At 46.1% G+C, this 288,358-nt stretch overlaps 1 protein-coding gene across 1 annotated transcript; it reads left to right on the top strand.

Annotated features, from left to right (window-relative positions):
* Positions 1-1,874: 1,874 nt before the first annotated feature.
* Positions 1,875-123,043, top strand: DDIAS (DNA damage induced apoptosis suppressor). Its single transcript, XM_086933911.1, has 5 exons — positions 1,875-2,124; positions 66,353-66,482; positions 81,961-82,122; positions 114,149-114,266; positions 120,380-123,043. The coding sequence occupies exons 2-5, from the start codon at positions 66,370-66,372 to the stop codon at positions 122,804-122,806; spliced, it is 2,820 nt and encodes a 939-aa protein (XP_086790037.1). The 5' UTR covers positions 1,875-2,124; positions 66,353-66,369; the 3' UTR covers positions 122,807-123,043.
* Positions 123,044-288,358: the final 165,315 nt, after the last annotated feature.

Here is a 288,358-nt window from a genome sequence, read left to right on the forward strand (position 1 = left end):
AACGTAGCGTGGAGGGAGAAGACCCTCACCAGCAAGTGGTCCCCAGCGGTGGTGCAGCACAATCTGGAGAAGGCCCAGAAGATCTACGCGGCCCACTATGACAAGCGACGCAGCACAAAGGAAACGGCGTTGGAAGAAGGGGAGTGGGTCAGGATCAAACTCCCTACCCTACAAAAGAAAGGCGAAAGTAAGTTCAGCCAGCCCCTACAAGTGAAGGAGGTACGAGGTAGGGCAGCTCTCCTCAGTGACGGAAAGGTCTGGTCACAAGACCGAATGGCCAGAGTCAATAAAATAATAGTCTGGCCCAAGGCTGAGGAGGGCGAGAGAAGCATGGACTACCAGGAAGCTAGACTCCCATCAGAGCACGGCACGGAAGACCACGAAGAAGGTGTAGGTGAGGAGCACGATGTGGTTGTCCCGGGAGCTAGGCCTACCGACGGAGGTGGTACACCGGCGAATGCAGAGCAGAGAGCAGATCAGAGAGAAGCTGGGAGGTCCCAAGGAGAGACAGAAGGGGAAGAGAACATGCCGGTAAGACACACCCGCAGCGGAAGGGCAGTTATCGTGCCCTCTCGTTATAGAGACTTTGTGATGGATGGACACTAGATTGGTGCCGCCCCCCTAGGTGCCCCACATAGACTCAGACTCACTGCTGGGGGGACACTCAACCTGTTGGGGGAAATGTTATAGCCTTGTTTATATTAAAGGAGGGAGATATGTGGTATGCGCTCTAGTCTATGCGCGTATACGCGATGACGCGTCACGCCATAGACTGGAGCGGATAGGCGCGCATGCGCAGAGACGTAAGGAGAAAGGCGCGAACAGAGGAAAACGGCAGTTGGCGACCGGAGCTGGAGAGAGTTAGACGCTCGGCGCCCTTAGCTCTGTAACACTTTGCATAACCGAATAAACCCAGAACTGTTTACTTCACTCTGCCTCAGCGTGTACTTGTGGGAGAAGTAAGGAACATTACACGGCCCACCGGTAAAAAAAATTGTGGGGAGCCACGGCCAACTGCCAATTAGGTCAAGGGAGCCACGGGTCAAAAAAGTTTGGGAACCACTGGTCTACTGCCTCTGGAGGGTTGGCATATATGGCACTGTAAATTCATTGATCAGACAAGTGATGCTAACTCTCTTACTCCTCAGTGCGCCACAAAAAGACACATCGGAGGACCAAGTTAGCAAATAACGAAAGCAGAGTTAATGAGCCAATGAGTAAATGAGAGGCGGCAAAGAAATAACAGTATCGTGGAATTTAAATCCATAATCTTCAACAACAAAAAAAAAAACTAGTTAGTAGGAGGCCTAGCAGCTGGAATTTGCTATAAGATGCTCCTTTTACAAAATGCGCTTTTGATGTTCTATTTGTGTTGATATTTACTGCATGGCAGATGACTGACTGTCATCTGCCATTTTGCAACAGTAAATGAAAAATAAACAAATCTGTGGCCGTGTCATTTCCAAAAAGTCAAAAGGTTGCACGGGCACCCAAAAGGCAAGAACCAAATTGGCGTTGCCAACGCTTTAAGACAGTGGTAAATTTGATTAGCTGCTGCAAAAGTGTGACTTTTGTTGCCTATGCTGTACCTTTGTTACACAGAGAACAGTGGTAAAATAAACTGTGGTCAAATATTTCTATTTTGAAAAAGCCAAAACGATTGTCAATTGCATTCTTATCAGTCTTTCCGCGTCATAATGATAGCAAAACCTGTTTCCTGAGACGCTGTTGGGTGTTCTACCTTCATATGTCCTTTCTTAAGATGGCCACCGCACTGTTGACTTTAGTCTGTGCTAGAGGGGGGCGTCGGGCGTGACACGCATCTACGGCGTGTCAGCCAAGGGAAAGCTGGACTACAACTCCCATCAGTCGTTCATTTCCGGTAGCTTGTGAAGCCTTCTTAGACCAACCAGAAGATCGGCCAGGAGTGGGGAAATACAAACTCTTCGCATCAGTGGAGTTGAAAATTAGGGAGTTATGCGTGTTATTATTGCTGACATTGTTTATTTCCGGTGGAGTCTTGAATATACTACCCTTTGAAGAAGTAAGGAAATGACACACGGATATGAGCCTGCAGTTAGGGGGATCCTACGGTCGGACACAGGAGCCGCCTGATACAAAGAGGTAGGAATCGCAAACATGGAAAAGTAAACGATTAGGCAGATTCTCGGTATCTGAGGAACGGAGCTACTAAAACAGACGGCTGTGTCGTTAACAAAAGAAGTGGGGTCTGTTGAATTCCCAAGTGGACGTAGCACTTCGAGAGAGTTCGACGTGGCACACTTTCTCAAGTTCTCTGAGAAGGCAGACAATTGTCCACCATAAACTTTAAAAACGGAGATGCATAAGACAACAATGAAAGCAGAGATGTGTATATTGTTGATAGGAAAAATAGCATGTTTACCTATGCCTCTTATACGTGATGTATTGTAGGTCCAGGTGAATTATTAAACTAAGCATTGCAATATGCGTAGTGCTGAATGCAAATTGGCATTCAACGATAGGTGTCAGTTACCCTAAACAGTAGTATTCATTTCTCACCCACGGGCAAATGAAAGATTTAGTTAGCATGCAGGAATTCAAACTTACACATTGAATTCAGTTCTTTGCAGGGGTGAAAACTCCACTGAGCTGTCTTACTAAGTGTAACCTACCGGTTACACATACATATCTGCAACAAATGTAATAACTTAGTGAGCATTCTTGCTCAGGCAGGCCTGTGGCCCACAGATTATATGCACTGCTTTACAATAGGTACGCTAATATTCTGTGCTATTTTACTGGTAGTGGGAGCTGAGACCCCCTGGTGGATACACCCAGATTTCTGCAGTAGATACAGAAACCCAATAGAGCTGACTTATCAGCAGATAAAGGTAACCATCATATATGGGCGTTAAAATAGAACAGATGGACATTGGTTGGAGTTGTGGGCATTATGTGGGCAACCTGAAAGTCCTAGGTTCAAAGCTCATATGGTTGATAAAATGTGTATCAAAGAATTGGGTAACAGCACCTGTATTTTCATTGTTGCTACCCTGCAGAGCTGTGGACGTGTAACAACACAAGGGTTTGCTTTCCACTTGTTTGATTCCTTCCCGTGATGTGCCCCCTCCTCATTCAGACTCCATCTTTTCAGACACTAGAAAGGTGTCACTCAAGAGGATGATGGTCAAAAAGAATTTTATTCTGCCATTATCTTGGCTAGGCACCTGGGTGAACAAGAGTGTGGAATTTCGTAAAAAAAACTACTTGGCCAAACCTTTAAAGAAACTCCCAGCCTTGAGTTCATTTTCAACTTAGGACTGTAATAAATATGTTATGTTTTCCTTTTAAAGTTAAGGAAAGGCTATGTTTATTTTACATTATATTCCAACTGCAGAAAGGGGAGCCTGATAATGAGCAGTGCTCAATCAGATTTGTGGCCCATGTGTTTCACAGAGGTTTAGAACTGAAGCACTGAGGTATTTAACTCTTGAAAAAAAGTTGTTCTCATCTCTATATTGGAGCAGAAGAACAAAATTATATTTCTGAATGCTTTTAAATGAGAGAAAATTAAAATGAAGAGTTAACTTAATGATCATGTTAGCACTTCATTTTAATGTAATCCCTTTTCAAAGTATCATTATTACAAACAGCGGGCATCTTGCTCCTAGTGATTGGTAGACACAGTGCCATATTTAAAATTGAAATACAGTAATTTTGTTCTAAATGGGAGAAATTTAAAGTGAAGAAAAATATTTCTATGAAGCATTGTCTTAATGTTTTTCTCTATTTTAAATTAAATCATTTAAGTCCTAATGTTTTATGTAGCATGTGTCTTCACTTTAAATTCCTCACATGTTAACAAATGACTGTATTAAATATGGCACCTTGTCTACAGGCCACTTGGATTAATATGCCTGCTGCTTGTAAAGACACTTTGAGATGAGAGAAAATTAAAAAGATTAGTTTTATGTAATGCATATAAAGTTAAATCTTCAGTCGAATTTTCTCCCATTTCAAAGTGTTGCATTTACACACAGAAGGCTTCTTGTTCCCAGTGGCTAGTAGACAACACTGGCATATTCATAATAATAAAAAACTAAGCCATTTTTTATATTGTTATAGTGAAGAAGTATATAGTGCAGAAAAATGTTTGTTATTATAAACATTTCTAAAGAACATTTTTCTGCACTATAAGCGCCAGATGTACGATATCGAGGGTCCAGTAGACCACCATGTGGTGATACAGGGCTTGATCCAATCTCGTTTGGATTTTGGTAACGCTCTGTACTTGGGAGCCCCGACTCAACTTTGCAAAAGTTACAAGTCATTCAAAACTGTGCGGCCCACACTTTACTGCAAATTCCTTGCAGATAGTCTGCCAAACCCGGACTAATAAGCCTGCACTGGCTTCCTGTTAAGGACAGAATTAGTTTCAAGTCCCTATGTATTGCACACCAGGCATTTTGGGAAACTGGCCCAGTAATCAATGCCCCCCTAATCACTCGGTACCAGCCTAGCAGACAACTGCGCTTGGCCAATGCCTTTTTGGCCGTGGTGCCCAAGTTCAGAAGAACAAGAATAGGAGGCCGTTCCTTTTCCCTTAATGTGGCTAAGTTATGGAACACCCTCCCTCTCCACCTGAGGTCCAATCCGCAATTGACCTCCTTTCGAAAGCAATTGAAAACGTTTTTGTTTAACAAGTAGACCCCTCCTCGGCCCAGTGTCTAAAGCAATTGATATAATTTGTCTCACAACTAGCTCCCCCCCGGCCCCATGCCCTGCTGGATAACTACTCAAGTCTTCGCGCTTGGACGCCTACGGGCAGCTACGTGCGCTTTATAAGACCCATTTTCATTTCATTTCACCATGTCTGTAATTGCTTTTGAAATTTGTATTCTTTCTTTTTTTTTTTAAATGCAGCTCATTTTCCTTAAAGGAAAACGGGATGAGTTTTAAAAAGGAAAAATGAAAAGTTTACTTTTCATGTTGTGTGGACAGTGATCTGTGGGACCACTGCCTGCTCTTATAAAACATTTTTACTACCATTCACAAAGGAGAAGGGTCCCTTTAGGACCTCCTTCCCATTTGCAAATGGGTTACCACCTACTTGAGTACGCGGTACAATGCTCATGTTTTGCTATTGCATTTTGGTCGCTAAACATTCACACATAACTCTGTGAGTTGCTATCAGGAAGGGACGCCCCAAATACACCCCTCCTTACCACCAAATTGCATTCGGTAATAGGTTATGAAATTGTAAAATAGGGTTTGGTACATAGAGAACTGCTTTTTTCCTGTCGCAAACGGCCCGATTCTGCAAATCGGGCCATTTGCGACTTAAAAAAGCATCATACATCTAGCCTGACATTCATCCCATTAAAAAAAAAAATGGTATATTTGTGTTGTACATGTAACATTGCCACATATCAATCAATCAGAGTATTTGTAAAGCGCGCTACTTACCCGTGAGGGTCCCAAGGCGCTGAGGGAGGGGGGGCGGCTGCTACAGCTCGAAGAGCCAGGTCTTGAGGAGTCTTCTGAAGGTGAATAGGTCTTGGGTCTGCCGTATGTGGGTGGGGAGGGTGTTCCAAGTCTTGGCGGCCAGGTAGGAGAAGGATCTGCCGCCGGAGGTCGTTCATTGGATGCATGGGACAGCGGCGAGGGCGAGGCTGGCGGAGCGGAGCTGGCGGGTGGGGGATGTGGAAGCTGAGTCTGCTGTTCAGGTAGGCTGGTCCGGTGTTATGAAGTGCTTTGTGTGCGTGGGAGAGGAGCTTGAAGATGATCCTCTTGTGGACGGGTAGCCAGTGTAGGTTTCGGTAGAGTGCGTTTCCGTAGTCCAGTCTGCTGTTCACGAGGTCTTGTGTCACCGTTCTTCTTGTTTCGGTCGTGATCCACTTGTAGATCCTGCGGAGCATTCGGAAGGTCGAGGATGAATCCTAGATTGCGTGCGTGGTCGGTGGGTGTTGGTGCTGTTCCCAGTGTGGTCGGCCACCAGGAGTCGTCACAGGCTGAGGGGGTGGATCCGAGGATGAGGACCTCCGTCTTGTCCGAGTTAAGCTTCAGACGGCTGCTCCTCCTCATCCAGTCGTCGACGGCCTTTATTCCTTCGTGGAGGTTGGTTTTGGCAGTGTGTGGGTCCTTGGTGAGGGAGAGGATGAGCTGGGTGTTGTCGGCGTAGGAGATGATGTTGAGGTCGTGAAGGCGGGCCACTAGTACGAGGCGGGCCATGTAGATGTTGAATAGCGTCGGGCTGAGGGATGAGCCCTAGGTGACGCCGCAGATGATGTCGGTGGCTTCGGATCGGAAGGGTGGGAGGCGGACGCTCTGGGTTCTGCCGGTGAGGGAGGACAAGGTCCCGTCAAGGGCCTTCTCTTGGATTCCGGCTTCTAGGAGGAATGACTTTAGAGTGCAATGGCAGACCGTGTCGAAGGCGGCTGACAGGTCCAGGAGGATGAGGGCTGATGTTTCGCCGTTGTCTAGTTGGCGCCTGATGTAGTCTGTGCCGGCGATGAGGGCTGTCTCGGTGCTGTGGTTTCGTCTGAATCCGGACTGGGACGGGTCCAGGATGTTGTTGTCTTCCAGGTGGCGGGTCAGTTGCATGTTGACGATTGTCTCGATGACTTTAGCCGGAAATGGGAGCAGGGAGATGGGCTGGAAGTACTTGAGTTCCTTGGGGTCTGCTTTGGGCTTCTTGAGGAGGGCGTTGATTTCGGTGTGTTTCCTGCTTTCCCGGAATGTTGCTGTTTCGAAGGAGATGTTGATGAGCTTCCGAAGTTGGGGTGCGATGGCTGCGTCTGCTTTGTTAAATATGTGGTGTGGGCATTGGTCACACGGAGATCCTGAGTGGATAGAGTTCATGACTTTGCGTGTCTCTTCGTCGTTGACGTTGGACCAGGAGGTCAGGCGGTTGGCGCTGGTTGTGTTCTCAGGGGAGGTGGAGTCTGGCGTAGTCGGGGCAGTCGTGGTGTTAAAGCTGTCGTGGATGTCCGCGATCATGCGGTGGAAGAAGATGGCCAGTGAGTCGCATAGTTCTTGTAAGGGCGGGATGTCGTTGGCGCTTTAGAGTTCCTTTACGATGCTTAAGAGCTCTTTGCTGTTGTCTGCGTTGTTATCCAAGCGTTCTTTGAAGGAGGATCTCTTGGCTAATCTGATGAGGTGGTGGTGTCTGCGGGTAGCGTCCTTGTGGGCTGCGTGGTTGTCTGGTGTGCGTTTGTGGAGCCATGTCGTTGGTGAACCATGTGGCTCTCTTGCTGGTGTGGCTTTTGGAGGGTTTCTTGAGCAGGGCGAGGGTGTTGGCGCAGTTGTCGATCCACAGGCTGAGCGCTGCGACGTCAGAGTTGGTGGGGTCAGCGGTGGGTTCTAGGCGAGGGAGGTGATTAGCTGGTCTTCGGTGACTTTGCTCCGACAGCGGCGAGGCAGCTGTTGGGTGTGATGGTGCGTAGTTGGTTTCTTGAATGTGAAGTGGATGCAGCGGTGGTCGGTCCAGTGGAGTTCGGTGGTGTGATTGAAGGCGTCCTGGGAGCTTGTGGAGGAGATGGGGTCAAGGGTGTGACCGGCGGCGTGGGTGGGTGTGGTGACGAGTTGTCTGAGGGCAAGGTTGTCTGTCAGGATGGCGGAGTTGGCGTCGTTGTTGTTCTCGAGGTGGAAGTTCAGGTCCCCGAGGAGGATGTAGTCCGTGGAGGCTAGTGCGTGGGTGCCGCTGAACTGATTTTGAGGTCCGGGTTGTCTGTAGACGAGTGTTCCTCTGAGGGTGTTGTTGGGGTCGGTGTGTATCCGGAAGTGCAGGTGTTCGGTGGTGTTGAGGGTGTCATCTGCATGGGTGGCGACTTTGAGGGTTGACTTGTGGATGATGGCAATTCCTTCTCCGATTCCGTTGGCATGGTCACTGCGGGTGATCTTGTTGCCGTCCGGGATGGCTATGACGATGTCGGGCGCCGAGGAGTCGTTCCACCAGGTCTCGATCAGGAAGGCCACGTCTGGGGCGGTGGTGTTGAGCAAATCCCAGAGCTCGACGGCGTGTTTGTGTGCGGAACAGGTGTTGAGGAGTATGCAGCGGAGGTGGTTGGGTCCGGTCCTTGGAGGTTTGGTGTTTCTGTCGCAGGTGAAGCTGCAGGTGCGGCAGGAGAATGGTCTGTATCGGGGCGATCTGGAAGCAGGTGTGGTTTCGGCCGGTGTTGAGTGCGTGGAGGCTGCTGGCGTCGTAGTGGAGTCTGGTGTTGTGGCGTTCGTAGGGTCCAGGGGTTCTGGTGCTGGGCGCGGACGGGCGCAGACGGGCTTGCTTAGGCGCGCAGCGGCGTGCCCGCTTCTCGGCCTGCATATGAGGGTGCCTGGGAGGGAGGAGCAGCTGGGAGGCGGGAGCGGGGGGCCAATGGGAGTGCTGGGGGGCGAGGCCGCAGGGAGGCAGCGGCGGGAAGGCCGGGTAGGGAGCGGAGGGGGCGGGGGGAAAGACGGCGGCAGAACGGGGGCGCAAGCAAACAGAAAATGCAGTGGGTCAGCAGGTGGCGAGTGGCGGTGTGGGGGCGACCTGCCTGCGAGCAGGGTCAAAGGTATAGTATCTCCTGTGCCACAAGTACATATGACACAGTCTCTCTGTCACCTGTACACATATATCCCGTTCATTCACACACATGCTCATGCATCCCTACAGACCATGCACTCACTGATGCGCATGGTAGCCCTGTCATAGTACCTATAGTCACAGTATTTTTTTCAAATCATAGTATCGTGCTCCATGGACATTAAGTTTAAATTCAATAAGGCTGGGCGAGTGGGTGCCTGGTAATAATGCACAAGTTACATGGCCTTCATTAGCTCACAACGATGTTCACTGGTCAGAAGTAGCTCTCATTACAGAAAAGGTTGGAGACCCGTTCTCAAGAGCCTCCGGGGACCTGTGGGGAAAAAAGTATCTGACCGGCAATTCTGAGGCATTGGATTGAGTTTTAACTTCTTCCCCGGTAATTTCGGTGCTTTACTTCAAAAAAGGGACAAAGTACCTTTCTAAAGTGGGACTTGGAAACTTAGTCAAACTGTTTGTCTTTCAGACTGTCGCTGGGGCAATCCACTTGTTGTATCAGACCAGGGCTCTATAGTGGCCAGCCTCAAATTGCACCTAGGTCCTAGTCCATAGACTACCACTAGTGCTTTGTGGTGATATTTTAACTTAAATCTTAACACATTCATATCTCTTTTTTCCCTCCTTGAATTGTTGTAACATTTATTTGACCTTACTCGTTAACATTTTCTCTATATTTATTTTACAACTGGTTGTGGAATTTTATTGTTTGTTTTTGTGTGAATTTGTCTACTTTGCATGCCCTGCTTAAATACTTTGTCTTTGATTTAAGCCTGACTGCTTTGAGTTGCGCTACCAGGGATTGAGCACAGTTATTTTATTTTATTTGTCTGGCATCTATCTAGCAGGTGGAGACTGTAGGAGAGTAGGGTCTGCAATCCTATGATCACCCGGACTTTTTGCTTTTGTTTCACTGGTTTACGACTTTCTCGGGCTGTGGGCCTGCCAATCAGACCCACAGCCTAGCTGTTCTCTCGCTAAATTGATGTGTACCTTAGGTGCATTACCCAATTGGAACTGGGCCACCCTGTCAGACCCTGTAACTCAGGGCATCGGTGTACCCAGGGCCTACCAGGGGCTGAAGCATGTATTATGCCACCCCTGGATGGCCATCTAAATCTGACACAACTGGCTGCACGACAGCTGGGGCCACGTGGCGTACTCGCCCGTTGCTGTAGGTGTAGTCTCCCTATACCTAACCTTAAAATGGACACCCGAGTTCCTATCAGTCACTCCTATGGCAGGCCTTGACAATCCTGAAGGCAGAGTGCATGGAACCGTGTGAATTGGGCTCTGGCACGAGCCGAGCCCGGTTGCAGCTTGCGGAACCAAGACCCAATGGCTGTTCCATGATAACGCGATACCGAAGTTACCGATATGATATGCGTTATCAAGGCATGTCGAGTAAGGTGTCATACGAATCGGGATGCTGCCCCCTCACCAATTCTGGCGACGAGGTTAGCATTCCGCCCTTCTAGAGGGACACGACATGTACGTAACTGTGAACCCCGGTTAAAGTTAACTGAAGCCTCAGCTCCACAAAATGGACGCTGCCACCACAGACACAAGTCTGACCTCCTGCTGCTGGGAGTCCTTCCAGCAAGGAGAGCTTGGACAAAGGGTTTCCTGTCAAGGGCGGTGTTCGCACCGTCCCAGACAGGGTTTGTGTATTCTGGGTAGGTAGGGCTTTGCAAGAAGGTGACTGCGGAGTGGCACCCCGGTGCTCACTACGCATCTGCCGGCTAGAACCAGTTCCAGGGGCGCGCAGCCCCTGACCTGGGGAAAGTCCAGCAGGGGGAGAGGGGTGTAACTACCCCCCTTCCTGGTCCCACCCTTAGGGCAGGACCTAGTCATGTACCCACCCCTTTCTTTAGGATAAAGGTCGGAGCGGGGACCCTTCCAAATCAGATCATCTTTGAATCAAGAATACTTTCTACGAAAGGACTTCAAGACTCTTCTCAAGATTTCTCCCTTGTGGCTAAGGAGTAGTCACCCTGCATCCGCAGGCACCATCCAAGAACTCTGCGGTTTGCTGCAAGTCCTTCCTCAAGGATCCGACGGCCCAGCTCGACGAGAACCGGCTTCCCTGGCACCTCTGACCTCTACCCACGTCGTCAGCTCAGCTGAGATCTGTGGGTGCGACGAGACCTCGAGGGACCGGCCATCATCAAAACCTGCGCGCTTTCTTAATCAGCACGACCATCGAAGCAATTCTCTGGTGAGTGCTCTGGGGTCCGAGAAGCCCCGACCCTGAGTAGCTCCAGCACCGAAGTGCAGTCTCCCAGCATCTCCACGATCTGCGTGGGGCCCTTCTGCTCGCTGCTCAGCACGTTGTCTGGTCACTAGCCGCTGGCTTGTGCCCTTCTTTGACGACATCCGATAACCAACGCTGCTGGTCTGGTTGCTCCAGATCGGCCCTGCTCCCTTTTTTTTTGAGAGGAGCACCCCGGACCCTCCTGGTCCACTCAAGACGCCATCTTAGGCCCACCACGTGGCCCTGAGATCTGCCAAGGCTTGTTGCCCCAATCCTGGGCCCAGCGACGCCGACAGCATCAACCTTCGTGGGACAGCTCGCACCTCCATCCTGGTCGCCGACAACGCCTCCTGGTCTGTGAGACTGCAGAGCGTAGCGTCGCCCACTCACCTAGTCGAGGTGACGGCCATCCGGTGCCTTCCTGGTACCCTCTGACTACTGGCTAGTAGTACGAACTTGGTCCCCTCTGCTTTCAGGTATCCACGATCACTGATCCAGGCTTGGATCTCTACGAACTATTCATCACTGGTCGCCGGCCAGCAACTCCTTTTCTTCCGGCTCCTGGCTCGTCAGCGAAGACCCCCCGACGCCTGTAAGACTTGTGCAGCCGCAGCCCTCGTGGCTAGGTAACTTCGGCATTTCGGTGCCTGCATAGCCTCCTTACTCTAGGGTCCCGAGTCCCTCGCTTCCGACTTGCCTTATCGGGTCCGCCCGAGACCACTAAACTTTCCGTGCCCTCGGGCACTTGTTTTAAATTGTGCACTTGAAGTATTTTCTAAGAGCTTTGGTTCTGTGCTTAGTACCCTGTCCTCCTAAAGAGTACAGGGCTGTTGTGATTCTAATAAATATACTGTTTATTTTCATAACACTTGTGTGGTGTCCTTTCACTTGGTGTTCAAGGGGTATGTGATGGTATAACAGCTGGCTTAACACGCCCTCTAGAGTTTAGCCCGAAGACTGCTCGTATCCACGCTACTAGGATAGCTGGTCTAAGGTTGACTTACAACCAATCACCATAAGGGTCGTTTGGAACGATACATAGTGGTCGCTAGAATAGCGAACGCTGCATATCGGGCCAACTTCTCACAGAGACCTTCTCCTTTGAGATGGACATTTGTCCACATCAAATAATAATCCATTTTACTTCAAGTTGCTATTTTTTTCTTGTGTGTTTTATTTGCAAAGGAATCAATTACCAGTCTTGCTTTCATGCTTTTAATGTATTTGCATGGAATCAGGGCGCATTCTGTAAGCATAAATAGCCATACTTTTTTTTACATGTTGTATACGTTTTTATACTAGAGTCTCTTTTGGTAATGCAAGCTGAGCTACCAGTATTTATTGGAGTACTCACCCTAATAGTAAAGGCTTTGCACTAATGAATCATGTATACAAGTTTTGACAGCTTATACATTTGGATAAAAATCATACCTAAGTGTCTGTTAGTCCTTTTTCACATACGCATAGCGTTAGCAGTCTTACTAGGAAATTGAAGGTTTTTGCTGCAGGTCATTGGGCCTACTCCAGTGGAGAATGTAAACATGAAACTTTGTTGTTCTTGACTCCAAATGATATGTCCAGGTCACACAGCAAAATTACTTTCACACCCCTAGTTAATTAGGTGTTCTTGTCTACAGGAAGCCCTGTCTGTGGTTCTTCCTTATTAGTCTAGACCTTCACCTTTCCACTGCTTTATGTTCTAAAGCCCTGTTTCACAAGGTCTTTCTATCACAGGATATTGCTTGCCCTAAAAAAGGCCTTTGTAAGTTTGATCAATTTTTGTTTGGAACCTCTTGGTGCGGGCAGGGCGGTTCAGGTCTGTCTATCCTGCACAGGGGAATTTTCGAAATAAGATTTCTTGTTAGTTACTTTTGGGCATAGTCATTGTGAACAAATGTTTTCAGTTTCACTCCTCCGTGCCTGGATTTATTTGGCCATCTGTATGAAAGGGCCTCCTTTTGACATGGTCGCCACCACATTTTGCCCTAGTACTGATGCTTTTCGAATGAAAGTTCACTTGGTCCCAGCTAACCAGGCCCCTGTACCAGTGTTTCAGTGCCCTGTCCCTAGTAAAAGGTACCCCTTGTACACTAGGGACAGGGCACTGTAACACTGGTACAGGGGCCTGGTTAGCTGGGACCAAGTGAACTTTCATTCGAAAAGCATCAGTACTAGGGCAAAATGTGGTGGTGACCATGTCAAAAGGAGGCCCTTTCATACAGATGGCCAAATAAATCCAGGCACGGAGGAGTGAAACTGAAAACATCTGTTCACAATGACCATGCCCAAAAGTAACTAACAAGAAATCTTATTTCGAAAATTCCCTGAGATCAGGAACAATGCCTGCTCCAGAGGAAAGTGTTCACACCTTTTTTTTTTTTATTATTTTTTTTTTTTAGTTTCTTATATCGCGCTGGACTCAATCCCGTAAGGGTATCTCCGCGCTTTGCCGGTCAGAGCATTATCAGAGTCAGAAGGAGATGATTAAAGAGTCTGAGATGCTTCCTGAAAGAGGAAAGTTTTTAATGCCTTTCTAAAGGACAGATGGTTGGTGGTCATTCTCAGGTCTGTTGGAAGTTTATTCCATAAGGCAGGGCCAACTGAGGAAAATGCTCGGTCTCCCTGTCTGGATTTTTTTGTTGCAGGGGGTTTCAAAAGAGCTTGGTTGCTTGAACGGAGTGACCGGCTGGGTTGATACAGCTCCAATGATTGAGACAGGTATTTAGGACTATCCCCATATAAGCACTTGTGGACCGTACAGCATATCTTGAAGCTGATACGCTGCCGTATAGGGAGCCAATGCAGCTCATCCAACAACGGCTTAAAGGGAGTCCTAGCCGGTGCACTCATGACCAATCTGGCTGCAGTATTCTGAACTACCTGCAAACGGCCTACTGCATCTGCATTTGCTAATGTCAGCAGGCCGTTGCAGTAGTCCAGGCGGCTAGTAATCAGAGCCTCCTACGAGTGTCTTCCTATAGGTGTCCGGAAGATATGGGAAGACTCGTCTTAGAAGGCCAATAGTGTGGAAGCACTGTCCTGCGATATAGTTGGCATGTTCCTTAAGGGTCAATTTTTGATCAATTTTTACCCCTAAGTTTTTAACATGTGGCTTTGATGTTGGAATTGGACCCAAATCCAGCGGCCACCAGTCTGGAGACCACAGGAGACTTGCTTTGCCGAAGAGCGTAACCTCTGTTTTTGCAACGTTACATTGGAGGCAGTTTGCAGCCATCCAATGTGACACTGCTCTCATACCCTCAGCAAATTTTTCCATGACTCTAGGGCCAAGGGAGCTGAAAGGGTAGAGAAGCTGGGTGTCATCAGCGTAGGAAACCGGTGTGAACCCATACTTCCGCACAATCTCAGCAAGGGGTGCCACGTATACATTAAACAATGTAGGGCTAAGGCATGAGCCCTGTGGCACCCCCTTCGTGAGTTCCCTCGAGATGGAGCGATAGGGGCCTGGGCTGATAGATTGCGACCTCCCCGAAAGGAAACTCTCCAGCCAAGATAGTGCTGAGCCTCCAATCCCCACTCCCTGCAAACAGCTGAGAAGGATGTTATGAGACACGGTATCAAAGGCCGCAGACAGGTCCAACAGCACTAGAATCATGGATCCCCCTCTATCCTGTGACATTTTGATCTTATCAGTCACCGAGAGGAGGGCCGATTCAGTGCTGTGGTTGGGCCTGAACCCAGATTGTGATTGGTCCAGGCCCCCTGTCGCCTCGATAAAGCTGGAAATGATGGTATTAACGTGTTTCTCAGCCAGTTTGCTAATAAAAGGGAGGAGGGAAATAGGGAGGAGGTTGGAGAGTTCTGACCAAGGTAGAGTGGTGTTTTTGCGTATAGGGTTCACTACCGCTTCTTTCCAGGGTTGTGGGAGTTGTCCTTCGGCAAAGGAAAGATTCATTAGTTTTTGAATAGTGGGGCCTAATGATTCCGTCAGAGGGGAGATCATTTTAGCAGGGATCAAATCAGTGGGGGAGCCGGTTTTCATTTTGTTGATAAGTGTAGTCAGATCTTGTAGAGTTATTTCAGGGATTACATGAAGGGTATTCCCATGGGTCACCATTGGGGAAATTTCAGAGGTCTCAGTCTCTGAAGGACCTGCGACTTTCAGAATTTTTTTATATATCCCCTCAATTTTGCCCTCGAAAAATTGAGAGATTTTATTACAAAGATCTTGGGAAAAAATATCTGGGCTCTCACACATTACTGGATTAGTGAAGGCCTGTATAATTTTAAATAGCTCTCGAGTAGAGTTGCCTGCCTCTGTTATTTGGGAGGTGAGACTGATTTTCCTCGCTTTTTTTATATTTTTATAATAAGTGGTCATGGCTACCAAGCATCGATCCATATATTCTCCCTTACGTGTCCGTCTCCACAGCTTCTCCAATTTCCTACACCCTTGCTTTTCTACTTTGAGGGCCTCAGTGTACCATGTTTCCCTCTTAGCTGTGGTTGGCTGTTTAACAGTTTTCTGAGGAGCTAGTGTGTTAATGGCTGTCATCAGTGTAGAGTTGAATTTAGAGAGGGATGTCTCAACGTCATCCGAATTTAAAAATATTGGCTGCTTCCAAACTTGTGCAAATCTGGCAGGAGTGACTTTATGCCATGGTCTACGTTTGACAGGCTGCGTAATAGGGTGATTAGTAGACTCAGGTAGATGCGGAAAAGAAAAGTCTAGCATTTTGTGATCAGACCAGTAAATGTATTTAGGAGGATGACAATAAACGTTAGGGAGGGAAATAAAAATTAAGTCCAGGGTGTGGCCACCTATATGGGTAGGGCCAATGTTACGAAGGTGAAGGCCCAGCAAGGCAAGATCTGTCAGAAGTGCTTTTGTATCAGGATGGTCTGCAGCATCAATATGAAAATTAAAATCTCTGAGTAGGATAACATTTTCATTGGTTTTAATGTAAGGAGCTAAGAGTTCAGCCAAGGCTAGGGAAAAACCAGCATTAGGTCCGCGTGGGCGGTATACTAGTGCCCCTTTCCAGTGTACCTTAGGGCTAGCTTTTAGGTGAAAAATCACTACTTCCATAGTAGGTAGCATTACTTGTTCTAATATTCTAATATTCAGAGTGTCTTTATATATAATGGCGGTCCCGCCTCCTACTTTCTCAAGTCGGTCCTGGCGCAGAATTTTGTACCCCATAGGTATTCCTAAGGTGATAGTGGGGATGGTGTGGGGTTTAAGCCAGGTTTCAGTTATGAAACAAATCTCTGGTTTGATGCTATGTATCAAGTCCCAGAGTTGTATGTGATGTTTTGGGAGGGATCTTACATTTAATAAAAAGCTTTTCCAGCCTTTAGGAGTATCTAAATTATCACAGGGGCACCCGACTATAGTGTGGGAGAAGGTGGCTTGAAACCCGCATGAAATACAGGAGAATGGCCCTTCGGGGCATGCAGACAGTCTGTTAGTACATCTGAATTTGCTCTGAGGTTGTAAGGCAAGGAGGGCATTTGAGGTATACCTGATACAAGGGGGGGTTGTGGGGCCGTCCATTATACCAATAGCAGCAGAGTTGCAGGCCCCTGGCCCCGTCCTGTCGCGGACGGGCGCAGACGGGCAGCTCTTTGGCGGGTCTTCGGCGGGACTGCGCGCGATCGCTGCGCGCTCGGGAAGGTGCGAGGGCTAACTAGCCCTGGGTGCAGCCACTAGAGCGCTAACCGCTCCTAGTGGGACCGGAAGTGCTGCAAATGCCTACCACCCCCTTGCTACGATGGGAGTTGGGAGGCGGCAAGCAGCGCTATAATCAACTGTGGAGGCACGACAGTGAAACTAGAGGCAAGTGTTGATGAAGAGTAGTGCGTGCAATGCGGTTTTCAATTTTAAAAATAAAACACAATTTTACACACTTAGCGCTAGTTCAGTTCTAAAAAGTGACACAATCACTGTCACGTAATTTTAAAAGCCCTCAGGAGCGAGGTTGACCGGCAAGCGGGTCGGAGACTCTGCCACCGTCTCCTTCCCGCCGCGAGCTCCCCCGGTGCTCTGCCTAAATAGCCCTGGGTGCAGCCACTAGAGCGCTAACCGCTCCTAGTGGGACCGGAAGTGCTGCAAATGCCTACCACCCCCTTGCTACGATGGGAGTTGGGAGGCGGCAAGCAGCGCTATAATCAACTGTGGAGGCATGACAGTGAAACTAGAGGCAAGTGTTGATGAAGAGTAGTGCGTGCAATGCGGTTTTCAATTTTAAAAATAAAACACAATTTTACACATTTAGCGCTAGTTCAGTTCTAAAAAGTGACACAATCACTGTCACGTAATTTTAAAAGCCCTAAGGAGCGAGGTTGACCGGCAAGCGGGTCAGAGACTCTGCCACCGTCTCACCTCCTCCAGCAGGATGGCTAGTGTTTTAGCATATCCAGGGCCGAGGCTTCAAAGCCTCTACCGCCTTTGATATGCAACCCTGGCTCCCCCAGACCTGGGAGCTGACACCCACAGCCCTGAGGCCCATTTGCCACCAGGACAGGCGAGAAAATTAGCTAGTGAGAAGTCGTGTTCCCTCTCTGGCTAGCCACACCCCTAAGGTGGGCTACCAGAAGTGAACAATAAAAGAAGGGTTCTTCCACCATCTTGTTTTTAGTGGAACTAGGAACTCTGAGTCAGGTTAATGCCCACTCTCACCAGTAGGTTGTCATATAGGGGGTGTAATCACCCCAGGGATAGGTAACCCATTGGGTACTACCTTACACTCAACTTAACACCCCTAAATTTAGTATTTAGGTGGCCCCCTGACACCAGGAACTCAGATTTGTCTTCTGAGAAAAGAAGGACCAAGAAGAGATGAAAATACAATAACTGTGGACCAGCTCTGGATTTAGCGCAAAACCCTGCCTGCCTTATGCTGCCCCAAAAATGTATTGCAAAGACCCAATTCGCCCTACAGCTGTGTATTCTCCTAAAACCTTGGAGGGCTTTAGCTCTTTGCCAACTAGCCCGCATTTCCTTTGAAGTGGAGGAACCACGCCTCTGCAGCCTGTAGGCACCGACCCCATCTGCCCGGTACACTGTTTTGCTGACCGCCAGGTGCACATAGAAAACAGCACCCCCAGGAAGAGGAATTTGTGACTCCCAGAGGACAGGCCCATGTCCCCAGTGAGTCTCGAGCTGCTAGACCCTCCAGCATCAATACCCGGTGTACCTGAGCCCTTGCAGCAGCCAATGCTTGTTAAATGTCCAGTCCGGCCAGCAACACTGCCAAGACCGACCTACCGACAAGGGACATTGGCATCACCGAGGCCAGCACAGAGAGTGGCCCTGATGTCCTGTTTGCCCCCATCATCGGGTCTACACCAAGAAGTGAGCCTTCAACGCAAGCGACTCACCGACACAACACCTCTGCGCCCGAGTCAGAGCCAACCGATGGTGCCCCCTTGCTCCAGAGATCCTCAAGAGCCGAGCCCCCCCTTCAGGTTCTGCCAGACTTGTACCCACTTGTAGCCTTTTTCTTCTGACACTGCCATCGCGACCAGAACCGCTGCACCCAGGCACACCAGGGCAGGTAAATTCGATCTGCGGGTGGTTCTATGTACCTTGGCCCCTAAGCACCTTAATTCCAGAAGAGTAATCCTGAGCAACGTTTATAAGTGCACCTTTTCAGTGAATGTTTCTCCCATAGGATAGCGTTACAGCGTTTGAGGCTCGTGCCTCAAATCTGACAGCTGTAATTGGTTACTGTTTTTTCCTGTAAAAACCCATAACGTCTAAAGTACTTACTTGATTCCAATGATCTTGGTGTCTAGAATTATATAACAACCTGTGTTATTTTTCTAAATTGGTCTTGAGTTTCTTCTAGAGTGTGTCTCATTTATTGACTGTGTGTGTGCAACAAATGCTTAACACTACCCTCTGATAAGCCTAAACTGCTCTCACACTACCACAAAGATAGCATTTGGGATTATTAATTTAAGCCCTGTAAGCCAGTGGATCCCAAACTTTTTTGACCCGCGGCTCCCTTGACCCATTAGCCATTGTCTGTGGCTCCCCACTGTTATTTTTTGGGGAGAGTGGGTGGGATATAAGCCCGGCCTCGAGAGTACTTTCATTTTTCTCCCTGAAAATAATTGTGATGAAGCTGAGGAAGGTATTATAATCATATACACAGGGTGTTTCATATTACTAAGGCACCTTTAATAAAATATTCCTAGTTACATTCCTTTGCCCATGCCATTTTTATAGTACCTTCTCAAACTTTTTTATCCCACTTACCGTGCTAGATGGCACCCCTATGCATGTAGGCCCCATTGCCAAAGTGTTTCTGCGCTTGAAGAATATTTGCATGAACTTCCATTTCTATCCATGTCATATGTGCCAATAGACCTCTCTCAGCAGGACGACTCACGATTTTGTAATCCAAATACAGCTTTATTTTTGCTGTCTTCTGCCTAAAATTGCCTTCAAATCAATGCAAGTAAAAGAAATTCTTTTGTTTTGTTTTTTAAACGTTCCCTTTTTCTTGCTTCCAAATGTTGGCATTAAGCCGTATATGTTGTTTTACTTCGCTGTGCTCAAGGAGAGAGCCAGCCTGTCCGGAAATTTGTGTGTACTGAAAGAAATGTGTACTGGAAGTACCTTTCAGTCAAGTACAAATGTCAATACTTAATAATAATTAGTGTGTTTATTAGACTGGACAACCGTACTTTTCTGATAAATTGCATTGGTGTAAAATGCATTTGGAAAAAACAACTTTTAACGAGTCTAAGAAAAAAAATCAGGCATCTTCTGCTTACTTTGGGAGTGTTGGAACGTGGGGATCCAGTGAAATATGGAGCTCATCTCCCTCAACATGCATTCAATTAAGCACTACGTTTACAGTTGTAGGCATGTCACTTACAAATGTTCGTCATCATGCGTTTAAGTCTAATTAGTTTAACTGAAGCCAACAGCCTTTTTGGCTGTGAGTTAGGCCCACTTGGATAATGGCTTCCTCCTAATGCCTTTCCTGCATTACTTATTTCCTTCCTCCTTCTTTTCTTCTCTCCATTTTTCATAGCTGATTTTGTTACTTCTCAGCTTTATTTCTTTCCATTCTTCGTCTTATTTCATTCATTCCTTATTTGCTATCCTGTTCTTGTTTGCTTCTTCCCTTCCTTTGCTTTGTGTAATGAGGTGCAAGGATCTTTGTGAGGGCCTCCATATGGTGGTTTTAGTGGAAATTGGAGATTTTGTAACAGGTGGCAAGAGGAGAAGGAAATAGTTATTTGTGGATTAGTCTCCAGCGGGAAGTGTTCAGTGAACAAGTTATTTTGGTTCATTATGCTTCCCTTACAAGATGAGTTGTACATTTGTTAGTTTAGAAGTATTGATTACAGTGATAGATGAGTTTGACTGATGAGATCAGGACCAATTATTTTCTCTGGTTAGTGGTTTTGATGGTGTCTGTGTATAAGAGATTCTTGAGAATGATACTTTTTTTTAATAACCAACTTTATTGAAAGTTTTGCATTGGAACACATATCTTCACAATAGGAAACAATGTGCTTACAACAATACAAGGAGACTGTCTGCCCCCTGGCGTGAACACGTTAATTCACATTGACAAGCCATATCCTTAGATAATGTGCAAAAGTGTAATTGAAGTTGTAAATTGTGCCTTATATTGATGTCTATCCTCTGCACTTGCTGTTGACTATGAAGTAAAAAAAAATAAAAAAATGTGTCTGTGTAAAGTGCTTTGAACCTCTTATGGGTTGCGTCCGCACTATGCAAAGCAATTGTGAATTACATTTTGGGGAAAAAAATCCTTGCAACATTGCTCTTATTTCCTCTGCCAGCGCAGTGTTGGTTTCTCTTTTGTTTGGAATAGGCACATTAAGTACTGCAGATTTACTTTTGTTTAGTACACTGTGCTATTGGCCTCTTAATTCTGCTCTAGGCAGCCCTTTAATCCACGTATTTTTTTTCTTTCCTGAATTGTAGTCTCTTTACCGAACGGCCTGCTCTATGTTTATATTGACAAAACAAATACCTTTTAGTATAGAAACTGCTGAAGTCGTGTCTTTAAGCGTAAGACAGCAGAGCTGTGCTGGAAGGGTGGCGTGGTAGGCAGGGGTACAAGATTACGCTCGTCCGTAATGTGACATTAAATGTCACTACAGCGAAATGTCCATTGAAAATATGTATTTGCAAAACTGTGTATGCCAGCACAGGTACCTGCACCCTTTCTAAACGGATACCATTGGGACATCTTTCTATCGAAGATGTTTTCATCTGTTTTGTTAGATTGTTTTATTAACTTATATCCACTAGAGGGCAGTATTTCCTTTGTATTTATTCAATACTGACGTCATAGATTGCGGAGCTAGGTGTATGTCGCAAAATGTGTGAAGGATCATGGCGCACATTTAGGTTACTTTGTTTTGTTTTTGTACTAAGGTTTATGAGACTTAATTTTTAAACCTTGTATCTTAAGGTACATTATTTTTATTTACTTATCAACTATTTCCTCGTTCGTTAAAGATCTCTTCATCCTAGTGTTTGGTGGGCATGAGGAGGGCTGTCTTTGCTGCGGTAGGCCTGAGTCAGGTTGGGAAGGGTCTGGGATGTAGTTAGCATTGAGGTAGTCGGCTAGTTGGATGTTGGTGAGCTTCTCTCAGACTTTGGCCGGGTAGGGGAGGCGGGAGATGGGTCTTTTGTTTGGCAGTGTCATGGGCTCGGCCAAGGCTTTCTTCAGTAGGGTTGAGAGATCCTGTTGGTGACAGAGTTGTTGTAGATGTTGATTTTGTTGTTGAAGTAATGAGAGAGTAGGAAACAGTTTCTTTGAGAGGATGATGGACGTGGAGCTGGTGGAAATAATAAGAATGTCTTCACTTTGACGAAGATTTCTTTCGAGGTGTTGGAGCTGTTTTGCATCCGATCAGTGAGGGCCAGGCTCTTGGTGGTTCTGATTAGTTGGTGGTAAATCTAAAGGGCTGATTTGTAGGTGTCTTTCGATGTTGTCGTGTGTGTAGCGCCACCATTGTTCCATTTGCTTGCAGTGACACTTGGTGAGCTCGAGGTCCTCTGTGTACCAGCTTGCTTGCGGCCGGGCCTGGGTTATGAAGGCGGTTTTATTGGCATCCATGGAGTCTGAGCAGGTGGTGATCCATGTGTTGAGGTCCACAATGGAACAGGTGGGGTCGTGGAGGTGGTGGGGGCATTTTTACTGAAGCTCGGTGATACAAATGTCTTCTGGGATCTTGTTCCAGTTGCCCTGGGAGGTCTGAGTGTGAGTGGTTGTAGACTGGTTGGGTAGGTGCAGGCTGAAACTGACGAGGGAGTGATCGGTCCAGGTGAGTGGTGTGGGCTTGTCCGTCATAATGTTGGGTAAGTTGGTGAAGATGGGGTCGAGGAGGTGTCCTGCTGCATCGGTGGAGCCATTTACTTGATGGAAAAGTCATAAGATACTCTGGTCTTCTAAGAGATTGTTGGTGTCTGTGTCAGTCTGGCCCTCTAGGTGAAAGCTGAGGTTGCCAAATAGAGTGGAGTTGAATGCTAGTGCCACAGGTGCAATGAGGTGCTCTGTTGTTGAGTGGAAGGTGGATCTCAGTCCAAGAGGTCTCTACAGTAGGGCTCTCTTAAAATAGTGGTGATCGAGGAGCAGAGGTTGAAGACCATGGATTGTTGGCGATCCTTGGTGTTAGCTGAGATAATGGAGCAGTTGATTTGCTTTTGGTAGATCATAATAAGTCCTCCGGCTGGTTTGTTGATTATGTCTTGTCTTGCAAACTTGTAGCCGTGGGGGATGGTCACTGTAAATCTGATGCTGGGTTTAGACCGGTTTCGGGAAGTAGTGGTACCTCCTGGGTGTGGTTGTGCCTGAGGTCTTAAACTTTAATGGTATGTTTGGCAAGTGAGTGGTTGTTGAGAATTTGACAATGAAAATGGTGTACCTCATTCTAATTGGCGCGACTACTATCGTCCACAATCCAGGCAACATCCGTCCATGCAATGTTCCGGGGACTGTTACATTATCTGTTGTAGATTCTCCGCCTGAAAAAAAGGTGTACCACACTCAGTCAGTTTGACAGAGGAGGCTAGGGCGGATGTTCATGGTTGGTTGTAACGTCCTTTTTGCATTCGGCACACAACGCCATTGAGTTGGATGGCAGTAGGATAAGCAGAGGCACTCAGTGTTCTCTCATCCTCTCTAACAGAGGAATGTGGCCACAAATCGAGTTGCAGTGGTGTATCAAAGTTGCCTCAAACACTTGATGGCGGTATTTAGAAAAAGTTGTCCATACAAGAACTATGTTGCATCCTCCTGAAAATGGAAGATGTCAGCAGTCCGCTGCATTGATTATCTGGGCAGTACTATGTTCTTGGATGTTGGTCAAGTTGGAACTTTTTTTTGACACTTTCATCTAGAGATGTCAAGAGTATCTCCACCTAAGGACCAACGGGGTTACTGACTGGAAGTCTAAGTTTCTAAAGGACAACAGTGTCTGTATACTGGAACCAAGGTTTTTCGTATCAACTAAGCAGGTAGGGTCAGACTGACAGGCAATTGATCCATTTTAAAGCTGAATGATTTGTGTTTGTTGTTTTGTCAGCTGGCAAATCCAGAGGCTTTTGTGTTCCTTTATTATTGGGGGCTCAGCTTCAATTACCCCTTTTCATCGCAATAACAACCTCATGTGTAGAAGCCCAGGTCAGCTTGGTTCCCAATGTTTCTGAAGCTTATTTAGGATTTTTCAAACCCTTTTTCAAGACCTTTTCACTTAGCTCCATCAACAGATTCACCTGCTTATTCGCCATGGCCTGTTGCTTTTGATGACAGTAGATTTTAGGAATAAACAAGTCGCTGGGGTTTGGTAGGTACTGGTGTTATTTATCTAGGTGGCTGAGAAGCACAATTGACACACATCTGCCCGGAGATCACAATACTTTTGGTGGGAGGGGGAGAATCTCAATCCTTTGGTGCAGACATTACCAACATTTTGAATTTGTCTTAATTAGCAGAAGATGGTGCAGCATATCAGAGTGAATTCATATTAGTGAGCCATTTCTGCAGAACTTGTAAATGTGGTCTGAGGACCAACAAATAACAATGCTTTGAACTGCAAGCTGTAGAAAGCGATTGGGTTGTTAAAGACCCCATGTGCATATATTCAACTTTGGGACATCTTAAAGGTGTTGACATTTTCAGGATTGACCAGAAAATGGGGACCTCTCAAGAAAGCAACTGTTTGCTGAGTTAACTAAGCTGCTTTTGTTTAATGTCAGATAAATTAATGACGCAAGTAAGCACACTCGACTTGCCTAGAAGGGTATTTACCTTACAGTGGTGTTGGTCACAGTTTCAACAAGACTAAAGGAAACACCCAAGTTATCTGTAATGCTGTGTTTTTCAGGGTATGACAAGCTATGTGTGTTGTGTTGCCTTCAGGAAGCGAAACAGAATTGATGGGATATGTAGCCCTAAAGCTCTGATCAGTTGCTGATTTAATTAAGAGCTTATGTTTCGCTTTCTTCTCCTGTTTTACCCAGATGGGTAAGATAAATGTTTCGACTCTTTTTGATTCGGGCCATGGATTCTAAGGTTTTTCCGGTAAGGCTGTAGGCTCGACAATATTTTGTGATGCCACTAGCTGATCTTTCAATTCTACTTGTAAGAAGTTTTGTTTTAAACTTGTCTTTTGCTAGTTCTAAGTGGAGCTGATTTTTTAAAAAAGTATTTCAGATGGGTGTTGACATTTTCTGTACAACATAAAAAGAGAGCATGATAAGTGTCTTTGAAGTCAAGAACTCGAGGTGTTGATATTGGTAGTAGTTTATAGTCTCATTTTCCTGGAATTATAGAAAGTACAAAAAGTTTGTCCATACTTGTTCTTGGCTGCTTTGTTTTATGCAGTACAGAAAGTACAGCATAATCCTCTTCTCTGCGTTTTTATACAATCAACACTTTGTCATAACAGAGGGAATATTTATATTTGATGGGAACAGTAAGTAAACTACGCAGACAGTAGAAACAGTTCGTCCTCTCTGTCACTGATCTGGCCTCGTTATGAGGATTCTGTAAAATGTGCAGAATCAGAGCCATTAAGAATATAGTTTGACTGAAGATTGTTCAGTGGAAGAAAACCTAAGGGTGAATAAGTTAACATTATTGTTTTGTGTCCAGGACTCCCAAGCAGCTAAACATTTACACACACTACAGCAAAACAGGCAGAAGGGTTTGAGAGATATCCGAAGGGAAGAAAAGCAGCACCACTGGCAAGCACTTTCCCAGGTGCTAATTCCTTTAACTTTGGGTACCCTACCGAGGCTGAATGCCAGGCCTTGATAAATGTTGCATTTGGTTTGTCCAATAAGACTTATTATCTTGCCCAGCCTAGTAGAGTAGTGCTGGTTCCGTCTGTTCACAGGCCATTTTAACGTCTTAACTTTGTCTAAAATGTTTGTAGAGCGGCCCTTAAATATTATGTAAGTGTTGTCACTTTCCTTGGATCCTTTGAAAGCATGCCCCTGAAAGGGACCGTCTTGGTGTAAAGTTTGGCGTGAAAGCAACTTTCCTGCTTGAATGAAGGCCTGGGGTATTCTGCACACAGGTGGTTCCTCAGTTCTCGGTCTAAAGTCCTAAGGAGGTGTACTTTTATTTATCCTTAGCACAGGGGCCTAGTACTGTATTGATTAAACATGTTCCCCAATATGTCAAACCTATTATCCCAGACAAAGGGTGAAGCCAAAAGGTCCTCCTGGCGTCATTTTCTAGTTCCGTAAGATGGATCCCACTCCATGAGCATCTGGATTCTTTCTTCATCCTCATGGAGGTTTGCAGACTCTCCTCTCGAACTGTTGCTCTAATTAAGAGAAAGGTTATCCGAGTCATTTGCAGGCTCCTTCCTAATTGGGAGGTGCCTTGTCGGGAGGTGGCCGGGTCTGCCTGATCCTCATACTGTAGCTTGGTCTATTGGTCTTTACCATTGGTCTTTAGAAATGTAATTCATAACTTTTCAAATGAATCATGTTTACTGCCTGTCCCTTTCATCAACCCCATAGGGTCGCCTTCAGAGCCTGCACTTAGCCCAGAGTCTGACTTGCCTGTTGGTAAAACCATTCACAGATGTGGACGTCTTACGCAGCAGCTCAGTGAACAGCTTCATAGCCGCTGCCACCACCAACTGTGTAGTCTTCTGCACTGTCCTTCAACGAAGCCACCATCCAATTGATAGATTTCGTCCTCCCGCTCTGCTAACGTCTCCCGCACAATGTCATTAGCACTGCCTATTGATACCATGGAAGATGTGAACTACACTCCTCTTTCTCATTGACTTACATTGTAGCTGGAAATGAATTGCGAAGCATAATGCTAAGTCAAAATAGTCAGGCTCCTGCCAAACGCTATGATATAGGCGCCTGTGGGGCCCTGAAGCAAGATCACAAAGACTGCAACAAGAGAATCGCCTTGAGCATACTAGGAGCAGCTGAAAAGATCTGCATTGGGTTTAATGCAGAATAGGATGCACACTAATGCTGCATGTACCATGGCCCACAAACGCCTACCAAACTCCTCAGAAAGGCCTTCTACAACCGCAGAGTACTGGCTTGCCACCTGACTTAGGCCACGCAAAGTGACATCGCTGGGCTTCATTTGCTGGCGAGGCCTACCTCTGTCTTGTTGCCTCATTTAAGCTGAGAGTGATCACCCGCACATCCCAGGATAAAATCTGAAATACCTGAAACACCCAAAGGAATCGGGAACAATGCACCATAGAGACCCAACCGATAAATACTCCTAACCCATGCCAAACTCCCCACAGACAGAAGTGCTTATCTGGCCCACAAGCGGCATGACCTGGGGGGCATGGCACGAGTTTCTGAGGGACTTTAGGTTTTCTATTTGTTATGATGTCATATGTTTGTAGTCTCCTTTCCCTGAGGTTTGTATGAACTGTAGTTTGTGTGTGCTTTATCCTTGGTTGATGTGTTTTAGGCAGTAAAAGAAAATACAGCATAATCCTTGCATCCATTGTTGGCATACAATTCTGCTCTCTTGGACATTTTTCTATTGACAAAGCACTTTGTGGTCACCCACACGATTTCCTCCATCCTGCATACACGAACTCGAACTCAAGGGTTGAGCTTCTTATCATGTAATGTCAAGATTACCACATATGATAGCCTTAAAGCCAGTAGTACTGATATTGTATGTGTGGTTTTCCTTATCAAAAACCTCAAGTGCTTCACAGCTTACAATTGTTTTTCTTTTCTGAAGGACTACTTAGGGCCTCAATTATTATGTAATAAAGAGCAGAGTATTGTGATGAAAAATTAGAAGATGGCAGAGCGAATGGAGCTTCGTAGAAATGGAAAGAAAAAAAAGTCTGTCTTTCTCTGTAATGCGCATCCTCCAAAACGAAAATCTGCTTATTTAACAATAATCCGCTGTATTTAGAAAAATAGGTGGTACCCAGCCTGCCTCAGTGCTGTGTGCTCAATGGGTCAGTTTTCATCTTATTCAAATACGCGTTTGTAAGTGCTAACCAGCTTTAGTTTTGTCTGAATCGCAAGGTCATGCTCATTTTCTAACACGCTCCATTGTTACTTGGCCTCGTCGTTTATCAACTCGCTGAGACACACGCATGTGTCCCTTGATAGCCGAGGTGTGCACTGTCCAGTCATGGTCACTGCTACCCACGTGCACATGGGTGATGGGAATTACTCCTATATATGTGGTTTTCAGGATCCTCTAGTAGTGTGCACCACTCAACGATAGAGGAGCAGAGCTGGCAGTAGGTTTTCATTTTTAATTACTATAGATATGTGTGATCGTAGATAAAGAATCGCCGAATCACAGAACTCTAGATACGAGGTGCAATATTTACTTCCCTCAAATTCTCCCCTACCACACTCAGAATTTTAAGATAAACTGTCCTACATCAGTCGCTTATGAATTATTAATCCAGTAGTCTGCTAAATTGTAATGAGATAAAATTGGATATGCATGTAAAGTATTCGACTAAACGAAAATCTCTGTACTTATACTATTTTATTTGTGAATTTCTGTAGCAAATTTACATTTGGAGTATTCTATTTAGAGACGTAAGAGTAAATACATTATTTTTCAGAATATCTCAACTCAAGATTTAAGCAGCTTCAAAAAAGAGCACCAAAAATTATTCCAGTCGTCAAAAATGCAATAAAAAATCTTTTAAAAGAGGGCTGCTCGCTCTAGTCCATCATCCATTAGTGGTATGGTGGGCTAGATGGCTGATCCCATTTCTGTCAGATGAATCTTTCAGCAATAATAAGCATTGATATCCTATCTGTTATAATATGCTTATCTCATTTTAGAGCTCCTGAGAGAGCATGTAAAATGAATGGACTAATTGATGTTTGAGTATTTATTTTAAATCTCATCTCAGCCATACATTTCAATGTCCGATTATTGTTTATCAAGATTCTGAATGCCTCCAGCTATTAGCATTGATGTGTAGTTTAGCCATTTGCATTTTTGCTGGTGACTAAATCTAGGTATGCAGTATTTTAAACTGTAATGTAACATAAGGTCGATTTTAGAGTGCGGCTTTTCACACATGAGGGTATCCAGGCACTGGTATATCCTCTCTTATAATCCGGTCTGACTAGTACTGCGGACCGTTTCAAATTCAAGCAGTTCGTATCTTTTGCCACTTTGATTTTAAACACATTGTTGACTGTCCAGAGCATGCTTTATTTACTAGAGGATGAATATAATAATGAGACAAGCCCCTTCCACCTTCTCCATTGGGTCTTATATACGTCTGCCAATACGTTTCACTTTCTTATTTTAGAGCATTCTTAAACGACATTCGTGCAATTGTCTGGTTTTAAATGCCTGTATTTTTCCTGAAGCCCCTAGCTGAAAAGCCTTTTTAACCAAACCTTTATCATATCCGTTCAGTGCTCTCCCCAAAAGGTTTTCTGTGTATACGTTTAACTTATCTTTTGACCAAATATATGCTTCTAAGTGTATCTCGGAGTTGATTTTCAATATATCTTGTAATCAATTTCGGCATATAGTATATAACTATGTAATGAGAGTTTCATTTGAGATAAAAACCATCTTGTTTCCCACAAACTAACTAATGCGCCAGGGGCTGCCCAGAACTTTGCTCACTAGTCTGTCACCCAGTTTTATCTCTCAGCACGGGGACACACTAGCTAGTGTAACCAGGCGCTTTATAAGCTTCATATAAATAAATACATTTGTCAGTTTGGTTTTGTCAAGGATAAACTATTGATGGCACGAAATTACCAGTGAGGATATTTATAAAACACCATACTCACCTAGGCCCATAAACATAAACACTATAAACCGGTAATTTATTTCCTGCTGATCAGAAGTTTATTTTCCTTATTATGATTTATACCTGTACACTAAAACTCACCAATTCCTTGTCATTCTTTATTTTAATTTCCTAGGCAAATGGATCAGGAAGTTAGAATAATAGGTATAGAATAACAATTTACTTTTCTCATGGAATAACCACAGACTCTGGAACGTTTTAAACACTTTATCTATGCAATATTTTGGGAGCCAGATATCGACATACATTGGTCACCAGCTTCTCAAGAAGAAAAATAATGATCAAAATAAAAAAATCTCTAGACACTGGTACCTGGGAAGGGTGAGAAAGGGAAATGGCACAAAGACATACCACGCAGATTTATATTTACCTAGAATGGTGCGAGGACCAACCCCTGGCAAAGGGCTGGACAAAGAGATGGGCTCCAGACTAATCAGGTGCCAACAGGTCTGGACAGGTGCAGGACAGGACAGGTACCCTCCGCTAAGTGCAACACCAGCTTCACACCCCTCTCTGCAGCTACTCCCGTTCCCATCTAATGGACAGTCTTCTTGTTGGACAGGCCACGTGAAGGGCCGCTCCCCCTCTGCCCGACCAGGCCCGAGCCCGGTCCCTCAAGTGTCACACACCACCACTTCACGTTTTCCGTCCCCTCCGGGACCCTTGCCTCTGAACATATCGACCTCGTGGGCCCGATCCATTACTGGCCCGCGCGCCCAGCCCGGGCGCCATCTTGGACACTCCGCCACGAGGCCGCGTGGCCCCCGGTCGACCCCAACCCTGGGCCTGGCCAGGCCTCAGACATCCCGGCACCACCATCCACCCAGGAGGTGAGCGGACTACTTGGCAGGACAATGGGAGAAAGAGGTGTCGATGGTTCTCCCTCGCCAGGTGCCGCTCGCCACAACCTCCCCGGGCGCTGGCTCCACCCCCCTGCTGGGTGTCTGGACCCCTTCATCCCGGACCCCCCAACCTCCAAGTGCGAGGGTCCGGACATCAAAGGGCACCAGCCCTATAACTGGGGCAGCTCCAGAGCAGGAAGGCAGTTGTATCCTGGAGTCGAGAGACGCAGTGAAGAACTCATCCTTGACGGACTACTGGCGCTGCCGTAGCCCTGCCTTGCGAAACATCGTCCTGCCTGCTGGCGCTGCCGCAACCTTCGTAACCTTCATCGTCGTCGGGACCTGCTGGCGTGGCCGCGGACCGTTTGTAACCACCATCTTCATCGGGACCTGCTGGCTCCGCCGCGGACCGTCGCTTCCTTCATCCATCTCGGGACCTGCCTGGCTCCGCCGCGGCCCGATCATCTAGAACGCCGAGCTCGAGGATTGAGAGCTATTTTCATCTATTGGTAACAAGACTGTCCCGCTACCCTTTTCCCAATCCAGAGACCAGAATCGAGGGGACCCCTGAGTCCAGACCTCCTTGTATAATTTTACCGTACCTAAAGAATTGCTGATAAAGTATCGTTGAACCTTATCCTGGTGTGGTGTCCGTCTGTGGGGGGGAAGTTACTTGTCTGTACGATCGCTGGAGACGGCTCTCCCCGGAGACCTCTCCCCTTGTCCTCGGCCGACCCTCCCGGTCCGTCCAACATTGGTGGCCAGCGGCGCGATCCGAATCACCGCATAATCGTACAGAGAGTAGCTCACCCCACGACGAAATCACAATGACAACCAAAGAAAGCGGATCCACCGAGAAATTTCAAATGGAGAAATTGGACGAGTACAGCCATCGTGAACTAAAACAATTCTGCATCGAACTAGGTATCGCTACCACCGGTCTAAGTACCAAAGACGATTTCAAGCATGCCCTAGAGTCCTGGGCAGAAACCGGGGCCGTAGGAACCACCGACCAAAACATCGCAGCAGTAGGAAAAAACACCACGGCCCCCGAGGAGCAAAGAACGGGTCTCTCGCAAGACGAGATCCAGGAACGAGAAAGAACACGACTACATGAACTAGAAATGGCCCGGCTCAAAATGGATGTTGAACTTAAACTGGCCGAACAAAAAATAAGCTTAGAGCACCTGCGTCTCCGCGAAGAAAGAGAGGAAAAACAGAGACAAAGGGAGCTCGAGGAAAAGAGGCTGGCGTATGAACACGAGCGCAAACTAGCTGAGATAGACTTACGCAAGCAGAACAGAGAATTAGGGGTGCCCGAGCAACCCCGCAACCCAGGGGCAACAGAGAAAAAGGTACACATCCCCAAGGATGTCGTTCGAGAATACTTCCGAGAGGACGACATCCAGCAATGGTTCAAGGCCTACGAAATCGCTATGACCGCCCACCGGATCGATCGAAGCGATTGGGGAGCCGGTCTATGGGGGAGATTCCTCAATGAGGGCCGCGATGCCCTGCTACAGCTCCCGGACCATCAGATGACCTCCTATGACCACATGAAAGCTGCCCTCCTCACCCGCTATGGGCTCACACCCGAGATGTACCGTCAGAGGTTCCGAGACTGCACCCGCATCCCGGGTACAACTTGGGTGGACTACGTGAACTACTTTAGCCGAGCCTTCGAGGGCTGGATCAAAGGAAGCAATGTCACAACGTACGAACAACTCTTCAACCTCATGGTGTGGGAGCATCTATCAAACAATTGCTTCATCGAGCTCCGGCAGCACCTCCTCGACAGCAAATTGACTGATCCACGGCAGCTCGCAGCCGAGGCTGACCGGTGGGAAATCACCAGAGTGGGCCGAAATGGGTCCTATGAACAGAACCGGAACAACAACGGTCAGCACCGTCCCCGAGGAGGAGGGGGGGGCCAAGGGCGAGGAAGAGACAACACTCCGGTCGCCCCCGCTACCAGCACCACCCCCCCGGCCAACCGGGGCAGCACCCCGGCGCGACCGGGATACAGAGCCAATGTCACGTGTCACCGATGCCAACGAGTCGGCCACTATGCAAACGACCCAAATTGCCCGCAGTACCAGAGCCCAAGACCCCGCCAAGTGGCCGCTGCTGCCCTAGGGGAAGAACAGATCTCCGAGGAGCAGGAAGAATACGAACAAGAGCATCAAGAATGGGAGCCAGCCGCCATGACTTTAGCATGCTTAGGGGGGAAAGACATGGTCCCGCGGGTCCCCCTACCCGCTAACACCCGGAAGTACAGCCAATGGGTGAGCATCAATGGACGCCAGGCCGAAGCCCTCCGTGACACCGGGGCCAGTGTAACAGCCGTCCGCTGTCACCTGGTGACCCCAGAACAGTTCATACCAAACATTCTCTGCCCTGTCCGTTCAGCCGATAACTCGGAAAGTCTGTGTCGGATGGCCTGCGTCCCTTTCGAATGGGGAGGGGTCTCCGGCATGTTGAAAGTAACGGTCCGAGATGATGCTCCCGTAGACTGTCTCCTGGGGAATGACCTTGAAAGCTCTCCCTGGGCAGCCATAGAACGAAGAGAACACCTGGGGATGTTGGGCGTCCCGGACTGGGCGTGCGTCACCACCCGGTCCATGGCCGCCCGTGCCAATCCCCGACAAGAGGAACCCGAATGGCCGGCGCCTCCACCCCCGGTCGCCCCAGTCGAAGACACCGACCGTGCCGTCCCCCCAGAACCAGCTCAACCTCCGGTCCTCGCTGGCCTCGACCAGTGGCATCAAGAGGGGGGACCCACACAGGAACAGTTTCGCCAAGAGCAAAAGACCTGTCCCTCCCTCGAGGGACTCCGCCAACAAGCCCTCGCCCAGAGCGCAGGAGATACCTCCGGAACACATTGGATCTACTGGGACAATGATCTGCTATACAGTGAACAAAGGATCGCGGAGTTGGGGGCCAGCCGAGTGCTAGTGGTGCCCCTCCGTTTTAGAGACTTCTTGCTAAACCTGGCCCACGATGTCCCCCTGGCTGGACACCTGAGTCAGGATAAAACCTACAGCCGCCTAGTAACCCACTTCTTCTGGCCCAAAATGAGAAATGATGTACTCCAGCATTGCCGATCTTGCCCCACGTGCCAAGCCAGTGGAAAGAGCGGCCGCAAACTAAAGGCCCCCCTGCAACCATTTCCCGTGGTCACCACCCCGTTCGAGAGGGTCGGGATAGACATTGTGGGGCCCCTGGACCCCCGTACAAAACAAGGACATCGGTTCATCCTGGTACTAGTGGACCACGCCACCCGCTACCCCGAGGCTGTTCCCCTGCGAACTGTGACAGCCCCGGTGGTCGGCCGGGCCCTGATGGGGATCTTCTCCCGTGTGGGCTTCCCCAGAGAAGTCGTCAGCGACAGGGGCACGAACTTTATTTCCAAATATATGAAGTCCCTCTGGCAACAGTGTGGGGTCACCTACCGATTCACGACCCCCTATCACCCTCAAGGAAACGGACTCGTTGAGCGGTTCAACCGCACGCTCAAAGGGATGATTGGGGGGTTGGAAGAGCCCCTCCGTCGCCAGTGGGATGTGCTGCTGCCGTGCCTCCTCTTCGCATATCGAGAGGTCCCCCAGAAGTCCCTCGGCTTCAGCCCGTTTGAGTTATTGTATGGACACCCCGTACGGGGGCCTCTCAGTCTAGTCAAGGAAGGCTGGGAAATGCCCCCTCTAAAGAACCCCCCAGATGTCTTCAAATACCTCCTAACCCTCCGCAACCAGACCCGACAGTTCAGAGAGCTGGCAAAAGCAAACTTGGAGGCCAGTCAAGAGGACATGAAAAAGTGGTATGACCAAAACGCCTCCTCCATCGAATTTGAACCCGGACAACAGGTATGGGTGATGTCCCCCACCGAGCCCTGCGCCCTGCAAGACAAGTGGACAGGGCCCTTCAAAGTAGTCGAGCGTAAGGGTCCTGTCACCTATCTCATCGACATGGAATCTTCACGGAACCCCCTCCGAGTCCTCCACGCTAATAGGCTGAAACCCCACTTCGTGCGTTCAGAACTCAGCCTCCTGATGGCCACAGACAATGGAGCCGAAGAGGACTCCGAACCCCTTCCTGACCTCCTACGGACTCGGGAGAAAGATGGCTCCGTGGATGGGGTCCGGCTCTCGGGAGCCCTCACCCTGGACCAACGCCAGGAATGTCGAGACCTTCTGTTGCAGTTCGCCGACCTGTTTTCCCTCACCCCAGGTGTCACTTCCTGGTGTGTGCACGACGTGGACACGGGGGACAGCCCCCCTATCCGCCACCGGGCCTACCGCGTACCAGATCGGGTACGGGCTTGCATCCAGGAAGAAGTAACCAAAATGCTCACCCTCGGGGTCATTGAGCCCTCAGACAGCCCCTGGGCCAGCCCAGTAGTACTGGTCCCCAAAGCAGCCGCTCCCGGCACCACACCGGAACTCCGGTTCTGCGTCGACTACCGGGGCTTGAATGCGGTCACCAGAACAGACGCCCATCCCATCCCCCGGGCGGATGAACTAATCGACCGCATGGGAGCTGCCCGCTACCTCAGCATTTTCGACTTGACGGCGGGCTACTGGCAGATCGGCCTCACACCCCGGGCCCAAGAACGATCTGCATTTTCCACTCCTGATGGCCATTACCATTTCAAGGTCATGCCCTTCGGCATGAAGAATGCCCCCGCAACATTTCAGCGGCTAGTCAACCAGGTTTTGGCCGGGCTCGAAGGATTCAGCACCGCCTACCTAGACGACATCGCTGTGTACAGCCACCACTGGTCCGACCACCTCCACCACCTCCGAGCGGTGCTACAGGCCCTTCAGCAAGCTGGCCTCACGATCAAGGCCAGCAAATGCCAAATTGGTCAGGGGTCCGTAACCTACCTCGGACACCAGGTGGGAAGCGGCCTGGTGGCCCCTCTGCAGCTCAAGATTGCCGCCATCCAGTCCTGGCAGCCCCCCATCACCCAGACCGAGGTCCGCGCCTTTTTGGGACTCACGGGCTATTACAGACGGTTCGTGAAAGACTATGGTACCATAGTGGGGCCCCTCACAGAGCTCACGTCCAAAAATCAACCCAAGAAGGTCAACTGGACCCCAGATTGTCAAACAGCCTTCGAACAACTGAAGGCCGCCATGTGCTCCGCCCCTGTGCTCCAGGCCCCCGACTACAGCCGGGAATTCGTCGTCCAGACGGATGCCTCCGACCACGGCATTGGGGCGGTCCTGTCTCAATTGAACAATGAAGGCCTTGATCAGCCGGTGGCCTTCATCAGCAGGCGACTCCTACCTCGAGAACAACGCTGGAGCACCATCGAGAGGGAGGCCTTCGCCGTGGTATGGGCCCTCAAAAAGCTCCGGCCCTACCTCTTTGGCACACACTTCCGGGTGCAGACCGACCATCGACCCCTGCAGTGGCTGATGCAGATGCGGGGGGAAAACCCAAAACTACTACGTTGGTCCATCTCCCTACAAGGGATGGACTTCACTGTTGAACACCGGCCTGGGCCAGATCACGTCAACGCAGATGGCCTGTCCCGGTTTTTCCGCCTCGACGAGGAGAGTCCCCAAGAGGATGGGTGACTCTCCCCGCCTTCAGCTGGGGGGGACGCATGTTGGACAGGCCACGTGAAGGGCCGCTCCCCCTCTGCCCGACCAGGCCCGAGCCCGGTCCCTCAAGTGTCACACACCACCACTTCACGTTTTCCGTCCCCTCCGGGACCCTTGCCTCTGAACATATCGACCTCGTGGGCCCGATCCATTACTGGCCCGCGCGCCCAGCCCGGGCGCCATCTTGGACACTCCGCCACGAGGCCGCGTGGCCCCCGGTCGACCCCAACCCTGGGCCTGGCCAGGCCTCAGACATCCCGGCACCACCATCCACCCAGGAGGTGAGCGGACTACTTGGCAGGACAATGGGAGAAAGAGGTGTCGATGGTTCTCCCTCGCCAGGTGCCGCTCGCCACAACCTCCCCGAGCGCTGGCTCCACCCCCCTGCTGGGTGTCTGGACCCCTTCATCCCGGACCCCCCAACCTCCAAGTGCGAGGGTCCGGACATCAAAGGGCACCAGCCCTATAACTGGGGCAGCTCCAGAGCAGGAAGGCAGTTGTATCCTGGAGTCGAGAGACGCAGTGAAGAACTCATCCTTGACGGACTACTGGCGCTGCCGTAGCCCTGCCTTGCGAAACATCGTCCTGCCTGCTGGCGCTGCCGCAACCTTCGTAACCTTCATCGTCGTCGGGACCTGCTGGCGTGGCCGCGGACCGTTTGTAACCACCATCTTCATCGGGACCTGCTGGCTCCGCCGCGGACCGTCGCTTCCTTCATCCATCTCGGGACCTGCCTGGCTCCGCCGCGGCCCGATCATCTAGAACGCCGAGCTCGAGGATTGAGAGCTATTTTCATCTATTGGTAACAAGACTGTCCCGCTACCCTTTTCCCAATCCAGAGACCAGAATCGAGGGGACACCTGAGTCCAGACCTCCTTGTATAATTTTACCGTACCTAAAGAATTGCTGATAAAGTATCGTTGAACCTTATCCTGGTGTGGTGTCCGTCTGTGGGGGGGAAGTTACTTGTCTGTACGATCGCTGGAGACGGCTCTCCCCGGAGACCTCTCCCCTTGTCCTCGGCCGACCCTCCCGGTCCGTCCAACATTCTCCTTCAGCAATCTCCCGAATCTTCATCAGAGTGCTCGACCAGCCCTCTGGGCTCTACGGTCAGCCATAATCTTCTTCAGCATACATTGGGTCAATGACAGGTCTGTGACAAGTGGGACAAAGTAACTGACTAAGCCTACCTTAGTTATACCAATTTCCAGGGTATGTACCATCCCCCCAATGTTGCAAATTCATGTATTCCCTTCATTTAATTGGTCAGTAGGACGGGGAGAGGTCATCACACCATACCAGTATGAGATCATTTTCCTTTAGTTTAATTGATCTATGTTCCCGCCCATAATTTACTTTCCCAAGCTTTATTCCACCCAGCAATATTCAGTTAATTTCATATAAAATGTATAATTTTTATTCACATTTTCTTCCTCTCTCCGGCTCAGGAGGTGAGGTTCTCAGGCGCATCGCGAGTAAGATGGGACTTGGCAGACCTTCAATGCCAGGACTTCAAGGTTTTCAGAGTTCGAGTACGCACGCTCAGTAAAACCAAAATGGAGTTTTGAGACACCCTTTAGGCCCAAATACGAGCTAATAATGAAGTCAAAGAAGGAAATAAATGAATGCTCTGTATACCACTTATTTCTACACTAAACCCATTATTTTATTTTAACTATTGCATTAGCAGATTAGCAAGCACACAAGGTTAAAATTTAAGCAAAGGCATACGCATTAGCATATGAGGATCGAAGCGTCCATTTTAGGCACTACTGCACAGCTGCAAAGAATTCCCACCAAAAACAAAGGACGTCATACCATGTAGATGCAGTAGACGCATGCGCAGAAGAGTTCCCGCATTTTCGGCAGCCATTTTAAGACACTCGGGTTACTGGCTAGTAAAGCACATAGGAAAGCTTCCCCTAGATGACCTAAAATGTAGTGTAATGCAGTTATCAATAAATACAGACATTTGATTAGTTTATTGCAGGTTATGTTGAGAAGATTGAATCCAAGCTAGTTTCTTTACCTACAAAACCTTGCTCCATCACTATAGATATCTGAGGAGGACTTTATCATTAATGACTCCAACCTAGTCCATTTGGCCTGATCTTTGAATGTGTAAAACAAAAAATCCAATTCTCCATGTCTGGTGAACCTTGTTTGGAGGCTAGGGGCTACTGGGGCTTCACCACGGGGCTTAGAGTTGTTTGATTCTGATGTCCCAGGGGCCACTGATATGGCACTGCAAGATAAGGCAAGTTAAATTCCTTCAGAATGTGACTCAATGTTAGCGATGGCGGTAGTCACTGGCTTCTCGGGTAGGTAGTGTGGGAGGTGCTCAAGCTGAGAGGTCCACATTATACTACTTTCATTTTTCACTATACTAAATTAGCACTATTCCTTTATGGGTTCAAGAGTAGCCTGCTACTCGCCAAAAAAGCGCTTTGACACCTCTCGGGGGTAGTAAGCGCTATATAAATGCAATTGCAATACAATACAGCAGCTTCATAAACTCTGTTTTTGACTTTCAAGAAAGAGAAAGGAAGTACTTTAATGCACACTAGAATGGACTATCACACAAGAAACTGAACTGTCTATTAATGATTTTAGAAAAATTCAGCTTTCCGAATGAGTTTACAATTTTAATAAAGCACCTATATATGAATTCTCAGGCCCAAATCTTAATTAATTCTATAAACCTAGTGATAGGTCAAATAAATGGAGGCACCAGACAAGTTTGTCCTCTTTCCCCGATTTTTATTTGCGTTATTTATAGAGCCATTAGCAATTGCAATTAGGGGAAAAAAAGCTCAGACTGTCCCTGTTCAAGGGATGACAAATATAAAACTCTATGCCGACGACATTGTTCTTTTCCTGGATTCAAAAACAGGCACCCAGGCGAAAATCATGAAGATATTCTCAGATTTTCAAGAGATGAGGGGCAATAAAATTAACAAGACCAAAACACAAATTATATTGTGTAATTGTGGTGCTAATTCCTTATTAACAGAATTTAGACCGGTATATAACACTCGCCCAAAGAGATACTTAGGAATTTATATGACGGAGAGAGTAGAAGATCTATTCCACTTAAATTACAGCCAGCTGCTGAAAAATTAAAAAATGTTGTTATCATGGTGGAACGAGCTCCCACTCTCAACAATAGGTCGAGTTGCACTAATTTAAATGTTTATTCTTCCACTGTTTAATTTTCTTTTTAGTGCAGCTCCATGTGTATGTAATGTTTTCATCTTTTTTATAGTCAAATAAGATACCAAGACTGGCACTCAACACCTTGAGTCATCCTGTTGCAGAAGGAGGACTATCTCCAAATATTAGAAACTACTAATATGTGACATTTGCACATTAGTTTTAGATTTTTCTTTTTGGATCCTCAAGAGGCAGACCATTTTTTTATGAAGAAGATCTTAAGGGAATGGAATATCCCTGATCCTACAAGAATAACTAAGTACCCTAAGAAAGTATAAGATCCTTCAATGGGTACTTAAACAAAAATTTCAACTTTAAGCATTAATAATTGGACTAGGCTCTCCAAAATATATACTGGGGAAAGATGTATTTTAGGGACCAGTATTTTAAGGTTGTGGGAAGAAAATGGATATGTTCAGATACGGAATTTTATTAGAGGCAATTGCTGGAATTCCTGGTTAGAGATCGAAAGAGGGCTTGAACATTCTAATACAATTTTGAAATGGTCATTTATTAGGTTAAAACCTATGTTGGAGAAACTAGATTTGGAACATATGACCCTAAGAACTAGTATAAGTGAAGCTTTGGATTCCTCGATACAGCGGAAGATCAGTATCTGGGTTAAAATTTTTGAAGAGGACAAACCTTTTTTAGGTCTCGCCCTGGCGAAAGCACGTGAAAGCGCTCTCTCGCCGCGAAAGCTATAGCTGTCGGCTCAGCCGACAACGAAGGGAAGACAAGAGCTGGCCACGCGCAACATTAATAAGCTAGGCAGAGTCGGATCCCGAAGCGCGCCTTGGGACTGGGTCGCGCGCGTGAGCTTCTACCGTAGACCGCTCATGTCGTGCGGCCCAATCCCAAGGCGCACGCCGGTATCCGACTCTGCCATCCTTATTAATGGTGCGCGTGGCCAGTTTCGTTAGTTTTGTTTTTTGTCATTACTCGTCTTTCAGTCAAGGGAAGGTCAGTGGTCATTACAGAGTGCTGGTGTTATGTGGACTGTGGTGGTGCGTGCACGGAGAGGTGCGCTGCGCGGAGGTGCACTGGATATGAACTACAATTCCCAGCAGCCTCCACTCTCGCGTATTCCAGAGATGTGGCAGCCAGCTTAGATCATTGGGTATAACTACAACATGCCTTGTGGTTGATGGTATCTTGCTAAGCAATCATGCTGTAGTGTTGGTACCGTTAGGACTTTTGACATGCTTCCGAATTGCTTTTACAAAGAGACCAGTTGTCTGTTGAGGATTGTTTGTATTGCTAGTGGATCACAGAGAAGTATCGGGGATCTGGATTAGTGATTAAAACAAACTTTGAAACAAACTTTGAACTTTAACCAATATTGAACTATTGAAAATGGACCTAATTTGTGAGTGTATTTCTTTAACACGCAGAGTGTTTATTCTTAGTGCATCAGATTCGATCTCTGCTTTGAGAAGTTTCACGACTTCCTCTGTCTGCCCCAATCTGCCCCATCCCTCGTGTTGCACCTCTCAGCCTTGCTTGTGTGCGTTCCTCTCTGCCTCCGCCGAGTGACCTCTGTGCCTCCCTATGCCTTCCTGTGTGCTCCTGTACACCCCCTGTCTCCGTCCCTCTGTGTTAGGATCTCTTGTGTGCACTTTTCTCTGCCGCCAGCTGTCCGCACGCTTCCATTGTTTCACGTGTGCACGTCCCTGCTTCCTTGTGTGTGCACATCTCTATCCCTTCTCTCTTTGTGCATGCTACTGTCATAAGAACAGACGTGGTACAGGTAGGCTGTTTTTTATTTATTTATTCGTTTTCACTTTTATATAGCGCAAACTTTACCCGCAGGTATCCGAGCGCTTTAAATCAGCATGCTTATAACAAGCAAGACTAGCAATCTATATTACTGCCAACTTTGCTTAGCATAAGCAACAGCTAACCATTCACAAACAATGTTTATATACCAATTTCAAATTAAAAAACAAAAATTATGCAAAGCATTGTCATTTACAATGCCAGTAACTCAAACTTTAATGCTGCGAGACCTATTGCATTGCAAATGCTTGTCATTAAATGAAAAGGCCAGGGATAGATGGAGGAAAAGGGAAGATATACAGGTCTCTAAATCCACATAGAATAAATATATTAAATGCAGCCATATTTAGAGGCGCAAATTTTAAACGCATGCAATACTACTTGAAATGGTTGATTTATAGGACAGCCGCTTTTCTCCATAAGATATACCCACAAATTGAAACCAGGTGTTTTCACTGTGCAAAGGAGGGCGGCGGCACCTGGACACATATTGTTTGGGAGTGTCCAAAAATTCGTAGTTTATGGGAGCAAATCAGGATCTATCTTAGACACATATTGGACCCCCTTATTTCAATTGATGTTTCGATTGCAGTTTTGGGCTGCTCGCCTGCTATCTCTACACACAAAGTATGCCTGTATATAGTTGCATTAATAGCAAGATCCCTAATACTGCAACTCTGGAGAACGGAGAAGGTACCTACCTTCCATGCATGGAGAGCAAAATTGCGTAAAATTCAAGAACTAGAAAAAATATGCAATAAGATCAGGCTCAATAAAAAAGTATGAGAAATATTGGAGCCTATTTGAGATAAAGGATAGAGATCTGGACCTATCGCTTATTCAATAATAATATGGGGAAGACTAGAAGGAAATATGTTGAATCTGGATTTTTGATAGAAGTTTGGGTTTTGTTTATATATTAATACGCACTTTTCCTCATCACGACCTCAACTGATGTATATAATTGCTATGAATTTGTACCACATCAGACAGGCAGAGATATCGTTGTCATTTTGTCTTTCCCCTATGAATTTAGTATTTTGCATGTCGCATATTAATTTATTGTGGCCGCTAACTCTTTCACTTATGTATTACAATTTAGATTGTACCTGGTATAGAGCAATAAAGCAGATGTATCCCTATTTTTTTTGATATTTAGCACTTTGCACTTTAATTTAAGGTGATCTTTTACTGATGCATATGAATGGTTTGATTTTACTCTGCAATATTCTGGAACATGTATTTATATTTGATAGTATTGTATGTTTGAAATTCCTATCAACTCTCAATAAAAAAAGAAAAAGAAAAAAAAGAAACAGAACAATTTAGTGTCTTGAATGCTGTTACGCAGGACTGCACCTCTATCCGTTATTTCTCCCTGGACGCCGTATCTGATCTTGACTTTTTCCCCTCCTCATCATAGGGACTATAATCAGAACAAAACTTTCACCTGCATCCACCTCTTTTCAGTGGTCTACAAATAGCAGTTCAGTATTTTAGAGGTTGTTTATCTATTGTACCCAATATATAACTTTTCATAATAGAGTTTGATCTCAAGGTTTATTTGTCTTTGTGACCTTTTGTGACCCTCAATAAATAATTAGCAACTTGCCTTCCCAGAAGCTGCCATAACAATGTAGGCATTTACACAGGAAGTTTGTAATGCCTAAATGCATTCAATTCATTCTTCAAGAATTAATTGGCTACATTTATTGCCTTCTATTGCCACAATATATCTATAACGTAGTTCCAAAATAAGAACTTGTCTTCAGCTATTTCAACGCAAGATATTTTCCACAAATAACTCCCAGTTACAAAGGTGCATTCATGTTGGCCCCAGTAGTCCTCTCAAACAAAGCCCAAATCAAGTTTAATGTTTGTGCATAAGCGCTCCAACCAAGAGATCAATCAGCTCCGTCTCAAGAATCTTCTGGAATCTGTGGAGACCTCTTCCTTTCACAGCAGACAAAGTGGGCAAAACCGCTCCTCAGGATTCCATAGGGTAACCCCTATCAGTGAATAGGTGGGACTGCTTTTTATAACGATGTCCTGCTCAAAATGGCCACTGCGCTAGCTCTTCTTGGACATGGGGTCCTTTTCATAAAACATGGTCCAAGTCCTGTTAGGAGCACTAAGTTGTGATTTCTCAGTTTGTGCCAGGGGCGCTTTCCCTGAACTGAAACACCCAAAGGGTTGGTGCCCCCTCGTCATGACAGCAGATGCTTAGAAGACCTTGGAGGCTTACTATCGATGTCTGACAGTGTGCTCGCTCTTCTGCTTCTGGGACATGGTACTCGGACGTAACTTTGTCTGGGATCTTTGCCCTGGTAGCTAGGTCGCTCACCCGTCAGGCGTGGATCCAGTGGTCATGCTTCAGCAGCCTCCTGTGATGTTCTGTGGTTGTTGAGCATATGAGTCATGGTTCCAGGTGAAGGTTTGGCCATGGTGAGAACAGTTGAACCTCATATTGGCTGATTATCTGGGCTCAGTGCGGCCAAGTGTAGAACTTTCTTTTGTTGATGACAGGCCATGCACAGGCTTGATTGTGGCTCAGTATCAAAACCCCTGCTAGGCTTCGGTAATCAGAATCTTCATAGTTACCCACCAGAACGACCAGGGAGAGCGTACAACTGCCAGGGTTCCCAGATCGCTCTCCTCAGTCTTCCTCTCTGGATGTCCCAAAGATGTCTGCAACATTCTGCACCTCGTTGCTCTTGGACAGACAATCTTTCTGCAGGGTTGGAATGCTCATCCCCTCTTTCGGCAGACAGATTTCTAGGTGCTTCAGCTCACTTAATGCAGCTCTTCCAAGAAGAGGGCAGTCTTGGATGATGTCCCCTCACTGCAGGGAATCTGGTTGTCAGGTAAACATTTGCTCTTGTTGCAAAGCTATCTTCTGATAACTCTGCGGAGCACTCCCATCCTTGGCCATAGAGGACTTGGGATTGGAAGCACAAGTGATATAATGAGGTCCCACTTCTATGCAGCAAAATCAGACCAGCAATGTGTTTCCATTGCCTGCATTTTCAGAACAGGTTTGGGGTGGTTCTCATGTCATGTGTCCTTTTCAGGCTACTATCCAGACACCGCCTTTGTGTATAGTGATTCCTTGCAGCAGGTTAGTCTCCAGCGGTGTGAGGTATTTGTGCCTGGCTGTCAGCTGCCAAACTGAGTGTGTGATCAGGGAAAGACAAAAGGCTTGGCCTTACATTAAGGGGCCCCCAGAATCTGCCACCCTTGATCCTTACCATCCATAAATTGCAGAGTTCAGAAGGCTAATCAGCAGCTCTTTAATGCCTAATTGAAATCCTTAAGGCCTTATGGAGTTCTAAAATTCCCCTAATTTCATTTCTAGATCTCTTCCTCCGGCTTCAAAGATGTCAATAATACACTTCCACTGTCTGGGAAAATAACCTTCCCTCATTCTTGTGCTAAAGGCCAGGATTTGAGTATCCAAAATGGATCCCACAGGCCTCTGGTGCTCCAACTCACAAACTTATACCATGCATTACCACGCTCTACACACAACTCACAACATACACTTGGGATGTTAGCTCTAGGAGTCACATAGAAGAAAAACTTTACACGATTACGCCAAAAAGCCTTCGCTGTAGTGAAAGATGATAAGGTCTGGTCACAACAAAACATAGTGCACTGTCACCAACGCTTAATATGCTAAACAGTGACATGAACAGTAGTCCACTGTCTGTCAACAAGGATACACGTGGTGCACCCATCCAGGTCACAGGATCAGTGCAGGACCTTACTTATGTCAAGAGATGGGGTTAAGCTTCTGCATACACACTATTTTAGCATAATACCAGGTCAAAATTAAAAAAACAACCATTGAAAAAGCAAGCTGGTCTAGGATTGACTGACAGGCTTTTGCATTTGGTAATGCAGCTTTTGTTTTGTCATGATTTTCGCAAAGCTTTATTGATGGCGGAGTTGCCAAGCACTCACCAATGTTTAAAAAATAACAAAAAAGAAGAAACAACAAAAACAATGGGTGAAACTAAAATCAGTTTTAGGTCTCTGAAAGCACATGTAAGAGCCCTTGTTACTAAAGAGAACTCCTTTGTGTGTGGATATGCTCCTTGTTAACGTACAGAATACCGTCCCTCACAGTGAAGTTAGCCCATGCCTGAAGGGTACCCATTGTACCATACTGTATGCTGTATTGGAAAGGAGGAAAATGTGAATGACAAAATAGACCAATGGATGAAGAGGGTTCACTGAAAAACACAATAAATAAGTAAATTATTTGCATATCATTTTTGTAAAATCAAAAAGTCTTGGCTAACGCCAGACCCAACCAGGATACCAAGTATATGCCATCAGGCACTCGGGGCAAGGATTTCGCCTGTACACTATCCCAACAGTGACCAAAATAAGTAGGCCACTGTTGTGAGTGTGTTTTGGGTTCTGCCTAGGGTTTCTGGGGCTTGTTCTGATCTGTGGGGCTTCAGGCGTGGACACTGAGCACCTTGACCTACTGCAGAATTTTAATTAGGGTTATCATAATGTATATCACAGTAAGGGAATGTTGGACCTAGTTTACCCAAGTCTACATAAGGTAGCTTGGCACAGTAGTGGCTACAGCTAACTCAAGGCGTTGGCTAAGTACTTACAAGTCTCACTCACAGTAACTCAGTGATGAACCACTAAAATGAAGACACAACACCACTGTTTGGAAAAATACCGTTACATTTTATAAAAATATGTCTCTTTGGATTCAAATCATACAGGATACAACATCAATTTCTTTCAGGAGTAAACATTACACTTTTGCTTTGGGAAAATACATTTCACTCTTCTTGCTGTGGAAAAAGGGCAGTAAAACACATTCGATTGACCAGGGTTCAGTAATGAGGAAGTGACACTCTTTTGGAATTAAAAGAAACCTGTTAGATTTACACTATGCAGGGTTACACATCTACATCACCTATCTGGCATGTACATTTCATAACAGTTTCAGAGTGCTCTTTAGAGATATTAGCCTGCTTCAGTAGTAGTTTTCAAGACCCTAGTATCACTACCCTGTAACCAACTCTGTAATTACCCTGGTGTATCAAGCTAACTCACCGCTCTGATCAACCCTGGTTTCTACAATGAACTCTTATTGCTATTCTTCACAACTAAGAGTTTTCACTAGCAGTTCCCAGTTCTCAATCTCTCCAGTGGCCCCTCTTCCCTGCTCCTTACTTTAGCGTGGGGACGATGATGTCCCAGTCCCCACGCGTCACTGCTGCCTCAGGGCGCCTGCCGGCTTCTCTGCCTCACTCTGCCTTGGCTCTGCCGAACCGGCGCTTTGCTGGGGGGGCTGGCGGTGGATCAGTTGGGATCCCAACTCTCCCTTCCCTGCTCATGTCTGCTTCTCTGTAAGACACTCGAGCGGGGAAGGCAAAACGGAGCAACACACCTGGGCCTTCTTTCCCTCGCTCGCGCTGGCTCCTCCAGCTAGCGCTCGAGCGTGGGGGATCGATGAAACTGACACGGCGCTCTGGGAATCCTTTCGACGCCTCCTCAGGCGATCCGATGTACGCGCTACACTCCTGAGCATGCGCGATGCTCCTCGACTGCTCCGCCTCCGCTCCCGCCTCCTCAGCGACGCGCACTGCTCCGGGCCTGCTCACCTTGTTGCCCCTCCTTCCGGGGACATCCACAACTCACGGGGCATGCGCGAGCCTGACGCTGGAAGCGTCTCTTCAGGGGCCGGCTCACTTCGCCTCACAGAGGCCGATTAAGGCAGCGCGGGCGCGAGGGACCAGTGTTCCCGCTTGGCGCCGCGCTGTCACCACTCTTTCGGCCACAGTTCCTCCCCTCACCTGGTTCCAAGGGAAAACGCTGCACAGAGCGGGAGGCTCTGTCCTCAGGGTCCCAAAAGGCTCCGCTGCCGCTTGCCTCCTTCACAAAGCCTCAGGGGCACCACAGAGTTCACACCTGGCTGGAATCCACTCCCTGCTCAACGCTGGTAGGTGAAAGTCTTATCCAGGGAAATTAAGTCTCCTAGCAAGGCGTTCCACTAGGGATCAATGGGGGCAAGACTTAGAAGGGTCTTCCTTCTCAAGTAGCTTAGTTTCTTTGTCAGCAATTGTTGTTTTGAGAGAGGGATCGGTCAAAGGTTGAAGGGGGAACAATCCTCTGAAGAAACTGTCAGCCTCAGAGACAAACTAGCCGCTCTCAGTGTGTCCACCTCCTCTCACCACTGCCTCACTCCTCTACTCTGGGGTCAGCACAAAATGGCTGCTGGTCACTGGCCTTATATAGGGTGGCCTGAGACCTGCAGAAGTCTCTAGTTAATTCTAGAAAGTTCCCTAATGTTATCCTATGGACCTGTCCTCCAGTAGTGTCCGTTATGGCAGTTGGTGGACACCATTTTAGGTTTCTGGAGATCCCTAGATTTTCAAGGGGGCTGACTAGGCCTCACAAGTTATGAGGGAAAAATGGCGTCATTGCCAAGGAACACCTAGCCCCCTGACAGCATTAACCCCTTCCATGCTGGGCCGATTCTGCTCGTGTGCTAGGCTTTTAAAGAATCAATGGCTTTATGACGGCCCCCAGCCGTCATGAGCACACGAGCACCGTGATGCATGACGGATGGGGGCCGTCATCAGCATGGAAGGGGTTAAAAATTCCTGATGGACATATGTAAAAATAAAAATAGAAACTCTGGGAGGCTAAGGGGGACAAAAATAAATAATAATGGTTAGAGTCTCCCCAGAAGCAGACAGGTCTAACACGCGTCCCCCCCAGCTGAAAGTGGGGAGAACTACCCAACCCCTTGGGAGTCCTCATCACTAAGGCGGAAATACCTGGATAGACCGTCTGCGTTGGCATGGTCCGCCCCAGGTCGGTGTTCCACCCTAAAGTCCATTCCCTGTAGGGAGATGGACCACCTTAGCAACTTGGGATTCTCCCCCTTCATTTGCATCAGCCAACGAAGGGGGCGATGGTCAGTCTGAACTAGGAAGTGCGAGCCAAACAGGTATGGCCGCAGCTTCTTCAGAGCCCAAACCACCGCAAAGGCTTCTCTCTCAATTGTACTCCACCTCCTTTCCCTGGGGAGTAGCCTTCTGGACAGGAAGACCACTGGTTGATCCAAGCCCTCATCATTTAGCTGCGATAACACTGCCCCAATGCCATGTTCTGACGCATCTGTTTGGACAATGAATTCTCTAGCAAAATCAGGGGCCTTGAGAATGGGAGCGGAACACAATGCTTGTTTCAAGGTCATGAAGGCTCGCTGGCAAGCCTCCGTCCAGACTACCCGTCGGGGTTGCTTCTTGGAAGTCAGTTCAGTGAGGGGTGCCACGATAGTGCCATACCCCTTCACGAAGCGACGGTAGTATCCAGTGAGGCCCAGGAAGGCTCGGACCTCTGTTTGAGTCTTGGGGGGCTCCCAGGCGATGATAGCCTCAATCTTTGCCTGGAGGGGCTGCACCGTCCCTCTGCCCACCAAGTGACCTAGGTACACCACCGACCCCTGTCCGATCTGACACTTGCTGGCCTTGATTGTCAAGCCAGCCTGTTGCAGGGCATGAAGAACAGCTTGCAGATGCTGCAAATGGTCCTCCCAGCTGCTACTGAAGACAGCAATGTCATCCAGGTATGCAGCAGAAAAAGCTTCCATTCCAGAAAGGACCCTGTTCACCAGCCGCTGAAAAGTGGCAGGGGCATTCTTGAGCCCAAAGGGCATCACACGAAATTGGTAGTGTCCCTGAGGTGTAGAGAAGGCTGACCTTTCCTTCGCCTCCTCGGTAAGGGAAATCTGCCAGTACCCTGAAGTTAGGTCAAAGGTACTTAAGTATTGAGCAGCTCCCAGCCGGTCAATAAGCTCATCCGCCCGTGGGATGGGATGTGCATCAGTTTTGGTTACTGAGTTCAAGCCTCGGTAGTCCACACAGAATCTCAATTCAGGTGTGGTGCCTGGTGGGGCAGCTTTTGGTACCAAAACCACCGGGCTAGACCAAGGGCTTCCAGAAGGTTCAATCACTCCCAGCTCCAGCATCTTGGCGACTTCACTCTTGATGCTGGCCTTCACCTTGTCCGACAGCCGGTAGATTTTAGACTTCACAGGTGGGCTGTCTCCTGTGTCCACGTCATGGGTACACAGGTGGGTCCTACCCGGGACAAGGGAGAACAGAGAAGAAAATTGCTCCAGGATCTGGCGGCAATCACTCTGCTGTTCAGGAGTTAGGGATGGCGAGAGAATTACTCCCTCCACCGACCCATCCTTTTCTTGGGACGAGAGTAGATCAGGGAGAGGTTCGCTTTCTTCTTCCTCTGCTCCATCGGTTACCATCAGTAAGACAACCTCGGGCCTCTCATGATGTGGCTTGAGGCGATTGGCATGCAGCACCCTGTGGGGCTGCCTCGGGGTCTTAAGATCCACCAAGTAGGTGGACTTCCCCTTCTTCTCCAAAACCTCAAAGGGGCCTGTCCAACAGTCCTGGAGGGCATTTAGCTCTCCAGGTTCCATCACCCACACCTTCTGTCCAGGCTCCAGTTCCACTGGGTGAGCGTTGTGGTCATACCACTCTTTCATAACTGCTTGGCTGGCCTCCAAGTTGTCTGAAGCTTGCTTCCACAACTTAGCCATTTGGCTCCGGAAGGCCAGCATGTAGCTCACCACGTCCTGGGGAAGCTTCCTGGGAGTCCGTTCCCATCCGTCTTTCACCAGGCTGAGAGGTCCCCGTACAGGGTGCCCGTACAAAAGTTCGAAGGGGCTGAAGCCCACTCCCTTTTGCGGCACTTCCCTGTAAGAAAACAAGAGACAGGGTAGGAGGATGTCCCATTTCCTCCGCAGGCTCTCAGGTAGACTCCGTATCATACCTTTCAAGGTTTTGTTAAACCTTTCCACAAGACCATTGGTTTGTGGGTGATAAGGAGTGGTAAACTGATAGGTAACTCCGCACTCCTTCCACATAGCCCGCATGTACGCTGAAAGGAAGTTAGTCCCCCTGTCGGACACAACCTCCTTGGGGAAACCCACTCGGGTGAAGATCCCCACCAGGGCCCTTGCCACCACAGGTGCAGTGATGGTCCTCAGAGGTATTGCCTCTGGGTACCGTGTGGCATGATCCACCAAAACCAGTATGAACCGGTGACCAGCTGAGGTTGGTGGATCCAATGGCCCCACAATGTCGATGCCCACCCTCTCAAAGGGGGTGCTAACGACAGGTAGTGGTTCCAGGGGAGCTTTAAGCTTCACTCCTGTTTTCCCACTAGCTTGGCAGGACACACACGTCCGACAATATGTATCAGACGCCACTTTCATTCGAGGCCAGTAGAAGTGGGGGACAAGCCGGGCAAAGGTCTTGTCCTGTCCTAGATGTCCTGCCAATGGTATCTCATGAGCCAGTTCCAGTAGAAAGGCTCTAAAGCATTGAGGGACCACCAAGGCTCTGGCTGAACCATGGCCAGGTGCCTTGGGCTCACTGTAGAGGAGTCCATCCTCCCAGTAAATCCGGTAGCTCCCTTCAATGTTTCCTGCTGCCTGGGCATTGGCCTGTTGCCGCAGCCCCTCGAGAGTAGGACACTCTTTCTGAGCTTCACAGAATTCTTCCCGGGAAGGGCCTCCCTCCACATGCCATTCAGTAGGGATGGGTAGGTTTTCCAAGGAAGCAACATTCTCCCCTGTGGACTCCAGATCCACCTCCGCAGGTGGTCCATCCGTCTCACGAGGTGGAGATGTCGAGGCAGGGTCCTCCGGCCTCCTGTCCTTCTCCTCTCTGGCAGCCGGCTGGGCCATTGTTCCAGGCTCCAGCGTAAGTGAACTCCCCCTTCGGGCAGTCGCTGACCTTGTGCTGACACAAGTCCAGTCAGGGGGTCCCAGCATCTCCGAGTGAGTCTGGTACTCCACCCTCCTCCAAGCATTGTGCTCCATATCATTCCCTAACAGGCAGTCAACAGGCACGGCAGGGCTTACGGCAACTCGAAGTGGACCTGCAACCCCTCCCCACTCAAAGGGAACCTCAGCCACAGGGTAGTGGCCCAATCTGCCGTCAGCCATTACGGCGGGATGGAGTATATCTGGGATGACCTGCTCTGGAGACACCAGCTGACTCCTTACCATAGTCATGCTGGCTCCTGTGTCTCTCAGAGCCTCCCCTCTACGGCCATTGATGGTGACCCACTGCTCATACTTAGTAGTATTAGAGGGCAGTTGGGTCTTTAAAACCATCTCCTTATCTCCCAGGGACACTAAAGTGACACCCGCCCGCTCCCCTCCATTAACCAAAGGCATCTCCTCCCCGAGCACTACACTAGTGATTCCCGGGGCTTTTCCTCCAGTGGGAGGGGGTGGTCTTTTTGGGCATCTCACATCTCCTTTATAGTGTCCCACACCACCACACTCAAAACAATGAACAACCCTTGGCTGCTGGCTTTGGCCAGGGGTAGGGTTGCGAGGGGGGTTACTCTTGGGGATGAATCCTCTGCCCCTTCCTTGCGAAGTATTTTGTGGCCCTTTTGAGAACTCCCTCTTAGTTTCCCCTCCCTCTTTCTTCTGGGGGGCGCCCTGTCCTTGCTTCTGGGAATTCCCTCCAGTCCCCTTAGTCGACACCCGGGTACTAACCCAGATGTCCGCCTCCTCAGCAAGCTTCCTGGGGCTGGTCAGCTTGCTGTCCACCAGATGCTGTCTTAGTTCGGGAAGACACTTCTCGAGTAGGTGTTCCTTGAGTATGAGGTCATATAGTCCCTCATAGTCTCCTACTTCGCTGCCTCTTACCCAACCCTCCAGGGCCTTCCTGGAGTAGTCCAAAAAATCTACCCAGTTTTGCGTGCCCAGCTTGTAGCTGCCCCGGAACTTTTGCCTATATTTCTCAGGGGTCAACCCAAACTTCCTGAGCAGCGCTGACTTCATAGCCGGGTAGTAGGTCTGTTCACTCTGATCAAGGGCCAACAAAGTATCCCTGCCAGTGGGGGGCATGTATTTGTATAACCCACCTCCCCAGTGGACTTCCAGAATCCCATGGGCCCTCAGCGAGACCTCGTAGGCGGCTAGCCATTTAGCAATGTCGTCACTGGGTACATAGCAAGCCATAATATCTTTTGGTAGGTACGGTCTAGGTTCCCTGGTGTTGGTCTGGATATCGCTGCCACCATTCTCTGGTTTGGGGGTTCGTAAATTTAGGGCTTGCAAATCCATCTCTTTGATGGTCCGCTCATGCTCCAACCTCTTTTCCTCCCTCACCATGTCCATCCTGGCTAGTTCTATTCTCATCCTCCTCTCCTCCCTCCTATCTTCTAACTCGGCGTCGGTCAGGCCCCTCTCTGACACACTACTGCCCACTCTGGAAGGTGTTCTAGGACCTGTTACAAGGTTCTCCCCTCCCGCCTGGTACAGTGTTGCGGTCTCCAGGACAGTGTCCTTGTCACTCTCCTCAGGATCTACCTCCTCCCCGGAATGAGCCTCTACCCATGCCCGGATACTGGTCAGCAGCTCAACTTTTCTGGCGCCTTTCTTGAAAAACACCCCCTGCTGCTGACACCATTCCTTCAATTGGGTCACAGTATAATTTTCTAGCTCTTCCACATTTATCTCCATTTCTATTTGGAGTATAAACTGCTACACAGGAGAAATCCACAAAGTGACCTGGGGTCAACCTCCACCCACCGCCAGAAGTCAATTTAGAAAAATCAAAATGTAAATTAGGAGGGCCGCAGGGAGAAAACTCCAGGTGAGGTCTCGTGGTTGGCACTGCGTTACTAATAAGTGAGTGTAAGTACAAATCCGTTATCCCACCGCTGAAACACCAATTATGTTAGACCTAGTTTACCCAAGTCTACATAAGGTAGCTTGGCACAGTAGTGGCTACAGCTAACTCAAGGCGTTGGCTAAGTACTTACAAGTCTCACTCACAGTAACTCAGTGATGAACCACTAAAATGAAGACACAACACCACTGTTTGGAAAAATACTGTTACCTTTTATAAAAATAATATGTCTCTTTGGATTCAAATCATACAGGATACAACATCAATTTCTTTCAGGAGTAAACATTACACTTTTGCTTTGGGAAAATACATTTCACTCTTCTTGCTGTGGAAAAAGGGCAGTAAAACACATTCGATTGACCAGGGTTCAGTAATGAGGAAGTGACACTCTTTTGGAATTAAAAGAAACCTGTTAGATTTACACTATGCAGGGTTACACATCTACATCACCTATCTGGCATGTACATTTCATAACAGTTTCAGAGTGCTCTTTAGAGATATTAGCCTGCTTCAGTAGTAGTTTTCAAGACCCTAGTATCACTACCCTGTAACCAACTCTGTAATTACCCTGGTGTATCAAGCTAACTCACCGCTCTGATCAACCCTGGTTTCTACAATGAACTCTTATTGCTATTCTTCACAACTAAGAGTTTTCACTAGCAGTTCCCAGTTCTCAATCTCTCCAGTGGCCCCTCTTCCCTGCTCCTTACTTTAGCGTGGGGACGATGATGTCCCAGTCCCCACGCGTCACTGCTGCCTCAGGGCGCCTGCCGGCTTCTCTGCCTCACTCTGCCTTGGCTCTGCCGACCCGGCTCTTTGCTGGGGGGGCTGGCGGTGGATCAGTTGGGATCCCAACTCTCCCTTCCCTGCTCGTGTCTGCTTCTCTCTAAGACACTCGAGCGGGGAAGGCAAAACGGAGCAACACACCTGGGCCTTCTTTCCCTCGCTCGCGCTGGCTCCTCCAGCTAGCGCTCGAGCGTGGGGGATCGATGAAACTGACACGGCGCTCCGGGAATCCTTTCGACGCCTCCTCAGGCGATCCGATGGACGCGCTACACTCCTGAGCATGCGCGATGCTCCTCGACGGCTCCGCCTCCGCTCCCGCCTCCTCAGCGACGCGCACTGCTCCGGGCCTGCTCACCTTGTTGCCCCTCCTTCCGGGGACATCCACAACTCACGGGGCATGCGCGAGCCTGACGCTGGAAGCGTCTCTTCAGGGGCCGGCTCACTTCGCCTCACAGAGGCCGATTAAGGCAGCGCGGGCGCGAGGGACCAGTGTTCCCGCTGGGCGCCGCGCTGTCACCACTCTTTCGGCCACAGTTCCTCCCCTCACCTGGTTCCAAGGGAAAACGCTGCACAGAGCGGGAGGCTCTGTCCTCAGGGTCCCAAAAGGCTCCGCTGCCGCTTGCCTCCTTCACAAAGCCTCAGGGGCACCACAGAGTTCACACCTGGCTGGAATCCACTCCCTGCTCAACGCTGGTAGGTGAAAGTCTTATCCAGGGAAATTAAGTCTCCTAGCAAGGCGTTCCACTAGGGATCAATGGGGGCAAGACTTAGAAGGGTCTTCCTTCTCAAGTAGCTTAGTTTCTTTGTCAGCAATTGTTGTTTTGAGAGAGTGATCGGTCAAAGGTTGAAGGGGGAACAATCCTCTGAAGAAACTGTCAGCCTCAGAGACAAACTAGCCGCTCTCAGTGTGTCCACCTCCTCTCACCACTGCCTCACTCCTCTACTCTGGGGTCAGCACAAAATGGCTGCTGGTCACTGGCCTTATATAGGGTGGCCTGAGACCTGCAGAAGTCTCTAGTTAATTCTAGAAAGTTCCCTAATGTTATCCTATGGACCTGTCCTCCAGTAGTGTCCGTTATGGCAGTTGGTGGACACCATTTTAGGTTTCTGGAGATCCCTAGATTTTCAAGGGGGCTGACTAGGCCTCACAAGTTATGAGGGAAAAATGGTGTCATTGCCAAGGAACACCTAGCCCCCTGACAGCATTAAAAATTCCTGATGGACATATGTAAAAATAAAAATAGAAACTCTGGGAGGCTAAGGGGGACAAAAATAAATAATAATGGTTAGAGTCTCCCCAGAAGCAGACAGGTCTAACAGGGAAATATAAGGGATTACCAGGGACCCGGGTTATCAATATTTCAAGGCACATTGGTTTCTATGTTAGCAATAGTTTGGGAAAATAGAAATATTATATATTGAGAAGAGTTGAAAAAAATAAAAATGAGAACATATATAAAGACAGACAAAATCTACTTTGAAGTACAGTGGAGTGAGAAAATCGGCTCTGTGCTCAAACAATCGTGATACTTATCTGCTATATATATATATATATATATATATATATATATATATATATTATACATACACACACATACATACATACATACACACACACCACAAGTCAAAATTACAAATCTGGCCCACCTGTCATAAATTAATAGCATGAGGGCAAGTCTGAATTATATGCCTGTGGTATTTTAATCTGTTATTAATGGGGGATCATCATCGGGCCTTAAATCTGTGCAAGGCCGGTTCGTTAATATAAATTTTGCGATTAACTGCAGAATTACAATTATATTGGTCGGTTGCAGGACATCTGTATTCAATATCAGCCCTGCTTTCTGCAGGGTCAAATTGCCAAAGGTATATGGAACCATTAAGGAATATGTGGAAGCCTGTGGTCTAACTTGAATACAGCTAATTGTTCTAAATGAATTGATGTATGTACTTTGCTATGTTTTTTCTTGCTTCATGTATGTACACATGTGTGTCTTTTATGGCCAGCTGGCCGAAATAAAGATTTTAAATGAATACAGCTACCAAGGAGCAGAACTGCGTCGGAGGACATATCTCCTCAATGAGTATAGAAAATTGTCCAGAATTAGCTTCTGCATTTGATCAGAGCAGAACTCCTAGGCCTCAATGTGAAAGTATCCTCACATGGCCAGTCAAAATCTGTATAAGGCATCACTTAACACCTGCTATTTTTAGGGTAGGGCTTAATGGCTACGGATAATGGTTTCAGAGAAAGTGAACATGGGAGAGGTTAGAGGGGATACCTTGCTGAGCCCTATCTAGAGTAAAGTTATCTTGAAAAGAAGCCTGCAAGAGTAGCCCTAGAAGGTAGAGTTCAATGCAAGAGATTTTCAATGAAATTCTTTCCACTCCATATTGGTCTGATTTTCTAAACAAATAACTGCATTCTATTTTACCAGAAACCAATTTCATGTGGGCTTATAACTTCCACGTTTTGAGAGATCCCGTGTTTATTCAGGAAGTACTTTAATCAAAGCCCTATTGTACTCTGGTAGCTAGGTGCCTATGTCTTGTGTTTCTTTAAAAACTTTGACAAGAAGTGGTATATAGTCTTTGGTTAACTTATAAAATTCAATAGGAAAACCATTGTAGACCATGGAAGACTTCTCAATGCATTAGAACTCTGCATTGGCTTCAAAAATGGTGTGTCTTTAGCTGGTTCACATGATTCTTTAAAAACTGCCATTAAATATTAAGAATCAGGAACTTCTCTTCCACAGAGGTCGCGTTGTCATGCGGTGTTCCTCTGGAATCTGTACATGCACCTATTCTTGTTAACCTTACCTAGACCTAGTGAGAGAGGCTCTTAGCTACTCCTTTTACCAATAAACAAATGATATGCGGCTCTACACAAAATAAATCACAGATGCTGACTCTCTGCACATGCTCGATCTTGATCCAGAGTTGAATGTCTACAAATTTTCTTTCACAAAATCCTAACAAAACTGAATTACTACTTTTCCACCCTTCATGAAAAAGCAGACTAGAATATAACTTTCTCAAAGACCTACAACTCAATGCCTTAATTTCCACACTTAAGCCAGAAGTGAAGTTTCTTGCCAAAAGAGTCAACGTTTCCTTCACAACCTCAGAAAAGTAAGAGACATTGTATCTAAAATGAGTTGAAAACTGCAGTCCACTCTCTTGTGATCCCTCGTTTTGACTCCTAGCGGGGTACCCCAATCAGACCTATTCCCACTGCTAGGCTATTGAAGACTTCTCCAAGGAGTGTTGACCATATTTCTCCCAGACTACACAAATTAATTTGGCTACATCTGAGAGCTAGGATAATCTTCACGCGATGTTGCTTGCCATACTATGTCTTACATACTACTCATTCTTCTCCTCTCTCGGCTCTACTCACCATCAATAAAATCTTTAAAGTCGAAATGACATCCGAGTTTGTGTTCTGAAATTCAAACCCTCCTTTCCCCAGAATAGATCAGTCTCTGTAGCTGCAGTATCTGATTAGAACTGACAACCAGAAAACACCGAACCCAATCTACCACCCTTGTGTTCAGGAGAAATCTATTCTGGCTCTTTCTCAATGAAGGTTTGTATAAAACCTTAACTGTCCTCCTGAAACTGTAATGTGAAGCTGAATCTGTACCCCTGAACTGAAATTAATCCATGACTTAAGCCACAAATCAGACTAATTACGTACCTTTCTCTTAAATTCTTCTGCTAGGAGTCTTTTACCATCTGCATGCCTCTACGTTTTTTCCTCTCTTCTCCTTTTTTCATAACCTTCAGTTGACTAGCTGTTAATCAGATTTTATCTCCCCCATGTATTTTAATTCCTACTTTTGCAGTACCGTGTTCATTGTTTTCTTCCTTTTTAGGTCTCGGCCTGCGAAAGACTGTGCACATGCGCAGTCTCGCTGGCGAGACTTAATGGGGTAGAGTGAACATCACTAGCGAGTTTAAGCCCTGCCCCTCTTCTCAATTGGCTGGCCTCCTAAACGGTGGCCAGCCATTGGAGAAGAGGTCCTAGTGACGTTCTTCTTTCGATCTACGCCTCGTCTTTTCAGATTGGGGCGTGTTTTTCTACTTTCTTTCTAGGCTGTGAACAACAGTCAAAAACACGCCCCCAGTCTGAAAAGGACAGGGCTTACAGACAAAAGGCTGTGTGCAGAATTCTTCAACTCACACAATGTACACATCACAAATTATGCCCTAACAAATAACGCAAATCTTTAGCTCTGGTTAACAGCACGATTCTTTCATTTGCTCCCCTGGAATCAGCGATAAACAAGGATCTTCTGAAGCTGAATCTACTGCCACCGCATCGCACCACGCGTATATCCGCAGTTGCTGCCACCATTTTGCTTGGGTCCTTTCACTCTCCAACCATAGACCATGCGGGTCCGCTACTGCAACCATCGGCAAATACGTCATCAGGAGCCGTCATGGAACCCACATTGGCTTCAGTTTACGGTGTTTAATGATCCAGTTTAATGTCTTAATGTTGTATGTCAAAGTAGGTAAAACAAAAACAAAACTTGTTTGGGTAATTTATATTTTTGAGCATTGAAAATGTTAATTTTGCAAAACTTGTAAGTCGCCTATGCGGAACTTTTCTATACATGATTACCGTTAACTGTTGCTGGAAAAATAGCTGTTCTAACCTTTTGGTACACCATCAGAGGTCACTAAAAATCAAAATTGCAACATTCCAAAATGGCCGGCACTTTAATTTGGTGTAGCAGGACCGGCCGGATACATTCCGTGTGAGTGTCCCTCGTCTCGTTGGTTTACGGAGTAATCGTTTGCCTTCCGTTCAGAGCGTGCAAGCCTCTGGTTTTAGTCTTGCCTCAGGAAATCGTTTAAGTTTTACACTGTGGCATTTACGCCATCTCGCTTTCTGCATTTAACATTTTTTCTAGAAACTGTGTGCAGGAAGTTAACGTGTGATTTTAATTTTCAAGAGTTGTTCGCTTATAACATGTACGTGTGGTATTTTAATTGTTTGCTTTATAGTTAAAATAACATACTGTAGTAACATGTAGTTAGGATGCTGTATTTGTTATGATGCTATGATTGGAGCCTGGCGTTCTTTGGAATGTTGATGAGGAGTCCGCTGATCGAGGTGGGTGGCAGCGACTAGTGCCCCACAACCGATGGATTGTGCTGCTTCCTCCGGTGATAGGGAGCCACCATTGGGGAATGGTGTCCGTGCTGCCTCATTACTGGGAGGGGCAAACAGTGTGCGTGCACGACTGGTGAAGGATGTCCTATTGTATGAGTGTCGGTCAGGGATGGCGGGTCGGGTGCTGGGTCTTTACAGGGTGCACTGCCGAGCTTGTCCTAACCCGGTGGTGTTCTTTCTTTCACGGCTTGATTTCATTTTTCCGCCATCTCATTGGTTTCGGGATGGTGGTGCACTCGCCTTTTGTGCCGCATTCTGCTGGAAGTGTTTCCATTTCTTTGGAGTCGGGTTGTGCACCGTTCTCTGTTGGCCGCGTCTCGGGGGGACCTTGCCTCCCTGTGGACTCCTTTGGGGGCTTTGTTGCTTTCGGTGCTTTTTGTTGGGGCAGGTCTCTGGCCGTCTTGGGTGCATGTCGGTCGCTGCAGCTGCGGGCGTTTCCTGGCTTTCTCCATGGGCGGGTCCCGGGGTATCTGGTGCGGTCTCCTTTCGGGGACCTGTTGGGCGGTCTCTGATTGCCGTGGGCTGTGCCGTGGCCTTCGTTGTTTTCTTGCTGGCGGTGTGCCAGCATGCCGTTCCAGTGCCATTCTCTGTTTGTGGATCCGATCCTGGCCACCAGAGTGGGGGAGCGTGGTCTTTCCGGCTCTGCATTCGCCGCAGTGTTGGGGTTCCCCACTGCCGAACGCAGTGACCCTGTGACCTAGAAATTGGTAACTACATACCTCCTGCGAGTCTCTTTTTGTTGCCCAGCAATTTGTCGCTGTCACCCGTACGCGCAACTTCTATTTCCACTTTGTATGTACTGTATACATGTTACCCAAAATGCTGTGTGTGTGTGTGGCTGTGTGTGTGGCTCTGTGTGTGTGGCTCTGTGTGTGTGGCTCTGTGTGTGTGGCTCTGTGTGTGTGGCTCTGTGTGTGTGGCTCTGTCTGTGTGTGTGGCTCTGTCTGTGTGTGTGGCTCTGTCTGTGTGTGTGGCTCTGTGTGTGTGTGTGGCTCTGTGTGTGTGTGTGGCTCTGTGTGTGTTTGTGTGTCTCTGTGTGTGTGGCTCTGTGTGTGTGTGTGTGTGGCTGTGTGTGTGTGTGTGTGGCTCTGTGTGTGTGTGTGTGGCTCTGTGTGTGGCTCTGTGTGTGTGTGTGTGGCTCTGTGTGTGTGTGTGGCTCTGTGTGTGTGTGTGTGTGTGTGGCTCTGTGTGTGTGGCTCTGTGTGTGTGGCTCTGTGTGTGTGTGTGCGTGTCTCTGTGTGTGTGGCTCTGTGTGTGGCTCTGTGTGTGTGGCTCTGTGTGTCTGTGTGTGGCTCTGTGTGTGGCGCTGTGTGTGTGTGTGGCGCTGTGTGTGGCGCTGTGTGTGTGTGTGGCGCTGTGTGTGGCGCTGTGTGTGTGTGTGGCGCTGTGTGTCTGTGTGGCTCTGTGTGTGTGTGTGGCTCTGTGTGTGTGTGTCTGTGTGTGTGTGTGTGTGGCTGTGTGTGTGTGTGTGTGGCTCTGTGTGTGTGTGTGTGGCTCTGTGTGTGGCTCTGTGTGTGTGTGTGTGGCTCTGTGTGTGTGTGGCTCTGTGTGTGTGTGTGTGTGTGTGTGTGTGGCTCTGTGTGTGTGGCTCTGTGTGTGTGGCTCTGTGTGTGTGTGTGCGTGTCTCTGTGTGCGTGGCTCTGTGTGTGTGGCTCTGTGTGTGGCTCTGTGTGTGTGGCTCTGTGTGTCTGTGTGTGGCTCTGTGTGTGGCGCTGTGTGTGTGTGTGGCGCTGTGTGTGGCGCTGTGTGTGTGTGTGGCGCTGTGTGTCTGTGTGGCTCTGTGTGTGTGTGTGGCTCTGTGTGTGTGTGTCTGTGTGTGTGGCTCTGTGTGTGTGTGGCTCTGTGTGTGTGTGGCTCTGTGGGTGTGTGTGTGTGTGTGTGGGTCTGTGTGTTTGTGTGTGGCATTTGCGAGAGATTAAGCTATTGGCATTGTAAATGACAATGCCATTTATTTATCTGTTTTCAAAACCAACACGTAAATAAAAAACTTTTGCCACGGCGCGAGCGTTGCATTGTAAATGCTTGTTAAATGTAAAGCGCCTAAAGGCCCATGGGTGCTAGTGCACTATATAAGTACACTAAATAAAAAAAATTGCTTCCATTAGATTGTCCAACTGACAGGTCTTCGACCTGCTTTATTTTGTGTGCATTGGTTGTGTTGCCTAATACCAATCTATCCTCTCTTGCAACCTAGATGGAGAGCTATGTTTGAAAAATAATAAAATTATCAATGGTATCCGATAATTAGGATGAAACATGCATATTCATTAGTGTTGCACATTAGATTAGAGTTACTGTTGAGTGATACTCTTTCCCTTTTTTAGGTTTTTGCCTGTCGAAAGCTGCGCACTTATGTTAGGACAGTGTGGCCTTAGTTCCGCCTCTCTCTTCTATTGGCTAGCGCCATAAATCGAGGCTAGCCAGTGGAAGAGAGATCTGTCCGTCATTGTGCAAGGCGATTCGTGGGCGTTCCGGCGATTTTATTTCCAGCCCCGTCCCCCCCCCCCCTCCCCACCCCTTTAAAAACGTCATGCGGCAGTGGACGGATGTTTTTTTTTTTTCCCCCCGTGGTATTTTGGTCATTTTCTAAGTGCCTTTATCCGGAGTGGTGGGCGAGATTTAAGTTGCCAGGAAGTTGTTTTTATTTCCGATCAGGTAAGCAGCATTTTGTTTATAATTTTGTTTTCACTTTGTACGTGTACCCGTTTCATGTCGTCTTCCTGTTTGTTATACGTTTTTGCGTGTTTTGTTGCTTTTCCACTGTATATTTTTACGTCTTTGTGTGTCTAGAATCCCGTTCCCGCCCCCCCTCCCGCTGTCCATGTGCCCGTCCCCCTCCCGCTGTCCGTGTGCCCGCCCCCCTCCCGCTGTCCGCGAGCCCGTCCCCCCTCCCGCTGTCCGTGTGCCCGTCCCCCCTCCCGCTGTCCGTGAGCCTGTCCCCCCTCCCGTAGGCTGCCACGACCGTGGTACTCCTCTGAGACCTGTACTTGCACCATCTTCGGTATCGGTAAAGATGAGGAAGGACACATTCACAACTCCTAGGGATCAGCCGTTGGGTTAAAATAAAAAAAAACCCTAATTAGATCATTAGGTGTATCACCACTTCCTCTTACCGGTAATATGTAGAACTTCTCATAACTTTTCTCAGTGGTTTGCTAGGCAGTCCACAAGTAAGCCTACGCTAGCCATGCCATTTCACCTCTTACACGCCCCGTGGTGTATGTTAATTATAAACTGTTACATCTAGAACTTGTTACAACTTTGAGGGCTAAACTATACACAATAAACTTAGGGGTCTAGGAGCTGAATCAGATATTGATTCGCTAATGTTATTCCTATGTCAAACAAGTACTATAGGAATGCAAAAGTTGAATGACAGACCAAATCGCCAAAATGTGAAACACCTGTAACTGTGAGTCACCCCAGTTGTTTGGATTACCATCAAAGTCTTGTATAGATCAATATTATCATTTGGTAATCCTTAACGGGTATTGTGTCTCTTGATCATTGAGACCACATGCATACCCTCTCGGATGGTTCGGGGTAGCGACCACAATCACACAGATATCTCAAATGATGTAGATTCGATGGGAAAGTGCAGTGCGAAAAGTAAGAGTGGTGATTTAAAATAGGATAGGGAACCAACAAAAAACTTTTAATGGGCGTTGGCCCCTTCCTGGTTAAAAACAAGAACAGTTTGGCAAAATCGTCGCCTCCCCCTGACTCAGTCACAGCTCGAGACAACGACGGACAGAGCGGGGTCTCACATATCCTGAGCCAGGTCCAGGAAGAGGTGAGGTCCACTCCCCGGAAACACTGGTAACAAGACACCAGCTTCCGAAGAGGAGTTCGCACAGATGAAGGAACATTATATCCTTTTCTGTTATTTCCCACTTGTGTGTTTTTTTTGTATAATTTTTCACACACGTTAATACACTTATATAGGCAGTAGCTATATCAAAGAACAGAGACCCTGACGAAAGCCTGAGGCATCTCCCTCCGTGGCTGAAACATGTTGGTCTCTTCGCAGTTATTTGTTATCACTGCGACGATTTTGCCAAACTGTTCTTGTTTTTAACCAGGAAGGGGCCAACGCCCATTAAAAGTTTTTTGTTGGTTCCCTATCCTATTTTAAATCACCACTCTTACTTTTCGCACTGCACTTTTCCCATCGAATCTACATCATTTGAGATATCTGTGTGATTGTGGTCGCTACCCCGAACCATCCGAGAGGGTATGCATGTGGTCTCAATGATCAAGAGACACAATACCCGTTAAGGATTACCAAATGATAATATTGATCTATACAAGACTTTGATGGGAATCCAAACAACTGGGGTGACTCACAGTTACAGGTGTTTCACATTTTGGCGATTTGGTCTGTCATTCAACTTTTGCATTCCTATAGTACTTGTTTGACATAGGAATAACATTAGCGAATCAATATCTGATTCAGCTCCTAGACCCCTAAGTTTATTTTGTATAGTTTAGTCCTCTGGGGGACACTACTTAGGCTCTGGTCTTTAAACGTCCCTCTAGCCCTAAGATATTGGTTGTTTTTACAACTTTGAGGGCTACAAGTAGCTTTAACTCTTATGTGATCTCAGTCCTTTTCGTTCGCGCTGTTTACCCAGGAGGCCGTACTGACCTGATTGGAACACTTGAGCGTGCTGTGTGGAGGAGCAAGGGACACGGGAGTTGAATGATCTTGCCCCGAAACAGCTAAAGCATAAAGCCAAATTGATTTGATTAGAACATGCAACTCGACCCCTTCGGTCTCTTTTGTGATTTCCTAACTATCCAGCTCTGTCATGGGTCCCAAAAAAACAACTGCAATCAGTGATGCATGTTTTCCGGCCGATGGTATTTCGCCGAACAGATCTGAGACACCACCCCATCATTGTTGAGCTAAGCCGTTAGTTATTTTTTATTTACATCAGAATTGGGTTGTTGTAAAATTGCACACTTTCCAGTTCACGAGTGACTAGCAGAAACAGAGAAATGTGCTACTTATGCTTTTACCAGCAAATGTACTTTCTAATACAAATGCAGCCCACGTGTTGGCTATATGAAGCTGCTGAAGTAATATACGGATGCCAAATCTTTTCTTAAACATAACTAAAAATTTAATTAATAAAAAGTATGTTTTATTCGTCGGATAAGAACACTATTCTGTTCCTTACCACATTCCTCCTTTCTATAAAAGAATATCTTTACATAATAACAGATGTGAAATACTTTGAATCCGAAGATCAAAACCGGCATGATCATGGTTGTAAGTGACGAGGGGTTTACTCAGAAATGGGTCCCGTGGTCACTGAAAACATGCTACACTCAACTGAAAAAACCCTATTGGGCCGAACCCGGGCTTGGGTAGCCTGTGTTCAGGTACAAAGAAGACCTGGTTTATCAGTTCTGTTTGAGCTGTTCCAATTGTTCCAATGCTGATTTATATGTGGCTGGATCTAATCTGAAGTGAGGAAAAAACACGATGGGCTGGAATTCTGCTCGAACAATTGCCTGTAGCTGGACTTTTTATAAGCATTCATCCATCCTCTTTTGTTCTTTAGCGTGTAAAGTTGATATTTAACAACCTTATTCACTGTTGGGCTTTATTTCCCACCCCCTTTCTTCTTCTTCATGGTAGTATTGTCAGTTGTGGCCAGAAAATCACTTGTCAACCCCGACCTTTATGGTAATTTAGATTTTTATTTATGAATGCATGCCGATTATCAGTTCGGTTATTTCAATAACTGAAAACTTGACCGTAAAACCATACAGCTAGGATCAATACTGGTGCTAGACAGAAATGCAGAGCGCAGAATGTGACATTTTTACGTAAAAAATACTGTGACCATTGTGTTGCCTTAAAATGCATTGCGTTTGTTCTTTTTAGCTTTTCTTTCTGTTGTCATTTTAAGCGAGATTGATGTAGTGCTGCATATGTATACACAAATATGCTTTATGGTTTTGGTATGTTAGTCCTTGAGAATACATAGAATATATTGCTTGTCCTAAGCCCTGAAACCTTTGCCTTTATTGTAATTGTTAGGCTAACCTGCCTGGGTTCCGTCACATGTAGCGTGTTCACTATTTAATTATATATTTGTCTGACTGCAGTTTAAAAATGCACTCTTGATGCGTCAATTTATGTGCCTCATGGAGTATGCTTGCTTCCCTGCCCCCTGGCTCTGCTTGCTTCCCTGCCCCCTGGCTGTGCTTGCTTCCCTGCCCCCTGGCTGTGCTTGCTTCCCTGCCCCCTGGCTGTGCTTGCTTCCCTGCCCCCTGGCTGTGCTTGCTTCCCTGCCCCCTGGCTGTGCTTGCTTCCCTGCCCTTTGGCTGTGCTTGCTTCCCTGCCCTTTGGCTGTGCTTGCTTCCCTGCCCCCTGGCTGTGCTTGCTTCCCTGCCCCCTGGCTGTGCTTGCTTCCTGTGCTTGCTTCCCTGCCCCCTGGCTGTGCTTGCTTCCCTGCCCCCTGGCTGTGCTTGCTTCCCTTCCCCCTGGCTGTGCTTGCTTCCCTGCCCCCTGGCTGTGCTTGCTTCCCTGCCCCCTGGCTGTGCTTGCTTCCCTGCCCCCTGGCTGTGCTTGCTTCCCTGCCCCCTGGCTGTGCTTGCTTCCCTGCCCTCTCGCTGTGCTTGCTTCTCTGCCCCCTCGCTGTGCTTGCTCTCCTGGGTGAGTGTGTGTGGCTCTGGGTGGGTGGGTGTGGCTCTGGGTGGGTGGGTGTGGCTCTGGGTGGGTGGGTGTGGCTCTGGGTGGGTGGGTGTGGCTCTGGGTGGGTGGGTGTGGCTCTGGGTGTGTGTGTGTGGCTCTGGGTGTGTGTGTGTGGCTCTGGGTGTGTGTGTGTGGCTCTGGGTGTTTGTGTGTGTGTGGCTCTGGGTGTGTGTGTGTGGCTGTGTGTGTGTGTGTGTGTGTGGCTCTGTGTGTGTGTGTGTCTGGGTGTGTGTGTGTGTCTGGGTGTGTGTGTGTCTCTGGGTGTGTGTGTGGCTTTGGGTGTGTGTGTGTGTGTGGCTTTGGGTGTGTGTGGCTTTGGGTGTGTGTGTGTGTGTGTGTGTGTGTGTGTGTTTGGCTCTAGGTGTCTGTGGCTTTGGGTGTGTGTGTGTGGTAGTAATTGCTGTCTGCTGAGCTCGTCCAGTAGGCTACAATAGGTCTCACATTTGCGAGAGATTAAGCTATTGGCAATGTAAATGGCAATGCCATTTATTTATCTGTTTTCAAAACCAACACATAAATAAAAAAAATGTCATTTACAATGCCAATAGCTCTAACTTTTGCAAAGGCGAAACCATTGCATTGTAAATGCTTGTTACATGTGTTTCCTCTGTCTGTATTAAAGCACTTTAGACAAGATGTCTCACACGTGCCTGCTATTGGACAGATATGCCAGATAACAGGCTGTTATGCGGCTACCAACGGTGCGAGCCACATAGTTATACAAATTAGACAGAAAATCTCATATACAGCTGACATAGTTGCAATGGGCAGCTAAACAGGACACACCAGTAAGACCAGTTTATATTCTCCCCACCAATCTGGACGACTCCTTTGCAAAGGGTTATTTTCTTGGCCGTCCCTCTCCCACATTAAGGCACTCCTGGTGACTGTTATAAAATCTTGCTAACCAGCCAACTAACATGACCTCTCGTGGCCTTCCTTCATTAGATTTCAGTGCTAAACTATCAACTCACTTAGTGGACACAACAGTCTTCAGGGCGAAGTAGCTCTGAATACCTGGAAAATATTGCATCATGTTAAACAAATACAAATGGACAAATACATCACAACTGTGATCTGTGAGAGAACACCAGGAACTCGCGCAACCACACGCCAGACTGGACCCGGCTCTAATAGGGCATATGAATGTTCATTGTGTATTGTTCGAGTGCAGCTAGAACACTATTTTGTTACTGAGTTAAGCATACTTCGTACTTCTTTATTCACTGACATAGTCTAGTAGCTTACTGTTCAGATTCTCCGACACATTTTATGTTTCCAAAATGAGCAATCAAAACCTGACCTTTCACTTCACCGTAGCATTTTTTGTTACACTCATAAGTGGACTCCACTGCCTGTTCCGTTTTATTGATCACGAGTGCTTTCTCTCTTTTCTTTTCCCAGGAAGCTATTCTTACCATATGAATGGAAGGAGAAGGTTTCTGTATGCCTCAGTAATTTCCATCCAGGATTCCCCGTTCTTGTATCCTGCTTGTCCAAACTGCTTTTCAAGGCTTGTTCAAGTCTTTCAAAGGTAAAAAAAACAAATGATCGTTTCTGCAAGCAGTTGATGTGTATACTATTGAACCGTTTTATGGATTTTTACATCCCAAAAAGACCCCTGTTGCCCACCACCTTTCTCCTTTTTTCTCTACCTCAGTTCAGTGGCAGCTCCTGAAAGTCCAAACAGCTTTCAAAAACACTCTCTGAGTATGAGTATGTTATGTTATGGGGATTTGTAAAGTGTCCTTTTCACCCGAAGGGTATCGTGGCACTGGAGTAGATGAGTAGGCTAATCGGGCTCCTAGTTGAATAGCCAGCTCTTCATTTTCCTGCGGAATTTCAGAAGGGATGGAGAGGTCCTGATGTCGAGTGGAAGGTCGTTCCTGGGGCAATGGTGGAATAGGAGTATCCTCTTGCCTTGCTTCTGCGGGGTATTTGCGCAAGGTGGACTGAGACCGAGCACAGTTACCTGGTGGGTTGGTGGAAGTTGAGGCGGTGGTTGAGGTAGGCAGGTTCGATGTCGTGGAGGGCTTTGTATGTGTGGGTGAGCGTCTTCTGGATTGGTAGTCGGTGTAGGTTGTTGAGGTGGGGTGTGATGTGTGCTGGTGATGAGGGTCTGGGTGACCATGCGTCTGGTGTCAATGGGGATCCACTGGAATATTTTGTGGAGCATATGTAGGAGGAAGGAGGGGGTAACTTGTTTGGTCTTCGTGAGCCTGTCGCCCACGGTGAAGCTGAGGTTTTGGCATGGTCTGTGGGGGTGGGCATGGGTCCCAAGTTCTGATGGCCACCAGGAGGAGTCCCATGGAGAGCTCTTATTCCTGAAGATCAGGACTTCAGTTTTATCTGTGTTGAGTTTTAGGCAGTTCTGTTTCATCCAGTTTGCTACGTTAGAAACAAGGGCGTTGAAGTTGTTCCTGGTGGTGTGTTTGTTGTCTTTGAGGTAGAAGATGAGCTGGGTGTCATCTGCGTAGGATACAATGTTGATTCCGTGGGATCTTATGACATGGGCGAGTGGCGCCGTGTAGATGTTGAAATGGGTAGGTGTAGGAAGCTGGCTATGTATATACTATACCAAAAGGTGGCATGGTGTGCACACAGTCCTGGGAGTCCCCAAAGGTATGGCAGAGCTAGATACTCTTAATGTAGTGGTAGCTGGTCTGAACAATTAGGATTATCAGAGGGTAGTCTTAAGCAGTTGCTGTACACATTTAGGCAAGAAATGATGTCACACACACACTCAAAGACTGAATCCAGACCAGTTGTTTGTATACAAAGTTGTTACTTTCTTATTACTAGTTATACTTCCAAAACAATAATACTTTTAAAAATACACTGAGTACTGGCTTTGTATAAGCATACAAGTTACTTTGCAGTATAGGAAATATTTTGTAAACTTTTTTCAATACTTGTAATTACTTCAGATTACTTTCTAGTTACTTTTCTGTTACTTTTCTTACTTAGTGCAAAGGAAACAAATAATACAGTTTAGGCATTGCAGTACATTAGTAAGCAGGACAACTCATTTGTGGACACTAAGTTACTTTGTTGCAATATAAGGCAGAGTCAACACGTAAATCATTTTTCAGAAAAAAGGCCGCACCGTGCAATCATCTGGGGAAAATGACGTTTTGGTGTGGTCCTTTTGGGGGTAGAAACAATGTTCCCCAAGGTTCAATTCTGCACTCAAGGTGCACCACCAGTGGCACTAGGGCGGCCGGTTGCTGAGGGCAAGGGTTTCAAAGCAAGCCAATGGGGACTAGGGGCACATTGGTTGAAGGCTGCTCACAAGAAGGTAAAGCTTCCTTGGAGGACAATCTTCAGGAGTTAAGGTAAGTACGAAGGGGGGGCCTAAGGCAGCACCAAAACTACACCACCAGCGGCACAGGGGCAGCCGGGTGCAGGGTGCTCACACAGCATCGGGCGGCCAGTGTTACCTTACGGGGATTGTTGGTTCCGGTTTCAGGCTGCAGGCTCAGACCAGGAGGTCTCTTCCATAGAACCAACAGCCAAGGGAGGAAGTTAGGATGCCAGGCGATGTCTGGACACAGTTGGTTCGGGTCCCCGGGACACTGGGCCAAAGGATGCAGGGGGGTCTTTGGACGTTGGGTTTCTCCCTACCGGGCAGGTCGCCCTCGAGGGGAGTCTTGGTGCATAGGCTGCAGGCGTCGTTGCGAAGGCTGGGAGACATCACCCCTTGATGGATTTGGGCTCAAGACTCCTGGGGAACCTCTTCTGGACCGGTGGGCCTCCTAGACTTGGGCCATGGCCGTCTGGTGCAGAGGTAGGTCTGGAAGGTGAGTATTCAAGGTTACACAGGGTCTTGGAGTTCTTTTTGGAGACAGAGACACTATCTTCGGTTGTCTTGGATCTTTTTCAAAGCTGATCAGTCCTCTCAGGGTTTTGGAGATCGCTAGTTTTCCGGCTGGAAGTCGTAGTGCTGCAGGTGTTAAGTGAAGTTGCATGAATGCAGGCAGGCTGGTAGGGCTGGGTCCAAACCAGTGGCCGCCTGGATATTCTTCTGCTGCATTGTCTTCTTCGCCAGTCTTCTTAAGTCATCAGGAACTCCTGAGCTGGGTTCAGGGGTGTCCCTTCATACTGTATAAAGTGGCGTAACTGGGGTAGCAAGGTAGTAGCCAATGGGCTGCTGACCTTCTAGTGACTACACTCTTAGTGTGCTCACCCCACCTGGGGAGTGAGCATTATCCCTGACCCTGATCTGAGGGTGCCTGCCATCTGCAAGATGGCAGGCACTGAAGAGTGGGATTCACCTCACCTCACCAACCAGAGTGGTGAGGTTGGCAGAGGTGGGCACACCTTCTGGGCTGTGCTGATTGTCCTGCCTGTCTTCCCACCAAAAAGGGGGTGAAGACAGAAAGGGGTCCTGCTCCTGCTAGCAACAGAGGCTGGGGGACATGTTACAAAGGCAGCAAAGCATTTGAAGCTTCCCTGCCACAGATAACTAACTGTTCCTGACCTGAGGGAGGTGTAAACAGCTCCGCTGAGGTAAGGTTTTGTTTGTGGACCCTAGGAGAAAAGGCTCTCACTCCAGGGGCCCAGAAACCTGTCTTGTGGTAGAAGGCTTGTGTTCACCATTCAGGAACCCACCAGTGGTTGATTTAGTTCAGGGATCCCCTCTAGAAGGGACGCCTAAGTGCATGGGATAATACATTTAACACTGGAATCAGTTCAGGTTTATTATTCTGATGCCATGCATCCCAGGAGTTAGTAAAGCCACTATGTTGCTAGGAAACTCGTAATGACAAGTTTCTAGACCATATACTCAGTATGGTTTTATCAATCAATCATATCATTTGTAAAGCGCACTACTCACCCGTGAGGGTCTCAAGGCGCTGGGGTGGGGAATACTGCTACTGCTCGAAAAGCCAGGTCTTGAGGAGTTTTCTGAAGGTCAGCAGGTCTTGGGTCTGCCGTAGGTGGATGGGGAGGGTGTTCCAGGTCTTTGCGGCGAGGTGGGAGAACGATCTGTAGAAGCTGAGTCGTCTGTTGAGGTACGTTGGTCCGGTGTTGTGGAGTGCCTTGTGTGCGTGGGTGAGGAGCTTGAAGGTTATCCTCTTGTTGACCGGGAGCCAGTGCAGGTCTCTCAGGTAGGTTGTGATGTGGCTGCGGCGAGGGATGTCGAGGACCAGGCGTGCAGAGGCGTTCTGGATGCGTTGGAGCCGTCTCATGAGTTTGGCCGAGGCTTCTGCGTAGAGGGCGTTTCCATAGTCCAACCTACTGCTGACAAGGGCCTGGGTGACTGTTCTTCTTGTTTCAGTGGGGATCCACTTGTAGATCCTACGGAGCATGCGGAGGGTGTTGAAACAGGAGGAGGAGACGGCGTTGATCTGTTTAGTCATGGAGAGTGTGGAGTCGAGGATGACCCCTAAGTTGCGTGCGTGGTTGGTGGGTGTTGAAGCGGTTCCTAGTGCGGTCGCCACCAGGAGTCATCCCAGGCCGACGGGTTGGATCCGAGGATAAGGACCTCCGTCTTGTCCGAGTTCAGCTTCAATCGGCTGTTTCTCATCCATTCAGCAACGGCCTTCATTCCTTCGTGAAGGTTGGTTTTGGCGGTGTGGGGGTCCTTGGTGCAGGAGAATATCAGCTGGGTCTCATCGGCGTAGGAGAGGATGTTGAGGTCGTGCCGATGGGCGACGTTGGCGAGCGGTGCCATGTAGATGTTAAACAGAGTTGGGCTGAGGGATGAGCCCTGGGGTACGCCGCAGATCTTGGTGGCTTTGGAGCGGAAGGGGGATAAGACGGACGCTCTGTGTTCTGCCGGAGAGGAAGGAGGTGGTCCAGTCCAGGGCCTTCTCTTGGATCCCAGCCTTGTGGAGCCGTGTTCGTAGTGTGTGGTGACAGACCGTGTCGAAGGCGGCTGGCAGGTCCAGGAGGATGAGGGCCGCCGTTTCTCCGTTGTCCAGCAGGGACTTGATGTAATCGGTGGCGGCAATGAGGGCAGTCTCGGTGCTGTGGTTGCTGCCGAACCCGGACTGGGAAGGGTCCAGGATGTTGTTCTCCTCGAGATAGCGGGTCAGTTGTTCGTTGACGGTCTTCTCGATGACCTTTGCCGGGAACGGGAGCAGGGAGATGGGCCGGAAGTTCTTGAGGTCCTGGGGGTCCGCCTTGGGTTTCTTGAGTAAGGCGTTGATCTCGGCGTGCTTCCAGCTCTCCGGGAAGGTTGCTGTCTCGAAGGAGGTGTTGATGACTTTCCGGAGATGGGCTGCGATGGATGTGCTGGCTTTGTTGAAGATGTGGTGTGGGCATGGATCTGACGGAGATCCGGAGTGGATGGTGTTCATGATTTGATGGTGTCATTGTCGTTGATGTTGGTCCAGTAGAGCAGGCGGTTGGTGCGGATGGTGGTCGTGGGGGCGGAGGTCTCAGTGGTTGTCGGGGCGGTTGTGGCGTTGAAACTGCCGTGGACGTCTGTGATCTTGCGGTGGAAGAAGGTGGCCAGCGAGTCGCACAGGTCTTGCGAGGGTGGGACGTCGTTGTTGTTGGAGCTGGGGTTGGAGAGTTCCTTCACGATGTTGAAGAGCTCTTTGCTGTTGTGCGGGTTGTTGTCTAGGCGGTCTTTGAAGGAGGCCCTTTTGGCAGATCTGATGAGGTGATGGTGCCTGCGGGTGGCATTCTTGTGGGCGGCGTGGCTGTCTGTTGTTCGTTCACTGAGCCAGATCTTCTCCAGCTTTCGGCAGGTTTGCTTGGAGGCCCGGAGGACTTCAGTGAACCAGCTGGCTCTCTTGTTGATATGATTGTTGGAGGGTTTCTTGACCGGGCGAGGGTGTTGGCGCAGTCGTTGATCCACTGTCTGAGGTTGCGGGCGGCAGTGTCGGGTCGGTATGGTTGGCGGGTGGGCTCTGGGCGAGGGTGGTGGTTAGCTGGTCTTCGGTGACCTTGCTCCAGCAGCGGTGAGGCATCTGTTGGGTGCGGTGGTGCGTGGTGGGTTTCTTGAAGGTGAAGTGGATGCAGCGGTGGTCGGTCCAGTGGAGTTCGGTGGTATGGTTGAAGGAGACGTGGGGACTTGCGGAGAAGATGGGGTCAAGCGTGGGTGGGTGTTGTGACGAGTTGTCTGAGTCCGAGGTTGGCTATGTTGTCGATCAGGGTGGTGGAGTTGGTGTCGTCATTGTTCTCGAGGTGAAAGTTCTGGTCCCCGAGGAGGATGTAGTCCGTGGAGGCGAGGGCATGTGTGCTGACGAAGTCGGCGATGGAGTCGCTGAACTGTGGTCGGGGTCCGGGCGGTCTGTAGATGAGGGTTCCTCTGAGGGTTGTGTTGGGGTCGGTGTGGATCTGGAAGTGCAGGTGTTCGGCGGTGCTGAGGGTGTCGTCGGTGTTGGTCGAGACTCTGAGAGTGTTCCTGTGGACGATGGCGATTCCTCCTCCCGCACTGTTGGGGCGGTCCTTGCGGGTGATCTTGTAGCCTTCCGGGACGGCTATGGCTATGTCGGGTGCCGAGGCGGGGTTCAGCTAGGTCTCCGCCAGGAAGGCGACGTCTGGGGAGGTTGAGTCGAGTAGGTCCTAGAGTTCAACGGCATGTTTTCGGGCGGAGCGGGTGTTGAGAAGGATGCAAAAAAAAAAAACAGAAGGATGCATCTGAGGTGGTTGGGTTCTTTCCTGGTCGGCAGCATGGTGGGGCGGATGCTTGTGAAGCTGCAGTTCCGGCAGGTGAAAGGTCCGTGGGTGCACTTCGGGGTGGCCAGGAAGCAGGTGTGTGATCGTCCTGTGTTGAGTGCGTGGAGGGTTCTGGCATTGTAGAAGTGTCGGGAGTCGTGATGTCCAGGGGTCCTGGTGCTGGGCGTGGTCCAGGCACGAACGGGCACAGACTGGCTTGCCTTAAATGCGCCAGCGGCGCGCCACGCCGCGTAGTGGCTTCCATATGAGGGGATGTGGGAGGGAGGAGTAGCTGGGAGGTGGGAGCGCGGCGGCGAATGGGATTGCAGGTGGGCGAGGATGCAGCGGTGGGAAAAATGGGCGGGGACCGCGGGAGAACTGGGCACAGGAAGCAAAAACAAGTTTAGGCAAGAAAGCAAGTTAGGCACAGGGGAATAAAAACAAGTCTGGGCAAGAAAGCCAGTACAGGCACAGGGGAATAAAAACCAGTCTGGGAAAGAAAGTTAGGCAGAGGGGGAAAATACAAGATTAGGCAAAAACAATGCAGGCAGAGCCGTGCAGCAGCGTGGGGAGCGACCTGCCTGCGAGCAGGGTCATAGGTTACTGTGCACTAAAAGTATTTAAGAATGGCCTTAGATTTTATAGGGGCCTATCTGCACATGCAGATTGGTCCTCACATGAGGTATAGGGCACCCTGTCTTAAGGGTGATTTACCTAAGCCTCATGCAGGCATGGCACAGAGGGATGTGTGCCATGTCGTCTCTTCACTTTTAGCAGCACCAAAACACGCAGGCTGCAATGTCGCATGTTTGTGTTGAGAGGTCTCTGTGGGAGGCATAATCCATGCTACAGCCCTCAGAGGCCTTTCCCTGGCTACCATGTCCTTGGTACCATAGATACTCCTTACAAGGGACTTAAACGTAGGCCAGAGTTGTACCAATTGTGGAAACAATGGTACAGGTTAGGGAAAGAACTCAGGCCCTGGGAACCTGATTGGCTGGGACCCAAGGCACAGTGCTTCAGAAATTTGGCAAAAAGTGGGGGGGTTGCTGCAACAGAAACCCTCTTTCCTACAGTGGGACTCAGCGATGATCCTTGAGGTACTGCACAGATGAGGTTCTTGATTTTGGAGGTGTAGAGCGGTAGTCTGATTTCCTGAGTCCTGTTGGAGAGAAAGGAAGCCAGCCTGCTCAGGGCCAAGACCATGTATTCTGAAGTGGTGGAGTATTGGGATGAGGGTGCTGTGGGAGACGGTGGAGAAGGCTTCGGAGAGGTCGAGTGTTATGAGTACGATGATTCTCCATGATGGTCCAGGTGCCGTCAGCTGCTGCGATGAGATCGGTTTCGTGCTGTGGTTATTGTGGAATCCAGATTGCGAAATGTCTAGTTGCTGGTGTTGTTCGAGATAGTTGTAGAGTTGTTTGTTGATAGATTGCTCCACGACTTGGGATGGAAAGGGCAGGAGTGAGGTGGGTCTGTAGTTGATGAACTCTTTTCAGGGTTGTCGAATTTAATCAAATATCTACTTGTTCATGGAACAGGTTGTTTCATGTCCTTTAAAAAAAACACTTGTCTCTTTGGTGCCATGTAGTACAGCAACAACCTCATCATATAAGAGGTCTGATAATAGCTTCTCTGATTATGCCGGTGCTCATTCTATAAAAGGGTTTGAATACCAGCCATTCCCTTATTTTGCCACCTTTCCACAAATCTAAATACTGGGGTTGGAGGTAGCGGAAAGCAATAGTTCCAGTGTTGGAATGCCCTGTTAAATCTGTGCAAACCTACCAACTTACATGTTTTAGGGGTTTTCACCAGCTCTTCTCTAATCTTTTCCCATAGTGAGAAAGGTTGGAAATTTACTCCTGACAAGGGCAGAAGTAAAATTTCTTCCAGGGTTGGGGAAAAAAGTGGCTGGAGGGAACTTGTAAACGCGTAACAGATTTTCGCAGAAGCAAATGTACACATGCATATTTGCTCATACTAAAATTTAGTTCACAAATATTTTCTAGGAGCATGATGTCCTGGCCTACTTGATTAATAGCCACTAGCTTTTTTAATGTTAATGTAGTCAGCAAATTTGGAACTAACCCTCCATGCCGTCTCCACAATTGTATGCAGTGTGGTAATAGCATAAGCTGCAGTCGTGGTGCCATTGGGTAGCTTGAAACAAGATCCATCTACATACAATTCACCCTGAGCATCAGGCAGGGGCATGTCAGTCAGGTCCACTCGACCCTTTGTTTGTTCTTCAGTGGTATAAATACAGTCCTGTATATCACTAGGCTGTTCAGAGAGCAATGACAGAAAAGTAGCTGGATTCAAGGTCAAGCAGCGTTTAAGTGTAATGTGTGGTGCTAACAAGTGCTTAATCTGATTCAATAATACATCAACTGAATGGGGAACAGAAACCATCAATTTACGATCCAATCCAAGTCCTGCTGATTGTCTAATTGAAATGGCAGTTGCTGCCACAGCCTTCAGGCAACCAAGGAGTGCCCTGGCCATATATACTTTTTGCATTTGAAGTCTAACCCTTCTCTCATCACTTTCTACACTCTCTTTTTGTGCTAATTATAATTCTTTAATTTTCTGTACAATAGTCTATTCTAAAAATGTCTTCCTATCCTTTTCTTCTTTAATCTGTTGTTTAATTATTTTTCTCCATAACCCTACGGCATCAAATATACTCTGCCTACTTTTTCTCTTAAAGAGCTGCTCTTCTACATATTGCAATTTAGTTAAATCAAAGGTACCATTTAAGTGGCCACTGTAAACTGGCACCTGCCTTCATATATTTGTTTCACAATGTATTAAACAGTATGGAAGAAATACCATATTTAATGTACGTTTCATAATTGAGAGTGCCTTCTAGAGGCGCTGGCTGTCTTTCTTCCAAAATAATATTTGTGTTGCAACAACAACATAATGCACGAAGTGTGCTCAAAACAGGCATGTTTACCAAATACCTCTTAACAATAGTGTTAAGAGACTCTTATACCAAAACCAGAAGATGAGTAAAATTTCTCACATTACCTGCAAAAACATTTGCAAACTTTTTCAAAACCGTCAGCAGGCACGCCTTCGCCACCACAGACTACATCCTCCTGGGGGATGTGAACATCCACCTGGAGAACAACAACGACGACAACATCACCACCCTGCTCAACAACCTCTCCAACTTTGGACTGAAGCAACTAGTGAACAATCCGACTCACCACGCAGGCCACACGCTGGACCCCATCTTCTCCGCCAGCACCAACATCACAGTCAGCCACACCACCACTCTCCACTGGACCGACCACCAATGCATCCACTTCTCCTACAAGAAACTCACCGCACACATCCAACCACCTCAGATCCCCCAAAGATGCTGGAGCAAAGTCACCACTGACCAGCTGACCGCATCCCTCGCCCAGGGCCCCCCGGCCAACGCCTCGGACACCAACACTGCCGCCTGAAACCTCACATAGTGGATCAGCAACTGCGCCGACACCCTCGCCCCTATCAAGAACCCTCCGAACAAGCACAACAGCAGGAGAACCACATGGTTCACCACAGACCTCAAGGACTCCAAAAGATCCCGCCGAACCCTAGAGAAAGCCTGGCACCAAGAACGGACAGCAGAAAATTTTGAGGCCCTTAAGACCGCCACACGCAGACACCACCAGCTCATCCGCATCGCCAAGAGAACGGCCTTCAGAGAGCGCACAGACAACAACACACACAACAGCAAGGAGCTCTTCAGCATCGTGAAGGAACTCTCCAACCCAAGATCCACCTCCAACGACATCCCCCCTCACATGACCTCTGCGGCTCCCTCGGAGCCTTCTTCCACTGCAAGATCGCTGACATACACAACAGCTTCACAAACCAAACGCCTCCACCGGCCGCAGAACCAACGCCCCCCACCACCCTCCTCATTCGCTGGACCCCCGTCTACACCGAAGAAGTCACCCAGATCATGAACACCATCCACTCCGGCTCTCCATCCGACCCCTGCCCTCACCACATCTTCAACAAAGCAGACACCATCATCGCACCCCACCTTCGAGACATCATCAACAGCTCCTTCGAATCTGCCGCCTTCCCTGAGAGTTGGAAACACGCTGAAATCAACGCACTCCTTAAGAAGCCAACAGCAGACCCCAAGGACCTCAAGAATTTCCGGCCCATCTCCCTGCCCCTTCCCTGCGAAGATCACAGAGAAAGCAGTCAACAAGCAACTGACCAACTTCCTCGAAACCAACGGCTCCCTCGACCCGTCCCAGTCTGGCTTCCGCAGCAACCACAGCACCGAGACTGCCCTCATCGCCACCACCGACGACATCAGAACCCTGCTCGACAATGGAGAAATCACAGCCCTCATCCCCCTAGACCTCTCAGCTGCCTTCGACTCGGTCTGCCACAGCACCCTAAAAACACGTCTCCACAACACAGGGTCCAGTGAAAGGCCCTGGACTGGATCTCCTCCTTTCTCACCGACAGAACCCAGAGAGTCCGCCTACCCCCGTTCCACTCAGATGCCACTAAGATCATCTGCGGCGTACCCCAAGGCTCTTCACTCAGCCCAACGCTCTTCAACATCTACATGAGCCCCCTCGCCGACATAGTCTGCGCACACGACCTCAAAATCATCTCCTACGCCGATGACACCCAGCTGATCCTCTGCCTGACCAAAGACCCAGTCACCGCAAAATCCAACTTCCAAGAAGGAATGAGGGGTGTCGCCGAATGGATGAAGATCAGCCGCCTGAAACTGAACACAGACAAGACCGAGATCCTCATCCTTGGACCATCCCCCTCCGCCTGGAACGACTCCTGGTGGTCCGCTGCCCTGGGCACAGCACCAACTCCCACCGACCATGCACGCAACCTTTGGTTTGTCCTGGACTCATCGCTCACTACGACCAAGCAAGTCTACACCATCTCCTCCTCCTGCTTCAACACCCTCCGCATGCTACGAAAGATCTTCAAATGGATCCCCACGGAAACAAGAAGTACTGTCACCCAAGCCCTCGTCACAAGCCGGCTCAACTATGGCAACGCACTCTATGCAGGGACAACGGCCAAGCTAAAGAAAAGACTACAATGCATACTGAATGCCTCCGCATGCCTCATCATGGACATCCCCCGCCACAGCACCACCCACCTGAGAGACCTGCACTGGCTCCCCGTCAACAAGAGGATCACGTTCAAGCTCCTCACCCACGCACACAAAGCGTTCCACAACGCCGGACCCGAATACCTCAACAAACGCCTCTCGTTCTATGCCCTACTCGCCAACTCAGCTCAGCCAGCCTCGCCCTCGCCACAGTACCATACCACGCACCAGAAGAACGACAGGCGGCAGATCTTTTTCCTACCTCGCTGCCAAGACCTGGAACTCCCTCCCCACCCACCTCCGATTGACTCAAGACCTTCTCACCTTCAGGAGACACCTCAAGACCTGGCTGTTCGAGCATTAGCAGCACCCCCCTCAGCCCTCAGCGCCTTGAAACCCTCGCGGGTGAGTAGTGCGCTCCATAAATGTACTGATTGATTGATTGAAAACCAACACAAAACCCAAAAAAAGACAACCAATTTGATTCTTTCTGATCGCAGTCCTCCAACTCCCACCTGCTGATCCTCTGATCAATAGATCACCTCCAAAATGCCAACCGAAGAGCTCCAGTTGAGACACACAGCCGCCACAAAAGGCAGGTCGATAAGCTGAAAATCACCTTGGCCACGAGAGCAAGTCTCAGTCTGCGGGGCGCCCCTTAGTGTTTCTGTCCTGTCGAAACAACCTCCTTCTGGTCCAGCTGTGTCCTTCAATGGGGCCCCACGTTGCCGGTGCCAATTGTAGAAGGGAGATTCCCATCATTCTCACTGGTGCAGGGACAACCTTAGTCTACGTGCTCACAAAATGAGGATCAACACTGGAGTGGAAACAAAATACAAGTTTATTTCACTCATGAGAGGAGTCACATCAGTCAGACACAGCAAGTACCAGAGGGAGGGAACTAACAGGTACAAGTTCAAACATGGCATTTATACTTTTCGGTGACTCGTGAAACACATCAACACCACTTCGTCATTGTTACATAATGCTTACACAACCCCTTTTGGCATTTTTACATAATGCGTACATGCTGAACTGTTGAATCCCGATAAACCCCTACCCACATCATCTTTGTGATAGGCAAGGGAGGTTACAGGTGTTGGTGGGCTAACAGATTAGACATCTGTACACTTTGGCCCTTCAGCAGGGCAGGACTCCTTATTATGGCACGGAAGTATTATCAGTACAACAAGCTTTCAGGTGAACATATAACTTCTGACCTTATGAAAGTCCCCGCAGAAACACAAAAATGGGGGCTGGTAGACAAAATGGAAGAGGAGTAGAGGCTAACTTAACAGAATACATTTTTTATCGTTCAACAGGATGAGTGTCTGGGAAGTAGTGCAGAAAGGTCTGGCTGCACAACTGTATGACTGGCATAGTGTTATAATTTCTTTAAATTAAATATCGAATGCCTTTTAGCTCAAGCCAGTAGAGTGATACTCGCTCACCTCATGGTACTGGCTAGCTGATCCATAAAAGCCAGATCTGTTGGTTGTGCCAGTGCTTATTTTAACAAGATTTGGAACTTGAAAGAAAGTCAGTTAAGTAATTAAAACAAAGACCAGATAACGTGATTGATTTTTTTCTAAGTTCCGGTAATAAGTCGTACTTCAGACTTTATTATTGCTTTAAGTGGCTGAAGAGTAGAAATTTGGAAATCTGAATGTAAGGCTTTCCCACTTTAACGTTTCAGAGGAATAGGGCGTAAATGACAAAGTTATGGAAATGGTTTTAGCTTTCTGTGTAGATTAAGTTGAAAAGACCTAGCAATTTATCAATATGAACTTGAAAAAGGGAAAACTAGTTAAATAAAACCCCAAAAGACTTTACGTAACAAACCATTTTTGGAGTCAAGTGCTAAAGGCGAAAATGCATAAAGCCGGTAATTGATATAGAAGAGGAAACTTTATTTGCAGAGTTCATTGCAAAATGTGATGGTTATACTCGGAGAGATCCCTTGCTTCAGACATGCACCATTAATGACATTTGAAATACAGGTTGGTTTGATCCCAAACACTCCAGCAGCTCTATTTAAAGATTGAACAATGCAGGAAGCTGTGTTTGGCTAGACCGCTGACCTCTATGCTGCTCCTGAATCCTTTGTTCATTCTGCATATAAGGCAAATGAGATTGAAAGTAGTGAGACATGCTCAAACAAATTAAATTCCACTGGGAAATCAAGCAGAACCTGCAAACAGCACCATTCAGCAGGTTGATGAGATAATTCATGTACTGTAACTTAAACATCTCATTGCTGTGCCAAGGCTAGAAGACCAATTGATAGCTCAAGAGAAGGTAATTGGAGAAGATGCTAATTTTTGCCATAATTGTAAGTCATTGAGGCAAGCCATGTTCAGGGATATCTTTTAATAATTTGGCAGGAATAGTGGCTGTTCTACTGTTCCGTAGGTCTAAAAAGACCAATCCTAATAGTTTCTGCCATGCAGTTGAAAAGACCCTCTAAAGCGAGACCACTTAGAGCAGGCCCAAGTTAATTTAATAGACATTCTCACTCGAATTAAGTCAGTTTGGAGCAAAAAAAATTTACATTCAGATCTCGTTTTCTGATGGCTTAAAAATGCTATTGAGTAGCAGATCCTTTCAAGGTTTTTTGCAATCGCCAGTCAACATGCTTAACATTATCAATGTTGTAAATAAAATGATTTAGAAACATATTTATTATAATAAAGGGGCTTTCGCTCAGATAATAGCGCTATTTCAGTGAGGTTATTAATCTCATGCTAATTTGTTAAAATATACGCATGACATTTGTTAAACACAAAGATTTGGCAACTTCCATGATTTATTAAAAAAAGAGGGGGTGTCAAATCAAACATAATTTACTATCCCTCTTTCAATTAATTTGGTAACCAACCTATTGACTTTAGTCATTAATACACCCCTGAAAAGCGAGCACAATGCTGGTCTGCTCTTCATCAGTGTTTACCCTGTGTTCTTTGGTTTTGTATGTATAAAGGAGGATTTCCACCTGCTAGGCAAAGGGCAAGACTCATGTACACTGGAATCACTCTGATACTAATGTAGAAACGTCCACTGGCCATCGGGTATATCGACTTCCCCCACCAATCACGGCCAAAGGTTTTTCTTGGGCGTTTAATGTGCGATCTGTCACAACCCACCAGTAGGTAGATTATAGTGCCTGGCTACATTATACATCCCACTGTATTTTTTGTACATGTCCACTGGTTGTGATCCACGTCAAAACAGGCTGGGAGCAATCATAAAACTATTTTGTTTCAAATCTGATCTAGTCCTTGTGTGTGAGTTTATTTAATGCCTCGTAATAGTAGGTGTGGAGTGCGCTGGACCGGGGAAAATTGGGGAGTGTCTTCAAACAGAACAGCGTTTTTTAGGTTGTAAAACTGAAAAACTTGAAAAACAGGACAAAGTATTCAAAATTAAAAAGTGCAATCTTAGTTCCCAAGCTTTCTGCTCCCCTTCGTGCCCAACCATGGCTGAAATTACACATAAGTAGAGGTATGCCATAAAGTTGAACAAATGTTACTCCAGCTCCACTACTCAATAAGGTAGAGTGCCAGCCCTTTCAGATCCACAACTTATTTTTATTTTTCTGGGCTCTGTAAAGCCTTATCATTGCAGAAGTGTAATGATAAAGCTGAATTGGAGTGCAGGTAGTGTAAATCTCTTCCACCTTAATTAGACGTTTTGAAATGCATATTTACCTATATGTTTAGCAAGTTTTGTGCGGAATCTGGATCCCCTAGGCAATTCAGTTGGGACATGGTTGATTGGGAGCAGTATTGCAAGGCTAGCCTCAAGTTTGCTGACCTGCTAGGGTGCAAGCATCATTTAAAGGCCGATTGCTTATGATTAAGTTATGTCTTGACCCCCTAGACTGAGCGTGGTGGTTTCTTACCAGCATTCTAGGACCTCTATCTTCCATAGATTTCACAGCCTTGACTTGACCATTGTTTTTACCTTGCTGAGAGCAGCTACTACTCCTTAATCACATGAATATATCTGCTCACATGTGGTTCTGGATATCAAAATCACCCTCTACATATCTGACCAATGCATTAACCAACAGTAACTTATATGCTCACGAAGTATTTCCTAACCTATTTGGTACAATTGGCAGGGAAGTGAATTGAAGCTTGAATAATCTGTCCACACTTAAAAATCACAAAAAAATAAATACATAAATAATAAAGCTAGTTTCAAATATTCACATGGTTTTTTAACAGTTTTATGAATAACATGTCTTCGATTAATAACATGCCTGTATTCCCGAGTATTTTTTCTCTTTCAGATATAACTGTCATAAGTGTGGCTGTACGACCGAAGCTAAAAATGTTCATTACAGGTATAAACTATCCCTTAGAGTTGCTGATGAAGATGAATTGTTTAAAATTGCAGTGTTTGGAAGCTGCTTGGATGAGTTTTTTGGGATCACCGCGGATGAGCTGCAGAGGTAAGGAAAATCCAGTTTTGTTTTAACTCCTTGCTAAACATATGGGGCCCCATTAGGACCGCCCGCCCTAAGGACGGGGGTCCCGCACGCACCATTAGGATGTGCCCGCCACAGTGGCGGGCACATCCTGTATTTATAGTATTGTGGCGGGCAGAGCTCTGTCTCTGCCCGCTACAATACTAAAAATGCTTAGCAGCATTTACATAAAGCGGCAGGCACCGCGCGGTGCCTGCCGCTTTGATTATGCAAATGCGGGGGGGGGGGGTACCACAGGTACCCCCGTGTGCCACCCCCCTTTGGCCTTCACTCCGGGGGCCCCCAGAGTGAACACCGCCTGCCTTTCCATGGCGGCATTGCCGCCGCGGAAAGGCATTGCACACTTGCCATTGTAATATGGCTGGCGGTGTCTCATAGACACCGCCACCATATTAATCATTTTCCGCCCCGGCCGCAATGCGACCGGGGCGGAAAAGTGGCGGGCGGGGGTTCCCTCCGTTGCGGTTCCCCCGCCCTTGTAATGTGGGGGGGGGAAGGGTGGCGGGCGGTCATTTCTGTCGGGCGGATCGCCACCGCCACCGCCACCGCCCGACATCCTAATGGAGCTCATGGTGTAGAGTAGGGGTGCGCTGAACTTGTTCCATGCTGCAAAATCAGAGCAAACGGCAGCGCACCATAGGGCGCTGCTCCTTTTCTTTCCCTCAAGTAGATTTTCTATTCGAGCAGCAGCTTTCTCGCCACGAACAGTCCTGACCGCCCCTGTTGAGAAAATCTCACCAGGTGCCTTTTCCAGCACCTGAAAATGGTGCTTGAAGATGCAAATTCTCGCTCGCGCACACCAACTTAACGGTAGCAAGCCACGCTCGAGAAAAAGCTCAGTTCGTGGAGTTTTGCTGTTACAAGTGTAAGCGGGGTGGGCAGAACTACACCAGCAGAGCAGAACTGATCACCCACCCGTAGTGTAGATATACTGCTGAGTTTTATTGCTGAAATCCTACATTATGCTTAAGTTTAGTACGTTGCATTGTACAGGCATTTCTTCTCTAATCGAGATCCACCATTCTTAGCTATTATCTGTCTATGGCTACCACCTCTCCACCAAACACACAGAGACACTTTTCATCCATTTTTCTTTCAAACAAATATGGTAGCAACGTGTCTACAGATTATCCTTTGTGTGTCCTTTAATATATTATGCCCATTTGTTCCCCAAGTCTTTTCTGTATATTGAAAGCTTTCATATGATACTATTGAAATATATTTAAGAATGTGTTTTTTTATTTTATTTTTTCCTGAAAGTTAAACACAATAAACATACAGTTAGCCTAGTAAATAATGTGCCACCTTGGTCCTAGACATAAATGTGGCAACAAAGTCCCAGGCATTATCGGACCCAGTAGTAAGATATCTCAATGGCCCCTGTGTAGCCACTTCCAATAACTAGCCGCTCTGGCCCTGGGCTTTAGTGAGCCGCAATAATCAACGGCACCGGTCAGTAATGATGATCAGTAGCTCATGCATGGCTAAATGAATTGGTTGAGTGAGTGCATGAATAGATGAGTACTTGAATGTGATGAATAGGCAAAGGTCTGTGTGCCTTTGTGACTCCCTGTGCATGCCCCAGCCCATCACTCAATAACACATAGTGCATGTTCAGCTTTGCACTATTGCTTTGCATTTTTTGGCTCATGTTCAAATATGCCTCATCACTAATTAATCCTTACTGCTAGTTCAGAATCACATCACCCTGAGTTTTTATGCAAGGACATTTGTCTGTTGCTGCTATGATGAGTGATAGTTATGCTATAAAAAAGTAAGCCAAATATAGGCGAAAATGTCCGTATGGACTGAGGATATCACACATAAGGGAGAGGATGTGGCCTTGTGGCTAGAGCGGTCGACCTCGAAGCTAAGGAACCGGGTTTGTGTCTCGGCAGGGACGTCAATAGCCTGTGATTCTGGGCAAATCACTTCATCTCACTGTGCCCAACAAAAATTAATGTGTCCGTCTGTACTGGTGCTCATGTAAAGCGCTCAGATACCTTTGGGTCAAGTTCGTGCTATGTGTAAATAAATAAAAAAAATGATATGGGGCCATTTGGCAGCAGTGCTCTTGCCACATAAAGTATGGTCTTTATTGCCCGCAACAGTAGCATTCATTTTCTGGACATCAAATGTAAAAAAGCTGAGCTAAACATTTCAGTATTTAAGTATGTTACCTCAACCCAATGAACTCCCATGCCAATTCTTAATGTTACAGATACAGCAACTCATCAATGGCATGTTTTAGCAACTTGGATGGGGGATAGTGGGTGTTTGATTAATCTAATCTGTGAATAATTGTAGGAAAGTGCCCCTTTTTGCATGATTGCCCCCACTTTGTGTCTGACGTTCATGCTCTTTGACTAAGTGTGTCCTGGGTTTCTGACAACCAGGTACCCTGGACCTATGTTCTTTCCCTAAAACTGTACTTTGTTCCCCACACATTGGCACCTATCTGGCCACATGTAAGTCCCTGGTAAAATGTACCCTAGGCACAAAGGGCCCTGTAACAAGAGAAGGCCTCTAAGGGCTGCAGCACATTGCCGGCTGCATGTTTTGGTGCAGAGAAAAGTGAAGAGTCTACATAACACACATCCCTGTGTGCCATGCCTACAACCCACTGTCATGGTACAGGTAACACACCCCTCTAGATGGGTGCACTACAGCACGGGTGAGGGTACAGTGCATGAGCACTATACCTCTACAGTGTCTAAGTCCATTCTTAGACATTGAAAGTGCAATAACAGCGATAAAGAGTATATGGTCTGGGAGTTTGTCATCACAAACTCCGCAGCACCAAAATGGCTTTACTGAAATCTGGGAAGTTTGATGTCTAACTTCTCAACACATTAAACCCACACTGATGCTAGTGTGGGAGTTAATGCCAAATGCACTCAGAGGGTATCTTGGAGATGCCCCCTGAAAAACGACTTAACTCTGGTTTCCTGGCTGACTGGCTGCTCTCCAGCTGCCACCCCCATACATTTTTCTGGACCCCTGGGTCGAGAGCCTCCCGTTCTCGAGGTCCTGTAACAAAGCACATCCTGGGCAGAGGTGCCAAGCTTCTTCACCTAGGATGGCCAGGGTCCACAAAGTGGAAGCTTTAAAGGCTTGCCGCCTTTGTGAGCGGACCCAGCCAATTGATGCTTCCAGCAACTGGCTCATACCGGTTCTGACCCCCACTTTGGGCAGGAGAATCAGCGTAAAAACCAAGATAGGAGGAGAGGTGTGCCCACCTTTGCCAACCCCACCTCTCAGGTGAGGAGGCAAGGCAAAGCGCAACTCTTAGTCCCCGCCATCTTGTAGATGGGGGGGACGCAGCCAACCAGGATGAGGCTTATGCCCCCCTCCACTAGAGGGTGGCATAATAGGAGGTGTACTCACCCCAAGGAAGGGACTCATGGGTCCCAACCTGCACTTACCTGAAACGCCCCTGAATATTATATTTAGGGGCAGCCCGAACCGTGCCTCCTCGCAAAAGCAAGAAGAAGGACCGAAGAGCCATTCTGAAGGAAGAAAAGGAGGCCAACTGACCTGGTCCCAGCCACCGGCATGTCCTGACATCGACCTGCTCCAGCAAAATCCTGGCGTGTCCAGCAGCCACCCAGAACCCGGAGGACCTGCCCTGCCTTCCCTACCAAGACTGTGTCTCCCATGAGCACCGGATTTGCTCACCAACAAACTCTGGTTCAAGTCGGATCCACAAGCCTGCACCTGACGCCCACAGCCCGAGTTAGAGTGGCCCAACACCAGGAGGAGGTCTCCCTGGCGATCCTAACCTGGGATACAGTGACACCTGACCTGCCTCCAGCCTAAGACTCCTACTTTAATCTGAGGAATAAACTACATTTTGGATTCACCATCGTCTCTGCCTTCTCTCCTTCTTGCGTTATTTCACAAGGCTAAATTCCAGGGGGTTGTTCTAAGTGAGGTATTCTAACTGCAGGGGCACAAAAGCTACATAGTAAAATAGGCTCAATATCTGCTAGGTGCCTTATGCAGCATATAAAAAACAAATAACTCCGGGCCTTCAGACTCTGGTACATCCCCTAAACCATGAAAGTATACATATGATTTAAGAAACGGGAGACCACTCTGCACCGTTTGCACCGCACTTTTGGGACTGCCCCGGCCCTTGGCTACTCTAACGTGCACTGCAGCACTTTCCTACGGCCCCTGGATAAAAGCAAGGAGGCACTCCCGCATCGTGGGACGGGCGCAGGGCGTGCCAGGGCCCGGCCTGGGCCTTGACTGGACTTGGCTGGGCCTAATCTCTTTGGTCCATTTTTGGGGGCATCGTCATTTACAGATCAACACATAACATCAGTGGGGGTGAGTCTTATTTGTTGTCTTGTTTCTCACTACCTGTGGGGCTGGGACATTGGCCCATGTAGACAAGGGTCATTTTCGGTATACGTATCTTATGGGACTATAAATTGGGCAAAACTTATATTTTTTAGCCCGCTGGCCGGCAGCTTGATTACTTCAGATGGACATTAAAAAATATATATCATTGTACTGTAAACAGCCCGTGTTTGTTCACAGAACCCCAAGTGCAATACTCCGTCTCACTTTGGCAGGATAGGTAAAAGGAAAGCAACAACCTCACAGGCCAAAACACAGCCAAAAGCAGGAGGGAGGACACGCCAGGCTTTGTTTGAACTACCTAACGGGTGCAATGGGCGCTATTGAACAACAGATTATTTGTGTAGAAGAAGCCATGAATCCGGTAAAAAAAACTGTATCACTTTAGATCAAACCACTAATAAAGTAGTTCAGGACCTAGTTATTCCCACTAAAGAAGCATCCAGTAGTAAGACAAGTGCTAATGGTTGCATACTGAATGTGTCTGATCGCGTGATCAGGAGAACAACCCTCAACCACCCTCTAAGCGTTCTAGAAAAACAGAACCCACTTCTAAAATAAAACTACCAAAACCAAGGCTGATACCCCTAAAACCCTGCAAAAAGGCACCCAAAAAAGTTAAAACTCCGTCTCTAAGTCACCAAGGTAATAAGGAAAAGTTTGTACTTAACTCTAATAGGAGTACACAAAGTGACGTTGCTAAATGAAATGCCAAACTGGATACACTGGACATTTTTATTAGAGAAACCCTAATTAATTTGAGTAGTCGAATTGGAGGGATAGAAGAATTATTAAATAGACAACTTCAAGCCATATATTGAAAATACGGATGTCATTTGTCACACTGGTCTGGCCTACCCAGAAACTAGTAGACTGATAAATACACAAGTACCTCTTGCAGCACCATGTAATAACTCAAACTCTGGGGAAATACGGCCCTTTAATCAACCCTCTCCTTATCCCGCAGTAACGACAGCATCAGCTGGACCTTTAGATATCAACTTGCTCACTGATAATACCAGCGATCAAATGGCGGAGCAAAAATCTCGGGGGAAGCGCTCCCTATCGACCATAGGTGTAAGTGCCTTGAGTTCTCCTACAACCCCGTATAGACAGGAGGTTGATTCGACTTTCTTTGACCACCCACCCTCTGTAACTCTGTACATTGTGGTACTTGCTAACGTCCCTAGGTTACCCCTGGGGGCGTCGAATCCTGGGATACTCTACTAAACAAGTCACTATTTTGGTTGGGAACCAAAACTGGCGTAAAAGAGAGGCTCTTCTTTGAGTTTAAAATGGCCAGAAGGGTGAGTTGAATAGGGAGAGGGCCAAAAATCTCCAAGGAAATTGCTTGGTCCTGACTTTTAAAACCCCGCAGCTTGCACAGACTTTGCTATCTAGAGCAGGAAACCATACAGTCTCAGTACAAGGCATTAATTTAGTACCTCTGGGAATATTTTATCAGCCTGCTAATAACTATATGAAAGTACCTGGTAGGCATTTTATAGCTGATCACAGAACTGTATATAAGATCCCAGTTTTCAACAGTTTTGATGTTCTCCCAACTCTAGATGAGGTGGATTGACTGCAATTGGAAGACACCAGGTTGGCTGGAATGGAGGGGTAAAAGAAGAATTTCACACACATAACTTGTTTGAACAATGTGTTTTCTTAAAAATTGAACGCCCCTGTTGATAACCAATACTCTAAATCCAACCTATCCGCATCTATCAGAGAAGCCATGGATCATCCAATTGCGCGATGCAGATATTGAGCTAGATATTGAACATTCCCCATCTTTATCACTAGCTGCCGCCTCCAATATGGCATCTACGAGAGAAAAGGAGGAGATTACTAAAAGATGTAAGAGGAAGGGTATTTGTCAGGTTTTGTTCTGGCAGGTCTAAAAACTAAGGTGAATAACCAGATATGGTTTGATTTTGTTGGGAAATACAATATTATTAGCATCCAGGAAACATGGGTGGTAGAGCCTATATGTATTAATGGTTACAAAACCTTTCACACTGCTGCAGTAACTTCAACTTATGGGAGAGCCATGGTGGTTTTATGTACATATGTCTCAAATCGTATCAACACAAATAAGATTGTATCGAAAGCTGTTAACAGATACTTCCAATTTATCACTATAGATGTGGATAATTCACTTAGTATCGCATTGTTACATTTCTATAACAATATTCCCCATGACAGGATGGAGAAGGTACTGAGGAAACTATGTTGTTACCAACAAAATCTACACCCTTCACCAACAAAGGAAAAAATTACTATTTGGGGAGGGGATCTTAGCTCTGCCCTTTGTCAGCATGTGGAAAAGGGGTTATGCGGCATTTCGATTGAGGATAGTATGGGTCTACCACATTTCCCTCACACGACTTATGGGGATTTTTTAAATGAAATTATTTTTACCATGGACCTAGGATTCGCCAACAGTTTGTGTGTTCCATCAATTCCTTTTAGTCCACCTTTCAATGGTCGTGGAATATTTACAACTATAGACTTTATTTTATTGTCTAGTAGTCACGCCCCCAGAGCTCAGAACTTTGTCACTCACTCGATCCCACTGAGTGATCATTTTCCTCAGAGCATAGGAGTAATAGTAATAGTCAAGCGATAAGTACTAGAGATAGATAAACTCACACCATTGAAAACATAACCTTGAGTATGCTCTTTGTTAGGAAAAAGTGAATCCTGACAAATTTACAAGAAAGGTTGCAGTAAACTGTAGGGACGCCCTCTGTGTTTGCTTTGAGGAGTCTACTCCCTATAATGATGTTATAAGAGGCTTTTGTGTACTAGCTAAATACATTTACAAAGCCCTTTTTGTTAAGACCAATAAAAAATAAATCCAGAAAAAGGGTGGTTTGACTCCAAATGCACCAAGGCCTATTTAAATCTAAAACATACTTTACATATGTAAATTACATATTGCGTGTCCCGTGAGTCTATGCTATCTATCGTGCACACCCCCCCTGGAGTGCTCTCATCGGACACCATCATGTGCTCTTGATCAGCATCCAGGCCTCAGTCCTCCGGAAACAATATAATTCCAAGAAAGACATGTTCTATAATACTGTCCTGAAGATGATGCCATTTATTTAGAGTTTTGAGCATCGAAACGTCGACTACTTTTGTACCATATGTCCACTAAATAAGTTGATTACATTGCACAATGGTACTGTGATTGAATCAAGTCTGTTCACTAAATACTAGGATACAGACCGGCTTGTTCGCCTTTTGCCTGTAACAATTGCTGTGTTGTCTTGTATGTGGGTCACAGGTTGTGCCCCCTTGACATTACCTTCAATTTTTTGCTATACTTTATATATTTGCAAAATAAATCGCTCTCCGGCTGGACAAAGAACATACTGGCTATTTAGCTTATGTTGATTCTAATCGTTTATTTTCCAATGTTCTAAGGACCACTGTCTTTAGTAACTGCAGTCCATGGCTGGCTGTTGCTCCTTGACTCTTGATTTGGAGCGAGCCAGGCACTATTTACAATCAAATGGCCTAGCGCATATGCTTGGTTTTCTGTACAGGTCGGGCGAAGTGCATACGTCTTTCCAGCCCAGTCCTGCCATTATGGAGGGTCTTCAGGGATCAGCCCTCGATGACGTGCAGGAGCGTCACTTCGGATTTCAGCCGTGCACTGCATGGGGCTGTATGTCATTCAATGCTGCCTGCTCCAGGGCCGGGTCGCTCCTCTGCCGCCTCAGCACCACCTGTGCGTGCTCTCCCCCGCTGCTGCCGCCTGACTGAGGCTCGAGCCTCCGGTGCCCAGATCAGCTTGCGGTCTGTTTGTGTTGTATACTGGTGTTGTTGTGAACTTGTATTGTTGAGTATAGCATTATCCTCGACCTCTGTCTCTCCCTAGTTGCACCCCTACTCCCCCCCCACCCCCCTCTCTTGCCTCATGTGCCCGCTGTTCCCGCCGCTTCCCCCACGGCCACGCCCCCTCATCTCCCAGCTGATCCCCCCCCCTCCCTCCTCGCCACTTAAGGCGGCTGCTGACTCACGGACAGGGTGACCTCTGACCCTGCTCCCAGCTGATCCTCCCTCCCTCCTCACCTCATATGGCAACCACCACCCAGACGAGCAGCGGATGCGAGCAGCGGGCGCGCCAATGGTGCGCCAAAGGCAAGCCCGCCTGGACCGCGCCCAGCACCAGGACCCCTAGACCGCGCACACTCCACAACACCAGACCCCGATACGACGCCAACACCCTCCATGCTCTCAACACCGGCCGACACCACCGCTGCTTCCTGGCCGCCCCCAAAGGCACCCACGGGCCTTTCTCCTGCCACTCCTGCAACTTCACCTGCGACAGATCAGCCAAGCCTCCAAGGACTGGACCCAACCACCTTCGATGCATACTCCTAAATACTCACTCTGCACGCAAACACGCCATTAAGCTCTGGGACTTGCTCGACACTTCCGCCCCAGATGTCTCCTTCCTGACCGAGACCTGGTGGAACGACTCCTCGGCACCGGACATCGCCGTAGCCATCCCAGACGGCTACAAGATCTCCTGCAGAGACCGCCCCAACTAATTCGGAGGAGGAATAGCCATCGCCCACAAGTCCACACTCCAAGACCACACCCTCGCAGACGACTCCCTCAACACCGCCGAACACCTCCACTTCCAGAACCACACCGACCCCAACACCACCCTCAGAGGAACACTCATCTACAGACCTCCTGGTCCCCGGGCCCTCTTCAGCGACTCCATCGCTGACCTCACCAGCACCCACGCACTCGCCTCTATGGACTACATCCTCCACGGGGACCTGAACTTCCACCACGAGAACAACAAAGACACCAACTCTGCCACCCTGATAGACAACCTCGCCAACCTCTTCCTCGGACAGCTCGTTACCGAACCCACCCACGTCGCCGGCCACACGCTCGACCCCATCTTTTCCACAAGCACCCACGTCTCCTTGAACAACACCACCGAACTCCACTGGACCGACCACCGCTGCATCCACTTCACCTTCAAGAAAACAGCCATGCACCACCGCACCCAACAGCTGCCCCGCCGCTGCTGGAGCAAAGTCGCCGAAGACCAACTGACCTCCACCCTCGACCAGAACCCACTCCCCGACCCAGATGCCGCCGCCCGTAACCTCAGACAGTAGATCAATAACTGCGCCAACACCCTCGCCCCGCTCAAGAAACCCCCCATCAACCATCTGAGCAAGAAAGCCGCCTGGTTCACCAAAGATCTCCAGACCTCCAAACTGACATGCTAGAAGCTGGAGAAGAAATGGCTCCACGACCGCACACCAGACAGCCACGCAGCCCACAAGGACGCCATCCGCAGACACCACCACCTCATCAGAACAGCCAAGAGATCGACTTGAAACCCGCCTGGATAACAACGCACACGACAGCAAAGAGCTCTTCAACATAGTAAAGGAACTCTCCAACCCCAGCAGCAACACCAACGACATCCTGCCCTCGCAAGACCTGTGCAACTCACTGGCCACCTTCTTCCATCGCAAGATCGCCGACATCCACGACCGTTTCAACACCCCGACCACGACATCCCCCACCCCGCACACCACCTGCACGAACCAGCTGACCTCCTGGGCCGCCGCCGACGACGAGACACGCAAGGTCATGAACTCCATCCACTCAGGATCTCCGTCTGACCCCTGCCCGCACCATGTCTTCAACAAAGCAGATGCAACCATCGCCCCCCCAGCTACGGAAGGTCATCAACATCTCCTTCAACTCGGCAACATTCCCGGAAAGCTGGAAGCACGCCGAAATCAACGCCCTCCTCAAGAAGCCCAAGGCGGACCCCAAGGACCTCAGGAACTTCTGGCCCATCTTCCTGCTCCCCTTCCCGGCAAAGGTCATCGAGAAAATCGCCAACATAACGCTGACTCGCCACCTCGAAGACAACAACATCTTAGACCCATCCCAGTCCGGATTCAGACGAAACCACAGCACCGAGACAGTCCTCATCGCCGCCACAGACAACATCAGATGCCAACTTGACAACGGGGAAACTTCAGCCCTCATCCTCCTGGACCTGTCAGCCGCCTTCAACACGGTCTGCCACCACACACTAAGAACACTCCTCCAAGAAGCTGGAATCCAGGAAAAGGCCCTGGACTGGACCACGTCCTTCCTCTCCGGCAGAACACAGAGAGTCCACCTCGCATCCTTCCGATCCGAAGCCACTGACATCGTCTGAGGCGTACCCCAGGGCTCGTCCCTCAGCCCGACCCTGTTCAACGTCTACATGGCCCCCCTCGCACAAGTGGCCCGCCAGCACGACCTGAACATTATGCCGACGACACCCAGTTCATCCTCTTCCTCACCAAAGACCCTCGCACCGCCAAAACCAACCTCCACGAGGTAATGAAGGCCGTCGCCGAGTGAATGAGGAGCAGCCGCCTAAAACTGAACTCGGACAAGACGGAAGTCCTTATCCTCGGCCCCACCCCCTCCGCCTGGGACAACTCCTGGTGGCTTACCACACTGGGAACAGCACCGACACCCACGGACCATGCATGCAACCTAGGATTCATCCTCGACTCCTCCCTCTCCATGTCAAAGCAGGTCAACTCTGTCTCCTCCTCCTGTTACAACACCCTCCGCATGCTCCGCAGGATCTACAAGTGGATCCCGAGCGAAACCAGAAGAACGGTGACCCAGGCCCTCGTCAGCAGCAGACTGGACTACGGCAACGCACTCTATGCAGGAATCCCGACCAAACACCTACAACGCCTGCAGCGCATCCAGAACGCCTCCGCCCGCCTGATCCTCAACATCCCTCGACGCAGCCGCATCACCTCCCACCTAAGAGACCTACACTGGCTCCCAGTTAACAAGAGGATCACCTTCAAGCTCCTCACCCACGCACACAAAGCACTTCACAACACCGGACCAGCCTACCTGAACAACAGACTCAACTTCTACACCCCCGCCCGCCAACTCCGCTCTGCCAGCCTCGCCTTAGACACCGTCCCGCGCTTCCAAGGATAACCTCCGGCAGCAGATCCTTCTCCTCCTTAGCCGCCAAGTCGTGGAACACCCTCCCCACCCAACTGCGGCAGACCCAGGTCCTGCTCACCTTCAGGAAGCTCCTCGAGACCTGGCTCTTAGAACAGTAGCAGCACCCCCTGTCCACCCCCCCCCCCCCCCGCTCCTTGAGACCCTCGCGGGCAAGTAGTGCGCTTTACAAATTCACTGATTGATTGATCACCTAACCCCGGCCCTTTCCCACATCGTCACAGGATGGATAGGCTCAGCAAGCCTTGCTGACCCCACCGCTTGGGAAATGGTGGGGTTTCAGGAACAAGAGTCTGAGCATGTGACCTGAAATTAGAGTCTTTTGGCTTGAGCTTATTACTCAGGAAGTGGTCATATAGGGTCATATAGGGGTCATAGTGACCCCAGGGGTAAGTGGTCCATTGGCCACACTCCACTAACTTCCCGAAATCTAGTATTTAGGGGAGCCCCTGGCACCAGAAAAGCAGATCCCAATGACCTAAAAGAAGGACTGATGAGCCACGAAAAGCAAAAACTTTGAACCCTGCCAGCATTTTCGCTGTTCCCGACAATTTCACCAAAGTTGACTCGCCCTGAATGAATGAGGGGTATTTATATAGCACAAACAGCTACTCAGATTTGATTGTCCCAGCGCTGCCAACGAGGAGATGTAGAGAGGAGTGAGAAAGCTAAAATATTATAGGCTTAAGGTTTTTGGAGATTTGCAGAAGGCAGTTTCAGTTTCTGTGCTTCTGAGTTGAAAGGAGAGGCGGTTCCAGGTTTTGGCAATGCATAAAAATAAAGAGGTCCCACCACGCCTAGTTTTTGTAAAACAAGGGATTGCTGTGAGGTGGGGTGACTGTAATGTAGATTTCTGTTAGGTTGGTACTCTGTGATTCTATTGCCCAGATAACTGGGACCGGTCTTATACAGGGCCCTGTGGGTTAAAGTGAGAGCTTTAAAGACAATCCGTTTATGAACATGGAGCCAGTGTAGTTTGGTACAGTTGGGGGAAGGGGGGGTACCTTTTTGCAAATTAAAGAGGAGGCGCGCTGCCGTGTTTTGCACCACTTGTAGTCACCGAATTAAATATGCAGGTAAACCCATTCACATAGTCCAGCCAAGAGAGGATCGTACCTCAAACTATGTTTTTGCTGGCCTTCCATGTAAATAGGGAGAGGAATTTCCTGAGAACCTTGAGGATCCACATACAGTTTCTAACAACAGAGTGGATCTGGGTCCTAAAAGGTAGGTTGTTATCGTAGGTGACTTCCAGGTTTCTAGCTGCTAGGGTGGGTGGAGGAGCGGGAGGTCCATTTTTGGGCCAGGTGCCAACCCGGATTTGGCCCTAACATTATGATTTCTGTTTTAACTGGTTTGCATTGTAGTTGGTTTTCTATGGGCCAGCCTAAGACTGCTCTCATGCAATTTGAGAAGGCTTCTTTGCGTGATTCTGAGTTGCCCTCTTAGGAAAATACCAGCTGGGTGTCGTTGACATATAAAACTATTGTAATGTCGAATTTCTCGACCAGGATGGCCAATGGAGACATCTTTACTTTAAACAATGTTGGGCTAAGTACAGAACACTGGGGTACCCCACACTTTAAAAGTTTGGCCTTGGAGAGGGGAGGTTTTGTCCAGATTGCTTGTTCTCGCTCAGAAAGGACCTCTCGCTCAGAAAGGAACATGGTCAGCCAATCAAGTGCTGTACCCCTGACACCGCAGTCAGATACGCAATGTAAAAGAAACGGACAGTGTTGAATGCTGCCTCCAACAAGCCTGGGAAGACAGCCAGCACTTCGGCCAAGACTCAGAAACTCCCGTAGGGCAGCAGAGCTGTTCATGTACTGTTCAGCCCCCTCCTAACCCCGACCACAAGTGGCTCAGCTGTGAGAAACCTGACACCTCTGCACCCATCGCCCCTGACCCGAGTGGAGGTGAACTGAAGGTGTCCCCACGTCCTGACACCCCCCCCCCCTCACCTGCCCGCCCTCAGACACCCCGGTCATCCCCCCCCCCCCCCCCCCCCCCCCCCCCCCAGTTGGATACGACCGACCGCCCTCCCAGTCCAGACCGGACTGATCCCCATTGACTAACATTGGACATGCAACGCTGTATTGCACTATTGCACCTGGCCGCCCTAGTGTGCTGGAGGTGACCTGCTGGTGCTGCCTTGGACCTTGCCCTGTATTTACCTTAAGTCCTGAGGATTGGTCCTGTAAGTAGATGTAGACATGGAACTCACTTGAACCTCAGAATTTAAAAAATAATTTGACATAATGCGTCTACTAGTGTGAGAGTGATGTGCTGCTGCTGACACAGCCTAATAGCAGTGCAACAGTGTAAAATCTACACGTTCAGCAAGCAAGAACCAAGTCAGCGACATTAGGGTTGCTTAATCGGTGATTGTTTAGGTCTTCTTTGCAGATTAGACCACGCAGGAAGTTTAGCCAGGGAGTCATTTTCTAACAAAAGAGTGGAGGGCGGTTTTGCAAAGGTTACTTGGGGCACACAAAAGAGACCGACTCTTAATAGCGGTTACAAATTTGGGATTACAGTTACTGTGATTGCAAGTACAAAACGCATCCTGACGACAGGTAGACCGCCTGCTTTGACTACATTGTCTCTGCCTACCATGACATTATCAACTTCACCACGTCAAATACCTATACCCAGACACCATTTACTTGTCATGATCAGTGACACGACTAAATTAAGGTAAGGGAAGTAGGTATATTATAAGGGAAGTAGTAACAGTAAGGGATAGGTTTAAGCTTATGGTAGAGTAATGCAAAGGGTAAGGATAAAGGAGGGGATTAGGGCAAGGGAAAGGAATATGCTTAAAGTTCAGTTTAAACTAAGGGATACATTTAGTGTGTCAGGGTTTAAGGTTTGAGCAATGATTATGGATCATGTAAAGGATAAGTCTATGTGAAAGGTTTAAGTTCAGTGTAAAAATAGATGTGCGGTTAAAGGTATACATGTAGCAGCTGTAAGAGCAATGGAAATGCTCATACAGGAAAGGATAAGGAATGAAGTGAAAACAGGGTTTATGGTAACGATAAGGGTTAGTTAGGCAAGGGGAAGTTTAAAGGTAAGGTTTAGGGTAAGGACACTACAAGGATAAGGATTAGGAGCATTCTAATTTCTAATTTAAAACACTTGTAAAGCGCGACGTACACCTTGCGGTTTCTTGGCGCTGGGGGTTCATCAACTGAGGGAGAAAGACCAGGGAAAGGGAGAGGTAAGTTTAGGCGGGGAAAGCCTGGCAGAAGAGGAAAGTTTTCAAGTCTCTACGGAAGGAGAGGTACTGAGTTGCAGAACGAAGATTGTCTGGAAGTGAGTTCCAGAAAGTAGGGGCCAGAGTTGAGAAGTTGGACCCGCCCCACTTTTTGCGTGAGAAGCGGGGGATCTGAAGGAGGGACTTGGAGGAAGACCGGAGATCTCTAGCAGGGACATAAGATTTAATAAGTGAAGTGATGAAAGCAGGGGCAGTGCCCTGACGGGCCTGAAAAACCATGCATCCGATCTTGAAAAGGGAGCGTTGTTTCACGGGGAGCCAGTGGAGCTCTTTTAGTAGGGGGGTGGAGTGGTGATAGCGTGGAAGGCCGTATACCAGCCGGGCCGCCTGGTTCTGGATAGTTTGGAGTCTACGCAGGCTGTACGCTGGAATACCATGATAGAGGGCGTTGGCGTAGTCCAAACGCGAAATTACCAGGGCGGCTATGATCATCTTTAGTGCCTGGGGGGAGAAGAAGCGGGAGACAGAGCGGATAGTTCGGAGAGTGAGGAAACAGGAAGAGACCACGGAGCTGATTTGAGAGTGAAGAGTGAGCTGATTATTCATTTTAACACCCAGTGTTTTGACCGAGGTGGAGGGGGATGGTGCAGGGCCGAGAGAGGGGGGCCAGAAAAGAGAGTTCCAGGGGCTGGATGAACCACCAGTGAGAACCAGCTCGGTTTTATCCGGGTTCAGTTTAAGATGGTTGTGGTTCATCCAGTCCCTGATGAATGTCATAGTTGACTGGAAGTTAGAAGCCGAGAGAGAAGAGGGAGACAGATCAAAGATGAGCTGGAGGTCATCCGCATAGTTATAGACGGTGACCTCCAGCTGCTGGAGCGCATAGATAAGAGGAAAGATGTAGAGATTAAAGAGTAAGGGAGAAAGAGAAGAGCCCTGGGGAACACCGCAGGTGACAGGGAGAGGGGTGGAGGTGAAATCGCCTAGTCGGACCGCCTGAGTGCGGTCCCTCAGAAAGGAGGAGAGCCAGACCAGAGCTGATCCCCCGATGCCAGCCGCCTTGACACGGGCAAGTAGGATAGTATGGTCCACCGTGTCAAAGGCGGCGGAGAGATCAAGGAGGACCAGTGCCTGGTAGTTGTTTTCATCCATACCCTTTCTGAGGTTGTCTAAGACTGAGACTATGACCGATTCGGTCGAATGCCTAGGGCGAAATCCAGCCTGGCGAGCAGCCAGCCCCCCATTGGCCTCGATGTGAGCGCTCAATACCGCGGTGACATGTTACAATATAAAGAAAGTAATGGAGTTGGGGTGTAAATGCACAATATACATTGATGGAAGGCAGGCTGTTTAGAGGTAGATAAGGTGATCTTGATGAGGTGTAGGCAGGGCCACTGGAATTATGTGGAAGGAAAGGGCCAAATTACGTGGCACGGTTGAGTGAATTATGCAGCAAGAAAAGGCAAATTATGGCATAAATAATACAGCAAAATTTGTAATAGTATTACTTCATTATTTTAGCTTATTTTAACTTGGTAACACTCAGTGGGCATTTGTGGTGCCCCATTAGTACCAGTTTAACATCCAAACATAGCAATATGCAACAGAAAGAGTTCAGTCCTGTTTTGCAGCAACACATGTCACATTTTTTGTAACTTTTGAACCGTTTGAGCTAGAATTTTTTTTTGTTACAATCTGCAGATTATGCAGTAGATGATGGAATATGTGGCAAATCTATAACTGCGAAAATCCCCCTCGCCGAACAGTCGCACAATTCCAGTGACCCTAGATATAGGCAGGCAAGTTTGTTTTTGCAATCAAGATCACAGGCCCATTGTAACTGCTGCATGTCCATCAAGGGCAAGCCCGCCTTAGGCCAGTGACCGTAATACAGCGAAGCATCGCGAGAAGACGTCGTCAGCGAGGCTAATTTATAATCAGAGAACTGGCTGGAAGCCAAAACACCCTGCTCCAGGAAACTATTGAAGGCTAATAGAATAAACCCTAAACAGAATGTCAGAAATACACCCCCAACACACACAACACGCCCACTCCTACCTCATAAATACACACTAACTGTTTTCCTCCCAAATGGCTCACTAAGGTAAAAGCTTTCAGATGCCACCTGCAGATCACAAGCTTAAATTCTGACAAGACCAACTCAAACTAACATTTTTCTGAGGTTGTAAACCTATTTTGATATGATCAACACATTTTATTTACAACTGATAGGGATGGGTGGTGACAAAGTTGGAATATCACTAACTCTTTCACTGTAACCACACAGGTGTGCTGGATAATGTAGTAAAGGGTGGGCTTTGTTATTAAAGAGCCAAAACTGAATCTTTTTTCAAGTGTTTACTGCAACAGCGCTCGATTATTTGGGGAATGTACAAACCAGGACGCCCAATATAAACATTGGGTTTCACATAGCCAAAGTGGGGAAAGCAAGGCTTGAGGAAGGTAAAACCAAAAGGGAGTATAACTGCGAGGAAAACTTTGAAAGGACAGCATTTTTCTGCTTATAAAACCTCATGACCTCTGACCCGCAAGAAAATAGACTTTTTAAAAGTTTTTTCGGCGCCACAGGATGCTTTAGCATGCAGAATACTCCACGGCATCACGTTCTTACACTGCTATTTATAAGTTGAAAGGTTACCATTTTACCGGCCTCGGAATGTAGTAAAGAAAACTGAGACCTGCTTGGGAGCCAACCCGGGACATCGAGACTGCACAAGCACCTGAAACACATTGTTGTATTGTAATTGCACTTATATAGTGCTTACTATACCTGACTGACGAGGCACCAAAACCCTTGCATGCATTAACCAACTAACCTATCATGCACAATAGCGCTATATTAACAAGCAAAATTTGTTTAAAATAAAAGCCTGGGTTCATTGTTGCACAAACTGTCAAAGATCAGACTTGACTTGAAAGTCTCCTCATCTAGATGCCCTGCCCTTAACTACATCTCACCCCTCTCACCCCTGGCAGATGAACAGCTGCTGGAAGGTACGTCATGTTTTTAGTGCTATGTATGTGTGTAATGGGTGTGCATGTCATCTTGTATACTTTGAAAGATGACATGCACTAGGTCAGAGAAGCACTAACGCGTGGCGGCAAACAAGAGGGGAACGGGAGTGGCGCTCAGTGAGGAGGGGGAGAGAGAGAGAAAGAGGAAAATGTGTATTTGAAGGAGTGGGTGGGACAAAGGGGTAGAGAGACGACCTGAGGAGTAACAGATTAAAGGGACATGCAGGGAGGGCTACGGATGCCTAAAACAAAAGGCAAAAAAAACAAATGTACAGAAAGAAGCAAAAGTTTTAGGTGGAAGAGGGAGAAGCGCAAGAGATGTAGGTCAAAGAGATGGTGATGGCGAGGGAAAGAGAGATGTGGAAGAGTAACTATAAAAGAAAGTCAGAGTATTATGAGGAGGGAAAGAGCTTAATCCGAGTCAGAGAGGAACAAGAGAAGGCAGTTGAACACTGAAAAATTTTAACAAGACAGAGGATGGCAAATAGTGAGCACTTTCACGGCCGCTTTGATGTTCTCAGTGGCCGCGCGGCTCACTGAGAACATCAAAGTGGCCGCGAAAGTGATTAGCAGGCGAACAAATGGTGCGTGCGCCTGGCGCACATGCACTGTACCCGATCCGCACTTTTGGGAGCACTGCTGAAAGCCCTTACTTTATATCTCGCCAAAGCATTGCTAACGCGATGGCTTAGGTGAGACCTAAAAACTAGCATTGGCATAGCCAATAGGTCTCGCCTTTGGGACCTTAGAAGTGTTTTGCCAGACCTATTGGCTTTGCCAGACTCTTTGTTTTACCCTCTGGTCAGAGGTTTGAAATCTGATGGGCCGTTCAGCATTTTCATCTATCCGAGGTCGATAAAACAAATATCATTAACATCTGTTACCTATCAAGCACACTAAAGGTCTCCACTTCAATGGATGAGTGTTCTATAAATACACTTGATACATGTAAAGATAGAGAGAATACCAAAGAAAAAGAGTTGTTCTCGTGCTTAAGAAATCTTGGAATATATTCTTAAAACCATTTAATAATCAAAGAAGATGGGTTGAAGGAGGTAAGACCAAAGAAACAGTACAAAGAAATATTTTCAGCGGTTTTATTTTTGGTTGAGAGGGGGTTGTGACACTACTCTAGAAAAACTGCACCACACTGCACAGGCAGGCGCAAGACTGGACTGAAAGACACTGCACTGAACAACACGGCAGCAACAGACGACAACATGATGACAATATCTGGCTTGACAACAGGCACACGCTGGGCAAAACTAACTGCCACGTTAAAATGTTGAGAAAGCTCCTAATGCAATACCTCGAAGACTGACAAAGCTCAGAGGTACGTGGCTGTTCTTTGAACAGCAGGTGCAGTGGCACCGGGGCTCTGTAGTCTAAAGTGCCCATCTCACGTCAATTGACACTATTTTTTGCTCTCTCTTACGGAGGTGGTGGTCCCATTTTCTCCTGCTTGCGCTAGGGCCCGTGGTGCCCCACGGAAAGCAAAAAAAACTGTAAATAGCCATTGCAAAAAAGACCAGAGTTTCCTCTTGCCCTGGCTGAGTGTATTTTCGTTCAGAAAAAAACACACAACACGGAGGGCAACGAAAGAGAGAGGTGGGGAGGCGCAAGGGGCTCAAGCCACCAGCATCCTGAAAGGAGCCGAGTCTGCCCCCTCCCCCCACTTCAACGGACCCCACAGCGCACCACGACAGACACTGGGAGGCGGGGTGTATCATAATAAACTGCTGCAGCTTTCTATGCATATTAATAAGAGATAGGCATATTGCCAAAACTGTAAATAAAACCAAAGCACTTATAACAATAGATTTGTCTTACATGTATAAATAGTCTGCTTTAGGTTGGCAGACCATTTTGCTTCAGGTTTGCAGACCGGACACACAGTTTTCAATTGTATTCATAAGAAGTCACCTTTTCTATTAGTTTATTAATTCAATACCGTGCAATGCCCTGTTTTACATTACTTTGCATCAAGTGGATGTGCCATGTGTGTTATATGGGAGTTCTCATGCATCCGTGTTAAAACGAAGTAGGAAGCTTAGACATGTCTTGTAGATAGATTACTACATGAATAAATCTTCTATAACTATCAGGCTCTCGGAAACAAGATGATATGTAGATCCTTAGTAAAGCCTGAAGATGCCCCACTAGGAGCAGGGTCCTCTCTGCTCAGCCCATAACACCAACTGATTCTCTGCTACATACAAACCAACCTCAACATTCCAAGTGACCTCACCACAGGCTGAGCAGAAAGGCAGAGAACCACAGTGGAGAGACTGCATTAGTAATAAGCACATTACAACACATCTCCCCCTTTAATAATCAAAACATTCAAAAGAAACAGAAGAAGATAAAAATCACGAAATAGAAGAAGATAAAATACACGAGTCTGGAAAGAAAATACTAAAGCACAAGTCTGGAAAGAGAATACACAAGTCAGGAATACAAACAGATAAAATACAGAAAATACAGAAGTCAGGAAAAAAAGAATGCATTAAAACAATATATAACGCATCCTTCCCCCTTAATAACGATCATAAACACAAAAATGTATCAAGATAATAATCACACTTTTGATCAGAAGGAAGAATGCATTAATAACAATATATACACATCCTTCCCCATTGATAACGATCATAAACACAAAAATGCATAAAGATGGTAAACACACTTTTGACAGGGAGAAGAAGAGGACGCACCACCAAAACATTGTAATACATCCTCACATCCTTCTCCTTGAAAATGATCAAAAACAAAAATAGCAAGAAACCAAAACCGCACCAATTTCCTAAAGTGCTGCACAAATCCCAAAAACCAAGGGTAATAGCAAAACTGATAGGGGAAGTTACACACACCAGAAGTAACCCTGCACACGTGTGTACCCGTCACACACAGTCTAAGTAATGTGTATATAACACAAGACAAAACCTGAAAATCTAGGGTATCCCTTAACCCAAAGCAAAACTAGGGTATCCTTTAAACCCAAAACAAACTAGGGTAACCTTTTAACCCTAAACACTCTTGAATCATACAATGAGTACCAATAAACTCAGAAATCCAAAAAACTAAGGGTAAATCTAAACTGATAAGAGAAGTTACACTACACTAGAGGTAACCCGTCACGTGTGTACCCGTCACACACAGTCTATCTAATCTGTTAAAAATAAAACATAGCAAACCTAAGTAAATCTAGGGTATCCCTTAATCCAAAACCCATCCAGAGTAATCTTTAACCCATGACCCACAAGCTAAACTAAGGGTATTCTTAAACCCATGGCAGTCTCACAAAAAAAATTATGAGCATCATTAACCCAACACAAGTGAATACTTCAAACCCAAAACTGGAACAACTATTACCCTCCAAAATTACACATAATAGATGCAAAAAAATGCCCAAAAGATTACAAGTCAAGCATATCCAACATTAAAAGAAAACCAATACAAAGGGTAGTTTCTCTGTAGTACATACCAGTTTCACACAATGTATGCAAGACAAACGCAACCCACACTCCCCCCTTACATACAGATTGTGAGGTGAACACAAAGTATTTAAACAGTCCACAAGAAAATAAAAGGCTAACATAAAAAACGTAGTCACCGTGGTCTTAAAAGCATACAACAGGATGGCACACCCTGTCTGACTCACGAACCGTCTCACCCGAGGTCATCAAAAACCCATGTCTTTTTGTAATAAAAACCGGAGCTCGATATATGCTCCCGAGTAAGGCAAGGCACAATGCAGTCAACAGTACCTTCAAGTAGAGTGTCCTCAGTAAGTCCATATCCCGACAAGTAACTTGCTGCTGCCATAGTCGCAGGGAAATGCCGCCGATGTTCAATGGAAAGCGCCACAATTCCATGCAACCCAAACGTAGAAGGCAAAAACTCTTGGAACGATTCCCACGTCATGAAATCCACGTCATGAAATCCATCAAAAGAGAAAACGCCCTGCTTTATGGACGTTTCACTCAGACTCTCGGAATTCTGCGCATGCGCAAAACGAGTACCATGCACATGCGCATAAGAAACAGAGAGACTAGAGCAGGCGAGAAACGCTTCTGTTCACGACTTCCCCAGAAGGTTCTATGACGCTTTAGTTCACTAACACTCCCGGAAGATTCTGTGACGTCATCAGTCACAAACAGAGGCGGCAGGGGAAAGACGACTCCACACGGCTAACTGTCAACTGTCACATAATGGAAGAACACCAGGCCCAAAAGTTTACCAATAGTTCAACGCTGGGACACCAACAGAGCCAAAACGACAGGACTGTGTAGTTGAAGGCAGGGCGAGCAAGGAAGCAGGTAACACTTTATTTTCACCAATGGCTAAGCGAAAATTTCTCTGAACTATATGGTAGACAACACATCAGCACCACCCAGTGACTGGAAATAAGTACTTCCCTCCCCGAGGCTCGATTTTTGCCTCCGGACACAAACAAACCAAGCAGCCGCTGATTTTCATTTAACTTCACACTCCGAGGCTTGATTATTCATCGGCACCACACAGCGGCTGGTACTCATCCTTCAATTTACACGGAGGCTCGATTTTCAGTCCCCGAACCACAAACAAAAAATCACGAAATCTTTGTATTGTCTCACTCATTTCCAAAATTATTCTCTCTTCGTCAGGGACATAGTACAGCTGTAGTCAAAATTCCGTTACAAAAAAAAAATTTACTGCACAGCTCAAACAAAACTTCAGAATTCATGCCAAGACTGCCCCAAATCTGTAATTAAATAGTCTTAAACTGGGAAGAAACTGACACCATGCGTTGAGGGCGACCGTTGACGGGGTCACTGGTGGGGCATTAGGGGTGCCTAGTTTCAACCAATCCATGAGTTGCAAAACACTTACTTTAAGTCTTTAAGTTTCTAAACAGCACCAATTCTTTAAATCCTTTTTAAAAGCGCTTCTTCATCTACTTCAGTTTCAAAAGTCAAATCCATCCAAGGTAGCTCACGTGGGTTCTTTTTAAATCGTCGCCAGTGTTAAAACGAAGAAGGAAGCTTAGACATGTCTTGTAGATAGTTATAGAAGATTTATTCATGTAGTAATCTATCAGGTTCTCAGATACAAGATGATATGTAGATCCTTAGTAAAGCCTGGAGATGCCCCACCAGGAGCAGGGTCCTCTCTGCTCAGCCCATCACACCAACTGATTCTCTGCTACATACAAACCAACCTCAACATTCCAAGTGACCTCACCACGGGCTGAGCAGAAAGGCAGAGAACCACAGTGGAGAGACTGCATTAGTAATAAGCACATTAGAACAATCCGCCTATGTTTTGTGAAGCAAATCCATATCGCAAATGACTTGTACACATGGATTTGTGCCAAAATCCTGCACCCCTTAGGCTGGCATAGTGAGAAGTATTTTCATTACTCTTTTGTTTTTCCTCTTTGCATGTACTGCATTCTACAGCACATATACTTAATGGAAATAGCCTTAAATTCTCGTTTTAGTGTACATAGGCACTCCACCCTGCACAAAAACTATGATAACCACAACGCAGGCACAGATGTACTACAGTACAAGGGTGTCTGCTTTGGTGCAAGTCTGTACAAAGTTTGGCAGTACATTAAGAGAGGATAACTTTGCCTTTTCTTTATAGATGTAGAACAATTCTCTGTAGGGCAAAGGCTGTGCGTGGTATGAGCTTGTTTACCTCATGAAGCTTGGGTGTTTGAAAGGAGCGGGCTCTCCATAAAGAGTACAGGGCAAAGGATGTTCATAGTACAACCGTGTTCCCTTATCTTCGATGTCTGGAGAGACTTGTGTCTCAGTAAAGAGCTCTGTACATATCATAAGCTGTGTGTAGTAGCAACTTGCCAATTTAATTGGGTTTGTGTTCATTAAGACCTCTGTACACATCGAAGATTGTGCATAGTAGGGCTTTGCCCTCGTATTGGTGCGTGGGTGTGATGAGGGACTGGAATGTGAATAGCTCTTTACAGGGCATAGACTCCACATAATAGGGCTTGCCTAAGGTGAGCTACGTGTCTCTGTGTGAAGAGTTCTGTGCATGGCGAAGGCTGTGCATAGTAGGGATTTCCCCATATAATGGGACTTGGGTTTAGTGAGGGATTGGGCCTCGCCATGAAGAGCCCTGTACATGGCGAAAACTGTAACATAACCGGGCTTGGATATGAGGAGAGACTGACCTTTCTGTAAAGACTCTGTGCAAGGCAAAGTCTGTGCATCGTAGGGGCTTGCTAATATAATATGACTTCACTTGGTTTTACGATGGTGAAACATTCCTTGAACCCGCTCAACCCCTAAACACAAGCTACGAGTTCCCTTTAGCCAATTTAGTGTCTGTTTTCCTACAGACCTTTCTGGGTTTTTCTTTCTAATTTCACCCATTACTAGCACAGATAAGTCCTCTGGGCAGTCTGTGAGGAAGGTAATATCCACCCGAGGTGGGGTGGCCTTGATGGAGGGCAAATCAATATTCCTCTCCGGCCGAACCCAGAGCGTCCGCCTCCCACCCTTCTGCTCCAAGACCACCAAGATCATCTGCGGCGTTCCACAGGGATCTTCCCTCAGCCCGACGCTGTTCAATATCTACATGGCACCACTCGCCCACGTCGCACGACAACATAGCCTCAACATCATCTCCTATGCCGACGACACCCAGCTGATCATATCCCTCACCGAAGACCCACACACATTCCTCTGTGGAGGTTCAAGTCAAGTCAAGTCAAGTCAAGTCAGAAATTTATATAGCGCGCTACATACCCAGAGGGTCTCAAGGCGCTTGAGGAAGGGATGGGAATTACTTGTCGAATATCCAGGTTTTAAGTTGCTTTCTGAATGCTAGGTGGTTCTGAGTGAGACGTAGGTGAGTGGGGAGTGAGTTCCATGTTTTAGCTGCGAGGTAGGAGAAGGATCTACCTCCCATGGTGGTTTTATTGATGCGAGGAATGGTAGCAAGGGCTTGGTTGGAAGATCGTAGCTGGCGAGGGGGGGTGTAGAAGGAAAGTCGTGTGTTGAGGCATTCGGGTCCAAGTTCGTAGAGTGCTTTGTGAGCGTGGGTTAGGAGGCGGAAAGTAATCCTCTTATTGACGGGGAGCCAGTGGAGGTTTTTCAGGTGGCTAGAGATATGGTCTTTACGCGGGATGTCTAGTATGAGTCTGGCTGATGCATTCTGGATGCGTTGGAGTTTTTTCTGGAGTTTTGCGGTGATACCGGCGTATAGGGTATTTCCGTAGTCCAGGCGACTTGTAACCAGTGCATGGGTGACTGTTTTTCTGGTTTCGGTGGGGATCCAGCGAAATGTTTTTTTGAGCATGCGGAGGATGTTGAAGCATGAAGATGAGACTGCGTTGACTTGTCTGTTCATAGAGAGTGAGGAGTCCAGGATGATGCCCAGGTTCCGTGCGTGGTCCGTCGGGATGGGTGCTTTTCCAAGGGCCTCTGGCCACCAAGAGTCGTTCCAAGCGGAGGGGGAGGTACCTAAGATAAGGACTTCTGTTTTGTCCAAGTTCAGTTTCAGACGGCTGTGCTTCATCCACTCTGCTACTTCTTTCATGCCTTCATGTAGGTTGGTTTTTGCGGTGTTGGGGTCTTTGGTGAGTGATAGGATCAGTTGGGTATCATCTGCGTAGGAGATGATGTTGAGGTTGTGTTGGCGAGCGATGGTCGCGAGGGGGCTCATGTATACGTTGAAGAGGGTGGGGCTGAGTGAGGAACCTTGGGGTACGCCGCAGATGACTTCAGTAGCCTCGGATTTGAATGGTGGGAGGCGGACTCTCTGGGTTCTTCCGGTGAGGAATGAGGTGATCCATTCCAGTGCTTTTCCTTGGATCCCGATGTTTTTGAGGCGCTGTAGAAGAGTGCTATGGCAGACTGTGTCGAAGGCTGCGGAGAGGTCTAGGAGGATGAGGGCGACTGTGTCTCCATTGTCCAGTAGAGTACGAATGTCGTCTGTTGCTGCGATGAGGGCGGTCTGCGTGCTGTGTTTGGCTCGGAAGCCGGACTGTGAGGAGTCGAGGGATTTGTTGGTTTCGAGGAAGGCGGCGAGCTTGTTATTGACAGCTTTCTCGATGACTTTGGCCGGGAATGGAAGGAGGGAGATGGGGCGGTAGTTTTTGAGTTCGGTGGGGTCCGCTGTGGGTTTTTTCAGAAGGGCGCTGAGTTCGGCGTGTTTCCAGCTTTCCGGGAAGGTGGCGGAGTTGAGGGAGCCGTTGATGACGTCTCGGAGGTGTGGTGCTATGATGGAGTCAGCTTTGTTGAAGATGTGGTGAGGGCACGGGTCTGTGGGGGATCCTGAGTGGATGGAGTTCATCAGGCGGATGGTGTCCTCGGTGGAGATTGGGTTCCATTTGTTAAGGATGTTCAAGGGGGGTAAAGGTATGGCAGAAGATTGGGTGGGATGGTCTCCGGGTTGGTTGTCGAAGCTGTTGTGGATGTCTGCGATTTTGTTGTGGAAGAACGAGGCTAGGGAGTCGCAGAGAGCTTGAGAGGGGGTGATATCATTGGAGTTGGCTGAGGGGTTGGTGAATTCTTTGATGATGTTGAATAGTTCCTTGCTGTTGTGGGCGTTGTTGTCTAGTCGGTCTTTGAAAGCGGCTTTCTTTGCAGACCGGATTAGTTGGTGGTGTATGCGGGTGGCGTTTTTGAAGGCGTCCCTGGTGCTGGTGTTTGGGTCTTTTTTCCAGGCCTTCTCGAGTGAGCGGCAGAGTTTCTTCGATTTCTTAAGATCATCGTTGAACCAGGAGGCGTTTTTGCTGCCAAGTTTGAGTTGACGTTTTTTCGGCGGTGCTAGGATGTTGGCGCTGTTGGCTAGCCATTGGGTGAGGTTAATCGCTGCTTGGTCGGGGTTTGAGGAGTGGGCAGGGGGGTTTTGAAGAAGCGATGAGGAGATCTGGTCGATGGTGATTTTATTCCAGTTTCTACGCAGAGTGGGATGAGGATGGTTGTTGGTAGGGGTCTTGTTGTAGGTAAAGTGAACGCAGCTGTGGTCCGTCCACTGGAGGGTAGTGGTGTGACTGAAGGAGACATGTTTGCTGGAGGTGAAGATGGGGTCGAGTGTGTGACCTGCGATGTGGGTAGGCGTAGAGACAAGTTGTTTGAGTCCGAGGTTGGCGAGATTGTCCCGAAGGGAGGTGTTGTTGCTGTCGTTGCTCTTTTCCAAATGAAAGTTGAGGTCTCCCAGTAGGATGTATTCCTCGGAGGGGAGGGCGTGTGGGGTGATGAAGTCAGTTATAACGTCGCTGAATTTTGCACGAGGTCCTGGAGGCCTGTAGAGGAGAGTGCCTCGGAGTGTGGTCTTGTGGTCGGTGTGGATCTGGAAGTGGAGGTGTTCGGCGCTAGCGAGGTTGACGTCTGAGCTGGTTGAGATGCGGATGGAGTTCTTATGGACGATAGCGATGCCTCCTCCTGTTTGGTCGGTGCGGTCCTTACGGATGATTTTGTATCCTTCCGGGATGGCAATGGTGATGTCAGGGGCTGAAGAGGCGTTCATCCATGTTTCTGTCAGGAAGGCGACGTCAGGAGAGATGGAGTCTAGAAGATTCCAAAGTTCGATGGCGTGTCTGTGGACTGAGCGGGTGTTGAGCAGGATACATTTTAGGTGGTTGGGGTCAGATATCTGTTTTGTGTCCGTGGATAAGGAGTTGATCTTGCTGCCGTCGAACTTGCAGGATTTGCAGGAAAAGGGACCATGGATGAGTCCAGGAGTGGCTTGGACGCAGTGGGGGAGTCGGCCGGGGTTAAGGGCTAGGAGGGAGGCGTCGTCGTAAATAATGCGGGGGAGGTGGGTGGTACGAGGACCAGGGGGTCTGGCGCTGGGCGCGGTCCAGGCGCGGACGGGCGTAGACGGGCTTACCTTTGGCGCGGCCGTAGCGCGTGGACGCTGCGCGTGGGCGCATCAGTCATTAAAAGGACTATGAGGGGGGAGGGGCGTGGGAGGGGCAGCAGGGAGGCGGGAGCGTGGCGAGGAGGAAGGGCTCAGGGAGACAACAACAAACAAAATGGAGGCGGAGAAAAGTCGAGTGAGGCTGGGGCACCGTTATGAAATTCACAAGCGCTTTAAAATTGGCAGCGTTATTGTGCACAGATAGAGCGCAGCTCCGTTTCCGATGCGCTGTTTAAATGGCACAAACAATACAAGCAATGCTGCGATGCAGAACATCAGAAACGCTGTAGCGTTATTAAGTGGCACAAATTGGGAAGACCGATAAATTACCAGAAGCGCTATTGCAAATGCACAATTAGAAGTACACAGATACACACACAGCACACAGATAGTCGGTATTCAATCAATGAGTAACGATACCACCAGGAGCCAGGGAGCGTGGGAGCGACCGTGTCTGAAAGCCAACCTCCACAGAGGAATGAAGGCCGTCGCCGAATGGATGAAGGACAGCAGGCTGAAGCTTAATTCAGACAAGACGGAGGTCCTCATCCTCGGCCCCACCCCCTCAGCCTGGAACGACTCCTTGTGGCCAACATCGCTAGGACCAGCCCCAGAAACCGACCACGCACGCAACCTGGGGGTCATCCTCGACTCCGCCCTCTCCATGACCAAGCAGGTCAACGCCGTCTCCGCTTCCTGCTTCCACACCCTCCGAATGCTCCGGAGGATCTTCAAATGGATCCCCTCCGACACGAGAAAAACCGTCACCCAGACCCTCGTCACCAGCAGACTGGTCTACGGGAACGCCCTCTACGCAGGAACAACAACCAAGCTCCTGAGACGGCTGCTACGCACCCAGAACGCCTCGGCACGACTGATCCTCGACGTCCCCCCGACGCAGCCAAATCACACCCCACCTGAGAGGCCTGCATTGGCTCCCCGTCAACAACAGGATCACCGTCAAACTCCTCATCCACGCACACAAAGCCCTACACAATGCTGGATCAGCATACCTCAATGACCGACTCAGCTTCTACACCCCCACCGCAGCCTCCGCTCTGCCAACCTCACCACAGTTCCACGCATTTGGAAAACCACCGCCGGCGGCAGATCCTTCTGCTACCTCGCCGCCAAGACCTGGAACACTCTCCCTACCAGCCTACGACAGACCCAGGATCTGCTGGCCTTCAGAAGACTTCTCAAGACCTGGCTTTTCGATCAGTAGCAGCCCCCCTAAGGCATATGGAAAACTAGATCAAGCGGTCAACCCTTCACCTTTATCGCTAGTAAAGCGTGTAGCGACTTGCTGCTGAACATAAGAGCCTCCTCCTCGCTTCTTGAATTCCGCAAGGTGCTAAACACCTGGCTTTTTGAATAGTCCCACTAGGCCCTAGGTTTGGCCAGACTCCCACCTGCTCAGCTCCAGGATATCCTCTCGAGTGGTACTACGCTCGACAAATCTGCGTAACATATCAGTATGAATCTGCAGATATGTGGATTGTTTCTTATCTTTATTCTAGTATCAACTTTTAAATTGCCTTTAAGCCATGGTGTTCCAAATCTGTGTGGGATAAAATATCCCCTGCCATCCTGTTTAATGATGTTGCAAGTCAAGAAGCTGCCGGACGTTATAGAGGAGTGAAGCCAAAGGTCGATTTCCTTTAGAACATCATGGAATTCCGAGATGATGTGAAATATCCTTTTAACGTAGGCCGACAATATTTTAGTCCTTTATAATACACTAGCAGCCAGTCCCGACGTTGTCTGGGTATGAATTGCTGCCGGACAGTAGTATATTGTTTTGTAGGATTTCGTTTTGATAGCATTTCTTATCTGTGACAGGCCTGTGAAAAGCTGTGATTCACAGTGCACTGCTGATGCACTTGAGTGTGCTTTCAGTAGTGTGTGAACTCGAGTTTCCCTACTTTATTTTTCCTTGCAATATTATATAGCGCGAACTCGACAACATGGCTTGAGCACAATTTACATTACAGAAGAACACATTAATTTGTGGTAGGCACGGGGAGACAAAGCGATTTGCCTGGAATCACAGGATGTTGAGCTGATGCCGAGATTCAAACGTAGCGCCCCAGCTCTAAAGTTCGCAATTCTAGAACTTGTGGCGGGAGGTGTGTCTAAAAGTGTATGTCGGTGCTGGCCATCAATGAGAGAGACCTGTGCATTTTTCAAATGGGTGGTGAAAAAATATGAGTATGTTGCTGGAGATGTGGGCCGCTGTGCCACCAATGTACTTACCGGGGGAGGGTAAACACCCCTTATTCCACAACTTTCTTTCCGCATACCATCACTCTGCATACTTTCATTACGAAAGTACCATGACTTAGCAATGCCATTATAACGCATAGCATTACATTTTAAATGCTTTTACCACGCATACATTTACAACTAAATTTGTTGTAAATGCAAGAATGGTAAAAGCATGTTTTTTTTAAATGTTTGGATAAGATAAGTATGGGTATAGCGGTATATGTTTTGGGGTACTGAGGTATATATTTTGGGGTGTTTGGGTATTTTAAGGGTTCAGATATATAGTTTTGGGTTATGGGGTACAGGGATAGTTTTAGGGTGTAGGGATAGGTATGGGTTTTGGGGTACAGGGGTATTTTTAGGGTTCAGGGCTAGGTTTGGGTTTTGGGGTATGGGGTATTTTTAGGGTTCAGGGGTTAAGTTTAGGTTTTGGGGTACAGGGTTATTTTTAGGGTTCAGGGATAGTTTTGGGGGTACAGGATTATTTTTAGGATTCAGGGCTAGGTTTGGGTTTTGGGGTACATGGGTATTTTTAGGGTTCAAGGGTAGGTTTGGATTTGGGGTACAGGGGTATTTGAAGAGTTCAGGGCTAGGTTTGGGGGTACAGGGGTATTTTAGCGTTCAGGGGTATTTTAGGGTTCAGGGGGTAGGTTTGGGTTTTGAGGTACAGCGATATTTATAGGGTTCAGGGCTAGATTTGGGTTGTGGGGTACAGGGGTATTTTTAGGGTTTAGGGATAGGTTTGGGTTTTGGGGTACAGGGTATATTTATAGGGTTAAGATGGGTTAGTGCTTAAGGGTATTGGGGTATATTAAGGAGTAAGGCTGGGTTATGATTATGGGGTGCAGGGGTATTTAAAGGGAGCAGGGTGGGATTAGCACACGATATGAGTCATGGTATGAATGGCGGAACATACCACACGCCCCCAGCGTTTGTCACGCCCTCAGCACACACCCACAGCACAACGCAGACACGTCCACAAGGGACTACTTTTCTGGCACGGTTCTTTTACCTTTTAAATGTATATGGTGGGCGTCTGCATAGCCCACGTCCTTCTTGCTGCAACTGCCCTTTCCAACGCTGTATTGGGTGTTGTGATTGGTGCTGTGGTTCCTGAGATTACCCGCCTTAAAGGTTTGGGCTCTTTATTATATTAGTATGGATTGTCACAAAATTCTCCTTCAAAACTCTTAAATCCTTGGAGTGGTACTCTTTCTTATGAAAGACAAAAAGAGTAAAAGTAGAATATGAGGACAAAAAGAGAGAAAAGTAGAATATGAGGACAAAAAGAGAGAAAAGTCGAATATGAGGACAAAAAGAGAGAAAAGTAGAATATGTAGTGTTAAATTAAAGGCACCAAAAAGCATTTAGTAACTAGTTGCAAAAAGTATTGTAGGTTAAAAGCAATACTGTAGATCAGACTGTATGGTAACATGCAGAGATTATTTTTTCCTGTGAGGATCTATAGCATTAAAAAGAATGTTGCTATAAATATATATGGTCTTCTGACATTTTAGATATACAGATAATAAGAAATTGAAAAGCGTTCTTCTTTTCATTATTTAAACTGCAGCTGTAACTGCTCTGTGAATGGCATTTCAGGTTGGCTGCCGGCAGCAGGCATTATGACACTACAGTAATAACTCATTACAGTTGAGCAGCTACATAATTTTATTATTACTGATGAATAGAGATGTCACAACTCGACTGTAATAAGGAAATTAGAGAAGGAATTGTTATACTAGGATTGCAGGTTCCTAATAATTTTAGACTTATATGTGGGGGGGGTGTATGAGGTACATGTTAATTTATTAATGGTTAAAATGATTCAACTACATAATGTTTGAGTTTATATATATTTTTTTTAATTTGGGTAAATGTATTTGCTGCCACTGTATCTACCTCACCTAGATATCCTTGGGATATAACACTATTGTACATTTGACTTCCAGGGTGACTGAATGCAAATTCCTGTTTGGCAGAGAAAACAACTACTCAATTTCCAACATCTGTGCAAAAGGGTCTCATGGTCTCCTTAGCATCTTGTATTCTACTAGCTGAATAGTGGAATTAGAGCCAGGGGTTGTGGTTGACTCTAGGATACGCAGAAGTAATATTGTGAAGTGTACTTTATGACCAGTAGTTAATAGTGTACTCTTTCCTCTTCCCTTCAAGGTATGTCCAAGACCTGACATGTGATTCTGAAGAATTGGAGAGAGAGGCAGCTCAAAACCTATTGTTGCAGGCAATTGAATTTTGTTTTGTTGGAAAAAGCTTCATTTTTGGAGTAAAGGTAATTTATTTCATTTTAACTTGCATTTACCTTGCACTGTTTTTAATTTGACAAGTTTAAAAAAAACTCTAACCTTTAATCTCCTGTGAAGGCCTGCTCTCTAACCAGCTGCACAGGTCAAGTGCTGTCTTGTCTTCCTGGCTAACGCCCACAGGGGCACCCAATCGTAGAGGGCTGGGGGGAGAAGTTAAGGCTGCACCCAGACAATTAATGCTGGTCACAGCAAGGGAGCGCGCAGCGGGCGTGCCTAGGCAAGCCCGTCTGCACCTGTCCGGGGCCAGACACTATGCCCAATGTTTAAACTACACATCAAATGAATTGAAGCATCTGTCAGGGATCATGGAAATAAGAGACTCCCTCCCTGAACTTGATCAATTTCCCTCTGTTGCGGAAAACACCCAGAGACAGGACAGCGGCTGGACACCTGAACTTACAATTATATATCTAAACACTCGATCCCTGGTAAGACATAAACTGCATATATTCCACCTACTGGACTCTGCCAAACCAGATATTCTCTTATTAACCAAAACCTGGCTTTCACAGGAATCCGCCCGCGATATTCTGGCCGCCCTTCCCAATAATTACTATATTCTCAAGGCTAAACGGCCGGCAGGAAAATAGGGGGAGAAGTAAGTAGCCGCCTTAATTCACCATGACCTAAACTTTACCACACTTACTATGCTAGATTTCACCTCTGTGGACAATTTAGTTATTAAACTCGACTCTACTTCAGCACCCTTAATCTGCATACGGCTATATATGCCCCCTCAGAACATGCCCCTTTTCCCCCGAACATTAGGTGAGCAGTTGGCCCACTTAATAACCAACCATGCTAAAACATTGTTGATCAGCGATTTTAACTATTGGGCGAATGATGAGATGGGTGGCCCACATTCAGAAGAACTGATCGATCTGCTCATTGGGTTGAATTGTATCCAACATGTGACATCCCCAACACAGATAAAAGGACACACTCTCAATCCAATCTGGACAGCTAATCTTGGGGTGTCCGCATTGACAGTGTCTCCTTGCACTTGGTCTGATCATTTTTTAATAAAGTTTGTGATTAACTATATCACTACGCCCAAACCTCTTTTCAAGGAAGGGCTTATGGCTCGGAAATGGTACACATTGATATGAATGCCTTCTGCTGCTCGCTGGCGAACACGTACCCGTCAATCAGCCATCTGTCAACCTAAGTGAGAAAAACATCACAGCGTGGGTAACAGCAGCTAGCAATGAACATGCCCTCTTCAGTATAATAAAAACAGCGAGGTGCCATAAGGCTCAGAGATGGTTCACAGAAGATTTATAGTTCAAAAATTAGCTCTGTACCAAACTGAAAGAAAGTGGAGACCGAACTACTCACCTCAACAAAAATAATCTACTTAAGTCAACTCAAGGAATATAAAAAACATACTAAAGCTACTTACTTCTCCTCTAAGATCCTGAACCCTACCAATAAATCGAAAGAAAAATTTACAATTGTCATTGTGCTATCCAACCCCGACAGAGTTAAACATAAATTAGCCCCATCCCAGTCGCTCTGTAACTCCTTGAATACTTTCATCAGCGACAAAATCACTACGATTAAAGCCAGTATCCCCCATCAGCCCTGTATATGAGACCTTATCATTGACCTCGAAAAACCCTTGCTCCCTTTATCAATTACTCGCAATCAGCAGAGAAGCCCTTTTGAAATTACTGATCAGAGTTAAGTCTGGATCCCCTGCTGACAGCTGTTTTCCTCACATCTTGAGAGAAGCCTTCTCTGCATACACTGACCCTGTCCTCTCTCTTCTGAACGACTCATTAGTACAGGGTTGCGTCCCTTGAGCTTTTGAAAAAAGCCATCATAGTTCCCCTAATAAAACTAGGGCAGATCCCCTGATCCCACTAAATTATCGTCCCCTATTTCTGCACCTCTTGCTGGCTAAGGTATTGGAATCTGACGTGGTTGCTCATTCATTGAACAATCTCAATTCCTTGATTCCCACCAAGCAGGTTTTCGCCCATCTCATTCAATATAGGCAATAATGCCGACCGTGTTGGACAAACTTAGGAAGGAAGCCGATAAGGGCACCTCTAAGGTTCTGGTGCTCTTAGATCTATCCGTTGCCTTTGACACGGTCAACCATGGAATTCTGGTGGACCGTGTCAGGGAGGCAGGTCTCCAGGGTCCAGCTCTCAGATGGATTACGTCCTTCTTGGAGGATCGTTCCCAATCTATCCGCCTCTCCCACTTCACAGCGCCGTATGGTAAATCAACCTGCGGAGTGTCACAGAGATCTTCGCTATCCTGCATCTGTTCAATCTGTATCTACTTCCTCTGATAATGTCCCTAAGAGAGAAATATGTGCACGTTCAATTATGCAGATGACCTGCAACTAATTTTTACCAACGGTAGCACATCTGATTCCATCCTCCATTTCCAGTCCACTATGCTGCACATACGCAACTGAATGAACAGTAACCACCAAAAGCTAACCCGGATAAAACCAAACTGATCCTGATAGTTGGTGTCTGGAACCTTTGGAGCCCAAATTTCTGGCCAATTGAGCTGGGCTCTCCCCCAGCTCCATCTTCTTCAGCTGAGTTACAATCAACTGAGACCTATCTATGAAGTCCCAGATTGGGACGGTAGTCTCAAACTGCATCTTCTAGCTGCGGAAGATCAGGAAAATCAGCAGACTACTCACTAGGGAACCACTGGTCCAGGCTGTCTTATCTCTGGTCATTTCTCACATTGACTAGGCCAATTCACTCTACTTTGGTCTGTCGTCATATTTAGTCAAAAGACTGCAACTGGTACAGAATCAGGCCACCAGACTGATTTTCCATCAGCCCAAATGGTAACAAGCTTCCCCCCTTATGAGGAAGATACATTGGCTCCCCATAACACAGTGCTGTGCTTTCAAAATCGGGTGTATCACTTTTAAATCGCTGCATGGTACTTGAACGAAATTTGTTTCAAATCTTATCCAGAGATATAGACCTGCCCTCAATTTGCACTCAGCCCACTGGAACCTCCTGGTCACACCGTCCTACAAACAGTAGAGACTAGGCGGTTGTAGATTTGCGGTGTTGGCCCTCACTTCTGGAACGCCCTCCCTCTTGACATTAGATCTTATACAGATCTTTTGACATTCAGGAGACTTCTCAAGATCTGGCTGTTTATACAGGCATAGGCATAACCTTCCAAAACCCAGGCTACTTCTATTTCAGCACCAAGAAACCGACCAGTGAATGTGCGCTGTACAAATCATTTTAACATAACAGTTATTGTGCAGTAACTTGTTGCATGAAACGTGAGTATTAATTTACTAAATAATTTAGTTCTCATTTCAGCAAACATAAATTATTTTGGAAATCTTCACACTTATCTTTGCTTCCCAAAATAGGTCTGATAATGCATAAATATTTTTATGGTGCTGTTCGCAGTCTGAACATATGGATCTGAACTCCAAATTGAACTGTGAAGAGCTCATTGTTTTCCTCCAGCAGTCTTGATGAATATGAGGGCTCAATTTTTTAAATTCACAAGGGGCCATCTTGTACAAACCGAAGGCACCCCACGCTTAGATTAATACAGAAGGTGGAAAGCATATTTACCTCTGAAGAAATAACAGTTTTCAGTGTGGTGTCCATCGGTGGAAACTATGAAAAATCTGAAATCCCATACAACACTTAGGATGTCCATGAAAGCTGCGATTATTTTTTTTTAAAAAGAAGGGGAAAAAACGAAAGCTATTATGTTTGTGGGTATTATTTTCAGGACCAAGAGGCCATGGCGACCTGCAGTTCCTTGTACCGTTTTAAAAAAAAAAAAAGCAGATTGAGATTCTAAACGTATTGCATATTCAAATGCCATGCCCAATGCTCCATGCATGCAGAGTATATTCAAATACCATGCCCTATAGATATTTGGATCTCAGCTAGTGGGTCAAGGGTGTGTCCTTTGGCTACTCTGAGCACCGATTCTGGACCCAAGGCAAAGCCTGCATTCAAAATTGCACTCCTACATCTCAGATCTGCTGGTAATGGGAGCAGGGCATGTGCACAGGCCATTACCTGTACCCATGCTACATGGCTGCAGGCCAAGGCCTGTCACGTCTTTGAACAGTGGACAATGTATGCCATAACAAGTACAAGACTTTCTCCGGGAAAACACTATTTAAAATGAAAATGCAAATGCAGTCACATGGTCTGTACAATGACCCCCTTTTGCAGGCAAGCTACAATCGGTTATTAAACTTGAGGTAAGGGAATAAAAACCTTCTTGCCTACATTGCTAACTTCAGGAGATTGGTTTTAGAAACTAACTGATCAGAGGCAGAAAATGTGAGTTCATTTTACTTTGGACAAAGGGACGATCTGAAAGATGCTGTCTTACAAATCATTGATCTCCCAGAAGTGTATACATAACTGATTGATCTGGAAATCAGTTGTATCATCGTCTTGGTGAAAGAAAAGAAGAGCGAGAAAAAGGCCAATATAGAGGTAGTTCTCCCAGAAAAGAAAGAGCACAAAAGTGCAGAGGGTGTGGAGCCTATGCAAATTGGAGGAGTCTGTGGCCCTGTTTCAAAGGAGGAAAAAGAAAAAATACGGAGATTACATTTTTACCTATAATATGATGCTTGTGACTGTCCTGTAAAAGAAAAGAACTCTAAAAAGGCTGCAGTAACTTTGGAAACTAAACTCAGTCAGCAGGAAGCGAAGAGGCACGATGAGGGATGAAACCTGCTCATCGAAAGCAGATCCTAGTCAAATTTCACAATATGCGGCTGATACTTCAAGTAAAACACCGAAGTACTTTATGATAACTGTTACTTTGTGACTTTTTTTGCCAGCAGTGTAGGGTATTACCTATCCTTCTTGACTCCGGCTACAGGAAATGTTCTGAACATGTCGCTAGCCAAGATGTTGGTGAGGCCTGTTGGCCATAAAGAAACGACTGAACCAGTTGTAACAATCAATGGTTCTGGGTTGTCTTCTGGCTTAATCAGTCTCCTAACCGAACCCCTGGATATGAGATGTGATAATGGGTGCATGAAACCAAAATGAGTTTCTATCTAATTGATTTGCTTGTATTTGGAGCCATCCTCGGGAGTTTCATGTCTTCATTTACATCACCCCAAGGTGTACATCATGGCTAAAACACACTGGTAAAGTCAATAGCTCTCACACAGGTGAGACCTTCTGGCTTTAACAATGCTTGTTTCTTTTTCAACCTCCACCAAGTTTTAATGCTCCTTTTCTGCTTTTAGTATCATTTGTTTTCTTAAAAAATAACAAATAAATGAACCAAAGCATTTTAACCCCTTGGCCGCGGCGCTAATTCCGCCGCAGCGGTGGGGTGTGAGCGCGGCGCCGTCATGCTCGTGATGGAACCACGCCGTCATGAGTCATGTGCGAGCTGTGCTCATGACGGCGTGGTTCCGTCACAACTCCGCCTACTCACTAATTCGCCCGCACAGGCGGGGAATCAGTGCCGCGTGGGCGGTGCGGCTGCAGCATGACGGAACCACGCCATCATGAGCACAAGGGTATAAATGAGAGCAGTATCCCAGATTGTGAGATATTAAATTTTCAAATAAATATCTCCAACAATGACACATTCAGAGGCCTTTTGATCTATAGACCTCCGAAGGCTAAAACAGCCCTACCTCAACTATTGAGCCCGTTTTTAGAAAATAGTGTGAAGGACGCTGATTTTACAATCCTAGGCGACTTTAATCTACACCTAGAGAATGGTGCAGACCCGAGAGTTACGCAGCTGGCAGATCTTTTGCACCTTGCTCAGAAAAGAAAAACTGTTCTGATGTTCATTGAAAGGTTGGCTGCATCTGTTTGTGTTTCAATATCCCTTGAATTACATACCCTGCTATATCTTTGTATATGTTGACAAATCAAGTCATTTCAAACAAATTGTGCATTTTGCTAAAGAGTAGCCTTTACTTTTTGTAGTTTAAAAAAAAAAATCAATTGCTTAGTCAACTACTGGTTATGTTTTAGAAGATAACTATTGTACGCATACATCATCATACTTGCATTAATGGTAAACCATTGTCATTCACAGTTTATCTAAAGTGTGTTTCTTTTTTTTCCAGCGTTCTGAAAATAAAGCTGAGCAGCTCTCCTATTCCCACAATAGCCTGCTCAATTCAAACAGACATGAAATAGATCTTGTTGCCTGCCAGATAGTATCACCAAATGTTGAAGATATTGGCTGCACCGTTTTCAGTTTTTACAATCGGCTTCTGCAGTATGCAGCGCTCTGCTTCCCCAGCACCTCTCAATCTCTTGACTCTGTTGGGACTCCGGTAGATCAGGCAGGCAGTGATTTCAGCAGCTTATGCCGTTCTCGCCGCAACCGCATCCAGTCCAAAGGAGGCAGAAACAATTTGCTGAGTCCTTGGAAACTGTCCTTTGGGTTAGCATCATCAGGGGATTATTCAATAACTGAAGATTCTTCAACGACTCGACTGAGCAATGTTTTCACTAATCATTCAGTGGACGGTAGAACTTCAGCAGAAAAACCATGTGTTGTGCAGTCTTCAAATCAACCAGTTGAGGATGCCGAGCGGGTTGCCTCAGCCACAAAGAGGAGCGAAGAAAAAAAACTGGTGCAAAAGCTGAATTGTGAATTCAGTAGGGATGTCAAATGGAATAGGGATGTCAGATGGTCAGGGGCAGAACCTGTTAGTTTTCCAAGACTTGATACTAATTTCGAAACTAAATTAACACCTATGAGAGTATTGTCTTCTGACAATTGTGCCTCTTCATCATTGCAAGATACAGCAACTGGTCAAAATACTATTTTTAATACTAAAGTTATTTGCAAATCTTTTAACGATTTAGAAGCACCTTGGAGTTCTTGCCAAGACAATGAATTGAGTATTTCTTATTCGTCTATAAAAGAATTCAAATCAGTTGCTGGTGACCGGGATGAAGAGCATCAAGGAGTTTGTAGTGACGAAGAGCACTCGGCAGCTTGGGATGATCTGCCGTTCTCGGAAAGTCTAAGTGAATTCATCGAAAAAGTTGAAAAGGACAATAACTCAACTGCCCAGATAGGCTGTGAAACCTTGAAATTGTCACCGGGTGTAGTACATAATGAACAAAGAATTGGCATTGCTAATTCTTTGTGCAATTCAAAGCATCTGACAGTAAATTCACCCGTCGGGTTCTCATCAAACAGCTTGAAGCTGCAGCATGCCACATCATACAGCCACATTCATCGTTCAAGTTGTCACTCATTGACTAGTAGTGTAATAGGCCAGGGCACAGATAGCAATGATTTTTCCAAATATTTAGAAACGGGCTCCAAGGTAAAGAAAAATGAAGATCTATGTGCTGCATGTGAAGAGAGTGCTTCTCCGCCAAAGCATGAATCGGAATTAAAAGCACACAAAGGAGACAAATCTGAAAATAATGAATTCGAGTTAGTGCTCAAATCCGATGAAAAGGCCCACACGTCCTCCCTGCAAGACTCTGATAACAATAGCTTCCAAAACAGCTGCAATGGTTCTGGTGATCTCTTCGATTCTGGTGAGAATGAACTGGATATAGTGCTAGAAAGTGTGCATCCGCTACTATATTCATGTGCGTCCCCAGATAGTGTGTTGTTTACGAGGCATATTGTGAATAAGCCTTGTAACTCCTTGCCCTCTGAAAACTCACCTCTTAGGGATCACCCACAGAAGCAAGACAATTTTTTTATCCAAAAAAGTGGTTCTTTTCTCATTTCTTCACAGTCTGATTCAGATCAAGAAAATGTGGAATCTCAAAACTTTGTTCCTTCATCCCAATCAACTCCACTGTTGCAGCAATTTTCATGCATACGACCATTTTGTGAAAAAGGAGCCGTTGTCACCAGCCAAAGTAACTCCCAAAGGGAAAAATCAATTCTTCCACTACAAGATAGTTTTCCAAGGCAACCAACATTCAACTGTTACAAAAGAGAGACCTCACAAACTATTGGCAGCGCAAAAGTAACCACAAGTACCTGTGCCACACTGGAGGATTGCTGTCCCTTCAGTCCTTCTGCAGACTTATTCGAAAGTGACGCGGAAGAGTGCATCCCTCCTTCTGGCACAAAACTATTGCCAAAGCCTAAGAGCTCAATGATGTCAACCGGAAGACCTGTGAAAAATAACAAGATCTGCTTCGCTGTTGAAAAAAGGCATAGTGCTCATGATAAAGATAACAGCAGCAAGCAACAAGCTAATAATTATTCACTTTATAACGAACTAGAGGGTACAAATGAACAACTATCAGCAGTTCTTGTGTGTACCGCAGAAGCTGCAAACTGTACCTCGACTGTAAATAATACTGTTTGTCGGCTTAAACCTTCTGCCTGCTGGACACCTACTTGCTCAGGAAACACTAACTGTCTTTCAGGTGCTAGTGACGATCAATTATTTTATTCACAGGGCCAGATCAATGCTAGTGCAGGTAACTGGTCACCTGAATTGTTTGCAGAAGAAATTATTGTTTCCCGGCGCAGTGATCTTGTACAAAAGCAATTATTTTGAAAATGTAAAGGAATTTTTCCTCTATTTTATTTTTCTGTGCTGCAGTCCATTTATGGCGGTGTAAATATCTTCATAATGGTGCTTTTCTACTGTGTAGTTTTGACCTATTTTCACTTCCACAAATGAATATTTTGTTTCTCCTTTTTCCTATTGCATTGGCCTACTTCATCAACACTGGTTGTGCAAAAAAATTCTAAATTGTCACCATCGCTTTGTATTAAAAAAAAGTTCTACGAAGAACACTTTCAGTACCTTTTTTTAAATGTATGGCGGTAATTGCCATTGTTTTTTCCCCCCACAATAATCTGTCTTTTTATGTGTTTCATCGAATTCAATTTTCTTAATTGAACGACTCTAAATCGCATCTTTATGGCATGTACGTTTTGAAGCAAGCATAGCCACACATGCTAAGAAGAACGCTGACTGAATTGATTCTTTTGTGTCCAGATATTTACCACAGCTAGTTTATGCACTTCTTTACAGACCCAAACAAGCTTTTTGTTTTACAGAAAATGTAAAGTGAATAATGCACCATATGTTCTGCAGATGACCTATAGTAACTTGACAGTAGGAAATTGTAATTTTTGCCGCTTTTGTGTACATAGAAACCTAGGCAGCCTAGATTCAGGCTCCATCATGTACAGAAAATGCACTCCTAGCCGACAAAGACAACATCCGCATGATCCTCAACAGAAGAGACACGGCAGCCCTCATTCTCTTGTAGCTCTCTGCAACATTTGACACAGTCTCACACCCCATCTTCAACAGGCACAAGTCACGAGATTGGCATGCAAGGACCCGCTCTCTGCTGGATTTGCTCCTTCATAACGGATAGAATACAAGCTGTCAGTCTGGCACCTTCTTCCTCAGAAGCCTGCTTACCCACCTGCAGAATGCCTCAAGGTTCATTTCTCAGCCCCACTGTCCTCAATGCATACATGATCCCTCTGGCCAACACGATCCGCGCACACAACATCAACATCCTCTCCTATGCAAACGTCATACAACTCATATTCTCCCTCTCTGACAAAACCCCCAACACAAACGAGTTTACCTCCCTCTCTACATCCGAGCCACCTCCATTCTTCTTGAATTCCGCAAGAAGCTGAAGACCTGACTTTTCAAGTAACCAACCTGCCATAGACAGGGATAGGCACACACACCTGTGCAGCACCAGGATAACCTCTTAGGTGATAGTGCTATTTACAAATACACATAACATTCCATGAATATCCAGCAGCCTCTCGTGAATGCAAAGCACTGTTTCCACCTTCCAATATTTGCATATCTTAACCGTTAATATCAGGTGAAAAAATAACATACTTTGACCTTTATTTAGTCCCCTGTTAGTTTCTTGTACCCCACAACTGTTATAAGGAACAGCTACTTCTCATTTCCCCCTGAAGATCGCATCAAAGATTTTACTCATATTCAGCCAAATGATTAAACTTTACATCGCCTGGAGAACACATGGATATCATCTGCTCTATCAGCTTTGCACTTTGGGCATCTAACCAGAGAATGTGGATTCAATTTGGACAACTCCTTTGGGAATCCGTAGAGCTGATGAACTATAAAATAGTGAATTCTTTTTAGTGTAGCTGAGCACCTTATTTTATGCAGAAAATCTATAGGCACTTGCCATAAATTTGTAAGTTGAACCCTAAGCAGTAGCTTCAGGTTTCAACGGCTTGCCGTAGCTGATGTCATGTTTCAATCTCCTCCTTTATATGTTTGCAGTGGTTGACTTGAAACTTGAGTATTGAGAGATTGACAATAGCATCTGTAATCTTCATGTCCTTTAACCACTTTATTTGGTAGTATTTGAACCCGGAGACTTGTTTTGCGTTAACCATAAAACTTTACAGTGATATTTAGCCGATTTAGAACTTGGCTGATATCCTAATGCACTTATAATTAGGTTGGATGGGATATCTATCAGATTTGTGAGGGAACACCCATCTGCCACACTCTAAATCAGACCCTTATTGTTTATTTATGTAATAAATCACTTATGGTGATGAACTTGGCAAAGGGCAATGGGACACTAAGCTTACCCTTTAAACGTGATTGAGTTCCTCTGCATTCTTGTAGGGTTGATTTAATCTGTGATATGATGGTGCACCCATGGATTTCCTCCTCTCATGCCAGAATTAAGGTGCCGATTGTAAACGTTTCAGCCTTGTTTTTTTGTAGTACTCGGGGTCTAAGTACTTACATGTGAAGTCCCTCCTAGACGCAGGCTCTATCTTATCAGTCAACCAGTCACTTGGTATCTTAGTGCTCTTAAAGGTTCTAAATTGTTTCATTTTATAATTCCAACAATAAGAGGGTAATTTGGCAAAGTACATCCCCCTTTGGTCAGGGACGAGTACGTTTTTTTCCGGGCTATCCTGTTCCGTTTCCAAAGAAGAGAACTGATCATAGCCTGTGTACTCTGATATCGAGGGGAGAAAATCAATCTCTAAACTAATTCTTCAGATAAGTGTGGCTGATATGTTCTTCAGTGTGCTATTAGTTACTTTTTTTGGTTAATGTGAGCTAGTTGTCCTATTTTAGGTATGATATTCAATCACAAATATCGATTTTTTTTTAATGTAGTGCACTATATTCTGTTCCACACAATCCTTTCAGATTTGTATCATTAATTTTATATCAAGAAATGGCTGCGACTCTGACTGTAGGTCCTTCTCGCTCGGGCATAGGGCAACCTTCATTGTCACTATAATGTCCATCTCTGGTACAAAGAGGAATCCAAATGTTTTGCCAAAGCATAGGGGAAGGCATTTGGTCTGGTAGGTCGTCCGCAGTGCTCCAATACTGCACTCATAGTTCCAATGACCTGTCTGTGTGTCGTTTCTCCAGGACATTTTCACTGCTCTAGAGCGACTGGGTGTGTGTGGCACTGTGCTCATGACATTCATTATTTGTTATTGAATATTTCTTGTTAGAGAAGGAGCTTTATTAACTTTAAAATTATCTCAATCTATGGTTCTACTGTTACTACATGTTTTAAGTAATATAGTTCCTGCTGGGGATACTTAAAAACTTTCCTCTGATACAATTTAAAACCGTCATAAATGTGAACATTTGTTAAGGAATGTTCGAGGCATGAGGGCTGCTGAATTCATATCTGTGCATAGATCGCCGCCTAGTGTTGGGTCCGGATGATTGCACATTGTTGTCCTGGAAGAGTCTTCGAAGTATCACGAGATAGGTGGCTCCTCCCATGGACTACACTGCGCATGGGCATCCTCTCCATTCCCAGATTGTTTTTTTCCGCCATTGGGTTCGGATGTCTAATCTCAACTCCAGTTAAAAAACTTGTACTCTTTCTATTCCTAAGGCCAAAAGGCCTTCATACTGTCTGTATTGTCTCGTTCGGTGCCTGGCCCTTTCGGTTCTTCAATCGACGTCGAAAGAAGTATTTCTGTCGACAACACAGGCCCAGACTACATCGACGATGGAACGGACCCCGTTTAAGCGGTGCCCCGTTTGTAATTCCAAATATTCGAACTTAGATGTGCACCCAGTGTGCAATACATGTTTATCCCCCGACCACGACGAGTCAAAATGTTTCGCCTGCTCGAGGTTCCGCTCAAAGAAAACTATTTAACTTCGACGAGCGGCGAGGCAGTCGGCCCAACAGTCGGCACCAGCACCTGCGAACATCTTCGAAGTCGGGGACGAGGAACTCTTCCAAGATGAGGAAGAGGTAGAAGAGGACGTTCCCGAAGAAATGTCGGAACCGGCGTCGGAGCAGGACTCCAATTTTGAGGTGGAAGAGCCAGCCGAGGAATTCGTCCACGACCAAGACGTTGTCGAGGTAGGGGACGACGATGAGGCCCTTGCGGCCGTTGATGACGACTCCGGTGGAGAACTGAGTCCGCCCGCAGTCACGGGGCCTATCATTAGCATTCAGCCCACTCCGGCTCCGGTCGAGGCATCGCCGAAAGGCCTTAGCCAAGATCCTTCCTCACGGTCTACAACCCCGCGACATAGCCAGGCTAAGACCCTTTCAAAGGAGCCATCGGTCGATTCTGCGAAACCGAAACAGACTGAGCCAAAATCGAAACCGAAGCTACTCAAGATGGTGGTCGGTTCGACGTCGACGAACACCTCCTCTAAGGCTGTCGACGATCCTTCAGCGCCGAAGATACCCGTCGGCGCCAAGACTGGGACTTCGAAGCAGGGCTCGACCAGCCAGCACGTCGCCTCGAAGGGCTCGGCGTCGGCGCCGACGTCGACGACCAAACATGGCGAGAAGGGCAAAGGCCTTCAGTTGAGTAAAAGTCTCGAGCCACCCCTCTCAGGACTCAAGGCTGTGCTTGGAAAGCGGGTCGAAGCCACGACCAAGGACGCCCAGAAATTGTCGTCGACGCCCAAGGATGGTGGCGCACCGCGCCGGGAGCTCGATTCAACGCGGTCAAGCGAGCGGCCTCCACAGGCGTCGAAGAAACCCGAAACAGCCGCTTCTGGTTTGGAGCCTGCTGGCTCGACGCCTATAAATTTTGGGCTTCCGCCCACGGCCCGCCCAAAGCATCTCGAACGCCGTTACACCACCGAGGCTTCCAAGATGGCGAAGGTGTCCTCACATGAACAGGTCGTCTATCATGAGCCTTCTTACGACAACCAGGCAAAACTGTTTATTGACTCGGAGTCGGGCAGGCTTACCGTCCACAAGCGGAAGATCGCGCCTGAACATCCTTTGGAAGGTTACAGGATTCCACTCAAAAAGAAGATGGTCTTTTCTACCTCACCGGTTCTTGTTGAACCTCTTCAGGACTATTCGCACCATATTGTTCATTCTCCAGCACAGAGTGAGGAGGACTTGAATGTGGACTATGGCCAAATGGCCTTCTCTTACAACACTGACACTGATCAGGATGTCTCGAATCAATGGGCAGGAGCAGGAGATCAAGGCGATGACCCTGATGACCCCCATACCACTCCAGACTCTCAGTCCTACAATGTGAAACCATCTCCAACTGAGGACACTGCAGCATTTAATGCATTAATAGAGCGGGCAGCCCTTAACCATGACGTCGAAATGCATGCTGAACAAGTGGATGAAGATTTCTTATTTGACACCTTCTCCACATCTGAACACTCTACCAAGACTCTGCCCATGCTTAAAGGGGTCCTCAAGCATGCCACAGCCATTTTCAAGGAGCCAACCAAAGCCAGGGTTATCAACCCCCGGATCAACAAGAAATACAGGCCTGCCCCAGTGGACCCCACCTATATCAAAGGCCAGCTCCCCTTGGACTCCCTCGTGGTGGCTAATGCGCGCAAAAGGGCTAACTCTCAATCCACTGGTGACGCTCCCCCTCCGGACAAAGAGTCAAAGATCTTTGAAGCGTCTGGGAAGCGTGTGGCAGCGCAAGCCGCTAACATTTGGAGAATAGCCAATACACAGGCCCTGTTGGCTAGATACGACAGGGCACACTACGACACCCTAGAACAATTACTGCAGCACATGCCTGATATGTACAGAGAAGCAGCAGAAATGGTTATACAAGAGGGGAAACTGATCTCCAATGCGTCAATCAAATGCGCACTTCACGCAGCGGACACTGCAGCAAGGGCAGTAAATACTAGCGTGATGCTGCGACGCCATGCATGGCTGCGCATCTCAGGGTTTAAATCCGAGATCCAAACTACTCTTCTCAATCAGCCGGTTAATCCGGACTTCCTGTTTGGACCGGAAGTTGACACAACACTTGAGAAAATGAAAAAGGACACTGAGACAGCGAAATCCATGGGGGCTCTCCAGTCCCAGCAGTTTCGGGACAGTTCCTTTCGTCGCTCCGGTAACAGGGGAGCAACAAGAGGACAGACTCTACAGCATTCCCAGTACGCCAAGGGCAACACGCAATCTGCCTACACTAAAAACACCAGGGGTGGATACCGTGGGAACAGCGCCAAAGGGAAAGGCCGCGGCAATAACAACGCCAGGTCCTCCACTCCCAACAAACAGTGACTTCTTGTCACTGCCCCCCGACCATCTAACACCTGTCGGGGGGAGACTCCAGCAGTTCCTGCCACTCTGGGAAAACATCACAACAGACAGGTGGGTGAGACAACTTATCCGGTGCGGCTATTGTCTAGAACTGACCTCCACCCCCCCCCCCCCCCCACCCCCCAAACATACCCCCAAGAAACCGTCCTATGTCCGCAAAGCACATGCACTTATTGCAGCAAGAAGTACTCTCCATGCTGCAAAAAGAAGTCATAGAACTCGTGCCTGTAGAAGAAAGGGGTGCAGGGGTGTACTCTCTGTACTTCTTGATTCCAAAAAAGGACGGGTCCCTGTGGCCCATTCTAGATCTCAGACCCCTCAACCAATACATCCTTTCGGAGCACTTTCACATGCTAACCTTACAACAGGTCCTGCCGCTGCTCCGTCAGGGCGACTTCCTAGCCACCCTGGACCTCAAGGATGCATATTTCCACATTCCCATTCACCCAAGTCACAAAAAATATCTCAGGTTCACAATCAACAATCAGCATTACCAATTCAAAGTTCTGCCGTTCGGGGTCACTACTGCTCCCAGGGTCTTCACCAAGTGCTTAGCGACTGTGACAGCGCACCTTCGCAGGCAAGGTGTTCACGTGTATCCCTACCTGGACGACTGGCTCGTGCAGGCCAAATCTGCCATCCAGTGCGGCCGCGACATGTCGCGGACCATTCACCTCCTTCACAGTCTGGGGTTCTCACTCAACTACGCAAAGTCTCACCTGCAACCAGCCCATGTGCAACAGTACCTAGGGGCGACACTAAACACCCAGTCGGCCAGGGCGCAGCCGAGCCCGGCCAGGGTCAACAGCAGGCAAATGCTCATCCGGAGGTTCCAACCTCAGCGATCCCTCCCAGCCCAGGTGTTCATGCAACTGATAGGCATGATGGCATCCTGCATATTCATAGTCCCGCACGCGAGGCTGCACATGCGTCCCCTTCAAGAATGCTTAGCCCGTCAATGGAACCAGGCTCATGGCCATCTAAAAGACCTAGTGTTGGTGACCGGTCGTGCTTACAACTCTCTGCATTGGTGGAATCCACAAAACCTTTGCAGGGGACGACCGTTCCAAGAGCCTGTCCCGCAAATAGTGCTAACGACGGACGCATCTCTCCAGGGTTGGGGAGCGCATGTCCTCCACTACACAGTGCAGGGACTATGGACAGCACAACAGCAGAGGATGCATATCAATGTGTTGGAACTGATGGCGATCTTCATGGCACTGAAGGCATTCAAGTTGCACCTGTGCAACAAGGTTGTGTTAGTCCGGACGGACAACATGACCGCCATGTATTACATCCAGAAACAGGGAGGCAAGCACTCCCGCAGCTGTCTCACCTAGCGCAAAGCATGTGGAAGTGGGCCATTCAAAGGAACATCTTCCTAATGGCGGAGCATCTTCCGGGTGTCGACAACCAAAAGGCGGACCTGCTCAGCAGGCACAGTCATCAGATGCACGAGTGGGAGATCCACCCGTCAGTGCTCCATCCATACTTCCAACGGTGGGGTCATCCAGACATCGACCTCTTCGCCACGAGCGAGAACACAAAATGCCCAAACTTCGCCGCCAGGTTCCCACACCCGCAGTCTCAGGGCAATGCGATATGGATGAACTGGTCTGGCAGATTTGCGTACGCTTTTCCGCCAGCCCCCCTCATACCTCTGGTGGCGCGCAAACTGCGACATCACTCCATGACACTCATCCTGGTTGCTCCAACGTGGGCACGGCAAGCTTGGTACACCACGTTCTTGGAACTTTCAATGGTGCCTCACCAGCGGCTGCGCCTCACTCCCAGCCTCCTCACTCAGAGCCATGGCGACATTCAGCACCCAGATCCCCAACAGTTGAACCTTGCGATTTGGCTCCTGAGGTCATAGAGTTTGGATACCTGAACTTGCCTCCTGAGTGCATGAACATCATCAAGGAGGCAAGACGGCCGACTATGCAGCCAAATGGAAGCGGTTTGTTATTTACTGCTCCAACAATGACATGAATCCGTTGGACGCATCTACGCAAAACATCATATGTTACCTGTTGCATCTGTACCAATGCAACCTGGCATACAGTTCCATCAGGATCCATCTGGCGGCCATAGCCGCTTACCTTCAAAACAGGCAGCACCTTTCCGTTTTCAGGGTGCCTGCCATTAAAGCCTTTTTGGAAGGACTTAAGAGCGTAATCCCTCCCAGACACCCCCCTTCACCAGTCTGGAACTTAAATATCGTTCTCACCATACTCATGGGGCCACCCTTTGAGCCACTCCATTCCTGTGAAATACAGTTCCTTACCTGGAAGGTGGCCTTCCTAATAGCTATTACATCCCTGCGGAGGGTCAGTGAGCTGCAAGCCCTCACAATTCAGGAACCCTACCTGCAAATCCATGCAAATAGGGTGGTGCTTCGCACCAACCCTAAATTCATGCCAAAGGTGGTTTCGCAGTTCCACCTTAACTAGAATATAGAACTGCCAGTTTTCTTTCCTAACCCTGACTCAGTGGCAGACAGAGCACTGCACACCTTGCATGTCAAAAGAACTCTCCTGTATTACATCGACAGGACAAAAGACTTTCGAAAGACTAAACAACTGTTTGTTGCCTTCTCTCCACAACATAAAGGCAACCCCATCTCCAAGTCAGGTATAGCCAGGTGGATTGTTAAATGTATCCAAATCTGTTATCAAAAAGCTAAGCGCACATTAACAGTTCCCCCTAGAGCGCATTCCACACGCAAGTTGGGGGCTTCCTTGGCTTTCCTGGGTAATATTCCTCTAGAGGATATATGTAAATCAGCCACATGGACCACCATACATACATTTACAAAACACTACTGCGTAGATGTACACTCCAAACAGCAAGCTGCTGTAGGACAGGCTGTTCTCAGAACTCTTTCAGACTGCTGCAGCTGGCACGGGCACCCGCTGGTAAGGAGGAAACTGCTATTTATTCTATGCACAGATATGAATTCAGCAGCCCTTATGCCTCGAACGGAATATGCTACTTACCAAGTATGCATCTGTTCTTGTCATGAAGGGCTGCTGACATTCATATCGCCCGCCCTCCTCCCCGGTGCCTGTCGCAGCTGTAGCTCTCAGAATCATTTTCAGACACGGTCATCACTTTCAGTATTACACTCCATCTCTGCCACAATGGCGAAAAACAGTCTGGGGATGGAGAGGATGCCCATGCGCACTGTAGTCCAGGGGAGGAGCCACCTATCTCGTGATACTTCGAAGACTCTTCCAGGACAACAATGTGCAATCATCCGGACCCAACACTAGGCGGCGATCTATGCACAGATATGAATGTCAGCAGCCCTTCATGCCAAGAACATATGCATACTGGTAAGTAGCATATTCCTTTCCACTACACCTGAGGCTTTCACATTGTGGGCTAAGTCAGCCTCTTGGGCAAGAGGAACTTTCATAATTGTTTCATCCTGTTGTTCCTCCAGCAGAGACCGGCCTATAAGCAGGACATCTGGATGGAGTCTGTCAGAGTAAGTTTCCTCCTCCTAAGTGCCTCTGAGACCGCTTAGAATGAATAGTTGCTACATAAAATGCTATTGTGGACCATTTTGCTTCTATATAGGCCTTACTGAGATGGAGTCCTTCCTGGAATAAAAGCAGGGATCAGCCTGAATCGCACTTTTCTTAAACTGGCTTGACTGTTCTGGAGGCGTGGAAAGAGGACATCATGTTCTGAGCTTCGATGGATAATCTAGTCTGCACTGCTTGCTGCTTCACTGTCTTGTGTGGTTTCTGGAGTTTTGTGTAGGGATAACATGTGAGATGGGTCAGCAGACAAATGGTTTTAGTATTGTGGCCTGATATGAACAATATGTTCCAGAACTACCCTGGTTGCCTTCATCAAGAAAGTGGAACTTGATTAGGTCAAGGTGTCACCTCTAAATGTGGAAGAAGTTGCGCCATTTTCTTCATAAATGGCAAAGCTGTTCAGGTAGGAGTTTAAGAGTAGGCTGGCAGAAAGGCAACTTAGAGCACTTCAACTATCTAGTTGTTAACTTTTGATACCAAATGTGCAAAAAAATGTGCTCCCTTAAAGGTAAAGTTCTCTTCACTACAAATAAGTCCTCCACCAGTGTAAGGAGTGCAACAGCAAGTTGCTGTATATTCTTTTGTCTAAAACAGACAGTCCGTGGCATGGACTGTAGGCTCTTTCAGGCTTTTGTTTGTCTTCTTTTGAGATTTTCTGTTTATTTGAATGTGACCCAGGCTTTCTATCGACGTTTTTTCTGTGTTTCAATTGCGCCTGATCTCCGGGAACTTAATTGCCTACACTACATCCACTCATGCCTACCAAATGCAGGTTGGGCAGCACTCTGCTGTACCTTGTAGAAGAATTTCACTGCACCTCCAGTTCATGCTATCAGTTGCCCAAAAGTCTCTGTTTGTTGTGGACAAATGTTTGATTCCTTGTTGCCCCATCCACGGGGGCACATTTCCATGGACAAAGCCCTTTCTAGAAAGAATGTGTGATTTCGAGATGGAAGTAACATTGGGTGGAAATTCAAAGTGAGAACACCAACACTCTTGCCCAGTTTGTGCTTTGCTGTCCGAGGACCGGTGCAACACACTGTTGGAAAATACTAAACCATATTTTGAGTAAGATATTCCACCTTTGAAGGTACCCAGAAAAGAACCTTTTCAAAGTCTAAAAGGTTTGTATCTTGTTTGGGCGGAGAAGTCTGTTCACTTCAGCGCCTTGAGATCCTATTGACAACTGTCATTTAATATTATGTTCCAAAAATAAAATAATAGAGTAATCAAATGTAAAAAGGAACATTTCAAGCACAAAATGAGGACTTGGAAACATAAGCTCCACCTGAAATGTTTTCAAATTAGGTTACACCGACCAAGTCTCCCTCTATAGATTGGTATTCTCAAGAGGGTAAGAGTCAAAATCTGCATGTCCTCCGTTCTTTTTAAGGAATCTTCCTATTGAAGGCTTCCTTTAATCTTTTATTGAAAGTATAACTTATTTTTGAAGGCACGTTCTGCCGTGGTTTTGTTTCACCCCTGTATATTGCTCAAGACCGCATAGATGGAAGCTATAAGTGTATCATTAAATAATATTGTGATATTTTAATTTTGACAGTTATTCATCAACATAAATTATTATCCCACAAAGGCTCAAGTCCTATAAATTCAATACCATACAGTCCCCCACTGTGTTTTTTGGCAAGGGGCCTACACATCTGACCCTGCAGGTCATAATAATTGTGTTGCCTACATTAGCCCTTAATCCCACGTTTTGCTTACACCAATAAGCAGCTTTGCTGATTAGACTTTGTGTGACAATTACATAAGGTGTACATTCCTGTGGCAGGTGTAAATAGTCGAGGTAGATCCTTGTTTTCGCGCGAGGTGGAAGTGCGGTACGCAGCTCACGATCGGTCTGAGGGGCCCCTATGGTAGCACTGTGGTTAAACGCTTGAGAGTTGGACACAATATAATTTTAATCCTGCTCTCTTAGCCTGGACAAGTGAGATAAAGGGGGGGCAGTGAAACCAGTAGGGCCTAATGCCATTTGTATAATAGGAGGGCCAGGATAGGACCTAATATTGATCTCAGTCAATGATTGGATTTTTCCCATCAATGGGTTAAATTGGCCCACCATAATCTATCGGTGAAAACCCAAGAGCGCTTCCACTGCCGTCACTAGGGAACGATTCCAAGCCTGAAAATCTGTACTTGCAGTCGTGGTTGTAACATTTCCATTTCCTAGCTGAGAAGAGTAGGGTAGTATCTGTTGCCCAAAATTATTTGGCTGCAATGGTTTATCCTTACTGCTGTTGCAGGGATTCTGCGAAATTACAGAACTATGCTTGGTACCATAGAACATTACTAAGAAGGGACTGAGTTATCCTACCTCCTTAGTACCCATGAATCCAGGACGGATTAGCTATAGTGTCTCACTTGCCCCCCTCCCCAGTCACAGAGAAACAAGTGGTTAGACACCCCAGAACACAACACTCCTGACCCTCTCAGGAATCGACGTGACAGAACGCACCCTTTTGCACTCATACTCCTACTGGTCCATAATAAGATCTGACAGAGACACGAGAAATGTTTAAAATATTTATTTAAATTATCGTGCACTACTATGCAGACTATGTGCCACAACAAGTAAAAAGATGCCTAACACAAATACAGTCAGCATAGTAAGTAATGCATAAATCATAAAAGGAGCTGTCGTATAAGACCGGGTAAACTAACCCCCCCCCCCGCCCTTCTATAGAAGCAAAGTGATTATATATCAGAAGATATCTGGTGTTTGTCGCAGACCCCATACCTTAGCATGCACAATTGAAGGTTCTACATCCCAGGTGTAGTCGCGATATCGTCTGTGTATTTGCATGTCTGTGCATACCTATATGACAAAGAGTATGTTTTCCCGAACAGCAGCTGCGTGTGTGTGTTTTGTCTATGTGCTAGAGCCTCACCAAAACAGAATAACAAGGGGCATTGTTATTTGACCTTGTCTGCGGTGTTCAGACTAAATCCCAGGAAAATACAGAACACAAAATAACAGTAAGCTCTGTGTGAAAGTACAGTGGCACAAAACAAAATAAAGGGAAAACGGCAATAGTTATGTGAAGGGGCATTCTGATTTTTCATATAAGTGTTTGCTGATGAGTGAGCCATTAAAGGTGACTTAGACCTATGGGATCTATTCTGCATTTAAGGTATAGTGTGCTTCTGTGATCTTTCTTTTGTGCACATTTCCTGCAGTTTGCGTGGCCCTTTAGAGCAGTGGTCTTCAAACTTGTCAATGTTTCACCCCCATATGTAAGTTAAAAAATCTGCAGTGTTATCAGAATGACAAATATATTTTTTTACAATTATTGTATAACAGTTCTAAGCATATTTAGCAATTCAAACATTGCAGGTTTGTCCAGTTATCCCTTAAAAAAATCTAATCAAATACTTTATTGCAACCTGCCAATAGCAGACCGGATTTGCCTCAAAGTATAAATGTTTCCACAGTCAAATAATTTTTTAGAAATTATTGGAGGGACTTTGAGGGCTATTTGAAGACTACCTATACTTTGACACCTATTTTCAGACACGTAATTAATGAAAAAATACATTACTGATGCCCAATTAAAGAGCATTGTTTTACCACTCTTTTATTTCAATAAAAAGACAGTTGTCTTTTAAGCATTATGGTTGTCTGTTCCCTAAAGGCATAATAAATATAGCACCCTACTCTCTGTGATCAATTCAGGCACCCCAAATGGGAGTAGGCCCTAGTTTGAAGACCTCTGCTTTGGAGGGTCTTCCTATTATTTTATTCCAGCCGTCATTTTGTATATATTCATCATTTTGTAGATAGTATTTAGTTCAAAGTACTTTTCTTTTTTTAAAGACGAAGCACTAACTAGACATTGAATTATTGAGTGTTACTAGTTGGGTAGGTGAGTTCTGAGTTTCTAGCCCTCATACCTTCCTGACTAAACCTTTTACTCTTCTATTTAACTATCCTTGACGGCAAGTGCTTAAAGGGCACTCGGTTCCTAGTTTGAGATTCCCCAGTATAGAGACTTATGACAGCAAAGGCAAAAGACCCCAGTTGTCACAATTTGGGCCCAGAAACATCTGATTAGGGTGCGACCCTCAAAATCTATCTTCTAGCAACTAACATTAACATCACTTATTAGTTTCACTGAATGGAAGATCGTCTGCTTGTCAATGGCCAACATGCTTTCTTGCAAGTGCTACTTTTTGGCCAAAGACTCTTACTTCAAGAAGCCTATTGCTACAAGTTTTTGGCATCATGGGCATAGTACTGGAATTGAAGGCAATTGTGTGAATTAGGTGTCCTAAAGGTGTTCAACCTTAAATGTATTGCAGAAATGTTGTTGTACATTAATATTGTTAAAAGAAATTGTGATAAGAATATCTTAGGATATAATACCGAAGTTAAGAATATACATTTTTTTACTTTGTAAAAAATATTGAAGAATTTATAGATTGTTTTTATCATGTTTTATTAGTTTTGGTGTTAAGTTAATTTATTGTTAATTATTCATTATTTTTAGTAGTTTTTGTTGATTTAGTAACATATATAAAGATTTATATTTTAATTGTAATTTATTTTATTTACTTACGTTTATAGGGGAGCACCATGGGAATTATAATAGATTTTAAATTAATGTATTAATAAGTAGTTGATTAAATTAGTTTTCCCCCCAAAATATATATTTAAATTAATTATTTGTAATTGTTTATTTTTTTAATGTGCAACTTATTTAAATTATTTTTCAAAAATATTTGGCAGTTGTTCATTTGGTTTATAGGGAAACAAGCGGAAATGTTTAAAATATATATTAAAGTTTCATTTTGTTTAATAATTGGTGAAATCATATAATTAAGTAAATTGTTTAAATAACTTCTATTGATACTGTAATTGATAGGGAGTCCCCTCGCAAGAGATCCCCTTGACCATGGTTTGATCAGTTTGTGGGCATTACTCCCAGCCACACAAGTGGCGCAGTGTTTTTATAGGCAGAAGTGAGGTAACGCTGGGTAGTAGAATGTTTGTGGATTCCTGCAGATTGTGGAAGTTTGCATCACAGAAAAGTGAGGAAAACATTTTTTTAGTCAAAGTTTGAGGTTTGCATGGTATTCTGGGAAAATAAATATCCTGGTGAGAGCGACACAAGTCACCTCATCCTTGATTCCCCCAGGTGCCTAGTTTCCAAAAATGTGCAAGTTTGTATGGTTTCCCTAGGTGCCGGCCGAGTTAGGGCCCGGAATCCAGAACTACCCTCTTTGCAAAAAATTGATCAGTTTTGAGTGGAAAAATGTGATGTATCCATGTTGCGTTTTGGGCCGTTTTCTGTCGCGGGCACTAGGCCTACTTATACAAGTAAGGTATCATTTTCATTGGGAGACGTGGGGAGAATGCTGGGTGGAAGGAAGTTTGTTACTGCCTGTATATTCCAGAACTTTCTATCACAGAAATGTGAGGAAAATAAGGGGGTCATTACGATGGCAGACGAACTTCTGTCCATCCGCCATCGTCGTGGGGATAGAGACCACCCACCCATAAGGTGACGGTCTTTCAAATGTAATTACGATGTGACTGCCACCACGGCCGTCGCATCTGCTATATTTGACATTGCGTCGGGTGCTCCTAGCTGCAGCAGCCGATGCAATATTAAAAATGCACCTTTAACATTTCCCTGCACTATGTGGCAAGCACTGTGCCATGCCTGCCACTTGGTGCAGGAAAATGCCAAGTGGAAATTCAAAGTGCCCGGGGCAAGGGGGCCCCCCTACTGATTCCCAAAGTCCATCCATGCCAGCCTTTCCCTAGTGGGTGAACCACCATGGAGAGGCTGACGGGGATCCTGCATCCTAATCAGGCGGGCGGCTGGGGATGCAGGCCGTCCGACAGGCAATCAAAACGACTGCTACCGTCAGACCCCTGGAGGTCGGGCTTTTCACCCGCCATCACAATCTGGCTGGCGGGAAATGGCCTCAAGATGGCGGTGAACCCGCCACTGATAGCCTGTCGGTGGGAGGTTCACTGCCATCGTAATTAGGCCCTATGTTTTTATTCAAAGTTTGAGGTTTGCAAGGATTATGGGTAAAAAAAACCTGGTGAGAGCCACACAAGTCACTCTACACGGGATTCCTCAAGATGTCTCATTTAAAAAAATGTGTAAGTTTGCTGGGTTTTCTTAGGTGCTGGCTGATCTAGGGCCCAAAATCAACAGTTACCCACTTTGCAAAAAGTGTCCGTTTTTATTAGAAAATGTGATGTATCCAGGTTGTATTTTGAGCCGTTTCCTGTCTGGGGCACTAGGCTTACCCACATAAGTGATGTACCACTTTTATTGAGAGACTTAGGGGAAAGCTGGGTAGAAGGAAGTTTGTGCCTCCCCGCAGATTCCAGAACTTTCCATCACAGAATAGTGAGGAACATCTGTTTCTTTAGTCAGTTAAGGTTTTCAAGGGATTCTGGTACAAAATCCTGGTGAGAGCTATGCAAGTCACCCCACACTAACATCCCCCCAGTGTCTAGTTTCCAACAATGTGCAGTTGTGCGAGTTTTCCCTAGGTGTTGTCTGAAATAAGGCAGAAAAATGCACAGCTTCCCCCTTTGCAAAAGAATTATCAGTTTTCAGCGGAAAAATGTGATGCTCCATTCTGTGTTCAGGCCTGTTTCCTGTCGTGGGCACTAAGACTACCCTCACACGTGAGGTACCATTTTTATCGGCAGATTTGGGAGCATAGAATAGTAGAACATTTATTATTACTGATTGTATTCTGCTGGATTTGTGCTTCCCAAATATAAAACTTTTATGGGGGTGCATGATGGAAGCCCCTGCAGTTAATCTTTGTGAATAGTAATTGTGATATATATATATATATATATATATATATCTATATATATATATATATATATATATATATATATATATATATATATATATATATTAACTCGCTATCCAGGACCCAACACTTGGAATAAGCCTCTCGGAAGTCGTTTTGCAAACACTTGTTTAATGCAGCATGCTGGCGAAGATCCCACAGTGAACACCATTTCAAAGTAACATGCACCAAACGCGTTTCGAGAGCCAGCGCTCTCTTCATCAGTGGCTCTGTGTCAAGGTGAAGCAATCGCCCAGTCTTCTTAACAAGTCTCGCACCTGCCCTCCCTGGGGCGTGGCCGCACGCGGCCTTCTGGGCGCTGTAGTTTCTCTCATGTTAGAAGTGCGGCTTTCACCAAAATTGCACCGCTAAAATCCCAAGTGGGTGAAAGTGGGCCCGCTGTCAGTCCTTCACCCTGCTTTATGTGCTGCACAAAGTGTGGGAGCGTCCGTACCCCTGGAAAACTTAGGCTCCCCTTCCGCCTCGGAAATTCCGACTTTGAACTCCAGTCGGCCGAGCTCGTATTTGACACGACGGGCGAATTCCACGACCTGGGAGGCCGCTAAACAGTAACTCGCTATCCAGGACCCAACACTTGGAATAAGCCTCTCGGAAGTCGTTTTGCAAACACTTGTTTAATGCAGCATGCTGGCGAAGATCCCACAGTGAACACCATTTCAAAGTAACATGCACCAAACGCGTTTCGAGAGCCAGCGCTCTCTTCATCAGTGGCTCTGTGTCAAGGTGAAGCAATCGCCCAGTCTTCTTAACAAGTCTCGCACCTGCCCTCCCTGGGGAGTGGCCGCACGCGGCCTTCTGGGCGCTGTAGTTTCTCTCATGTTAGAAGTGCGGCTTTCACCAAAATTGCACCGCTAAAATCCCAAGTGGGTGAAAGTGGGCCCGCTGTCAGTCCTTCACCCTGCTTTATGTGCTGCACAAAGTGTGGGAGCGTCCGTACCCCTGGAAAACTTAGGCTCCCCTTCCGCCTCGGAAATTCCGACTTTGAACTCCAGTCGGCCGAGCTCGTATTTGACACGACGGGCGAATTCCGCGACCTGGGAGGCTGCTAAACAGTAACTCGCTATCCAGGACCCAACACTTGGAATAAGCCTCTCGGAAGTCGTTTTGCAAACACTTGTTTAGTGCAGCATGCTGGCGAAGATCCCACAGTGAACACCATTTCAAAGTAACATGCACCAAACGCGTTTCGAGAGCCAGCGCTCTCTTCATCAGTGGCTCTGTGTCAAGGTGAAGCAATCGCCCAGTCTTCTTAACAAGTCTCGCACCTGCCCTCCCTGGGGCGTGGCCGCACGCGGCCTTCTGGGCGCTGTAGTTTCTCTCATGTTAGAAGTGCGGCTTTCACCAAAATTGCACCGCTAAAATCCCAAGTGGGTGAAAGTGGGCCAGCTGTCAGTCCTTCACCCTGCTTTATGTGCTGCACAAAGTGTGGGAGCGTCCGTACCCCTGGAAAACTTAGGCTCCCCTTCCGCCTCGGAAATTCCGACTTTGAACTCCAGTCGGCCGAGCTCGTATTTGACACGACGGGCGAATTCCGCGACCTGGGAGGCCGCTAAACAGTAACTCGCTATCCAGGACCCAACACTCCCACGGACGCTCCCACACTTTGTGCAGCACATAAAGCAGGGTGAAGGACTGACAGCGGGCCCACTTTCACCCACTTGGGATTTTAGCGGTGCAATTTTGGTGAAAGCCGCACTTCTAACATGAGAGAAACTACAGCGCCCAGAAGGCCGCGTGCGGCCACGCCCCAGGGAGGGCAGGTGCGAGACTTGTTAAGAAGACTGGGCGATTGCTTCACCTTGACACAGAGCCACTGATGAAGAGAGCGCTGGCTCTCGAAACGCGTTTGGTGCATGTTACTTTGAAATGGTGTTCACTGTGGGATCTTCGCCAGCATGCTGCATTAAACAAGTGTTTGCAAAACGACTTCCGAGAGGCTTATTCCAAGTGTTGGGTCCTGGATAGCGAGTTACTGTTTAGCGGCCTCCCAGGTCGCAGAATTCGCCCGTCGTGTCAAATACGAGCTCGGCCGACTGGAGTTCAAAGTCGGAATTTCCGAGGCGGAAGGGGAGCCTAAGTTTTCCAGGGGTACGGACGCTCCCACACTTTGTGCAGCACATAAAGCAGGGTGAAGGACTGACAGCGGGCCCACTTTCACCCACTTGGGATTTTAGCGGTGCAATTTTGGTGAAAGCCGCACTTCTAACATGAGAGAAACTACAGCGCCCAGAAGGCCGCGTGCGGCCACGCCCCAGGGAGGGCAGGTGCGAGACTTGTTAAGAAGACTGGGCGATTGCTTCACCTTGACACAGAGCCACTTATGAAGAGAGCGCTGGCTCTCGAAACGCGTTTGGTGCATGTTACTTTGAAATGGTGTTCACTGTGGGATCTTCGCCAGCATGCTGCATTAAACAAGTGTTTGCAAAACGACTTCCGAGAGGCTTATTCCAAGTGTTGGGTCCTGGATAGCGAGTTAATGTTAATATATATATATATATATATATATATATATATATATATATATATATATATATATATTTCTTTTTTTTTTTTTTTTTTAAATTCTTTATTGTCAGGAAATTAGAAGAAATAGCAGTACATCATTTGCAAGTGTCGCAACTTAACTGCAGGTAGCTCCCCCGGGTGGGGATAGCATGCAACATATATTACAATAACAGTTGCCGATTTCACGCAGGGCTGGATGGACAAAGGTTTAACAGATAGATATAAGTCACCTCACGCCCAGTTTCTCCCCTTCTTCTAATTCCCTTCCCACCTATACAGTTCCACGGCAGAAGGTTATTATTTCTCTTACAGTGCATGAGTGGGTACATACAAGAATAACGAACTCTATTCCTAAAACCAAAACAGTCGTCATCACCATATCAGAGTCTGCGTACGTTCTGCTTTACCATCTCACAGGTTAACAATCAGCAATTCGCGTATAGCGTTAGTGCGTGCAACATTCCCCCTGGTCCCTCCCTCGTTCACAGTATTTCTCGCTCGCCACTAGTCTTCTTCCTCCTCCGAATCGGAGTCTTCACCCTCTGGCAAAGCCTCACATGGGTCACCTCGATAAGCGTTCCACTTCAGCCATACCCGGTTCCACTTACGTGGGCAGGCTCTTATCACATACACTGCCCTTTCTTTGATCATGAGAAGGTCCATATTTCTCACCCACCCCGCCACCGTAGGTAACTCCGGAGCCCCCCACCTTTGTGCAATGTCTCGTTTGGCCACTGTCATTGCAAGAGTGACCCACACTTGTTCGTATCTGTTCAGGTCCGTAGGCTCCCAAATGTTCAGTAGGCACCTGCGAGGTTCCGGCAGGACAGACACTTTCATGGCTTGAGAGACGGTGCGCATAATTTGGCGCCATAGTTCCCTTATGCGTGGACATTCCCATAGCGTGTGAAGGAGAGTTCCCTCCTCCCCGCATCCCCGCAGGCAGTATGGGTGCTGCGCCCTATGTATCCTGTGCAGCAGTGTGCGAGTGTAGTAGGTGCGGTGGAGCACCTTGAGCTGTATCAGGCGGAACCTAGCTGATATACCCACCTCCCTCGGGGAGGCTAACGCTTCATTCCATTCCGTTTCGTCCATGTCATCTAGCTCAGCTACCCATTTCTCCTTAAGCTTGAGTGTGGGATCAGGTGTGTTGTTAATTAATTTCTTGTATGTGAGTGAGGTCGCCTTTTGTTCCATGTATTCGGTGAGCAGCCTATCCTCAAGGGGTGAGGACTCTGGGAGTGTCGTGTCTGGTGGGATAGCGCGCAATAGTGCATGTCTAATCTGAACATAGCGAAACGTTTCAGTGGGCCCGAGGCCGTATTGCTGCTGGAGGTGCTGGAGGGGAACAACCGTGCCCTTGTCCCAGAGGTCTCCGACCACTGAGATGCCTATGTCATCCCATCTCTCAAAGCCTTTGCAGGCCCTAAGTGCGCCCAGTGCCTTGGTGTCCCAAAGGGGTGTCATCTTAGTGATTTTCCCTGTCCACCCCAGGCGTGACTGCGCCGTGTGCCAGAGTGTCGCTGTGTGGAGTGTTGGGCCCAGCAGGGTCTTCACCCTCTGGCGGTCGTACAGTACAGCTAACATGCCAGTTGTCCCTAGTTGCACCCAGTCTGCTTTGTATGCGGGATCATTTCTGGATGCATGAATCCATTGATTAATTATTTTCAGCTGCGCTGCCCAATAATATAGTTGGAGATCCGGCAGTGCAATACCTCCCTCGTACCAACTCTTCACTAGTTTCGTCTGCGCTATACGTGCCGGCCTGTTATCCCACAGCAGGCTGGAGACCAGCGCTGCCACTCGCCGGAAATATTGCGGGCTAACCACATGTGGAGAGTTCTCCAATACATACAGAAACCTCGGAAGAGCCATCATTTTATAGAGAGCTGCTCGCCCCAAGAGGGTCAGCGGCAGCGTAGCCCAATACTGGACATCTGTACGCAGCCTCTGCAGAGGCGGTTGCAAATTTTCGACGTAAAACCGTTTTGCCTCTCTCGTCACATAAATACCTAGATATTTGAAAGAAGAGGTGGTCACTGTGAGAGGGCAGGTCGCCGGCAATATCGGGGCTTGTCCGGTTAGCACATAGAGCACCGTCTTGTTCCAGTTTAGGGTGTATCCGGATGCTTTACCATGTTCGTCGCAGAGTTCTAGTAGGGCTGGTACCCCGCTATCCGGGTCTGTCATGTACACCAACATGTCGTCAGCGTAGAGGGAGACCCTGTCCTCCCATCCATCGCCCCACTCGATTCCTCTAAACAACGGCGTCGCTCTTAGCAGGATCGCCAGTGGCTCTAGCACTATTGCAAACAACAGGGGTGACAGTGGGCACCCCTGCCTCGTTCCCCTACCTAGTGGAAAGGTGGAGGACAGATGTCCGTTCGCTACTACCTGCGCCATCGGCCGGGCGTAGAGTAATCGCACCCATGCCACATATAGGGGCCCGAAGCCCATGCGGGTCAGCACAGCAAAAAGGTATTCCCACTCGACCAAATCAAACGCCATTTTAGCATCTAATGAGAGTATCGCTGTCTGTTCCTGAAGGAGATGCGCCCTTGCTAGCACCCCGTGCACCCTGCGTAGATTAAGTGCCGTGCTCCTATGTGGCATAAAGCCCGATTGGTCCGGGTGTATCAGTGTAGCGAGATGTTTGGTGAGGCGGCTGGCCAGAAGTTTCGCCAGGACCTTCGCTTCTGCATTAAGCAGTGAGATGGGTCGGTATGAGGCGCAATCGGTTGGTGGTTTGGATGGTTTCGGGATGGCCACAATGGTGGCCGTGCGCTGATCTAGTGGGAGCAGTGACTTCTGTAGGCTGTCTTTAAACATGTCAAGGAGTGGCTTGGCCAGGACCGAGTCCATCGCCTTGTACCACTCCACCGGGATCCCATTTGGGCCTAGGGCCTTGCCGGATTGCAGCGCCTGTATTGCCAATTGGATCTCCCCAACAGTCAGGTCTGCGTCCAGTTCCTGCTGTGCCTCTGGTGAGAGTACCGGGACCTGGATGTCGCGGAGCGTGTCCAGAGCCTCTCGCTCAGTGACTTGCCTCGTCGGCATGTAAATGTTCTGGAAGTGACAGGCTAGAGTCTGGACTATGTGCTCCGGGTGAGTTCGCAGCGTGCCACTCGAGTCATAGAGCCCGTGGATCCCTTTGTTGCTGCCCCCCCGCTTATCCAGCCACGCCAGCATCTTTCCTGCCTTGTCGCCCACGTCATAGATCCTGTGTGCTGTGTTCGCGAGGTGTCCCTTTGTGATCACTGTAAGGTGTGCCTGATGTTGCTGCTGGCGAAGCTGTAGTGCATGCAGTGTCTCCGGATTGGGGTCTGACATATGCGCAGTGTTTGCCGTGTGTAAGGCCGCCTCTAGCGTGGCCAGTGTAGTCCTGGATTCCCTCTTATGCCCAGTAATGGCAGATATGGATGCCCCCCGGAGGACCGTCTTATATGCCTCCCACAGAATCGAGGGCGAGGCCACCGACCCAGTATTCTCTTCGAAGTAGTGTGTGGTTGCCGACTTAAGCTTCTTTTTTATGCCAGGGACCTGCAGATAAGTGGGATATATCGGGTATATCCTACCCCGCCTATTCTCCTTAGTGGAAATGTGTAGTGCAACCGGGGAATGATCCGAAATGCCCCGTGGCATAATGTCAACACTGTCCACCAAGCTCAGTCCCACCCCCAGAGTGAAAAAGTAGTCGATTCGGGAGAGGGTGTTGTGTGGTGCGGAGAAGTGTGTGTAGCTCTGCTCTGTTGGGTTCAGGCTACGCCAGACATCCATGAGGCCCATAGCAGACAGAAAGCCCTGGAGCGTGGCGGCTCCTCTCTGGCGGGCTCGCTGGGGATAGGTGTCCAGGAGAGGGTCCGCTATGGCATTGAAATCCCCCCCCATGATCACATCTCCCTCCGGAAGATCAATAAGGAATCGGCTAAGTGCCGGGAGGGCCGTAGCGTGGAGCGCGGGGGGGATATAGACCGATACCACATTCAAGGCCCTACCCTCCCACTGGCCTGAGAGTGCTGCAAACCTGCCTTGGTCATCCGTCTTGTGGCCAGTGACCAGGAAGGGGGAGCTGTTTTTGAGGAGAATCCCCGTGCCTCTGGAGCCCGAGGTGAACTCGGAATGCACCGCCATGGTGTAGCCACGCCTATTCAGGGCCTTACAGGTGGTTCCCGCTAAATGTGATTCCTGTAGCAGCACCAGGTCGGACTTAGCGCGCTTAATTGTTTGCAGCACCAAACCCCGTTTTATTTTGTCCCCCAACCCTCTAACATTCCAAGTAAGGAGCTTCAGTGGGGGCGTTATAGTCGTCGCCTGGGTACCCATCGCCGGCGTAGCCTGATTATGTTGTGCCATGAGTATGATTTAATCAAGGTCTCCATTGTCAGGAGGAGAATGATACCAGATTGTGGAGGAGGTGCACGCCCCCCATAGTGTGTGGGGTCTGTATGCTCCGTGAGATCGCAATAGTGATGACAGTGACCGTGTAACTTAACTGTAACTCGAACTTCAAAACCCCCAACCCATCCCCCCCTCCCTGCTCCCCTGCACCACGGACGAATTCCCGCCCGCATCCCCAACTTGGCAGAGTGCTTGATTCCCCCCCCTATCTAGTCTTACTTGCTTGTGGGGTTGGTGAGTCCCCTACAGGCACCGGCCCGAACCCGCCCTACTCGGTTCCATCGGCCCAAGGTCCCAAGTGTAGTGATCAGTGCTTGATGCTTCCAGCGTGCTCCATCATCCCCTGTTAGGCTGTCCCGAGTCAAAGGGATCCCTTTCAAGATCGGAGTCCAGTCCCCCGGCGGCTCCCTGTTCAGTGGTCGGGCTGGGCGTGCGATGCTCCGGTGTTTTCTCCTTACGGTGATCTTGGCGGTCTTTGCGCGGGCGTTGTGGTTTGCCCGCCGGTCTCCAGCCGTCCAGCCATTCTCGCGCTACCTCGGGATTGTCAAAGAACCACGTCCTTCCCTCGGCCACAATCCGCAGTTTAGCGGGGAACAGCATCGAGTAGGGTAATTCCCTGTCCCTCAGAGTCTTTTTTACTGCATTGAAGGATTTTCGCCGCCTGGCCACCTCGGCAGTGTAGTCCGGGAAGAACGCCAGCGTGGAGTTTTGTATCTTCACTGGCGGGGCCACCCTGGCCGCTTGCAAAATGGCGTCTCTATCCCGAAAGTTGAAGAGTCTGGCCAGTACTGGTCGTGGTGTGGCCCCTGGTTGTGGTGTACCTCCGGGGACTCGGTGTGCCCTTTCAACGGAGAAGAAGGCTGATAGCCCTTTAGGCTGCAATTTGGTCTTGATAAGGTCCTCTATATACAGGTCCATGGCCCCCTTCCCCTCCGATTCCGGAAGGCCCAAAATACGGACGTTGTTCCTTCTGGAGCGTCCTTCCTGGTCGTCCAGCTTTTCCTGAAGTTGCTTGGTGGTCTTTTCGAGTCGTTCCATTGCCACCTGCAGGTCCGAGGTGTCCTCAATAAGAGATTTCGTGACCACCTCTACTTGTGCCACCCTCTCCGATATCTTCTTGAAGTCTGCACGAAGCAGGGTCACCTCCGTGGAGATTGTACCGACTGTGACCTGTACGTCTGTGAGGGTTCTCATGATGGCCTCCAGGGTGACTTTCCCAGTCCCATTGGCGTCAGATGCGGCTCCGGCTGAGTGCCGACCAGGCCCTTGCGAATGACCGGTGTGGGTGTAGGCAAATTTGTCCAGCTTCGATTGCGTTGCCGCCGTGCTCCTCGTGTGCTTGCCCGCCATGATGTCCTACTGGCGCTGCCCGCGGCTATGCAGACCTTCCCCCGCTGTAGAGCGTCAATGCAGCCGGTTGGGAGAGCAGGATTCAGGCTCGCTTCAGCCCGTAGTGCGGCTAGTCATCTGCTGCCTTTAAAAGCAGTATAGGGAATGTCCTTGCTCTGCTCGGGGGTCTTTGACTCCGTGTACTGCTACTCCTGCTCGTGGAGCGCACCGATGTTTGTGGCGGTCGCAAAGCACCTCCGGAGGCTGGTGCTTCGATAGTGTGGGCAGCCCCCTTGGTCAGTGGCAGTCCGGGGCGATTTTTAGTGATGTGGGGGGAGGGCCCGCCGATGTAGGCGCCGTCTGCCTGCTCGCGCTGCTTTCGTTGGGGTGCTTCCCCGATGATGTGTGGGTCCCCCACTGACCTTGCTGCGATCGGCGTCTTGGGCGAAGTGCGCTCTCAGGTGTAGTGCCGTATGGGCGCCGAGGCTGAGCTCACTGGTCTTCAGGGCGGACCGGTCGCCGGCTATTTCCGTTTTTCCCCGGCCGGGTGAGGTGCACTTCCGGTCGGCTCGTCTCCGCACCCAGGGCCGGTGCTTCCGAGTCTCTACAGGCCGCTCCTCCCCATCGACGGGCGGGGCACTTCTCGGTGCCGGATTGCCGCTGGAAGCGATTCTTTCTGCGTCGCTCTGGTCCCCGGGGCCGATTTCACCCCTTCAGGCAGGTTGTTGGTCGGATGGGCATTCGGATTTTCATGCGGGCCGGAATGCCTCGCGGAGCTCCCTGGTTAAGCTGCCGCCATGCTCGGCAGTTGGCCACGCCCCTATATTTCTTTTTTTAAATAAAGAGTCTAACACTTTCCCTCCTGTTGCTCACTTTGGAGTGGGGATAGTAAATATCTGACCCCTTCAAAATCCAAAACAGCTTTGGAACATTTTGGAATGTCAATTGTAAACAAGATCTCTCCAAAGTACATCATATTCCTTATCGTCACTTAGGGGTCGATTATGATGGCGGTGAATCCGCATCCTCCAGGCCGGTGGAAGCCACCGCCGGCCCGGAGGATGTGGATTCACCGCCGCAGTGACCGAAAACACCCACCGCCAGATTAGGATGGCGTTGGGAACAGCGGCGGACAGCAGGTCTGTCCGCCGCTGATCAGCGGGATGATGAGCGCTATTTTGTGGCTGTGTCCGCAGGACACCGTCAGTCAAAGTAGGATGTGTGGTGAGACATGCTTTTCCCGGCTGCTTTTCCGCCGTGGAAAAGCATGTAGAACTTTGCTTCTGGGGCCCCTTGCGGGCCCCCAGGGTGAAGGGGGGGTGCACATGGGGGGTACCTACGGTACTGATCCAGCGGGCCTAAAGAAATGAAGTCTCAAAAGCACTAACCTACACCACAATACCATTATTCATAAATTCATCACAAGGCCCATAAATGACTGAGACAAGAATTGACCAACTGAATCATGTGTCCTAATTATTCAGAACTATTCACAAAACTATATGTATATACAACTGCAGTTTATCATTGTCATTTTTAGAAATGTACATTTAATTAAGTCACCTAGGCAATGGATTAACTAATGGTAACTAGACTTAAAACAAACAAGACCAGCTTGTCATTTCAAAATCTATTTTATTAACTTTATTATCAAGTAAAGAATATTTTCAAGTATTAAATCTTTTATTAGCATTTATTAAGCATAATTTTATTAAGTAAAGGCACATTAGACTGTCAGTTCAAATCAAATCAGCATGAAAATTATTAAAGCCAAGGAAATCTCATTCTCTAAAACCCTATTTCCCTGTCTAAAGTTAATAGGAACCTAAAAGGAAAAGCATAAGCTCATTCTCCCTTACATGAGTCAAACGTCCGTCAGCATCTCACGCTCTCAGGATTCCGGAACGAGCCAGCAAAGCTCCTCCCAAGGGGCCAAGTTTTATACCTTTTCTCTATCTAAAACTAGCTAAAAGAATACTTTTAAAGAGTCATCCTGCGATCCAATTGGCTGACAGCCGTCAGTCCACATGAAGTCATTGCCTCTACATTCCAAAATCGTGCTCTTCTATGTCTTTGTTCATTGTCTGCAAGTGACATTAGCTTCCGAGGTCTTTAGAACAATTTATTGAATAACAGTTCGTTGCTTCCTCAGCTTTGGCTTTTCTGCCATATCCTGTCCTTGGAAAATAATACAACACGGAGCACATCCTGCACAGTGCCTCGTATTTGTTTACTGATGATTATGAACGACAAACTTTTTTTTATTCTTTGCTGTGCTCGGCTCATCATGACAGGACTCCAAAACATCCATCTTAAAACTAGGCCTCAGGCCTCTTTTTCGTAGCACTAGTATGCAAGGAAACACAAAACATTAATTAATTTGAGTAATGAAAGTCATTCTGTTACCCACCCCCTTCACTAATGTTAACCCATTAGTTTATGTTACCTAGCTTTAAGCACAGAGAAAGCAGCAAACATAGAGACTTTTCACACAAGCTTTTGCCACATAAAAGACACAACATAAACGAAAGCACATTTAAAAATAAGCACACGCCATTATTTAAACAGCCGCAATTAATGTTGACAAAACAGAAAGTCAAAGTTAATTTATTATTTTTGAACGAACTGACAAATGCAACAAGAGCACATAATGTTAATTCCCTCATGTTCATGTAAATGCACATTATTCTAGGTTGAATTAATACAAATCATGCAAGACTCATTAATATTATTATTTTATTATGGAAGTTTAACTCAGCGAGTGAAAACAAAATAAATTTTAAAAACTCGCTTCATCAACTCCCTCATCTGGTGATTTTAAAATCACCAAACAATACCCAAAAATGTTACCAAAATTTTAACTTTTTGTAGACGTCACATTTTGAACACTCTCTGTGTTAGTAATTCTAAACCCCTGTCAGCAGTTTGTCTGGAGCTCTCATATTGAGCTCTACGAAACTCTTCCATTTCTATCTCCTTCTCCTGAGCCTTTCTGAGTTTGTAAATCCTTCTCTTTTCCCTCACATGCTTCTTTCTCTTGTGAATCATGCAACTAATTTTTAACATAAGTGTCACTATAACAATGATTATTACAGGATAAAGTACTTTGCCAATGGTTGAACTGCCAATTTCTCCAAACCACTTCCCAATTGCCTCAAACCTTTTGCTCAAACGCTCTGAAAAATTGTCGCTTTCCATAGGTTCTATTTCTGAGTGAAATTCAGAGATATTTTTGATAAGCATCTCTATATTCTGGCTCTTGTCTGGGATATAAGTACAGCAATGCTGGACATGTAAAATCTCACAGACTCCTCCTTCTTTTGCTAGCAGAATGTCTAATGCAAGACGGTTCTGCATAACCATACTTCTGGTGGCGACCAGTTCAGTGTTAACTAATTGGAAACCACTTGCAGTATATGTGGACAATCTTTCAACAATTGTGGAGACCTTTCTGATTTTAATTGCATTCAGGGTTATTCCCACCATAGGAATTATTGCACCAAATATGTCACCCATGATCTCAGAGAAACTTTCTCTCTTGTATCTGTTCAGGTGTTTGCCAATTTCGAATGAACCTTCTCCATTTCTGTCCACATGTAAAAAATTTGGAAACTAAAGCAAGGTAACATGTCCCATACCAATGGTTCGGGAGACTAAAGTAAGCTTTGTTCCCACAAACAAAATAAATTCCAGGGAAAATTGGATCTTTGCCACCTTTAAATCCCCATCCCCCTATGATACGATAAGTATCCTCACACTGACTAGCACCGACAAAATAATTGTCGTATAAAGTGTTGTCTCTTCTAATACAGAATTTCCCACTAACAGGATCATCTATGTGAATAGCAGCATAACTATTTCCACCATTGAGCTTCTCATCCTCGAGCCACCAAAATTTGGATTTAGTCTGTTTCCGCATCTCATTTCTCTTATTAATCGCCCTTCTCTTCTCAACCAACTTGAGAAAAGATCTTTCTTCATCTCTCATTTTGCTGGTTAAATTGTTTTTGTAAGCGTATTCTTAGGTAAGTTCATAAGTTACCAAAAAGAATTCCCTCATCTGCTTAGCAGACCTGACTTTGTTTAAGCTATTTACAACTTTCAGGTTAGCAAAAATGTCATCGTAGTCTAAGTAATAGTACTCCAGACGACCTGTTTGATAGAACAAGCTAGCTATAACACTGCATGTAATGCCATAAGTAAGGGGAAGCAAATTATATTTGACCCCTTCTGAAACGGAAGCAGGAAGCTTCACACAAACATAATATTCCTTCGCATCCATTACTTTTACATATTCTGACAAGAGTCTTGAAAAATAATTAGTAGAAAAATCACCAACAGATCTATCTTGGTGGATCTCTGGTTTGTGCTCAATAACTCTATTAGTTTTGCCTGCAACATCATGAACAAATTGTTTAGATTCAGCTTTGCTTGTCATGTTAGCTTTTTAGTCCTCCTTGTCTATACCAAAAGGAAAGATGACTGCCAGAATTAACCAAATTAAAATAATTAGAATCACACAAATAGAAGACATTTTACAACATCTTCTTAAAATAGCACACCTCGAATTGTCATTATTAGGCATCTTTTTTTTTTTTACAAAGTTTTACTTAAAACAAAAATTTAAAAATAGTACTATACACACCTCCCCTTTTTAATTTTTTTTTTTAACCCACTAACAGCTTTTCTTCGACCTTGCGTCTTAAATCAAAGTGTTTTTCCAGCTAACACAATTTCTTTGACCTTGTGTCACCTAAAACAATTTCTTCAGCCTTATGCCAAAAATAAACCTCAACTTAAAGAAAATTACTCTTAATCAATGTCACTTGTTTCTTCCAAATCTTCCTGACTACTGCGACTGATTTCCACTACTGGTAGGATAATAATATAGGTCCATTCAGGGGACTTATACTTTTGATTCGGCCTTAATGGTCTTTTGCTCCTACTGCTAATCACTTCAATTTTCTTTCCTGCTTGACCTTTCTTATCAGAATCACCCTTTTGACTTGATATTTCGTTAATCTGCTCCTTAGATTTGTTCACCAATTTGAATTTTAGATTTTCTCTTGGCCAATTATCTCCTTTTCTTAAGAATTTCTTCTTAGGCTCAGTTTCGTTACATTCAGCTTTCCAAGTCCTATTCCAGACTCTTCATCACTCTCGTCTGAATCTGTCTCAGAGATTTCAATTCTATATCTAGGAACTTCTTTACTCGGCAGCTTCACTCCGTTAGGAACATCATCCTTGTAGCTGGTACTCGGTAATTCGTCTTCCTCTTCTTCTGGAATTACTTCTAACTTCCCAGTTTCAGAATTCTTGTTCCTACTTTCAGAGCTTTCAATCTGCTTTTCAATACTCTCCTGATCTTGAATCTCTTTTGACTCAGATTCTTTTTCTGTTCCTTTTTCTAGAACATTTTCATCATTTTCTGAATCTAGAATCACAATCTCTAGATCTTTTTCATTCAATGCCTGATCCGCATCAGAATCTTCCAGATGTCGACCTTCTTGTCGATCTTCAGAATCTGGATTCTCAGGTTCTTCTTCAGAGTCTGAATCAGTTGTTGTGTCGTCACTATCCTCATCAGGATTATCAGGAGGTGGTACACGAATGGTATGGCTTGCATGCACCCACCTTTTCAAACCTTTGCATTTAACTGCATTTGTTGTGACTAATATCACCTGTCTTGCTTTTTGCCACCTGGGTACTAAGCAGTTTCTTCTCCGGTGAACTTTTGTTCTGACCCAGTCTCCTGGTAACAGATCATGAGCTTGCTCCTTTTCTTTTGAAATCACATCTGTTCCCACCTGATGGAGTACAGAAGTTACCACGTCAGACAGATTTTTACAATAGTCCATAATTGCACTTTCATTAATGCTCAAAATGTTCCCGACTGGAATAAATGCTTGTCTCATTACTCTTCCCATGAGAATATGAGGGCTTAGACCTGTCTTTTTATCTGGTGTGCTTCTCAAAGACATTAAGACAAGTGGAAGTGCATCTGTCTACTTCATTCCTGTAGCTAGGCACATCTTTCCAATTCTATTTTTAATTGTTCCGTTAATTTGCTCAACAACTCCTGATGCTTCTGGTCTGTATGCACAGTGTAACTTTTGCTTTATGTTGAAGGCTTCACAAATCAATTTTAGCAATCTGTTTTCAAAGTGTGTGCCACGATCACTTTCACAGTGACTGGAAATCCATACCTTGGTATGATCTCCCTCAAAAGCAATTTTGCCACAGTAATTGAATCATTGTGACGAGTTGGGAACGCTTCCACCCACCTTGAAAACAGACAGACAATCACAAGGACATATCTCAGCTTATTATGAGGTGGCATGTCAATGAAATCCATTTGCAACCTGGTAAAAGGACCACCCTCCCGTCCTATGGTTCCCATGCTTACAACTGTTTTTCTGTTTGGATTGATTTGTTGGCAAATCAAACATCTCTGGCAAAGTGATTCCGCAATAATCCTATATTTTGGATTATACCAAATCTGCCTGAAGATTCTAATCATTGTCTCTTCCCAAATGTCCTGGACCATGGTACATCCGTGCCATGTCAGCAATCATGCAATTTGGCATTACAGGTCTGCCATCTTTGTAAACCCAAATCTCATCTTCCTCCCTCTGCCTGCAACCTTCTTTCAGCCATGTGTTTTTCTCCTCATCATCTGCCTCATCTTGTAGATCTTTTACTCCCTGCCATATACAGATATTAGCATGAGAGAGTTCAGAATATGATCATTATCTTTTCCCCGATTACTTGAAAATTTGTTTTTCGCACAGTAACATGCAGTTTCATCTGCAAAAGAATTACCTTTAGTAATATAGTCTTCACCTTTTTTATGAGCTCCGCATTTCACAACAGCAATTTTCTCAGGTAATTGAATGCCATCAACCAATCTTTTGATCAATTTTGCATTCCTGATCGGTGTTCCCGCAGAAGTTAAATAACCTCTTTGAAACCAGAGCTGGCCATAGTCATGGACTACGCCATATCCATACTGACTGTCAGTCACTATGGTAACCTTTTTTCCCTTTGCTCTTTCACATGCACGAATTAAAGCAATTAATTCTGCCACTTGAGCTGAACGAATTCCTTCGAGAGTTGAACCTTCAACTACTTCTGCAACTGTGCAAACTGAATATGCTGCTGTCCGAATGCCCTCATCTGTTCTTAGACAGGAGCCATCAACAAAGTAAACAATGTCTGACTCTGGCAAAGGCAACAAGAAATGAAACCCTGTGGTTTGTATATGCAAGAAAGTCAAAGTGCTGACTGTGGAGAGACTTCTGTTATGATACAATAATCACTGTGTAAACACAGTAATTTCAATGACAGTAACCATTGTATCATAGAGGCAAGCGTATATCGATGTCACTAATTGTAAAAGAACCAAGAGTTATGTGTTTACACAGTGATTATTGTATCATAACAGAAGTGTACATTGATCTTAACAAGTGTTAAATAACTAAGCGTGATATGTTGTCGCTTTTATATGCTGATTGCTTCTTATGGGGTTCCCTCATTGAATATACATATGAATTGAGTTGTCGCTTTTATATGCTGATTGCTTCTTATGGGGTTCCCTCATTGAATATACATATAAATTGACCCAATCCAAAATGGCCGCCAAAGTCTAGTCACGATCTATAAATATATATATATGATTATATCAAGAGCCCACGGAATGTAGCACGGACTAGATATGTCTCTATTAACCAATAAAAACGAAAGAAAAAATCATCCGATACATTAATCTTTAGGTATAATATGTTAGTAGATTCTCGCGGGGACTTCCGGGTCATGCAAAGAACACACATGAATACTGCAAAAATATTTTTTCCCATAAATGATAGTTCTTCACCAAAAGAATTCCAAATATTATGGGTTGTATGTATAAAACGAAAAGCGATTCGGACTTAGTTTAAGTTAAAACAACAAAAAGACAAGTATCCACTTCCGGGTGATTAGCGCCAGAGCCAGCATAAAAACGACAACCATATCCGAGGTAAAATTATCCTTGATGATACGGACGCGGAGGAGCAGGGAGGCCGAATCCATTGAATCAGGTATGTGACCTATCACTATAGTCAGCCTTTCCTCTGCGTAAAATAGTTAAAGTACTTAAAAAGTTTGTTTTGGACCAAGCCTTATATTGGGACAACCCGCTATATTGCACTATTATATTTCATCTGGTGGTAAGATACCTTTTGGAGATAGAGAGAAACCAGATTTTACGCAGTCTAAACGCTAATTCTGCAATCAATGATTTTAGTTTGTGTTGTCTATTCTTTGTAACCTTCAAAGGAGCATCTGTGCTTGTAAATCGGCATGGAGGAGCCACCGTAATTTACTATGCGGCCTTAGTCAATTAAACTGTCGGATCCCTTCTTCACATTGGAATCACTGGTGATAAAAAGACACATTATATAGTGGTCTCTATTGGAAATTATGAATTTACCAACACCTTAGTCTACATTTCCGGCATTTGCAAGCCTACTCACCGGTTCAGGAAATTCGTTTTTACTCGATCGGTGAGGGTAGATATAGGTTTATCCAATGCAAGAGGGTTTGATTCACTTCCTCTTTTTCATAAGCCTGTCGGTATAATTGATATATATAGTAAGTCTACTGCTACGGCTGTAATTTCTTTAGTTTTATCTACGCATAGGTTTTTAAAGATCATTATTCTGATTTTGACATAGGGTCATGGGTCGTGATTAGTTATCAAAGCACTAGATCTGGCGAAGATGACTTAAGCTTCAATTAAGGGTATCCTGACGCCCTGCATATTCGTAGGGAGTGTTATAAATACGGGTGAATATATGGTGTCAGTTTACAAGCCATTGGGTAACTATAAGAGGATAGGCATGCTGTAAATTTTAGTGGGTTGTATGCTCCCTCGTGATTTGTTATAAAGGCTCTATATCTGGCAACAATTATTTAAGCTTCAGTCAAGAGTACCCCGACGCCCTGCATGTTAGTAAGGATTGTTTTAAATACGGGGGTATATATGGCGCCAGTTACAAACAAAACTATAAGAGGACAAGCGCGCTCTTTTCCCATAAATGATAGTTCTTCACCAAAAGAATTCCAAATATTATGGGTTGTATGTATAAAACGAAAAGCGATTCGGACTTAGTTTAAGTTAAAACAACAAAAAGACAAGTATCCACTTCCGGGTGATTAGCGCCAGAGCCAGCATAAAAACGACAACCATATCCGAGGTAAAATTATCCTTGATGATACGGACGCGGAGGAGCAGGGAGGCCGAATCCATTGAATCAGGTATGTGACCTATCACTATAGTCAGCCTTTCCTCTGCGTAAAATAGTTAAAGTACTTAAAGTACTTAAAAAGTTCGTTTTCGACCAAGCCTTATATTAGGACAACCGCTATAACCTACAGCGCGCTTGTCCTCTTATAGTTTTGTTTGTAACTGGCGCCATATATACCCCCGTATTTAAAACAATCCTTACTAACATGCAGGGCGTCGGGGTACTCTTGACTGAAGCTTAAATAATTGTCGCCAGATATAGAGCCTTTATAACGAATCACGAGGGAGCATACAACCCACTAAAATTTACAGTATGCCTATCCTCTTATAGTTACCCAATGGCTTGTAAACTGACACCATATATTCACCCGTATTTATAACACTCCCTACGAATATGCAGGGCGTCAGGATACCCTTAATTGAAGCTTAAGTCATCTTCGCCAGATCTAGTGCTTTGATAACTAATCACGACCCATGACCCTATGTCAAAATCAGAATAATGATCTTTAAAAACCTATGCGTAGATAAAACTAAAGAAATTACAGCCGTAGCAGTAGACTTACTATATATATCAATTATACCGACAGGCTTATGAAAAAGAGGAAGTGAATCAAACCCTCTTGCATTGGATAAACCTATATCTACCCTCACCGATCGAGTAAAAACTAATTTCCTGAACCGGTGAGTAGGCTTGCAAATGCCGGAAATGTAGACTAAGGTGTTGGTAAATTCATAATTTCCAATAGAGACCACTATATAATGTGTCTTTTTATCACCAGTGATTCCAATGTGAAGAAGGGATCCGACAGTTTAATTGACTAAGGCCGCATAGTAAATTACGGTGGCTCCTCCGTGCCGATTTACAAGCACAGATGCTCCTTTGAAGGGTACAAAGAATAGACAACACAAACTAAAATCATTGATTGCAGAATTAGCGTTTAGACTGCATAAAATCTGGTTTCTCTCTATCTCCAAAAGGTATCTTACCACCAGATGAAATAAAATAGTGCAAGTCCCCAATCGACTTAGAAGTCTCCTGATATAAAAATCTTCAATTTGAGGTACTTGTTTATATATTTTGGGCAAAGATGAGGACATTATTAATTTTGTAGATGTCCTGCTTTTCAATAATACAAGACTGTGGTGGGTAAGGAATAAATGTTTTCCCATAAAATGTCATGTTAAGGAGTTTACTGGGCAAAAGAAAAAAAGAATAGCCATGTATGTGTCACTGCATATAAAAATAGGTATCTAAAATATTGTTTCTCAATTTTTAGATTACAAGTCAATATTGCCAAATGTCCTGATGAAGGTGCAACTATTGTAAAGACACCGAAACGCTGCGTTGACTCTTGCTTTTGACTGTTTTTTTATTATTATCCATGTTGTTTTTTACCAGGAAGATAACTTTTTTAGCAAATGTTTTTAAAATCCAGAGTGTAACCCTAAAAGGAGGTACCATAATAAATCGTGCAAATTGTTTTTATATCTTTGTTTGAATTGTTTATTTAATAATGTTTTGATATACAGTGTGATAAGTGTTCAATATTTCTTTGCCAGCCCAATTTGATTAACATTAGGAATTCTCCTTAGGCAAAATTCCCCCACACGTCTCTCCACAGTCAGCACTTTGACTTTCTTGCATATACAAACCACAGGGTTTCATTTCTTGTTGTATTTGCTCCCCTCCCTGTGTAAATCACCAGGGGAACATTTCCAAAAAAAAAATTGTGACTCTGGCAAAGGCACATCTTTTATGTCCTTTCTAGGTTTGGTACAGTATTCCAAAACATCCAGGCAGTCATGATCAACATCAGTTTCATTTTTGATTTCAGTAATAACACCATCAGGCAATAGAGTAGAAGGGTTAAGATTAACACACCTTGCAATCGAATCATCTGATCCTAAAGTAACTTTTTCATATTGGTCAACCTGTTACTCGATAAGTGTTGTGTCTTGCTTCTGGTAAGGAGGGTTTCAACTGAATGAGGTACATACACTTTTACAGGAAACCCCATTATGATCCCTTCACTTTGCTCAAGGCTTACACTTGTTGCAGCCACTGCCTTTAAGCAACCTGGCAATGCTTTTGCAACAGGGTCAAGAACAGCTGAAAAGTAAGCTATTGGCTTTCTCATTTTTCCATGTCTCTGAATCAGAACTGATAATGCACAACCCTCCCTTTCACTGCAGTACAGCTCAAATTCCTTGTCGTAGTCAGGCATCCCCAATGCTGGAGCTTCATACAGACTTTTCTTTAGCTTTTCAAAAGCCTCCAATTCAGTTTTTTGTCAGAGTAATCGGGTCTTTTATGTCTGCTTTTGTCAGTCTTTGTAGTGGTTTCGCAATTAATGAATTTCCACTAATCCATTGACGACAATAACCTACCATTCCTAGAAACATTCTGACCTGTCTCTGTGTTGTTGGAGGTTGTATTGCTTGAATCATTTTTATTCTCTCAATTGTCACTTGTCTGATTCCCTTTGCAATTCTGTGACCAAGGTATTTTACCTCTTGTTTGCAAAATTGTAATTTTGCAGGTGACACTTTATGCCCCTCATCTGCCAATCGATTTAAAAGTGTAATGGTGTCTGTTACACAATTTACTCGTGTTTTTGCAGCCACTAGGAGATCATCAATGTACTGAACCAATGTTGATTTTCCAGGCAAATCTAGATCTTCCAAAGATTTCTTTAATAACTGATTAAAGATAGATGGACTCTCAGTATACCCTTGAGGGATACGACACCATGCTAAGATAAGATCTTGGAATCTGAACGTAAAAATTTGTTGGCTCTCTGGATGCAGTGGAACTGTAAAGAAGGCATTACACAGGTCTATAACCATGCACCATTCTGCATCATGCGGAATCTGATATAGAATTACCGCTGGGTTTGGTACAACTGGCAACAAGGAACAACAATTTGATTAACCTTTCTCAGGTCCTGAACTGTTCAGTAAGTTCCGTTTGGCTTTTTGATTCCCATAATCGGTGAATTACACAGGCTGCTCTCGATTTCTTTCAAAACACCTTGTTTTATGAATTTCTCAATCACAGGAATGACACCCTCAATAGTTTCAACTTTCATTTTGTACTGAGGAATGTTTGGAAAATCTATTCTTTGCTTTACAGTAATTTTTACTGGGTCCACATGTTTCATTAAACCCATTTCATCTCCTGTTAAATCCCACATTTTTGGATTAACTGCCTCTTTCAGTTCTTCAGGCAAATTGTTTTTATCAAAAGCAGAAAACAATTTATTTTCTTCCTCAACCATTAACATTGTTAATTTGTACAGTCCATCTTCTAAGGTTTGAAGCTCAATACCATCTGGTGAGCAATATATTTTGCAGTTCATCTTACACAATATATCCCTCCCTAACAAGTTAACAGGACTGCTGTTACAGACAACAAATCTATGTTTGTCTTTGTAATTTCCAATTTCCATTTTGACTGGCTCTGTCAAGTCTGTTTTAATCTGCTGATTTGCTACACCCACTACTTGGATGGACTCACCAGAGAGAGGAAGGTTTTCAATTTCCATTGATCTAACAGTAGAACGGGTAGCACCAGTGTCCACAAGAAAAGTGATTTCTACATCATTCACTTTACCATTTACAAATGGACCTGACTGATCTACCTCAAGAGTGGCTCCAAGCACACACTCTTCTTCCTCTCTCAGGCACGTCATGAGTAATCCTCAGAGTCACTGCTTTCATTTTCTTTTAACCAAAACTGTTGAGAAACATTTGACACATTCACTCTTTGCGATCTATTTACCTGCTCAGCTCCACAGAATCCAGTCTCAGGACTGAATCTTTGTGCATTCATACATTTTGGAAGTGGTGGCTGTGGAATTTGGCTCTGCTGATTTTCAATTGGCTCTGCTGATTCACTAACTGTCGCTGTTGCTGCTGACTTATTTCATTTAACTGTTGCTGTAGCTGTTGCTGCTGATTTATCTCATTCTGCATCTGTGGATTTAATGATGAATTTTTTTAATTTCTGGGCGGATTCTTACACTCTCGCTTCCAGTGTCCAATCTCACCTCAATTAAAACATGGGAGCTTCTGTTTAAGCTCTTCAATATTTACATAAAATTTTGATTTGTTAACAAAGTTCCCCTTAAATTTGCCTTGATTCTGCTGAACATTTTTATTTTCTAAGGTTGCTATTTGCTGTTCAGCCACCTTCACTTGTGCCCACATTGCCTTTTCCTTAAGCTTTTTCTGCTTTGCATCTATCTTGTCACTGCAGTATTTTACTTTTCTCAGGATGTCGTCAACTGTAAGTGATAGCCAGCCGACAATCCCATTTCTAATCATCTCACCAATTTCAGGTCTCAAGCCATAAACAAATCTGTAAATGAAATGGCTCATATCTTTTTCACTTAATTTTTCGCAACCACTGTATTGTTTAACCTCTTGGCTGCTAATGACAAGGGTAACTCGTCATGCCCCTCCCATTCATTTCAATGGAAATCCCATTATAAAGCCTTCAAAGCCTCAGCAGCCAAGTGGTTAAATACTAGCAGTAATCTTTCATAAAATGAATGTACTGACTCTCTTGGTTCCTGATTTGTTCTGTCAAGTTTAACTCAATCCACTTCTTTTGGAGGAATCTTGTTTTTCAGCCACACAATTACTTTGTCATAGAAATCCATGACATCAGCTGAAGGAGCACCTGTTATTTTATTTCGAGCTGGTTCTTCTCTGGGCCAACTTACAGAAATTTTACATTCTGTCCAGAGATCTGATGGGACAACAATGTCAAAGAATCCATCAAGATCAATCCACAGAACTTTTGAAACCTTTATAAATCTGTCTACCTGACGATACCATTCTACTGGCTTTTCTCTCAGCCGAGGAAAATCATTTGTAAAGAGCAAAATGTCCTGCCTTGTCCATGGAACATGAACATAACCTCCACCAGCTATTTCCCTCATAGGAAACTCATTTGCAACTTCTCCTCTTTCTCTTTTTTTCTCTTCTCTTTTCTTTGTCCATTTCACTCGCCATTTACTTAATTCACCTAATCTTTTTAGGAACACAATTAATTCTTTTACATCGGTTATCCTGCCTGTGGTATTCAGGTTTTCAATGTCTTTCTCAGAGAAATCCACTCTGTAATGTTTTTGCAATTGTTTCCGTCTACTCAAATCCATGTCTAATTCAGCAGCCACTTCTTCAAATTGATCATATTTGTTTTTTGTTTTCCATTGTATGCTCTTACAGATAAATAACAATTCATCATCCTGATATTGCTTCAAACAGTCAGTTCCAATTGTGCCAATAATTAATTCTTCTAAATCTGCTTTCAATTTTGCAACATCAAGCTGTTTAGATTCAGGAAATTGTGGAATTAATGGGGTCTGTGTCAAATCTGTTTTATTCATGCTCTTTTCTGATGATCCAGAACCGGATCCTGCAACTGATGGTAACTGACCATTTGACAAACTTTGATTAAAAGTTAAATTTGGCATTGTTTTTTCTCGATGGATTTCTGATAATTCTGAATAAAAATGTTCAGCCACTTTCTGAATTTCCGCATTTATTGGAACAGTTAGAGCTGAGTGTCTAGTTTCACCTTGCTCAAAAACTGGTACAACAGGACCAATTGTTACCGGTACCGTTACTGCTTCCATCCCTTTTGTTAATTGCTGTATTAATTCCCCTTTTGAACTTAAATATTCTGAAATATTTGGTATATTTTCAGGTACTTCTGCTCTCTTTTCATTTCTCTGGAATTCATTTCTCTGCTCTGGAATTTCTGGATAATTTCTGTTTTCTCTTGGAGTATTAGATTTACTTCTTGACCTTACTCGCTCGGGTAATCTTAAAAATCTGAGTGAATTATCATCAGCTTCTCTAGGAGGTGCACTAGGAGAGGTTCCTGAAGAAACTCTTGGGGTAGACTGTGAACAACTTGGCTTATAAGGTGGTGGATTAATAAAAATTTCTTCTAAAACCGCATCATCTAATTCTTCATCAAGATGACCTTTCTTTCGGGTATTCATTTGACCTGAAGTTTCAACAACCATCTCCCTAACTGGGTACAAACCATCATACATGTCTGCTTTTCTCCAACGACGCACTCTATCTTGATGAGTTTCCATGTTTATGTCTAATTTTGGGCCTCTTGATATTCCCCTGCTTTCTCGTTCGAGTTCCATCATTTCAATCTCCCATTCAACTAAAGCCTCAAATTGAGTAGGTCTATGCTTTTGCATAAGAGCCATCATTTTTTCTCTCAGGTTTTTCAAAACTTTACATTAAATGATCCGTCTTCCGGCCACGCTAATACACCATCATCTTTGGTATATTGCATCCAATTTTCAAACCAAAGGACAGTATGATAACCATATTCACCTTCTATGTATGCTGCGGGTGTTTTGTACTTATGAAGTAATTTTCCACCACGAGTTTCAATTTTCTTATTGGGGTTAAATCATTTTTTACATTTCTGAAACCATGAAGGCTTCTTTTCCTCCTTATAGTACCAATAACTCATGATTTAAAACTATTCTGTTTAATTTGAAAAAGATCGTAAGTATTTCCTTGTTGTTCCGCTACTCTAGCCAATCCGTGCGCGAAATTCACCAACAAGCCAATCAGGTTAAGCCACGTCACTACCTTGCTCAACCAATGGAAATACTCTTTACAGAAAGAACCAATCAGCTAACAGCTCGTTTTGGTCATGTGAACCAATCACTGGGCTTGCTGTGACGTATGTCAACCAATCGCAGCGCGAACCCTGTGACGTATACTGCCGCTGCAGCTTCGCTGTCTTCGCCCCGCAAACTCACCCCTCCTTTACAAAATATTTTCACAGCGCCATTTTAAAACAATTCTTTTCAATGAAATTCAGTTAATAACTACAGAAAAACAAACCATCTGTCTGTTTCGCTAAACAAAGTAATAGTTTTTATCAATCATTGGAGTACACACTCTCATGAAATAGACGACGCTATTTTCATAAAATCATTTTTTACGCATTCAAACCGAAAAACCCTGACCCTGTATACATGAAATCTTTGGCAGGACTTTAACCAACCAATAGAAATCCTCAATTGCCAATAAGAATAGAAGACGCTTCCTTACCCTTCACTCAAGCTTGGAAAAATCATATTACTCTTTTCACAGCGAGTTTTAAAACTGGCTCCTAGTCCCTATACTCAAAGCTACGATTTCATAGGTAATCCTCACTATACATATAACCTGTCATACCTAAAAATCCCTAAACTTGTGCTGTACGTCAGCTACACTAGTGATATGTCAATACCACTAATTTGAAACAGAACAAATGAACTGTGTAACTACACCTGTCACACTACTCTGCCGGCAACTTAACCAGGAATCTTCACACTGCTGGAAAAAACCTTTCGACTACATATAACAACTAAACAAACTTAACATGTGTTAAACATGTATCCTATGTAATTACCATGTAACATGTCAGTTACCATAGTAACCAAACTTTGCTACCAGAGAATTGATCCAGTGGGCCTAAAGAAATTCTGTCTCAAAAGCACTAACCTACACCACGATACTCACCATTAATCATAAATTCATCACAAGGCCCATAAATGACTGATTCTCAAAAAATAGGGGCTCAGAGGGAAATGTCAGACCCAGGTACCCTCCACTCAAATCATCATATTCACAAAACCTGGTCCTACTATACACTAGGCAATCTCTTTTAAACTATCTCCTGTTGACTCGTTTGTGTGGTTATTCTTAACCTTACACCCACTCCAGGAGTTTACAACCGGGTGTGCCTGTCTTTAAAATATTCTCATACAATCTGTGCGTGTCATTCCCTGTGTGTCTACAGTCCCTACTTTCAAGCTGTGCTCGTGAAATCCCGCGTGCTGATGCGGAGAGGGATAGGTCAGATTAAATCAAAAAGGTCAGAAAAAATGTGTGGATTATGGGAAGGTACCTCACGGGAGCAACCACCAGGGAACTGCTGACAGGTTCTCGTCGGTATGTTCCACGTCTCATCATTGGCTCCTTACCATCGGAAATAAACAAAATAGAAAGTAGGAAAAAATGTTAATTAACTCAATAGTGTATGTCCCTACAGCACTGATGTGCATCTACCCCCACAGGTATCAACACCGCTATTCAGTGTGATACTGTATTAAAAATGGAGTTAGAAGTCCCTAGCTATTCGGACATCTTTATTCTATGCTGGGTATCTACTCCCACTAAAACCAGCACTCTATCGTTGTGCTTCATTTTTGTATTCTATGAAGCCAACATGTTTCATTGCCTGTGTAATTTCGTCGGCAACTTCTTCAGGGCTGGGGGTGTTTTCTCCACACACCGCCGGGCGCCGCCGGCGTTTAAATCTGTAGACACAATAGACACCGACAGAAGACCAAACAACATAAAAAACATAGTGTGACACACATTAGTTGGGTGCCCATTTCCTCTAGATGTACATAAAATCCTACTGTTTCAGGGACATGTTTAGACGTATTACCTTCATCTCTGTGCCTACTGGCATACCTGGGGTTCCTCGTACCCTCGTATGTGGTACCGCCTTTGGGATTTGTTTTTTGGTTGCTTCTCGTCGACCTGCAATCATGCACACACTTAGTAAGTACCTTGTACCTCCTCGCTGTGCCACTCTTGCCCTTTTATTTAATTTGTGAAATTTACAATAAAAAATGACCATCGCCAGCATGACTTGTGCCTCGCTGTCGCCTAGGCTCCCTGATTTTTTGGCCGCTCTCGTTTATCCACTTTCCAGTACAACTACGCTCGCACTGGGTCACATTTCAAACCTGCATCCTTTCACCTCCCGCATGCTAGTTCGCGATTCTTAAGGTGTGAGTAAATAACTACCATATTTGCCAGCTATTCCTAGGGCTCTGGATACTTCAAGTATATTCTTATTCCGGATCCCTCTCCTTACCGTCTATGTCTGTAGACGTTTCTTTTACTCGGGGCTCCCGTTCCAGCTACCTCAAGCCTTGTTCACGCCGACTTTGTTAAATGTTGGCGTGTGACGTAGCGTGTCACATGACCTGCTACTGAGTGGCGGCCATCTTGGAACGGGGAGATCTCTCGTTCTTCCCTACACCATGGCTATGCCGTCTCCTGATAGTGTATGTGATTTCTCGATTATTAATTGCTCAAATGCGTTTGTCTACCAATATCGATATCACATTGATGAATTTCACGGTTTAGATAAAGAAATTATAATTGTTAATCTAAGGGATCCTATTCCTTTATATATTCTCAGTGAGTATGCAATCCAGGAGTTATCTCAGCTGATTTTACCGGTTAGGGATATATTGATTTCCCTATATGTACCACCCCCTCTCCAGGGTGACGTAACTCAGAGGGCCCTCCTGTCAGTGCTCATTCATCTTACAGATATCTTATTCCATTCAATAAGATCATTGAGTCCATCTTTATCTGCCCTTTCTTGGTAAATCCAGCGAGCTTCATTTGACATCAGCCTGGTTTCAATCGTTCTAGGGTCCCCCATGATTTTTTCTAGGATCACCCAGCGTATGTCTTTAGGTTGATGTTGCGCCAGTTTGAAATGCTGTACCAGCTTAGTTGTTAATCATCCTGCTCTCAACGTGCTGAGATGTTCTTGAATGCGGACCTTGGCCTTTCTGGTTGTTAGCCCAATGTAATGAAGTCCGCATGGGCACGTGAGCCGATATGACATTAGCTGTATTGCAGTTCGTCAGGCTATTCAAATTCCATATTCTCCCATTCATCAGTTGGACACTCTTCGTTTTTTCAGTAAGTCCGCACACTGAGCAACATCCACACGGGTGATGCCCAGCGACTGGTTGTGGTGCTACACCTTCCTGTCTGGGTCGTGAATGCACTAGCCTGTCCTTCAGATCTAGTGTATAGTAGTACCATAAATGACTGAGACAAGAATTGACCAATTGAATCATGTGACCTAATTATTCAGAACTATTCACAAAACTATTTATATTTATATACAACTGCAGTTTATCGTTGTCATTTTTAGAAATGTACATTTAATTAAGTCACCTAGGCAATGGATTAACTAATGGTAACTAGACTTAAAACAAACAAGACCAGCTTGTCATTTCAAAATCTATTTTATTAACTTTATTATCAAGTAAAGAGCATTTTCAAATATTAAATCTTTTATTACGATTTATGAAGCATAATTTTATAAAGTAAAGGCACATTAGACTGTCAGATCAAATCGGCATGAAAAGTATTAAAGCCAAAGAAATCTCATTCCCTAAAACCCTATTTCCCTGTCTACACTTAATAGGAACCTAAAAGAGAAAAGCATAAGTTCATTTTCCCTTATGCGAGTCAAAAGTCCATCAGCATCTCAGGATTCAGGAACGAGCCAGCAAAGCTCCTCCCAAGGGGCCAAGTTTTATACCTTTTCTCTATCTAAAACTAGATAAAAGAATACTTTTAAAGAGTCACCCTGCGATCCAATTAGCTGACAGCCGTCAGTCCACATGAAGTCATTGCCTCTACATTCCAAAATCGTGCTCTTCTATAATGTCTTTGTTAGTTGTCTGCAAGTGACATTAGCTTCCGAGGTCTTTAGAACAATTTATTGAATAACAGTTCGTTGCTTCCTCAGCTTTGGCTTTTCTGCCATATCCTGTCCCTGGAAAATAATACAACACGGAGCACATCCTGCACAGTTCCTCGTATTTGTGTACTGATGATTATGAACGACCAAGTTTTTTTTATTGTTTGCTGTGCTCTGCTCATCATGACAGGAGTCCAAAACATCCATCTTAAAACTAGGCCTCAGGCCTCTTTTTTGTAGCACTAGTATGCAAGGAAACACAAAACATTAATCACTTCGAGTAATGAAAGTCATTCTGTTACCCACCCCCTTCACTAATGTTAACCCATTAGTTTATGTTACCTAGCTTTAAGCACAGAGAAAGCAGCAAACATAGAGACTTTTCACACGAGCTTTTGCCACATAAAAGACACAACATAAACGAAAGCACATTTAAAAATAAGCACATGCCATTATTTAAACAGCCGCAATGAATGTTGACAAAACAGAAAGACAAAGTTAATTTATTATTTTTGAACGAACTGGCAAATGCAACAAGAGCATATAATGTTAATTCCCTCATGTTCATGTAAATGGACATTATTCTATGTTGAATTAATACAAATCATGCAAGACTCATTAATATTATTATTTTATTATGGAAGTTTAACTCAGCGAGTGAAAACAAAATTAATTTTAAAAACTCGCTTCATCAGTACCCCCCTGCATTTACATGCACAACGCGGCAGGCACCACGCGGTGCCTGCCGCGTTGTGCATGTAAAGGCAAATCATGCATTTTTAACCTTGCGGCGGGTGCAGCTTCAAGCAGCACCCGCCGCAAGGTTAAAGATACGGGATGTGACCGCCAGGGTAGCGGTCACATCCTAATTGCAACGGAGGGACCCCCATTGCCCCTGCGGACGGTCCCTCCACCTCAGGGTGGCGGACGGACACAGGTCCGTCCACCATCCTAATAGGCCTATAAGTGTGTAATGGGAATAGTGAATCTGACCAAGCTCAATTCCAGAACATTCTCTACTGTTGTTCAGTTTGGGATGAGAATAATGAGTCTGAACCTTCCATAGGAGCCATTTTACTTACTAATATTTAGATTGGAATATGAGCAGTACATTTTAATTTTCTTTGTGTGTTTTTATAGTGTTTGTGTCACTGGAGTTATAACAGTATGTTTGTATTTTATCTGTATGTTTTTAATTATTTATTAGATTGGAGCTAAAATGTTAAATATGTTTATTTTTAAGTTGCATCTTTTTTTATGGTTATAGAATTGTTATGCTCGTATTTTTGAGTCTTTTTGTTTGAACTTCTTTAAATGTTTTTTGTTTTACTAGTTTTATATATTTTTATTTAATTCTAAATATATTCTAATGTTCTATTTATTTTCAATTTGTATTTTGTTTTCTTTCTTCGTAATTTCATATTTTGAGAAATGTTTGTAATGTATTTTGCATTTTATTTGATGTATTCATTATATTTTATAATTTTCATTTATTAAAACTATATCGTTTAAGTAATACTTTTAGAATATATTTTTAATAATTGTATTTACATGTAAGTACATTTTTATCTGAATTTTTAGTATTTTTAATTGTTGTTTACATTTTAACTTGTTTTTTATTTGTTTTCATTTTTAATTATTACATTTCATAATTTATATTTTTTAATATAACAGACTTGTGGGTATCAGTGTCTCTGCCAAGCCTGGGCTTGCAGGAGGTGAATGCTCAATGGAATCTGCTGAAAGTGAGGTAGATACACTAAGTAAATGCCAATGTTACAGAAGACATTGAACCATATGTGCATGCCACCAAGAAGCTAGCAAAGGTTTTGGATTGTGCTAGACATTAGGGGTCACTACGTATATGTAATGATGCACCCGACTGCGATAATTATCCTCATTTATCCCAACCACGAGCGTAAGGCTCCCTCGCCTGCTCATGCCTAACGGTGTTTATGTCACCCTGGGCTCCGTGGAATCCAGACGACCATCAGAGTTCCACCAAGCTCCACAGCAACAACAGAGGCCTGAGATTGCAACTACATTGAGATTACAACATATCTCCTTGTTTTATACAGAAAAAAAACAAATATTTGCATTACATAACAACTAAGCATGGGCGAATTTTGCGAATCAGACGTTCGCGAATTTGCGTATTTGCAAACTCGCAATCCGCGAATTCTCGCAGATTATTATTTTGTTTTGTGTTTGCAAGGGTTTCTGCCAGTTAGCGAGGGTTTTGTACCAGTTCGCAATTGCGAATTTACTTGTCGGCTCGCAATGGTCGCGACTATGTTGTTTCTACATCTGGTTCATCATCACAGGTTCCCAGCACCCTCTGTTTCACCACTGCCACCCTCTGTTTCACCCATGCCACCCTCTGGTACATCAATGCCACCCTCTGGTTCATCATGACTGTAGATTATGGGGGGGAAAGCAAGCACACCTGCCCTGCTTCAACTGACATGAATTAATTTGGGGTTGATTTATTAATGTGTCACTGTTTTAAAATTCCAGTCTTGCACCTGCTTCCTTATCTGTAATTTGCTTTCTGTTGCAGTGCATTTTTTTTTCCAGGACCTTTGTGGCCTACTTGTAGCTATTCTATGAGCCTGCTGTGAGGGTCAGAGCAGGGTTATAGAATTGTTGCAACTAGCAACTGAACTCTGGAGGGGCCCCAGTCAGGAAGCACTACAGGGAATGGTTACTATTACTAATGATGAGTTTGAACTTTTGCACCTGCTGAGTGCTTTCAGTTTTGCAAAATTCGTTTTTCTGCAGAACAGCAACTGTAATGCCCCAAACAAACATAGGCAATTGAACTCTGGAGGGGCCCCTCAGGAAGTACTACAGGGAATGGTTACTAATGATGAGTGAACTTTTGCACCTGCTGAGTGCTTTCAGTTTTGCAAAACTCGTTTTTCTGCAGAACAGCTACTGTAATGCCCCAAACAAACTTACTTGTGAAAGTTGATTTCTAATCCAAAAGTGATCCAAAGAAAGTCAAAAGTCCTCAAATCCAAAAAAGTGCAGGCAAATGTCAACCTGAGGAGTTATTCTGATAAAAATTTTCAGAAGGTCTATGCTGCTTGATAGTGGATTTCTTGTGCAGAATTGCAAATTTTGTAATTTCGCAAGTGCGAGATTGTTGCTGCCCGCCACACCTACATGTTCACAATTGCGAACTCTCGCGATGCGTCACCAAACTCCTGCGGGATCCCGCAGCAAGATCCAAAATGGTGCAGCACTCGCAAAATATCGAGAAAAACAACTCGGCAGACGCTGAATGACGGTAAGTGAACGCCGCACGCCACAATATTGTATCACCAAGAAAAACAAGCATTAGAAATGCAATAGGTCTCGCAGCATTAGAGTTAGTGCTTTTAGAATTGTTTATGGGTTTTTTTGTAAATCTTTAGCATGAGGTTGAGGGTGAGTGAGGGTGAGGGGTTGAGGGTGAGTGAGGGTGAGTGAGGGGTTGAGGGTGAGGGTGAGTGAGGGGTTGAGGGTGAGTGAGGGGTTGAGGGTGAGTGAGGGTGAGTGAGGGGTTGAGTGTGAGTGAGGGTGAGGGGTTGAGGGTGAGTGAGGGTGAGGGGTTGAGGGTGAGTGAGGGTGAGGGGTTGAGGGTGGGTGAGGGGTTGAGGGTGGGTGAGGGGTTGAGGGTGAGTGAGGGTGAGGGTGAGTGAGGGGTTGAGGGTGAGGGTGAGTGAGGGTGAGGGTGAGTGAGGGGTTGAGGGTGAGTGAGGGTGAGTGAGGGGTTGAGGGTGAGTGAGGGTGAGTGAGGGGTTGAGGGTGAGTGAGGGTGAGGGGTTGAGGGTGGGTGAGGAGTTGAGGGTGAGTGAGGGTGAGTGAGGGGTTGAGGGTGAGTGAGGGTGAGTGAGGGGTTGAGGGTGAGTGAGGGTGAGGGGTTGAGGGTGGGTGAGGAGTTGAGGGTGGGTGAGGGTGAGTGAGGGGTTGAGGGTGAGTGAGGGTGAGTGAGGGGTTGAGGGTGAGTGAGGGTGAGTGAGGGGTTGAGGGTGAGTGAGGGTGAGTGAGGGGTTGAGGGTGAGTGAGGGGTTGAGGGTGAGTGAGGGTGAGGGGTTGAGGGTTGGTGAGGGGTTGAGGGTGGGTGAGGGGTTGAGGGTGGGTGAGGGTGAGGGGTTGAGGGTGAGTGTGAGTGAGGGTGAGTGAGGGGTTGAGGGTGAGTGAGGGGTTGAGGGTGAGTGAGGGTGAGTGAGGGGTTGAGGGTGAGTGAGGGTGAGTGAGGGGTTGAGGGTGAGTGAGGGTGAGGGGTTGAGGGTGGGTGAGGGGTTGAGGGTGGGTGAGGGTGAGTGAGGGGTTGAGGGTGAGTGAGGGTGAGTGAGGGGTTGAGGGTGAGTGAGGGTGAGGGGTTGAGGGTGGGTGAGGGGTTGAGGGTGGGTGAGGGGTTGAGGGTGGGTGAGGGGTTGAGGGTGGGTGAGGGTGAGGGTGAGTGAGTGTGAGTGAGGGTTTGAGGGTGAGGGTGAGTGAGGGTGAGTGAGGGTGAGTGAGGGTGAGTGAGGGTGAGTGAGGGTGAGTGAGGGGTTGAGGGTGAGTGAGGGTGAGTGAGGGGTTGAGGGTGAGTGAGGGTGAGTGAGGGGTTGAGGGTGAGTGAGGGTGAGTGAGGGGTTGAGGGTGAGTGAGGGTGAGGGGTTGAGGGTGGGTGAGGGGTTGAGGGTGGGTGAGGGTGAGGGGTTGAGGGTGAGTGAGGGTGAGTGAGGGGTTGAGGGTGAGGGTGAGTGAGGGGTTGAGGGTGAGGGTGAGTGAGGGTGAGTGAGGGTGAGGGTGAGTGAGGGTGAGTGAGGGTGAGTGAGGGTGAGTGAGGGTGAGTGAGGGTGAGTGTGGGTGAGTGTGGGTGAGGGATTGAGGGTGAGGGGTTGAGGTTCTGTCATCAGACTTTGACCCAGAGCAGGAGTCAGAAATGCAGAAAACAAAGAAAGCAAAAATGGCAAACCCTGCACGATTGAGATCGTCACAGGAGTGGAAGGAAGAGGCGTGAGGTAGAATCCAGAGTAAGCAGCCTTGGTATTAAGCAGCGATCTCTTAAGAAAAACTTTTGGAGTTACACTTTCAATTTTTATAATCGAATTAAGCACTGGGGTTAGATAGATGTGTGTGTGGGCCGAAGGGCGTTATGTTGCGATGGCCTTGCATGACGTGCAGATAAATCAGTTGTGTTTAATCATCTGTGGGCTGTCTGACGTGTTCTGGCGTTTGTTTGATGTTGGGCTGCTGATGTGTCACATGGGCGGGCAGGCCAGTGTCTCACAGTGGATTCTGCTTGTATATCCGGGTTTTCCTTTGTGTTGTTGGGGGTGGCTTTACATGGCACTGGGAGGTGTTTGCATTGAGCGGCTGCCTGTACGGACAAAAGGTGGTGCTTAGCGGGACAACGAATGCTGCCTTCTCTTTTGTTTTGGTGCGGTCATGTATGATGGGGTCCGCCTGAAATGACGTTGTTAGGGACGTGTGTACAGCATCGGTGAATCGACTACCATGGTTGAAGATCTGGAAGGCTTTCCTTCTCTGACGCTGGTTCTGGTCTCTGTGGCGGCTCCCTGTCCCTCGGAGCGAAACAAACAAGGCATCTTTGTGCTTTTTCCCTTGACCCAGTAAGCGCAGCACGGCTTATTATGGCGGACTTAAATGGCGCTCTGGATTGAGGTATTGAGAGCAGAGGGGGAGGGGCGGGGGGACCTTATGCAAGATCCGGATTCGTTGTAGGTGCAATTGGCGTTGGAAGCAGAAAGGAAAGATTGTTGATGCCTTCTGGTTAAGGGCCCCATCAGGATGTGTTTGGGTGGTGAACATGGAGGAAGTGCCGCCCGAGCATGAATACGTGTTACTGGGTATTCTGTTTACCACTGTGCCATGCCGTTCTGAATCTGTCCCTAATCTGTCGTCAAATGTTCTAACAGGGGGTTATACTGGGGGTTGAATAACAAGACGGACGGACGGAAGAGAGGGGAGGGGGGAGGAGAAATGCGACACGGAGGGAAGGGGAGGGGGCGGAGCGGGGAGGGGCGGAGAGCAGAGGGGGAGGGGCGGGGGGACCTTATGCAAGATCCGGATTCGTTGTAGGTGCAATTGGCGTTGGAAGCAGAAAGGAAAGATTGTTGATGCCTTCTGGTTAAGGGCCCCATCAGGATGTGTTTGGGTGGTGAACATGGAGGAAGTGCCGCCCGAGCATGAATACGTGTTACTGGGTATTCTGTTTACCACTGTGCCATGCCGTTCTGAATCTGTCCCTAATCTGTCGTCAAATGTTCTAACAGGGGGTTATACTGGGGGTTGAATAACAAGACGGACGGACGGAAGAGAGGGGAGGGGGGAGGAGAAATGCGACACGGAGGGAAGGGGAGGGGGCGGAGCGGGGAGGGGGCGGAGAGGGGAGAGGTGCGGGGAGGAGAAATGCGACACGGCGGGAGGGGGCGGAGCGGGTAAACAAACGCGGACGTGCACGCGCCCGTGACTTTTAAGGTCAATGCGCATGCGCATAAGCTTAATGCGCATGCGCATTGACCTTAAAAGTCACGGGCACTGCAAGGAATCGCCACGATTCCTTGCAAGTTAGATAAAGAGTCGATGAGCCCCTATAGTCTCGCTTGCTCGATGCGCATGCGCATCGACAGGCGAGACCTAAAAATCTGCTGCGTGCGAATTTGCGGATTTTCGGTAAATTCGCGAGAGTTCATATTGCGAATTTACCGAAAATCCGCAAAATCCGCGAGCGGAACGGATTTTCCACCCATGCTTAATAACAACAGCTTTTACATTGCTACAACTATATACACGTTCAAACAAAAGGGAGGGTGTTTAAGGGGAATTTTTATTGACCTAGCATTGCTACAATCCCTAGATACTATTAAACGACAAGTAATAGCAATGGGTCAGGAGTGAATAAAGCTATCTACAGGAACTGTGTGTTAGCATCAGGATGCAATCAAGGAATCCAAGCGATTCGTGGTGAAAAATTGTGTTCCCATCAGATACCCATCCTGTACCGCCCTACATCATTTGGGATCCTTCACCCGAAGGAAGTGGAAGCATATCCACTATGGATTAGGTAGATTGTAGCCTAACCTTTTTGAAGGATACAGGGATGTGATGAAAGAAAAGTAGTATCAGGGGGTAGGCTGACTAGCAGTGCAAAGAAAATAGTGAAAGTGCTATGTGCAAAAATACGTGAATGAATTAATATTGGGTTGTGGAAATGGAAGATAAATTTTAATGGGATCCTATCCACACCCAAGAATAAAAACAGTGGAAAGTAGTATATAACAAATGACTACTTAGATGGAATCGAGGTCGACATATTTCTGCAGTGTGGCAGGGTCACAAGATCCCTTCCTGCTTCATCAGGACTTTAACAAAAATGCTACTGCTGATGTGTGAATTAAAGTGATTTAAAAATTGAAATCATATCACCTGGAGAGCGCCCATGTAGATGATCCGGATGGTCATAGAATCACACCGGACAAACAAACACACAAAAAACACACAGTTAATATCGATGGCTTATAAATAAAAACACATATTTTGTGAAGAATTTGCAAATGCCAATAGAATATTGGTCAGCGGTTGCTTAATAATCAACCCATTTAGTCGAATCAACATATTGATATGAGAAACAAACGGATAACTCTGTATCCACTCACCCACTATGGGGGGAATTCACTCTCCACCTCACCCGGCTACAGCTCAGGTAGAAATGAAGCACCGCTCTATTGGAAGAAAGAAAGGAGATACTGCAGATAAAGGAAGAACTACAGAGCTTGGCTAGACACACCTTATCTCAGAAGAGTCATTGGTATTCTGTATAATGTTGTAGCATGGCAACTGCAACACTCATATGCGCCTGACATGCGCAACTTAAAGCGTAATGTATCTTAATATATCGGCTATTTCATCATATTAAATGCCAGCTTTAAAATAGAGGAACCGTATTTACATAGCAGTTACCTTGTGGCTGCTGGTATTGTAAACTGCGTACTCTAAACTGGCTGGAGATTAAGAAGACCGCTTTCTCATGTACTTGCGCTGCTACGGAAAACAAATCGTACACCTATTTGGCTGCTACGGAAAGCAAATCATAAAAATGTTTGCAACCCAAGGGAATCCTAGCTCGTTCTCAAGGGTGCATCCACGAACCCCCTGGATATTGCATCTCTTCAAGCAAAGTACTGCCGCGATACCAAGTGGGGCATGGAAACGATTTGAAACCAGGCAAACTTCCCACCCAATGTACGTTCCAGCTGACTCCACACGCAAAGTTTTTTGTGTCCCCTTGGCCCGCTTACCTGTCCGTCGGTACTCCGGACATCCGTCTTGGCTGTCTTGTGGGAGGTACCTCGACAGACAGGAAGCGGCCATTTAAGCCTTTCTAACGGGCTCCGGTGGAGATCATGTGATCGCGCGTGCTTCGTGTCGCGATCATATGGGGCTGATGGGAGTTGTGGTTTTCTATGTGTTTTATCGCTTTAACAGTCGAACTGGAAGACATACTCCCGGAAGTCTATGTTATTGCGATGTTTTACTTTATAGGAATAAACCGACACACTCTATGATGATTCTAAAGTGGCCCGTGCGAGTCTGAATAAGGATTCTAAAATTCACAAAATCGCCCGCAGCCATAACAAGAGAGCGCTATGCCGCCAAGTTAGAAAAATACCAATTTGGAAAAACGCCACTCATTTATTAATTATTGGCATTATTGTCGAAAAGGTTAACTTGAAACTTTTACCACTGGGAGGCAGGAAATGCATAAAACTTTTAGTTTCACCATCATCGGAGTATGTTACAGTATTTGGTGATAATCTTCTCTATTAGATCTACATATGCAGCTAGCGGAGCCCCTTGCTCTGTAACTACAATTGGTACAATGCTAGATGCTAGGTCTCATGCTATACCTAATGTTAAAGATACGATCACCCAATTGCCAAAGCATGTAAACACATATTAAGGGGAGGACTACAGCGACATCCAAGGAATGTCTTCATTCAAGCCCGTTTTATCAGTTTGTAACCTATACACCCACCTCTGTTCTCTTCTATGTAGAAAGGTACTGATATCAGAGATGTGTTTAGGTATCACCGGTTGTTCTAACACTGTCCAGTGTAGATCCGTTGGAGAATGGTGGGCTGCTAGGAAGTGGTTGGTAAGTCTTGTAGCTTGTTTGTTACAACGTATCGAGCTCTTATGCTCCGATATTCTTATCTTTATTTTCCTGGTGGTCATGCCCACATATCTTTTCTCACAAGGGCAGTTGATTAGATAGATTAGGTTCATACTATTGCAATTTGTGAACCTACGTTGCTCCCATGGTCGTTCTGTACCAATATCGATCCCAGTAGATCTGGAGGTTTGGGGGCAAGCTGCACACTGTCCACATGGATGGTGGCCAGTGACTGCAGGCATTTCCCATAGGGTGCCTATGGCTCTTGGAATTTCCATTTTAGGTCTTGTATGGACTAGCTTGTCCTTTAAATTTTGTCCCCTTTTAAACGCAAAAAGGGGGGGAGGCAGTGTGTCCTTGCCAGTGTTGAGAATTCCCCAGTGTTTTTTGATGATTTTGGAAATTTGATTGGATAATATGCCAAACGTTGTAACGCATGTCATGCGTTCAACTTTCTCTTTTGGGGGCACTATTTCCAATAAGCTGGCTCTGTTATTATTCGCCGCTCGTTTTTTGGACTGATGTATCAGTTTTTTAGGATAATCTTTGTCTAGTAGATCTTGAGTTGGACTTTTTGCATGTATTTCAAATGAAGTTCTGGTGGTGCAATTCCTTTGAATGCGCAAAAATTGCCCATAAGGCAAATTATCTCGTAAAGATTTAGGATGGCAGCTATGATAATTAAGCAATGAATTGCGGGCCATTGGTTTCCGATACAGCTCGGACATGAGGCCATTAGGTGTGCCCAAAATCAATAGGTCCAGAAAGGCCAATTTACAGGCATCGTATTCCATGGTGAATTTTAGGAAACGATTCCTCTGATTAAGCCACTCATGGAACTCCTTGAGCTGGATCTCATCTCCACGCCACACAACGAAAATATCGTCTATGTAGCGTTTCCATGCCCGCAGACACCTAAGATGGGGGTTGGTGTCTGCGAGCACGTGCTCCTGTTCGAATTGGTGCACGTATAGATTCGCGAGACTAGGGCAAAAACGCTGCCCATACTAGTCCCGCTAATCTGTAAGTATAGGGAATCCTCAAAGGCAAAAAAATTCTCTGTCATGGCTATTGTCGCCAGCGTCCTAATAAGTCTTACCGGAGTTATAGATTTCAAATCTCTTGCAAGTAATAACTCCTCTATGACTTGTAGTGTCTCTGTTTGTGGTATCGAAGTGTACAAACTTTCAACATCGAATGACACTAGAATATCAGTTTGAGTGTCATAATCGATGTCGGGTAATAATCTTAGGACGTCTTTGGTGTCCTTTAAAAACGTCGGCATTTCCCGTACCATCGGTTGTAGAAACACATCGACAAAAGTCGACAGAGGTTCCAGAAGTGAACCTATCCCTGATATTATGGGACGACCCGGTGGTGGACGCTGGGCCTTATGAATTTTTGGTAGTTGGTAAAAATAAGGAGTAACAGGGTTGGATGTACGAAGGTATTGTCCCTCTTTTGGAGTTAACCATCCTTCCGCAAGTGCTTCCTCGACAATATGTCCTATGATGTTCGTTAATCTCTCAGTGGGATCTTCTTTGAGTTTTTTGTAGGATCTTGTGTCATTGAGTTGACGTAGGCATTCATTGCGGTAAGTGTCTACATCTAGGATGACTACTGCTCCCCCCTTATCCGCTGGTTTTATTACAATAAGGGGATTCCCTGTCAGTTCGTTAATGGCTGCTTGTTCATTTCTGGATAAGTTAGAGAAAGTCTTTTGCCTGGTTTCAAAGAGTTCCCGCATGTCATGATTTACAACCTCCTCAAAGGTAAGAACCTTCGGGGGCAGACCCAGAGTGGTGGGATTGAATGTGGAAGGTTTCTTCAACCCTGTATTCACCATAGGACTGGTTTGTGCCATCTCAGTTGTCTTGTTCGAAAACAAATAGTGGAGTCTGATCTTTCTGTAAAATGTACTTATTTCAATTTGCGCCTGGAAAGGATCAGTTCGATTCGTGGAGACGAAGCCGAGGCCTTTGTTCAGTACCTGTTCTTGGGTCTCTGTAATTTGTTGCGAGCTCAGATTGATAACTAAACTGGTCCCGCCGAGGTTGCTGTTTGATCTTGTGGGATCTTCTTCCCACTCCTCAGATCCATGGTCTGGGGTGGTAAGTTCCAGCGGACCTGTCCTTGCCGAGGAGTTCTTTGACGGCCCCGGCTTCTCCTGCCCCCCCCTAAAAAAGACTGTTGGTTGTAGTCTCCATAGAATTGTGGCGGACCATAGGGGTTCATCATTGGTGGAAAGGGGGGTGGTCCCCACGATGAGGGCTGCCACCAAGGTGGAACTTGAGGTTGAGCAAAAGCTTGATTATACCCTCTCCACCCTCTTCTGTTCCCTCCCCTTCCTCGCTGTTTGAATGATGACTGGCTGGTGTTTGATCCATCTGAATCACTGGAGGCTCCATCAGAGCTAGAGCTCCCATAGTTGGATCCTCCCTTGTGTCCATCCTTTTGATTAGTGGGGGAGAAGTTATCACTAGTATAGGGATAAACCTTATCCATCGCAAATTTGGCCAGGTCTTTTTTGAATTTTTCTAGTTTGGTAAATAGTATTGAGTCCCTAAACTCTTTACTAGTTTTGTTGCCGTCCTCTTGATGTTTAGAGAACAATTTACTCGATGAAATGGTTGTTTTAATCTGGCCCTCTAAGACCTGGATCTCCACCAGTATTTTGTCCGCTGTCTTTTTTGCCGTTTTTATAATGAGCACTAACCAGTCGCGTGTACACTTCCACGCTATAAGTGACCAATCATGGAGGAAATCCTTGTCATCTAAAAAGAGACGAGGGACATTCCCCACAATGAGGCCACTAGGAGCGCAATTGCTTCTTAGATAGTCTGCCATCACTATTCCATGTACGCTGACTCTGGCTTGTTTTTTTTTGAGAATTAGTATTTTTGCCCAGCCATCCTCCGAGTTGGTAGAGGTGGTAGGTAACATCTCGAGCATACTGGGATTCTCAGAGAGTAGCGTCTGGATCTCATTTTCATCGAATGCTAGGCCTAGATTTGTGGCCATGATATCTGGTTTCCGTGTCTAGTATTGCGCAACAGTAGCTCCTCAACTAAATCAAGTAAAACCGTGACCAAGACAGCGGAGGCTGTCGAAACGCGTTGGTTGTTGCCTTGGTTTTGTTGACACCCCATGGATTGAAATAAATAACTTGAAACCAACTTCCTTGTGAATTATATTGGGTAAATTGCGACTCCAGGATATCCTCTCGAGGGAGGAATCGTTGTTTGGATAATTTAGCGGTTGGGCTCAACCGCAGGAGTAACGCGGCCACACCTAGTAGCGCCTACCGGGAAAGAAAGGGAGCCATACGGATTGATATATATATATATATATATATATATATATATATATATGATGTCCTCAACCTGAAGATAATAAAGTGCTTTACATGGGCACCAGTTACATTATATTTTTAAGGCACGGGGAGATTAAGTGATTTGCCCATAATCACAGGATGTTGAAGCCACGCCGCGACTCAAACTTGTCTTCCTAGTTCCAAAGCCGGAAGCTCTGACCGTTACGCCACCTCCTCTTCGCAGTTCTCCATTGCAGGCTTCCAGCCCGCTGAGCTATCTTCTAGCTCAGTTTTGTGACGCAAGCCATTTCTGGCCATTGGCATGCTAGGCACATTCCACCCTGCAGGAAGTGCCAGGGCGCACTTTTATCAACGCCGAGTGGTGTGTGGCACTGTGGGAGGAAGGCACACCACGAGATGGGAGTCAAAGGTGAGAGCGCACTTGGCAGATAGCACGTCTTCTCAAAATACACGTTTTTAAAATCAGACAATAATTCATAATATACTATCAACACCTGTCTTCCAAGCACGGGTAATATATGTTTTCATTGTCGGTGGGTTTAATTTCCAACCTGATTGTTGACAGACAGAATGCAGTGGCACTAAACATGTCTGCGTCCCTGCTGAGATCACCCTGCAGTTATTTATTAGATGAATCTATTTATTACACAAATCTCCTCTTCCATTGAAGGTCCTTGATGATCGGAACCATTCACTTCATGTACATCTGTGTCAGGTGGGTGGACACCCTGGAAATCTGGCACTGCTCTGACCCTCGGATTCCTTTCTGTACAGAAGGAAAGTTGAATTATCTCTTCCTCAATATATGTAGTTGTTACACATTGCAATTAGATACACAGTTTTATATATTTATATATATATATATATATATATGACGTCCTCAACCAGAAGATATTAAAGCGCTTTACATAGGCACCAGTTACATTATATTTTTAAGGCACGGGGATATTAAGTAATTTGCCCATAATCACAGGATGTTGAGGGCACGCCGCGACTCGAACTAGTCTTCCCAGTTCCAAAGCCGGTAGCTCTGACCGTTACGCCACCTCCTCTTCGCAGTTCTCCATTGCAGACTTCCAGCCCGCTGAGCTATCTTCTAGCTCAGTTTTGTGACGCGAGCCAAGTCTGGCCGTTGGCCTGCTAGGCACATTCCACCCTACTGGAAGTGCCAGGGCGCGCTTTTATCAACGCCGAGCGGCGTGTGGCACTGTGGGAGGAAGGCACAACACAAGACGGGAGTCAAAGGCGAGAGCGCGCTTGGCAGAGAGCACGTCTTCTCAAAATGCACGTTTTTAAAAACAGACAATAATTCATAATATACTATCAACAACTGTCTTCCAAGTACGGGTAATATATGTTTTTATTGTCGGTGGGTTTAATTTTCGACCTGATTGTTGGCAGACAGAATGCAGTGGCACTAAACATGTCTGCATTCCTCTCTACCTCTCCCTCTACCCCTTTCCACCTACCTCTCTCCCTCTCTACCTATATCTCTCCCTACCTCTACCTCTCTAGCTCTCTCTACCTCTCTCTCTACCTCTCTCTCTCTCTCTCTACCTCTCGCCCTACCTCATTACTTCTCTCTCTACCTCTCTCCCTACCTCATTACCTCTCCTCCTCCCTCTCCCTCTCTACCTCTCTCCCTCTACCTCTCTCCCTCTACCTCTCCCTCTACCTCTCTACCTCTCTACCTCTCTACTTCTCTCTGCCACTCTCTCTATACCTCTCTCCCTACCTCATTACTTCTCTCCCTACCTCATTGCCTCTCTCCCTACCTCATTACCTCTCTCCCTCTACGCCTCTCCCTCTACCCCTCTCCACCTCTCCCTATCTCTACCTCTCTATCTCTCTACCTCTCTCTATCTCTTTCTTTCTCTTTTCCTCTCTCTCTACATTTCTCTACCTCTCTCTCTACCTCGCTCTATCTCTACCTCTCTCACTACCTCTCTCCCTACCTCATTACCTCTCTCCCTCTACCTCTCTACCTCTGTCTCCCTCTCTACCTCTGTCTCCCTCTCTACCTCTGTCTCCCTCTCTACCTCTCTCCCTCTCTACCGCTCTCCCTCTCTACCTCTCTCCCTCTCTCCCTCTCTCCCTCTCTCCCTCTCTCCGTCTCTCCCTCTCTCCCTCTCTACCTCTCCCTCTCTCTACCTCTCCCTCTACCTCTCCCTCTCTCTACCTCTCCCTCTCTCTACCTCTCACTCTCTCTACCTCTCACTCTCTCTACCTCGCTCTCTCTACACCTCTCTACCTCTCAACCAGTTGAATTCCGAGAAGCCCAAACCATCAGTATTTCAAATCTGTGCGTGAAACGTGGGTAGGATGAGCCGTGCAGCTCAGAAAGGCATGTTCTTTTTACATAATTTGTATTTAACAGAATTGGGAAGCAGGAGAACAGTCTCACAGTTGAGATAGGGATTCACATACACTGGCGACCACTTTTGAATTGCCTTTAAAACCATTCAAAGATGGCTGCATCGTCTACGTGGGATGCGGTGGACTAAGTGGCAGCCGGAGCCTGATAGCACTGCTTGTTTGATTTAGAAATCAATATGATCTAAGCAAAGGATTTGGTGTCTTGTGAATTGAATTCACAACTATCAAGTGCAACTTCAATCATTAAAACAATACATTTGAATTAATCAAACATAACCTTTGGATTATGTGGATGAATAGCATGTGTTTATGCTGTATTATAGCTGAAGTCCCCTTGATCACATGTCAAGAGGCTTTCTGTTAGTTAGTTTAAGTTTGCATTCGAGCAACCACAGTAGCACTCTTTCTTTGTGTAAATAGATTATCTAGAGTGCATAAAAGTAACTTGCCACCTAAAGGCATCATATTTTTGCCATGAAAAATAATTCATTTTACCAAATGTGGCTACTGCCTGATTCTGCCCAGGGTTGGCAGCCGTCTGAGAAATATAACAAACCAAGAAATTTCTGAAAGCTAGACACACAAGGGAGTCAATGGTGGTATAACCTGTGTAGACCCCACTACATTTTCTAACCCCGAATGTGCTCCAAACATTGATTAAAATCACACACACAACCGCACATACAACCACACACACAACACCCCCACACACACAAACCCTCCCACACACACACACAAACCCCCCCCACACACCCCACACACAGAACCCCCCCACACAGACACCCCCACACACAAATAACACACAACCCCCACACACACAACCACCTGATTTCTTCAGAAGCGGTCGCTCCTCACGCTGCTCCTTGCCCTGCATACCGAATTGGTATCGTAGCACCTACTGCCAGACTACTGCCTGCTTTGATTACTAATTGAATACTTTAGTCGCGCTAGATCGCCATATTGCGCTTTAAATATCTGCTCAATTGTGCTGCGCTGCCTTGTCTATTTCCCGATTGCTAATTTGCATATTATCGTAGCGCTAGTCTGCCAAAGTGCGCTGCAACGTTCTGCTCAATTGTACTGTGCTGCCTGTATTTTGGTTTTGTGCCTGATTGTGCCTTGTGCCGGTTCCACTGCCTTTCACATCGCGTTTCTTACAAATTGTGCCCCAATCCTGTTTCGCTTTTAGCTTACTGCCATTTTGTTTTTGTTGTTGTTGTTGTGCCTCCCTGCCCGGCTCTCCACCCCGCTCCCGCGTTCCAGCTGCTCCTCCCTCGCCCCTCCCCTCCACTATCCGCATATGACAGATGCATTTGCGCGCAGCGTTAACGCGCAGCGGTCCGCGCCCCATGCGCGCCGAAGGTGCGCCAAATGTAATGTATGTAATGTATGTGTCTTGTAAAGCGCACTGCTGCCCTGAGGCGTCCTGGCGCTGTAGACCGCTGGGGAACCCATCCTGGCTGTCCCTGTGAGATGGTACCTACTGGGTATCTCCAAGGTGAAACCAGGCATCCCCAGCGAATGTGGGGGCCGTTGTAGAGATGAGGCAAGCTAATGCCCAGAGTTGCCGAGTGTGATCACTGGTTAGAGTAGGCACCGAGGCGAGAATTATCGAGTCCGCTGACCCTGGTCACGACCCTGCCGCATTGGGAATTGAACCCTGGTCCCAGGCCGTTCTCTGCTTCCGGGTCTGCTGCCTCTAACCAGTGAGCCACATCAGTCCAAAGGTAAGCCCGTCTACACCCGTCCGCGCCTGGACCGCGCCCAGCACCAGTCCCCCTGGCCCCCGCAATTCCCATTCCACCCGCATAACATATGACGCCGCAACCCTCTCAGCCCTCAACCCCGGCCGACCACCTAACTGCTACCAAGCTGCCCCAGGACACACCCATGGACCCTTCTCCTGCCACTTTTGCAAGTTCGACTGCATCAGGACCCACACCAAATCCACAAACTCCAAACAGAGCCCCAACACTAACCACCTAAAGTGCTTCCTGCTCAACACCCGCTCAGTCCACAGACACTCAATCGAACTCTAGAACCTACTCGACACTACATCGCCGGACGTCGCCTTCCTTACAGAAACATGGATGAACGCCTCATCAGCTACCGACATCGCCATAGCCATCCCGGACACCTACAAGATCATCCGAAAAGATTGCACCAACTAAACAGGAGGAGGCATCGCCATCGTCCATAAGAACACCATCCGCATCACGACCAGTTCCGATGATAACCTTGCTTCCGCCGAACACCTTCACTTCCAGATTCACACCAACCACAAAACCACACTCAGAGGCACCCTCATCTACCGACCACCAGGACCTCGCACACAATTCAGCGAAGACATCGCTGACTTCATCAGCCCACATGCCCTCCCCTCCGAGAACTACATTCTACTGGGAGACTTCAACTTCCACCTGGAAAAGAAAAACGACAACAACACCACTACCCTCCTGGATAACCTGGCCAATCTAGGACTCAATCAACTTGTTGACACCCCCACCCACTACGCCGGACACACACTCAACCCTATTTTCACCTCCAACAAGCACATCTCCTTCGATCACACCACAGCTCTCCATTGGACGGACCACAGCTGCGTTCACTTCAACTACAAAAAGTCCACGACCCACAACCTATTCCTCGAAGAAATTGGAACAAAATCACCACCGAACAACTCTTCACATCACTTCACCAAAACCCCCCCACCAAATCATCGGACCCAAACCAAGCAGCCACTAACCTCACCCAATGGATCACCCATAGCGCTGACGAACTTGCACCTTTGAAAAACCATCGAATCAAGCAAGGTAGCAAAAAAGCCCCCTGGTTCAAAGATGACCTTATGAAATCCAAGAAGCTCTGTCGTACCCCCGAGAAAACCTGGAGAAAAAACCCAACCGCTGAGAACCTAGACACCTTCAAGAACGCCACCCGCAAACACCACCAACTAATCCGATCCACCAAGAAATCAGCATTCAAGGATCGACTTGACAACAATGCCCAAAACAGCAAGGAATTATTCAACATCGTCAAAGAATTTACTAACCCCCACCGCCGGCACCCACAACATTTCTTCCTCCCAAGACCTCTGCGATTCTCTATCCTCATTCTTCCACAACAAAATCACCGAAATACATAACAGCTTTGAAAACCAGTCTGAAGATATGTCCACTCCACCCATTTCTGAACCAACACTGCCCTCTAACAACCTTTGCTCCTGGAACCCCATCACCACTGAAGACACCATCCACCTGATGAACTCCATCCACTCGGGATCGCCAACCGACCCATGTCCACACCACATTTTCAACAAAGCAAGCTCCATCATTGCACCCCATCTCCGCGATGTCATCAACTGCTTCTTCAACTCCGCAACCTTCCCGGAAATCTGGAAACATGCCGAACTCAGCACCCTTCTAAAGAAACCCACAGCAGACCCCACCGAACTTAAGAACTACCGCCCCATATCGCTCCTCCCATTCCCCGCCAAAGTCATTGAGAAAGCCGTCAACAGTCAGCTCGTCGCCTTCCTCGAATCCAACAAATCCCTCGACCCCTCACAAACCACAGCATCACTCAGAAGTACCACAACATCACTATGCGCTACCACAACATCACTATGCGCTACCACAACATCACTATGCGCTACCACAGCATCACTATGCGCTACCACAGCATCACTATGCGCTACCACAGCATCACTATGCGCTACCACAGCATCACTGAACGCCAAAGCATCACTCGTCGTCACCACATCACTCAGCACCACCACAGCATCAATCTGTGCAACCATTCAACAACAACTGGTTCAAATATGTTCTCTCAATGTTTCAAGCTTTATTACAAATGTCACAAAAAGATGTTAATATTTCACTTCTGTTCTTGGATTTTCGTCACAATAAAATACACTGAACATAATCTTCACCAAAGTTATTTACAAAAGTTTAAGCTATTGCCATTATAAATTACAATAACTTTTATTTAAGTATTAATTATTAAAAAAATTAAAAGCCATTGTTATTTGTAATATCAATACATCTAAGTCACGTAAATACAACAAATATTGCATTACAAATGCTATAGGTGTCACATTTGAAAAAGTTATAACTATTGGCATTGTAAATGGCAAAGCTATTAATTTCACTATTTTCAAAACCAACACATAAATAAAATATTTGTCATTTACAATACCAATAGCTCAAACTTTCCTAATGCGAGACCTATTGCACTACAAATGCTTGTTTCCACTTCTATCTCACTCCCTCCTGGAGGCACCTACCTTTCCCCACTCAGTACCAAAAATTAATTCGCTCTGTTATTCAATTCTTCTTGTACTTTCACAAAACTTCTCAAAGCCGGTCTCACATCCTCTTCACGTTTCCAACCCCGAATACTTTTTACTAAAATCTTGAAAGCCCCATCCATTTGTACAGCTGCCTCCCTCTCATCTCAGGTAACGGACATATCTCCTTCCACCCCCATCCTCAATATTCCCTACCACACATACCAACTCTTCATCCATATTTCTTTCATCTGCCCCTCTCAACGGTAATCTTGATAAGCAGTCGGCCTGGACACACTTCCACCCGGCCACATATTCTAGATCATACCTATAATCTTGTAACCTGGATGCAAAACATCCTAGTCTGATCAACACTTTACTTGCACCTCCTGGTCTCAACACTCTCACCAACAGCTTATGATCCGTTTGTAACGTAAACTGCATACCCCACAGATATATACGTAAGTACTCCACTCCCTGCGCTGCTGCCAATGCCTCTCTATTACAGAGTAATTCCGGTCCGTTTGAGAAAGAGTCCTTGAAGCAAAAGCCCCAGGGTTATCCACCCCATTCTTTATCTGTTAACACAGCCCCAAGACTATGAACACTGGCATCGACAGTTAATATGGTTTTGCTAATTGGCTCAAGTATATTTTGTTTTATTGAGTTTACAAACAGACAAGAATTTGTGCACAAAAAGCACCAACATCCTCGGAACACCACATCGCTATCTTCTTCCCCCGCCTTCTACTGGACGGCCACCACACATCAGAATCCTCACCTACCACACTTGCGCATCACAAAACTCTGCCTCAGCAAACCCATAATGGGTTTCATACTAGTCTTTTGTGCCCCCAGACAAACTGGGGCCAGGACAGAGAGGCAAGAAATTCCAGACACCTGTTTAGGGTAAGGGCTTTTGAACCTTTTCCCAGTTCAAAGTGGGCATCAGCTATAAATAGTGGACCCTTAGACCCGCATCTTAGGTACATTCTGGACGTGTGGATACTGCAGAAGAAGGACACCCTGCTGCTTGATGCCTACCCTGCTTGCCGAGAGGAAGACTAAATCTGCACCCTTCATCCCAGGCTGATGTTATTCCAATGTCAGCAGATGGACCTCTTGGTCTGAGCTGATGGACACAACAAGCTCCAAAGGCCTCTGCAACTGCCCGGTTGACCTGCTGCAACTGGATCTGCCTGAGCTCTGCCGGAGTGAGTTTCTGATTCCCAAGAGGGGCCTCCTAGTCTCTGGACCCTTGGTACGGCATCAGCTGAGCTCTTTAAGAGAGAAGAGAAGAAATTCTGACATTTTGGGCTCTTTGCGACCGCGAAAGGGCCCATTGCCACCCACGGTGATCGCCATCGCCAAGCTCTTGTGAACCTGATTCTTCGTGCTACAGACTGCCAGCGACGACTGACAATGGAAGATCTGCACTGTGCGTTACCCGATGACCACCCACAACGCTCTTCCCTGCTCCTCGCGAACTGGACTCTGCGCTGGACTTTAGAGGTTAATTTTTTCAGTGGGGCTAACCAGTCCCTGTGTCCGGCCCGGGCTCCATTGCGATCAGCATGACCTTGTGACTTTCACCCATTCTCGCATGACAAGATAACCATGAGTGGTGCTTTGTGCTTTTAGGTGCTATTCTTTCCTTAATTCTTTGAAAATGCATATCTCTGGTTCAACTGATTGGATTTTTGTTATTTTGGTGCCCAAGAGTTTATTACATTACTGTTTGTGTCCTGCATCAATACTTCACACATTGCCTTTAGGTTAAGCCTGAATGTCAACTTACCAGAGTTAAGCACAGGTTAATTTAGTGACTTTTGTGGTTCACCCTGAAAAGAATTGTGGTTGCTTCTTTGAAAAGAGATCCACCCCCCCCTCAGCCAGTAACACAAATAAATGCCTGGCAAATTGAGGAACAACCTATAGGCAAGGAAATTCCAGGAAGGTACCACACCGTGAAAAGTTGTGTTTTTAAAGTTGTTTTTCCCACACTAGAATGGACCTCTGTCTTTGTCACTAGAATATGCCAGATTTTTCACCCAGCTGGAAACTGAATTACTCGATTTCGTTACTAGAATGTTGATCTTTTTACAATACAATTATAGTGAAAAGAATATGTACCCTTGTATCTCTGCAGCTTTGACGTATGCAATCATGTGCCCCGATGCTCCATAAAGTTAGAAAACGAGTGATTCGTCCTGGGGCCTTTGTTGTGCAACATTTTCTCTGACGCATCGATCAGATGTTTCATTTCAAACGAAATTACAACAGTGCGCGGAATGCAGGACTTTATTAAGATGTTTGAGGTCTCCTATTACAGACATGAATCTCCTTTGGCACAGTGACTGCGCACGAGGACGCGAGCGCCAGGTCACATGCCTCCACTTGGCAACAGAACTGCACACTCACATGAAAGTTATGACTCGGCCTGAAATCTAATAAACTTTGAGCACGCACAGACCCATGGGCGGATCTCTGCGCTTTCGACAGATGTTGAAATACAGCTTGGATTGTTCTCGGTTGAATTCAATTGCCAAAGAATTTACGCTGCTTGGGACTTTAGTTTTGCAACCACGGGTCATGATAGATTCAAGCTAAAATGTTTTTCCAGCTGTGTGTGAGGTTACCTCTGCTCTCCGTACAAGTGAAGCTGTCAGAAGCTGGCATTTATCTAATCTTGGTCGAGGCTCTTCGAAGAGGGCGCCGAAAGGGCTGCAGACTAAAAATACAGCATTGATATCGTGTTGGCAATGATTGAAAGGTATTTGATTAAATTTAAATTCCCAGTGATTGAATGGTATATGATTTAATTTCAAATTAATTTACGGGCAAGTGGGAGAGAGATTGATTTTAGCCAGATACTTAGACCAAGTCACTTCCAGGTGGCACCACTTATCCAGCAATTTGTATTTAGAGCTTCCTGAAGGCACGATAAGCAGTTGTCTGTTGGCACTCTTGCCACATGCCCGCGTGTTCTCATGGCACGGCGCCCTTTAAAAAGCCCCCAGCAGTTGATTAGTAAAAAGCTGTAAAGGTGAATGTTTCAAACAACTCTCATTTTGACATTCACGCAAGAAAGACATATTAAAATATTTTGAAAACAAAGAGGAATTTATTTGAAAGGTAGAGAGGTGTCAAACGTAGTACAAACAGGCTTCTCTCATTCAAGATAAACGAAAAAGGTATTTCCTTTTTTTCTCTCTCTTATATAGTGACAGAGTTTCTGGAATTGGAGGATAATGAAAAAGAAGACCCGGAAGGAGTTCACACCGACAGTGAATAGTAATAAGTCAATTAGTGCTGTTTGTTTCTTGCTGCATAAGCAAGGGCAAGTGTTAAGCAGCATTTAGAAAACACCTTACAACCCTTCTCTTACTGTCTTAGAATGCAGATCTGTTTACATTCGTCTGGATATAAACTGAGAGCATTTTGTAACTTGATTTTTAGTGCCACTCTTTCTGGGGTGTTGGAGAAGTGGGCGTAGGTAGCTTGTGAGGAGCAATGCAATAACACACACAAAGATGTGTGAAAGAAAAGACAAGAGGCATTGATAAAGCCAATAGTTCACACCTTTAAAATTGCTAGCAGAACTAATGGCTTTGCTAGGGATTGTTTACATTGGCAAAACCAAAACAAATGACATTTCGCGATGAGCAGTGGTATTTCACAATGTGTGCAGAGGTATGCAGATACAAGGGCTGCCATTTTGTAATTCATATTTCTTTTATGAGACAAATATTCCATAAGGACCTGTGCTGGGCACTAGCAATGCTATCAGATCAAGGAGGGAGCTGAGACTAACAAGAAGACCATCCAATCATGAGCAAGGTACTAACCCAAAGCCCACTCTCTGTTTTGTATTGTTCATATAGGTCTTCGATAGCAGACGAGCTGCCTGTAGTCAAGCCATAAAAACTTTCTAGTATCCATTGTAAAGTTTGTGTGTAATCAAAATGTTGCACGTTGGACCCACTTTAGTTGTTAAAAATCGGATGGAAACACAGATTTTAAATAAGATCATCAAAGTATTAATAACATAATAACGTTTTTATGTAGTGGTGCTTTTAAGTCTCGAATTATTTATTTGAAGCTGCCATAATTGCAGTATGTTTTTTGTTGTTTGATAGAAAGGCCTTATAGGCATACCATTTAAGGAGCTCATATATAAGCAAAGTGTGAGCATCTGGACTATCTATATCTATACTACTATTATAAAGTAAGAACTTATAACCTTTGTGGCGGGTAAACTCGGGAACCACAGCGCCAATCCAAACACACAATACATCATTAGAATTGTCAGGGTCTGCAGAGTGACATAGGCTATATATACCCAAAAAATATACGTTCTATAAAAAATATACATTCATAAAAAAGTAGTCCCTTGGAAGTAGCGCCGGGCATGTGCGCTAACGACGTGAACGTGCGTGCTGACATCATCTAGCGCGGGGGGGTTGCGGCGGACAGGAGCGCGGACAGGAGCGAGGAACTCAGGCTGAGGTAGGTGAAGCGCGGGGAGGATCGGAACGTGTGCGGCTGAGTGAAGCGCGGGGAGGAGCGGAGGAAAGGACTCAGGCTGAGGTGGGTGAAGCAAGGGGAGGAGAGGCCTGTTAGCGCTCACACACGCCTGCGGGAAGTCTCCAATGTGCGGCTGACAGGAACGCGGGGAGGAGCGGAGGAAAGGACTCGGGCTGAGGTGGGTGAAGCAAGGGGAGAAGCGGCCCGTTATCGCTCACACACGCCTGCGGGAAGTCTCCAATGTGGTACCACATTCACAATGGAAATAAAAGACAGAACTCAAAATAAAATAATAATAAAGAGAGACGTGTGCGTGTTTGCACAGGGCATTGGTCAGCCGGAGATGAGGTTTATTGCTAAGAGGTGGAACGCAAAATAAAATAATAATAAAGAGAGACATGTGTGCGTGTTTGCACAGGGCATTGGTCAGCCGGAGATGAGGTTTATTGCTAAGAGGTGGAACACAAAATAAAATAATAATAAAGAGAGACATGTGTGCGTGTTTGCACAGGGCATTGGTCAGCCGGAGATGAGGTTTATTGCTAAGAGGTGGAACGCAAAATAAAATAATAATAAAGAGAGACATGTGTGCGTGTTTGCACAGGGCATTGGTCAGCCGGAGATGAGGTTTATTGCTAAGAGGTGGAACACAAAATAAAATAATAATAAAGAGAGACATGTGTGCGTGTTTGCACAGGGCATTGGTCAGCCGGAGATGAGGTTTATTGCTAAGAGGTGGGTGAAGCAAGGGGAGGAGCGGCCCGTTAGCGCGGGGAGGAGCGGTGAACTGTGTGCAGCTAATTAGGGGCCCTGAAGGTGGCGGGTGCACAAAGGGGGACCCCCCAGACAACGTCGGGACGGGCTGCTAGTCTGGGATAAAGTATTGATCTTAAAGTATTGATACAGAGAAACTTTAAACAGTTATTAGGATATCAGAAAGGCAAGAATCTCCATTGTGTAAAATATACAGGGTATTGTTGATAATTTGCAGAATGGCAGTTCCAGCATTGGGTCCAATTCTAAAGCCAGATTGTCAAGGAGTCTGTTGTCATTTCAAATATTTCAGTTTAGAGGCAAACGATTATTGGGCCATTTGACTATCTCTAACCGCTTCTCTGGTCTGTTTTATTAAAAATATGTTTTTAATTTTTTACACAGATAAGCTTTACAAACCAACAATTTTTAATAGAAATCAGTAGCCTCTTAGGGCCTCATTCACGTCGGACAGGAGACCGACCAACAAGCAGGCGACGGTCCGACTGCCCAATTACGATGCGACCGCCGGGCTGGCTGTTGCAAACTGCTCAATTACACGGCTGCTTGTGCTGCGGCCCAGGGAAAGTGCTGCAGCACAAGCCGGCATGTAAATGAGCACTTCTACACTTCCATTCACCATATGGTGCTTGGAGGTGCCTGGGGGCACCTCATGTGCCCCACGAGGGAAGGGGGCCGAATTTGGGCCCCCAATACCAATATCCTTTTCTGACAGCCTTTACATGGCGGTGTTCCCGCCTTGTAAAGGCTGTCGGAAAAGAATATCCAAATCTGGACGGCAGTGCCTGGCTTGGCACCGTGGTCATGGTTAGAGGCAGCTCCGACTGTCGTCCCGCGGGATCTTTAATCCTGTCGGAGGCGTCGGTCTTGCCTCCGACCTGTGTGGGCAGACCCCCACGCGTTGTAATACGGCGGTCGGCCCACCTTCGACAGGCTGTCTGTCGCGGTTCGACCACCATTGTAATGAGGCCCTTGGACTTTTGTTACATATCTTGTTACACAGCCAAATCCCTGTTACGTTATTAAATTGAACTGACCGCCCACCAACTTTCCACATATCACATTTTACACACCATCCCTAGTACCTCATCCCCTGACCCACCCTTTCCATACAATGTAAAAATGGTATTAAATGTTGACATCAGACCTTTCTCCGTGAATCTCATTCTTGCCAACCAGAACTTAAACAACCATATTGCATTCTTGATACCACCCTAATCCACCTTACATCCTATCTTTCCCTCCGCTTTAGGTCCCTCCCTCTATATCACCAATTCATGTAAGACTAATCCGCATTTGAAACCTCTCTCACTGGCTCCTTCAGGAGGTAAACACTACCATCCTCACTCACAAATATCTGACTTCTAAGGCAACACATCCCACAGCATACACTCACTGGGACTAGTGTCAGGGGGACCAGTCTGTAACTATTATATTAGCCCATACAACCAGGTCATCACATAATGTGTCATCTCCCCTCACTAATTTCATATAGATCACTTCAGCCATAGCACCTTCTACCATATTCTTAATCTAGCTGCCAATAGTTGATGCTTTCATGGCAATACGTCTTTTTTCACGTCCAGTACCCTACATTATGAATGTTCTACTCAGGTTGCCTTTAGCACCCTTAGGATAAAGTCTCAATCAGCATTGTTTCATTGTGAATGGTATAGGCTTGCTAATAGCCTTGTTTTATGTCTGCCTTACTTTTCACCAGAACTTTTGTATTATTGCAGTTGCAAGTAATGCGAATGAAGCTCGCCTCCATTGCCGAGCATTTAGGGCAGAACGAGACAAGTGTTGGATATATGTTGCTTAGTGTAACAGTGGTCAAGTAGGTCATATGCAGTCAGCGGGTGTGCAGCGGACACTGCTGAGAGAAATTGTTACTCACAAGCAGGTCCTTAGAGATCTTGAGCACCTACAGCTTGAGCGGCCTGACTTGCAGCCAGTGCTGTTGGAGGCAAAGGAGAGGGTGGCGGAACATGTGGAGCGGCTTGGCGGTTTCGATTATAAAGCCTACATGGTTCGGATGCACACTGAAGGGGAAAGGTCAAGTTCCTTGTTGGCATGGCTAACCAACCCCACCAGGCGCTGTTCCTCTACCCTGGAAGTGGTGACACCGGAAGGTGCTAGACTGTATACACAGGGCGAGATAAATCAGTCCTTTTCTGATTTCCATTCCAGACTTTGCTCCGCGAGAATTAATCATCCATGGATGGTTAACTGGCCTTCCGCCTTGTAGACTGACACCGGAGATGGTGCGGGCAATAAGAGAGGATGTCTCTGCGGAGGAATTCCATGCTGAGGTCCGGCAAATGGACCGTGGGAAGGTTCCATGGGCGGATGGCCTCATTGTATAGTTCTATGCAGCCTTTCTTGACCTCCTGGTTCCTCACCTAGCTTCATTATACCGGGAGGCGCTCAGGGCTCAGGTAATATCCCCCACTGCTCAAACCGAGGAAACCTGCTACTGTTACGGCGGTATACAGGCCACTGCAAATGCTGAACATGGACTATAAAATCATTAGTGGGGTTTTGGTGGTGCGATTACTGCCCCACATGACAGGTCTGATCCATGCTGACCAGTTAGGATTTATCCTTTGCGGCTGCACAGTACTCAACACCCAGAGCCTGAGGGCGAGCTTGAGGGATTGTCTGATATTACTGGAATAGGTTGGCTTCATGTTTGTGGATATCAAAAAAGGCTTTTGATAGCCTGGACTGGGACTTCCTATGCGCCGTTATGCTCCGGATGGGCCTAGGCTGTGCTTTGTAGATAGAACTTTTGTGCTCTATGCGAGCCCTGTGGCGAGGATCCACACAATGCACAATATCTGAACAGTGCAATGTGGAACAGCGTGCCCCCCAGGGATGCCCGTTGTCCCCCCTGCTTTTTGCCCTAACAGCTGAAACCTTGGCATGCAAGGGCCGCGGCAACATACTGTACACTGGCATTCAGACCCATGGGGGTTCCAATTTCATCTTACTCTATGCTGATAATATGGTGCTTTACCTACGTGATCTGCGCACAGAGCCTAGGAAGGTGGTGTGTCTCGCTCACAGATTTTAGGGGAGGCCTCCGCGTGAATTGGTTCATGACCAGTTTGTTCCCGTTTCCCAGGGACATGGGTGAGTTCCTGATTCTGAGTGACATACATTGGGAATCAACGTGGTACCTATCTTGAGGTCCGAATTTATCAGACACCACCTGAGCTCTTAAAGGGCAACATAGGGATAGCGGTGACAGCTTTTCGGATGAGTGTCGGGTTTTGGAAGACTTTTCCCCTCTCTGTTTCAGGCCATAAAGCCGTAGCTCCAATGCTGGCACTCCCTCACCTCATACTATTTCGTGGTCCTCGTGCTGGTGATACCGCATGCTACGTTTCCAGGGCTGGACTTAATCCTAATTGACTTAATATGAACAAGGGCCAACGGCATGTCACTATGGCTAAGCAGCAACCGGGGACTATGAACGGAGGATGAATGCCCCATACCTCGATTCTTACTTCCTGGGTTCACAGCTGCAGTGGTGTATGGGCTGGTTTCTGGGGCGGAGTGCATCAGGAATGCTGAGATTACTGGATCTCGACGGCCTGTCGCAGTTGTGGGTCCTTTTGCTTAATGCACGATGGGCTCCCCATGCAGGGTGACATGACCTGTCGATACTCACAGCCTGCTGGATGAGGGTACTTTGTCAGATGTGGCTGAGGGCTCCTTATTTTCTGGATCTCCGACTTCAGGCCTTCATCACGCACCTTGATGGGGTGGAGGAAAGGCTCCTGCAGGACTGGGAGGTGGCGGGTTTGGTCACAGTTGGCACCCTATACGAGAATGGTGAGTTGCGGCCGTTTGAGGATTTATGTATGGACTCAACCAAGTTGAGACAAACTACTTCAGAAAAGCCCCATGCTTCAATGGGACCAAGAACACAGGACCTCAGTGCCCTCTGCAGAATCAATGCCTTAACAACGCACACAGACGGGGATGAGGGTGATGACCTGTCCTGTTTTTTCTACACTCTTGGTGTATTGAGACTGAAATTAGTTGTCTGTAATTGCTTTTCTAACAGACATCTTTAGTCCATAAATGATTGTGCACCATAGTTGTGAGGGCTTGCACCCAAGCATGTTTGGTTATTCAGTCAATCAATCAACTCGGATCTGTAGAGTGTGACTAATCACCTGCCAGGCTATCCAGGCACCTATTTCTTGCTGGGATCAGTCGAACAGCCACGTCTTGAGTCCCTTTTTGATTTCCAGTGGAGAGGATGATATTCGGAGGTGCAGTGGAAGGTCCTTCCAGGACTTGGTGGCGAGGTAGGAGAAGGCATGTCCTGCACCGTTACTTTGGCAGATGCTGGGAGTGTGAGCGAGGGAGGCATGTGTCTGGAGGGTTGGTGGAAGTTCAGTCAGTGGTTGATGTATGCTTGTCCTCGGTCATGCAAGGCCTTGTAGGCATATGTCAGCATCTTGAATTAGCATATTTTCAGAATGGGGAAACAGTGCAGGTTCCTGAGGTAGGGGGTTATGTGGGTCCGTTTGGGTGCGGTCGAGGATGAGTTTGGCAGCTTAGTTCTGTATTGTCTGGAGTCTCTTCAGGAGTTTGGTAGTAAGTCCTGCGTAAAGCACGTTGCCATAGTCCAACCGGATGGTGACTAGGACTTGAGTGATGGCTTTCCAGATGTTGACGGGGAGCCATCTGAAGATCTTTCAGAGGATGCAATGTATGTAGAAGTGGGTGGAGGAGACTGTGTTGATCTGGCATTTCATGGTAAGTTTTCTGTCCAGGATGATGCCAAGATTGCAGGCGTGGTCTGTTGGTGTGGGTCTGAGTTTGGAGAGCCACCAGGTGTCGTTCCACAGGGAGGTGTTGTTCCCAAAAATCAATCATCATGAAAAATATATAATATAATACATTAAAGCCTCCACTCTCAGGTGGCGTCTTTCTCTGCTTTTCATATTTCTTAGTATTGCCTGCTTTCCCTTGAGTTGCATATTGGCACTATACTCATACTCATGCTCAGTCACAGTGTGCAAGTTACAGCTCCCTTAGTCTGCCCTACCTTACCACTCTTCTCCCCTGCATGGTATACATTATATGTATCAAGAAAGGAAGTGTGTATAGGGGAAATAAACTGTAAATGAACTAGTTTCTAAAATTATTGATCTACAAAGAGCTATTATAAAAAGAAAGTAAATGGGAACAAGTAAAAAAAGGAAAAAATGGGTATGAGCAAATCGAGAATGAGGGAAAGATAAAATGGAAGGTAAATGGATCATTGATGGGAAGAAAAAATGAACAAGCGTGCTAAATAATGCAGATGAAGGACATAACGAGAAGGAAAGAAATAGAAATGAGACAAGCATTGGCAGAGCCAATAGGTCTGGGTTTATTGCCCTAATGCATGCAACATTAGCACGTCAGAGTGAGACAAACAGGAGGGAGCCAGCAGGGACAGGTAACGAGTGCTCTAGTTGTAAAGTAGTCCCTCTTGTAGTTCAATTCAAGCTCTTAATGGGGGAGGAACTCAAACAGCCAGTAGCATTAAGTACGAGATAAATACTCCACTGGGCTGAGTTTGACGTGATTGCAGAGCTTCGAGCCAAAGATTGAGGGAGTCTGCTCAAAGAAAGCCCGTAGATGAACAGGACAGACCCAAAATCCACTCTATATCTATTGTTGGCAATTGATCTGTTTGAAAGCTGGACTGTCAAAACCCAGACCCACAAAATAGAGAAGACGTGGGAAAGGGAAAGAGATTGACTCGAGAAAAAAAGGGAATGGAAAAGAAGAAATAAAAGAGTTCAAGAACTGGAAATTGCAAAAAGAGGAACAAGGAAAGAGAAAACAAGAAAAGGGGGTGAGAAATTGGAAAGGAAGGACAACAGAGAGAAAGGGGGTGATTAGGAGAAGGTTCCAATGGAGTGCATGAGGCAGACGGAGAAAGGGGATGTAATGGAGAGAACTAGAACTTTATAGTTAAGTTGTACAAGAAGGTGAGGAATGGAGGACTAAGAAGGTAATGGGGAGCTATTTTTTGCTAGACTAAGCATTTCTGGGTGTGTCTATGTACGGCTGAGAAAGTGTATGTGTGCGTATTTGATTGTCAGAGAGTGGGCAAGTGTGTGTGTGTGTGTGGGGAGTGGGGCAGTGTAAGCTGTTGATCTCTGACATCTGTTGGCTACCCACAACATTAAGTTGCATCCTGACCTAAAGACACCCTTTCTGGTATGTGAGTGCGCCCCCGACCTATTGCATCCGCTCTTGTGATAGTCTGGACTTTCTTTTTGAGTTTAAGAGCTTTATTGAAGCAAATAAGAACAAGGGTACAACATTACAGCAATAATTCTAGAGAAATGGCAAAAACTGATGATAACTAACGATAACTACAATTGTGAAACAAATAAAATCAGAGGATGAAAGCATTAGTGGAAGATTGTACCTTAAAATAAAGTAGCATTTTATATTTTTCAGAATAAAAAAAAGCTAGAAAAAGAGAAAAGAGGATAGGAAGGAAAAGAAAAGAGAAGAGAAGAAAGGAAATGAAAAGAAAGCAACATCCTTATCCGATATCTTGTGTAAGACAACCAAGGTACAATCAGTACATTGTGTTTTGAAAAACAGAGTAAGAACCATACATGAACTTATAAAAATTATTTATGAAAAAAGAAACCAAATACTCATGGTGGTTGATGAACACAGGAACTGTCCTTGTCGCACAATGCAGATGCGGATAGATAATTGGTGAGTGGAGACCAGAAGGCTTCCTTTCGAAGAAGCTGCTGAGATGTGGTGGCAGTAACTCTATCCATTTTGTGATGATAGCAACGAAGGTTCCACCATGCAGAAAAGGATACTCTAGTGGCATCCTTCCAGTTAGATGCAATTACCTAAAATGCAATAGCAATCAACAAATTCACAAAAATACCCACCCTGCGAGATCCAAACCAATTTGCATGAATTACTTCCCAGGAATATGGAATAGATGGCAAAAGAAAAATTAATAGAGCATATGGAGGAGATTGATTCACATACCTCGGTCCAACACAAAGTAATTTTGGGGCAAAGAAAAAAGGAATGTATAAGAGAGCCTGGAGTATTTTTACAGGACAAGCAGTTCGGGGATATGTCTAAACTATACTTGGAAAGAGATAATGGTATTAAAAATAATCTCTGATAGAAATAATAAAGGGTCTGAGTGGTGCTTGCAGTTCAGGAAGTGTGGTGTATGTGTGCCCAAATAGAGTTCCATGTGTGAATAGAGATGGTACACTGTGAATCTGATTCCCATGAGAGTTCAACCTTACTCTTGGAGCAGTTAGGAGAGGAGAAATGAAGATATTTATAAATATGAGAGGCCCTTGGGAAAGAGAGGTGGACAGAGGTTCTAAAACAGGATCTGAAGTGGAGGGGGGAGATCCTGAAAGGAGAGAAAATTGATTAGTTAAAAGCACTCTTAAAGAGTCATACCTAAGAAGTGAGAAGACAGGTAGGCCAAACTTAGATTGAACTTCCTGGGGAGAAAGAAAAAGCGAACCATGTATTAGGTGTTTAAACAGGAAGATCCATTTAGCCGGCCAGTTTTTCCAGAAAATAGTACGATTGGACAATTTAATGGATTTGTTGTGCCAAAGAGGGGAGTCTAAAAATATTTGTAAAGGAGTATGGGATTTGCGCTTGACCAGATGATAGGTTGAAATAAATTGTGAAATGGTCGGATTGTTAAAAGAAAAGGAGAAATTAACTAATGGGGGGAAGGATGATTCAGGGATTCCTCGAATTTGTGCCAAACTGACACTGGTATGTCCGCCGAAGGGGACAAATAAGGTAACACTTGACTAATTAAAAAGGAGGAATGATATTGTCAAAAATTGGAAAAGTTAACACCTCCTGATCCTTAGGAGCAGACAAGAAATATAGGGAGATATGAGCAACCATTCCAAAGAAATGTACTCAAAACACCATTAAGTGTTTTAAAAAATGTTTGTGGAAGTTTCACTGGGAGCATGGACAAATATAAATTGATAACAGGGAGCATCATCATTTTGATTACGTCCAGTCTACCCCACCATGACAGAAAAAGAGGGGACCATCTTCCTGCCATGTTATTTACTTTTAATAAAACATCGTCCAAATTAATCTCCACCGTTTTTACAATTAAAGAGGAATATTTAAATCCCAGGCAAGTGATGCTATTGATATTCCATTTAAAATCAGTCCCATCGAACATGCTTTTTAAACAGTATTTGTTTAATGGAAGCACTTAGGATTTGAAAAAATTTAATTTGGAACCAGACAAGGCGGGGTAAGAAGAGAGGAGATCTGTGAAGGTGGGCAGAGAGGTAGAGGGATCAGAAATGTATAGCTGTGAGGACGCACAGTCCCTAGAGGCTCTGACAGAACATTTTCGCCCTTATCTTCCTCCCTCTTCCCTTCTATGTTTGCAGACCTTTCCAGAGGCCTACTGTGCCTTTAAATCCCTCGGCTTGCCAGGTCATGTGACGGAGTCACATGACTTCTAACTCTTCAAGACGGAAGACGCTGGAGGAGGAAGTCATTCGTTTGGACCGCCTCGTGCAGCAAGGGAGGAGGAGGAGACGCTCGTGAGGACCTTTGCGGTGCCACCGTGGAACAGTGCGAGACCATCCAGAGAGGACCAGGAGGATTCGCCCGGCGACAGAGAGAAACCCAATTGGGAGACGGCGGAAGAAGAAATATATGGGCAGCCAGAATCTAGCTGGCAACGCGAAGACTTCTGCCTTGGCCCAGGAGGGTTGTGGCTTAACAAGGTACGAGGACGCCTTGGGTTGGTGGTGGGACGAGTATTAACGAACCTACGGGTGGGGGTGTAAAGGGAGAGAACCCCTAGTTCCAAAACCAAGTTCAACCTAGGCTACATTAAAGTGCCTGCAAACACTGGTGTCGGTAGTGGTGTGGTGTTCCCCTGCACTCCCTTTGCTACCGGCCACATTCGCAGGAAGGAGAAACCCCTTCCTTACAAATATTATTTTTCGTTTCCCATGGTGCTGTCCACCAACGTGGTGACTGCCTACCAAGCCATCCCTAGGAAGAGGAATACAGGGACCTATCCAAGTCCACACCAGCAGGATAGAGAGAAAGAAGGGAATCGGACTACGACTCCCATAACGCCTTGTTTAAGTACAGGACTACCATTCCCATAACCCGTATTGAGCAACTTTTACATAAAACCTCAGTCACGTTACAAAACCACTCACTTGTTCAGGTCTGCTTCTCCACCGCGCCACACGTGGTGTCAGAAGTGGGTTCCAATTCACCTCACAATGGAAAACCTTATTCAACAGTTGATAAGAGGGCATGAGAAGCTGGAGTTGGCGGTAGAAAAACAGATGACCGCCGCCCAAGCAGACCGGGAACTTCTGAGGGACAGTTTAGCTAATCATGCAGACCAAATGCTAAAGGTAGCAGATGATCGGCGGGAACCAACGGCCCAGCTGCAAATACATGCGGGAACCGGCCCTAACGTCTCCCTTCAAAAATATGTTAACGGAGAAGACCCCAACGCCTTTCTCCTTAATTTTGAAAGAGCAGCAAGGGCCTCGGGGTGGCCCGGAGCCAAGTGGCCTTTTTTTTAAGTCCCCCTCCTCACCGGAGAAGCTCAATCCGCTTACCAGGTGGCAAACCTTAATGGCAACACTCCCTACTCAGAGATTAAGGAACTGATCTTGGGCCATACGGGTATGGATGCATAGGCATAGAGGGTGAAGTTTAGGAAAGAGCGGGGTACCGCAGCAGACAATCCTAAAACTCTGTACTTGAAGTCAAAAGCTGCAGCGGATAAGTGGTTAAGACCCCAGTCACATTCAAAAGATGAAATTTTGGCCTGGATTTATTTAGAACAATTCTTGGAGGCCCTCTCATACCCCATTCAAAGGTGGCTTAACAACATATCGAAATAACATGAGAGGAGTATCACCACGAGGACCTAAGCAAAGGTTCTGAGTGGGATGCCTATGAAAAAAAAATATTTTTCTTTTTATAAAAAAAACCCTCACTCACCAACCTGGTTGGTGACATGCTTCATCATTGGGGTCCACCCTGACAGCCGAGTGCCATCAGGGTGTGCTACAACACCTGAACTACAGTGGAGCTGGTTTTTTGTGTAAATGGTGCAAAAAGTGATGTTAAATATTTTCCTGGTATGACACATGTGAAAACGATTTTATTCAGAAGCTCCTGGACAATATTAAAAAAGGTGTGAAGATACAAAAAAGGTTTTTATGGCCATGTGTATCTATGTGATTGGTCTACATGTTTCAACCTGTGGATGGAGATTTCCAGGTTTTCGTCAGGACCAGAAAAAACCAGGACCAGAAAAAAGAGGAAAATGGGTGGTCTGCACACACTAACGTGCAGCCAGTCCTAGATTCCTGGTGCCTACTGGCAAAAATCTGCTTAACAACATAAACATCTAAGCCCAGAACAAGTGGTATAAATGGCCACTTCATTCTATATGGCACAGTCCTTACCTTGGGACGCTGACAAGACCACAAAACAGATGTGGGGGGGGGGGGGGGGGAGGGGTAGTGAAACCAGAGAAGAAACCCATAAAGCCTTCCCTAGAGATAGTGAAATCCAGACAACCCCGACTAGACCCACCTCTGCTGCGTAATCCGCAGTGTTTTGAATGCGGCGAGTAGGGGCATATGTCACGGAACTGTCCCAGGAACAAACCTCAAAAAGAACCTATGGACATCGGATGCGTTCCCCGTTCCATTTTGTACTCTGCGGAATTGGGACCCAGCTTTCACGTAAGTGTCCACATAAAGGGCGTAAAAGTAAAGGCATTACTTGACTCAGGGTGTAAGCAGTCAGTAGTCATTCAGTCCATTGTATCCCCATTCCAGGGTATAATTAAGGAGTCTGTGCCCATTAAGGTGTATCCTATCATACAAATTCCTGTAACACTTCATCTGGGGCAGATCTTATATGTATGGCTTGGGGTTGTTCCTACCCTGCCCGAACAAATGATGATAGGACAGGATAATCCCTATTTTCTAGTTCTGCTAAAAGATAAGCTTCAGGGGGCCAATTCCTCGTTATCCACACAACCGGCTCTCATAACCCAAGCTCCCTGGGTAATCGACAAGAGCTTCAGGTATGCCCAGAAAAATGATCCAACTCTCTAGTCAGCCTGGAGTCAAGTCCAGCAAACACCCCTTAGATATCCTTCCTTCCAAGAAAAAAACAAGCTATTGTATTGCATTGGAAAGCAAGGGGGTGACCCTCAATTATTAGTACCACAAGTATTTCATGAACAGGTTCTTTTCTTTGCTTACTCGCATTTGTTGGCCAGACATAGGGGGGCCCAAAAGACCATCCAGATGCTGCTACGACATTTTTACAGGCCTGGTATTTTTTCACAGGTCCCCCGATTCTGCCAGGAATGCGAGGTGTGCCAGAGAAAAAACCCTTACACGCCTCCAGCAGTCCCTTTACCGCCTCTACCAGTTGTAGGTAACCCGTTCGAGAGGGTTGGTATGGACCTCATTGGACCTCTTCCACTTACCAACAAGGGTCCCATCTATGCCTTGGTTGTGGTTGATTATGCCACAAGGTACCTGGAAGCATTCCCTTTACGGACCCCCACAACCCGGAACATCTCCGAGAAGCTGCTTGAATTGTTCTCTTGCGTCGGTTTCCCTCGAGAGATACTCACTGATCAGGGGATTCCCTTTGTTTCTAAGTTAATGGGGCAAGTCTGCAAATCCCTAGATATCTCACACATCAAAAGGTCTGTCTACCATCCTCAGACGGATGGGCTCTGTGAGCGTTATAACACCACCTTGAAATTGACATTAAAAAACTCCTAACTGTGGAAGGTAAATAATGGGACATGTTACTTCCCTTGGCTCTGTATGTAGTATGGAGCCAGGTTCAAACTAGTGTAGGGTGCTCCCTGTTCCAACTCCTATATGGAAGAGGACCACAGAGTCTTCTAGAAATCACTAAGGGGGTATGGGAATAGGAAAAGGAGGAAGACACAAAATATTTCCTTGAGTATACACAAAGTCTTCCCTCCTGACTACACAAACTATGGGAATTTGCTGATTCCAATCTAGAGAAAGCTCAGGTAAAGCAACAGTTGGTGTATAACAAGGGAAAGAAGTGTTGGTTCTTCTACCCTCCACTATAGCAAAAACAAGGGCAGGATGGCAGGAGCTATATAAAATCACCGAAAAGTTTGGGTTAACCTCCTATAGAATTCAGATCAGCCCAAGGAAGACTCAACTGTACCATATAAACCTCCTTAAAAAGGGGTTGGGTCCCCCTCCCCAAGACGTACATAATGTGGAAGGACTATCCCAGAACGAGACCATCCTGGAAGAGCTAGTTGTCAACCCAGACTTAACTAAAGACCAGGGTAGAACACTTCACGATACTCTGATTCCCTTTGCACATCTCTTTTCGAACATACCAGGGAGAACCACACTTGCCGAACATGCCATAGAAACACAAGCAGGGAAAATAGTGAAGCAGAAACCCTACCGTATACCAGCAGCCAGAAGACAAGCTATAGAGGAAGAATTGAAAAGCATGCTAAACCTTGGCGTCATAAAACAATCCAAAAGCGACTGGTCGGCCCCTATAGTTCTCGTGCCAAAGCCAGATGGGTCGGTCCGCTTTTGTATTGACTTTCGCGCAGTTAACTCCATCTCAAAGTGCGACTCGTATCCCATACCCAGGGTCGATGAGTTAACAGAAAAGCTAGGGGAGGCACAATTCCTCACAACCCTTGATTTAACAAAGGGCTATTGGCAGGTACCCCTCAAACCAGAATATCAGGAGAAAACCGCCTTTGTTACACCCACGGGCTTGTATGAGTTCACTGTCTAACCCTTTGGGTTGCATGGGGCACCTGCCACGTTCCAACGACTCATGAACAAGGTATTGCGACAACATCAGGACTAATCCTCAGCATACCTTGATGACATAGTCATATTCAGAGATTATAGGTCAAATGACCAAAGCTGTCATATGAGCTTCAAGAGGATGAAACACCAGACACAGATAATTTGGCTAGCCCCTGGCTCAGTGAATAAATCCCATCAGCCCACCACATTGGCGGAGCATCGTCATTTGGGAATTCACGGAATGAAGTCTGTGTGCCCAGATCAGAGATAGAAGGGCGGTATAACACTAGACTTCTTATCCAGTAGTTGGTTCAGCCAAGGTGCTCCCAAATAAATGGTACTGATGGTGTGCAGTGCGATGTGAGTGTAATAAACTAAAAATTACTATAGGGACAAAAAATATGTTTATTTAAGATTGTCTGAATGTCAAGATTAAAAACAACCAGACAGTGTGAAAAAATCACTATCATTTGGCAATAGGTGGAAGGTCAACATGTTTCAGCTGTAGAGGTAGCAATGACCGGCTTTCGTCAGGACCTAAGAGTGAATGGAATGCTACTGCAATAATATTGATATTGTTTGACACACTTGTCAAAACAAATCCCAAGAAAACGTACACATCAATGGTTTTTAACCACCCTACCAGAACCTGGTAAATGCCGCAGTATCAGGTAGGTCCATATGTAGTCTTCTTTCCTAGTGTATAAACATAAATACATACATTGTGACTAACAAAATATCTTCTTTGGCAAAATATACAGCTTGGTAATTGTTCTCTGAAATAGATAAATAAATGGGCCCAACAAGTAGCCAACATGACCAATTCCTTCATGGCCTGATTATGTTTAAAAATCATCGTAGTACTCACCCAGCTTTTTGTGGGAGTAAGCCTCACCTCACCCGGAAACTGCTCGGTGACTGAGGCCCCGCTCAGGTTCTGGGTAGGATGGTTAAAAACCATTGATGTATGTTTTCTTGGGATTTGTTTTGACAAGTGTGTCAAACAATATCGATATTATTGCAGTAGCATTCCATTCATTCTTAGAATCAAATGATAGCGATTTTTTCACACTGTCTGGTTGTTTTTAATCTTGACATTCAGACAATCTTAAATAAACATATTTTTTGTCCCTTTAGTCCTTTTTAATTTATAACACTCGCATCGCACTGCACACCATCAGTACCATTTTTTTGGGAGCACCTTGGCTGAACCAACTACTGGATAAGAAGTCTAGTGTTATAACGCCCTTCTATCTCTGATCTGGGCACACAGACTTCATTCCATTAATTCCCAAATGACGATGCTCCGCCAATGTGGTGGGCTGATGGGATTTATTCACTGAGCCAGGGGCTACCCAAATTATCTGTGTCTGGTGTTTCATCCTCTTGAAGCTCATATGACAGCTTTGGTCATTTGACCTATAATCTCTCATTTTGTATTTTATGTATTTGATTAGGGGCAAAGAGATTATAGGGTCGTTAAAAATCATCCCTTAGACCCCCGTGTTATATCTTGTATTTTTATAGTCTTATTTAGCCCTGATTGGGAAACCAATCTCCAGCATTGCACCTGGGTTCTTACATCCCTCCAAGACGCAGGACTACATGTCAAAGCAAAAAAATCTAGGCAGGATTTAGGAAAGTAAAATACCTGGGGTTCCTTTTGGGCAACAGGGTTATTGAGCCCCAATCTGAAAAAGTGAAAGCCATAGTAGAGGCACCTTTTCCATCAACAAAAAAAGAAGTCAGGGCGTTCTTGGGGCTTCTTGGTTATTATAGAAGATTCATACCCCAGTATTCAGAACTGGCTGCACTACTGACCGACTTATTACAGAAAAACTTTAAAACCAAGGACCTCCAACAACCAAACCTAAAAGCCAGAACAGCCTTTATGAAACTGAAAACGGCAATAACTACTGCCCCTGTTCTATGCTCTCCCGATTTTTCAAAACCCTTTCTGTTACACACAGATGCCTCCGCACATGGGTTAGGGGCAGTGTTGTCTCATTCTTCACCTGAAGGTATAGAACATCCAATCCTTTTCATTCGCCTCAAGCTCTTCCCCCATGAGCAGAGATATCCCATAGTTGAGAAAGAGTGCCTGGCTATTAAGTTGACGATAGACAAACTAAGGTACTATTTGGAAAGGGCCCACGTCCTCCTTTATACAGATCACGCCCCATTACTCTGGATGAGCTGTAACAAGGGGAACAATCCAAGAGTACTATGATGGTTCCTTTCCCTCCAACCTTTTTCCTTTGAGATAATCCATCGGAAAGGAGCGGACAATGGAAACGCTGACTTTCTTTCCAGACTTCCCTTGTTCCCCGACCGTGAACCAACTAGGATAGGGGTGTGCGAGGACGCGCAGTCCCTGGAGGCTCCGACGGAACATTTTCCCCCTTATCTTCCTCCCTCTTCCCTTCTATGTTTGCAGACCTTTCCCGAGGGTTACTGTTCCTTTAAATCCCTTGGCTTGCCAGATCATGTGATGGAGTGGAACAGCGCAAGACCATCCCGAGAGGACCAGGAGGATTCGCCCGGCGAAGGAGAGAAACCCAAGTGGGAGACGTCGGAAGAAGAAACAGACGGGCAGCCAGACCCAAGCTGGCAACACGAAGACTCCTGCCATGGCTCAGGAGGGTCGTGGCTTAACAAGTTACGAGGACGCCTTGGGTTGGTGGTGGGACGGAGTATTAACGAACCTAAGGGTGGGGGTGTACAGGGAGAGAACCCCTAGTTCCAAAACCAAGTTCAACCTAAGCTACATTAAAGCGCCTGCAAACACTGGTGACGGTAGTGGTGTGGTGTTCCCCTGCACTCCCTTCGCTACCCGCGACATTCGCAGGAAGGAGAAACCCCTTCCTTACATCTTCTATTATTTTTCTTTTCCCACGGTCCTGGTGACTGCCTACCAAGCCATCCCTAGGAAGAGGAATTCAGTGACCTATCTAAGTCCACACAAGCAGGATAGAGACAAAGAAGAGAAGCGGACTACGACTCCCATAACGCCTTGTTTAAGGACTGGACTACCATTCCCATAACCCCTGTCTTGAGCAACTTATAAATAAAACCTCAGTCACGTTACAAAACCACTCACTTGTTCTGGTCTGCTTCTCCACCACGCCACAATAGCATGATATCATCCGCATAAGCAGTGAATTTAACTTCAATTGCCTGTGTTTGAAATCTCAAAAAGTGGATGAATGACGTAGAGAGTGAAGAAAAGGTTGAGAGAGAGGGCAAAGAACCTGGGAGAAAGAGGGCAGCCTTGACAAGTGTCTCGTTGCAAAGTAAAATAAGAAGATTGGGATCCATTAACAAAAACTGAGGTAGTCGGGGAGGAATATAGCAAATTGATAAGGGACAGGATAGAAGGGCCAAAACCATGTCATTTGAGGGCAGGCATCAAGAAAAGCCAGTGAGTACGATCAAAAGCTTTCTCCGCGTCGAGGGTTATGGCTGCAACAGGGGAGGAACTCTTGGATGCTAGATGGATAATATTAAGAAAAGTTCTAGAATTATCAGCCAAGGTCCTTTCCTTAACAAATCTAGTCTGTTCAGAGCCAATCAGTTCTGGGAGTACTTGATTAATGCGTAGGGCCAGTACTTTGGCAAAAATTGTACAATCTAAATTGATCAATGAAATGGGGCTATAATTGGCACACAATGAGGGATCTTTATCTTTTTTTGGAATTAAACAAATCATAGCCTTGAGAAAGGACCCTTTAGCCTCATTGTGTGAAATAAAATATTGAAAAAGAGATAAAAGATGAGGTAATAGGACTTGAGAGAAATAGGAATAAAATTCAGCTGTAAAGCCGTCAGGGCCAGGGGCCTTGCCTTTTGGTAACTTAGCTAAAGCTGACTTAATCTCAGAATGAGTGTTATCTGTATCCAATATAGAACAATCAGGAGGAAGGAAGAGCAGGGGTAGTAAATCAAACAATGAATCCAAGGCAGCTTCAGAAGGGGAGGATTCAGGGCTATATAGGGTCTAATAGAAGTCCGTAAAGCAGTTCAGTATCTCTTCATCTTTAAAGGAATGAACACCTCTCTCATCATTGATTTTATCTTTTCTGGATCTTTGGGACTTGATCTTCAAATAGTTCGCCAGCAGTTTACCAGCTCTATTGCGACTGCCATAAAATTTGGAATACATTTTTAGTAGCGTCCCGGAAGCTTTGTTTTGCTTGCATCAAATTCTTAAGAGTAACTTCATCATTGGAATAGAAATATGCATGTTCCAATTTTTTAATGGAAGACCGGGTGGAGGCAGACTCCTTACGATATTGTTTCTTTTTAATAGCAACATAGTCAATGATAAAACCTCTTGCTGTCGCCTTAAAAGCGTCCCAAGTATTATGAAAGGGCATATCTGGACTAGAGTTGAAGAGAAAAAATTCTGACATAAAATCTTTAAAGCGCTCAATGAAGATAGGAGGAGATAATTGTTAAAGCGCCAACAGTGGGATTTGGGAGGTGAGAAAGGGAGTGTCAGACTAATAAACACAGGATCGTGCTCGGAAATAAGAATGGGTCCAATCTCAGCATGTTGTAAATTGGGGAGTAGTTGTGGGCTCAAAAAAATGTAGTCGATTCTAGAGGAAGATTGATGAGTGGGGGAGTAAAAGGTAAATTCCAAACAGTCAGGATTGTATATCCTCTAGGCATCAAACAGGCCTCTCAAATGTATTGTGCTAGCAAAGGTCTTTAGCATGTTATTAGGGATATATCTAGAGGAGGATTTCCTATCAGTAAAAGGGTCCATGACCTGGTTGCAGTCCCCACCCACTATGAGATACAGTCAGAACATGAATAAAGTATGTGTGACATGGATTGCCAAAACTGTCAGTCAATACCTGTGGGCCCATAAATGTTGAGGAAAGAAATACGGGATCCATTTATGAGGGTATGTAGAAAAAGCCATTGTCCGTCCCCGTCCTTTTCCTCGCTCTCTATAGTAAGGGAAAGGGACTTATAAAATAGCATAACCACTCCATTCTTCCGTTAGCTGGGGAGTTATATACATAGCCAACCCAATTTTTTAAGGGAGTTATCATTGTCATTAAGGTGCGTTTCTTGTAACATAGCAATCTTACGTTGTAATTTGGAGAGATAAGTAAGCACCCTTTGCTTTTTGAAAGGATTAGATAAACCCTTTACATTCCAAGAAATAATTTTAACATTATCTGTCATCGCAGGAGGGGGCAGCATTAAACAACACCATGAGTATAGCTCAATATGCAACACCATGAGTATTATAAAATTGAAAAAGGTTAAGAACTCAATATGCGAAAATTTAAAGTCAACAAAATTATAACCTTGAAGAGTCTGGACTTTCCTGCCATAAGGTAGGCATATTGTTCATTACAGTGGCCATCCCTGGTGTCTAGTGGCCACCGCAGCCATCTAGTGGTCTCCTCTGCCATAAAGTGGGCATTCTTGATATCTGTGGACCTCCCTTGTAATCAGGCTAACATTCCTGGCATCAGGTGCCGATCTAGGGCAAAAGGTAGGTATCTTTGAGAAAATCCCAAGTACCTGGCAAGTACCTGTGATATGATCAGCATCCTTGCAATCTGCTATCCACCCTGGCATATGGTAGAAAACCATGGCTTAAAGTGGCACCCATGACATCTAATAGCTACTCCTGGCATACATCTGTGATACCCTTGGCTTATCATGGGCATCACTGCATAAGGTGGCAACAGTCTAAGCATTTATTCTTGGCTGCCAGGTCGCAATATAGTCTGATAGGGAGGAACTAAACAGTTTGACCATGTAGTCGGTGGGCTGGAGTGTGCCCCATGGAGGGGTCAGGCATCTGACATTAGGATATATGTCGCTATATTCACCAACTAGTGAGACAGCTTGGTAGATTAATGCAGAATTGTGTGAGCGTTTTGTATATTAAGTTCCAGACTCTGAAAATGTAAATAAAAATGTCAGTGTAAGCATAGACATTTTTTTAAACGTAGGAAATAAAATTTGCTGACGCTCCTTCATTATTTTTTCTGCTGTGTCAGCTAAGAATGGTCAAAGAGCCCGAGGTTTCTGCATGTTGCTTCGTCTGTAGTAAAATAGGAACTCCCTGTTTCAGACATTGTGGGAACTGCAAGAGTGATTCAGGAACAGTCACGCACACCGCCCCGGGACCTCTTGTGTTATCTAGTTACATGCTTTCTGGCGGGACAGTCTTATACATACTTCTGAAATCAGCACCAACAGATACAAGGATAAAACAGCCTTACAATGTTGCTAGAAGTCAGACTACAATGTCACTTCAACACATAAATCTTTATTTTTTTAGATCACTGGCTGTATTCTCCTCTTTCTACTTACACAATAATGTATCACCATTGTTCTATTGCTTTAAGATATGTTTCTGCCTCGTACCTTTTAAGTGCTGCTTTGGCTGTGGGCTCATACCATCCCACAGAAACCACAATTCAGAGGGGTAGATTTACAAACTTGTCACGCAGTGATGCACAGAGAGTTTGTTGCGCTGCACTCCATAACAGGGGAAGGGCAGGACTGTGCCATATTTAAGTGAATATGACGCATTCCAGCCTTTTTTTCTGCGTAGGTGCCATTTTGGCAGCCTAGCGCCAACGCAGGCACCCTTGTGCAAGGGTGCCTCCATTGCTTGCTGGCCCGTCCTGCACAAAAACAATCCTAAAAGGCATATTCCTCTATCATAGAGGAAGTAACGCCTCTCCTGAAAGGTGTATCTTTTTGGTGCATTCCCTGGTAAATTTGGGAATGCGTCACAATGCATGGGAGTTGCATGGGAACACCCATGCAACCCCCATGGAATGGAATGTAATGGTGTCTTGTAAAGCGCATCATGGGGTATCTCTGCGCTGTAGACCGCTGGGGAACCCGTCCTGGCTTTCCCTGTGAGATGGTCCCTTCTGGGTATCTCCAAGGTGAAACCAGGCATCCCCGGCGTCTGTGGGGGGGCCGTTGTAGAGATGAGGCAAGCTTAATGCCCAGAGTTGCTGAGTGTGATCCCTGGTTAGAGTAGGCACCGAGGCGAGAATTATCGAGTTCGTTGACCCTGGTCCACAACCCTGCCGCGTCGGGAATTGAACCCTGGTCCCGGGCCGTTCTCTGCTTCCAGGTCCGCCGCCTCTAACCAGTGAGCCACACCACTCCACACCAGTGAGCCACACCACTCCACATGAGGCAAGCTAATGCCCAGAGTTGCCGAGTGTGATCCCTGGTTAGAGTAGGCACTGAGGCGAGAATTATCGAGTCCGCTGACCCTGGTCCATGACCCTGCCGCGTCGGGAATTGAACCCTGGTCCCGGGCCGTCCTCTGCTTCCGGGTCTGCCGCCTCTAACCAGTGAGCCACACCACTCCAACACCTTCCCAGGGCAGTAACACAACACAGCAATTTGAGCTGCCTTGCTTTACTACAGATTAATGGAGCCACTGAGGGCCACTCAACGTGGCCTTGTGTAGATTCATAAATCTCACTTAAGGTTTGCATTGTAGATGTTCCACATTGTGTGGTGCAAACGCAATAGAAACTGGGTCATAATTATAACCCAAAGAACCTAGGACCTGTGTAGTTTTGGAGTAGTTACCAGAGCATAGTCAAGCACTTTTTAGAATGGCTGGCTGCCGGCTGTCTGGGACAGATGGGCTGCCTCTTCATTTCTGAACGGCACCTTGACCAGGCATCATTGCAGCAGTCAATGTCCACTGCCCATAATCTACAGCCTAAAAGCCATCACAGGCCAAGCACCATGTCAGGCAACTCCCATCAGTCCGAGCATCGGAGCTCTATCCATGCAAAATGGCCCCTATCCTTTTTTTAAACTATATATATTTTTTTTTGCCTGCTCCACCATAAGATATTGCAAAAACAACAGGTGATGGACCGAATGAGGATCAATGTCACACATTCAACCTAGTCAAAAGATCTGGGTCCTAATCCATCGTTTTTTTGCACTCCACACCACCCTGGGTTAGACAATGGCGATATGCAAATCAGCTCTGACCCTGTGCCCCATGGGAACAGTCCAGTCCGAACTACAAAAGCCATGTCCTTCCCAGAACGGAATCAAGCATCCGAGGACCGAACCGGTTTCGAGGTAACACCTCTCATCAGCCCGGCTAGCTTGACTCCAGTGGTGTGGAGTGCCTGGGACCCACGTCTGGGCATCCCCAGTACACTTATAGCGGAATTGCAAAAACAACAGGTGATGGACCGAATGAGGATCAATGTCACACATTCAACCCAGTCAAAAGATCTGGGTCCTAATCCATCGTTTTTTTGCACTCCACACCACCCTGGGTTAGACAATGGCGATATGCAAATCAGCTCTGACCCTGTGCCCCATGGGAACAGTCCAGTCCGAACTACAAAAGCCATGTCCTTCCCAGAACGGAATCAAGCATCCGAGGACCGGACCGGTTTCGAGGTAACACCTCTCATCAGCCCGGCTAGCTTGAATCCAGTGGTGTGGAGTGCCTGGGACCCATGTCTGGGCACCCCCAGTACACTTATAGCGGAGTTGCAAAAACAACAGGTGATGGACCGAATGTGGATCAATGTCACACACTCACCCCAGTCCAAAGATCTGGGTCCTAATCCATTGTTTTTTGCACTCCACACCACCCTGGGTTAGACAATGGCGATATGCAAATCAGCTCTGACCCTGTGCCCCATGGGAACAGTCCAGTCCGAACTACAAAAGCCATGTCCTTCCCAGAACAGAATCAAGCATCCGAGGACCGGACCGGTTTCGAGGTAACACCTCTCATCAGCCCGGCTAGCTTGACTCAAGTGGTGTGGAGTGCCTGGGACCCACGTCTGGGCATCCCCAGCGCACTTAGGGCGGAATATGCAAAAACAACAGGTGATGGACCGTCCACCATAAGATATAGCAGATCAAAACACTGCATGGCATATACTAACATTCTCTTACCGAAGAGCCAACTCATAACCTGTAACATAATAGTGACAGAGATGTGGTACACATTAAAAAACATAAACCTTACAATTTCATTTGGGACCTGTACACTTTTGAGGTTGTATTGCTGGTAACACATTTTTAACACTTCTCGTTTCGTTGCAAATAGCTCCCACCACCCTATGCTGCAGTAGTAGTAGGTTATTTCACTACAGCACAAGTATTAAGAGTGGTCTTTAGTATTGCAGAAATAGTTAGTTTCTTAAATTAAAGTTCTTGCCTTCCAAACAGTTTTTCATCACGTTGGACCATGTGCAATCTTACCTCCTCTGTGGTAGACCATTTTCTTTAGACTTTCAATTACGGGTGGGTGATATTTTCTGCTCAACCGACGGAGTTGGCGGAGTTTTGGCCAATCCATATTACGCATGTAAGTGGAGTTCCCGCCAAATTCTGCCAACAGCCGCATGGTGGTTTTTTCTTGCGCGTGGCTCACCAACGGTAAGTTGGCAAGCGAGAGCAAGATTTAGCGTCCCCTAATGTGATTTTCAGTCGGTAGGAGGGCAGCCGGTGTGTTATCCCCAATGCGGGTCGTCTCGGGCAGTCGCAACCGTTTGCAGTCAGAAAGCTGCTGCTGTAATATAAAATCTACTTGAGCGGCAGCAAAATCAACTTGTGAAGCAGTGCCCTCTGGCGCACCTTGTGGTGCTGTTCACACTGATTTTTCTGTGCGGAACGAGCTTCCAGCGCTAAAAATCAGCGCTAGCAGCGGGACGTGCCTAATTCCACCCGTTTGCAGAACTCTGTTTTCCTTTTATTGAAAATCTGCGAGTTCGGCCCACCCGTACTTTCAACCAGTCCCCCAACTTAATTTTAACAGTAATTTCTACCCTATTGCAAGCTACTGTCAAGTATTTAACCACCAGTAGGCATTACTATACTACGTGACAAAAGTTGACCCAGCTATATTTATTTTGTGATTTTCTGTACCAAGAGCATGGTCTAAGGGCATCAGAGAGCTTTACAAGAAGACAAGTTCCAACAATCTTCGACCTCATGCATGTTAAGGATTTTTGTGCATTATTAACAACGTACAAGATGCGGTTGTCTTTAAAACTAATTTTAAAACTAATGTCCTATGATGTATAGACATGAGCTTTCCTGACTTTGTATCTAGGCCTTAATTTGGGTGTAGCAGCCATTTTGTTTAAAATGGATAGCTCTCTTGTCTTCCTCCTGCACATTTCACTGTTGTTATCTTTGCAGGACACCATCAAGCCGAATCACGGGGCATATTACCAAGCAATACCGATAATTATCGCTATTGCTTGGTTAGAGACAAAAAATTACCGCTGAGCTGCGGCGATTTTTATCGCAAATAAACCTTGGTATTACCAAGGTTTATCGCAAATGCGATAAAAATCGGCCGCAATGCATGAATATCGCAGAAAAGTCCGCGATATTCATGCATTACCGAGCTAATGCTCTTAGCCATGTTATCCACCTCCCATTGGATAACATGGCTAAGAACTGCTCAGGGCAGGTGTTAGCTTTTGGAGATATTCACGCTTAGCGCGAATATCTCCAAAAGTTGGTAACAGGAGATAGCGATGTTAGCGACTGTTTCCAGTCGCTAACATCTTGGCACGCCCACTTTGCATGTCATTAGTGATAAATATCACTGACATGCAAAGTGGGGCCAAAGATGGTCGCTATCTCCTACTAGCTGTCGCTAACTGGTGTTAGCGACAGCTAGGTAATAGGGAGATAATTTTATCTCCGCTTTCTTGGCTTTTAAAGCCAAAAAAGCAGAGATAAACCCCCTTGATAATATGCCCCCTGGTTTGCTTATTTCCATTGTACTTTTTCATGCTGTTCCCTATGAATCTCAGCCCAGTCACAAAACTGTAATTTTACGTGAAGGTCCTTTCGCTAACTCACTGTACCCTATTCATGCATAATAACTTGTTGTTGTTCATCTATCTAGTTTGTTCCACTATCTCTGGATGGCATTAGCAAAGAGTGGGCAGAAGCAATATTTATATAGTGAGTGTGATAGTGCTTAGGTGTTAAGAAAATATGATGCTTAACAAAACTGTGCTCTGATTTGCTGATAATGTAACACATTTTATCATACTACAATTAATCTGCAGTTTTAGTGATTTCCAATGTGGAAATAATGTATAAAAACCCTCAATTCTAAGGGTGAGCTAGAAGACTTTCCTGAAGACTTAGATGGTGCTAGGGATGCTGTTTCTCCTTTGATTTTGCTGCCCACTTGGGACCTATAATAATTTTGATTTTGCACTTCTCTATAATGCTTTATTTGATTAGAGCTTACATGACATTGTCTCTGTACTGCATTTCCCTTAGATTTTTGTAACATCCTTTAATTAAATGTTGATGTGTTAGGAGGTGCCGTACATGGGGACACATTGAATTGTGGGCGTTCTGTTGAAGAAAAGTATTGAGGTGTTAACATTTCTGGGTCTCCTCACCCACATACATTTGCATCAAAAGAAAGACAAGCACTGGCGTTGCCAATAGGTCTCGCAGTAGGAAAGTTGGAGCTATTGGTTTTGTAACTGACAAAGCCCTTTATGTTTTTAAAATGAAAACAAAAATAAAAGGCATTGTTATTTGCAATTGTAATAGCTCCAACTTTCCTACTGCGAGACCTATTGGCAACGCCAGTGCTTGTTTGAACAGTGCTCACCCCGAAAACGTGCGCTTGATGGGACGGTCATATGTGATAATACAAAGGCGGCTTGGTGAGAAAAAAAATTCCCTGGATCACATATATTGGTGAAGCAGGGGAGACGGGATTAATCTCAGATTTTTTAATTTCACACTGCAATTCAGTCATGTTCATTTATATTGTGGTTTCACTTAAATACAAGACCATAACACATGATGAAAAACGTTGTTCTAATTAGCAGTATTAGTATCTATACATTGCTTCCTCCGCATGAATAATAAGTGTTAAAAAGCAGACAGTAGTAGCAGGAATGCGTCTCCTACACTTTTAAACAGTACGTTTGTGTGGTTGTGTGATCCAGCCATTGTTTTTGCAGCTTTACAGCGTGATTGTACATATTTTGGGTAGAAATGTTCAGCTTAGATGTTTTCTATGTTCTGATTACACGTGCACACAGGGACAATTTGGGTTTCTGGATTCGTTTGTTGGGTGTTGTTGTATAGTGTCACCTGTCCGGAGGCTGATCGGATTTTTTCCTATCTGTCTTTGAACCCCTGCGCTGTGTTTCTGCACGTGTTTATATCCAGTAACTTGGAGCCGAGTTGTTCTGTTTCTTGGAAGACACGTAAGGAGATCAGGCAAAAAGAGGCATAATGTCCTTATCCCCTCCAACATCGTGCCATGATGATGTTTTATATCATGCGTGTTATTTTTTGAAGGAGTTACTGAGCTGGACTTATAGTGTGTGCAAACGGGCGGCCCCACATAGGCACAAAATTCTGATCTGTGTGGTGGGGCGCCCAGTCCGTTTTGAAAATATTTCCCCAAGAGAGGGCGAGCAGTTAATGAGAAACTGCGCAAAGTTGGACTGGCCTGTAAGGTTTCACAATAGGCAGCAACCTCTGACAGGCCAAGGGAGCGCGTGCATTTCTGAAAACACCGACGAGTGCTTCTTTCTCGTGCTTAGTATAATGAAAACATGCAAGCATTTAAGCGGAAATATGTCAAAGCGAAACTTGAGACACATGGCTCTTGAAAGACGTGACAGTAAATAGCGCTGGGAGGGGGGCTGGGCAAGCATGCCATCATTCAAGAGCAGATGGTCAACGGTGACACAGTTACTGTGTGTTAAACAATTAAATAAAGCAGTTGAGTTAACGAGTGGGGACTGTGTTTAAATCAAAGAAAGACACACGAAAGAAAGAGAAAAGGAACGACGGAACAGTGGGATAGGAAACATTACCTATGAAAAAGGGAGACACAAAGGAAAATAAAGGAATGTAACGAAAAAGAAGAAAAACTATACGTGAGAAAAAATGAATTGCAGCGGAAAGAGGATAAAAGAGGAAATACAGCGATAAAGGAAACAAGCCGGATGGGGGCGGGAGAGCCTGGAGGGGGGCTGGAATGCGAGGGAGGAGAAGTGCGGCAGGCGGAATGCCTGTGTGCGAAAGCCCAATGCGCTTGGAGAGAGGCCGGATGGGGGCGGGAGGAACTGAAAGTACGAGTAGGAGGGAGGGAGGGAGGCTAATGCGCGCGATGCGCTTGGAGAGAGGCCGGATGGGGGCGGGAGAAACTGAAAGTACGAGTAGGAGGGAGGCTGATGCGCGTGCTTGTTTGGTCACGTGATTCACGTGAACTTAAAGAAAACCGCAGCAAAAAGCCCTTGGTTTGACGAGGATTTTGAGCACTTGAATTCTCGCTCCGCTCAATGCGCTTGCGCGCATTGATAGGTCGCGAGATCTAAAAAACAGGCAGGCTAGTCACAAATGTCTTTCGAGAGGTGGGGCAGAGCCAACCACGATACTGTGAGGAGTGCTTGCTTTGGGCTGTTCGACTACCTCTGAACCTCCCGAGCCATTTACGCTGCCTGGGACCCTCCTTCAAAGACCGAAAGTGCCTTACCCTATGCTAGGGGGCTAGTGAACAGCAGTGGTGAGTACATGCAGACCACATCCCCAGTCTTGCTGCTTTTATCTGAAGTCACGGCCGCTTCTGAACAGTGTCTTCTAAGATGGGGGCCTTTGCCTGACCTGAGCCCTGGAGCACCACAATGACAACTACTGCAGCCACCTGAGAACTACAGGGCCACCTTCCATCCCAGGTGAGATCCTGCGGTTCCCCACTCCCCATGGTGAGATTACATGCCTGGTGTGCGGCCATGTTGGGGGAGGAAGCGAGGCTCCACAGACATGCGACAAACTGCCTGCCTTGGAACAGAAGCCACATGGAAGTTGCTGCTCCTTCTCCCCTGTTGCCATCCTGCTGTCTTCTCCCTGGGTACCCTAAATCAACATCGCAGGGGAGGCGGACCCTGCCCCTGGTGGATTCCTGCACTGCCACTATTAGAGGGCTTCATCTGGTGGAGGGAGATGCATTTATTGATTCCCCTCTCACCCCAAACTTTACTGGTAGAATAGCATCTAGTTTTTGTCTCGCCCTATAACATAGTGGGGCCTCCTGGAGAGACTACAGCAGGCCCTCAAGCGATTGAGGACCCCTCTTTTATCCCATGTTATGCCATCTTGCTCGCTTTCCCCGGAGCCTTGCAGCTGCTGCTCACTTGGACCTCTGCCCATTCCTGGGGGGAGGATGGGGTTGCCACCTGCAGCTGTGGGGCCTGGGCCTACATGGACACCTTGGCCCCAACTCTGCTCTCTATCCCACAAGGCGACCCCAGGGCTGCCCACTCTCCGTAGTCCATGCTGTAAGGATCATTACACCTGGCCCACTGCCTCGCTGCCTACCTCCCTGATTGTTTTTAGGTTGTTTTTTTACACTACACAATGCAGCTTTCAGACCGGCCTAAAGAAGTTTCCCCTCTTGCCTCCTGTGGCTGAAGGGTTGGTCCTCAGCTCTTAGGCCTCTACCACGGCTACGGGGGAGCCCAATACCTGGAACAAATTTGATGTCAACCTTGCCGCTATAAGCTCCAACAGGGAAGCCTTAGCCCTCTGCTTTTCAATCTCTATGTTCAACCTCTGGCCGATGTAGCCAAGAGCAGAGGGCTGACCATGGTCTCCTATGCTGACAACACTGTTGGTGGTTGCTCTCTCGGGGACTCTAAGCAGGACACTAAAATTTCAGGGTGATCTTGCGGCAGTCACCGAGTGGATGACCGCCAACTGTCTCCAGCTGAACGCCAACAAGTCGGAGGTGTTGTTGGTGGGTGGAGACCACGGTCTATGGAGTGAGCTCTGGTGCCGACGAGCCTAGGCACTGCCCCTGTTCCTAAGCAAGCAGTGAAGAATCTAGGGGTCTGGATGGATGCCTCACTTAATTTTCAGACTCAGACAAAAAAAAGTGGCAGGTACCTGTTTCGGACTGCTGCGGGGATTCAAACCCATTCTGTGCTTTTTCGATGCCCCTACTAGGCAGATCATCATCCAGGCCCTGATTATGTCGTGACTGGATTATGCGAACTCTCTGTATTTGGGGGATAATAAGTCTGAAGTTCAGAGGCTGCAGAGTGTCCAGAACGCGGCTGTAAGATCCCTTTTTGGGCTGCGCCGAGTCTGCTCAGTGACAAGCGCCATTCGCCTTCTACACTGGCTACCTGTGGCTAGGCGCATCGAGTTTAAGGCTCTTTGTATAGCCTTTAAATCTCTGAAACTGGCATCTCCCAAAATCTTGATTGACCTGCTTCTACCTTATGTCCCCTCCCGCCAGCTCGGCTCAGCGGGACAACATCTAGTGGTGGTTCCTAGAGTCAGGAGGGTTCGTGTTGGTGGTCGCTCTTTTCGGAATAGAGCGGCCATCCTTTGGAATTCTTTACCGGCCGATATTCGAGGGCTCACTAACTACCTCGAATTTAGGAAATCTCTAAAAACCTTTCTTTTCCCGAGTTCGTAGGTCCTGGGCCTGCTATGTTCTGTCTTCTCACCGCTGGTCAGCGCCGGGACACCTCTTTGCTGGGGCAGCTGTTGCGCTTAATAAACCCGTTAACATAACATAACAGACCTGTTAACATAACAAAATTGACTCCTTTGTGATAGACCTTATCCTCCTCATAGGGGATCTCTGAAAAACGTCTGACCGGGTAAAAACCGTCAAGACAGCCATCTCTGATATGGTCCATGGCACGAAGGAGTGTATATCTGAGCGGACTGACATAACTGATCGCGTCAAAGTACTCAAAGCTCCAATTGAAGACGAGGAGGCTAGAGCCAAGGCAACAACATTAGAATTGTGGGATTGCCGGAGAACATTGAAGGTGTCTCAAAATTGCCTTTCTGGAGGACTTGTTGGAAGAGGTGGTTGCCCTGAAGGCCTCTCTAAGCTCTATGGCCTTGGTGGGCATTTAGAGTGATGGCGCCCCCCCACTGCAGGTGGTGGCACTCCTCCTTCACTTCTGTGATAAGAATTTCCTGCTCCAAGGGGCACATACCGCAGGCCCCTTTCAAGTGTATAACATAAAGTTTTCCATTTTACCTGACTATGCTGCAGCTGTGCAATGGCATTGGGCATCCTTCCTTGCTGTCAATTAAAGCCTGTGTGAACTATCTGTTCCTTATGCCCTAGTGTTCCCAGCCAGGCTGTAAGCACAACTAGATGGAAAATTCAAATTTTTTCATACCCCCACTGAGGCTTGGAACTGGCTTGACTTTAATAATGCTCAGGACCATCCAGACCACCCGTGTACACCTCCCGTGCCTTGGACACGAAAACGCCCTCGCTCAAGGCAACGCAGGGGCCTTCGACCCACTCCTGCAGGGTTCAAACCCATGGGGCAATGCATACTCCTAGTGCTGCAGCATACATGATCTATCTGTACGCCTAACCGTACAGACCGATCACTGGGTGATTAGCACTGATTACTTCACAAAAACTCAATCCGGCCATACCACATTACTGCTAACCTGTCCCTGGGGTGAGGCTTTGCCCTCAATCCCAACCTGTAAGTTGAATGTTTCCGCCCTCGGTGATCCTCTCTTTAAATGTGACTTAGAGAACACAATTCACAATAATTTAATCAAGAATGAAGGCACAGCATCCCCCCCCTTCCTGGTGGAGTGGGAGGCATTCAAACTGGTCATCCGAGTGCACTGTATGACCACCAGGTGGAGTCCAATGGTGATGTCCTCCTCCGGAAGATCCCAACTTTGGTCTTTGGTTCAGCTTTAGACAGTTGGTCTTCATCCAGTGGGTGATTTCAGTCATGCAGGCATTGAATTTGATCCGGGTTCTGGGTGCCTTGTTCATGAGTGAGAGAATGCCTTGCATGACGTTGAAGAAGGAGAGGAGACTGATGTTGTGAGAGTGGATGATTCTGGCTAGAGGAATCATGTATGCATTGAAGAGGGTCAGGCTCAGGGAGGGTCCTTTTGGATCTCTGCAGAGGAGGTCACGGGCTTCCGAGGTGTATGTTGACAGGCTGACTGTCTGGATCCTTCCAGTCAGATGGAGCAGTTCCATCAGAGTGCGTGTCCTTGGATTCAGATGTCATGTCGGCGTTGGATAAGGATGGGGTCAGAGACTGTGTCAAATGCTGCAGAAAGGTCCAGGAGTAATGTGGATGTCATCCATGGCGGCGATGAGGGCAGTTTCCATGCTGTGGTTGGGTCTGAAACCAGACTGACTAGTGTTGAGGAGTTATGTTTCCCAAGCCCAAATTTAAGGTATTCACCACTATGTTCACCAATCTGATGTTGGTCCTGGCTCTTGGACAGCTATCCTTGTTTCTGAAGTCCACCACAGGCCCTCCTGTGCAGGGATAGAGATGAGAACTGACCAAGTGGTCCAAGTGTGAGTCTGGTCTGCTGAAACTGGAGACACATAGAGGCTGTCTCAGCGCAGAGCACACACAGACATGTCAACTAATCTTGAAGGACTACCTACTTATTGTTGCTGATGGCCGATTCATCTCCCAAGTTATCGGGCAATCCTCAGATGAGAGATGAGTAAACGGACCCCAAGGAAGGCAGGACCTTTGATCTTTAATTTTTATGATTGCCCCGCATGGACAACGTGCAGCTATATTGTAAATACAGTGTGGGAACTTAGGAGTCGATTTTGAGTCGTCAGAAAACGTTCCGAACGACATTCGATTCTGTTGAATCCGATTCAAAAGCCTTGTTTCTGACCAAATCGGTCTCCTTTCCGGATGACCAAGTATGATGCAAGGGAGCCGTTCGGGCTGTCCGAATCGGTTCCGAATGGGATTCAGGCAGCCCAAGTCATTCAGAGCCGAATTGCACAGCCCAATGGAGACGGTTTCCAAACGTGCGAGTACAATGACTGATTCAGACAGCTGTCCCAAATCAGTTTGGCCAGGCTGAAACAGCTGTGGGAATCTGACATCCAGGGCCCTCCTAATCGGGTCCCTGGGGGTACCCATAGGTCTCCCCTTCGCATGCATACAAAGTGTAGCAGGCATCATGGGGTGCCCGCCACATAGTGCACGTCTTTCCCCAACCACTCCTTTTGTCAATGGGAGCCTGTGTTTACGTTCGGAACACAGGTACCCGTTGAAGTCAATGGGAGTCTGAACTAATTGTATCCGGATGCACCCAAATCGCTCGGTCGAACTCTCCCAATGCGAGTCATTCGAAAAGCATTCCAGAACCGATTCGGTGGGAATCTTTTCCTAACAGCATTGTAATCGACCCCTTAGTGTCCTTATCTGCACCCTACCCCATTCTGCTGCCCATTCTGATTTGAAATGCCACCCCACCAATGGTTTGTTTGTTTATGTGTTATATTTAATTCATTGTTTTATTATCTCTTCCCCTCTACTCCCACACCTGCCCCTTTTGCTTTATTCAGTTTAGCTCATATATTTTGGTCCCACAATTGGCTCTTTCAAGATGTGTCTTTGATCACACTACACCTTTTTTATCTATATGGCTAATAATCCCCCATGTACACTACTGTATTATGACTGCCTATACTACCAGTGGGACTATGAGCCTCTATAATGTATGTTGTTATTCCTGCTGTTCTGGTACACAATATAACAAACAAGCATTGGCATAGCCAATAGGTCTTGCCTTTGGGACCTTATAAGTGTTTAACCATGCAACAGTTGATGTTGTTACACCAAGGATATTGTGCTGGATAACTAAACACTTGTAAGGTCCCAAAGGCGAGACCTATTGGCTATGCCAATGCTTGTTTTACATGTCAGAGTTAAACACCAATGCTCACGGGTATTACACAGAAAGGCAGAAGAGTGCACACGTTGTGTAATGTTGAGATAACGAGTCCAACATGTGCAAAAAAACTGAGCTACAACAATGAATCTGCGATGGTAAAGCTAAGAGACAAAATCGCAAAAGAACACATGGCTATATTATAATCACAACTGAAATGCAGAGAGAAAAATGTCAAAAACAGAGGAAGGGAACAGAACTTTTAGCTACTACACATCAAGGTGAACACTAAAGGAACCTCATGTAAGCACAGATTTGCCCCAGTGCTTGCACCGAATACTGTGGGTCGATGCCGGGAGTGCTTAGAGCGGGAATTAGTGTTGGAAGTAAAAGGTCTACCCTTGACATGTGCCTATATGTACACATGGCACACATCGGCGAGGTCGCCTGTGATCCTACTCTGCCCTGGTGTGAAAGTGCTAATTGTGGCTGCCCCGGCTGGACAGTGCATTCCTTTATTTAGAGCCAGTAATGTCCAATTAGCCTCTAGGACAGCGCCAAGCTGCCCACTGCCCCCGCCCCGGCTTCTATTCTGTCTCTCTGAGAGGAAGCGGGCTCCTTTCTCTGCCCGTCCGCACTCATGGCCTCTATTCTTAGCATGCAGACCCATGTCCTTTGGCAGGGATTGTCCAATGCTCTCTGAGGTGCAAATCCACTGGATGGAGCGCCAGGTAACACTGTTTATTTGTGCCGGTGTTTCATTTTACAACCGGACAGGGTCTGTTTGTTGGTGTACATTCCTTAAATCATGTGTAGAAAAATGAAACGCAGACTCGAGTGGTACACTACATATGTAATTGCATGTATACATGGCAATATCCAGATGTCATAGACTGAAGAAAAGATGTGTATTACTTTTTAGATAACTTTTAGCTAAACACAATCAATTTAAATGCACATGCAGTTAGTTATACAGTTTTTTGTTGTTTGAAAAGAAGGGTAAATAATTTTGTTGAATTTATTGTGACGAGGTGGCAGCAGGCAGGCTTATGGGTGGATCAACGGGGTGGGGATGCTCGAGGGAGGGGCAATGCGTGTCATCACGTAGTTAGCTGTGAGTGTTGGAGGCACTACCCAAGGTCTATGGAAGAGGACCGTGGGGAGGGAAGGGATATGGTAGCTCCGAAGACGTAGGGACTTTGCCAATGTGTGGGACGGGAAGGGAGTGAGGCGGCGAAGCCTGGAGATGCTGAGCGTGACGGACGTCAGCGTCGAAGAGGCGGTGTGAATAAAACAGTGGCGATGGTAACCGCAAGTTGGGGTAGCGTGTAACATGGGGAGAGTGGCTGGGAAAGCAGTGGGTGTGGAACTCTTTGAAAGTTGTGTGGAAAGGCTCACGCTGTCTTTGAACAGGATCGCTGAAAAAAACACCGACATTGAAAGAACGTAAATCAATGCCAGCATGTTCTAGGGCTGAAAAGAACACCAACAATGAAAGAACGCAAATCAATGCCAGCATGTTCTTGAGCGGATGTTTTCCTTCACAAATAATCATGTCATATGCCAAACCGCGAGCAAAAAAGAGTTGGAGAGGGCAGAGCCAGTGAGTGGCTGGGACGTGTGGGCGAGGAGAGAGGCGCGCGTGCTTGGGAGAGCAGTCTGCTCATTTTCAAGCACTGCACTCGTGCTTGTGGCGCGCCCCTGCTCGCTCCCGCAAGGGGTATGCTGCCACAAGCACGGGTATGTGCTTGAAAATGAGCTGAGCAACGGCTAAAGGACCTCCTATGCAGCGCATGCAATGTGTAGGCGAGACCTAAAAACCTCAATAAAATCTTTTGCAAAAAAAAAAAAGTTGTTGGAGAGTGTGTGCGATCATATATTTAGCACAAGTGTCTTTTGAAATGAAGGATATTGAGTTCTATTTTTAAAGGTAGAATGACATGGGGTTGTATGAAAGATTTTCTTTACGCTTATTGAGAATGATACGTTCATGTATCGTTCTTGTTTGAAGGTGGCAAACTCTAGGAGAAGGGATTCTGCGTTTCCCAAAACTCATTGTGTGCCCGAGGTTCTACATTTTCCAGTCAGGTTTGTGGGTGAAGAGGAATGCAGGGCTTTATGCGTGTTGCAGGCCATTTTAAATTGCGCTCTACACTCATTTGGAAGCCATTTGAGGGTTAGAAGTAGATGAGTGTATATGATCAGATTATTTTTGTGACCAGAAATAAAATGGGCTGCTACCGGCAGAACTGCTCTGAGCAGAGCAAATTGTGATTTATGGATGCCAACGAGGAGTGAGTTACTGTAGTCTAATCTGGAGAGAACCAAAGTCTAAAGAACTGATTTTAAGTCCTATTCTAGGGTGAGCTGCCTGATCGCCCCAGAGAAGAATTAATTGGAGCAGAGCATACTTGGCCATATCAGAAATGTGTCTCTGAAGATTAGGATGACTGTTGAGGATAAAACCAAGTGACTCTGAATGTTCTACTATGGCAGGTGTGCAGTCCACTGCAGAGAGAGAGTCCATCTACTTGTGTACAGTTATGTTGGGTTTCTTAGGTGAAATTAGAAGGAATTGTGTTTTCACAAAGTTAAGTTTAAGATGGTGAGTTGACATCCACACCTTGTCAAGGTGCTAGAAAGAAGGAGTATGTTGCCTGAGGGAGAGGCCTTTGGGTAGATCTGGGTATCATTGGCATACAGGTGGAAAAGGATCTGCAAACTCCTAAGGAGCTCACAGAGTGGTTCAAGATGAAAGTTAATCTTGGTTGGCGAAAGCATCTTTTCTTGCCCCAGCCGGCCTCTTGAGCCACTATGCCCAAACATTGCGGGATTTGGTCACGCATCCGCTTCCCATGCTGCCTGAGGTGGGTCAGGCTATTCTCAACCAGGCTTTACTGGGTGGCAGGGATGTCGCTAAGTTCTCCATACGGTGTGGACTGGACACCACGGACTCCATTGGTAGGACCATGGCTTCTACAGTGGTGCTTTGCTGCCACGCTTGGTTATGGTACACTAAGTACTCAGAGGATGTTCAGTCATCCTTGATTAACATGCCCTTTGATGGGTCCCACCTGTTCAGAGAGAAGGCTGACACAGCGCTCGAGCGCTTTTGCAAGAGCAGGATCATGCCAGGTTTTTGGGCCTCTCCCTTTCGACATGGGCCAATCTTTGGGCCTCTCCCTTTCGACATGGCCGCAATAACAGTCATTTTGACCTCACAGCAGCCCCTCCAGGGGCAATTCAGGTGTCCACAGTACCAGCCCTACCTAGTGCAACAGCCAGCTCAGTCCTTTCAGAGAAGGGGCTGTGGAGCCCAAAGGGACTTGGGAACCATACCCAGTGAGCTGTCTGGTCCCTCGACTACCGCAGCATCCACGCCTCTTTAGTGTGCCCCTCTAACTGGCACACACACCTTGTGGGGGCGGGATCAAACATCACCTGTCCCACTGTTCCAGCATCACAACAGACCAGTGGTTGCTCCAGATAGTGCAGAAGTGGTACGCCCTACCATTCTTGGACAAACCCCAAACCATGCCACCATCCCAACAATGGCTGATGGAGGACCATCTCACTTTACTCCACCAGGAAGTACTGGCCCTCTCGGCCAAGGCAGCCATAAAAAGGGTTTCTGTGCCAGAGAGAGGGCGTGGTTGTTAATCCTGCTACTTCTTGGTACCGAAGGACTAAGGCCTCGATCTCATCTTAGACTTGTTCCCTCTCAATCACTTTGTCCGGAAAGAGAAGTTTAAAAAGCTCACATTGGCTCAGGTTTTATCTACCCTGGATCCCAGAGACCAGCTGGTAGCGTTTGACTTGCAGAACGCTTATTTCCATATCCCCATCATGCCTGCCCACAGATGTTACATGCAGTTCATGGTTGGCCACGAGCCCTTTCAGTTCACTGTGCTGCCTTTTGGCCTCACCAGCGGCCCTCGGGTGTTCACCAGGGTGAGGGCAGTGGTTCCAGCACACCTGCAGAGGTCAGGGGTTCCAGTCTTCCCTTACCTCGATGATTGCCTGTTGAAGGCATCCTCTACACAGGCATTTGTTTACCGCGTCCAGACTACGGTGTATCTTTTGCATTTGCTGGGGTTTCCCGTCCATGTGCGGAAGTCACACCTGACTCCCTCTCAGACACACAGTTTTATCAGAACCCTTTAGGACACAGTACACTTTTGGGCCTATCCTCTGGAGCGGCGAGTCTTGGAAATTCAGGCTGTGATACAGATGTTTCAGCCTCTATCCTGGATTTTGGTGAAACTGATTCTGGTGCTGCTGGGCCTCGTGGTCTCCTGCATCCTACTGGTGAACCATACCTATTTACATATGCAGGCTCTGCAGTGGGACCTGAAGTTCCAGAGGGCGCAGCAACTGGGGAATCTCTCCAACTTGGTCCAGATATCGGAGAGCCCTACAAAAAACCAGCAGTGATGGCTAACAAACCACGATTGTGTCAGCAGCAGACCACTCTCACTTCCCCACCTGTATCCCACTATGGTGACATATGTGTCACTTCTGGGTTGGAGTGGCCATGTGGTAGCGGTAGAGATCAGAGGACTCTTGTCTCTGGCAGAGTCCCAGCTCCACATGAATCATTGGAGCTGAGAATGATCCATCTGGCACTGAAAGCCTTCCTATTGTCCATCAAAGGATGGCTGGTTCAGGTGTTCATGGGCAACACTACCGCCATGTGGTATTTCACAAAACAGGATGGGCAGGGCTCGTGGGGATTTGGTGCCAAGAGGCTCTGTGTCTCTAGAACTGGCTAGAGTACCAGGACCTTTTCCTGGTTGATCAGCACCTGTCAGGTTCTTTGAATGCCAGAGTGGATGAGCTCAGCCAGAGGTGCTTGGCATATCACAGATGGAATCAAGTCAAGTCAAGTCAGAGAATTTATATAGCGCACTACATACCCAGAGGGTTTCAAGGCGCTTAGAAAGGGGAGGAGGATTACTTGTCAAATATCCACGTTTTAAGTTGCTTTCTGAATGCTAGGTGGTTCTGGGTAAGGCGAAGGTAAGCGGGGAGTGAGTTCCATGTTTTAGCAGCCAGGTATGAGAAGGATCTTCCTCCCATGGTGGTCTTGTTGATGCGAGGTACAGTGGCGAGGGCTTGGCTGGAAGAACGTAGTTGGCGGGGGGGGGTGTAGAAGGACAGTCGTGAGTTGAGGCATTCTGGTCCGATGTCGTGGAGTGATTTGTGTGCGTGGGTTAGCAGTCGGAAAGTGATCCTCTTATTGACGGGTAGCCAGTGGAGGTCTTTAAGGTGACCAGAGATGTGTTCGTAGCGTGGGATGTCTAATATGATCCTGGCTGAGGCGTTTTGGATTCGTTGGAGTTTCTTCTGGAGTTTAGCGGTAGTGCCTGCGTAGAGGGTGTTTCCATAGTCCAGTCGGCTCGTGACCAGCAATGGGTGACTGTTTTCCTTGTTTCGGTGGGGATCCAGCGAAATGTTTTTCTGAGCATGCGAAGAATGTTGAAGCAGGAAGAGGATACGGCGCGGACTTGTCTGTTCATTGAGAGTGAAGAATCCAGGATGACGCCTAGGTTCCGTGCGTGGTCTGTCGGGATGGGTGCTTTTCCGAGGGCTTCCGGCCACCAGGAGTCGTCCCATGCAGAGGGGGATATACCTAAGATGAGGACTTCTGTTTTGTTCAGTTTCAGACGGCTTTGTTTCATCCATTCGGCAACTTCTTTCATTCCTTCGTGTAGGTTAGTTTTGGCGGTGCTGGGGTCATTGGTGAGAGAAAGGATTAGTTGAGTGTCATCCGCGTAAGAGATGATGTTGAGGTTGTGTTGGCGGGCGATTGCCGCGAGGGGGCTCATGTATACGTTGAAGAGGGTGGGGCTGAGTGAGGATCCTTGTGGCACGCCACAGATGACTTCAGTGGCCTCGGACTTGAATGGTGGGAGGCGGACTCTCTGGGTTCTTCCGGTGAGGAACGAGGTGATCCATTCAAGTGCTTTTCCTTGGATTCCGATGTTATTGAGGCGTTGTAAAAGGGTGCTGTGGCAGACTGTCGAATGCTGCAGAGAGGTCGAGGAGGATGAGGGCGACTGTGTCTCCATTGTCCAGTAGAGTTCGAATGTCGTCTGTTGCTGCGATGAGGGCGGTCTCAGTGCTGTGTTTTGCTCGGAAGCCAGATTGTGAGGAGTCGAGGGATTTGTTGGCTTCGAGGAAGGCGGCGAGCTGGTTGTTGACGGCTTTCTCGATGACTTTGGCCGGGAATGGAAGAAGCGAGATGGGGCGGTAATTTTTGAGTTCGGTGGGGTCCGCTGTGGGTTTTTTCAGAAGGGCGGGGAGTTCAGCGTGTTTCCAGCTTTCCGGGAAGGTGGCGGAGTTGAAGGAGCAGTCGATGACGTCTCGGAGGTGCGGTGCTATGACGGAGTCTGCTTTGTTGAAGATGTGGTGAGGACATGGGTCTGTGGGGGATCCAGAGTGGATGGAATTCATCAGGCGGATTGTGTCCTCAGTGGAGATTGGGTTCCAGTCGATAAGGGTGTTCACGGGGGGAGAATGTTCAGCAAATGGTAGGGTGGGTTGGTTTCCGGGTTCGTTGTCGAAGCTGTTGTGGATGTCCGCAATTTTGTTGTGGAAGAATGAGGCTAGGGAGTCGCAGAGGGCTTGAGAGGGGGTGATGTCGTTGGAGTTGGCCGAGGGGTTGGAAAATTCCTTGACAATGTTGAAAAGTTCCTTGCTGTTGTGGGCGTTGTTGTCAAGTCGATCCTTGAATGCTGTTTTCTTGGCCTTTCGGATTAGTTGGTGGTGAGTGCGGGTGGCGTTTTTGAAGGCGTCCTTGGTGCTAGTGGTTGGGTCTTTTTTCCAGGCCTTTTCAAGGGAGCGGCAGAGTTTCTTGGACTTCTTAAGATCATCGTTGAACCATGAGGCCTTTTTGCTGCCAGGTTTGCTTTGACGTTTCTTCAGTGGTGCTAAGGTGTCGGCGGTGTTGGATAACCATAGGGTGAGGTTGGCGGCGGCTTCGTTTGCGTTAGAAGAGTGGGCTGGGGTGTTTAGAAGGAGCGATGCGGAGATCTGGTCCATGGTGATTTTGTTCCAGTTTCTTTGCAGAGTTGGTTGGAGGTGTTTGGTGGGTTTTGGTTTGTTGTAGGTGAAGTGAACGCAGCTGTGGTCAGTCCAGAGGAGATCCGTAGTGTGGCTGAAGGAGACATGATTGCTGGAGGTGAAGATGGGGTCAAGTGTGTGACCTGCGATGTGGGTGGGGGAAGTGACCAGTTGTTTAAGTCCGAGGTTGGCGAGATTGTCCAAGAGGGTGGTGGTATTGCGGTCGTTGATCTTTTCAAGGTGAAAGTTGAGGTCTCCCAGAAGGATGTAGTCTTTGGAGGGGAGCGCGTGAGGAGTGATGAAGTCCATGATGTCTTCACTGAATTTTGCGCGGGGTCCTGGTGGTCTGTAGAGGAGGGTGCCTCTGAGTGTGGTCTTGGGGTCGATGTGGATCTGGAAGTGAAGGTGTTCGGAGTTAATGAGGTTGGCGTCAGAGCTGGTTGAGATGCGGATAGATTTCTTATGGACGATAGCGATTCCACCTCCTGTGTGGTCGGTGCGGTCCTTGCAAATGATCTTATAGTCTTCAGGGATGGCATTGGTGATGTCTGGGGCGGAGGAAGCGTTCATCCATGTTTCTGTCAGGAAGGCGACGTCCGGAGAGGTGGTGTCTAGTAGGATCCAGAGGTCAATGGCGTGCCTGTGGACCGAGCGGGTGTTGAGAAGGATGCACTGTAGGTGGTTGGGGTCAGGAATCTGTGGTGTGGTCGTAGCGGAGATGTTGTCGGTGCCGATGAATTTGCAGGAGTAGCAGGAGAAAGGTCCATGGGTGTGTCCAGGAGCAGCTTGGATGCAGTTGGGGGCGCGACCGGGGTTAAGGGCTAGGAGGGTGGAGGCGTCGTAGGTAATGCGGGGGGGCTGAGAGGGACGGGGGCAGGGGGTCTGGCGCTGGGCGCGGTCCAGGCGCGGACGGGCGTAGACGGGCTTACCTTTGGCGCACCTTCGGCGTGTACGTAGCGCGTGGACGCTGCGCGTGGGGGCATTGGCCATAAATGGATGGTGGAGGGGGCGGAGCGTGGGAGGGTGAGCTGGGAGGCGTTAGCGAAGGGGGAGGGACGGGCTGCAGGAACAACAAAATGGAGGGCTTCTAGACAAACAACACGACGCAATGCGAGGCCAAAGTGAATGCAAAATAGCAGATGCGATCTGTGAAAACGGCGGCGCTCTGCACACAGGTAATAAACAGTACAATAAATCCTGAGATTAATAATTGCAGTGACAGCACAATGCGCTTAAAACAAGCACTGTAGAACTGCTAAGAACTACGCATATGCGGAGCGCTACGCTGGGGACTGGGCGCTTAAGCACGAGTGGGAAATGCCGATGAGGAAGATATTGCCAGTGTCACAAAGTCAGCGCTACGATACCCCAATGGCGCTTGTAGGTCGGGGAGGTGATCAAGGAGCAACCGCTTCACTGGGAGTTCAGCTGGTCACAGGGGCGCCTCAGCCGAGTGCTTCTGAGTGCTTCGTGGGTGGGAGGGTGAGCTGGGAGGCGTTAGCGAAGGGGGAGGGACGGGCTGCAGGAACAACAAAATGGAGGGCTTCCAGACAAACAACACGACGCAATGCGAGGCCAAAGTGAATGCAAAATAGCAGATGCGATCTGTGAAAACGGCGGCGCTCTGCACACAGGTAATAAACAGTACAATAAATCCTGAGATTAATAATTGCAGTGACAGCACAATGCGCTTAAAACAAGCACTGTAGAACTGCTAAGAACTACGCATATGCGGAGCGCTACGCTGGGGACTGGGCGCTTAAGCACGAGTGGGAAATGCCGATGAGGAAGATATTGCCAGTGTCACAAAGTCAGCGCTACGATACCCCAATGGCGCTTGTAGGTCGGGGAGGTGATCAAGGAGCAACCGCTTCACTGGGAGTTCAGCTGGTCACAGGGGCGCCTCAGCCGAGTGCTTCTGAGTGCTTCGTGGGTGGGAGGGTGAGCTGGGAGGCGTTAGCGAAGGGGGAGGGACGGGCTGCAGGAACAACAAAATGGAGGGCTTCCAGACAAACAACACGACGCAATGCGAGGCCAAAGTGAATGCAAAATAGCAGATGCGATCTGTGAAAACGGCGGCGCTCTGCACACAGGTAATAAACAGTACAATATATCCTGAGATTAATAATTGCAGTGACAGCACAATGCGCTTAAAACAAGCACTGTAGAACTGCTAAGAACTACGCATATGCGGAGCGCTACGCTGGGGACTGGGCGCTTAAGCACGAGTGGGAAATGCCGATGAGGAAGATATTGCCAGTGTCACAAAGTCAGCGCTACGATACCCCAATGGCGCTTGTAGGTCGGGGAGGTGATCAAGGAGCAACCGCTTCACTGGGAGTTCAGCTGGTCACAGGGGCGCCTCAGCCGAGTGCTTCTGAGTTGCACACTGTCAAAGGTTATCTGCATCCAGAGGTGGCGATCACTCTTTTTCTAGAGTTGGGCGAGTTTTGGCTCAATCTGTTCACCACCGTAGAGAATGTGCAATGTCATCACTCCTGAGCATTGGAGCTTCCAAGGCGACTATAGCTCAGAGACGCATTTCGTCACGAGTCGAGTTCAGTACTCCTGTACTCCTTTCCTCTGATACCACTGCTGCCCGAGACCACAAGAAGATTCGTACTTACCAGGCCCAAGTCATCTTAGTGGCCCAAGAATGGGCTTGGATAGTGTGGTATCCAGATCTTCTGAGTTTGAGTGTTGCTCCTTGGATTGGGCCGCCCCTTCGGTATGACCTCCTGTCACAGCAACAGAGCAGAGTGCTGCACCCGATCCTGCGCACGCTTCATCTTCATGCATGGAGATTGAAGATTGAGCAGTGACAGTTGAGAGTGTTTGACCTTCCTCCTAAAGTCTGTGATGTTATTCTGGTACCCTTCTGCTAAGTCCATCTGCACCTGCTGTTGGGAGAAGTTTGTGGCATGGTGTTCCGCACACCATGTGGATCCCCATCCTGCACCTCTATCAGAGGTTTTCTTATTTGTTCTTTTCTGTGCCCGGCAAGGCCTTGCACACTGTCAAAGGTTATTTGTCGTCCATTTTGGCTTTCCTGTGGCTGCTGTATCAACCTTCCCCTCTTTAAGTCACAAGTTGTGACTCATTTCCTAAAAGTCTTACAGCATCATTTTTCTTATACCCCCAGGTGTTATGTCCGAATGGGATCCACACCTTGTTTTGACATTTGTAATGTGCACTCCTTTTGTACAGCTCCATTCTTGTCTTTTACAGCTCCTTACCATCAAGACTGCTTTTCTGGTGGCCATTACATTGACTAAGAGGGTCAGCGAGCTTGAAGCTCTGTCCGTGAACCCTCCATTCACTATGCTTTTGAAGACAAGCTGGTCCTAAAAACACGTGCCTCTCGAAAGTGGCCACCCCTTTTCATGCTGGCCAGAGTATCACACTGCTTTCTTTCTATGCCCCATCTCATCCTTCCAAGGAAGAGAAAATACCCTAAACAAGCTCTCTCTCATTTTTCATTAATTGCACCACGCCCCACGGGGTGGATGATCAGCTCTTTATTCGGTTTGCTGAGGCAAAGGAGGGCAAGGCTGTTCAAAAACACACAATCTTTGCATTGTACTTTGTGTCAAAATACTCTATGCACTGCTGAAGAAACAACTGCCTGAAGGGCTTCATGCCCACCCCACCAGGGGCACAGGCTGCAACTACTGTGTTAGCGCACTGGGTCCCCGTCCTGGACATCTGTCAGGCAGTGACGTGGGCATATCTGCACACAAGTACCACACCCTACTTCCTTGACAGCATGGATTAGTGTTTAGGGTAGTTTGCCTGTTCAGTCCTCCAGGACTTTTAAGTCTAGCCAGTTTGTAGTCTTACCTCTGGGGAGGTTTTGCTGGGGTATCTATTCTAAGGTGAAGAATCTGCAGTTAGAAGTCTCTATCAGATGGACAGCTTTCTTACTTTGGTTAACGCCTTATCTAGTAGTGACTCGATCTAATCACATATTCCTCACCAACCTTCCCATCCTCCCCACTCTGCAAACTGGGCTCTTCCCCAAAAGACCCCGCTAGATTCTGCACACTGGTCGCCACTGGTACATTGGTTTTAACATGGCTCAGCAGAAACTGTCACGAAAGAAACTGATGTTAATGCGCCAGGGTAATGCTTAGGAAGGCACCGCAGCATCACTTCCGATGTGGACTGCATTGATGCAAAGCCAATCTACATCTCCTACAGGCACACAGACGTACTGCTCATGATAGTCCAGATCCAGTTCGATGCCTGGGGGATACTCTAAGGTGAGGAATCTGCGGTTAGATAGAGTCTCTACCAGATAAGTTGTTACCAAAGGTAAGTAACTTATCCTTCTGGCACCTCGAGCAGACACTCTAAATCTGTTACCAGATGTCACATGAAGTACTAGTACGATAACACCAGCTTAGATACTTTGAAACGAATGGGACTTTCCCCAATCCAAAATGCTGCTCAAAATACACAAGAAACAAACGCTTGTTATTCCCTTCAGGCTGACTCTTTCTGTAAGCTGTGCAGAATGTGCATACTCAGATTCTAACAGGAACAAACAAAGAGGAACTAATGCTATTCACCACACTGGTAAGGCATGCAGCAGGCTAAAACACAGTGTGGCTTGCTGGGAAATGCATGTGCTGTCTAACTGAACTGAAAATAACTGTGGGGCATATTACCAACAACTAGCGATAATTATCGCTATGTTGGTTTAGCAGCGATATTTTTATCGCAGAGCTGCGGCGATTTTTATCGCTTAGGAACCTTGCTATTATTAAGGTTTATCTCCTAAGCGATCAAAATCGTCCGAAATGCATGAATATCGCTGAAAAGTCAGCAATATTCATGCATTACCGAGCTAATGCTCTTAGCCATGTTATCCACCTACCATTGGATAACATGGCTAAGAACTGCTATGGGGCAGGTGTTAGCTTTTGGAGATATTCGCGCTTAGCGCGAATAGCTCCAAAAGTTGGTAATAGGAGATAGCGATGTTAGCGGCTGTTTCCAGTCGCTAACATCTTGGCATGCCCACTTTGCATGTCATTAGTGATAAATATCACTGACATGCAAAGCGGGGCCGAAGATGGTCGCTATCTCCTACTAGCTGTCGCTAACTGGTGTTAGCAACAGCTAGGTAATAGGGAGATCATTTTATCTCCGCTTTCTTGGCTGTTAAAGCCAAAAAAGCAGAGATAAACCTGCCTTGATAATATGCTCCTGAGTGAGAAAAGTGGATCCTACTGATTTAAGCATCCAAACTGCAGATAAAATAAACAAATAAACTGAGTGATGCTCACACGGAGAATGCTGTGTTAAATCTGCACCATGTTAACAATTCATTTTAAAAATAGAGGGGCAGATTTACAAGAAAGTGCCGCAGCGCGGCACCACGCTGCAGCACTTTCATAGCGCAGGAATGCAACATATTTACAATGATATGTCGCATATCTGTGCTCTTCCCTGCACTGGCGCACAAACAGCTGCCATGCACAGGCACCCTTTCACCATGGTGCGAGGATGCCTGCATCATGGGGAGATTATTTTTGTGCAGGGGGGCACATTCCTGCATGAAAACCATAATTACAGGCATTTTCCTCTTTCAATGCGTGTTGTAGAAAGCAGCATGCATTGAAAGAAGAAAAAAACGAGGAGAAATGAAAACATTTCTCCTCGTTGTGCCTCGCTATGCCACCCCTAAGGTGGCGTAGCTTTTTGACACATTTACAGGTTTACGATTCCTCATAAATCCTAAATCTGGAAATGTGTCAGGTTCCATGGGTGTTGGGTGGGAACACCAACAGCAACACCCATGGAACACCCCTTTCACGCACAGTGCTGCGTGTAAAGGGGCCGTATTTATAAGGACAAGAAAAAAGTCACGCATGGTGGCTTTTCCTGTCCTTGTAAATATGGGGCAGAGAAATGCGCTGCCAGTGCATCACAAACAGTGACGCAGTGCAAGGGACTTGTAAATCTGCCCCAGAATTTCTAACCCAAGCACATTAAGAGAAAAACAATGAGGAAACCAATTTGAATTCCATATATTGGAATAAACAAGCACATGATACTAGAAATCTAGGGACAGATTTAACGTGCTTTGGCACAACGCAGCTCAGCAACTAAAGTTGCTGTGCTGCTCTGTGTCAAAGGGTGGAAGAAAAACAGTGTCATATCTACTATGACATGGGGCTGTTTTTGTCTCCCCCACCTCTGGCTCACTTTATGATGCCGTGCCCCAATGCACACACACCCTTGTACCATAGTTCAATAGTGTTTGCATTCTGGCAGGCATAGGTTTTGTATTGGAAGGGAATCCTTGCAGTACACAAGCTATATTTTAATACTTTCCCCACTTTTTACTGTGCTGTATAGTGCAGCACGCATTCAAAATTAGAAATATAAGGAGTCTTTAAAAAGTTGCTCCACTGGGACACCTGCCTTGTGGAGGTATAATATTTTGGTGAAAATCACTGTCTAGAAATGTTTGTAGACGGGGATTTATGTCAAAAGCCTATGGGTGATTGCATGGGACTGCCCCAGTGACACCCGTTGAACTCTCTCTATGCAAAATAGCAGATTGCTTGCTTTCCATTACATTAGGCACTGAAATAATGGTATTGAAATGCAAATCCCACCTATCAATTTGCGCCTGGTTTGCATCACTTTTTTTAAACTTATAATTGTGGGCCCTGATATATATCCCTTAAAAGGTTAATTATTTCCAAACAGTTAAATAAATAAAAAACTAGAGTTGAATTTACTTAGCTGTCATGGAGCAGCAATGAAAAAGAAATGAAAAAGAGGATGGGCTGTGGTGAAAGACTACAGTGTTATTCTGTAATGCTGTTTCTAGTTATTACTTCATTTGAAAGAAGTGTTTGGAGTAACAATTAGACTTTTGCATAGAGGTAGCCTCAGGTCTTGTCATAACATTCAACTGACAAATTACTTCTCTGAACAGCCTCTTGAATCTGTTCACCACTCTGCAGTGGACAACCTTTCAGGTCTCCAGCAGTAGATGAAGCTACACGACTAGAAGACATTTTGAATGCGCTGAATTTTTTTATCTGATCTCAAAGTAGTGGTCCAAAAAGTAAATCAACTTTTAATCCTATTCACTTCTTTGGGAGCACTTTTTATACTACATTCAAGCTAGACTTTTACAAACCGGAGAAGAAGCATTTTAGGTCGCTTCCAAACACTGTAATTCAGATTGAACCTCATATTTGAACCAATGTTTTCTCAGGTTGGTATGAGAAGGAGTTGGTCTTGTTTGAAGGCAAGCACTAATGCACAAAACAAATTCTATTCTGGGGACATTTTAGAGGTGACATTTTGATAATCTGGCACAACACAAAGAAAGATCTATAGTACCTTATATAATAGTTTAATACCAACTATGTGAACATAGCATCTAGGCTGGTCTCTGGTACAAATGAAATTGACCACATCGCTTCTGTACTAAGAGCCCTACATTGTCTCCCCTTGAAAGTGAGGATTACGTTCTGCAGTAGTTCAGTGGATGCATATGAGCAGCTCACAGAGCAATACAAGCAAAACGGAAATCCTGGTCTTTGGAACTCCGTCCCTTTCTTGAGTTGGTGATTACTGGCCCAGTTCTGCTCCACCTCCCACCACCCCGGTAATGACAGCATGTAACTTGGGGGTAAAGTTTGACAAAAGACTGTCCTTTGACCCCCAGGTGGACAGCATGGGAGGTGTTTGTGTAGGAAGCTGGCTCTGTATATGATATACCACTAGGTGGTTGTACCGTACACAGAGTCCAGAGATTACCCCAGAAGTGTACAGGGCTCAATGTAAATCAAAAATCCTGTATACATGGTCGTTTGAGCGAGCAGCCCCAGGCCTAACACAGAGGAGTGTAAGACATTTGTTGTCCACACAATGACCAATAAATGACACAGGGCTCAAAAAGGAGATCCACAATAATTTGATGAAAATAAACTTTGCTCAAGATTTATTTTAAAACCAAGATCTTCGCAAAAAGGTAAGTACATTTTTTAATGGGAATTATTTTCAATTTTACAAGCGTACACTTAGGGCCTGATTAGGATGTCGGTCAGACCGCCACTGAAAGGCTGTTGGTGACGGTCCGACTGACATCGAGCAAAGCAGTCTGACAGCGGCAGTATGACACGGTCGATCAGCCTCATCGGTCGGCGGGGCAAACTGACACTTCTGGGGAGCTCAAGGAGCCTGTCGGGCCTTCGGTCGGATCTTATTTCCTACAATAGGGGCAGTGCCTGCGGAGACACCAACATAGAGATTATGACGGCTCATTCTGACTCCCTTTTCTTGGCTGTCTGACTGCCATGAAAAGGCAGTCAGAATGGGACTTTGGGGCCCCTAGCAGTGCCACGGCCCAAGTGGGCCTCTGCTAAGAGCCCAGGGGGGCACATGCAATACTCACCCAAACATCTCTTCATTGTGTGCCAGGCACCACATGGTGACTGGCACACGGTGCATGGATGTTTGAAAACTGCTCTTTTGCATTGTGGCTTGTGCTGCGGCCCTTTTCTAGGGCCAAGCACAAGCCACAATGCAAAAGAGGTCAGCAGATGGCAGGTTCAGGTAAGCACGGACACTGCACCACTAGTGGCAAAGGGGCGGCTCGGTGCAGAGGTCAAAGTTGAAGATTGGGCCCAATGTTACTCAAAACAAATTGGGGGTTCATGCAGGTAGGTACATGGGTTCCAGGGCTCAAGCTTTGGGGGCTTAGGCACGCACAAGGCGGGTCACAAGGCAGCACCAAACATGCATAACCAGCGGCACAGGGGCAACTGGGTGCAGGGTGTAAACTGCAAATCAATTGAGGAACTTAGATTTGAAAACAGGCAGTATGTGAGGAACTGAAGGCTACATGAAGGAAACCAGTGACAGCAGAGGTAAGTTGGGATGCTGTAAGTCATACGGTCACTGTCGTTGAGCTCCTCAATTCCCAGGGGCTTTGGGTGCAGTGGTGTCCTTTGACGTCGGGTTTCTCTTACCAGAGCCAGTCCCAGTCGGGGGGGAGCCTTCGGATTCAAACTGCAGGCGGCATCGTGGAGTCCAGAAGGAGTCAGCAAATGCTCCACCTGTACTCAGGATCACTGGAGAACCTTTTCTGGATCAGCGGGCCAACTGGACACAAGCCGGAGGTGTCGGGTGCAGAGTGGACAGGGAACGCAGATCGGGAGGGAACCAGCGCCCTTGGTTTTGGTTTCTTGTGGACACAACCGTTGTCCTCTGGAGTTATGGTCTTCAAAGGAAGACAGTCCTCCCAGGGGTTCTGGAGGTCACTGGCTGCAGGACAGGCATCATTGTTTTTGTGGGGTCTTTGAAGCTGAAGAGAGGCCAGTAAGGCAGGGGCCAATTCAATGGGTGTCAAAAGCCTTCTCCGCACGGCATCTTCTTGTCCTTCTTCTTCTTCTTAGGTTGGCAGGAACTAGCTTCAGGGTCTGGGGAGCCACCTAAATACTAAATTTAGGGGCATTTTAATGGATCATCAGGTAGGGCAAATGGGCACCTTACCTGGGGTGTCTACACCCTCAATTATGCCACCCTCCTGATTAGAGGGGCCCCCATCTTCAAGATGGCAGGGACTGAAAGGCGTACTTCACCTCGCCTCCTTCACCCTAGGAGTGGAGTTGGCAGAGGTGGGCACACCTCCTAGTCTTCCTAGTTACTACGCCCAAAGTGGGGGTGTAAACCGGGGGCTGCTATTTCCTGCTAGCAGCAGAGGCTTGGGGGTTGCATTACAAAGGCAGCAAGCCTTTGAAGCTTCCTCTCGAGCACAGTGCCCATTCTGGGGGAGAAGGTGTGACACCTCCGCCCAGGATGTGCTTTGTTACTGGTCCCACTCTTGACCCAGGCGTCCAGAAACATGTCTGGTGATGGCAGGCTGCCTAAAGCCAGTCTGTGACCACACCAGGGTTGGTAGGTTTTCAGGGGACACCTCAAGGTGCCCTCTGAGTACGTTTCAATAAATCCCACACTGGCATCAGTGAAGGTTTATTGAGTGAAGTAGTTTGTTACCAAACACTCCTGGGTTCAGAGAAGCCATCATGGTGCTGGGAAACTAGAGTTGTCGAGTTCCCAGCCCATGTACTGTCTATGGCTTCCCTGTCACTTACAATATCTAAGAATGGGCTTAAATATTGTAGGGGCATATCTGCTTATGCATATAAATGCCACACCTGTGATATAATGCAACCTGCCTTAGGGCTGTAAGGCCTGCTAAAGGGGTGACTTACCTATACTTTAGGCAGTGCTGGTTGGCATGGCACAGTGTGCCATGTCGACTTTATCATTTTGTCTGCACCAGGCCATGCAGGTTACAGTGGTAATCGGCATGGTCTATGAGAGGGGTTGCTAGGGGACCCTCTTCAGTCCATTGCCCTAGGTACCCGGGTACCATTTAGTAGGGACATACAGGGGGGCTAAAGGCCAATTGTGGAACAGGTTTAGGGAAGAAGCAATGGCACAGGGGACCTGGTTGGTGGGGACCCTGTGCACCACAATCGAAACCACATCAAATACCAGGCAAAAAAGTGGGGGCTAATCAGGTCAAAAGAGGCACTTTCTCACAGTTTATTTGTGAGTGTTTTCTTAGATCCTTAAAAATGTTCCTATTTCTGCTACCTATTCAGTGCCAGAAGATGGTAATACATGCCCTCATTACCTCATGGCTGGATTATGCTAATGTTCTCCTTTGGGGCTTACCAACTTCAGCTATTGCCGAACACCGCTGCCCAGCTCTTACTAAATCTTTGGAAAAGTGACCATATCTGTCTTCACCTCAAGAAGTTGCACTGGATTCCAGCCCATGAGAGTGAGCAGTTCAATAGGCTTATGCTAGTCCACAGTGCTTTTAATCAGTAGGGGCCACAGTACCAGGCCAACAGGATTACACCTTACCCTCCAGTAAAAACCACTGTTCTTCTGACGCCAGGCTAGCAGTTGTCCCTAAAATCAATAAGAAAAGATGAGGCAGATCCTCCTCCCGTTTCTCGCTGCTCTTGGTTGCAATTCTCTCCCTCTTTATCTACGGGACATGAAAGATGAGGGCTCCTTGCAACCTGAGAACCTGGCTGTTTGATCTGCATACTTGTAATTGTCATCTTTGGTGGACAACTAACCTTAGCTCCAGGACACTCGTTTGAGTGGCTGTGTACTCCATAGATATTTTTATTGATTTATTATTTTCAAAGCACTCCACGAGAAACAACCTAATTACTTGCACATCCAGAGAAATCAAAGGAGCAAAGACAATTTAGAACTTGAAAAATAATACTTACATCATTGGGCTGCTAAGCCAGTCTTTCTCTGGCGCTGCCTCAACCCGTAGGAAGTTGCTGCCAGGAGATATAAGATGTACTAAGGACTTGCTTTCATTCCAGAAGAAACATCTGTTTCAGCTTCATATGAACGCTTAAGTCTCCTTCATTTACAACACATTCCAGGCTCATCAATCCCTTTTCTTTTCTGTTCACTCACTCCCGCCAAGAGTTACGCTTACTCAAAGCGGAGCACAATCGCTTTTACACACAGGGAGCTGCATGTTAGCAGCTCCCTGTGTGTGAAAGCAATGCTGGCTCCCGCAGGAGGCGAGGAGCTGGCAGGGACTGCGGGCCGTGAGGCTTCACCACAGTCTCCAACACATCTAAGTGGATGCCCTGGGTGAGACCAGGGCACCCACACTACAGGTCAGGCCCCAGGGGATGGTGTCACTGGAGCTGAAATCGGCCAGGTAGGGCGGCCACTTGGCTCCCCTCCCTTAAAGCTATTATATAAAAGCAAAAGGCTGGGCCCTGGCGGATGGAGTCCCCGGGCCGAAATCAGCTCGCGGACAGGGGGGGGCACTCCCTGAATGAATGATAAATGGAAAGAAAAAAAGAGCAGCAATATATAATATATGTAACAATATAATAATATAACAATTAATTCATTTAAAAATTGTCATTTACAAAACCTTTGAAATGCACTGAAAAAACCCATAGGTTTCAGACATGTTATAGTTAGGAATTAGCATTTAAAAAAACGTTAGAAATACATCTCAAATGACATCACTGATGACATCATCCACATGACAATCTGATACATCTCATCATACACTATTATAACCTTTCAACACTCATTATAAAATATGGAGTACCATATTAAAAACCATTGACACACCAATACAAGTTTCTAAAAACCCGCTCAGTGATTCCTACATCTACACACACACACATCTAAACATTTACCTATAGATTCACTCATACATGATAACAAAGATCAATAGAACACTAATAAATATACTTATACACCTACATTTACATTACACACCAGCACACGTCCTATTCATTTATGCAGTCATCCTACTCACTTATGCAAACAATTGATCATACTTACATTTACTAAGCTACACACTTATACAAACACCACTTTATTTATTGATATAGATAGTAACTCATACTTAGTGTGTTATAAAATCACTATTACAAGTATACAGTTTTCAATACAGTCACTCATACAATCACTGAGCCTTATGTATATTTATTTATATTTAACAACTATCACATACACTGCCTTTTATATTTCTACTTTGTTGGACATGTATCATTGAGAAATAGTCTGTCAAATCTAAAGAAAATGGCCCGGTAAGGATGATTACCAGCTTTTGTGAAAAATCGAGTCAGATTGTGCAGATCTTTAAGAAGAACTGGCATATATTACAAACTGATAACATCCTTAAAAAGAAATTACCTTCACGCCCACAAATCACTTACAAACGCAGCTTATCAGTAGGAGACTATTCAATTCATAGTCATTTTGATTCGGTACCTAGAGTGAGGAACAAACTGGGTATTTCAGGATTTTTTCCATGCAAACGCTGCAAGGCCTGTAAACATAGTGAAACAGTTACATCTTACCAAGGCAGACCAGGGGACCCCAGACCGATCCGCAACATCAAACTGTTACTTAATTGTAATTCTGATTTCACAGTCTATTGCTTAATCTGCCCTTGCTCCAAACGCTATATCGGGAGTACTATAAACCCCACCAAAAAACATATCCTCGAACACATGCGGGCTATTAATAACAAAGATCCTGCATATCCGGTTACTCGCCATTTTAAGCAATTTCATCAGAGCAACCGTGGTTTGTTAAAATTTTACTGCATCAATCAAGTTGCCAAATCTGAAAGAGGAGGCGATAGGGTGCGAAAACTTCGTATTTTGGAATCAACCTACATAATTGATCTCCAAACAAAGGCCCCTGTAGGGTTGAACAACGACGAGGATCTATGGGTTCATCTCTATTGATAGGTTAGCCATATAGGCATTTATTCCATCCACTGTAAGCCTATAGTATAATTGCTAAACCTGTCAGTCCCCGCCAAACAGTATCTCTCACATAAAGCTGTTCTAATGCCCACTCAGGGCTAAATAAACTGAAAGTAAGGGGGTACCACATTTATGCTGCGAACTATTATGAATTGGATATTTATCCGTATTAATTTTTGAAGTTGTGCGCAACAATGGACAATTGAGATAAGTGTGTTTGTATATAGGATGTATATATTTTATATATATTCATATACATTATTATTTAAGATTGCACCTTAGGATTGAATGATGAAACTTTTGTGTACATATATATTTTTTTAAATGATCACTTGCACTCTTTTGTTACACAGGGACAGCACTTGTAAATAAGTCACTATAAGATGGCCGCCATGAATTTCCCAACAATGTTGCCTAAGTCCGTCTTTGACTATTAATCTAATTGTGTGATGCATGTAGAGTTTAAATGCCTCCATGATGCACAAAAGAAACTGACATTGATAAAGCCAGTAGGCGAAACGCGTCTGTCAGTGTGGGGGGGGGGTCTGCACAATAAAGCATTTGTTGCTTTGAATATCTTCGAGTGCTTTCCATTCTTAGACGTTATGGCGTCTTTTGGTTGTTTCGATCGCTATATATATATATATCAAAAATCCTGGTACCACAATCCTTTTGGAAAAACCAGAGTCAAAGCCCAAGTCCGTTTCAAAGTGCTTAAAGATTTATTTGGCAGAAAAACAACCCTACGCGTTTCGAGGTACGCCTACCTCTTGCTCACGGGTGGAGTGTAAATCAAAGCGCCAAACTTTTAAAGTGACAGATTCAGTGTTTGCACAAGTCACGTGATAGTTGACATGAAAACAGACTATCGTAGCTACTTTGTTGCTACCGCTTTACACATTGTTACAGCACATATTGTAAAGTGACATATTTAGCAAATAAACATTGCGTTATTTCATATGTACAAAGTGGTGCCTTAATTATTATGAACAGTCAAATATGCATTTCTGCCCAATCTGATATTTGCTCAAATCGGCGAACATAATCAATTGCAATAGAAAGTCTAGTGACGTCCTTGTCAGCCATACAGTGAACCCTTCAAGATGATGATAGGTATTGCACACAATAGACAAACGATCAGGCAGTATTTTAACCATGATCCACGGTTGTAAAGAAGTCTATAGCGCCCCAGTGGGCATACAAAAATAGAAATATTGTGCAATACGAGTTTGACACATTCTTCATCAAGCCCCAGTGGGCAGGCATCCAAAATCTGTAACAAAGAGACAACGTGTACATTTTAGCATATGTGTTTTCAACATCAATCCTTATTGTGATGTGCATGTGCAATGAAAATAATAACTCAGTTAAAAGTTAGCAGTTATTATCAAAAGATGGTGACAAACAAATTTAAAAGCGCACATTTATATGTTTCAATGCAGGCATTATGCGCAAAACCAGTTCAAATGATGAAGAATAAATCATTACATTCAGTCATACAGATGTATTGCCAATTCTTCCCCGAGGTTGTGACCCCCCGGTTGGATTGTATTGTACTTAATTATGTATTTGGACTCCAGTTTTCTTAAATCTAGCCATCTGTTGCCACCCCTTTCTTTGTTTTCAACACAGTCAAGTACCACAAATGTAAGCAGGTTGGGATTCTGATTATGTTCTAGGGCAAAATGCCTCGCTACTGGGTACTGTTGATTAAGGTTTTTTATGGCCCTTAGATGTTCTAAGACCCTGAGTTTCGCTTGTTTTGTCGTGCACCCAATGTAGGATTTCTTGCATGGGCATTGTAATGCGTAAATAGCATATTCGGTGAAGCAGCTTAGATGCTTGGTGATTGTATGTTCCTCTTGATCAGGGGAGAGTTTTATTGATTTGCAATTTTTACTGGTTTTACATGCTTTGCACTTTTTACAGGGATAAAATCCTTGTATTGCATTTTGCTTGGGGCAATTTTTAATCAGTGTTGTGCTAAGCATGTCTTTCAAAGACCTCGCTTTTTTATAGGTAACTGATGGATTGACATTTATTACCTCTTCTAGATCTTTGTCTAATCTGAGGATCTCCCAAAACTTTTTTAACCCACGTCTGACTTCCCAAGATTGACAGTTGTATGTGGTTATAAAGCGGATCGTTTCTTCCTCTTTACGCTTTTTTGGAATTAGGAGATCCTTTCTTTCTAACAACAAAGTAGCTACGATAGTCTGTTTTCATGTCAACTATCACGTGACTTGTGCAAACACTGAATCTGTCACTTTAAAAGTTTGGCGCTTTGATTTACACTCCACCCGTGAGCAAGAGGTAGGCGTACCTCAAAACGCGTAGGGTTGTTTTTCTGCCAAATAAATCTTTAAGCACTTTGAAACGGACTTGGGCTTTGACTCTGGTTTTTCCAGAAGGATTGTGGTACCAGGATTTTTGATATTTTGAGGGTTTGGCGACCCTGTCGAATGCCCGCTGTGCAAGTGGCGGAAGCACGCCATTCTTGCATTTTATATATATATATATATATATACACTAAATAGGTAAATAGAAATGAAATGGACACGGAGCAGACAGTCACAAGTCTAATCAAGACTCTATAGAAAACCTGTAGCATAAAAAAATATAAAAAAGTTTTATGCAATTAAAGTAGCCATTGGCCCTCCTAGATCGAAAACATTCCAATAGGTAAATGTTTCAAAGATCACACTTAACTGAAGCCAAGAAAAAAGATTTGGAAAGCCAAAATATGTCTGGGTTTTAAACTGTTAATTCATCCGAATAGATGCATTACAAATGTTATTTGCATTTGTGAGCACATTAACCAAACCTGTTGGGTTTGGCAATGATTGTTGAAATTAAAATCGGGTTTACTTAAATGCAGCTGCACTACTGTAATAATGGTGCAGGTCCACTCTGAAAAACAGCAAGGAATGTGGCCCTGCTGGCGTTCGTTTGATTAGAATGTTACTTATTTGTATAGAGCAAGTTGTGCAGATTGCTGCAGCAGACCGATCATCCATAGAGCGTTATCACTGGTAATGTGTGTCTTCATTGTGCTGTGTGTGTTTGTGTGCACGTTGGATTTTCGGCTGTTGTTGGCTTTCCAAAGCTAGGTAGTGATGCTGCATTTTTAGGATGATTTAGTTTCCTTTGTAAAATGATCTATCAGGCGGGATGTGTGTGTGAGTGGGACAGAGAGAGGACATTGAGAAAGTCTCTGTGTTTTCCTTTTCAGCCCATACGCATTTCCACATGCGAGAAGGGGGGTGCAGAGGTGGGCAGGAGGAGCTCGGAGTGCCTCATGGCTGTGGGTCCTCAAAATAAATTGCCTTTATATCAGCAAAAGGAAGGACAACTGCAAACATGACTATCGAATGGTTTTGCATGAAAACATGGACGCCAATTCAAGAAAATGCTGGGGTAGCATAAGTTACATCATATGCCATTTGACCTTTAACTCCACTCACACACATTCACTGATACACACACTTTCTCTAACATAAACACACTCACCGCAGGCACACACAGCACATATTTGAAAGCATTTTTCACAACTGCCAGTTAGGGTCATATCCCAGCTAATTGTACTCCATTTTTTTTATTACATTGATAGTGAATGATATGATAAAAAAGTATAAAAAAAGTAGGAAAGTGGAGCCCCAAATGACATCCATAAGAACGAGCTGTCCCTGTAATCCTGGCACTGACTGAGTTTGCCACCTTTGAGGCCAGGGTTCTGAAAGGAAGGGAGGGCCCACACGTCAGGTAGGAGAGAGGCATTATTCCACATCCAGCCACAGCGTCTCCCCGGCAGCAACTGCCGAGAACAGAATCATTACATGTGTTCCACGCAGGGAACATTCTGTATGGAATGTAATGGCAGAGAAGAGAAATCCCAACAAACCTCCCTTTCTTCATGAAGAAAACAAAAGAAGAGAAGAAAGAAAAAGGAAAAGAAATAGAACCAAAGAAGAGATAAGACAAAAGCAAGAAGAAGATGAAAAATGTAAAACAAACATTACTTTACACCCATCATATGGTCCTGAAATTTACCCCATCATATAGTCCTGAAATTTCGCAGGAACAGATTTGACCCTGGAGGAAGTTTCCCTCTGCGGGCAAGAGACAGAAAGAGGAGAACGCACAACACCACCCACCTTAGGAGAAGTAGGGGAAACACTAACCCCTAACCGGTTCTCGACACTCTCAACCATAAGACCAGGCACAATGGAAACCATACTCTTGCTCCAAACCCTTCCATCCTCCAACACCACCACACAATCCTTCACTGCAGACACCTTCTTGGGAGAATAAAACCGCGACTCCCCCTTACGAAGAAACCCAGGTTTCTTTATCCTCACCCAGTCACCAACCTTCACCTTGCAAGAAGACAAAACGTCCGATCTGGTATCATACTTGCTCTGAACCGAAACCCTGACATCGGCAACACCAGCTAAACAAGCAGCATCCACAACTTTCCTAGACATCCATTCTTTGTTCAACTTGGTACCAGCAACCCTACCACGCAACAATGTAAAAGGAGCAACACCAGTCGAAACATGCGGAGTGGTTCATACAGCCCATAACATGTCGCTAACCGCTTGACGCCAATGCAAACCATTCACCAAAGCCAGTTGAAGATGCTCTTTAACAACACGGTTGAAACGCTCAACCAAACCGTTGCTACGAGGATGATAGAGTGACGTGCAAATATGTTTAATACCAACCTCCTTGAAAAATGAAGTAATCTCAGCAGAAACCAGCTGCATACCATTATCCGAAACTATCTCTTCAGGAAAACCCTCCCTAGAGAAAATGTCACGTAAAAATGAAATCACCACAGAAGAACTGATAGAATCAACAAACCTAACCTCAGGCCACTTGGTCATATAGTCAATCAACACTAAGATAAACTTGGGAGTTGAACCAATGAGACCAAAAGGTCCAGCAATGTCCAAAGCTAACTTGGACCAAGGAACATTCTTCACAAAGATAGGTTCAACAGGCAAAGGATGGATGACCTGTGACTTATCACTAACAATACATTCGCAGCATTCTCAAACAAAATGTTCAACATCCTTGACTACAGACTGCCACCAAAAATCCTGCCTCACCCTACGTTTCATGGAACGAATGCCAGGATGACCTTCGTGAGCAAGACAAAGAATTTTACCACGGATCGAAACAGGAACAACCAACAAACTACCTCTTCTCAATATACCGTCCACAAGGGACAATTCATCCTTAATTCTCAAGTAAAGAACAACTGCAGGGGGACAATCTTTTTCACAAGGCCAAGACTTGCAGAGAAGATCAGTAACAACTTGCATATCAGCATCTGAAGCGATCCCTTCCAACCACTCACACTCAGAAAGGGCACACCCAACAGAGTCACACAAAGAACCAACCGCGCAAACAACCTCCAAATCGTCACACTCAAAACTGTCGTCACAATTGGAAAGGGGAAGCCTGGATAAGCAATCGGCAACCAAATTCTTTGCTCCAGCCACATACTCAAGCTGATACTGAAACTCTTGCAACCTGAACTGCCATTTGGAGATCCGTGGAGTTGCCCTGCCACCCCCCTTAGTCGTGAACAAATCGACCAAAGGCTTGTGGTCAGTCCTCAAGATAAATCTGTTCCCCCAGAGAAAATTCTTGAAATGCAATACCCCCCACCACATTGCTAACGCCTCCTTCTCAATGGTAGAATATGTACCCTCAGCACCCCTCAAAGTTCTGGAGGCAAAAGCAATGGTTTCCTCACGACCATCACTCCTTCTCTGCATGAGAACAGTCCCCAACCCCACATTGCTGGCATCGGTGGAAAGAATACATAAGTCATTGATGTTAAACAACTTCAGAGGACGAGCACCAATAACTTCTTGCTTAATGGCATTAAAGTTGCTATTGCAATCATCATACCAAACAAACTTAGCATTCTTTTTGAGAAGGCAATGCATAGCAGCGGTTTTGGAAGAGAAGTTCTTGACAAATTTGGAGTAATACTCCACCAGGCCAAGATATGAGCGTAACTGATCCTTGTTGGCAGGAACAGGAGCATTTTGAATGGCATCAATAATCTTGACCTTTGGTTCGATGCCATTGTGAGAAATATGGTGGCCAAGATAGTCCACACCATCTTGAAGGAATTTGCATTTGTCCTCCCTCAAGGTTAGCCCACTGGACCTTAAGATGCTCAGAACAAGTTTAACACGCTCATCATGCTCAAGCTCAGACTTGCCGTGGACTAGTATGTTGTCCTGGAAAAAGACAACACCAGGAATGTCTTTGAACAGGTTGTTCATCAGCCTCTGAAAAACAGCAGAGGCTGAAGCCAAACAAAACGGCATGCGAATGTAACGATAAGCTCCCTCCGGGGTTACAAAAGAGGTAAGATGCTTAGAATCCGGACACAGTTCAATCTGGTGACATGCAGATGAAATATCGAGGGAAGTGAAAAATTTAGCACCCTCGAGAGTAGCTAACATCTTGTTGATATTTGGAAGTGGTTGGCGGTCAATCCAAATGTTTGCATTGAGATCGCGAAGGTTAACACACATCCTTAAACATTTGTCGGATTTCCTCGCCAAAACTATGGGAGCGAGCCACTCAGAACCCTCAATTGGCTCGATCACCCCAGCAGCACACAGACGTTCTAATTCTTTCTTCAACTCTGCTCGTAAACTTAGAGGCACTTTGCGCACCCTGTTGAAAACCTTTGAGTTTGCCCAACTCCCCGCTAAATACTTCAGGGAACATAAGCGCCCACTTGGTACTAGACACTTGAGACACAGTAAGCGCCCTTGTTGGTGCAGAAACTGAAGAGTAAAACTCACATAATTCACTGCGGGATATTACCATGTCTGGATGGTTGGGATCTAAAATGATGCTGCAATTAAGGGGTCGCAAGGGTCAAGCCAGGGGTTACAGCTGCGAACCATAAATGAAGTCTATGAATCCACCTCCAACTCAGCACTTGTGACATGAACATTTCACACGGTCTGTGCAGATGCAGTACCCCGGGTGCTCCAGTGACATCAAGGGTGTTTATTACAAGATAGTAATCAAATTCAAATAGATCACTCTCAAGCCACGCTATAATGGTACAGTATTACAACAAGGACTCACGTCTGAGCATACCCGTCCCACTCGGCGTGACAAATGCAAAAACAACAGTTGATAAACAGAATGCAGAACAATGTCATACACTCAACCCAGTACAGAGATCTGAACCTAAATCCATCGTTTTTTTGCTCACCATGCCATTCCAGTTTGAACCCAGCCATATGCAAATCAGTCTTGACCCTGTGCCCCATGGGAACAGTCCAGCCCGCACTGCCAAGCCAGGTCCTCCCTGGACTGGAAACAAGCACCCTAGGACCGGTTTCATCAGCCAGGATAGCTTGATTCCAGTGGCATGGAGATCCTTTAGACGTCTGGAAATCTTCACCGGAGCCGGTCACGGTCGAGGGGACCCTTTTTGCTGAGGCTGCAGGCTTCTTTGTGTAGTCCAGGAAAAGTCAGACACACATGGCTTCGAGGTCAGGATCCCGGGTCGACTTTACAGGACAGATGGGCCACTTAGTCTCGGGCCATGGGCATCGGGTGCAGAGTTGGAAGCACTCACTGATCCAAAAGGCAAAGGAGTCCTTTGTTTCTTTGTGGACAGGGTCGCTGTCCTTAGGAGTTCTTGGTTTTTAGGGAAGGTAGATGTAGGAGAGTAGGGTCTGCTATCCTATGGTCACCCCAATTTTTGCTTTTTGCTTCACTGGTTTTCGACTTACTGAGGCTGTGGGCCTGCTAATCAGACCCCCAGCCTGCTGTTCTCTCTCTAAATTTATAATACATGTGCTATAGGTACATACCACAATTGGAAATGGACTCCTTGTCAGCCCCTGTACCATGCACTATAGGTGCTCAGGGCATAGGTGCCACCAAGGCCTACCAGGGGCTGAAGCATAGCTTTTGCCACCCCTGGCTGGTTCTAAAATTGACACAACTGGCTGATCACTCAGCTGGGGCAAGTGGGTGTAATCACCCCTTGCTTAGATATAGTATACCTATATCTAAACCTATATCTGGACACATATATAGCCTGTAAGCCACTCCTATGGAAGGCCTCATCAATCCTGGAGGCAGAGTGCGTGGTTTTATGTGAGATGGTGCTCTGGCATGAGCTGAGCCTGTCTGCAGCTGTCGGGAACAACTCCCTAAGCTGATCCGGGATAATGCCATACCATATACTCTTAAGCGCCTTATAATCCTCGCGGTTATATAGCAACTTTGGTTTGGCTTTATCAAAACATGTCGTGTAAGGTGTCATACGAATTGGAATACTACCCCCTCGCCAGTTCTGGCGACGGGGGTAGCATTCCACCCTTCTAGAGGGAGAAGACATGTTACTTTACTGAAACGCGGTTGATTTAAAATGAGCCTCAGATCCACAAAATGGATGCCCCTGCCACAGACACGGGTCTGGCCTCCTGCTGCTGACCGAAACCCGGCAGAGGAGACCTGGACAAAGAGTTTCCTGTCACAGGGCGGTGTCAAACCACCCCAGACAGGAGATAGTGGATTGGAGTAGGGAGGTTTCAAAGAAACCAGACACTGCATGGGGAGCACAAGGCTGCCCCTTGCATAATCCGGCCAAACCGGTTCTGGGGCCTCCCAGCCCCTGTCCCAGCGCGGCCAGGATCAAAGGAGAGGGGTGTAACCACCCCCTTCCTGGGTCCCACCCATAGGAGGGGACCTAGCAGGATGTCCAACCCCCGAGATTCGAATAAGAGGGGGAGCAGTCCCAATGGAACTCAGATCATCCTGAAGAAACATAAGAAACGAATTCTGGACCCTTCGACTTTCTACACGACGTGAGAAGACTGAAGAATCTCCCTTGTGGTCAAGGAGTGACCACCCTGTGCAAACAGGCACCATCCAGCCCTTGACCCTTGCTTTGTTGCAGTTCCCGCCGGAACTCGAGCGACAGAGATCAACGAGATCAAGCTTGCCTGCCTTCTACCTGCCCGATCCACAGTCCCTGCAGAGCTGAGACCCGTGGAGGCGACCGGAACGGTGGGGCACGCCATCTTGAAAAGGCCACGAGACGCTGACCGTGCAGCCCACGAGTGACCCTCGAAGCTGTGCACCGGGGTTTGAGAAGCTCCAGCCCCGAGCTCCACTTGCACCAAAGCTCACCCCTCCACACTCGACGAGTGCTGCGTGGGACCCTTCTGCTTGTGTGCGCTCGACGCGTTGGCCCGGTCACTTGCCAGCTGGCTTGTGGCCCCTGTGCCGACGAAACTTGAAATACGACTCGCTTTTCTGGTTGCTCCAGATCTGCACCAGCTCCTGTGAAAAGGAGCACCCACTCTGACCCTCCTGGTTCGAGTGATAAGCAATCTCCCGGTTCCGCGTGGATTGCTTTTGCCAAGTGCTGTTTGCTGCAATCTTGAAGCCGACGGTGCTGACGGCGAGAGCCTACGTGGGACAGATCGTGACCTGCTCCCGGACGTCGCAGATGCCCCAGAGCCCACGTGACAGCGGAGAGAAGCCTATCGACAACCGCCTGATTGCGCCCGACATTGCCTGGTTCCGTCCTGGTTCCACCCTGGTCACTGCTGAGTGACCCAGACTCTGTCCCCTCTGCTTTCAGGTACTTTTCTACTTCGATCCACCCTTGGGTCGCACCGGACACTTCTGCTTCACAGCGCCTGCAGCTGCAACAGCTTCAAGCACCAAGAACCTGCGTGACAGAACCCGACGCCACTTCGACCCTGTGCACCCACGGCCTGTGGGTGAGGTAACATTGCAACGCCGGTGTCTATACACTGGTACACACCTCTAGGGTCTGTGTCTAAAGTTTTGTGTTCCTAGGTTCAGCGGAAGTATCTTTAAATTCACTTTAACTGCCTTTTACGCACCATTGACAGTGCATTGGTGCGCGCTGCACTTTCCGTGCTGCACCCGTCTCCTGTGGGCTACTCCCGACTTCATCATTGCTAGTCCTGACTGCTCCCAGCGAATCTCTAGGCCCTAGGCCTAACCATTGTTCGATAAGTGTTACTTATACCACTTTTTTAATATATGGTCTGAGTGGCCACCCGCCCTCATCCATAATTGTGCAACTTTATATGTGTAACAGTGCTTTTGATTTAACGCTTGTGCCCCTTTCCTCATAAAGAGTACTGGGGAGTAATTTAGAAATAAATACATATATTTTTATAATATATACTTGTGTGGTGTCCTTTCATTTGATTACAGGATTGTATGTGGTAAAACAGCTCGCTTAACACGACCTCTTAAGTTAAGCCTTTAAGGCTGCTTAGTCCATGCTACCACTAGGATAGCTTGTCTAACAAGGTTGACTTACAACCTGACATCTTTGGGGTTTGTTTGGACTGATACCCAGTGGTTCCAGAATTGGAAACACTACATATCAGGCCAACTTCTCACGTTGGTGTGCAGCGGTGCGGATTTGAGCTTGCTGTTTGTTTTACCATTGCAATCTTTATCAAATTGAAAGATCACATCAAGTACCTCTAGGTACATATAAATCAAAAGCTTAGCATATTAAGTTCTACTGAACTTAGTAGTTGTAGATTAAAGGGATTAGCACACCCTGACTACAACTCACTAGCAAGGTACAGTAGGAAACCACTTAGTGTAGGTAAGTGCATCACTTACACCTCACTAGCAGTCATGTCTGATACAGGTAGAGCCTCAGGCTCTGCTCCTGTAATAGTTGATCCTATAGGGACAACATCCAGATATGACAACCTTAGCCACAAAGACCTGAGTGCCTTGTGCACAGCCAGGGGGCTAAAAAAGGGCAGAGGCCCTACCATTCCTTCCCTAGTAGCTCTCCTAGAAAAGGATGACCTAGATAAGGTGAGTCAGGCTCCCTTAGAAACAGGTGAAGGGATAAACTCCCCTGAGAATGAGGATCTTCCAGATGATGTAGTGGAGGAGGAGGAAGAGGAAGCCTCTGATTTAGAAGAGCCTGAAGATCAGGATCAGGGGGGAAACCAGGTACAGGTTGCCAGGCTTAACCAGGCCAACTTGGACCTACATGAGAATGGAGAGGGCCAGCACCACTCCAGATCTCATAACCAAATTCTCCCAGGCAACAGGAGGGTGAGATCTCCATCAGGGGACTCTCATCTTTCTAGTGCCTCAAGAGAATCTCAAAGAGGAATGACTTCCTCCCAGAGAAAAGAGCATAGGGCCAGGATGAGGGCTGTCCAACTCCAAATAGAAAGGGAAGAGGTAGCCTTGGCTCAAGCTAAACTTGCTTTAGCAAGAGAAAGAAAATTGTGTGGCTTAGATGCCACTGGTGGCAGCAAAGTTCCTAAAGAAAAAGACAGGGCCTATGACAATAGAAACCTGACAAAAATTGTGCCCCCCTACAAGGAAGGGGATGATATCCACAAATGGATGACTGCTCTTGAGAGGGCCTGCATGGTACAGCAGGTCCCTGAGGATCAGTGGGCAGCAATTTTATGGTACTCCTTTTCTGAGAAAGGGAGGGACAGGCTCCTCACTGTTAGACCTGAGGATGCCAAAAACTACTCTGTTCTGAAGAGTGCTCTTATTGAAGGGTTTGGCCTAACCACTGAGCAATACAGGTTGTTGTTCAGAGACACCCAAAAAGTACAGACTCAGGACTGGACTGATTTTGTAGATTGTGCCACTAAGGCTCTGGAGGGTTGGCTGCAGGGAAGTAAAGTTTCAGACTATACAGGATTGTACAATCTTATGATGAGAGAGCAGATCCTTAATAACTGTCAGAACCAGCTGTTGCATCAATACCTTGTTGACTCTGATTTGACCTCTCCCCAAGAATTGGGAAAGAAGGCAGACAAATGGGTCAGAACAAGGATTAAGCAGAAAAACCAGAACCAAGGTGACCAGAAGAAAACAGACCAGAAGGGTGGGAATCAGAAAGATAAAGAAAAGGACCAGAAGTCTTCAGGCCCCCAAACTAGCAATAAGGAGGGGGGTTCCCAAAATGGAAACAAGAAAAAGAAGAATGATGGCCCAAAGAAACCTTGGTGTAATACCTGCAAATCAGTTTCACACTGGGGCAGTGAATGCACTAAGAACAATCCAGTCCCCACCACTGCAGCTCCTAAAGCACCTGCACCCCCTAGTACAGTTAACAGTGGTGGTACACAGCCAAAGGGTTTAGTAGGGTTGACCCTGGGTACTGAGGTGGAATCTGGCCTAGTCAGAATCCCCACACAGGCAGTTCTCCTATATGATGTGGACTTATCTTTGCCCACTGCAGTAAGCCCCAGTAACCTGGGCAAATATAGGCAGACTCCCTTAATTAATGAGAAACTGGCTCAGGCCTACAGGGACACTTGTGCCAGTGTCACAATGGTGACACCTGGCTTTGTGGACCCTGGACAGATTGTACTAGGTGAAAGTTACCTAGTGACCAATGCAAGCAACTCCACTACTTCCCATAGTGTGGCTGTTGTGAACTTCTCCTGGGGAGGGGTAGATGGCCTAAAGAAAGTTGTTGTGAGTGCAGACCTCCCAGTAGACTGTCTGTTAGGCAATGATCTTGAAAGCTCAGTTTGGTCAGAAGTGGAGTACAGGACTCATGCAGAAATGCTAGGGATTTCAGCTCATGTCCTTGCAGTGACAAGGTCTCAGGCTAAGAAGTGCCTTCCTGAACCAGTGGTGGATCTTGAAACAATAGACCAACCACAACCCAAGAGGAGGAGCAAGAGGGTTAAGGCTGTGCCTTCCCACTTGCCCCAGGTTGAGGATCAAGTTTCACAGGAAACTGATTCTGCAGTCCAAGAGGAGACTGTCTCAGAGGAGCTTGAACCTGATCAGGTTGAGTTTCTGGGGACAGGGGGACCCTCAAGGGCAGACCTGGGGCAGGCCCAATTAGATTGCCCTTCACTTGAACCCCTCAGACAGCAAGCTGCTGCTGAGGCTGCAGGGAATGCTCAAGGTACCCATAAAGTGTATTGGGATGAAGGACTCCTTTATTCAGAGGCTAGAGACCCCAAGCCTGGCACAACCAGGAGGTTGGTTATACCTTTGAAGTTTAGGGGCTTCCTTCTTACCTTGGCCCATGATATTCCCCTTGCAGGACACTTAGGCCAGAATAAGACTTGGGACAGGCTTGTTCCACACTTTCACTGGCCTCACATGTCAGAAAATGTCAAGGAGTTTTGTCGCTCCTGTGTCACTTGCCAAGCCAGTGGTAAGTCAGGTGGCACAACAAAGGCCCCCCTGATACCACTACCTGTGGTGGGGGTACCCTTTGAAAGAGTTGGAATAGACATTGTGGGTCCCATGGATCCTCCAACAGCATCTGGGCACAGATTTATACTGGTGGTAGTGGATCATGCCACCAGGTATCCAGAGGCAATTCCCCTGAGGACCACCACAGCTCCTGTGGTGGCAAAAGCCCTCATTGCAGTTTTCTCAAGAGTGGGCTTTCCAAAGGAGGTTCTTTCAGACAGAGGTACTAACTTTATGTCTGGATACTTAAAAGCAATGTGGAAAGAGTGTGGAGTAAACTATAAGTTTACCACACCCTACCATCCACAGTGCAATGGGCTTGTGGAAAGGTTCAACAAGACCCTAAAGGGAATGATAAAAGGTTTACCAGAGAAGCTTAGGCGGAAATGGGACATCCTTTTACCCTGCTTGCTCTTTGCTTACAGAGAGGTCCCACAGAAGGGGGTTGGCTACAGCCCTTTTGAACTTTTGTTTGGCCACCCTGTAAGAGGTCCATTGAGTTTGGTGAAGGAAGGATGGGAGTTACCTCTCAAAAAGCCTAAACTAGACATTGTGGATATGTACTTGGTCTCCGCTCCAGGATGGCTGAATACATGGAGAGAGCATCCAAAAACCTTGAGGCAAGTCAGGAATTACAGAAAGCCTGGCATGACCAAAAGGCTGTTCTGGTTGAGTACCAGCCAGGGCAGAAGGTGTGGGTGTTGGACACAGTGGGGCCAGCAGCTCTCCAGGACCAATGGACTGGACCCTACCCTATCATTGAAAAGAAGGGAGAAGTCACCTACTTGGTTGACTTTGGTACCCCTAGGAGCCCCCACACGGTGCTCCATGTAAATCGTTTGAAAGCATTTGTTGACAGGGAGGACATGAGTCTCCTCATGGCCACAGATGGGGAACAGGAGGAAGAGAGTGACCCTCTCCCAGACCTGCTTTCCCAGAACCCTGATGATGGTTCAGTTGATGGAGTAGCCTTGGCAGGCAGCCTCACTGAGCAGCAACAAGTGGACTGCAGACAGGTGTTGCAGGCCCACAGACATTTGTTTTCACTCACACCCAGTCAGACTAACTGGTGCACCCATGAGGTGGACACTGGTGACAATCTGCCTGTGAAGAATAAGATCTACAGGCAACCTGACCATGTCAGGGATTGTATAAAGGCTGAGGTGCAAAAGATGTTGGAGCTTGGAGTGATTGAGCCATCAGAGAGCCCATGGGCTAGCCCAGTGGTCCTTGTGCCAAAACCTCATACCAAAGATGGGAAGAGAGAAATGAGGTTTTGTGTGGACTACAGAGGTCTCAATGCTGTCACTAGGACAGATGCTCATCCCATTCCAAGAGCAGATGAGCTCATTGATAAATTGGCTTCTGCCAAGTTTCTGAGCACATTTGATTTGACAGCTGGCTACTGGCAAATCAGACTAGCTGAAGAGTCAAAAGCCAAAACAGCATTCTCTACCCCTAGTGGACATTATCAGTTTGTGGTAATGCCCTTTGGTTTGAAGAATGCACCTGCCACCTTCCAAAGGTTGGTGAATCAAGTCCTTGCTGGGCTGGATGACTTTTGTGCAGCATATCTAGATGATATTGCTGTCTTTAGCTCCACCTGGGAGGATCACCTGATCCACCTGAAGAAGGTTCTGGAGGCCCTGCAAAAGGCAGGCCTGACTATCAAGGCTACTAAGTGCCAGATAGGGCAGAGCAAGGTTGTGTACTTGGGCCACCTAGTAGGTGGGGGTCAAGTTCAACCACTGGAGAGCAAGATCCAGACCATACAGGACTGGGCTCCTCCAACTACCCAGACACAAGTCAGAGCCTTCTTGGGCCTGACTGGGTATTACAGAAAATTTGTAAAGAACTATGGGTCCATTGTGACACCATTGAATGACTTGACATCCAAGAAGATGCCCAAAAAGGTTCAGTGGACAGTTAGCTGTCAAAAGGCATTTGATGACCTGAAGAAGGCCATGTGCTCTGCACCTATCCTGAAGAGTCCTGACTACTCCAAACAGTTCATTGTACAGACAGATGCTTCTGAGTTGGGGGTGGGAGCTGTGCTTTCACAACTTAATCAAGATGGTCAAGACCAGCCCATTGCTTTTATTAGCAGAAGGCTGACCCCCAGGGAGAAACGTTGGTCAGCTATTGAGAGGGAGGCCTTTGCTGTGGTTTGGGCCCTGAAGAAGTTGAGGCCATACGTGTTTGGTACTCACTTCCTAATTCAGACAGACCATAAGCCCCTCTTGTGGCTAAATCAGATGAAGGGTGAAAATCCCAAACTGCTCAGGTGGTCCATTTCCCTACAGGGGATGGACTTTACAGTGGAGCACCGCCCAGGGACTGACCATGGTAATGCAGATGGTCTCTCCAGGTACTTCCACTTAGAACATGAAGACTTATCTGGTCAAGGTTAAGTTTAATGTCCCTGCGTTTGGGGGGGGGTTATGTAGGAGAGTAGGGTCTGCTATCCTATGGTCACCCCAATTTTTGCTTTTTGCTTCACTGGTTTTCGACTTACTGAGGCTGTGGGCCTGCTAATCAGACCCCCAGCCTGCTGTTCTCTCTCTAAATTTATAATACATGTGCTATAGGTACATACCACAATTGGAAATGGACTCCTTGTCAGCCCCTGTACCATGCACTATAGGTGCTCAGGGCATAGGTGCCACCAAGGCCTACCAGGGGCTGAAGCATAGCTTTTGCCACCCCTGGCTGGTTCTTAAATTGACACAACTGGCTGATCACTCAGCTGGGGCAAGTGGGTGTAATCACCCCTTGCTTAGATATAGTATACCTATATCTAAACCTATATCTGGACACATATATAGCCTGTAAGCCACTCCTATGGAAGGCCTCATCAATCCTGGAGGCAGAGTGCGTGGTTTTATGTGAGATGGTGCTCTGGCATGAGCTGAGCCTGTCTGCAGCTGTCGGGAACAACTCCCTAAGCTGATCCGGGATAATGCCATACCATATACTCTTAAGCGCCTTATAATCCTCGCGGTTATATAGCAACTTGGGTTTGGCTTTATCAAAACATGTCGTGTAAGGTGTCATACGAATTGGAATACTACCCCCTCGCCAGTTCTGGCGACGGGGGTAGCATTCCACCCTTCTAGAGGGAGAAGACATGTTACTTTACTGAAACGCGGTTGATTTAAAATGAGCCTCAGATCCACAAAATGGATGCCCCTGCCACAGACACGGGTCTGGCCTCCTGCTGCTGACCGAAACCCGGCAGAGGAGACCTGGACAAAGAGTTTCCTGTCACAGGGCGGTGTCAAACCACCCCAGACAGGAGATAGTGGATTGGAGTAGGGAGGTTTCAAAGAAACCAGACACTGCATGGGGAGCACAAGGCTGCCCCTTGCATAATCCGGCCAAACCGGTTCTGGGGCCTCCCAGCCCCTGTCCCAGCGCGGCCAGGATCAAAGGAGAGGGGTGTAACCACCCCCTTCCTGGGTCCCACCCATAGGAGGGGACCTAGCAGGATGTCCAACCCCCGAGATTCGAATAAGAGGGGGAGCAGTCCCAATGGAACTCAGATCATCCTGAAGAAACATAAGAAACGAATTCTGGACCCTTCGACTTTCTACACGACGTGAGAAGACTGAAGAATCTCCCTTGTGGTCAAGGAGTGACCACCCTGTGCAAACAGGCACCATCCAGCCCTCGACCCTTGCTTTGTTGCAGTTCCCGCCGGAACTCGAGCGACAGAGATCAACGAGATCAAGCTTGCCTGCCTTCTACCTGCCCGATCCACAGTCCCTGCAGAGCTGAGACCCGTGGAGGCGACCGGAAGCGTGGGGCACGCCATCTTGAAAAGGCCACGAGACGCTGACCGTGCAGCCCACGAGTGACCCTCGAAGCTGTGCACCGGGGTTTGAGAAGCCCCAGCCCCGAGCTCCACTTGCACCAAAGCTCACCCCTCCACACTCGACGAGTGCTGCGTGGGACCCTTCTGCTTGTGTGCGCTCGACGCGTTGGCCCGGTCACTTGCCAGCTGGCTTGTGGCCCCTGTGCCGACGAAACTTGAAATACGACTCGCTTTTCTGGTTGCTCCAGATCTGCACCAGCTCCTGTGAAAAGGAGCACCCACTCTGACCCTCCTGGTTGGAGTGATAAGCAATCTCCCGGTTCCGCGTGGATTGCTTTTGCCAAGTGCTGTTTGCTGCAATCTTGAAGCCGACGGTGCTGACGGCGAGAGCCTACGTGGGACAGATCGTGACCTGCTCCCGGACGTCGCAGATGCCCCAGAGCCCACGTGACAGCGGAGAGAAGCCTATCGACAACCGCCTGATTGCGCCCGACATTGCCTGGTTCCGTCCTGGTTCCACCCTGGTCACTGCTGAGTGACCCAGACTCTGTCCCCTCTGCTTTCAGGTACTTTTCTACTTCGATCCACCCTTGGGTCGCACCGGACACTTCTGCTTCACAGCGCCTGCAGCTGCAACAGCTTCAAGCACCAAGAACCTGCGTGACAGAACCCGACGCCACTTCGACCCTGTGCACCCACGGCCTGTGGGTGAGGTAACATTGCAACGCCGGTGTCTATACACTGGTACACACCTCTAGGGTCTGTGTCTAAAGTTTTGTGTTCCTAGGTTCAGCGGAAGTATCTTTAAATTCACTTTAACTGACTTTTACGCACCATTGACAGTGCATTGGTGCGCGCCGCATTTTCCGTGCTGCAATCGTCTCCTGTGGGCTACTCCCGACTTCATCATTGCTAGTCCTGACTGCTCCCAGCGAATCTCTAGGCCCTAGGCCTAACCATTGTTCGATAAGTGTTACTTATACCACTTTTTTAATATATGGTCTGAGTGGCCACCCGCCCTCATCCATAATTGTGCAACTTTATATGTGTAACAGTGCTTTTGATTTAACGCTTGTGCCCCTTTCCTCATAAAGAGTACTGGGGAGTAATTTAGAAATAAATACATATATTTTTATAATATATACTTGTGTGGTGTCCTTTCATTTGATTACAGGATTGTATGTGGTAAAACAGCTCGCTTAACACGACCTCTTAAGTTAAGCCTTTAAGGCTGCTTAGTCCATGCTACCACTATGATAGCTTGTCTAACAAGGTTGACTTACAACCTGACATCTTTGGGGTTTGTTTGGACTGATACCCAGTGGTTCCAGAATTGGAAACACTACATATCAGGCCAACTTCTCACAGTAGACAGGCAGTCCTCCCAGGTTTCTGGAGGTCACTGGTCCTGCAGGGCGAGTCAGAGAAGGTTTCTTTGAGGGCTTCAGACAGGTCGGTAAGGCTGAGGCCAAGTCAGTTGTCTTCTTGAGTCTTCACTGCTGCACGGCTCTCAGGTCCTCTTCTTATTTAGGTCTCCAGAAATCTGAGGATCAAGGTTCAGAGGTCCCCTAAATATTCAATTTAGGGTGTTACAAGTACTGGCAGGTAGGAGTCAATGGGCTACTTACCTTTAGGATGACCACACCTTTGTATGTCCCCTCCCTCTAGGAAGGGGGCATCCCCTAATCCTATTGGCTAAAATCCTTCCATCCAATATGGCGGATTTTCTAAGGGGTGGGACACCTTAGAGGTGATTCTGGCTTAGAGGGACACACCTCTCCTGATTTGTAATTTTTCCACCGACCTTGCCACCAAATGTGGGGCTCGGTCGGGGCGAGCATTTCCACTAACTGGAGAGGCTCTGGATAGCATAACAAATGGAAGGAAGCCTTTGAGGCTCACTGCCCTTGAATGCTGTTCCTGATTGTGGATAGGTGTGAAACACCTCCAGCTAGAGCAGGCTTTGTTTCCACCTCAGGGGGGTCAGAAACTTGTCTGAAGTAGCAGGCTGGTGCAGACCAGTCAGCTACACCCTAGAGAGTTGGTTGTTTTTCATGGGGCATCTCTAAGATGCCTTCTGAGTGCATTTGGCAATACATCCAACACTGGCATCAGTGTGGGTTTATTATGCTGAGAGGTTTGAAACCAAAAGCATTCAGTAATGCTATCATGGACCTGAGGAATTCGTAATGACAACCTCCCAGCCCATGTACTCAATATGGCTTCACTGCACTTCAAATATCTGAGAATGGACTCAGACACTGTAAGGGCATATTGCTCATGCAGCTATGCCCTCACCTGTGGTACAGTGCACTCTGTCTCAGGGCTGTAAGGTCACGGCTTACCTATGTCACAGGCAGTGGTTTGTAGGCATGGCACACAGGGATGTGTGTCACGTCGACTTGTCAGTTTTAGCTGCACCAAAACACACAGTCTGCTATGGCAGTCTATTTGTGTTTGGTGAGTGTATTTATCACCAGCAAGGGAGTGTTTCAATTCAACAGGCTGCCATTTGGCTTTTCGTCAGCGAGAGGTTATGTTCAAAGATTAATTTCAAACGTTTTGTCTCATGTTAAAAGGTTTGTCTTTTTCCAGGATGACGACTTATTCTTTGGGGATAGCAATACTGGTCACAATGAAATGTTGAAGGAAGTGATGACACATTTTGCCAATGCAGGGTTAACATTACGTAAGGAAAAGTGCAAGTTTGTAGTACAGGAAGTTGAGTTCTTAAATTACTTGATTTCTGGAGATGTGGTTAAGCCTAAGCTGAATTTGGCGAGTGGGATTGTGAATGCTGAAGTGCCGAATGACAGAGATAAATTACAATCATTTATGGTACTAGTGGAGTATTATGCCAAATTTGTTTGGGATTTTGTCACAAAACAGAGACCTTAAGGGAATTGTTGAGGAAAGGGAGAAGATTTGTTTTGGAGGAAAGCTCAATAATTATCATTCATTGAGATAACATACAATATTGCCAATACCAAAGTTTTGGTATTATTTGCAGTGAGCCTAAATACTATACTTGCCGTTGACAGCAGTGCTGTTGGCTTAGGAGCAGTGCTCTCAACTGCATGGAAGCTAAGAGAACATAATGGCATTTGCATCCACTCGTTGACCGTTTTGAGAGGAACTATTCTGTCATTGAGCAGAAGGCATTGTCTATAGCCTGGGCCACAAAGTACTTCAGAACAATTATTTGGGGGACTAGAGTGGTATTAGGAACTGAGCAGAAGCTGTTACTCAAGGTGTTTGGACCATCAGATGCTAAGAATTGTTCCGGACATTTGGAAAGACTGGAAGTAAGTGTACCTGAGTATGACTCTAGTGTGGAATAAGTTCCTGGATGATAAAGCAGGATGGCTGACTGTTTATCTCATTTACCAGACAAGGTTGCTAAGGAGTGTGAGTTGGGAACTGAAGGACTAGTAGCAAGTGTTAAAGATTCCACGGAAGGATTGGAGGGCATTATTTTTAAAGTAGATTGGACATTGGCAATGGAGGAAGTTGATACTTAATGCTGCGCTTTCATGAACCAGGTTTGAGAGGAAACTGTTCTCTCATGATTTTCCTGTAGATATTATGGAAGGTGCTCAAGAAGCTAAAATGAGAGCACATTTTCTATAAGTTCCTCAGCGATGTGAGAACAAAGTCTGATAATCTGAATAAAGGATGTACTTAAAACATCAGCAGCATGTCACTTGATTACACAGTGTTCTACTGTAGCATCCCCAAAGTGCTATAATGAACAAATAGAGAACTAACATTCTACATTTAGTAGTGAAGTAGTGTGGCTCACTGGTTAGAGGCGGCAGACCCGAGAGCAGAGGACGGCCCGGGACCAGGGTTCGAATCCCGGCGCGGCAGGTTTCGGGGGACTCGATAATTCTCTCGCCTCGGTGCCCACTCTGATCAGCGATCACACTCGGCAACTCTGGGCATTAGCTTGCCTCATCTTCACTAACGGCCCCACCAGACCGCCGGGGATGCCTGGTCTCACCCTGGAGATACCCATTAAGGGACCATCTCTCAGGGAAGCCAGGAAGGGTTTCGCAGCGGTCGAAGCGCCTTGGGACCCTCCGGGTAAGTAGTGCGCTATATAAATGCCTATACATTTACATTTACATACATTTATGACAAAAGTGTGGCCCACCTGAACGCCGTCTTTATGAATCAAAATTGTAAAACTTAAATAATTTTCTACAGGGGATATTGCAGTAAGTGAACAAATAAGGGGGTTCTTTTTTGTCATAGAAGTTATGGTTTGTGACCTAGAAATCTTAAATGAGGACCCATTTTCTATGAGATCTCAAATATCTTCTGCATCCATATCAGTAAAACAGTCTGAGATGGAGACTAAAACATGTACTGTCAACACCAGCAGCAATCTGTCAGTTAAATCTCTATTGATCAACTGTATGATCACCACAGAGTTCTGATGAACCACTAGAGTGCTAACATTTTGTTTTCAAGACGAAAGTGAGGCATTTCTGACCCCCATTTTGTTGGAATATAAGCTGCTCAATGTAAAGAATTTCCTGTGGCGCATGCGGAAGTAAACTAACTTTGAGATGTTAATGCAGGTATGACACCAGTGGGTTAAACATGTGACGGGAGGTATGGGTTTTTCAGTAATTTGAGGTATAACATTATTAATGGAAAAAATAATATTTCCAGCAAGAGAGAAATTTCTGAAAAAGTACAGCATCCTCTTTCCCCATCTAATTACTCAGTCTGCATATCTTCTAAGTCGCTTAACCAGTGCCTAATATATATATATATATATATTACCTACTGGCGGTCGCCAGTAGGTAGTTATAGTTAGGATTATTTTGTATAGGGAATCCGCAACATTCTAATGGGAATAACTTTGGCGCAGGTTTAGGAATCTGCCTGAAAATTTCCTGAAATTTGCCTCGCTGCGCTCCGCTCCTTCCCTGAAAGTTTGGGGGGGATTCGTCAAGCTGGGGCTGAGATAAAAGGGGGGTCCCAAAACGTGTTAATTTCCATAGGGCGGTTGGACTCACTTTTAGCTCGAACGGCTGAATGGATTTCCACCAAACTTGGCAAAATTGTAGGGACTGGTAGCTCGATGTGCCTTTGCTATGTCTCAAGATATGTGCTCCAGTGGATTTTGAGTAATTTAGGTTAAAAAAAAATATATATATCTATAAGCGCGCCCCGGTACGCGTACCGGGGCCCGTACCAGCGCGCTACGCGAGTTCGCGCACGGAAAGCTGATTGGCTCTCGGGTGTCTGTCGACATTCCAAACAGTCCGGAGCGGCCGCCATCTTGTGTCTCGGTAGGATCAAGACACAAGAGGTGGCAAAAAAAAAAGAGGGAAATGACCAAAAGGGTGCAGAGTAGACCCCCCCTGACCCCCTAGGTTTGATGTGGGGGCCATAAAAGGGCCCCGCGGGGCAAATTTATTTATTTTCTTTTCGATTTGCGCGGGGGGAGCGCCCGGTACACGCACCGGGGAGCGAACCGGGGAGCGTACCATGGGGAAAAAAGAATGACAGTTTTTAAAAAATGTAGCATTTTTTTATAAATTGGAGGTAGTTCTAAAAAGAACTGTTTTTTTTTCTTCTTTTTGTTGTTTTATATTTTTTTATTGTTTTTTTGAACATTTTGTACTTTTTTAGGCTTTTATGAACAATTTTATATATTTTTTGTTATTTTTATGCGGACAAACAAAAAACAGGGAATTGTAAACGGCTCAACTGGAGCAAAAAAAATCAGAAAAAATTAAGGTTTTTTGGGGCAATTGTGGTTGTCACCAGCACGGTTGATGGATTTAATGCTTTGCTCACCATAGGTAATTGTTTTTCCACAAAATATACAACTGATTTTGTATTGTCCAAACTGGGTTTGTATGTTTGGGACCATCTCCCTTGTCTCTGGACCCGATGGAATGGGTTGATTACTTTTGGAGGTGCTGGGTGATGATTGGGGAGGGTTTCTGGTCATTTCTCGGACCTCTGCCGCAGCATAGTTGTTAGGGTGCCGGCGTTGCATGTGGCGAATCATGGTGTTATTGCCAAAAGAGTACTTTTTGTTAGGGTTCCCCCTGGAAAGTACAGTGCCACAGATTAGACAAGTAACCCTTAGTGCATTTACTTTCTTGAGGTCCTTTGGGATTGAAAAAAACTGAGATAATGTGCTCTTTTGGCTTATATGGGGTAGTATCTTCAGGCAGGAACCTCCCCCTCTCCTCCTCCTCTGTGGTGGTCCTCTTGGTGGTGGTGGTGGCTGAGATGCTCCTGCTGCTGCTGCTACTGTAGCCATTTCTGAGTACAAATAGGTAGTAATAGCTCTGGAAACAGGTCTTCCTCACTCAAAGTACAAAGTGAGAATGAGGAAAAAAGGTGGGGGCTTTCATCATTAGGATAACAAAACTGTCCTAAACCAATGAAAAGTGTTATTTTCAGGTCACATGACCAGGGCTTTCATCATTTGGAAACCAAAACTGTCCAGAACCAATAAAAAGTGTTATTTTTAGGTCACATGACCCGGGGCGCTTACGCTACGTGCGTCGGATGCTTACGTAGCGCGATCGTATGCGCTCGAGTGCTTCCGGGTGAAGACAGCATCATGAGTGATGTCACTGACCATGTCATGAGTGATGTAATATGTGACGTCATCAGCAGTGCATTGCAGGCGCGCAAGTTATAGTGAGTCCAAACTAACTATAACGTGGGAATTTCAATGGTTTTATATCAGTAAAATTTCCAGCTAACTATAACTGGTGTGAAACCTATGGTTTTTTCAGTGAATTTAATAGGTTTTTTAAATGCAAATTCCTAACTATAACTGGTGTGAAACCTATGGTTTTTTCAGTGAACATATATATATATATATATATATATATATATATATATATATATATATATATATATATATTACCTACTGGCGGTCGCCAGTAGGTATATATAGTTAGGATTTTTTCTCTATGGGACTTTTGAAAATTCTATGTCTAATAACTTTGGCGTTTGTTGACGGAATCGGCTGAAATTTTCAGGAAAATGGCACATTTTGTTTCTGAGCAGCCCCCGAAAATTTGGGGGGGTTTCGTCAAGGGGGGGCCGAGAAAAAAGGGGGGTCCCAAAACGCGTTTTTAACATTGAGTTTTCCATAGGGCGTTTGGCCTCACTTTTAGCTCGAACGACTGAATGGATTTGCACGAAACTTGGCAAAATTGTAGGGACTGTTAGCCCGATGTGCCTTTGCTGGGTCTCAATATATGTGCTCCAGTGGATTTTGAGAAATTAACGTTTTAAAAAACAGATATATCTGTGACAGCGTCCCGGGTAGCGATCCGGTTCGCGTACTTTTCGCGTTACGGAACTTTGCGAAGCGAACCTGATTGGCTCTCCGGTGTCTGTCAACATTCTAAACAGTCCGGAACGGCCGCCATCTTGTCTCTCGGTAGGATCGAGAGACAAGAGGAGGAGAAAAACGAAGGGGGAATTTAATGAAAGGGGGCAAGGTAGACCCCTCTTGACCCCCTAGGAATGATGTTGGAGTTATTAAAGGGTCCCGTGGGGCAAATAAAAAAAAATTTGATTTTTCGCGGTAGAAGCGCTTTCCGGTTCGCGAACCGGTAGCGAAACGGGAATTCGCCATTTTGTGTTTCGGTTTAATTAAATTACAAGATGGAGGAAAAACAATGTGAGAAATGGGTATAAGGGGGTACGGGAGACGTATCCTGACCCCCTATGTTTTCTGACGGTGGCTGAGGATGCTCATATATGTTGATACATGTCTTCCAGCGGCTGCGCGTGAGCGTTTTTTTTTTTTTTTTGCTGCGTGACGTCTGTTAACGTTCGATTCGAAGGAAATCAGGAAGTGTTGACCGCCATTTTGACACTGCGAGTAAATATATTGTTAAAAATAATTGTTATAAATTAATCCGTATTGAAAAACATTGTCTGCGCCATCTTGCTTTTTTTCCAATGGCACACTTTTGTCGTGCACGGCAGCCATTTTAGATGCCTTGACCAGACCCACTCTCTGCACGCCGCCGATCGTGACGTCTGTTAACGTTCGATTCGAAGGAAATCAGGAAGTGTTGACCGCCATTTTGACACTGCGAGTAAATATATTGTTAAAAATAATTGTTATAAATTAATTCGTATTGATAAACATTGTCTGCGCCATCTTGCTTTTTTTCCAATGCCACACTTTTGTCGTGCACGGCAGCCATTTTAGATGCCTTGACCAGACCCACTCTCTGCACGCCGCCGATCCTCAGCATGGCTCCCCACCCTCGCAAGCATCTCCCCCACGCACTGGTCACCCCCGCTCTCTGTCTTATGCATGGGCCATAAACCTCCCCCCATCTGCGCTGCTCTTCCCTTAGAATCACACCCTGTGCCCGCCCGACACCTCCCTTTCACCCTATTCACTACCGCACCCTTTGACATTCCTCTTCCTTTGTGTCTGATTGTCCAGGCCGGTCCCAGGCTATCACCTAGCCCTGCGGATGTAGTTTATGGCCTCAACTGTAAAGAATCACCCCTCTTCAAAGGAGTTATAGTAGATCAAGGCCCTCACCCGATGAGATCCGTCACACCACACGCGTTCCTACTATCTGATAACGATCCTGTATTGTGATTGGGGAGGGGATTCCCACTGTGAGGGTGTGTGGGACCGAGCCTGAAGCGGAAGATTCCAGGGATGCCTTTTTGTACATCAAAGTCTTCACAATTATGTGTCACATTGAAAATATATAGCACTCCAACAAAGTAGTAGGATTATAACACTTTAATAACGTATAAATATATACAATGCACCAAAAACAGTAAACACGTTAAAAATGTTTTTTAAAACAGAAGCAACAATGGTCAGTAGCGGTCTGTTGTGCGAATAATCCGAAGGCAGCACAACGCGCTGAGATCTGGACGGCACCCAGGTGATGTCCTTTACTTGCCGCACTGGTTTTGGCATCCTACAATGCTGCTCCGAAAACGGCGTGGGGCGTGAACGGGCCTCCCCAGGTGGAGGCTCGTCTGCTGTAGTGGGGCGCCCCTTTAGCGTTTCACTTGCCATTCAGCGGTTTTCCGCCCGCTTTTGCTGCACTGTGCCTCGTCAGTAGCGGTCTGTTGTGCGAATAGTCCGAAGGCAGCACAACGCGCTGAGATCTGGACGGCACCCAGGTGATGTCCTTTACTTGCCGCACTGGTCTTGGCATCCTACAATGCTGCGCTGAAAAACCGCGTGGGGTGCCCCGGGGGGGGGGGGGGGGGGGGGCGGCGTGAACGGGCCTCCCCAGGTGGAGGCTCGTCTGCTGTAGTGGGGCGCCCCTTTACGGTTTCAGTTGCCATTCAGCGGTTTTCCGCCCGCTTTTGCTGCACTGTGCCTCATCCGCCATTCAGCTGTTTACCGCCCGCTCTTGCGGCTACAGCGTCTCGCTCACCATCTAGTTGAATTGCGCCCACTCTTGCGGTGCAGCGATAGGCGGCTGCCACAGGACTCTTAAAATGGCGGCCGGCTCTTCGGATTTGGGCCTGGTCCACTAAAATGGCCCTGGGACACCTTGGAACTCGGACGCTTGTCTGCTAGGGCTTGGGCCCCATTCTCGAAAGCGTCCCCTCAGCCTTGAAGATTCTACAAAAGTCTTGGGGGCCCCCGACTCCCGCAGGCTTCCGGTGGGGAGCGGCTGCCATGATTGCTTGCGGAATGGCCACGACGGAGGTACGAGATGGTGGTGCTCTCATGCTGATGCCAGCTTCAGTCTGAAACATCCAGAAACACTGTAGACTATCAATTCGATGAGTTCCAGTGGAGCCCCAACGTGACCCGGTAGGGAAGAACTTGCCCTCCCCTTTTTTGAGTGATGGTTCTTGTTGCCTGTCCCCTCTGTTGTCATCTAACGGAACCTTTTTGGGTTGCCGAGTGAGAAAAAAAAAAAGGTGGGGCTTTCATCGTTTGGGAAAAAAAATGTTTTAATCCAATGAAAAGTGTTATTTTTAGGTCATATGATCAAGCCTTCCATCATTAGGAAACCAAAAGTAAAATGAACCAATGAAAAGGTTTATAAACAAGTCACATGACCTGTTATGCGGCTTTGGGCTATAAAAAGCGTACAAAATCCGTTGGCCCATGAGGCGGCGTCAGTAGCGGACCGATGTGCGAATAGGCCGAAGGCAGCACAACGCGCCGAGATCCGGATGGCACCGAGGTGGTGTCCAGCAAGTTGCACTGGTGTGGCCATCCTACAATGCTTAGCCGAAAGACGGCGTGGGGTGCCCGGGGGGAGGCGGCGCGAACGGCCCTCTTCCGCCTCCCCAGGTGGAGGCACCTCATCTGCAGTGCGGCGCCCCTTAGCATTTCGCACGCCGTCCAGCAGAGTTGCGCCCGCACTTGCTGCTACAGTAGGCCGAAGGCTGCACAACGCGCCGAGATCCGGATGGCACCGAGGTGGTGTCCAGCAAGTTGCCGCACTGGTATGGCCATCCTACAATGCTGCGCCGAAAGACGGCGTGTCCAGCTGAGTTGCGGTTACTTTTGCTGCTACAGTACGCCGAAGGCAGCACAACGCGCCGAGATCCGGATGGCACCGAGGTGGTGTCCAGCAAGTTTCACTGGTGTGGCCATCCTACAATGCTGCGCCGAAGGACGGCGTGGGGTGCCCGGGGGGGGGGAGAGGCGGCGTAAACTGACCTCTTCCGCCTCCCCAGGTGAAGGCACCTCATCTGCAGTGGGGCGCCTCTTAGCGTTTCACTTGTCTTCCAGCAGAGTTCTGCCCGCTCTTGCGGCACAGTGCCTCACCCTCCATCCAGCTGAGTTCCGCCCGCTCTTGCGGTACAGCGTCTCGCCCGCCATCCAGCTGAGTTCCGCCCGCTCTTGCGGTACAGTGACTTACCCGCCATCCAGCTGAGTTTCTCCCGCTCTTGCGGTACAGTGACTCGAACGCGCCGAGATCCGGATGGCACCGAGGTGGTGTCCAGCAAGTTTCACTGGTGTGGCCATCCTACAATGCTGCGCCGAAAGATAGCGTGGGGTGCCCGGGGGGGGGGGGGGGCAGCGCAAACGGGCCTCTCCCTCCTCCCCAGGTGGAGGCACCTCATCTGCAGTGGGGCGCCTCTCCGCGTTTGACTCGCCTTCCAGCTGAGTTCCGCCCGCTTTTGCGGTACAGTGACTCACCCGCCATCTAGCTGAATTGCGGCTACTCTTGTGGTGCAGCGATAGCCGGCTGCAACAGGACTCTCAAAATGGTGGCCAGCTCTTTGGATTTGGGCCTGGTCCACTAAAATGGCTCTGGGACACCTTGGAACTCGGACGCTTGCCTGCTAGGGCATGGGCCCCATTCACGAAAGCATCCCCTCTTTTGACTGATTGTTCTTGTTGCCTATTTCTTCTGTTGTCATTTAACAGAACCTTTTTGGACTGCCGAAAAGGGTTCTGGTCCGACCGCTGGTTGGTGGAGACATTTTGACTATATCCTGGACCTGCCCTGCCTCGCCCAAAATGGCGCCGGTATAAATGGGACTCGTAACTCCTTGTTGTGTACTGGTTGCCCAACCTTGATATCACGAGATACGTATGCAGTTTTGAAGCACATGGCGGGCGGGGACGAGAATTGATTGAACATTTGGACATCCCTATTGATATTAAGTTCTGATGTGTTATTGATTACTGTACTATTGAAAGTTCGAATTAACGTCACCCATGGTACTTGCCTGTAAATGTATATCTAGATAATTTTATTGTAACTGGCCCTGTCGTACTTTAATTATAAAATGTACGTCCACCGATTCCGCAAATGTTAGACACCTTAGTTCTTGCAACCTAATGGGTCGCCCGTTACGTTGTTCTACAGTGTAAATGTCCCCTCATCATATAGATTCCGGTTTGCTCCGTGGCCGGCCCACGTGGTTATAGGCCCGTATTTGTATACTGACATTTTCACAATAAAGGTTTTTAAAACAAAACATGGTAGTAGTACTTACATTGGTAAAGTTTTGAATAATAGCCACTGTTTTCGAATCAGTAAAAGGCAAGTGAAATAAAGCAGTCCAATTACATGACGGTTAAAAGGTATAATACGCAGGAACGCAGTAAAGATAAATGGTCAAGGGCTGTTGTGTTTTCTACTCCTGCAACATAAAGTGATCGATAAGAATCTGATATTCAGGCCTATCAGCGACTAAGACAGCAGGCCGAGCCTCTTTTGCTCAACGGCTCCCTCATGGGACGAAAAAACGCCCTTTTTCTCGAAAAAGGATTATTTTACTTGCAGGACAGTTGTAAATTTTCCGGGAAAATACATTAGCCTGGAACATTGTTAGTGATAAACTGTAAATGCATCTGGGTCCTTTGCTTTACAAGTCAGAGTGAGAAAAAAAAAGGTGGGGCTTTCATCATTTGGGAAAACATTTTTTCGAAAGCAATGAAAAGCGTTATTTTTAGGTCATATGACCAAGCCTTTCATCATTAGAATAACAAAAGTAAAATGAACCAATGAAAAGTTTTATTAACAAGTCACATGACCTGTTATGCTTACGTTACGCGCTGCGCGCCGCGCTCTGGATCGCTTCCGGGAAGCTGCGCCTCGCGCACCGGAGCACTTCCGGGTGCGCTATCGCTGTGCGTCATATGACGCATTACGCGACAACGCAGGTCCAGAATATAGTCAAAATGTCTCCACCAACCAGCGGTCAGAACACAACCCCTTTCAGTAGTCCAAAAAGTTCTGTTAAATGACAACAGAAGGGGCAGGCAACAAGAACCTTCAGTCAAAGAGGGGAGGGCAAGTTCTTCTCTACCGGTTCACGTTGGGGCTCCACCGGAACTGATCGAATTTGGGCGGGGTGGGTGGCGGAGCCGAGCTGTCTTGCAGCCATCATGGTGTCGAGCTCAGTTCATCTCACTAGTTTCGTATTTCTCATGAGGGGTTGTTCCTAATGTTTCTATTTTAGCGAGGTCAAAAAGAGATCCCATTAGTGGCCTACTGATTTTGCTCGATTCCTTTTGTTTTTTTAAACGATATTTCACTATCTGCAAAGACTAAACAGAGTATTGCGACTCTGTGCTTGTTTGTAAATAGAGAATGAACGAAAGAGAACCAATTCTAAAACAGTAAATGCTTGGATAACAATCAATCAAATGGAGAGAGAAGCAGGCACGATGGATTACAACGGGGGCAAAGGCCTGCGTTACCTACCCTTCACTATCTGCAAAGAGAGAATACTCCTAAAAGAAAAAAAGGGTGGGGGGCAGCGTTCAACGCACATCAGCGTGCATAGACACGAAAATGTTTTTACCTACCACGTACTTGACATTGTAAAGCTTTTCATATTTGCTATTAAAAAACCATTGAAATTCACTGAAAAAACCATAGGTTATAGACCATATATAGTTAGGAATTAGCATTTACAAAACCTTATTTTACTCACAGAAAACCATTGAAATTTCATATATAGTTAGTTCCACTAACTATATATCGCGCACCCGCAATCCACTGCTGATCATGTCACATATTACATCATTCATGACATGGTCAGTGACATCACTGATGACATCTCAAATGACATCACTGATGACATCTCAAATGACATCACTGATGACATCATTCATGTGATAATACGATGAACCTCTTCAGACTCTAATATAACCTTAGATACACTCAGTGTAAACAGACACTCACAGATTGTCACTCATCCATGGAATTACTCACACACCTAGTCAGTCATGCAAAGAATCAATCACACCTCCATTTCCTCAACTATACAGTTATACACACCTTACTTATTCAAACATATTCTAACACATATTTACTCTCTTATACAATCACTGATACAAGTTCACAATGATCCATACAGCCACTCACACATTCACTACCTCTTATGCACAGTTATTTATATATGTCAACTCTCACATGTACTGTGTTTTACATATGTACTTACTTTGACATGTAGCACTGAGATATCCATTCACTCACCAATACACTCATGCACACAATCCACCGCCCATACAGCTGTTTCCACATGCACTTTTGAACCCATACATCTAGTGAATCAACTGCTCACACATCTATGCACAGAGTCACACACCTCCCAGCCACCCACACAAACACACAGTCTCCCATACAAATACTTGGGCAACCAATCAATAACCCATATAGTTACTCATATAGCTACTGATCAACACATGCAGCAGTTTACAGAACAACAGACATAATGATGCACAAATTAAGACAGTTTAGTCACTAACCCATGCACTCAGTGAGACACATTTAATCACTCACTCATACAGTCAATCATGCACCTACTAAATCCTTCATCCAGACACTTCTACATCCACTCATTCTTCAATATGTAAGACATATTTTAACTTTACAGAAACATACAGTCACTGGATGTTGTCATCAGTGATGTCATCAGTGATGTCATTTGAGATGTCATCAGTGATGTCATCAGTGATGTCACTGACCATGTCATGAATGATGTAATATGTGACATGATCAGCAGTGGATTGCGGGTGCGCGATATATAGTTAGTGGAACTAACTATATATGAAATTTCAATGGTTTTGTGTGAGTAAAATAAGGTTTTGTAAATGCTAATTCCTAACTATATATGGTCTATAACCTATGGTTTTTTCAGTGAATATATATATATATATATATATATATATATATATATATATATATATATATATATATATATATATATTACCTACTGGCGGTCGCCAGTGGGTATATATAGTTAGGATTTTTTTGAATAGGGATTTCTGAAAATTCTATGTTGAATAACTTTGGCGTTGATGGACGGAATTGGCTGAAATTTTCAGGAAAATGGCACATTTTGTTTTTGAGCGTCCCCTGAAAGTTTGGGGGGGTTTCGTCAAGCGGGGGCCGAGAAAAAAGGGGGGTCCCAAAACGTGTTTTTAACATTGAGTTTTCCATAGGGCGGTTGGACTCACTTTTAGCTCGAACGGCTGAATGGATTTCCACAAAACTTGGCAAAATTGTAGGGACTGGTAGCCCGATGTGCCTTTGCTATGTCTCAAGATATATGCTCCAGTGGTTTTTACGAAAATTAACTTTGAAAAATATATATTGGGCTACATTGGGCTATATTGGGCTATATATATGTTAGAGCCCAAATGTAGCCCAATGTAGCCCAATGTAGCCCAAAGATGGCCACCAGAGACAAAAAAAAACAAATGTAGCCCAAATATCAGCCAGATGTAACCCAACTATAGCCCTGTGACAGAATGTCCCAGAGTGTTCTAAAGAACAACTAGAGCGCTAACAGTCTTACTTATGACAAAAGTATGGCCCACCTGAAGTCATCTTGATTGGAATAAAGTGTTAACACTTAAAACATTTAACTTGCAAAGGAACAACATGAAGGGTTAGGATTTTTTTCCTATTGGATTTCTGAAAATTCTATGTCGAATAACTTTGGCGTTTGTGGACGGAATTGGCAGAAATTTTCAGGAAAATGACACATTTTGTTTCTGAGCAGCCCCTGAAAATTTGGGGGGGTTTCGTCAAGGGGGGGGCCGAGAATAAAGGGGGTCCCAAAACGCGTTTTTCCCATTCATTTTTCCATAGGGCGGTTGGACTCACTTTTAGCTCGAACGGCTGAATGGATTTACACAAAACTTGGCAAAATTGTAGATATGGTTTGCCCGACGTGCCTTTGCTATGTCTCAATATATGTGCTCCAGTGGATTTTGAGAAATTAACGTTTTAAAAAATATATATATCTGTGACAGCGCTCCGGTTAGCGCCCCGGTTCGCGTACCGGAAGCGTAACGGAACTTCGTGAAGCAAAGCTGATTGGCTCTCCGGTGTCTATCAACATTCTAAACAGTTCGGAGCGGCCGCCATCTTGTCTCTCAGTAGGATCGAGAGACAAGAGGTGGTGAAAAACGAAGGGGGAAATGAAGGAAAGGGGGCAAGGTAGACCCCTCCTGACCCCCTAGGATTGATGAGGGGGATATTAAAGTGCCCCGCGGGGCAAAAAATAAAAAATAAAAAATGTTTGCAATTTTTCACCGTAGAGGCGCGTCCCGGTACGCGAACCGGGCAGCTAACCGGGCAGCTAACCGGGCAGCTAACCGGCAGCGTAACAGGAGTCTGAGGAGAAGCTGATTGGCTGTCAACATTGTAAACAGTCCGGAGCGGCCACCATCTTGTCTCTCGGTAGGATCGAGAGACAAGAGGTGGAAAAAAAAAGGTGGAAATGAAGGAAAGGGGGTAAGGTAGACCCCTCCTGACCCCCTAGGACTGATGAGGGGGCTATTAAAGTGTCCCGCGGGGCAAAAAAAAAATTTAAAAAAATTTCGGGTAAGCGTAACCAGGGGAAAACCAAGAGAAACAGTAAAATAAAATTTAAGGGAATAGATTTCCACCAAACTTGGCAAAATTGTAGGGACTGTTTGTTTGATGTGCCTTTGCAAGGCCTCAAGATATGTGCACGTGTGGATTTTGTCAAATTAAGGTTAAAAAAAATATATATCTGTAATTTATTTATTTATTTATTTATAGTGTTTTGTATAGCGCGTACAAGACCCTTGGGTATCAGAGCGCTTACGTTACGGGTTTTGTTTGCGCTGCAGAGCCGATACGTCACGGTTATGCGACGCGTCATGAGGCGTCTAACGTGGCTACGTGATACGTCACGTAATAAAGAATATATTTTACAGCTATATATCTAACTAACTAATATCATCCTTTGGCATAGAGGTAGTAGCATATGCCGATGATACGCAGTTAATACTGGTTACGGATAGGGACAACCAGTCATGGGAAGAAACATTCAAGGAATGTTTAACTGCCACCTTCGATTGGATGCGGAAGAATCACCTAAAATGTAATACAGGAAAAACAGAGATCATTCCGCTAGGCCCAAATAATGACTTTATTCCCAGGCAATGGTGGCCAGAAAGGACAGAAATACCGCCTCATACAACCATAGTTGCTAAGAACCTGGGGGTCACGTTTGATTACAATCTTGCCTTCAAGCAGCAGGCAATAAAAGTGGCAGGAATGTGCTTTGGCTTAATCAAAAGCCTGAGGAAATTCTTTGATATACTCCCTTTGGAGGCGAGGAAAACTGTTGCAGTAGCGTTGGTAACGTCGCGCTTAGATTATTGCAACAGTTTGTATGCTGGCACAAATAAAGAAGTAACTTACAGGCTTCAGCTAGTGCAAAAAGCGCTGCTGCCAGATTGGTGCTAAAATGGCCAAAAAGATCGTCAGCCTCAGGGGCATTAAAAGCTCTTCATTGGCTTCCTATTCTAAAAAGGATCCTGTTCAAGGTTTTGATTATAACATTTCGAGCAATGCACAAAACAGGACCACTATATCTACAGAAAAAATTCAAGAGATACTGCCCAACCAGAAGCTTACGATCATCAAATTCCAATACTCTGGTGGTTCCTAGGTTTCGTTTAAAAACCCGTGGAGGAAAGTCCCTGGCAGTACTGGGTGCAAAGGCTTGGAATACTCTGCCTCCTGCCCTGAGAACTCTAGATAAAGAAACAGAGTTCCGTAAAGAATTAAAAACTTGGATATTTAAACTGCAAGATAGCATGGCCAGAACTCTAGTTTGATGCTTGCCTTTGTATTTGGTCCAACTCTGAGTCACTTTGTCATCTGGTAATTTGCCGGAGGTAGCGCCTAGATGCTCCATTGGAGCGATTGCTGCGCGATATAAATAAAATTTTACATTACATTACATAGATATTAGCTTTTAAAAAACCAATGAAATTCACTGAAAAAACCATAGGTTATAGACCATATATAGTTAGGAATTTGCATTTACAAAACCTTGAAAATTCACTGAAAAAACCATAGGTTAGAGACCATATATAGTTAGCTGGACATTTTATTGATATAAAACCAATGAAATTCCATATATAGTTAGTTGCACTAACTATATATTTCGCGCATCCGCAATCCAATGCTGAGTGATGATGTCACATATTACATCATTCATGACATGGTCAGTGACATCACTGAGGACATCACTGATGACATCTCAAATGACATCACTGATGACATCACTGATGACATCTCATTTAACATCAATGATCACACCACTGATGATATACTTCATGTGATAATACAATGCACCTCCTTACACTCTAATATAACCTCTGTTACACCTAGTGTATAATACAGAGCATAATTTTTGAAACCATTGACATTACATTTACTACATACGCAATCACTGATTCCTACGTCTACCCACACATTCACTCATTCACCCATACAATCACTTGTACATACAGTCACTCATCATTACAACACTATCATATGCACTCATACACCTATGCAGACACTCACACACTGCCACTCATCCATGGAGTTACTCAAACACCTAGTCAGTCCTGTAAAGAATCAATCACACTTTGATTTCTTCATCTATACAGTTAAACACAGAACACCTTACATTTTTACACATATACTAACACATACTTACTCACTGATACAATCAAATCCTTCATCCATACTTTTATACATCCACTCATTCTTCAATATGTAAAACATATTTAACATTTTAAAAAACACACAGTCACTGGATGATGTCATCAGTGATGTCATTTGAGATGTCATCAGTGATGTCATCAGTGATGTCACTGACCATGTCATGAATGATGTAATATGTGACATCATCAGCATTGGATTGCGGATGCGCGAAATATATAGTTAGTGCAACTAACTATATATGGAATTTCATTGGTTTTATATCAATAAAATGTCCAGCTAACTATATATGGTCTCTAACCTATGGTTTTTTCAGTGAATTTTCAAGGTTTTGTAAATGCAAATTCCTAACTATATATGGTCTATAACCTATGGTTTTTTCAGTGATTGTCGCAAGGACCCCACGAGAGTAGGTCACACCAAATCCAGTTAACTCCTTGACAAAAGGATGACGACGCCTGTGCGGTTTCCAAATTTTATTGTCTGCCACTATCAAACACGTTTCAACTGCACCGCAGTCTTGCTCACTGAATTCTCTGCCTCTTATTTTGCATAATTTATTTGACACTTTAAGCCTTAAAGGGCATTGTTTTGACTTATACTGGGTGCTCCCTTGTGTTTGGACAAAGTTATAACTATCAGAAGAGCTCTAAGGAGAGCAAAACACACCAGGGGTTGCTTTTATGCATTCCAGGTTGGCTTGGATGGTATTTTACCCGTCCAAAGCCGTCCAAAGCTGTAATACTGTCCTGGAGGGGTAATAGGCTTTTGTCATTTTACCACTCGGCATGAATAGCACTTTGCTAATCCTATGCTTTAAGATTTTGCTGTCTAAATGGCAAAAGCCTTTGTCCCTTTCTAGCTCGGCGCGGATGGCATTGTGCTAGTCCTTAGATTAGAAACTTTGCTAGAAAAACAGCCCTTTGAGGTGAGCAGATACAGAGTGTTAATGTTAATGGGATTTCTAAAGCGCGCGAATACCCAGGGGTGTCTTGACGCTAAACTGGAACGCAAACCCTGAGGAGAATTGGAAGGGGGTGGGGATTAATTTATAAATAACCAAGTTTTTAATTCTTTTCTGAGGAGAGGAGAGAGTTAGCCTCTCTCATATGTGCAGGGAGTGTATTCCATAACTTGGCCGCGCAGTAGGCAATATTACGGCCTCCCCAACTCGCAGTTCAGATCCAGATTAATGTTGGTACCAACATTAATCTGGCATTAGTAGATCTTAACTGCCTGCTTGGGTGGTATCTTGAGAAGATGTTTTTCAAAGGTACCTGTCCTATCCTATTCACTGCTTTATAGGCAAGGCAGAGTACCTTAAACTTAATACATTGCACAACAGGCAACCAATGGAACTTCTGGATCTCCTCTTTAATTGATTGGTACTTAGGTATGTTCAGTAAAAGCCTGGCTGCAGCATTCTGCACCAACTGAAGTTTTTTCAGATGTTGTGTCTGTAGCCCAAGGTATAGGCCATTACAATGATCTAATTTTGATAGCACCAAGGTTGTTACAACAGTTTTCCTGAGATCATTGGGAATGTAAGGCATTACCTTCTTAAGTTTCCTTCAGGGGTAGAAAGAAGCTAAGACTGTAGCGTTCGTTTGTTGGGAGTAGGTGAGTTTGCTGTCTATAAGCACTGCTTCTCGCCTGGATTTGGGGCTGTCCAATTTCAGCCGGCCACCATAGTCCATCCCATTTCGGTTACCAAAGATCACCACTTCTGTTTTGTCCGAGTTCAGCTTTAGACAATGCCTTCCCATACAGTAGCTGATTTCCCTCATGCATTTTTGAAACTGCATTGCCGGAGAAAATGTGTTTTTGTATGCCGCAACCACAATCTGGGTGTTGTCGGCATAAGATGTCAATTTGAAACCGAACAATTGTATTAAAAGTGCTAATTATGATACGTAAACACTAAACAATGATGGACATAGCGAAGAGCCCTGTGGGACCCCGCATGGCAATACATATGGAGTTGCCTGAAACTGATCGAGGGACACTGTCTGTTTTCTGTGTGTTCAAGACGTTAAAGCAGTGTATCATGGTGCATGGTATCAAAGGCCACTGACAAATCGAGGAGAATCAGCACAGCAGCACCACCCTTGTCCATCACTCCTCTGATCTCCTCAGTGGCCTTGATCAGAGCTCTGGGCTATACCTTGGACGGAAACCAAACCGAGAGGGGTCAAGTAATTCATTTTCTTGAATGAACTGTGTGAATTGGGTGTTCATTATTTTCTCCACCATTTTTGTTGTAAGTGTCTGGATCTCGGAGTAGGTTTGTGTGTCTGAATGAGTTTGTGAACGGATGTGAGAGTTTCTGAATAGATCTGTGAGTGGGTGTGTGAGTGGTTCTATGTTAGGGGTGTGAGTGTCTGAGTGGGTCTATGAGTGGGTGTGTGACTGTCCAAGTGAGTCATTTTTGCTCACACTGGTGTTGCAGGCAGCCCGCCCCGACGTTGTCCGGGGGCAATGAGGCTTCAGGGCCAACTGCCCGCCTAGGACCCCGCCCGCCCCGGCCCCCGCCCGCCCCGACATTGTCCGTGTCCCGGAGCCACCTCCCGCCCCGGCCCCCTCCCGCCCCGACATTTTACATGTCCCTTTGCCTTGCCTGAGCCGGCGCTCCTCCCCGTGCTCCTGACTTCACCGCCGCTCCTCGCCGCTCGTCATCGCTCCTCCCCGCCTGTCCTCCGCTCCTCTCCGCCTGTCCGCCGCTCCTCCCCGCGCTCATATCCGCCGCTCCTCCTCGTCATCACGCACGTCATGGCCAGCGCTACGTCACAGCCAGTGCTACATCGCGGCCTGCGCTACTGCCAGGGGACTACTTTTTTTTTAAGTTAAATTTTTAAATTGACATTTCATTTTTATTTTATATAGCCTATGTCCATCTGTACACCCTGACATTTTCAACAATGTATCGGGTGTGTGGATTGGCGCTGTGGTTCCCGAGTTTACCTGGCTCAAAGGTTTGTGTTCTCTCTTTATAATAGTAGTATAGATATATATATATATATATATATTACCTACTGGCGGTCGCCAGTAGGTATATATAGTTAGGATTTTTTCCCTATGGGATTTCTGAAAATTCTATGCCTAATAACTTTGGCGTTTGTGGATGGAATTGGCTGAAATTTTCAGGAAAATGGCACATTTTGTTTCTGAGCAGCTCCTGGAAATTTGGGGGGGGTGTGAAGGGGGGCCGAGAAAAAAGGGGGGGTCCCAAAACGCGTTTTTCCCATGTTAATTTCCATAGGGCGGTTGGACTCACTTTTAGCCCGAACGGCTGAATGGATTTTCACGAAACTTGGCAAAATTGTAGGGACTGTTAGCCCGATGTGCCTTTGCTAGGTCTCAATATATGTGCTTCAGTGGATTTTGAGAAATTAACGTTTAAATCAAGATATATATCTGTAACAGCGGTCCGGGCAGCGATCCGGTTCGCGTACTTTTCGCGTAACGGAACTTTGCGCACCGAAAGCTGATTGGCTCTTCGGTGTCTGTCAACATTCTAAACAGTCCGGTGCAGCCGCCATCTTGTCTCTCGGTAGGATCGAGAGACAAGAGGAGGCCAAAATAAAGGGGGAAATTTCCATAAGGGGGCATAGTAGATCCTCCCTGACCCCCTAGGTTTTATGTGGAGGTTTTAAAAGGGCCCAGCAGGGTCCAAAAAAAAATATATATTTTTTTTTTTTCGCGATGAGCGCCTAGTACGCGAACCGGAAAGCGTTCTGGGCAGCGTACTATAAGGATAATAGAATGATACACTTTTCAAAGACTGTATGTTAATTGTTTGTTGTTTTTGTTGTTTTTTTTTTGTTTTCTTTATTTTTAAAGTTTTTTTTTGTTTTCATTGTTTTTCATAATTTATTAAACTTTCTAACATTTCAGTGTCTGAAATGTCATTATTTTCTTGAAATATTGTTTGCAATCTGTGAGGTTGTAAAATGTCCTCATTTGCAAGGAGGGCATCTACTGCTTGGACACATTGCAGCAGTTCATTATCCAAGCTTTCATCCATAAATTCTATGTCAATTTGTTCAATCAATTCCTGGCTGCTCTCTTGCAGGTCCATTTCAAAAGAAACTTGGTTTTCGCCTTCCATTTTGCCTGAAATTTGGATTAAAAAAATATATATTAGTAGAGATAGGGCACTGTTGGGATTAATTTTAGATAGGCAGTTTTTATCAGTGAATTTATCTTTTGGCAGTGTATAGTATCAGAGTGGAAATAGGACTATAAAAAAGTGTATGTGATTTAACCAAGACAAGCCTAACTTCATTCATAACTATAACAGAGAAGTCTATCTAAATACATTACTACTACAGAGGGATAGTGTATATCTAGCAGAAAAATTCTATTATATTAAGTTATAGTGCACAATATATTTCGTTTTTAAAAATTATATCTTACCTTCACAAAGAAGTTGAAGTTTTTGGAAGCTATTGAAAGGTGTTGTACAACAAGAAGTAGTAGTCAAAATGGCTGTGTTCTCTTCTCTTCCTTTATATATATTCAAGTATATAACCAATCAAATGTCAGGTAATAAAAGTAGAAAATGAAAGTAACATTTTCATTGGTTGTCAATTCCAACAGTTCAGATGTGTTTTGTGAAGTAATTTACCTCACGGTACTTGGAGAGGTCTAAAGGCTAAATGGCTAAATGAAATTTCAATCAAATTTGTGAGAATGAAAGGGATTGTTATGTAGTATGAGCTAATTTATATTTGGTGAGAGTGTCTGTAGTCGTTTTTCTGTAAATTACTTTCCCACCTTTTTTTTGGACCGCTTCCCGGAAAGCGGTCCGGTCCGCGAACTAGGAGCGTAACGGGAGTCCACCATTTTGTGTTTCGGTCGAATCAAGGTATAAAATGGAGGGTAAATAATGTTCTGAATGGGTAGAAGGGGGCATGGTACAAGTATTTTGCCCCCCTATGTTTTCTGAGGGTGGCTAAGGAGGACTATATTTGCGAAGAAAAAACTTTTTTTTTTAAATTTTGCGCGGTTAGCTTCCAGTTCGCGTACCGGATAGCGCCCTTTGAGCGTAGTTTGTTAAAAATTACAGAAAAAAGTTAGAAAAAAAATAATAAAAGTGTGTGATCAGATGAAGGGTAGCTCTGAGAAGAGCTTTTGGGTTTATGGTACATTTAGGTACTTATAAGTAGGTACCAATGCAAAGTCTTAAATTCAGAATGAAAATTCTGTTGCCCTCATCTGAGAAGTGAACTCCATCTCCTCTGTAGATATCTTGCATGTAGTAACGCAAGTTATTGTTGTACAGGGAGCCCATTCCATGGTCTCTCATGAAAGCTGACACAGATTTGTTTACATGCTTCCTCGCTTTCTCAATTTGTGGACAAAATTGGTTGGACCACCTCCATTTCTGTCTTTGGCATATATTGGAATATACCAAGGCAGTTTGAGGAAAAAGTGCCATTAATTGCTCAAAGGTGTCCTTTAAAAGCATTTCCAGACCTACCCCTGTCAAAGTGCCCAAATCATTACCTCCACAGTGCACTATTAACAGGTCAGGTTTTGGCAAATGCATAAAGGTTTTCACCAATGGTATCAATTGGTGACATTTTAATCCTCTTTGGCCCAACCACTTAATTTCCACATCCTGTAAATTGAGGTTAGGTCAATTTCTGTTCTCAGCATACCTTTGAGCCCAGTGGATGTAACTATGTCCAACAATCCAGACCTTAAACATGGTGGGAGAAGGTTGTTCTGCAGTCAGATGAAGTGTGGTAATGAAAGGGCAGTTGAAACAGTAGGAGTTTGTAAAGAAAAAAAACTGTGGATTTCCAATGCTAATGAATCATTAGCAGTGATTGGTGCATTTCCATTTCTGAAAACAGAAAGTTAGGGTGCATGGATGTGTTCTTTGAAAGATGTAATTTGAATGGTCAAGGAAGAAACATTTCATGAAAGATTGCACTGGATACGCAGGTGCACTGAGAGTTCAGAGTTCAATTGAAACATTGTTGTGTGAATTTGCAAACATGAGAGCTCTTCCAGGAGGTGGTTGCTATGGAAAAAAGGCAGAGAGGGCAGAGGGGGGAAGGGTTTTGATTTGAAAAAAGTGAGGGAAGAGTTATGATTGGCTAATATGAGAGATATGTGAAATGAATATCTGTATTTCTGTGCTTTCAATAGCTGCAGCCTCTGGAGTGCATCCTTTTTCTTCTGCTGAAGACAATTTGGTGTATTTTTGAGACTGTTTTCAAAACTCAAAAAATATTTGCTAAGGTGAGAAAAGATTTATTTAATTTAGATAGAGAATAGTATGATTTAAGGAGAAAATGATGAAGAAAGCTGTGTTTTTAAAATGTGGTTTTGTCTCTACTGATATACAAATAGAATTAGATTCTTTGAGAAATTGTAATTGCATATTCGGTGTAGCATTCTGGCATGCAGTAACACAAGTTATTGTGGTACATGGAGCCCATTCCATGGTCTGTTATGTAAGCTGAAACAGATATGTTGTTTTTAAAAACGATTTTAGAAATCAATTACATTTCTGGATATGTACTGCTAGAGCTTCATAGGTTGTTTTGGGCCATATTTATAAGGCATTTGAGTGTCTTTGATGTTATGTTTTCCTTTTAAAATGGAAAGCGTTCCTCATGGGGCAAGTGTCTTGTAAATACGCTCCCACTTGCGCTTGGCAAATTTAGATTTTGATTATGGGAGTTACCTAGCCATGTTAATAGTGTCCCAAAAATGGTGCTAGGGCATTCCAGAAACACTTTCATGTGTCTCAAGGACATTTTCAGTCATTTCTTCATGAATGCAGGTATACAATTGATTTATATGCGGTGTTTAAAAACGAATTTTGAAATCAATTACATTTCTGGATATGTACTGTTAGAGCTTCATAGGTTGTTTGGGGTCATATTTAGAAGGCATTTTAGTGTCTTTGATGTTATGTTTACCTTTTTAAATGGAAAGCCTTCCTCATGGGCCCTGAGCAGTTCTTAGCCATGTTATTTAATGGGAAGTGGATAACATGGCTAAGAGCATTTGCTGGAAAATGCATGAATATCGCTGACTTTTCAGCGATATTCATGCATTGCGGCCGTTTTTTTTCGCATTTGCGAGCAGTTCTTAGCCATGTTATCCAATGGGAGGTGGATAACATGGCTAAGAGCATTTGCTGGATAATGCATGAATATCGCTGACTTTTCAGCGATATTCATGCATTGCGGCCGTTTTTTATCGCATTTGCGATAAATCTTGCTAAGGAGAAAATGATGAAGAAAGCTGTGTTTTTAAACTGTGGCTTTGTCTGTAGTGATATAGAAATAGATTTTGTTTCTTTGAGAAATTGTAATTGCATATTCGGTGTACCATTCTGGCATGCAGTAACACAAGTTATTGTTGTATATGAAGCCCATTCCATGGTCTCTTATGTAAGCTGAAACAGATATGTTGTTTTTAAAAACCATTTTTGAAATCAATTACATTTCTGGATATGTACTGCTAGAGCTTCATAGGTTGTTTTGGGTCATATTTATAAGGCATTTGAGTGTCTTTGATGTTATTTTTCCTTTTTAAATGGCAAGCATTCCTCATGGGGCAAGTGTCTTGTAAATACGCTCTCACCTGCGCTTGGCGAATTTAGATTTTGATTATGGGAGTTACATAGTCATGTTAATAATGTCCAAAAAATGGTGCTAGGGCATTCCAGAAAACGCTTTCATGTGTCTCAAGGACATTTTCAGTCATTTCCTCTTGAATGCAGGTATACAATTGATTTATATGCTGTGTTTAAAAACGAATTTTGAAATCAATTAAATTTCTGAATATGTACTACTAGAGCTTCATAGGTTGTTTGGGGTCATACACCATTTTTGGGAAATTATTAACATGCCTATGTAACTCCCATAATCAAAATCTAAATTTGCCAACCGCAGGTGGGAGCGTATTTACAAGACATTTGCACCATGAAGAACGTAAAATAGCATAATAGACACTCAAATGCCTTATAAATATGACCCAAAACAACTTATGAAGCACTAGCAGTGCATATTTCCAGAAATGTAATGGTTTTCAAATAATGACTTACTTCATTGGTAGGTCTTTACATGTATTTTCTCTTTGGTTTTTTTCAGTGAAAATCTTATCTGCAACCATGTGTTGGCCTCACCTCAAATAAACAAAACAGGTGATGGACCGAATGTGGATCAATGACACACATTCACCCCAGTCCAAAGATCTGGGCCTAAACAAACCTTTAGATAGGCTACATCTTATCGTCATCCTGAATTAATCATTTAAAATATTAGGGAGTGATTTATGATTGTTCTATGCCTGTTTTGTACCATTGAGTGTCATTTTTGTGATGCAGTGCTGGTGCAAAAGATTTGCTATGTTAAATAATTAGTAGGGCATTAAGTTTTAGATGACTGTTATTAATTTACTGTTTGGTAATAGTGGTTAATAACATTTTTTATTATATTTTTCCACAGATTCAACTGCAGATTCTTTCATAGTTTGGAAAATGCCTACAAAAAATAGAATTAGAAAGGCTAGAAAACGTCAAAGACAGCAGGATGATGTTTTATTGCAGCAGTCCTCTTCCCCAAATACTTGTCAAAACACCAAGAAAGGTCCGGGTAAGAGCACGAAATCATTCTTAAGAAATATTTTTAGAAAAAAAAGTATTTATTCCAAAAATGTTTCAGTTCAGAAAAAGAAAAGCAATTTAAATGGAAAGGAGAGACCCATCAAAAATGTTACTGGTAGAGGAAGAGATAACTCTGTGCATGATAGTAGAAGGAAACAACAGTTTAGGGACATTCGAAATCGAATGTTCCGTAACAGAATAATAGTTAATTTATTGAAAAATATTTTAAAAAAAGGCCAACAGAAAGCGGCATTTTATAAGAAGAAGAAAAATGTAGAGAAAATTATTGATCATGCTTTTGAAATTAAGAGAAAGTTATTTATTTTGGTAAACAATAGAATTAGGAAACTAAGCAAGGTAATTTCTGATTTCAAAACAAAAAGTAGATGGAAGAGAGT

Source organism: Lissotriton vulgaris, chromosome 8, assembly GCF_964263255.1.
Source record: "Lissotriton vulgaris chromosome 8, aLisVul1.2, whole genome shotgun sequence".
Classification (NCBI taxonomy): Eukaryota; Metazoa; Chordata; class Amphibia; order Caudata; family Salamandridae; genus Lissotriton; species Lissotriton vulgaris.

Excerpts from the sequence above, each read along its gene's own strand:
- DDIAS (XM_086933911.1), top strand. The coding sequence starts at position 66,370 with ATGAATGGAAGGAGAAGGTTTCTGTATGCCTCAGTAATTTCCATCCAG. Across the intron at positions 82,123-114,148 it reads ACCGCGGATGAGCTGCAGAG|GTATGTCCAAGACCTGACAT; the intron begins GTAAGGAAAATC and ends CTTCCCTTCAAG. Across the intron at positions 114,267-120,379 it reads GCTTCATTTTTGGAGTAAAG|CGTTCTGAAAATAAAGCTGA; the intron begins GTAATTTATTTC and ends TTTTTTTTCCAG.